The sequence below is a fragment of the Corvus kubaryi genome, unplaced genomic scaffold (assembly GCF_017639235.1).
Source record: "Corvus kubaryi isolate FWS band 111438036 unplaced genomic scaffold, C.kubaryi_AGA036_p1.0 70, whole genome shotgun sequence".
Lineage (NCBI taxonomy): Eukaryota > Metazoa > Chordata > Aves > Passeriformes > Corvidae > Corvus > Corvus kubaryi.
Window position 1 is genome coordinate 3,563,038 of NW_024582058.1, and position 252,586 is coordinate 3,815,623.

General features: G+C 45.3%; 1 protein-coding gene and 1 long non-coding RNA gene across 10 annotated transcripts; one reads left to right on the forward strand and one right to left on the reverse strand.

The window, feature by feature from the left end:
• The first annotated feature begins 4,679 nt into the window (after positions 1-4,679).
• On the forward strand, positions 4,680-163,169 carry LOC121674716. Of its 3 annotated transcripts, XR_006019801.1 has the most exons (10): positions 4,680-4,825; positions 11,050-11,211; positions 126,080-126,126; positions 129,358-129,443; positions 136,606-136,768; positions 144,003-144,131; positions 152,410-153,090; positions 160,146-160,251; positions 160,635-160,722; positions 162,531-163,169. It is a non-coding gene; the product is annotated as an uncharacterized LOC121674716 (long non-coding RNA). The 3 variants fall into 3 exon arrangements; XR_006019800.1 differs by lacking the exon at positions 162,531-163,169 and having other exon boundaries at positions 160,146-160,847; XR_006019802.1 differs by lacking the exons at positions 4,680-4,825; positions 11,050-11,211; positions 162,531-163,169 and adding an exon at positions 72,947-73,022 and having other exon boundaries at positions 160,146-160,847.
• On the reverse strand, positions 111,765-234,399 carry BMP2 (bone morphogenetic protein 2). Of its 7 annotated transcripts, XM_042049258.1 has the most exons (6): positions 218,331-218,902; positions 217,188-217,546; positions 214,747-214,984; positions 153,603-153,728; positions 114,067-114,420; positions 111,765-112,809 (listed from the first exon to the last, which is right to left on the reverse strand). In XM_042049258.1, exons 2-5 carry the CDS (start codon positions 217,537-217,539, stop codon positions 114,366-114,368), a joined length of 771 nt encoding a protein of 256 aa, XP_041905192.1. In that variant the 5' UTR covers positions 217,540-217,546; positions 218,331-218,902; the 3' UTR covers positions 111,765-112,809; positions 114,067-114,365. The 7 variants fall into 7 exon arrangements, with proteins under 7 accessions (XP_041905192.1, XP_041905191.1, XP_041905194.1 ...); XM_042049257.1 differs by lacking the exons at positions 111,765-112,809; positions 114,067-114,420 and adding an exon at positions 151,829-153,523; XM_042049260.1 differs by lacking the exons at positions 111,765-112,809; positions 114,067-114,420 and adding an exon at positions 210,637-210,788 and having other exon boundaries at positions 153,647-153,728.
• Positions 234,400-252,586: the final 18,187 nt, after the last annotated feature.

Below are 252,586 nucleotides of genomic sequence, written 5' to 3' on the forward strand. Positions count from 1 at the left end.
AGGAAGTTGGCCATCCATCTGCTCAGCAAAAGGCTCCGAGCTTTATATGACATAAAGCTTTATTTCTCCTATCTGTGGGAAAATGAAGTCAGGGCACTTCCAACTGGGATGAGGATATGGGATGCTAGAATAATCTTAAAAAGATCACTCTTATCCGGTTTTTACAGGGCCCTGGCTGCTACTGCAAGCTTCTCCTGGAGACTGAATAGCTGGGTCATAAACATCCAGCTCCTGGATCTTCTTGCTCTACCCCACCTCTGCCCTTTCAGGCAGGCACTTTCTTTCCTTCCTCTCTGATGTGTGGATGATGTGAAGAGGCAGTGACAAACTGGGGGAAACAGTGTGATGCTGTAGAGGTCTCACATGGCAGGATAATTTGAACTTTGTCTAGGAACCCACAGCTCAGATCTTTGTTGTATTCCTGGCACACTCTGGAGTGTGTGATGCTGCAGGAAATACAAAAACAGTACCATTCCCGGACAAGCCCAGGCTCCTGAAGACTCTTGTCTCCTGCTTGGTGGCTGCTGCTCCCTTGCAAATAACACTCCTGTTCCCTGATGATGGGGAACTTCAGCATTTTGGGATTGGTGTTCCTGGTGACAATTGAAAGGCAATGCATGTTTCCACAGCAGAGTTTTCTCCTTTTCTGGAATCTGTGGGGCTGTTTCACTCATCTGCATGTTTAATATTGTTAGTGACCTGCACCTAAGCCTCTCAGGTGATTCTAATGCCACTCATTCATTTTTTTCCCCCAAGAAAATAAAACGCTGTGTAGCAGGTCCCATTCCCAGGACCAAACCCAGAAGTGAATATAAGTGAGTTCAAACAAGTTGAAATTCAGAGGCTGTTGGGATTAGTGCAATCCTCTGCTTTACTTGAAGATTTTTCAGTTATATACCCAACATGTGTACTCCCTGAACTCCTAAACTTGTAAAGTTACACTCCTTTCGATTCTGGGCCTAATTAAAAGGTTCTATGTACATTATATTCATCTGTTGCATTCATTTCTACTTCCTGTGGCTATTTCTGTACCAAAAGCTTCAAAGATATGAGATGGACTGTCCTCTTCTCTAAAACTATTTATCCTTCTTTTTGGTTTTGTGCAGTATTTAAATTCCCATAGATGTTGGTCTAGTGCTTGGCTATAGAGGATTTTAAGTTTACTATTGTCTGAAAGTCATAATGCTGGTGCAAAGGGAAGCTTATTGCTGTAACCATGGAGTCAATTCATTGTTATTTTAGCAAAGAATTCTTGATGTAAGAGAGATTTTTTTTCAAACAGATTAAGCGCTGCATCTCAGCCATTTGTCCTCCCACATCATCTCTTTCCATCAAGAAAATTTAAGCCTTTGACAGGAGTAAAATATTATGAGGGTTTTGTAAAAGGCAAAAATTAGAGAAGTCTGGACTGCTTGTGTTGCAAAATACTTGAATGTTACACCAAATATTTGGATCTCAATTGTTCTCTTGATAGAAAATGAATTGAGAATCCAATGGCATGAAATTTACGCCTAACAAGAAAAACAGCTGCTTACATTTTCAAACTTGCTGCCTGATTTTGCATGTTTTCACTGTTGCTTGGCCATTCTGCTGGCTGTCAGGATGTGGTGCTCAGTAGCAGCTGCTTCTTGAGACTCAGAACCTTTTAGTTTGGATATACAGGGTGCCAAACGAGATATTCTATCTTCAGTAATTTTTGCAATATTTTTCAGGTATTTTATCTAATCATTTAGACCTGGTATCAACTTTTCTTTCTTTTCTTTTCTTGTGGGTGCTTGAGTATCTTTAAGATAAGACTCCATTGCCAAAGGACCCATTAATTGTGTAAATGCGATATATTACCATAGAACACGTGGTAGTTAGAGGTAGGTGTATGGCAGAGAAAAAGTCTTGGTTTCTTACTGGGTTTATATGTATATACATAAACATCTCTTTATAAAAAAATCTCTGATTTAAGTTTTCCAAAGTCACAAGCTACATTTGTATTTTTCAGATCAACACTTTATGCACGAGCATCAACAATTTCTGTAACTTTGACTAGCAAGATATAGGGGTAGATGGAAATGATTTTGATTCCGTCAGAAGAGAATTTTTCTGGGCATTTCAACTTCTTGCCAGAATCAAGATACAGGAGTTTAAAATAAAAGCAAAACAAATTTAATTCTTCTGGCCACACGGTTCCGTTACACATTTAGAGCACAGCTTTAAAATATTCTATGGCCTGAACTCTTACTCTCTGCATTGCAGTTAAAATAAAGAAATAGTAAAAATAATTGCCTGGGCAGTAGTTTGCTCATTCAGACCCTTTGCTGTGCCAGTCCCTGTGGCAGCAGAGTTGTCATTCAGGTGCTGTCTGAGTGCTGAGTCTTTTTACATACAAGAAAAGTCATATCTGGAAAGGATTCACACAGCTCAAACTGATTTGATGATAGAATCTCTCAGCTATGTTCAAGTGGGCTAAATGCAGAAGAGAAATCTGAAATAGGATCCAATGCTCACCTTAAAAGGTGCAAGACAAAACTTCTGGTTCAATAAAACACATAGAAAGGTAATAATAGTATTTTCGTGCTTTCCTACACTTCTAATCCTGGATTGTTCATGAAAGTCATTGGTAGCCCAGTTCTCTGTATCTGCCTTTGCAGCTGGAAGAGTAGATGAATTGTCATGAATAAAATCAGGGTTAATCCAAACTGAGTTCAAAACTGATCTGAGATTAAAGGAGAGTGGGCAATTCATTGTTAGCATTTTTGAGCACCTCTTAACTTTTTGACCTGGACACGATTGTACTGTTTCTTCAAAAAGCAGGAAGTGCAATATAAACCTCACATGAAAACCTCTTCCTTTGCGATTTCTAACCTAATTTTGTTGACAAACCACATGTATACATTCTGACTTGGAAATGTCAAAATGTTTATTTTCAGTCAAAATGTTTCAACAGTTCAAACTAAAAAAGAAGAAAAGATGTTCTGAACTTTTGATTCTATGGGGAAAAAACGCTCAGTGTTTGATCTCAATCTGAAATGAAAAATCATGATTTCCTGGGGTGACATCTTGAATTTTAATTTTGGCTTTTTAACAGCTCTATTTGATACTTCATTTTTTTGAGGGACGGTACTGTCCCCCAGTTGTGCACACTCAAATTTCTGCCAGTCTTTCAGTTTACACATCTGCTAAGTGTCGTGCAAATGGAGGTTAAACATGTCCTGTGGGGTGACCACTCAGCTTTGTGAACAGTCCCATAAATAACAGGCAGCTGAAAGGCTGGACTCAGCCTGACTGAGCATCTAACCAGAAACTGAGGTTTAAAAGATGCCAAAGAGTCTTAAAAACTAAAGCATGTGTTTAAGCTGATCTGATTTATACCTGTTTATAAAAGCTTTAACTTTGGTTATATTTATGCAGTTATTCTAGATTTACATTACCATAAATGAGACAAGGATTTGGCTGCCTTTTTTTTCTCCCCCTTGTTTAAACAAAAACTGTTCTATCTCCCTTCTGCTTGGGACAGGTCACAGTCTGACTTGATTAAACTGGTTGAGTTTGGACTGAGGGGAAATCTGTGTTTCCATGCCTGGGTACGTGGGGTATTTTAAGCAGTTTACCCACAGAAGCAACCCTCTTGAGCAACAGAGTGAAGTTTGGGATAATTAGATGGTGCTGAAGATCCTTCCTTTGGGATCACTCTGGCAAGCTGCATGTCAGTGTGGGTGATCAGGGCTACGCTGTCATAACAGCAGCAGGGATGTGTTAATTATGGCCTTTGGGTCTAATCTCCCTGGAAGGACATCTTGGCTTTGTAAAAACCTTTTCTGCAAATGCCCTGGGTTTTACATCTTGAACTCATCACTTGTGGCCGACGTCAAAGTGAGGAGAAGGCACCGGGCATTTAACACCGGGCTGGACGGGGAATACGGAGATGGCAAAAGAGGAAAGGCCTTTGCCTCTGAGGGAATGCTGCTCTAAACATTTAGGAAGGAAGGGCTGAGTTCCAGCAGGGTTTGTGAGGGATGGACAAATCAGCTTTGGGCTCTGATGCCTTCAAGAGATAGAGGCAATTGATTGCTGTCACGTTCATCTTAATTAATGAGCAGCAATGCCTCACTCACAGTGTCTGCTTGTGGACACCCGTTAATTCACTTACTCCCAGGGTTTGCTTTAGCAGATGGAAAAGGATTGTTTTACCATATTTTCAATGGCAATTCAAGGCTATTTTTATCTGTCTTTTGGCTTGCATGAAAGGAGTCTGCCACCTGTTTTTTGCAGGTTGTTTTCAGCACTGCAAGCCAGGTTAAAAATTGGCCTATTTAGTGCTTTATGGAAAATGTATTTGTTCTCTAGCACAAAATAAGGAAAGTATCCAGGGACAGTGCTGGCATCTGGCCCTCTGTCATTGTATGAACTCTGTCTCCAGAGAGCTGTTCTGGGGTCACCAGGATACCCACTGCTGGCAGTGCCATGGGCTCCATGGGCTGCTCCTGTCTCCTGGGTTTGACATGAAGTGCCAAAGAATGGGTGGGTTGGATTCTTTTTGCATGGCTCCATTCAGTACTGACTGAAAGGTGTGGGAGAGGAAGGAAGATTTAGCAAAAGACCTGGAGAGCTGTAATGACTTTTAGGAACATTAAACTTTTTAGGACAGCCTTTAACAGGGAGTTATTTTTGATCTCACAGGAGCAGCAGTGTCTGGTTTCAGAGTTTGCCATTCTGCACTCCTTATGTAAGATTGGAAACATCAGCACCAAGGCAGTCCAGTGGAAAGCTCTGTTTTGCCTCAGTTTGTTTCAGTCAGCGAGACCTAAGTTCATATCTCCTCCCACAGTCTCAGGTAGGTGTCCACCTTCTCCAGCTGCTCCTTAATATGCCACTAGAGAAATTTAAGAGCAAATAACCTTCAAAGACACTTGTGATGTTCCTGCCTGAATCAGGAGCTCTTATAGTCAGCTGAGAGGTTCACAGACTCTCTGAGACATTTTTAGACCCTTTTTCCTCTCCCAGCTCTCTTGCTCATTGATTTGATGTTTTATATGACTGTATTTACAAGCACCTGACTCAGAGCTCCTTTTATTCATCACCAGGAACTCCACCAGAAGAGCTACATCAGAGCTCGGCAGTGGTGTTATTTATTCTGGCTTCTCTCAGGGTGACTTTCTGGGTGGGTTTTTTTGGTTTTGATTTTCTGCTATTCAATTGTTGGACTCTTTTCTCAATTTGTTCTTCTGGATCTACTGAAGAAATATGAGTGCTATATATCATGGGGCTTGGGCCCTCTTGCACTAATTAACTTGTAACTTCATCTTCAGTTTTGCTAAATTTGGTGCTTATTTTACTGTAAACACCCATTTGTTCCACAGGGTAGCAGAGCTCTCTGAACATCTGGGAATCATCATGTGTCATGAATGACATGATGTATCCTCACTGTTAGAGCAGCACAATGCTAGATCTGATGGATGGAAGAAATGTGTCAGGGGGAAGATTAATACACACTTGGTTTGTGACTTGTGACTCACTGGGTAAACTTTGTTCTCTCTTTGATGGTACAGATCCAAGATCTGAGTTTTCCTCTCCCATTTTGGTCCTGGTTTATAACATAGGTGCTTGCACTAATGAGACTGGAGCTTTTGCTATCTGGATCAGAACCCTTCACATCTGCCTGGACCAGCAGGTCTAAATAAATAATAAAGGTCCTCTATTTGTATGGCACAGTTGGCTCTCTCCTGGAGATGGTTTGCTACCCTTAGGCTGGATAACCAGTGAGAATTTGGTAATATTCTGTCCTTGCTGTGCCTTTGGAAGTGCACATGGTACAATATCCTCTCGGAATGTCTTCTGGATTAAAGTCAAACCCGTCTTAACAAAACAAAGCTATCAGTATTTGATTTCCTCATTAAAATTTCATACTGTAATCTCTGTAAAATATCTGTTTGTTTGTCAACCCTGCATTCCCATGCTGCAGCAACACTGTGGAAAGGTCCCTGGGAAGCAGCAGAATGGTATCTTAAGGGGAAGGTTGGAACTTCACATCCTAGCACATGTATGCATACAGGTGGTATTGTAAGAAGTGTATTTTTACAGGCATAATTTATACTGTAGGAAACAAAATACACAATTTCCAAGTGAAGAAGCACTTCAGACTCACCAGGCCTAGGCAGGTGTTTTTGCTGTGATCACTGATTGCTTGTCAATTGTACCATAAAACGGATTTATGGCACCTCCTACAAGAGCTATTCCCATGTATGGCCTTGGGAGAAAAACAGCCTGGAAGACTTGTGCTTCCATTGGCTCTCCTCTGCCCAGGACACCATGGGTCCAAAGAGAAAAGGAACTTCGTTCTTTTTCTGGCTAGCAAAAAGATATCAAGCTCCAAGTAGATCTTGTGGGGAAATAGATAAGGTAGTCAGGGAGAACCTACAAGGAGGGCTGGAAAAAAAGAGGTTCAGAGAAAGGCCTGGAGTTCCAGCAGTTTGTCTCCAGACTGGCTTGAGCAAGGGCTCCAGTCTGGCCAGAGGCAGCACCAGCAGCAATGAGACAAGTCAGTGCTGGGTCCCTGTACCTTCTATACAGAACAGAAATTAGGGACTGAGACACAATGCAAGGGCTGTGCAGGCCTCTCCAGGTGCAGAATTCATAAATTTCCTAGATAGAAGCTCTGAGAATCCGAAAATTACTGTCTTCAGTTATATTCTTGCTGAGGTTTTTTATTTCTTCTTTTTTTTTCCCCCTTTTGTATCTTTTACCTGCTTTGATTTAATTTTTTAAAAGCAGATTTCCATTTCTAGAAGTTGCGTTCGCTCCACTTTCAGCATGCTGTCTGACTGTTCATTATTACATATTTGGTGAGCAGGGAAAAAAATGGAGAAATTATTAGAGGCTGCTCAGAGCTGGGGCTGTTGTGATGGTCACTAGAAGGGAAATGTGGCATTTTGTCCATGAAGTTTGTCAGAATGAGGCCAGAGACAAGTGAGCAATAATGACGCTCTTGAAACCAGTCTGCAGGTGCAGAGTGGTAAAATAAATAGGCAGGTGCAGAGAGTGAGTTTTTAATCAGAGTCTTGGCAGGGATCTGGCTTAGGGGCTGCCCTGTTTGGCTTCTGTGCAATTTTTCTGAGGAAATTCAGTGGCAAAGGACTCACATGCAAACTGCAGCTCGTGCTTGTGCACCACAGAAGCTTTGGGAGGCGTTCCTATTTTCTTTTCAAAGCACTATCCTCTTGGAAAACTGATGGCTTGTTCCTTGTAGCAGGAATAAATGAGTATGACTCTGTGTACTTCTGAGGATAGCTGGCTGTGATCTATAGATGAATGTTCATGTCAGCATTCTCCAGAAATACTGCAACTTGAAAAAACACGTTTTCAGAGAAATTTGCTTTAGCAAGAGTTGTGATTTATTTTGGGCTCCTTACCAGGAAATATTTGAGCAGGTGAATCATAGAATCACAGAACGGTTTGCATTGGAAGGGACCTTAAAGATCATCCAGTTCCAGTCTCCTGCCATGGGCAGGGACACCTTCCACTGTCCCAGGTTGCTCCAAGCCCTGTCCAACTTGGCCTTGGACACTTCCAGGGATGGGGCAGCGACAGCTTCTCTGGGCACCCTGTGCCGGGGCCTCAGCACCCTTACAGGGAAGAATTTCTTTGTAGTATCCTATTTAAACCTGGCCTCTTTCAGTGTGAAGCCATTTTCCCCTTGTTCTGTCACTCCAGGCCCTTGTAAAATGTTTCTCTCCATCTTTCTTGTAGACTCCCTTCAGGTACTGGAAGGCTGCAATTGGATCAGTAACCTTCATGTTTCATTCAAGGATTATACAAAGTCCTAGCCAGCCTTGGAAATAATTGGAAAAAAATTCAATTTCAACATCACCAAATTCAGTGTTTTGTGTAACAAGTGCATACCAAATGAGGACAAAAAGTAAAAATACTGGTATCTTCTGTGCTCTGGGAAAAGTGAAGGGGAAATAAGTAGACAACAAGAAAAGATTGTGTCGTATCATGGGAGGTACAGGGAAGAAAAGCATACAACTAATCCAGAACTGCATTTTCTGCAAGGCATCTTAGTGTCTGAGGATGCACCTCTGATTCCTGAAGCGAAACAGCCTGTACTTCCTCCTGACCTCCCCAGAAGAGCTGTCCTACCACTTCCAGTCTTTCGTCTCAAGAATGTTAACCCTCTCTCTCCTCTCTCACCTTCCTGCTTTCACTCTGGGTAAAATTCCAGTGTCAAACACAGAAAAATTTACTTTGAACCCAGGGCAATGAGGAAATGAAGATTAGCTCAAGCCATAAGCTTCTTTGACAAAAATCAGACCATACTGGAAAAAGCTGTGCCTATAGCTTGTGTGTTGGGCCAAAACTAACCATCCCAGCTCCTGGCTGAATTTCACTGACCACAGTCCAGACCTGGTGGCTGTGGTGAGCTTTCAGACAATAACTACTTTTAGCTATTACCAATCACAGAAATGTAATTAGTGACTGCTCATTTTAAGACAACTGCAAGTCACCTGTTGGCAGTTTGTAAGGAGAAATTGTAAGGTAAATTGCCCTATTCCTTTATTCAGCCCAATCTCCGCAGCCCTTCACAGTCGGCTGCCTTCAAACACCAAGCCTGGAGCCTCTGCTGCCACAGCAAGTTGTGTTTCTTGACCTGAAGGGCCAGAGGCAGGGCCTGCCAAGGTCAATGTGCAAAAACTTGTCGTGCATGCACCACTGTCACAAGCCCCTCTCTGGATCCTCTCCCTTTCCATCAGTTTTTTCCATGATTCCACAAGTTCTTGCTAGTGAAACTTCATAGTTCAGCTGTTCACAACTCCCTAAATATTGACTCACTACACTGCCTGGTGACCTGACTACTGTAGGGCTTTTAAACCAGATGTTTTCCCTCTATCCCTCACTTGTGAGCATTCTCAGCATCTTCCAAAGATGGATGTCATGATTGTTTGTGTGTCCTATAATTTTCACTCATCCAAGGGCTGATGCTGTTTCTTGCCATGGTGATTGTCTCAGGTAGAACCCCCCAGCTTGCTGTGAAGCAGCACCTGGTTCCAAAGCTTTCCCAGTGGCTACAAGACTGTCTTAGCTGGCAACCTGTCAGGAACTGGGGCGTGAACTCTCTCTGGGCTCCATTTAGCTTTGAGCAGGGTGTGCTGCAAGCTGGGGCAGACCCAGCGTGGGTATCTGATCGACACAGATCATCTGGAGCTCTCCACCCATCCATGTGGGCACAGAGCTCACCGCATGCTGCGCATGGGGGATTCTTGGAGCTGCTGTGGATCGGCCTCAGCAGCGGGGAGTTCAGACCCCCTACATCTTTAAGCCCAAAGGGCACTGCAGGAATCTTCTGTGTGGTCTTGCCACTACGACATTATTTGTACGGGTTGTTCTTGTCCTGCTGGCTTGTTTGCAGGAAGAGCTGTGTGGTCTTCGAAGTGCTCTTTGAAGTTCATGCAGAGTCACGAGGACACAGCTAAGATGAGCTCAGAAAGGCTGATCTCAGGTGAAACCAGAACATTCGGGAGTACAACTGATCTTGGTGCTTGCTGCACGTACTGTGCACAAAAGAAAGAAAGTAGGTGATAAATTACAGCCATGCCAGAGAAGTGATGCATGAAAACATTTGAGATCAAAATTCTGTTAGGAAGCACCTCCTTGAGGCAGAGTAGTAAAAGCTTGGAGTACCTACACCTGAACTGTACCAGGTTTGTGTGTGCTTGCTGTGCAAGGTTAAGCAGAGGAGTGTGAATATTCAGCAAAACTGGAATTCACAGTCTTTGACTCGTTTTCATTTCTCCACATTCAGCAAGTTGGGCTGTAATATACATTTTGAGATCCCTATACTGCCCTGGAATTTATGGCATCTCCTAGGAAAGTCACTCATCTTCTTCACGTCTCAGTATTTTATATTACATGAGGATGTCAGCACCACAGTGGGCCCAAAATTCAAAGGTTTTTGCATTAAGGTTATGGGAGCTACAGAAATGCAAAATACTTCTTGCTGTATTATTTTTCTGTTGCTGTGAATGTGACCATCAGTTGTATCAGTACCCAATTTAAGTATCTAGTGAATGATAATCCCTCTCCCAAAAACAACTTTGGGTAGGACCAACTTGTGGTGGGTTCTCAACTTGGCTCTCAAGGCCACATTGGACAGGGTTTGGAGCAACCTGGTCTAGTGGAAGGTGTCCCTGCCCATGGCAGGGGGATTGGAACTGGATGGTCTTTGAGGTCCTCTCCAATCCAAACTGTTCTATGATTCTTATGAATTATCTCCACTGCTCTATCCTGATGCTATATCATTCCTTATAACCCCATTACATTAAAGAGTTGTTTGGAAAACTTAGGGGAAGTGAAATTGGGATGTCTGAAGAAAAGGGGAAAGCTATTTTATAGCAGGGTTTGATGATAGCAGCAGAAAGAAAGACACTGTGTTCCAAGAATAATGTTGTAAGGATGCTGGTCCAGTGATTTTGGGCAGAGGAACACTTGAAGGGATGATGATAAATTGGGATTTGGCAACTTTCTGCAGACAAGCAAAAGGAAAGAGAAAAGTTAACAATGGCTCCTGAACTTTGCTGGTGTGCAACTTGGTTACAAACAAAGGAAAAACCCCTCCTATAGCTATTCAATGTAGGTTTGGGAGGGCTACTTGAAAATACACAACTTAGACTCTGTGAAATTTCTGATCAGTGTTTTTGAGTATAATGGGAGAGTCTATGGAATATGGCCCTTCCTATGAATGTGACTGTGCAACATTTTCCCCATTCCTGCTCTTGTCTAAATTGCCTGCTTACCCTCTCTCTGAAGGCTGCCTCTCCTGCCACACCATACAGAGCACAAGTGTGGAAAGTCCTTTGTTTTCTTCATAAGTGCAAAGTGAAAGCTTCTAGTATAGACTGCTTTGTAAGGCAGCTCCAAGAAATGACAGCAAGTATTAATAAAGCTTGCTTAATTGATATTAGCATAAATGTAAAGCCAAGTAATATTATCAGTAATATTATCAGTACCAGTTCTGGAACAGTTCCATTGCATGCTCTTCACATCTCTGTTAATCTGTTTCAGGTGACCTCAGGAGACTGCTCAGGGGGAATCCAGGGACGAGAAATTCAATGGTTGCAGTTTTATAGTCTTTATCAGACCATCAAGGCTGTAATCAAAAGATAAGAGCTATCATATGTCACCTCAATCAAGTTTCAAGAGAAAATCATTGCAAGAGAGCCTCTGGTAAGTCTGTGAATTAATTCAGATTTGGGGAATGTTACATAATTTGTGTTAACACCCGCAAGCTCCAGTCACGGATCAGGAATTTTCTGTGATAGATACTCTAAGAAGACAAAATGAAAATAAAGTTGGTTGATTTTTTTTTCCCAAAAACAAACTAATCAACCAATCCAAAAAGGTGGTGTGTTATCTAAACTGTTTCTCATGAGTTTGTGACTACTGTAAGCTCATATGATGTGCAGAGTCAATCTCATTTTTACAGGGCTCTGAAAATTTGGATAATGCCAGGTTTTCCTGTGGAACAGAAGTCTTGAAGAGTGTACTTGTCAGTGTGTATCTAGGTGGTCTGATTAGGAGGGGAATGGTCATTGGGACTAGGGATGATTGGTCATTAAGAATGTTGGTCTTTACACCCCTTTCCTGACAACCGGTGCTGTTACAGGACAAATACTCATTGTGCAACGCGTAATCTGCAGATTTAATGCCTTCTCACCTGTTTATCTAATTTAGTGGGAAGAGGTTGGAAGGGTATTAGGAAGAGGAGTACTGTTGGGTTTCCATGGATTTTGCAACCTGTTAATGTTTTACTGGAGCACTTTTGGAAATCCAGTCCTTCCTCAGCTGCAGAGTTCAGAGATGAGCTGCTGTGCTCTATCCCTGGTTGTCTAAAACAGAGCTAGTTCAGATTTTGGCCAGCAAGAGCAGAGAGGGGAAGGGCTGTTCACAGGATGAGTCCTGCCCAAGGGTTCTCTGTGCCTGTGTACTCCATCCCTGTATGAACCATCCGAGGCGGATCTCTCCAGTCGGAACTGGCCACGTGGACAGCGAGGCTGCTGTGGGAGTGTCACTGTGCACTCAGCTGGGTATCACACATCTGCTCAAGGTCCTCAGCTTTACTTCTCTTTCACTCAGTTTGGGACTTCAGAAGCACGGAGCCAGAATTAAGCCTAGGACTGTCTTTGTTCCATGAGGCTGCCCCAGCTGGAACCTGTTGCTGGCTGACACAGTCAGCTCTTATATTGACACTGTTATATCCTTTGGCATATTACACTGCGTTTACATCTTTTAATTCACCCCAGCAGACACATGGCTTATTTTAAGCACCATGTGCAGGAGCTTTCATTAAAACCATTACAGGACACCAGATGGGGATGCAGAATTGACAGCATCAGGGCTGCTTGCTACCATATTGGATTTAGGAAATATTCCCGAGTGCTTAACCCTTCTCACCACTCTGCTTTCCTGCTTTGTGGTGACACAAACACTTCTGGGTTGGAGTTACAGCTCTATGAACCAGCTGTCTTTTTTTTTTTTTTTTTTTTTTTTTTGCCAAGTGTAGTGAAACATATCAGGATTTGCTCATCTGAGTTTTCCAGGTCACATAATTTCTGAATTACATGTTATGGCAAATAGGATTTCGGTGGGAGCGTTTGATAATAAAGAAATGTCAAAAGAAATGGAACAAAGAGGTTGATTTTTAAGTTTTACCTTTAAATAAGCGAGAAAGAAAGGCATTGATGAGATTTTTCAGTAAATTAAGAGACAAGACTCATTAAAGAAACAGCATCACCGAGGTGTTCTCATGACTACCAACATCTTAACTGCACTGGAGTCTAGAGAAAGTACTGGTGGTCTTAAATAGATAAATGACAGAGAGATATGTTTCAAGAGGAAGTAGAGTAGTAGATCTGGTAAATCTTGGCCTATTTGATTTAGGTGTTTAACTGAGATGGATTAAAAAATCTCTGATCTGTAGAGCTTGGACTGGAAGTTTTGTGAACTAAATGCTCATGTTAGCTGTTCCTCCTGCCACAGCAGTTACTGAAAGAGTGTCAAAGTATTTGTGATGGTAGTTGTGGGGGTTTTTTTAATCTATGAGTCTGCCAAAGTAAATTTTTTTCTGATATCAGTCTTTCCTGCAGGTAAAAACACAATACTTTGCTTCAATATAATCAAAAGATTATATGTAATGTGATTTTTTGAAATTACTATTATATCAAAGATGACTTAAATTTTGAGAGGTTTCCAGAAGGGTTAAGTAATCACAAAGGAAACTAAGGAGCAGTTGAGACTATGAATATTAACTTATTTTTTAACATTTTTTCTAATTGAAAAAAATACTGTGTTTTGGTTCAACAGCTGAGACTCCCAAATCTGTTCTAGCCCAAAGATAGCACAGCTATAGCTTCCTGTAGCTATAAATATTTGCTTCTGATTTTCTGATAACATCATAATAAAATGCCTCATTGCATGTAATTTTAGTTTATCTGTCTAATTGTTGGATAATACAACCACTTATGTTGAATTTTGCAAATTCTATCTAAGAAGATAAAAATTAAGTCTTTCTATTTAATATCCCTGTCACAGACAAAATTTGAGTGGAACTGGAATTCTGTGACTTTTTTTTAGCTGAAATTCTCTTCTGGGAACAGGGATGACATTCCTAAAATGAAAATATGTTTTGTTGTTGGTATGACTGAAAAGTAATTAATTTTTAATCCTGTGAACATTAAACTCTATTTAACAATAGATATTGGGGACACGCTGTGTCTTAAGTCAGCTTGAAAATCTGGTCAGTTCATTCTTTCCTGTTTGTGTGGTTCACTGGCTCGTCTGAGCCCTGCCGATTCATGTGATACCTACCATGGGAGGCAAAGCACTCTGGAGTCCAGACTGGTAGGAAGAGGAATATTTAAATTTAATAAATCAATGGACTTTTAGTTGAGCTTAAAAGGAAAATCTGTAGCACATTTCTGAATTATAATTCTGAACAATGTGACTTTGGCCAAAGACAAATCTTCAGCTCCAGTGCTCACCTATCTTGCCAACCAGACTGTTTTGAGTGATTTTATAGCTCTAGATGCTCTGTCCTTGCTACTTTATCTGGAATTCCTGTCTTCAGCCTAGCGCTGGCAGTGTGAGCGGGGAGTCCCAGCTGCTCTCTTGGCAGGAGCACATCAGCGGAGCTGTGCACGCACCGGAGCGAGCGCTGTAAACACACAGCCTAGCACGCAAGCCTTCCCTCCCGGTGAACTTTGCCATTTGCTAATTTATCCCTGCTCTAAGTTTTCTCTTGTGTTTGCCTTTTTCTATAATTTCTTCCTGTAAAGCCTGTGTGGGCTGGCTTCTAGTTCCTGTGCAGTGCGATCTTCTAATCCAGCAGTTTCACCTCCGGCTTTGGACATAAATCAGCAGGGAACTCTCCCAGGTTCCTTGCGCCCTGTTCAGGGAAGGAGGGAGGAATAATGCAGATACTGAACTAATGCTATCAAGCTGCCTAAAGCAGGAGAAGAGATTGATAAGAGAAAGCATTGTATTTATAGTTTCTGGCATATAGCATAGCACAAGTCCTATTTAAATTCTTCAGAAATTAGGATCAGATGACTTAGGAACTTCTGGCATATTTGAATCTTAAGTGATTACAGACAGTTTTGCTCAGACTTTGCTTCAGTTGTTATATGTGCTACTTATTCTTCATTTAGAACAGGTTGGGAAAGTTTACAGATTCTTGGGAGAATGGAAAAAATCCCGCTCACACTAAGGCTGAATGGCAACAGGGACACAGATCCTCCCTGAGGTGCTACCTACATGGTACCCTTTCTTGTGTGTGTGTGTCTGTGTAAATGTGTGCAGAGGGATTTAATTGGCTGGTGTTCAGTGTGATGTTGCCTTTATTTTCCAAATATTAATTCTGACCTCGCTGCCACCACATATGATGTGGGCGTCGTAGATATCTGCTCGGGTAAAGGGTCAACTGCAAATTAACATCGTTTTTGTCTTCAGCAATATGAAGCACCAGAATGGATACTTTTATGAAGAGTAGAGAAAATGAAAAATGTAAAAAAGCTTTTACTTGTAGAAAATGTAAGGCAATGTTGTCATTGGCGCGCCAGGCAAAGCACGCTACAAAGGTGCCCTGGGATGGCTGTCAATGGGTAAATCATTGCCTGGGCACAGAGTAGAGGGCAGCAGGTGCCAGTGCTGGGGGAAAGGTGTTTTTCTGCTCAGACCCAACTGTACTGCCATGAATGTGATGCAGTGGTTGGGCTCACTTGCTCCCCTGAAATGAGACCAGCTCAGGTATTTCCTCCTTTTTTTTTTTTTTTTAGGTTTGTATTGCGTCACTGTAGCTGAGAGCTGAGGCCCAGCCTGCTTTCCCGGGGGCTCTCAACAATTCCATGTGCTCTTCCAGCCCTCTGTGCTACCATAGCAGCTCTTGTGGAACGCAAGGATGCACAGGATGCACAAAGCCCTGGGCAGCTGGACCTACCTGGGAGCTGCCCAGAGTCTGTGGAGTCCAGCCCAGCCCCTGCCCTGCCTGTGCTATGGGACAGCCCAAGCTGTTCTCCTCCAAGCACCCACATGTGCATGCAGAAGCAGCCTGGCTCAGACCAAGCTCCTGCCAGGGCTTCCTGGCAAACCCCACCGCGCTCCAGCTGCAGTTGGCGCGGCAGCTTGTCCTGCAGCCTGCCAGCAAGCAGGCAGTCCAAATGGCTGGGAGCACTCCCGGAGCCTCAGCAGCTGGGGAGAGAGCGGCTTGGGATCACACACGGCTCTGCGAGCGCTTGGGCAGGGACCACCCGCCTCCAGGTAGGGCAGGGGAGCCTCCCGAGCCACCCACCCCATGGCCTCACTGGTCCCCCACACTTTCCAGCCCCAGCTTTGGCAAAGGCTGCTCCTGGGCCTGTTCCTTGTGGTTTTGGGTTGGGTCATCTGCGGAAGGAGCAGAGCTTTTCAGTCTCCCTGAGGTCTTTTGTGTCCTAAGGGACTAATAACTCATTGGGATGGTTGGAGCTTGACAGGGACCTGGAGGTTAATTGCTGTAATTCCCTGGCAGTATCTTTCACCCTTGGGGCAGGACAAGTAGGAGTTTCTCCCACAGCAGGACTCAGAATTCTTCTACGGGGAACACCCAGGCCAAGAGGCCTCTCTCCAAGCTAGCTCTTTTACAGAAACAAGCTTAGTATTTTTTAAGGAAATCTCTAAGCTAAGTAAGAAAGAGGTCTGGTAAATGGGTCTCTCACTTGCAGGCTCTCATAGTTGTACCATTAGCATTGCCACTGATCAAAAGATCAGATGCAAATGCAGATAAAACAAATGAGGGAATTGATCTTTGCGTTTAGAAATAACAGAAGCTGGGGAAATCCCCCTCTATCCTTAATCACCAGCCCTAAAAGACTTTGAGTCTGATTTTCCTTGACATTGAGTGAATGTTATCTTGACACAAAGACAGGGAGAATGGAAAGTTGTTCTGTGAGAGTGTTTTATATCCATTTTGAGCTGTTATGACTGATGATGAGTAACTACAGAGCCAGGGGGTCTTACTTTATTTGATGGAAATACTGATCTTGTTCTCTTAGAAGTCAATTAGTAATGTAAATAATTTTACTCTATTACTCAATTCCTTTTATTACAAGTGCAACCTTTATGTTATGGTAAAAGTAGCTATAAATACATTGCATTCTCTCTAAATGTTGCATCTTACATGGTTTAGAAGCTCTAATGTCCTGATAGAAACCAGCTCTGTACTCAGCAAAGCTTCAGCGAGATCCACAGTATCTTTTCCATTATTGTCTTACCAAAGGGTGCTTTCTCATGTGACTAAAAAAGTGTTCTGTGTGAAATAGTTTGTAGGAAGAGGAAGCCTTTTCTCAGGCTCTAAAGTGCTGGCAGGTCCAAGTGTCCTGAAGATTGTCAGAACTGGGGGATGAAGTTCTTTGTATCCATAATAAATACTCTTGGTTTGGATTGCCAGTTCAGGCTTAGGCTGGGAATATTCTGATTTTTGGTTGCTCACTTTTGTGTATTCAGGTCTTTTAATGTGGTCTGTTGATTCAATGTATGCTACAGGTAACAGTGTCAAGGGACCCAAGCCATGCAGGACCAAAGTCACTTGGAGACCTTCAGACCATAAGCTGTCTTAGAGCTAAATCCTATTCCTCTTCTTGGTGACTTACCTTGTGAACAGCCCATATCCTTCCTGACCTCGTGCATAATCTCTGTTGGAAGTTGTGGGGCACAGTGCCCACATCAAACTCAGTTAATGCATTAAAAAGTTCCTGAGTAGCGTATGGACATCTGAAGAAGTCATCTGTGTTCAACACATTCCTTCAGTTTCCTTTAACAAGAATATTAATCTAATTGATGTGAGAGTACTGTGAAAGTTACTTGGCTTTCTCATCAGCATGTGTGCATAAATACATATATAATTTGTAGCAGAAATACAGCTCACTTACAATATACATTAAAATACATATAACTAGGAACTTTTTTGCGTTTTCAAACTGTCACACAAAAAATATCAATTTTTACATATGTATAGTGTGTGTGTGAGTGTGTATGTGCATTTTTGCTGGGAAGTTATCCTTCCATGTTTATGGCGTTCAGTGGGATGGATGAAACACCCATGGAATTTTGCCAGCTGTGCTGACGCAAGCTCCCGACTCATCCTATAAACATTTACGCTTCTGAATAACTTCAGTCACGTACAAACCCTGGGCCAAAAGAGTCCTCCTGAGTCACTGATTCCAGCCCTGTGTGACAGGCAAGGCTCAAAACTCCTCTCATAAAATGGCCAAGCATTAATGCGAAGCTGTCTGAGTTTTCACCTGCCATCCCTCCTGCTGGAAAGTTCCTCCATTGCCTTCTTCAGCTGATAGTTAAATAGTCTTCCCTCATTCTCATCCTCAGGTTAGTCATGGACAATTTCATTCTTATGTCAATATTGTAAGTACCTCTTCTTCCTCCCTGCTGTTTACCCAAGGAGAGCAGTCGTGCAGCTGAAGTTATTTATGTGCATTTGCAGCTTTGGGTCCTTGGGGGTGGATGTCCACATGGATTTTACTTATGTACAGATAAACAAGCAGAATGATTTTACAAGCCAAACCTGTCAGAGTGATTAAAACTAAGCAGGATCCCAAAGTAAATATGTCTTGGGTTGATAAGGACTGTCTTTGAAGCAGTTGTCCTTCAGCATGCAGCTATTTCTGGGCAGTTGCAGCTGGCTGGCTTTGGTGCCCGGTGATTTATATCAGGACAAGTCTCCTGCTCCCATAAAACATAGGGTGCCACAATCCAGTACAGATCTGTTCATCATGAAAGGGGATATCTGTGTCTATCCCTTATTTTCCTAGCAATAAATTACATGTAAACTGGCAGAGCTGTTCATTTCCACTTTGGGGCTGAACTGGAGGGGCGGTTTGCACTTCGGTATTCTTCATTCCAGCACTGCTCCAGATGTGCCATGTTGGTATTCCTCGTCAGCTAAGTAACTTTGCAGACGTGATTCTTCTTTCCTTCATGACACTGCAATATCTGTATCTTTTAGAACTGAGGTGGGTAGGATTTGGAAAGTTAATTTAAGTTCAAACAAGATTACTGTGAGTGAGGTAGAATGGGCTACAGAAGGGCTGGACCCACTTCCACTGTCCAGTCACTCACAGGCAGCACTCCACAGACCCCTGGACAAGGAGGGGAGGAAGGCAGACACTGTATTTCATATGAATTGGCCACCTGACCTCTCTACCCCTTCTGTGAGGGTTACAGAGATGTGAAAACATGTGGGATGAGAGCTGGGAAAGCCAGGAGTGACATGGGAGGGAGAAAGAGCTCTCAAGTGTTACAGGCAGGGGAGTTAAATCTGCCACAGAAGCTCATGAACACATTGAAATCACATCAGCTAACAGACTTAGCAGGGAAACTGACAACTGAATGGGACCCATCTTTTTGAGGATGCTCTTCATAAAACTGGCTTGATTTGCCATCTTCTACCACTACAATACACTTGAAATAACCCCATCATAAAAGAAATAAGATTTTCATAAGAATGCTGGCCTTGCAAACCTGCTTCCTGTAGCTCTAGTAGAAAGTTGTTGGCAGCCTTATCCTGCAATGCCAGGTTATTTGTGCAGCAACTTGTTAACAGCAGTTAAGCAATGAAATCGGGTGCCCTTCCCCGAGGCTACCGATGAATCACCGAATTACAGGGAGGGAAACGAGATTGGGAGTAGAGTGGGTACACAGTGGTGAAGAAAGGAGATGGGAGAAACTGGGGTGGACAGTCATCATTGAGCCCAGAGGATGTGTCTCGATGTTTTTGTTTAAGCAAAATGTAACTAGTGGTAACTGGAGGATAAAGGATCAGAATCCCCTGTCAGAAATTGTTTGGGCAGGTGTCACTGGGAAGTAGCTGAGTGGATGGGTATCGGTGGAGCTGCACTGATGTAATGCAGCTGGAAGGGGGCCCCAGGTCTGTTCCCCTCCTGGTTACCTGCTCTCTAAAGGGAGCCTCCTCTTGTCAGTCACCTGTAGCTTCCCAATACTCATAGATTAGGTCACTTGAATAAAATTCAATTATGTCACCGCAAGCGGTGGTGGTATTCCCAAATATTTTGTAACCTGCTCTAAAACACAGATAGGTAACACTACATCCACCATATTTTCCTCCACGTGCCATACTATGGTCCAGATTTTCCTGGTGGGTTATGCTGAGGTTTTCAAGCACAAAGTGACCTCTTTTGTAGCTTCCCAGCTTAAGGTTCACATGATGGGATATTTTAAACCTATTTTGCAGTCATCCTGCATTGACTGGTTGTGACACACTGCATAAATCCAGCCCCAGTGACGCTCTGACAGCAATCCTTGCTGTGATAAACCAACCAATACAGCCCCAGGCACTGAAGTAGGAGGATAGAGGCTGGAACTGAACACTGGCCTGATTTTTGAGCATGCCTCAAGTTACTCCTCCAAGCACATTTTTGGACTCCTTCATTCACTTAAGGCTTCAGAGTGTGAGGTGTCTGTATTTCCTCTTTGGGGAAAGCATGTGAGAATTGTTTCACTTTCAATTCAATTGCAGCCACCAATGGCAGTAGAAGCACTGAACAAAAGAATAAGACACGAGGTGATTGCCTAGACTGGGATTTTCTCAGAAAAATAGCCACCAACTTTTTCTAGCATGGCACCAGTGTGCCTTCCCACTAGAAGGAGGAGCTTTGATCTGTGTTTCTCTGGATAGAGTACAAACCCAGAGCGTGGTGCTGTGTTTTACCCAGGCGTTTGGCCAGGTTTCATGTGCCAGGATGGACAGTGTCTGCTGGACTGTCTGTCTCCTCCAACAGCATGCCAAGCAGGTATGTGGATGTTTCTCTAACCTTCCTGTCCTTGCTTCATCGGTAAGACATGGTTACATCAAACCTGGAGATCTTCTGGCCCATCCATATTTGTAATGAATGGAGGTACAATCTTTGGAGTGTAAATCATTGCAGAAACATACTGATGTGCTTTTTTCATGCCTGCTCTACTTCTTATCTAGGTGAACTGCATCCTTAATTCCTACAAGTTGCTGGTAGGAAGAACTGGGATTCCTTCTTGTACTTGCGTATTTGTCCATTATAAATTAAACCCTTTCTTAGAGTACTTTTAATTTCTACATAGTGTAATGAGAAATCCCTATAAGGCAAGAATGATAAACATTTTTAGTAGTTAAATATCCAACATTTGTACTCCTGAGCACACGTTCAGCACTCCATTTAGATTCAAATTCTGAATCAGCTTCCCACTGATTTGAATGTTGAATTGGGTACCAAAACATGCACCAAGAACCTTCATGTAAAACGTTCAACACTTCTTGAAAGTTCAGTAAAAATCTCAGGCTTTCAATAAAAATAAATTCCCTTCTGTTAGGGAAAGAAGTATTTGAAAGAAAATGATGAAGTAGTCTTAATACCCTTGCACTAGACCTGTAAAGTAGAGTGACATTTATTTAATACATTGTCAAACAGATCATTACCAAGGTTTTGCTCTTTGATATGAGTTACTACTTTGTACAGTGGTTTCAGAGGTAATTGCCTTCATCTTTGTGTTCTGTGAGTCACTTTTACATCCCAGCCCTATGTTCTCCTTTAGACGTCATCAGCCCCAATTCAGCTGACACTCACTGGCTTTAAGCACTAAGAGGCAAGAACTAGAATCCAAACTGATCTGATGGGCAGATGTATGGAAAACTATTAAAGGGTGGGGGTATCTTTAAGAATAATGGAAACAGTATCCCTCTTCATTCACAAAAAGTACAGAATAGGTCTTTAGGCTGAAACTAAAAGATCTATTGCCTAAAGGTACTGGCAACATATCCGTCTGTCTGCAAATGATATTTTTATTACAAATAAACAACCTGCTTTGCAGTACTGTGACTTCATTCAGATCTTATTCTTTAACGTAATTGAAGATCAAATACCTCATGCAGCACTTAGAGAGTCACCTCTTTTTTTGTACTTAACTGTATTTTGATCTGCAGGTATTATGTTATGAGCTGAAATGTTTGTAAAGCCTCCAGGCTCTCATTCAAAGCAGCTGACAGCAGCTCAGAATTCTCCTTGGAGGAGAAGAGCTCTTGCTTTTTAACAGTCTCTCCTCTACAGATTTGCTATCCTAAGGAAGATCCTATACTTCCTTTTTTCATTGATAAGATACTTTTGAGAAAGGTTTCACATCCAAAGTGTCTTTGCAAACCATTCTTGAAAGTTCTAAAAGAAATAGATTTCTTGATATCTGTAGCTCTAAATTAAACCAGATTTGTAATTTTTTTTCCTAACTACTCACCATGATCTAATACTGCAACAACTAAGCATTGAGAAGTGATCCAAAGCTGCCCATCATTGTCAATTCTCAATAGGGTCTGTGTTATTCATGCTATAATTAAAGGAGTAAGAAAAACCTCTGCTGATGAGTGTCCCTCACTGAGTACAGGAATTTCATAACTGGACACTCAGTGGGTTTAAGGCAGGTCGGAGTAATTTGTGATGGACAAAACTACGAATCATCATAAGAAATGTTATTAGTGGCAAGGCTGGTTCATTTATCAACTCCAGTTCACCAAGCCCCAACATAGGAAAAATCTGGATCTAGTTTCCTTTGGTAAAATACAGCAGGAAGTAATTTTTGAATATTTTCTAAAATATGTCTACAAGTTAGGGTGTGATGTTATGTGGATAATGCTAAGCAAAGGGATACAGCTGGCTCTCTGTGCCTTGCCGTGGAATAAAAACTGAGTCGCTACCATGGAGAGGTCACTCCAGGGCTCTGAAAGCAGATAGGATTTAACATCAGTTATCCAGATGTATCTATAATATTCAATTTATCATTCATAACTTTATGCAACAAAATGAGCATATTGAAGTAGACATGATGTGAAATTAGAGCTGTTGGGAGACTCTTCCAAAGAACAATAGGAGTTTTGCTTTTGTTTCAACAGGACTGAAATATATCCCATTTCTTATAAGAAAGAGCAGCAAGTAATATTTATTATCCTTTTGATATGGAGCCATTACTGGAAGCCATTATCATCACATTTCAGGTTACTTAATCAGCTCTGTGAACTGATAACCCACATAAATAATTGCCTCGCTGCTGCCAACAGTGCTTTTGGCACACTATGAAAATAACATTATTCCTTACGAATTAAACCACAATAAGATTTTTAAATGACAGATTAAAGGCTTTCTTTAGGTACCTTGAATCCTTCCAAACTGAGCAAACAAGAAGAGACCTACCATTTTGCAGGTATGTGATAGAGGTGAACCACGGCAGAGCTCCCTGATGGCACAGAAATGAGGTGCATGTGTCCAAACATGCCAGGCAAATGCAGATGATGAAAAAGAAAGATTAACTGCTGAAGAGCTACCTGCTCTTCAGAGCATTCCAGCTATCAGGCACACCCCAGCCGATTCCATAATGCTCAGAGTGTATCCGTAGGTCTGCAGGCAGGGACTCCATTATCTGTTTGGCTCTTTTCTGTTCCTGCGTGGAGCAGCTTGTGTCTACAGCATTGTGCAAGATGTTTGTGTTTCATTAGTATCCCTCCCTTTGTAGTAGTTTCTTTTAGTTTGAACCTATCCCCCTTCTCTCCTTCAGTTAGAAATGTCCCAAATGGCCATAGCTCAAGCAGAGTGACTGCTCCCATTTTTTATATTGCAATATCTAGTTATCCTTGGCTGGGTGTGTGCTCATAGCCTGCCTTTCACCGCTAGAGGTGAGACAAAACTTCTGCATGGAGTTCTGCTACATTAGTATTTCTCCTCATCCTAAATGATGACAAGAAATCAGGACATGTCAGCCTTCCTAATATTACCAAAACCTGTGCATGGACAGAAGCTATAAGACAATGAATGTATGTATATGTAGGGCAGCCAAGGGAAAGGATCTCCAGACACATGGGCGCAAAGTCTTGCCGGGACGGGCAGCTGTTCCATTCTGTAACAGCCTGGTCTGAGTCCTCTGAGGGACAGCTCAGCAATGTCACCTGGAGGAGCTCAGCTTGACACATTTGCTCTCATGGCAGGAGGTCAGGTTCTGCATGGGCAGGTAGCCAGGCAGGGAAGTAGCTTTGAAACTCTGCCTGCACCACTTGGAACCCAAAAGCCACAAGGATGAAAATCACAGGATGGTTTGTGTTGGAAGGGACCTTAAAGACCATCCAGTTCCATCCCTGCCGTGGGCAGGGACACGTTCCATAGACCAGGTTGCTCCAAGTCCTATCCAACCTGGCCTTGAACACTGCCAGGAATGGGCAGCCACAGCTTCTCTGGGCAGCCTGTGCCAGGGCCTCCCCGTGCTCGCAGTAAAGAATTTCTTCGTCTTATCTAATCTAAACCTGCCCTCTTTCAGTTGAAAGCCATTCCCTCTTGTCCAATGACTACATGTCATTGTAAAATGTCCCTCTCCAGCTCTCTTGGACGTCTCCTAAAGCAGAAGTTCCTGGAAATTTCAAATTAGAGGTGGCATAATATTTTTGACCCCCATTTTCCACTAAAACAAAATGAAAGAATGGGATTTGTGACTAGATTTAAGTCCTGTTTATATTATACCATAATATCTTGTATGCTATCTCACTATCCTTTGTGAGTTGTAGCCCAGGTGTTTCAACCCTTCTTCCTACTCTTTATTTATGAGGTTTTTCTCATATATTATGTGGGAAAGAGAAGAAACGTGGTAGTTTGGGAGCTGAGATCTGGCCAGGGATCTTAGACCCACAGAGCAGAATGAGGAAAGAGATACTTAAGTGCTCTGCAGGGAAAAGGGGTTTCATATTTGACTCAAATGGAAAGTTTTCATTCAAGCTTTACCACTTTCCTTTTGAAACGCTGGGTGAGAAGTTCTGCAGAAAATAATTCCTCTCTGAAAAAGTTTTGGCCTGGCCTACTTGTTCAAGTCTGTGCTGCTGCATTGAGTTGAATTCCCACAGTGTGTCCAAGCACTGCCTGTGCTGGCAAGTGAGACCTCAGTGCTCAGGGCAGGTACCTGAGCCTCAGCCAGCAGTTGCCCCAGTCATCTTAAGGAATTACCTCTAGATGTCACTCATGAATCCCTCTTATTCGAGGGATTTAAATTAGGAGTTAGGATACCTCTGACACAGAAACCCTTCAATCACTCTGCTTGGTTACTGAAATGTTTGTTTTCTGCCCTCCTTTTCTGCACTGCTGGAGTTAGATAAAGGCTGAAGGCAGAGAAGGTACTTTTTCAGCAGTGAAGAGACGTCTTAGCTCATGCAGAAACTTCAAAAATAGAGAAAAACTCAACCTTAGTCAAAATAAATAAAGACTTCTGTAGTCTTTGATGCCAAATGAAAAATCTCCCAAGAAGCTGGGAGAGCTCAGGATAAAGCTGATAGTCTGTTGATTTATTTAGGTAACTATGTCTTGTTAGTACTTGCTTAGCAATGGGTCCAGATGGTTGGTATAACATTCTCTAGCCCATGACTAAAATGATTTGGGTGGCTATTTCCACACTCAGTAAGGCTGAATAGACTGAATAGAGTAGTTCCCCTCCAAAAACTAATTATTTTCTGTTAGATATTTTCAGTGGATTTTCTTTTTTTTTTTCCCTTAAAACCTAATTTATTTAAATTTTTGCTTGCTTTTTTAGTAATTAAAAATTCCAAACGCATTTATGCCCTACCTTCAACAGAAGGAAAATATTCATATGGAAAAGGTATTTCTAGAGAGAAGAAGGAAAACTGTCAATAAGAAAATTTGGGGCATCTCTAGCAGTAAGGAGGCTTCTGAGGTTTTGACCTTACCCATAGTAAATAGAATTTTTTCCTGCAAATAGTTGAGCTGAAGCCAGAGGGTCTCCTAATGGAGTAAAATACTCAGTGTGTGTATAAGAGTATATGAATTCTCATATGAGCTGTGGCAGATAGTTGTTCCAGTTTCTCTCGTGTTTGGAAAAAGTTTGGCCTTGCATTGTTCCAGTGTTCAACAGTTCATTGAGTGATGTGATTTCCCATAAAACCTTCACTGAAGCTTTTGGGAGTTCATCAGTCCTGAATTACTTAAAGGATTTGTTTTTCAATGTTCTCCTATCACAAGTACTCACCTTTCATCGAAATTAAAATTAATATCTCTGATGGCTGCATTGCAGCCAGGACTTCCAGAGGGCTGGCAGTCAGAATGGACAAAAGATTCCTATCACACAGTAAACAAAGATCTTGTAAATAAATAGGGGGTAATGAGTGTCTGGCAGCACAAAGCAACCACATTTGCAGATCATACAACAATAAAGACATTTGAGTTTATCAAGTAATTAACCTCTTCATATGACTATGTGGATATGCATGTGCTTATATATGTGTGTGTGTATATATTTATGTGTTTTGATTATTGCCCCTTGTGCTTCCCTGTGGCTTTGAAAGACAAGGTCCTACATGAAGACTCAAACAGCATAATGATTTGGTCAAAACGTACTTTTATTACTAAAACTACAAGGGACAGTAAAGCATTTGCAACCTTACTAGAGTTGCTCATGGCCAACGGGTTTTACAAGTACAATTTAAAAGTAGTGGAAGCTGTACTTTCATGTTATTGAAATTTCAAAGTTATTTAGGTTTTATCTGTAAGGCAGGAAAACTTATTATATTGGGTTGAGAGCACTTGCAGTAGGCAGATCCATGAGGGTTTTTTGCTGTGACTTCACCTTTTCCATGTCTGGTTTTTACTGCTGCTGCTGTACCACAAACACTGGCTCCGGTCCATAAAGGTGCTTGACTGCTTTGCTCCCAATGGTCTGAATTAGGCACCCAAAACTCCTCTGGGTCTTTGTCATTAAGCAGTTAGAAATCAGCTGTGGTAGTGTAAAAAATGGGAATCCTTTGCCTACATCCCTGGAGACAGGCAATTCTTAGAGGGACATTAAGCGTGGCAATACAAAGTAAATTATACTGATAGCTCTCCACGTAAAAAACCCAAAAACATAGGCAGGGATTAGAAGTTAGATTGCTAAAAAAAAATACATTATTTAAAATAGCAGGGACATAGAGGCACTGGAAGATCTTGGAGGCACAGACCTGATCTGAAAGTCAGAAAAAAGATCGTATTTATTCTGCAGGATTGCCAGGGGTGTGTGAGGGGATTTATCTCTTCCATCCAAGGAGATGCCCCCACTGCTGAAACAGTTCCTTGCTCCTGCTTCTAGAAAAGGATTGATCTTCCTGGGTATATGCAGGGAGGTGGAGGCTTGAGCATTGAGGTGGTGGTGGGGTCTTGGGGATGCCACAAGGAAAGTCAGTTCATTTTACTTTTCAAAACCTGGAGGTTTAAATATACAAACAAAGTCCATACTGGACAAATATTTCATGTGTGAAGTTAAGAGCTCCAGATTTAGGATATTTTGGAACTCCACAAGATTCATCCTTCTCTGCCATGATTGATAAATGGTCAAAGGGTGTGTGAAGAATGTGCTAAGGAGGATGAAATCAACCAAATAAAACCCCCAGAAAACCTGAGAACTAAACTATCTGCACATTCCTATACCACAGAAATGATTAGAAACTATTTCCAGGCTCCTGGCATTATTTCTTTTGCAAGGAAAAGCTGGATATAGTACAAATCTGGTTCATTATCTTATCATAATTATGCAGTTCCTCAAATGATGAAAACCATTTCTGAAATGATTTGTTGATGCAGCAATCTTTGAGACTGTTGCTGCTGTGCGGGGATGCCACATGGGGTTGCTTTGGGCACAGCAGTCTGAAGATGGCAGTTACCCCGGGAAAAAAAGGAAAATGGATCATGCAATTAGAGATTATGTCATAATGCACAGACAAAATTAACCTTTGTCCCGTAGCATGGACTTGAGGCACTTGAGCGCCTGAAGGGTAGCAGCAGTCAGTCACTGGGGAGATAAGCAGCCCTGAGCAGCAATGTGCTCCGCAGGGGAGGGCGCCAGGAATGGTGGCGTGCCAGGTCTCACCCCACTGGGAACGTGCAGGAGGGGACACTTTTACCTGTTCTTTTAAGGCTGACAATTCTGTGCTCCTCCCTTCCTTTTAGCCTGTTTCAGCCTTGCCTATCCCACCACAGGTGCCCCTTCCTAGCCTGTTCCATTCCCAGACTGCCCATATTTCTCTGACATTTCACAGCTCTGGCTGTTATCACTAATGCAATGGAGAAATGCTTTGGTGGTGCATGGCCGGGTCATGCAGGGGAGGAAAGGGGGAAGGGATGGGAATTCCGTATTTCTGCGCGGCCAAGGACTGTGGGTACTTGTTTGCAAGTTCTCAGCAGGTCCAGGGAGGTCCCAGTGGTGGAGGAGATGCTGGCCATGCCCTTGCTTGGGTGCTGGCAGGGGTGGCACCATGACCATGGGGTGGTTGTGCCTCGGTAGGAAGCACTGATGATGAGCACGGCCCAAAGCAGGAAGCGCCAGCCGCATGCCCCAGGCGTGGGCTGGGGGTGGCACTTCAGCCCCTGTTCTCCAGCCCCACCACATCCCCTCTCCCCCTGTGATCTGGTGAATGAGGGGGTGGCTGTCTGAGACGGGGGGCACAGGCCTTCTGCTCGGCACGTGAGGTGCTCTGGCTTTGGGGAATACGCTCCAGCAGTATGCACTGTGCAGTGCCACTTCAAAGCAGGCTCTGGCAGTGAGGCAGAGGATTGTCTGGCGGGATTTAACCACATTGGAACCATTTTGGAAAGGGTTTGACTCTTTGATTCTTTCGTATACAAATCTGACATCAAAGCAAAGTCCTGGTGTCTGTCAGATAGGTCCTTCATCCCTAGAAAGAGATAAAACAGCCTCCTGTCAGTCAGATAACACAATAATTAGACAGCGTGATAATGCATTTATCCTGATGCTTACAATCCTTGATCATATATTGCAATTACGTATACAGGCCACAGCAGCCAGTGTCTTTAATTATAACCTTGATGGCAAAATGATAGGAAGCAAGAGTCTTCCTAAGGGTACGAAAAAAAAAGGGTCTTTTAATTCATTTTTATAGATCCTCGCTGAATATAATAGAAGGGATTAATATGAAAGCCTTTGCCAGAGTGTTTGTGTACCTGGCAAACATGTTTATAAAGAAGCAGCAGTGCGTGGCTACTACATTAATATAGGGCAGATATTAGAGCAATATGGGATAGGTACCAACCCAGATAGAAATACCAGATAGCACAGCACTTCAGTTTGATGTTAATCTGCTGCCCAGAAAATTCATAGTTAAATGAGTATAATAATCTTATTATTGAGATTTATTAAGGGTGAGTTTTTAAAGATAAATAGCAGACTTACAGATTTCCCATTCATTTAACCAGAAACTTCTTGGTTGCTTTGCAAGTGTCAGCTAGACAAAAACAAATAGGTGGTATTATCCCTCCTGCATTAAACTGCCTCTGTACCAGAGTGGACAAGGCTCCTGGATCAGGAATCTGATTGCTTATTGCTAGTTGAAGTATGTTTTTATTTGCATATTATTTAACTGCAATTATATTTTTGAGTTTTTCATGCATTATGAAGCCCTTGATTAAAATAGATTAAGCAAATGAATGCAGGGAAGCGGGGAGTGGTTGTAAAAGGTGTAAAAGTCTTAGAGTTCATCGTTCTGGTGCTTGAGTTTTATCAGTTTTCTACTGCTCAGTGTTTGGTGTCATGAAAAACCCACTGAGTGGTGCTTGTCTGGCTGCTGGTCCAGCCCCAATCCTCCTCCAAGTCCATTTCTGCTCTCATACAGAAAAGTGACCACGTGACCACATCCTCTGTGAAGGGTCGTGGTGACCATGCCCAGGAGATCACCAGGAATGGAAACGCCACAGCCCGGGCATCTTCCTGGCTCTCAGGATTGAAGGACAGAAGCATAGAGGAAAGGGAGAAACTTAAAGTGAGGATTTTCCCAAGGGAAAACAGTTTTAGCTGTTAGGAAGTGCTGAAAGGTTACGGAGTGAAAACCAGGCCCCTTAAAATAAGATAGCCCAAAACTGAAACACTTGGGAAAAATGGTTGCTTTGGGAAAACTGAAGTGTAGATATCATCAGCTGGTTACAGAAGGCGACTAAACCAATGGTAGAGGTGTTAGAACATGGCCTTACCTTCAGACACAAACTGTGAGCAGGACAAGGATAAGCCTTCTTGGCTGTGAGCATGCAGTTGCTTAGGAATTACCAGCATGGTGATAATTGGTATAGATTGTTTCTTGTTCATCAGAACAGAACTATGTGTTTATCCTACTCAAATGGTCCCTCAGGGGTTGGGGGTCATTCTCTGCATCTCTTATTCTTGTAGGGCCTCTCCTGTCTCCCCTTATGCCACTGCAGGGCTTTCCTCTGCAGCTTCCCCTTTGGCTCTTCCCAGCAATAGTGTCCTCCAGCTTATCCTTAGTGTCTTAGACACTCATCCTTAGTGTCTGAATAATGTAATTCCTCACTGTCAGCAATCCCGGGTGCACAGCATAGTCAGGAAATGAGGCCTTTTTGGCAGCTGAGCCTCTACTGCGCCTGTCCCCAGCCCAGATTCCCTAGTAGAGGGCTACTGAAGCCATTTGCTATGGCTCCTTGGATGATCAGCAGATCTGAGGAGCTGGGGCTGCTGGGCATGCACAGTCAGAAAAGACACATGGAATACACCAAGTAGTTGCAAAATATCTGTGCCTACATGGTTAATAAGGCTTGTGCAGAGGAAAACCCCTTCAGATTGAAAGGCCACGACTTGGACCCTTGGGACATGAAGACGATACCATCGATGGTCCTGTGGTTCTTGTGGAGCAATCCCTTCTTGCTCCCATCTTTGCACCCTAAAACACCAGCCAACGTGTCTGCAGAACCTCAGAGGAGATAAAGATTCCCATGGAAAATCACCATGGAAATTCCTCCTCCTAAATGAGAGGATTAGTCTGCACTGGAGAGCCACATACATGCAAAGGAAGAAGCCACAAAGCTTTTCTTACTTCTGCTATGTCCTTCACACATCCTTTGGTGTGTGGTGTGAAGCATTTTCTCCTAGAATTTAATCATACTGTTTTCATACAGTAGCTAACTGATACTGGCCACATTATTTATTCACGTGAAATTTTCATTTCTAATGCAGGAAAATGAATTATGTAAAACAGAAAAGAAAAGCTCTTTGACCTTAGTGATTCCTTTCTAAAAGAAGATTATGTCACAAAATCCAAACCATGTGTTCATGCTACTGGGATCCTAGATTAAAATTTTAAAAACCAGCTGAAATGGACCACTTTTCAGAAGTCAAAAACCCAAATGAAACCCACAACAATCAGAAAATATTTCTTTTGTGGGAGAAAACCTGAAGCAGACATTACAAATTCCCATTCTATGAAAAGTAATGATGGGAATTGCTTAACAAGCTACATGTTTTGGTACATTATTGTTGACTCCTTGTTGCAACATTAAAAGTGTCAAGTGGATTCAACCAGCTAATACCACTTTGTATGCCATATATGTGTGTATATATGTAAATATATATGTGTGTAAATATATATATATATGTAAATATACATACATATACATAAAAGCAACTGGTAAATGCAGTATTTCATGTTATAAATCACTCTTCCAACCATCCCTGCCAATAACACCCAATGCTGAAGATCTTATAGAATATTCCTCTTTGGCTGTGGGTGTTGCCTTGTGGTCATGGCCCTGTGGGGATGGATTAGCCTTCAAATACCTGGGCTGAGGAGCTGCCAGGAGATCTTCGGATCTCACAGTGAGGCAAGGGGATATTTATCAGTAGCTTCCATGAGGTTAGGAATTGTCTCATGAATATTTACATGTGGAAGGAGATAAACTGTGCAAATGTATCCAGGACACCCATTTACTGCTCTGGCATCTCCCTTGGTTTGAGATAAACAGGAAGCTCCCAGAAGACAAGCTCTGTTCCTGGTGGAGGACTAAAGAGTGAGAAAACTAACACGTGAGAGTGCTGGAAGACTGGAGTAGGTGATAGGCAGGGGATGCATTTCCATTGCTCCTGGAAGAACGGGAGGAGGAAGAGGTAGCAGCCATTGCAAAGGCACAGCAGATTTTGTCGTGGCTTGAATCAGCTGCAGGGGGTATAAGGGCTCAGGTCCCAACTGCGGATCTGTATATGATATAAAAATAGCAGGAATAATGATAATAACAGAGTAAAGCTGGGCAAGTGTTGAATTAGGGGGCTGTAATTCCAACAAGGGCTTCTCTATGACCTAATAGACATTAAGAGTCCCAGATGGGGCAGGAATAGTGATTCTGTAGTTCACAGCTGCCAGTTGGAGTTTTTACCATGCATCCCTTCTTTTTTGCTTGTTGATTGCTTAGTAGAGATAAGCTCCCACTATACAATTAACTCCAAGCTGCACAGCACCAGCTAAAAGAAGGTTCCTCTATTATACCTGACCCAAAACCAGCCAGAAGTACCTGGCACCTCATCGGCCTGTGCAGGACCATTTGCTTCATTCCCAATGCGCTATGCTGTGGCTCCATGCCTACCCTAATTAGGAATAATCAGCTCAAGCACTGGTGCAGCTGTGCAGCTTCTTCTGTCAGAGCTTCACCACATCCCTTCATGACCTCAGCTTTTGCACTGATGCTCCACAGTGTCCCATTTCGCAATGGGGGCTCTTCCATGCACAGCTGGGCATTTGCTCACCAAAGCCATTTTGCATTTCTTGGTGTTCCTAGGAGGAGAGCACGTAACTCTCTGGCTTTTTGGTCACAGCTTCCCTGCCCTCTGCCTGAGGCTGGAGAAGCTGGAAAGGGCTAATTCCACATCAGAACCGTCTGGTGAATCCCGATAAACCATCAGGCTGGTTACCTTTATTGTTCCTCCAAGACGGATCACATGTGTTTTTGGAAGTCACTGTGTTTGTATTTCACTGGAGATGAGGAGGATTAAATAAATAGCGGTGGTGGTTTTCTAGCCCTGGTAAGGAGACCTGCAGAGGCTTTTCCTTCATCTGGGGTCATGTGGCTCTCTCAATTAGGCATGTATAGTGATAACCATAAATCATTTGAAAACAGGACCTGTCCCTCGGAATGTTACTGCTTCCAGTTCCTTTTTGCAGGGTTCAGCCTATCAGTTGTCCTGAAGAGCTCCAGGTTTTGCTCAGCACTGTGTGAGCATGTTCCACCAGCCCTGGGGGCCCCTGAAAGTGGGAGCGCTTTGGTTCCAGTGGCTGTTTTCCCAGAAATACTTTAGGTATTTCCTCTTCTCTGTGCAGTCCTAGACTCCACATCCTGTCCTATTTTAATTGCAGTGTTTTGGAGCATCTCTACTCGCCTGGATTTCTCTTTCCCACTTGTTGCTCCCCAATGCGTGCTGTGTTTGAGTGCACTCTTTTTATTTAGAGCCTCTCTTCAGCAGCCTTTTTGCCACTGCTTTTTGAGACATTTTTCCCGTGAAGAAGAACAAAGATTATTCCCATCAGAAAAACCATCCCAGATCAAGTTTCCAAGTCCCAAGATGCATGCACTTGGATTTTGTTGTGTGCACAGCTTGGACACACTGTGATTCATCAGGAAAAGTTCTGCCAGTGCCGTGCGGCCTCAGGAAGGTGCCAGGAACGTCAGGAGGGTTCACAGTTTGACAGCAGATACCTTTGGAGGGGCATTCAGAGAAGCCAAGAGAAGGAAGTGGGGCAGCAATTTGTTGTGTATTGGGGCCTCAGCTGGGAGTGAGTGCAACTGGCAGGCAGTTGTTCTCTAAAATGAGAGTCAGTGCTGTCCATCAGCTTCCATGAGTATGGTCAGCCCTTTGGCAGATCCTCAGGAACGGCGCTTCAGAATGGGAAAGGACTGCTGCTCAGAGCTCTCCAGCCTCTCAGACTTCCTTTTAGATCTGTTTTTTGCTTTAGAAAGCTTCAGTGGCTAAAAACTCCAAATCTGTTTCAAGAAAGAATGCTAGTTAAAAATAGGCCTTATTTAGATTTTGGGTTTGATCTGATCCTTACCGGTGTAGGTGTTTCATATTTCACAGGCCCGGAATGTGGGGACAGGCAACTTTGTTAGGCTACAGAAATGGGAAAGGAAGGTTTGTGCAGGTGAGAAAAAGTGGATTTTAAAACCAGCTATATGGCAACACTTGAACATCACTGGGCAGTCCTCTAAGCAAGGAGGATCCTGTCTGCACTTCGTATTAACTGGTCATAATCCTCATTAATGTATCCCAGGTCAGACAGTGGGGTTTACAGCAATTCTAACATGACAAATCAGGGCCTTCGTCATTTCTCCAACTGCCTTTTCCATATTTCTGGGTTTTAAAACAAAATTTATGTTTGGATCCCAAGCAAACATGACAGCCTTACTTAATCACCTTTCTAATTATTCCCTTTAAAAATGATTTCTTTCATTTTGTCCTCCAGCCAGGAGAATTGAGTTATAAACCAGCTTAATGCTAATTCTTCTTACTTTGACAAGGGCTAATTAAATTCGTACCTCTTTGAGTAAGCTGTTAAAAGCCACAGTTAATCAATGTTTTGGCCAATACATCCTCATTAAGAAATGTTGGTTTTTGCTGAGAAACAAACCACACTCCTTAAAAGCACGCACCAATTTGCTTTGGGATCTTCACGGGGGCCAGGCTACTTACACAGCACATAGTTCACCTACAGCTGTGTGAAGTGGTTTATTCTGCTGAAAATGTGCTTTGCCTATGACTCTTCTCAAAAAAAAGGATTATTGCCCATGGGGCATTGTATTAGCGGGGCTGAGACATCCTGATTCCAAACAGTCATTAAGCAAATCAGAGGTAATTTATACTGTGGTGAAGAAACTATTGCAAAGCCTGCCAGCTGTCTGGCCCTTCCAGTATGGCTTCAGACAGGACTTTGAAGGTCGGTCCGGGAGCATTTCTCTTACACCGTGTTGTTGTTGTGACTCCAGGAGGACACTCAAGTTCGGAGGCAGGCCCCGATCCAGCAGAAGTTTAAACATCTGCATGGTTTTGAGCATGTGAGCAATCCCATAGGAGTTAACGAGGCTACTTTAAATGCTTAGAATTAGGCATGTGCTTAAGAGCTTTGCTGGACAGGAGCCATGGTAAGAACCAGCCCCAACTGTGACCTAAAATTAAAACTGGAACACTTTAAAGATTAATTAAGGCCTTGTCTACATGGGAAAAATTCTCCATTGTGGCATGAGAAACTTTCTTCTCATGGCGTTTGTGGCCCAACTGGATTCAGACCATTTAAAGTGGAGTCGACTCTTATGAGGTTTCCTGACCGCACTCAGGAGGTGTGGAGAGTTTGGAAATGCACCCAATGTTTGGAAGCAAATTTTTCATTCCCCAGTGCGTATGAAATTTGTATGCCTTCACAGTCAGCTTTATGATAGCATCGTCCTTTCAACCCTTGGGAAAATGGCAGAGCCATTCAAGTAGCCAGAAAGCAAATAAACAGACACATTGCACTCCTCCCTTCTTCACCACAACTACTGAATTCCCGGAGTGCCGCAAGCTGGAACTATTGTCCTTTTAAAGCCTAGGGATTTGAGGACTTGGAATCGGCGGATCTCATTCTCTCTCCCAGAAGACATCTGCTTTAACACTCCAGAGGGGCTGTGGAGTAGACATGAATTGCACTTGCATTGGTGTGTTGTCCCTTTTGTGTTCCAGAAGGGAAGGAGAGGGATTGGTGTGTATGACCAGGCCATGATGGAGTGCTAAACATGATGTTCCAGCCCAGCACTGCATACCTGGGGCACAGCACTGTGCCTGCAAACCCAGCCAGCAGGGAATGAGGGGCAAACAGAGGCCTGTACCTGTGAGTGATGAAAAGCTGTTGGTTTGCTCTTGGATATGAAGGACCTCTCGACAAATCTGGACGGGAATGATGTTGTATGTGCTGGTTTTAGCTCTCCTGCTGTTTTGGCTTTTGGGATTTTTTCTGTGGGAGGACTAGGCCTGGGTTTGAGTGTCTTCGTAAAAAGCTGAAGCCATCTGCTTCACTGTGGCACAGACATGGAGCCTTCTTCCTTCCCTTGGGTAGAGGAGCACTGTGTCAGTGCTCTTGGGGAAATGATATGCACATATCGCTTTAATCTTCAAAGAAAGGCAGAAATTTTAGGGACTTGGCATCCCTTCTGATTGACTACACTGAAGCTTTGTTTCCTGGAGTCGGGGCTTTGTCATCCATATCACAGCAGAGCTGAACAAATCTGCCAGCCACCCTTCACCTTTGGAGACCAAATATTTACTTGCAGGCAGGGCAAGTCATCCTTCAGCTGAAGAAAATGCTGTCTGAATTAGAGCCATGTCTGCTGTGGCCTGGGACAGTTTATGGTAGAAAAGAAGTCTCTGGATAGCTGAAAGTGTATGTGTCTCTACTTCCAATATTATTATATTCATTACTTTGCAGTGGTTTGGCACTTAATTGGTATTAAAAAGCTGGCTAGTGAGTAAATAGAAATAATGAAACTCAGTGCTCCTGTGCTGCCTTGCATTTATGAAGTTCAGACCAAGCAGTAATTAATCTCTGCTGGCTTTCATGTGTGTGTAAATCTCCAATCACTTTGTTCAACTCATGTACAATTTTATCCACGAAATAAATGAGTCTCAATTGTGCCATTGAGGCAGGGCCTCCTTGGAGGGTTGGAGGTGGTCCATGGAGTACTTTGCTGGGAGGTTACGGAGGGACTGCATTCCTTTTCCTGCTCTGCATCCCACTAGAGGATCACACTCCCAACTTTTACTGCAGGCCTCGTGGGACTTTTTTCTGTCCCTAGATTTCCTAGAGTAAAGGCTGGCTGAGAGTTATGTGAGCTCTTAAACACCCCTGTAAGGAGCCAGAAGGGTTCTGAAGGCTTCCTTTTCACTGTGCACCCACAGCGCTGCTGCCTGTTCAGATTTTGGTTCAAGCCTTTACACCACCCCCTGCACCTTTTGTCTCACCTCCAGCAGTTAGAAATGGAGAAAACCTGAAATCACTCAAAGAAGGACCAATTTTTTCCTGGCTTTCATTCCTTACCCTTCTGACAGTTTGCTTGCATAAAAGCTAGGGAGAATCTGTACCCAGGGATACTGAATTTATGGGTATTTAAAAATAAAACACTGGCCTGATTTGGTTTTTTCTCTCGTAAAAAATCTGTTTCTTAGTGCAATCAGGGACTTGTAGTGCAGTTATGAGAATCACTGGACCAGACTCCCAGCATAAGAAAATGGAGATACTCCAAAAATCAGGCAGCTCATGGGTTTTTCCTCTGTATTTCTAGCCCATGTTTGATGGACTCTAAAGTCGTATACAAAACACACCAGGATGAAAAATGAGATATTCTTTGTTACTGCTGCTGTTGTTGTGATTCTCCTGTAGAAAATGACAGTGTTTCAGTAAAAATTACAAGTTAAGATTAGTGAAAACCTCACAAAACTCGTCTCTCAAGATATGGTCCGTTTAGGCTGAAACGCTGAAGATTTGGATTTTCTGATGAAATGAAAAATATGGACACAGATTGATGAAAGTGGTCATGTTCTGCAGATGTTTTTGTCTTGTTTAAAATGAACTATTCTCATCTAATTGTGGCTAAGCTTTTCAGGTTGATCAATTAATCAATTGTTAAATGGGAATTGAGGTCACACGTATGTATTCTCATACAGAGTTACCAGGACATGTAAGAAAGTCTCCCATCCCACATGGGGCTAAAAATAATGGAAATCAACATCAAAAGGAGAAAAATGAGGGAGGCAGATTTGTTTATATAAATGGTTACACCCAGCATTTTGAAAAATAAATATTCTGCTCAGACCCAAAAATGAATTAAAAGTTAATTGGAAACAAACAAACAAACAAACTAGCATAAATAGCTTCACAGGTATTGAGGATTAGAATCTAAGCCTGTCTGAAAAGGAAGGGCGGATAAACTTGCTTGGGGGAAATAAAAACCCATGTGAACCTTTGTCTAAAATTCCAGTTCAGTCAAACTCAAATCTTTTAAGGTTCAAAAAGATCTTTTTGCTTTAATTATCACAAGTGTCTCTCTGTTCCCTGGCTGGTATGACTAAAAGCCATGAGAAGGTTGGTCATGGAAATTTTCAGCTCTTTGTTTGGTGTTAATGCAGTGTTGGTGCCTTTCAGCAACTGCTTGTTTTCACATCCCTGCCACTGGCCAGGCAAGTTTTCCTAAAGAGCAACTTCTCAGTGGGGCAGACGCCCAGCGCTGCCTCTCCAGTGGGATTCAACCCATGGCTACGGGGGAGACCAGCTCCAGGTGCAGAATGGCTGGGGCTGTCAGCCTTTGGCAATGCTAACACAGGAATTTTTTGTCACGTGGGAGATGTAAGTGGCACCCAGGTTACAGCCACAGTCTCACTGCTCGGGTTAGCTCTGCATTCACTTGGCTGTGCTGAGGTGTTGATTCACTGCAAGCCACAAGTGCAGATGTAAGTGCTGCAGGGTCCACCAGAAATGGGTGGGAATATTTTGCAAACCAGGGAAGACCTCGGCATCTCTGGCACTGACCTACTTAGCAGAAAAAACTCAATATTAAAATGGAATTAAATGGATGTACCTTGACCACAGTTAAGCAACACATTTAACCACATATGTCTGAAATTAGCTTTTTAATGGGAATTAGATGTTCTCAGTGAGTGGGACTTGCTGCAACACACAAGGGTCTTCATTTATGACTGGAGACAGGTATCTGTGGAGTGGAACAAACAGTTGCAGGAGGGTGTGATATGGCTTTAACTTGTTTTTCCTTTGGTGTTTTTCCATAGGGACAAGCAAAACACTACAGCAGAGAGGACTGGTTATAAATATTTCATCAAATTATTCAGCCTTCTAGTTTCAGAACTGCTTCTGACTAGAGTTTCATTTTCCCATTTTTTGGCATCAGCTTGAAATTATTGGATCATTTTAAGTAAGAGGGGGGAAAAAGTGTTTCACTCCATGTATCCCTTCTTGTTTCTTTTGACTCTCCGGTGCCGGTGGTATATTTTGAGTTGTTTGGGTCACTGGGTGTTGCTTCTATTTCTTGATTGAATCACTGTAACTGTTAAGTGTCAGAATGAAAGAAATCAAAGGGATTTAAAATATCAACACAAACTTCCAGGAAGGATTTGCCTGACTGTTAAGTGAAAAACATGGCACTCTGGTCATGAAAAATGAGAAATAAATTCACAGGTATGAGTCATGTTGGAAAGAAAAATTGTAAACTCAGCCTGGAATATTGCTGAGGCAAACCTGTGAGTGTGGGTCTCCGTGGCTGCTGTTCAGTTTCCATTAAGGAGATTTGGTTCGATTTTCAGTAGGTATCAAAAGCAGAAAGTAAACCTTCATCAGGTGAGGATTTGCCTGCACATATGCCATAGGAGGAGTGTGGATAAACTGGTGTGGAAGGGCAGAGATGAGGCACAGAGTAGCACAAAAAAACCCACCAAAATCAGGTAGATATGACAACATCGGTGAGTCTGAAACCATATCACACAAACATAAGTTCAAGGTTTACTGTAGATTTTGTGTGTTACAGTAAAGTTATGTTTTCCAGCCCTGTGTTTGTACTTACAGGTGAGTTTCCAAGACCAACATTTTTAGAGGTGTAAGAACAAATGCACTGAAGTCCGAGTAGCTTTAAAAACATCTCTGCTTATCAAAAGGTTTTGAGTAGGGGGGCTCTGACACAAGCTTTTCAATATTTCATAATTCTGGAAAAAAATGAACCCTTCACCTTTGCATAAAGGGCTCCATTCAGTTTGCATTCCTGTTTGGTTACCTTATTGGTTCACTTTTGGCCTTGACCCATTTGCACATCACTGGAACACTCTCCTATAGCTAATGCTACACATCAGGTTTGCAAAAATGACTGCATTTGAGGCACTCAGTAAATCTTCCAAGCGGCTCAAAGGTCAGATTGTAAGAAATATCTGAAATAACTCTCAAGAAAAATGAGAAGAGAAGAAGTCAGAATGTGAGCACCATAACATTTATTTCTGGCAGCCCACGCTGTTTTGTTGCTCTCTGCAAGGTGTGCCAGAATAGAGCATATGAGTATCTTTGAAATGAAGGTATAAATTACCATTCCTCTGCTTTCCCCCCTGCCTTCCAGTTGTGTTTTGATTTGCTGTTCTTTTTCTTCTTCTTTCTTTTTTGATTTCCTCCCCACTTTCTCCTTTAACCCTCCCTGCCAAGGGGGAGGCTTCTAAAATTGCCAGTCCACCCTGTATATGCAGCTTTTCCTATTGGTTTTGCACAGAACACTGTTCTGAAGCTCATCACAACCCCTGGGGATTCTTTCCATGCACTTCCATGGGCTTGCGATCAAGTTGAGTATGGAGAATTTCTTCCAGTGTGCATCTCTGAGCTTTCTGCCCCACCTGTTTCCCACCAGACCCTGTCACGGGTATTAAATGTAATTCATGGCTAATTATGGGTATTTACACCTCGACCTCAAAGCCGTCTGCTTCCACCTGCACCGCGGCCGCCGTGGGCTCGGGGAGCGGCGAGCGGGAGGGACACGGGAGCAGCTGTGTTTGTTTGATCTCCTCGCTGCCAGGTCCCTGTGCTCGGGGCTGGAAGGGCGGACAGAAGCTGCTAATAGAGGCAGAACTAAAGAAATATACAGAGCAGCTCAGTGTTCCCAAGTGCAGAGCCACTGCTGGAAAGAAAAGAGTGAGAACAAGAGGGAAATGCCCATGGAGGCTGTGGGAACTTCCGTGTAAATACAAACAGACCCCATGTTGCTGAGTGTTCCCTTTGATTTCCAAAATGTTGAGAGAGCTTGGCCATAGGCTTGCACTTCCTCCGGAGGCTGGGAATGGCAACATGACAAGGAGAAGGTGTTCCTGCAAAGACCAAGGCTTTCTGTGTGAGGAAAGCCAGGGCCTCCCATGCTTCTGGCTAAGATGGTTTGAGACAGCAAACAAGTGCAAAACAAACAGGAACTGTTTTTGTGGGGGATGTTTAGTGAGTCTGGAACCAAGAGATTCCTTTCAGGTGCGAGACATGGTGGCTTTTAGGGTTGCTTTGAGCAGCCCAGAAGGGCATGAGGATGAAATACGGAAATGGTTGGGGTTTTTTTCCAGGGAACCAGCAGCTGGGCTTTACATACAGCCAGAGAGAGGTTTGTGGATTCAGTACTAAATATTGTGTGCCTCTGCAGAGCATTGCAAGCAGCTATTGCTGAGACTTTCCACCCCTTTCACTGTCTGTAGGCACCTGGGGCTGCCCAAACCTGGCTTTTGTGGAAGCCAGGGACAATGGGTAAATGAATCCCTGGGGGTTTGGGGACCATGTTTTCAAATCTTGCTCCCCTAAACTGGATTCCTAATCTCTGCATTTATAAACTTAATTTTAAAAGTAATCTTTTCTGAGATCAGACTGTTGAAAGTGCGCCAGGCATTCAGGGTGAGCAAGGACGGACAAAAGAGCACAGGAATGGTTAGACTGGACAACACCAAAGGTCCAGTCTCCTGGAGTCATCCAGTGTTTGTGGATGCTCAGAGACCTGACAAACTAAATGTTTGATTGAGGTAGTCCTCAAGTTCACCATATCATTTTTAGGTCAAGTTGGAGAAAATCTTTGGTTACAAAATACTGGAATATTGCCCGTTGACTTATGCTGCAACCCAAATGGTAATGAAAAGCAGGAATGGGTTCTTCAAATAATTTTTTTAATCTCTCATTCACCAAATGTCACCAAAATGAAGCAGGAGTTGCTCTTTGGGTTACTCCTGTAATATGTGCTTCTTTTTCACAAAGCCTCTCCTCTATCAGTTCACATTTAAATATTCCTTGTAAGCCAGAGGAAAGAGCTGGTCATTAAAAAAGCAAAAGCAAATAGTGAAATACATTGTTGGTTATGCAAATTTCTGATGAGCATCTTTCAATTTAAATTAATATTTTGAATTATTTAGAAATGTGGATTTTTTCCCTTTTGTTCCAAATTTCAGACCCTCAAAAATATCAAGAGAAATGCAGGAAAAAAATTACTATTTCCTTACATTTTTTCATGGAGAAATGTGTCTAATGAAAGCATGCCCGTGGTATGATATTGAATATCTCAGAGGGATCTCAGTGGAAGTACTGTTATCCTCTGTATTTTACAGACAGGGAAGTTCAAAGCACTTGCAAATCAGGAACTTCTGGGAAAATCCTGCTGTTATCCAACTGGCTGCCCATGCTGGCAGAGTGATGCACCTCAGTTCCCAAAATAAGAGGAACTTTTGGGAACTCTCTTTTGGTGGAGAACAAAAGGGAAGCAGATACCGGCCAGGCATTAGCCAGCAGGGAATGATGAACTCATGATGTAGCGAGCACAGCCAAAGAGTCTTGTCACTCATCCTAGAGCCAGGTGGGGGCTCAGAAACCTCAATTTGTCCTTTCTGCTTAGAAATCTCTGACCAGATCATGTGATGGTCCTAGAGCTGTCTGGCTTGGTGAAGGAAAGCTGCAAATATCTCTTTTCTCCATCACTATTCCTGTGGCATGACTTTTACAGCCTTGTGTTTCCACAGCCCTTCTCTGGTGTCTTTTTCTCTCTGTTAGTGACAGGAGGGAAGGGATCAACGACAAAACTCAACTGAGCAAGGTGTTCCGTGCAGGGCTACAGGTGCTGCTGGCATGACCTGAGATAGCTCTGAGTCCGAAAACCAGATCAAAGTGGAAATGTTGGGAAATACAAGTGTACAGTCTGTTTTCTGACAACCTCACCCCTCACCAGCCAGCAGCTCTGCAGCCAACACTATCAACACAGAGCAGGAGACACATCCCGCAAGACAAGTGGGGTCGGAAATAGCAACCCTTTGCCGGGAACGGGTTTTTAATAGGAGAGAAAAATTCAAGTAGTGAGTTGTCGAGGGATTTCAAGGGACTACATTTTCCAGAAGCAAGTTTTAACTTGTGGCTCTTCTTCTGTTTTTTGGATTGTTTTTTTGTTTTGGTTTGGTTTTTAATAGTATTTTCTCACTGGCTGATTATGATCTTTCCAAAAGGGAAAAAAAAGGGACCCTGCAGTACACTGGGTCTGAAGGGCTCAAATTAGGAGTTATCAAGAATCTCCCTGTAGCCAAGCAGCTAATTCCAGAGGCAGAACAAGAGAGCTTCTGTTACCATACTGTGCTGAACTCCTGCTGCTCTTTCCATGACAGGTGTGGGCCCAATACCTGTTTATCAAGGGTCTTACTTATATAAAAGCAAAAAGTTCAGGAAACTAAAAAATCTGAGTCACTGTCTGCTGAACTCCCAAATAAAATAGTTTTATTTTCCAACCAACCCAGTTTTCCTTATTTAAGCCCAAGGAAAAGAAAGAAAGTAAAAAAATTTGCTTTGAACCCTGACCTTTGGAGGTGTATCCCCCCCTGGGTGATTCATCTGTTTACCTTAGGACAATTAAATGTGAGTCAGTTTAAATAAACTTTAAAACCGAAGGAAAAATACGCTAAAAACAGACCTGACCCCACCCCTTCTCCTACTGGGGACAAACTGAGAAGTATGAAAAAGTGCAACACAGATCACATTTTCAGGAAAATCCTAAGGAATCCAGAGTGAGGTGGCAAGTCATGGCAGCTCCTGTCCCTCACCAGGAGCTGGAAGGTGGAGCTGCTCCAGGATGGACTCTGTGATGTCCCCACACTGCCACCAGCAGCAACTGGCCACCAGTAATAAGCTAATGCAGGGGCCATCAGAGTCATTAACCCCAATGCAATACAGTTAAGTGCTTCACCTTTAGGCTACCAGTCAGTGGCTTCAAGGAATTTCGGTTCAGTAATGTCCTGACAGCTTGAAATATTTGGCACTGATAGCAGCGCTGCTGGCTGGGGAAATACAGGAAGGACCCAGGGGTTTGCAGCAGATAAAAATGGAGATACAATCACCAGAGACTTATTAACTGAGGGAGAGGGGGAAGAGCAAGAACAACCCCCCTCTGTAAATAAAGCAGTGCTAAATGCTGAATGTCAGGGTTTATGCCTGCAAGAGATGTGGCAGCTGGAGGGTGTAGCTCTGAAGAGGCCATTAATGGAAGGAATCAAAGCTACTCTCAAGGCCTTGGAGCGGGATTGCCAGGACTGTTAGCAGGCATGTGTCGGCTCAGAGACTGCCCGCAAAGTGGTGGAATTGCACAAAAATAACCTGGGCTTTGGGCAAGTTTTTCACTGACTTTTGGTTTCCAAGTTGCTCAAGTACCTTCAAATCCCACTAAGACCAGAAGAAACAAAAATGTGAGAGTGAGGAAAAGCAGGAGATCATCCTATGGGTCAAGCAGGGAAGCACCAGCTACTCTGTGAAATTCATAGTGGAACCCTGAGAAGTGAGGACATGACTGAGGAGGCAAAGGCTTGAGCAATTCCTCGCTGTTATTCTCTGAGCTCAGGCATCCCTCAGTGCGTCTGTGCCAAGAGGGACAGTCACTTCTCCTCTCCCAAGCATCCAGAGGTGGCAGCAGGGAGAGGTGCCACAGAGAATCACAGAACATTCTCACCTTTGTCAAAACCTCTCTTTTTCTGGGGAAAGAGACCAGGCTGTTTTCTGCCAGCAGGATTGAAAACAATCTCAGGGGTTTATTTCCCCACATTAGTGACCAAGCGATCTTTAATGATATATCAGTTGGCTTAGGGATTGTACCTGCTGGACATTTCAGTCCTGGTGTTGCTTCTGACATCGTGATGAGTGGTCAGCCTTCCAGTGCCTGAAAGGGCTACAAGAAAAGCTGGAGAGGGACTTTCTACAAGGGCCAATGGCTTCAAGTCCACAGAGGGCAGGTTTAGATTAAGAAGAAATTCTTTTCTATGAGTGTGGTAAGGCCCTGGCTTCCCAGAGAAGCTGTGGCTGCCCCTGGATCCCTGGAAGTGTCCAAGGCCAGGTTGGATGGGGCTTGGAGCAACCTGGAATAATGGAAGGTGTCCCTCCCTGTGGCAGGGGGGTTGGACCCAGATGGTCTTCAAGGTCCCTTCCAATCCAAACCATTCTATGATTCTATATTGCATTTTCTGTTGAGCTTGGGACTCAGGGGCACAGGCACTCTCCTGGCTGTGGTCACCAGAAGCTGCTATTGGAAACTTCAGGCCACAAGCATGAAATGGAGAAGCAATGAGGATCCACCAGCACTGGGTGAGGCTCTTCAAAATGCTTATTCCTCTCCTTCTCACAGTGACTTCATGCTGGAGAAGAGCTGTGAGAAAGTAAGATGAGGGAGGGAGGTGGTGGTAAAGAAACTGCATGAAAAAAGGGAATGGCTCCTCTTTTCCTCAGCAGCCAGGGATGTGATTGTCAGTGTCTGTAGCTGCTCCTTCCCCTGCCCGGTGTGAGCAGCCCTGCACCATCTGTTTTGGCATCTGTGTACAAAGATCACAACAGGAGCCAACATTTACAAAACCCAGCTTCATCCACGTCTTGGAGCATTTCCTTTTGAGTGCAACTGGACATCCCTCCCAGTGAGCAGGTGTGCTCCTGAGGACCTGGGAACAAGGAAATTCTGGAAATACAAATTTCATGGGGAGGATGCTCTGCAAAGGCAGGTGTTGTTCCAAAACAAGAGGTCTAGCTGTGTGACTGGGGCTTTGTGAGTGCCGGCACAAAGCTGCCAAGCTCTTCTCTGAGCCTTCCCTGGGAGCTTCTGTTGGTTTTAAATAGGGCAGAGTATGCACACAACACAAGCCATGGGACCTTGTGAGGTAGAAATGCAGACTTCCTGCCTGGGTCTTCACTGGTAGAGAATATTTTGGGGATTATAGAGAAGGCAGAGCTGTCTCATGGAGAGCTGTGGATACTGGGAGAAACCTTTCAAATGAATTTTGTGCTATTAGAATGCAACTGCCTGCATGTTTTTGAAATGAAAAGTCTGTTTTGTGCAGACTTTCCTGTGCTAAAAGCTCATGTGTCACTTAACTGAGCGTCCAAAGCTCTGGCAGCGAGAGCACTGGGTCAGCTTGCTGCTGATGGGCACAAATGGATGTAGCTGGGACAGCTGGCCCAGAGCTAAATCATCTGGCCATCACAGTGTACCAGACAAAAAATGTCCTGCAAACCAAGTCACTGTCATCAGACATGACACAGGAGTCTAAACTGCAGCTTAGATGAAGTCATTCATTATTTAATGCATCAAGAAACATGGAGTAAACCCACTGTATGTGTGTCCAAAACAATTGCTCACACAGAGTCCTGCTCACAAGCCAGCTGCAGTCGGCACAGACTGGTGGCCTTTGGGAGCCAGGTCTGTCCTTTCGGTTTGTCCAGTTACTCAGGGAAGCAGGACCTTACTCTGCACCTCGGTCTGGTAAATGTTCTACAAGGCCAAACACATGGACTGTGGAGGTATTCGTAAATCACAGACAAATTTAAGAAAATACCAATCTGCTGGCGGGAGACTTATGTGCAGGGAAAGGAGTAGGTTTGCAATAGGATTCCGGTGCTCTCTAGCAGTGAGGTTGCCACAACACCGCGTGTTGTTGAGGCTCGGGAGTGGGTGTAAACGCTCTATCGAACATTTCTGCTCCCGCCCTCTGGTCCCGGAATATGCAGCTGTGGGATGCGCTGGCATTCTGCGTGTCCCGCTCCCGGGACCGCTCCGGCCGCGCCCGCTGTTGTCAGTAGATGGCGCTGTTTCTATGGCCTGTCCGCCGCGCTCCCGAGGCGCTTCCCGAGGGAACAGCACCGCCGGGATGAGGGAGTCAGGAACGCACAGGGACCCGGTGCAAAGGGAAACCCATTTTCCCCAGAGGAGAACCACCAGGTACCAGCGTCTCTGCTCAGGGCTCTTTCCTCACCGTGCAGGCCCGAGGACGTGAGCCCAGCCAGACGCGTGGGCCCACGTACACCCGGCCTGCAGGTGCCCAAGCGATCACACGGGACTTAATGTTCGGGTAGTGTCAAAGTGCCGGGGATCATCAGGAAGGCTATAAAATAAGATGCTTGGTCTACCCCTGCATGTTAGTGAGCTCAAATTCATCCCTCACCGTTTTCTCCTCCAAGCTCCTTTATGCTAATCTAAAACTATATAATTTGCTGTCAGCAGCTCCTTGGTTTGTTTAGGCTCCACACCAGCACTATGTCGGAAAATTATTTCAGGCTACTTGGCCATTGTCACTTACACAAGATGGATCCCAGCTCCTCACCTACAGGGCATCCAGTTCTGCAGGCTGGACAGCTTGCTGCTTCTGAGCACATGGAGGAAAGGCATGAGGTGTGCAAGCGGATAAAAGAGAGTCCTGAGTCTTGGATTGCTTCCACACTCTGTGGATTTATGTTACACGCCTAGCACAGGGACTTCCAGAAGGGTCTGTTGTAACATGGGCCCTCAGCATTCCGATTTACTGCCCTGCATTAAAATAGCCTCCTAACTGGAGAGAGCATCCTGGGATTAAAGCCCAAAACAATTACTAGGCTGTTAGAAAACTCCTTTAAATAGTCCTACCCAGCCATTTCTTCATTAGGTAATGGCCAACTAGAATGTTCCTGCCTTTGCTTTCAGACCTCGTTAATGACCTCAAAACAGGTGAGATCTGGGAGTTTGAAGGGAATCGCTTTGCATTTAGCAGCCATTAGGTCAGCAGAGCTCTACTGACACGCTGTGTGTTTACACAGCTTCCAGCAGTTCAAAAAGCCAAAGGAGGATCACGAGTCTATCTTCAAGCCAAAGGGAGAAAAGATTGACACAGGGTTGTAATCATCAGAGTCTGAAAAAAGCCTTCTTGTCTGTTTTAAGCGTGTTCAAACAAGACATGGCTTGGTACAACAGGGGTGCAGGGAAGGTGGGCAAATGCCATTCTTTTGGTTTAATTAAGGACCTCAATGAGGATCTAACAGATGCAGTGTGAGTTGTGCCTAGTGGGTCTCGCATGTGTGTCAGGAGGGGGGATACTGGGGAGGGTGAAAAGGGTGTGGGATGTGAAGGACGGTGTGTGGCAGCTGTTCACAGCAAATACTATTCTAGCTCATGGCTATGTGTTCCAGCCCTGTTGGAAAATTACATCTAAATAACAGATCACGAAAGAGCAACCCTGACAAGGCCTGTAATTTAGTCCCAAGAGGAAATTCTTCATTCATCAACTGTACAAGAGACTAAATTAGTTCCCTGCTGGACGAGGCTTTGCTGGCAGTTTGCTCTGCAGGCCAGCCCTACCTTAGAGCAGGTCCTGCTGGAGAGTCACTCCTGCCAGGGACAAGACCCCCTCCCAGCCCATTGCACTGAGAGAGACACCACCCTCCAGGCCCAGGGCTTCAGTCTCACGTGTGTTTTGGGTGTTGTGGGGACTGACTGGCTCTGTTTGAGGTTGTTGGACGAGAGGGTTGCAGTGAGGGTGAGCATGCTTTGCCCCATGGTGAAGTGTCACCCAAAGGCAGCCTGCCCTTCCCATCCGTGCTCCTGGGGGTGACCCTGTTGCTTGGATTAGGAGGACAAGGAAGGATGCTGTCCTGCTGTCATGGGTCTGTCAATGCAAATCTCCTACACAGCTCACCGCATGTGCTGCTGTCAAGATCTCTCTGCGTTCTCGTGCTATGGGGGCAAGGAGAGGGCACCCAAAAGGCCTCCTGGCTGGAACAGCTGGTGCAGCACAGAACTCCCGTGGTCTGTGGGGCTCCATTTCTACACATACAGATGTGTGCACTGATGTATTTCTTTTGATCATGGCAGCAGCAAGTATTTTAAAGTATTGACTCAGTCACTTTCCTGTTAATGCTTCCCTTGCACATGAAAGCAAGGTGTCTTTAGTTTCTTCCTTTACAGGAATTGCTGTTTTTCAGGTGCAGTTAGCAGCTCTCCAATTCAAGAGACCTGGCATGTGGGTGTGGGAGAACAAATCAAAGACACCCCGATCTGTAAGAGGTGTCCTGAGCAGTTAAACATGGCTCAATAATTTTCTTCTCTGTGCTTTCAATCTGGTTCTGCCACTTTCACCCATGCTAAGAAATATCTTTCTCAAGGATCCATCCTATCTGTATTTGGAACTAATGAAAGCACCATGGGAAGCCAGGAATTCTTCAGGATCAGTCACGATTTGTAATAACAGAGTACATAAGTGCAAGGGGACTGGCTGTATCTGCTGAAATCCCTGTACCTTAAGTTCCCTGTGTTTATAGAACAGCTATAGAATAGCAGAGACATTCTGCTATTCTAAAGCAAGCTGCAGCCTAGCTTACATGTTCAAAAGTTTATTCTAGATAATACTTTCTTCATCATCATCTCTAGTGTCCAGCATCTTTAACCTATGGATCAGTTCCAGGTGTTTGCAGGATAGTACAAAAAGAGTTACAGGTAATTATGTATTGTTTCTGTCAGACTGTTTTGTTTATGTCTGGAAATATAGGGACTTCTGTCTGCTTAGAAACAAGCTGGTCATCTGCATGCCTTTATTCTTATAGTTCTTGAGTCCTGTTTTGATGGTCTCGAGGTATTTGGTCACAGTGACTTTCTATAGCAATGCATCTTCCAGGTAGCTGTATATGGAGGTATTGCTTGTTTTTAATTTCCTTTTTTCCATTTCCCTCAGTTTCGCTGAGGGTTTTTTTGCCTTGTGTTAAGGGATGCAAATTGTGCATGACATGCTCCCTATCCCCTTCCACTCTTTAGAGGAATGCTCCTGTTGCATCCCCACTTATTCACCCTACTTGCAGAAGAAACACACCTACGCTTTTCAAACTCTCTACCGAAACTTCTCTGCTGTTTGTCATTTCATTTCTTCTCCACACCCTCCTCTGAATACATTACTGCTGTTCCTCAGTGATAAGGGTATGTTAGCTAATACAGTGAACAGCTTTCCCCTTGGTCTGAGAGGTAAATCAATATTTAAGGCATTGTAGGATGTTTTCCTTTAGGAGTAGCAATGGATGACACAAGCCAGGTATGCACCTTGACACAACCTGTTTATTTGCAAAGAATTCTCATGACTGCTGAGCCCCAAACACAACAGGAGCAGACAGTGGAAAGTCCTGTTGCTGGCAGGATTCTGTCCTGCCAATCCTTTCTGAGCCGCAGGGATCTCTGCTGCTCTGCTCACCATTTGCTCCTTTCCCTGCCACACACCCCCTCCTAGACCTTGCTAAGCCGTGCTCACATCCATTCAGTAGCAGCTGGGATAACCACCTCTGCCCAAAGATTTGTCTCAGGATCAGACCTTGGCAGGGACCGTGGCTCCTATTGTTCCCAGCTACCTCCCTACATAAATGACTTTCTCCTTTCACACACAAAAAAAAGAGACATCTGACACCCGCTGGCTTTGTGCAGAGCTGTTATTTGCTACAGACCAATGACCCGGTTGAAGGCAGCCATTAACTCACATTAAAGAGACCCCATTACTAGAATATGTTCAGTCTGGTTTTCTGTCACATCCTTCTCTTTCTTAATACTTTATTTATTTATTTGGCTTGCTGTACCAGGTATGGAGAATTTTCTTTCAGCTCTTTAAGCGAAGTTCTCCCTGGCCACAAGCAGTGAGAGGGAATATGTGTGCCAAATGCAAATTTTCCATTGTGCTTCGTAGGAGGCATTACCTACGCTTGTCATCAGTGAATTTTTTCTTCCAATTCACCTGCTTGTTCTGAGTTTCCCTGTAGTCTTTACTGTTCCCATTGGCAAATTTTCTATCTGGGTGCTGATGTGTTTTCTAGAAAGGTATGTCTGGATGAAAATATGCCAGGTTGGGCTGAAAGTCCCTTTTTGGACAAAACCATTTTATAGGATTGTCCTTTCTGGTGTTGAGAATAAGCCTAGGGCTCTTCTGATGTGTAATGAGCTGCATGATGGGACCTCCCCTCTGGTCAGATAGCAGAGCAAAGCTGTTTTGGTAGTGAAGTCTGAGGGAACAGAAGTGAAGTCTCGGGAGACAGGAGGTGTCCAGCTCAGCTCTGCAGCCCGGTCACTCTGCAGGACTCAGCAAAGCCCTGCTGATTTCTCAGCCCATCCCCACTTCTCTGTCTCACAGGGTTCTCCTGAGGGTTAACCATCACAGACACATCATCTTTCTTTTGTACTGAAGAAAGATTCTTCAGTATGTCTACATGGAAGAGCCCTAAATGAACAAAAGTGGCCTACGTGGAGCTGTGTGGCAGCGCTGCAGCACCAAGGATAAGTTACAGTGGCTGCCTAACCCTGACAGCTGTTACGGTGCCTGCTAAATGCAAGGCATTATTCCTGCTACCAGCAGAGATGGCAACAAGCTCTCCTGTGTCCTCAAAGTTTCATTACTTTTATATTGTCTCATACCTGGCAAATCTAACTGTGGTACCTTCTGCTGCTTGGTTTTTTTTTTCCTAAAGTATTGGTTGGACTATGAAAAATGTCGTGGTTTCAGCTGAAGGTCAGGCAGCCCACAAAGCACGGAAAGAGCGCTGTTCAAATTCAGTCCCTCACCACATTTATTGCACTGAACTCACTTTCCCTTTTGCATTGGCCACTCAGGAGTAAATGAATATCCCATTCCATAAAACAGCAATCAAGAGGACAATTTTCACCTCCCCCTAAAGTTATAGAGTAATAGGGTGCAACAGCATTTTCATGGGGTATTAGAGTGAAATGGTAAAGGTATGTTTTAGTTCTGAGTTGAGAGGCAGGAGCTGAGTCCTGGATGCTGAGACTCATGCTGAAGGTCACATACCTTCTTGTCATGGGGCTGAGAGCAGATATCCTAAGTATTGACCTCTGCTCTCTCCATAAGAGCACTCTTCCTTTCAAGACAGGGGCTGGTGAAAGCTGATCTCGCACATCCAGGTGAAATTGTCACCTAGCAGCTCCTTGGAAATATGAGTTACTCCTCTTGCTGGGAACAACTGAGGGTAGGACCTGGATTTCATGCTGTTCTTTTGATATTAAAGTAAAAACAAAAACCTTGGGAAACTGTTGAAGCTGCTTACTCATAACCATACCCGTTACATGACTAGCAGCTTTCATCTCAAATTGCTTTACAGTGGTGACCAGAGGTTCTCCTCAAGCTGAGGCCCTAAAAGTAAGTACTGCTTGCTAAGTGGAAGAGCAACACCTTTAGCAGGAGCAGCCCCAGCACTTCCAGAGCATCCCATCAGTGTGTGCATTGCCAGTGGCTGGAGGAGCGGCAGCAGCTCTCCAGGGTTACCTCAGTGACTATCTCTGTGCTGGCACGTTATTTTGTGGTATGGCTTCACCTCAGGTTTTCCTCATTTGTGCAAGGAGTGACAGCCTCCTGGAGTGTGATTTACTTTATAAAGACTGAAAAGTGCCCAGCTGGTGTCAGCTCTGGGCCCTGGCCAAGAGGGAGTTCATGAACCAGTGAGCTCGTAACTGGCCCCAAAGCCTGTAAAATGCTGTGCAAAAACACGGCCTGTGAGCTTCTTCCTCGCACTGCAACCACGTTTCACTGTTAGGAGACTAAAGTTTCCTTTCCCTTCCTCCTCTTTTCATTCCAGGACACAGCTATGCTTTTAACTGATTGCTTGAAAAGGATTGCATGTCACCCTGAGGTGACATTTCTGGCTCAGAGCTAAAAGAGCCATCAGCTGTTACATATGCACAGCACTTCAGGGGCTTCCATAGATCTGCTCATGTTTGGATATTTGTGTCTAGAGGACTAGACTGTCTCATGACAATTCTCCAAAGGGATGCAGTAGGAAGGGCACTCCTGAGGAGCTCATAGTCCCTGCACACCAGGTGGACCCCAGCACAGTCATGTTGCTTAAAATGAGGTGGAATGGGTAGTGTGAAAGTCTGTGACAGCGGGAACTTGGAGAAAAATTTTCTGTCCTTGCATCTGACAATGTGACTGCATCCTTTTCTTTCAAAAATCTCAGCCTGTGCAATAGCTGCGAAGGATAAAAGGGTATCTGTGGCCTTCCAGCTTAGACTTAAGTTTCTCTGGGCAGCACTTAACAGCATCTAAACCTGTGAGAGCTTACTTCAGCTTCTGGGTGGTAAAACAGCACAAACGTGATTTCCTGAAGGGGATCTGAGTGGCTTATGGGGAATCGTGTGTGGAGGGACTGGAGAAACTCCAGTGTTCTGCTGAATTGGGATTACCACTCTTTTCTCCCACCCCTTTTTGCCATACCACTGCAAATCTAGGTAGTAAAAATAATTGCGATGACCGAGGTCATGTCTAGGGTAGAAATGCTTTACAAAGCCCTCCTTGCCTGAACAGAGCTACCCAAGGAAAGCTGTGTTTTGTATCCACACTCTGTGGACCCCCTTGGTCACCCAGCCCAAAGCCCATCAGAGTGACCGATGTGCCACAGCCACAGCTGCCCTCCCTGCCCAGAGCAGGGGTTTGGGAGCACAGCTGTGCCAGTGGCAGCCCAGGTCCCTCACATTCGGGTCAACTGTATGATCACTGTGAGAAACAAATCCTTTCAGTAGCTTGAAAAAAATCTTAAGTAACTCGTTCATTTTTTCAAGAGCTGCTATGACACAAATGCTTCTTTTAACCGTGGGGAATAAAAGAGGTAACCATATCTGCTTGCATTTGAAAGACATAGACACCGTGGACTTAAAATTGCATGCACTCATGTTTAGTGTCATTATCTTCTCTCATTTTATCTTTTTTTCCATGAGAGCTCACCCCACAGTGCCTTTCCACTGCCAGATCCGTAGCATTTACGTTAGAGCACTTTAACAAGACAGGACTATGTGTCAGGATCTACAGCTTGGATTGCAGTGCCAGCTCTGGATGGATTGTGCTCTCCTATCTCCTTTTGTGATCCTGTGTGGAAAAGGGTTATATATATATAATGCGCGGCATGAATCAGCTATGACTTTCTCAGCCAGGCTTCTGGTTTTTTCACACCTGAGGACAAGGGCCAGGATGTTTGGCTCTGCAGAGCATCCCAGAGCATTTAGAAACTCATCTCACTTGGATTTCAGGGAAGGAGGAGCCCCATTGTTTTGGAAGGACTTGCCTGTGAACGTGCTCCAGAAGGTTTCTGCATGTGGGCATGTGGAGAAGCTGATACTTGTCAGAGAGCAAGAATAAGCCACCTTTATTGCTGTTTATCTCAGATTCCCTTTTTAGAGGATGGATTATGGCATAAAATAGGGTGGTATTACTGCTGGTTGTTAAAACAAGAAGGGAGGGGAGAGCTGTTGCTCTTTTGGGGAGCAAGATAAGTTTGTTCCTAGTGATGGCAACAAATCAAGCAGACTTTCCTATGCTCACTCTACTCACACTCTTTTCCATGACCGTAAAGCAAAAAGAGCTTTTTACATGCAAAAAGGCAAGGGACAAAGTAAAAGTTTTGCCAGCTGTCATTTTTCACTTGATTCCCTTATTTTCAACATCACTGTGTAAAGCCCGGCTAGATAAGCCTGTCATAAACAAGCCTGTGTTTGCATATGTGAAGGCATATATGCACTAGTCGTATACTGATCCTCAGGGGCTTTGCTAAAGTGTGGAAGGTTTACCACCAGATATCTTGCTTTTGGAAGAAGGAGTGGGTATACAAACTTGAATGTGCTCCCAGTCCCAAAGACCCATTCCTTGTGTAAAGGGCTAAGAGGATAAGAGGGGGATGGAGTTTGGGGGCCAGTGCTGTATGACCTCATAGTTTGGGAATCGACACAGACACCAAATGAAACTTTTCTCCCTAATCAGGTTGGAAATTGATGTTGAGATAACAGCAGTTTCCAGGGTCTGGTTAGTATTTTAAGCCTCTCAAAAGCGAAATTCAGTCCTCATGTCTGCCTTTGCAACCCACTGCATCTTGCAGAGTAAATGAAATGAATCTGAGAACAAAATTTTACCTCACTATTAGTCAGTCCTTTAACTTAGCAGCAAAGCCCATGAAAACAGAAGTGAAACTTTGGATATTTTTCAAATTTGAATCCTTTTCCATTATTATTCTTTTGCTCATTATCATTGATGAGCTTATTAGTGCAGTTTGAGGGAGGAAACCTGACTCTGCAGTTTGAGGTTGCGTTCATTTCTTTGCAGTGCCCGTGGGGATATGGGCTCTGTGGCACGGTCAGGGATGCAGTTGGTCAGGAGCTGCCTCTGGCAACAGCCAAGAGAAACTATTTTGAGGGCGGTAAGTGTGCAATAGGCACATAAAAACTCATCCCCAAAGCAGTAAAATGTAGATTCTATGCCCTGAAAGTTGAAAGGCTTTATGCATTCAGAAGCTTTTGTTTACTCACCACTTGTAGTTATTATATTTCTATAATATTACCCTTTGTAGCTATTGTGTTTATTATTTTCCTATAGATAGGTGTGGGGTTTTATTACTCTTTTCACTGGATTCATGATGGCAATGTAATCGTAGGGTGAAGAATGGCACTATTTAGATTTCTGTTCCATTGAAAAGTATTCCCCTCAAGTTGTAAGCTCATTGTTCATGCTATGCACAAAAAAAAAGGATAAATAGTCGTTCCAGCCTATTTTCTGAGCACTGCTCCTTATTTTATATGCTTATGTTATCTCCTCATACTCATCTTCTCATTCATATCATCTCTACCTAGAAAGTTACAGGCATTTGACACTGCTGGTGCATAAAAAGCAGTTCAGTCCTCTTGGAGTAGATGCAGGATGCATTCCAGGATCTCTTTTTTTTCTTCCTCCTGAAATAGGTTATGCTGATATAAAGCAACTAAATGTTTTTAGGAGTTAAGCTTTAAGGTGTGAATCAGTTTTAAGAGAAATTATGCCAGACCTTTTTACATTTTCTTGATGTTATCTTCATCAGCTATAGAATTAGGAAGCCTCCTCCTAACCAACAGGAATATCTCTTTCATCTTCCAGAACAGCCGGACAGTGCTGTCACTTAGGCTGCAAAAGAGAGATAGACCTGAATCTCAGACCAAGCTTGGGAAAAATGGTATAAATGAATTTGGGTTTGTTTTCAAGTTCAGAAATGTATTATTTTTAGTAAAACTGTGAGCCCAAGCACAAACTAAAGTTAGATTTAATTGTGCCCATAAACAATACATATGCCCTTATGTGTATGCATGTGTTGCACATATACGTGTGCCTCCAAATGAGCCTGGTTTTGAAAGTTTTTTAAAGACTTCCCACCTGGAGAAAGCAGCAAAATAAATCTAAAAGGTGTATAAAAGCAGCAATCACTAGTAAGCACTATCACTGATGTACATGCTTCTTCATAAGCTCTGCAGTGTCCATAGCTCAGAGGAGCTACTAATGAACCTTATCTTTGTGTGAGATAATGGTTAGGACCAAAAAGGGGAGGCAGAGGGGAATTTGACCACCCACAGAACAAATACCATTATCAAAGTGCAACTTATGCCCCAAAGCAAACTTACTCGCTGGAGTGACATTTCTTCTTGGCATTTCATCATCTTTGCTAGGTGAGGATCTTGGAGGAGGAGGGGAAGGAGAGAGGGAGGGAGAGAGGGGGAGAAAAATAGCCCAGCTGACATTTGAAGCAAGTAAATAACCTCTGCAGGGAGGCAGCTTGAGTGGTGTTTCCACTCCTAACGTGTAATTCCCATGCCACTGGACGTGGGTCGTGTGGACGCGGTGTGGAGGGGGGAGAGCAGGGCACTGTCCCTGTCCCCGTCCCCAGGGTGGGCTGGAGGCCGGAAATCGGAGATCAGCCTTGTCAGGTCATATCTCATCAATAGCAAGGAACTGCAGGAACAGGGATTTCATTCCCACTGAAGGTGCCATTTCTTCCTGTACGCCTTGGAACATGAAATCAGCTCAATTGAGCGAAAAAAGGCAACAGATCCTTGCACTGCAAAAGGCCAGGATTGGTTCACCTGTGACTATTTGGAGAAGTCAGTGCTGAGCAGCGCTCGCTGCTTCAGGGGCAAAAGAAATGAACACTTCAATCTCTCTTGGAGGTCCTGTATGATTATGAGAGCAGTTGGTTTTCCTGTGTATGTTCAAAAGGAACATCTGCTTGTTTGTACCAGCCTAGGAATCCACCTCTATCTTACAGCATCTCTCGAAAGGATACGTGCTCTTATGAAGCAAAACATTGAAGTTGTGATCAGTTACCCATAACAGCGCAAAAGATGGAGATAAAACAAAGTATGGTCCCTCAAGGCACTGCAGAGAGTACCTCACTTCTGTCTCAGAGATGGATAACCAGGAATAGCCCTGTCATCTCCCCATGAGACCCAGTCAGTTCCCAGATCCATTTGGCATGGGGCTTTCCTGCCTTGACTGCCATGAAGCTGCACAAAAACAGTAGCCAACATGTAGAAAACATAGTGTCATTCTTCTGTGCTAGCAGATAAGAAGGAAAATGAGGCTTAAGCTCTCAAAACACCATCAAAACAAATGTGAAATTAGGGTTATGCACAAGATTACTTGGAGGTATGTTTTGTCTTAAACATGTGAGTATTAATTGTATGAGCAGCAATTAGGCTCAGCACAGGTGAATCTGAGGATATTCTTCAGGAATTGTGCCTGGTGTGTGTACAATAGTGGCACCACTCACATTATTTCTGCTAAAATAGTGCCCTGTGAGCTGCAGCTTCACAGAAAGAGTGGCAGTGATGCTACACTGAAGAAAGAAAAGCAGGAATATATTGGTCCGAAGAAGAAAGTGGACTGGGAATTGCTCTTTTGTGTGCTTTGTATCACATCTGGCTTCTGCCTCCCATTCCTCCATGCTGCTTGTGGCCATGAAGTTGCTTCCTACTCCCTTATTAGAGATTTTCCTAAGATGTGAATATCAAATCAAACTGAAATTTCTAGGCCCTCTCGTTGCCTTTGAATTGCAGAGCTCTGCCCTTCCTCAGTTGCTTACCCTGTTCTGTTAGTGTTAAAGGGCTGCAGCAGTGTATTAGTGGCATGAAATGCCGTTCTTTACCCTCCTAAGTCTGTCTGGACCTCAGCGATGTGCTGCCATGGCAGTCAGCTCCTGGGCTCCAGGGGTTAACAATAATTCAAACCAAAATGTATTCCATATCCTAGAGCTCTCCCCCTGGGCCACGGCATGCCCTGTGGTCTGTGGAATGTCATGAGCTATGGCACAATGTCTTGGGAATTTGCTCACCAGTGGGGCTCACTGAAATGCTCATCCTAGAAGTTTGCTGCAAACCAAGTCCCCTCCATGGATTCATGCAGTCATCATGAATCACTCTTTACTTGAGCAAATGTTCGTGATATTCAAAGGTCAGGAATTATCTTCCCCATCTTGTTTAAAGTCCTGTTCGCTGGCAGTTTTAGAGCTGCTCAAACTAACCTTTAGTAGAAAATAGGTCTAAAAAGTGGTAGCTTTCAGTGTTTGTTTTCTCTTTCTATGAAGCAAAAATATGCTTATAAAATATTTTCAAGCTTTGCTAAACATTCGTACAATTCTAGTTGTTTTCCATTCATTCTTTCACACATTATGTTTGTTGTCCAAAGTGGTGGTCAAATTGTTTCCCCCGGGGAATATGTTGACCCACATGACTTTGAGAGAAGTAAAGATCACTCTTCATCCCAATGCAAAAATCTCACTTTTCTCAAATAAAACAACAAACACCACTAGTGTGTGGAAATACTCAAGAATTGAGCATACCAATCAATGTAGAAAATATTTTTGATGAGGAAATAATAATCATGAAAAATTTGATAAGGAAGGTACTATCAACAAAGACTTTATCCTCCTGAGAAGTTTTTTTTTAACATTGAATAAGTTCTCACTTCATTTGTTATGTCTGATAGATATTTTACATCCTCCACTATCCCAGTAGCTGCAAGTGTATTATAGCTTCAGAAAAAATACACTTTCACCAGACAGCTTTCAAATTAATCTTTGACTGTGAGGAAATTTGGCTTGTTGCATTTCTGCAATTCTTCCCCCTTGAAAGGCAGCAATGAGGATATAATGAAACCCTCTTCGTCTCTCTAATTAACTATCTTGTGACCAAACAAGAGAGGGGCAGGAGTGGAAATACCCAGCCCAGTTAGGTAATTGCTGATAATCACAAAGCTGCTTGAAAAACTGCAGGCTGAGGGCTCCGTTCCTGTGCGGCCGCCCGGGGCTGCCGGGCCCGGTTATCTCCTCCGCATTCTGCAGCGGGGCCAGGGGAACCACCACCCTGCGTGCAGCAACACGGCCCCGGGGCACAGATCCAGGCATCCGGGCGGGGAAAAGCCTCCGGGGAAGAGCCGTGGGAGCTCAGGAACGCCGGGACACGCTCGTGTTGCCCGCTCCGTGCTGACCACCCATGGGGCTGCCAAGGGGATGGGGAGCTCAGCTGCAACTTTGCAGGCAGCCGTGTGGCTCCAAATGATCCCGAGTGCAGGAATTTGAATGGCTGGGGATCTCTGTCACAGAGATCTATAGCGCTGCCCAAGTGCTTTCCAAAGAAAGGAGGCTGTGTTTGAGGGTGTTTGCAGCCCATGGTGTTGCAGTGGGACACTTGGCTCTCCAGGATGGTGGGACAAGGAGAGGGTTGGAATTCATGGCTTGCGGCCAGCAGTGACCAGGAACCAGATAAAGAGACAGACAGCAGTGCCCACTACTCATCATTAGAGTGAAGCAGCAAACAAGTGTCAGTATCTTAAGGGACTCGTTAAAAGAATGTCTCACTGAAGAAATGGCTGAGGACATTTGACATCAAAATAATTCGTAGTTTTGTCCAAACATTTTAAATCTTCAGGCTGAGGACAGTATGCTCACGTAAGGTGGGAGTAACTCCGTAGGAGTTATGTACAGACATTCTGTAAACAAACACAGAAAATTACTCTAGATCTGTATCTTCCTTTTCATATGCATCTTCCCTTTTTCCATAACTCCATTAACAGTCACATTAGGAGGAATCGAAGCGGTCCAGAACAACTCTGCAGTGCCCTTAAACATCTTTGGGAATCCCGAAGCAGAGCTGCTAAACCACACAGAGCTGAAAGGCTGGTGCCTTGTCAGCCGTGTCGTTCTTTGAGATGAGCAGGTGAACCTTAAGAAAGTCAACCCCTTCCCCATCATTTCCGAGCATTTCTGAGGAGCCTGTGGCATGGAATGAGATACCACGGATCCCAGTGAAGGAAGGAAAAACATTGTCCTCTCCGGAGTGCTGTTGTAGTGGGGATGGGGAGGCAGCTCTAATCTTCTGCATAAATCAGTGTGGTCGTTAAGCAGATCACTCTCACCGTGTTAGTCTGTTAAATACCTTTAGTCGAGGACAGAAACAACAGTGCTTGATGCTGGTGAAGATGAGAAAATACCAAAAGTAATAGTGAGGGGGGCTTTTTGTTTTCCAGCATAAATCGTTTTCATCGCACAATTGACTCAGAGTCACTTCATGGACTCCTTTATCTGCAGAATTCCTTTAAAGTTTAACAGTGCAGAACTAATTTTGATGACTCAGTAGCTTGAAAATTGTTTTTTTAAGTGCCGAAAAGGTATTTTCCCTGTGGATTTTCTAGCGCTGAGGCAACGTTCTGAATGTTTTGACTGCTACTTTGTCTGACAATGTAAACAGACAGGAATAATTTAATGATTAACTCGTTATCCTTGATGCATGCCTTGATGTCTCATCTTGTTATTAACAGTTTGCCCATGTTTTGAAATATATATAATGCGAAGCAGAGCTAATTTTGCTCTGGAATGCTCTTTAACACCATTCCACAACTTTTTCCACCCACTGTCTGAGCTTGGTCAGCAAAGACACTCTCTATTAACATCCCAGCAACTCACCCTGGCACTTTCAGTTGTATAAAATGAAACCCACTAATAAGAAACTTCATCAAAGAGCTTGAATGTGTGCATAAGTCCATCCTTATTCAACCTACTACTATTTGAGCATATGCTTAACTTTACTACGCACTTGGATTCTTGCCGAAAGCAGCCAGACTCAGTTTTGCTGGTTGGGTCTTTGAAACACCTCCTAGCACCACATCCTGCTTCTGTCACCTTTAATAGTTACCTGCCTGTCATTGCCACTTCCTCACACGTTCCTCCTCAAAAAGCCTTTTGCAGAAGATAAAAGATCTTGGAAAAATCACGTTTGTCTTTGAGCACAGGGAGCGCTGCCTTGTTTTCCGTACAAACTGGAAAGTCAAAAACTTACAGAATGTTTTTGCCATCAGAGAGAATTTTTAATGCATTTTCACCCAAACTTTCAGTGTGATGATATTGTTACGTGCTGCTATTTTTCTCTTCACATGTCACATTTATGGGATGGTGTGTGCACTGCCTGTGAAGCATTGAACCCATTTTAAAGAAACATTAATTCATCACATTAGCAACCAAACAGCAGCACTAATAGAGCCTACACTGTGAGTGACCCCACAGGGCAGGAAAATCCTAAGAATTTCTTTTCCAGGTCCTTGGAAAAACATTTTAAAAATGCATCCTCTGCTAGTATTATATGAACTGATGCACCTGAAAGCAATCAGGATGTAAAAAATGGAAACTCTGGCATTAAAATGAGTAGTAAAATAATCATAAAAACTGAAATAGGCAAAGTCCTAACACACATCTCCATTCCCAGCAGATGGTGGTGTCAGCAATCCCTGATTCTGACATCAGCTCTCTCACTTCACATGAATTCAGACTGGTGAAGCAAATAATGGTAGCACAGTTAATGGCACATTTCCTCCAGAAGCCACTAATAAAAAAATGCTTCCCCTGACATTTCCATTCTACACCAACCAACCTCACAACTGTTACAGTAAGTCAGGGAAGCAAAATGAAAAGCAATGACTCAGCTTGATTTAATTTCTACCTGGCAACTGCCAGGCAATGGCCATTTAAAAATATTCAAAAGGTAGAAAGATAAATGCCACTGAAATATTGAGAATGTGCAGCATCTTCTCTCAAACACCTTGTGGTATCAGTATCTGTTGCCAAAGCAGCACCTGCTCTTACGTTGTAATATTTCCACTTAGTGCTGCTTTTATGCTGTTAGGATTTCCCCTTTACTTTGATTTTCTTATAACAGGTTGGTAAAAATGTGTCTTTTGTACATCTGCTAAATACCTTAATGGAGAGGAATAGGCTCTGCAGTTCTTTGCTGTGTGCAGACAGTAGCACTGCACCTTGTGGGTGGGACAGGGATCTGACAGAGGGAAACCCAGGGAGAGTGCAGAATTCATTATTTTTAATTTTCCCTTGCTGGGATTTTGGAAAACTCTCAAAGTAAACAAGAAAATGAAACAGGCAGTGCCAGCCCCTCCATCCACAGGTATTGCCTGTAATTGAGGTGAATGCATGAATATGAATATGCATCTATTTCTGTTTGCAAAGTTTGCCCCAACACCCTTGATTGGGAAGCGGGAGTCTTGTGTTCCAAAAGCATGACAGATTTCCGCATCTGCTGCAGAAACGTGGAATCACTAAAGCTCTCTTGATTTAAGATGAAACATGAAGTCTCGGCTACCTTTTGGCAAGAAACCGTCAGAGACCTGGTACCTTTGAGAGGACTTTAAAGGCATTTCAGCTTTGTGGGTAGTTTAAAGGAATGTAAACTGTGCAGGAACTGTGGAAAACCACATTCAGTGCATCTCCTTCAGACACAAGCTGTCTTCTCCGGTGTTAGGCTATAAGTAGAGTCTCATCTCTCTTGCCTGGCTTGGGAAGTGCCCTGCTCTGCTTGGGAGAGGGATCTGGGCCGGGCAGGGGAGCTGAGGTGCTGAAAGTGAGCCGGTGCCAGCTGAAATCCGCCTGAAGCGCTCCTCTCTCCGCAGGTGGGAAGATGGTCTGTCACAGACAAAGCCAGATGAAAATGCATCTGGGGTAGCTCAGTGTTTGTTCTGCATTAGCTTCTGGCACGGCCTCTACTGTATTTATCCTTCCGCCCACCTACCTTCCACAGAATGGGGATGTACTCAGTCACTGATCTTATCAGCGCCACACTTTGATCCAGCTGGGATGTTAGGGCCTTCGGGAATTCCCCACGTTTGATAATTCCTGATAGTTACTTTTAAGAAAATACCAGCTGAAGGATGGGGAGGGATTCTTCAAATTCCAGCAGCTGAGTGAATGGTGGAATTTATCAGGCGTCCGAGCCAGATTTCCTTGGAAAGAACACATTTATTTTCAAGTGACACATTTTCATTGTATTCAGCAAGCAGTATCACCTAAGGCCAGAGAAAGCCAGTGGAACAGGACATTACTTGGATTTTTAATAAGCGCTGGAGCTGGCCCTGATAAAAACATTGTGAGATATATCCAAACTATGAATAGCTGAGGACTGGCTTTATCCTGAACAGTAATTCATTACCCCTTCATGTTTAGCTTTCGAAATACCACCTCGAGAGAAACTTGACCCCAAGGAAATCTATTTCAGGAATGTGTGTGGCCCCCACCCCAGCAGGCTGGGACTGTCTTACCACCTTTATTGGTTTTTTCTCACCACCCCCCTGCGAGGTAGAGCCCAGCCATTACCCCGACTTTACCAAGAGCAAATGGAAAAATATTCATGCATCTCACGCCCATTAATATCCAAATTGTGGCAGTTAAGTGACTTTCCCAAGGCTGAGGAGGAAGTTTGTGGCAGAGCAGGGTACCTGGTGCTCTCTGTGCCTGCCTGAACACAGGAGTAATTTTCTACTGGCAGGGTGCGGCTTCCCACCCCCCAGTAGTACCCAGGTTACGGGGCTGTCAGAAGGTGTGTGTTTGTTTGTTTTTCCATGGGGAGCATCAGGAGAAAATATCCATCATCTCCTGAGACCAGAGGCATTCCTGAGTGAAAGTGTGGGCGGCTGCCATCTCCCACTGCGGATCTGGGGAGGTGTTTGCTGTGGGTTGCTCTGAGGCTGTGTCCAGCTGGGCCCATGGCAGGTTGGGGCTTGCAGATATGGAGGATCTTGCTGTGGCTTTGTCTGGCTCTTTGTGGGGCAAAAAAAAGGGGGGAAATCAGCTGTACGGCTGCTTGTAGCTGGTGTGTTGATTTTGCTTGATAGACAAGCTCCAGATGAACTAATTCAGAAGATTTGAGATCCAAGAGGATTGTTGGGAAATCTATTCTGACCTCACAGAAAACACAGGGCTTTCTGCCTTGTAATTCCTGGGGTAAATCTCTGGTGCCAGGGTGGATTTGAATTGGTGTCCCCACATCTGCCTTCATACTCCTGGCTGCTTTGTGGATTTTTCCTATGTCCTAGAATGTGGGTACTGGATATGAGGGTAGGAAAGCTTGATTTATTCTGATAAAAACAATGTGCTATTGGGAAATAATTGCAAGAGTTGATTAAATACCACACACAAGGGAAAAAATTTAAAAAGAAGCAAATGCTGTGAATTTTTAAGGGCTCTTTTTAATGTCTCTCTTACCATTGTTGCTGGATGAGATTTTTAGTGCTGGTCTAAAGGCTTTTCCTGAGAGTCAGTGCTTTTTTTATGGAAGATAACTGCATTCAATATATTGAAAACATTTATTCTGTCATGCGTGGCAGAATTATTAGGAGTAGGAGACCCAGCAGAGGGAAAGAAATTAGGAGTAGGAGACCCAGCAGAGGGAAAGAAGAGCAAGTTGTGGTAAAGTGGGATGGGGGGATAGGTGTGCACGAGTCACTTGGTGGTCCCAGCCAGACCAGAGGGCAATAACTGGAATATTTGCCTTTGGGTGCTTTGGTCATATTCACCATCAGCTCCTGCCTCACCTAGGGAATATGTCTGAGAAACTCCTTCTTCCCAGCAGGGAGCAAACACCCATAGTCCTGGTGATTAGCAAAGAGCAAACAGAACCATTTCCCTGTGTCTATGCCCATGCAATTTCAGCATTACCTGTCTATAATTGCTTGAGAAATGTTTTACAAGCACCTGCATCAGGTGAAACATCTTTATTGTGGGAGACTTTCCTGAGGAGACTTCATAGGCTGCTGATCACTGGCCCTGCTTTAAAGCCCACTGGAGTCCATGGGAGGGATGCACCTTTCCCATGACTCCAGCAGCCTTTTGATCATGGCCACTATGCGAAAATGTTGTCCAGCACCCTGGAGTTGGCTCCTCCAAGGTGTGTTTTGTGTGTGCGCTGGGCCAGACGCTCCCAGCCCCCCGCCATGTGTGGGGAATGGTCTGTGGGACACTCAGGAGCAGCCACATCCAAGAGAACAATGGGTGACGTGGGCACGAGAGGGTGAACCCACGCACTCAAATGCTGTAGTCCCTTCCAAACGTGTGAGGCACTGCAAAGTCCCAGAGCTCCATGGATGGGCAATACCAGCCACCCTGCCAGGAGCTGGTGGCTCAGGTGCCCACATTTTCTTGGCTTCCTGTCCTTGCTCAAGACTCCGAACCACCGACAGATACCAGGTCAGCCTCTGGTATAGCAGAAGAGGGATTTTTCCGCTGGCGTATTTCACTATGGAGCTTTGGTCCTGCTGCAGCTGGAATCAAGGGGGGTTGGAAGAGTAGCTCATCCCTAGGAACGTGGTGTGGATGTGGAGAGTATGAGCCATTGCATGATTTTTCACTGTCTTGGAAACAAGGAAAGCATTCGGGATATTCCCTGAAGAACTAAGGCACAGTCCAAAGCTGAGGTGACACTCACCTGGTGTAAATCAGCAAGGACCTGCTGGTGTGGATAGCGCCCATATCAAACATGCCAGCATTTTTTTTGCAAATACCGCTAAACTCCTTTCCCCAACTGGAATTACTCACGCTAAGAAAATGTGTGATGTCCCAAGGACTGACTCATTTGGCATCCAGAGCTTCTAGCCCAGTATCTCTCCTGCCAGGACTTCTACATTATCAGTTCCATTCATTCCTCCCGGAGGCTGATGGGGTGCGATAAAGCAGATGGCCAAAGTCCCAAACAAAGGTCAGGCAGGACAATTAATGACAAGCCGACAGCCCCACAAAGGCCGTGGGCCTGGGATAATGCTGGCTCTGGAGAGCTGCTGACAATAACATAAAGCTGCTCCCCTCACAATGGGGAGATAAGATACAAGGCTGTAATAGGAAAGCAATCATCACAAAATGCCATCAATTATAGAAAAGCTGCACCAGCGGGGGACTGGTTCAATATTGGCTCTGTTGATGCCTCGACATCCCTTGGCTGCACTTTCTGCGTGGCTTCTCACGGCGTGCCTGGTTGGGCACTGCAGCAGCTGAGGCTCCCTCACCCCAGTTCTTTCATCAGTTTTTGGCTCGGGAAATTACACCGAATAATATGCTTATTCAGGGTTTTATATCTGGGCACCTATTTTATTACCTTTTATAATGCCTACAGGGTCGGATCAGCTTGCAGCAGAACAAAGCTAATTACACCTTTCATTACCTAAATATAGCATAATGACAGAGTTTCATTCAAGTGTGGCATTGAGCTGAGAAACCTCATGGCAGGCCAGGACAATGACAGAGGCTATTGAGCTCCACCTGAATTGCTGCTGGTGCAGCGAGAGTGGGGCAGGGTTAATGGACAGGTCATTCCCTAAATTACAGTATCAGATGGAAACTCGCAAGGGTGAACACTGCTCCCATCAGCCACTGTATCTACCAGGGTCAGGAGCCTCCAGAGCCAGTGTTAACCTCTTGCCTTCCTCTTGTTACCTGTGTGTGTATTCATAAAGTGTGTGTTGGTAGTTGTGAGACCTGAGAACAAACCCACCTGCTGGAGGTGTAAGAAGTGCAGCAGTGCTATGCTGAACCCTTTAGTTTTGGATAATCTTATCAGGGAGGCAGGATGGTTGGTGGCCACTTCTAGCACGGTTGGCAGTGTCTGTTTCTGGCATCTGCTCCCAATCTGTTATGGTCCTCTTGAAACTTAGTTCAAAGCTCCTACTCCTGACATGTAGCATTGCAGGAAGGTCTGTGACTGAACGCCCTGCTGCCACCTGCATGTTGTCCCCAGTGACATGGCAGGGTTTTCCTTTGACTTTGGTTGGAAGTCACTTCTACATCTCCACTATCCCTTAATGCAAACTGAGAGGTGATTTGCTTTTAGCTTATTCCTTTACATGTCTTTCAATAAGAAGCTTCCCTAGATTTTAATAAAGGGATGGTGAGAGCAAAGGCTGGTAAAAGCAGTGTTCATAAAAGTTATTATCAGAAACTATTTAATTTCTGCCAAAGCAAGCAAATCACAGAAAGTTTCTACTTTCCTTGGAGTGTTTCTGTGTTTCATCAAAACCAGAAAATGAGACATTTTAATTTGCAGATTTGTTCAGGAGTTGAAGAATATTCATTCCAGTTTTCTTAGGTTCTTACTGAGTACTTGTGTTGCGGTTAATGGGGATTTTTTCCTTACCTTTTTGGCTGAACAAAAAATATTTCTATCACAAGTCATCCTATCCCTCCCTAGTTTCTCCCTGAATGGTGAAAGGCATTGCTGGGCTGTAATTCCACTGTAGCAGTACTGCCTACATGAAAAATTATTAGGGCCAAAAACCTGCAACAGGAGACAAATGAGATTGTCTTAAGCCTTGGATGAATTTCCAGCTACCAAGAAGAGACACATGATCGCCAGTACTTTGAAGGCTGAGGTTGATACTGGTTTCATTTCTGAGTGCAGCAGAGATGTAGTTTATTTTCTTTTGACAGACTGATAGTTTTTTGACAAATTTCTTAGTCTCTGGTTTTCTTTACACTGGTTGAAGTCATCAGTTCCCTTTTCCTGTCTTTCCCATGTACTCACACTTCTCTTTACCAGGAGTTTTATGGGTTGGGAGATCCTCGAGTCAAAGGAGAGTTTGACATGCTAAAATAGGTGCTCTTCATCCACCTTCTCCCTTCACAAAGGTACTGGTGAGGTACTTGAAGAGTCACAAGTAGAGATTGAACTTTTAGAAATGTCCTTTGGTTCAGAATATCCTTCCAAAAGATGGAATATAAAGTTTTCAGTGGCCACCAGATTATTTATTAATATTGATGTAATGCCACCTTTAGTGTCCATCAGAATAGACAGAACATGACTGTTCCTTATGTTGAGATTTTGGCTCTTGTGCGAGCTACATCTTCTTAGGCCTTCTTGGCACTTCTTTGTTCTTTCTCCTCTCCAAATTCCTCCTTGTTACTCAAGTTGCCCCTTTGCTTAGGGCTGGACACAAAGCAGCTCTGAGGCCAGTGCAAAAAAGGCCCTTGGCTCTGTGGTGGAAGCACCAGGGCCACAGATGAAAGACTTCCAAGGTTTGGAGGAGCCAAGTGCTTTGAACAAGGTCGTAGGGAAGGTGTCTGGTGGGATAAAAACTGGACACAGTTTTCCAGAGCTGTGGATTAGCAGCCCAGCAGCTGCTCCCATCTGCAGGAGATGCCAGGGCCGTATCTCTGACCTTATCCAGCTCAAAGTGTTGCACAATCTGTGTGCTGCCAGCCCAGTCCACATCTGGATGCAGCTCCTCCCTGTCCATAGCACTGCAGCCTCCACCCTCCCCGAGCTGTTTGTGAGGCCCTGGGAAGGATCCAGCTCGACAAAAGTGGAGGTTTATCTCCTCTGGTGACTGCTCTCTACAAACCAGCATTGTCTCACATTCACTCACCTCAGTGCTTCCTGAGGGCAGCAAAGAAGAGTCTTACGCACATCCTTACAAGTGAACTTTGAAAGAGCTTCAGAGACCCTTGAATTGTTAATTGCCAGGCACTTGGGCATTTTTGTTCTGGAATAACAAACTGGGAGAGTCCTGCTCACTCCTGCTGCACATCCGTGAAGCTCCGCAGGCTTGAGCCCTGTGCCCCTGTGAGCAGAGCAGGCATCCTCCACCCTCCAGCCGGGCTTCCTGGGATGCTGCTCTCTCTGGGTCCCCTCCCGGTCCCTCTGGCTCTCACCCTCGCCTGCTCCAGGGGCCACAGAGTGCCCTGTCTCCATTTCAAACCGGGACCGAGTTTGCACTGGCTCTCGTGAAAGCCTGGCTGGATCAGGGCATGTTGGTGGGGTTGGCAGGTTTTCACAGTCACTCTCTGGGCTTCAGATCAGCCAGGGAAATCCCAGCGGTTCTGAAAACACACATATGCTCTCTTCTTGCCCCTTTCTTTCCTCCTTTTTTTCTTTCCTTGGTCTGCAAAACCCTCCCAGCCTCCTTTTTCATTTCCCTTTCTGCTTTCGCCTTTATGTCTCCCCGCTGTTGTGGTTACATCCTCTGGTGATAACGGGAGTGACCCCATGGGGTGACCCTGGAAGATTATTACATTAGCTGTAAATTTTGAGCCTGGGCCAACCAATCCAGTAGGGATTGCAACTCCCATCCTGTAAGTGCAGGAGGATTAACGCTCGCAAACGTAAGTCCCTTAAAGCACTCCACAGACACCAGCGACCATTCCTTTCTCTGCAAATCTTTGTATTTCTGCCTTTAAGACCAGTTGGGGAATAGAGCTTTGCTATTCCTGTTGAGGTGGTGAAGGGGAGGAAAAAGACAGCATTCATGACAGTCGGGGCAGAGCTGCATTAAATAAAGCCTCCATCTTTCATTCTTAAGCTCAGCTCCAGGTCCTTGATGAAGACAGATTTTTCAATTAGACAGGCAATGTTTGTTCTAATATTTTATATATGAACAGCTCAGCTGACATCTTACCCAGATTTATGAAGGAAATCGAATACAAATGGGAGGTTTAATATAAATTTATTATTCAAATTTATCACATATTTCCGCAAATAAAAATTATGGTCGCCTCAAAGAACTCATTTTTTTCCGAAAGAAAGAAAGAAGTTGATGAAGTTTCTTTCCACCCGCTGAATAACAATATTGTACGTTAAGAAAGATCTGTCATAATATAAATTATAACACACATGGAATACATTTCCCATTGAAGACAATATTTCTTTCTTATACAAATGTTGCACTCCTTCGTTGAACTGAAAGGAAGTTCAGGAAGGTTGGCAAAACAAAGTCCCCCATTTTTAACACTATACAGAACAAAGTGTATTCTGCTGCCAATTACCCTTAACTGAAAATGACTGCAGCTTCTGGGAGACACAGCCAAGGGTCAGGGGGTGCAACTGCTCCCCAAAGGAACAGAAATGTCAGGCGACATTCACACTCCAGCTATTTAAAGAAAGGATGAAGAGAATTTAAGGGAATAAAAGGCCCTGCAACATCCATTTTAGCCATGGGGAAATTACTGCAATTAATGCTAGGCCATTTATAGCCCACGATTCCATACTTTTCAGAGGGCATATCTAATTTAGGAAGGGATTAATACACCACAAGTTTTCATCTGCAGTCAGGCTGAGAAGGAAATGTGGGAAAACATGGTTTTTTGCTAAATGAGAACGAAGTACTAGACTGAAAGATTTATATATTTTGGTTTCTGTAAACCAAATTTTTGCTTCCTTATTCAGTTGTGGCATTGCCGTGGTTTAGCTGCAATTCCAGCCTCCTATTTTTCATTTAATTTTTTTCTGTTTACCCGCTTTTTTGGACTGGAAAACAGTATGAGATGTGAAAGGTGATCAAAACACATCAGAATACCTCCAATGTCTCTCCATTTTCAAGTAGCAGAAAAATAAAAGAGGGGAAAGCCTGAAAGGTCCTAGTAATAATGTCAAAACCATTTGTGTGTTCAGTGTTTGGGAAACCTAAAGAAAATAGAGAATCTCCAAGAATGTGTTTTGTCTGTCGGCGTGTTTCACTGGATTTCTGTTATTTGTTGAATTCTGTTCTAATACTCTCAGTTATAAGTGTGAATTTACAAGTTGTTCAGGTACTCCCATGAGAAATTGTGATGTTATTTGGTGTCCCAATAAACCAAACCCCAAGCAGATGCATACAAAGACAAAAAGTCCTATATTGATGCATATATGAATTAATGTGTATTAATGAGTATGTAAATCAATGGCAGAGACTGGAGGGATATCCAAAGCATGGGGGTGACTAACCCTTCATGATTTCAATGGGATATGGCATCCCTTCAGGAAGGAGAGGGTTTGTCTCACCTAAATTTATCCACCTACAGAGGCTGATGCTCAGAGCCACATGGGAACCAGCCCCCTGGTGCTCCCTGGGGCAGAAAAATGGGCTCTGAGCCCAGAGCTCACCCTGAAATGGGACAAATGAATCAGCCCCTAAAAAAAGCATCTCTAGTTGGCCATGAAGTGGGGTTAGAAGGTGAGCCCAGCTGCAGAGGTCTGGCCTGGGGGATGTGGCTCCCGTCTGATTTTCCTATCTCTAATTAGCTGTATCAGCAGACACTTAAATGAATTAGCAGGCCCAAAGTTCCTGTCCCAAAGAGTCCAGATTTTAGGTCCAAGTGAGTGTTTTGCTCTTTGCTGTTTTAGCTGTGCCCCCTTCAGTAACACTACGGGGGAAAGCCCATTCCAAGTCCCTAAGTCACATACTTGGATATTCCCTGCTCAGTGCTGCTAAGGCTGAGGGCCACCTTTCCTCACTGGGCAGAGGGAGATTTCCAGAAGACACCTAAGATCCTTCCCAGCACCAGGTCTTAAAGCTTTTTAACCCAGTTCATTTCAGGATTGAGGTCTCCTCATTCAGTTGGAGAAAACACTCTCAGGTCCCTGTTGATCCTGGTACTAACTCCTACTGAGAGTAACAAAAGCACTGTTTGAGGAGCTTTTGAAAATCATATTTACCTTCAACTTAACCACTGTAGTTGGTCAAACACCTTTAAAAACACCACGTGAAATACTGGGCAGCGTAGAGCTGAGCTGTGCTTAAATACCTGTAAACCCCAGAGTGTGCTTAACTTAGAAGCACAGGACTATTCCCAGGGCAGATTTAGTGGCTCTAAATTAATTTCTACTGACTATGCCACATTTTATCATGTATTTTTTTGTACAGGAACCACTTCTAATGTCAGTTGCAGCTGTAAATCAGAGGAAGCTGTTGCTAAATCAATACGCTGAGGTGTGACATGCAATGTGTGGCTGCAAAGCCAGACCTTCTGCCCTGAGATAACAACGTAGGAACAGCAGTGAGGGGATTAGGGATCTCTGAGCTGTTTGCTTTCATGCTAAGATGTGCTGTAAGGCAAAGCAGGCAAACAGAATCAGAAAAAACAACAACAGGAAAGCTGACATATGTCTTGCAGAGTCTTTTAGATGAGTCCTTAGACGTCCGGTTGTTTCTGCTCATGGTGTTGCATGGCCTTGGGGTTACAGGCTTGGCTGGCACAGTCAAAGGCCTCTGTTTATCTCAGACTGGGGACACAGAGAACTCCCTATGAACCAAGGAGGAGAATACTCTGTGAAGAAAAGGTCTGTAACAGCACCCAGGGCATCCAGCTGGCAGGTAGGGTTCCTGGCTTCTCATCCCAATCCCCAAGATTATTTTGCTTGGGTTTCACTTTGTTTTGGTTTGCTTTATGCCAAGATTGTTTATTGTAAAATACAGGAATACTCCTGGGAGAGCTCCCCGCACGCAGCTGAGAGCTCTGACCATGGGACGGTTGTGCAAAGGGCAGAGCATTCCCATCTGTGTCTGTCTACGGCTGGGATAAAACAAGCTGTGAACCTTGACCCTCCCAAAAGGGCTCTGGGCATGAAGGGGATGGAGGCAGCTCCCCAGCTGCTCTGACTCAGGTGCCTTTGGCACACCAGTGGGGCGGCACTTCACACACATCTCTGCTCAGCACCCTCTGTGCCACAATCTTGGTAGAGCTTATGGACACCATCCTGTCCACCCCCTGCTCTGAGCAGGGACAGTTGGAGCAGGGCCGTGTCCACTCAGGGTTTAAATACCTGCACGGATAGAGACTCCATAACCTCTCTGGGCAACCTGCTCCAGTGTCTGGTCACCTGCTGTCACCAGGACTGTATTCCTGGTAATTACTTGGACCTCTTCTATGCTTCCTTTTTAGGGCTCAGTTTTATCAGGAGCTCTGTGTTCATCCATGCAGACTCCTGCTGCCATTGTTTTTCAGATTGTTGGCATGGACAGTTCTTGAGTTTGGAGAAGGTTATCCCTGAAAATCCACCAGCTTTCCTGGACTCCTTTTCTTTCCAGAGCCAGACAAAACCATCACTGCTGAGAGAACAAGACAATTACCTTTCTTGACTAATTTCAATCCCCAAAAAATCAGGGTTGAAGTAGTGTTTTTTAATCTCAGGATCTAGTTTGCTCCTGAAAGATGTGAAAATTAGGAACGCATCAGTCTTCCTTCACTGAGCTGGTGCCTTTGTGCTTTGGTGGCAACTATTTGTTATCCAGACAAATGTAATATTTTCATGTGTCGTATTTGCCAGGCAAGACCAGTGGCTGAGGATGGGCTGCAGGAGCTCCCAGCTCCCATCTCTCTGCAGGGCAGGAGTTGTTTACAGCTCTGGTTTGGCTGCCGGCACAGCCCCGACTCTCACAGAGCCATATTTTACTAGTGCTGGATGAATGGTCTTCAAAGCTGTGTGACATTCTGTGCTTTGCCAGGCTGCTCATCTGCAGGGTTTTTTCAGTGTCCATAAAATTCATTATCATTGTAGCTCTGCCTAATTAGCCCATAAATGTTCCAGCATAGTCCATAAATTACCCTGGCCTTAAAGGGCTTATCTGGTTGGTGTAATAAGTAGGCCTATACACTGGGTTTTTTCTGTTATAACAGTCAGAGTATTATTTATATGACTGGGACTGAACTATGCCTGAACTGGGAAAGAAGCACTACACTATAAATAAAGAGTATTTTACTGTCCAAAGACTTTAAACCTGGTTCAGGGCATGTTAGCATCTGCCTAAACCATCTCATTTTGCTTATTCTCTGCTCCAAACAAGTAGAGAGTGGACAGACAAAGTATATCCAGAAATACTGATGTACAGTGATCTACTGCACAGATAGTCAGTGTTAGAGGTTCTGAGGGCATTTTGTGTTTTGACAGGTCAGTGGGTGCACAATAACATGTTACAAGATCCCTGGAGCTCAGCAGGAGGTGCTGAATTTTGTTGTGGAGCTACACCAGGTATGTTTTAGCATATACATATTTTGCCATGTTGTCTAGGTTGATCTGTAAATAATATGGGAGGAAAAGGAGTTTTGTTTCTAAAAATGTGAAGGAAAAAATTATCGGTGTTTTTTAAGCAGTCTGTTCTAAAATTGACATTTGTTAAGTGGCTAAAGTATAAACTCAGGTCAAATACAGAACACAATGGCATTTTTTTACTTTGAAAATTAGCACTTCCAGAAAATTCTGTTATTTTAATGTTTTGGTACTTTATTGAGAGGTCATTTTTAAGGGCTTTCATTTTTTTATTTGTATGAAAACAGCGTTGGAAAGGGAGTTTTTCTGAGACATTCAAGGCCCCCTCCAAAGCCCAAATCCAGGTGGATGCCTAGAAAAGCACCCAGGGAGGGAGGCAGGTAGGTCTGTGGTGCCCTGGCTCCTTTCTGCTCTCATGAGGAACACCTGCACACACTACACAAAGAGCCACCCACCCACCTCAGGTCCAGGGCACTCACCTGCACACTAAACAGGCTGGAAGGGAACGCCTTGGCCACCAGCTGTGCTGCTGTGCCTTTAGGACAAATGACCAGGGTTCAACCCAGCAGAACAAATGCCCCAAACGCCGAGATTTGGGGGTTATTCAGCAGCTGATTTCAGAGCAGCTGAGAAATCACCAGGCAAGGCTTGTACCTTGTTAACTGCTCCAGGTGATCCACATTAAGGCAATTAATTGGCCCAGAGCAAGGAGTGCTGGGAGGTTGTGCCCTCACAGACCATTTGCAGCAGTACCCACAGCCATTTCTCCTCTTTGCTCCTGGAGAGGGACTGAAGATCTGCCCTGTCCCAATGCTGGAGTGTGGAGCAGACCCCGGGGCTCAAGGTACAGTGCTGGGGAGGGGGTGCCACCAGCCTTTGTGCCAGGTGTGCTGTGGGTGCCCTTCTGAGGCGCTGTGAAGGATAAGGTGGGGAGACCCAGCCTTGGCATGTGCCGCCTGAGAGTAAGGGGTGCTCCGGTGGCAGATCAGTGGTGTGAAGAGAAGTTTGCCTGGCTGTGTTGATGTCTTCAGAAAGAGCTTTACCTTAGTAGCTGGAAGGGAGTTGGGGGAGGCCTGTATTGAAATATGAGCCCAGTTCTGTGTCTTAAATACAGAAATATTGTCCCAAGTTGGAGGAATATTTTTCACTGTACATGCACAAATAATGCAAAGAGATGGATTTTGTGTGAACACAGGTCTGATATCCAAGTTATTTCCCTACCCAGAATGTATTTGTCTTCTGTGGTGAAGACAATTTGATGGGAAATAGTGGGGCTGGGTTTTGCTCTTGCTTCTGCCAGAAGCTCCATTTCTGACCACAGATAAGTTGTTCTCTATCCTGTTTTATTTCTGCATTGATGAATTGCAATCAGTGGTGCTTGCCTGCCTGCCTGGCTGCTTTAGGTGATGAGGGCTTAAGGTCACGTGTTACCTGTGGTTGCTCTGCAGCATCACCCTGGGCCCTGCTCAGGCAAGGCTGGGGAATTGGGGTGTCTGTGCACTCGACACAAATAACAGCAGGTGTCCTCACCACCTGCTGGGAGCTACAACTCTCCCCTTAACTTAGTTTTTAAAGGCTGAAAAAATGTGATTTGTAGGGATGCTCATGTGGAGGTTGTTTTGCTTTTTAAAAACAAAATCAGTTTTGAAAACAGCTCAACTATTGCTTCCTCAAGTGTTTTTCCTCTTTCCCTCCCTCCTCCTGACAAACCCTCAGCTAACCCAAGGGGAATAAGTTTCACGAAGGAAATCTTTTTCTTTCAGCTGATACTCCAAAACATGCATACTTTTGTTGCTGTGTGCACAATTATTTTGCAACTGCGAGCACCATCTCTGCACCCAGGACGACTTGTGGTCATACAAGGCTTGTGTCATGTCATGTCTGAGCCAAAATCTTCAGGGGAAGCTGCATCCAGCCACACACCTGCATTTCCTGTGCTGTGGCTGTGACTGTTTCCTTTATCCCTGTGCTAGGACAGGATGGATATGTGTAGTTTGAGACTTGTGTTGGGGTTTTGTGGGTTGTTTGTTTTTTTTATGAAAAAAAAGCTCAGGAGAAAGATTGACAAACACGGGGTGCTTCTAACAAGCACCACTGCGAAGAATCCACCTCAGGGGTAGAGGGAACTGTGATGTGTTTCTCACCATCGCTTTTCCTGGGTCTAAGAGTGCCAAGTAGTTACTGGTGCAGTTCAACAACCATCCTTTCCTCCAATATTAACTACTCGTAGTTCTGAGGAGCACAAGATCTTTCCAGTGTTCAGGAATAATTTTAACACACTGGAATGTGTTTTCTAGTCATATCTGTTAGCATTCCAGCATCTCCCACCTTGCAAGATGAACTCCGATTCTGCATGTTCTTACCTGTGTGTGTGTTGGACTAAGGTGACTGTATTATATAAGGTCTTGGGAGTTGTTGATTATAAACATGCAGAACTTTTTTGACTTCAGGCCTCAACACTACAAAAGAAGTTGGGTTTGGAGAAAACCATTTGAGCAATGTAAATTCACCAAGGCAGATTTTACAGGTGGGGCTTTTAATTATTTGTAAACAGAATCAGGCAGCATATCCCTGTTCAAGTATGCACCAAGTAGTGAAGATTCATCTGTGGTTACACAGTCGGTGCTATTTACATAGCTGTGATTTTTGGTAACTAGAAAGAATTTATTTTCTTGAAGCAAAGTCAGGATTTCTTCAATGAGAGACCAGGTCATGGCTCATTCGAGGCTTGCTGTTGTCTTGTCTAAGAAGTTGGTAGGTGTTAAATTTTCATATTTAGGAATGAGGCAGACTTACTGGGAATATGTTTTAATATTCTCCACTCCAGGGATGTGAACTATGAGATGTATGGTTTGCAGTTTAGATGCTGGATTTTATCCACTTTCTGGCAGTGCTTTTCCTGTTAGAGCTGAACCAAACATTAAATTTTCACTTCAAATACTTGAATAGGATCATAAAGACAAAAGTATTTATTCTGTAGGTGACATGGCCAGCTTCTGAACTGGCTTGACTGGGAGAAAATGATACGTTTGGTTTACTTTTCTCCTGTATCTTGTGAGCAAACACAAACTCTGTGTTTTCCATCTGCTGCTATCCAGCGGATCCATTTCCCAGAGAACAACTGTCACCTAAAAGTGGTTCTAAGTAGGTGTTTCCCTACATGTCTTCAGCAGTGAGTAGGTGCAGGACTTAGAGAATCTTACTTCCTAGGAAGTGTTTTAACTTCAAATAAATGGCAAATCAAAACATTAAAGCTAACATGCTCTGATTGTGGCACCGAAATCACCCTCATTGGCTTCAGCAGGACATGGCTAAACCTGTGTGTTTTTGTCAGAGGATTATGAACTGACTTTAGCACTTTCCCAATCTTTGGATTCTTGCAAAGGCAGTAGCACGGGATTGTTCTGTAACAGTGTGGATGGATTGATTGCCTGGCTTTCATTTCCCTTTGTTTCTCCCTTCAGTGTATCTTTGTGCTGAGCATTTCTTCTATCTGTTCTCTTCAGATGCTATTGTGTTGTCAAAAGAGACTTTTGACAATGAGTCACCCAGCCCTTGCAGTGATGAAGTATTTTTGTTTTCAAAAGCCTTCAGCAGTGTCCCTGCTGCTCCCCACCAGGCAGAGTAACACAGGAGTTGCTCTAAATTATCAGATTTCTCCGTCTGCTCCGTTTTGGGTGACACATTTATGGAGAGTCCAACCTCCCCACCTCCCCCGGGCTCACCAGCAGCTTGTGAGCCTGCTGGGGAATGGATTGGTGCTCTGGAGTGGTCACTGAACCTTGACAAGTGGCTCCACTCAGACCTGGGAGGCTGGAATGAGATCTGGTACTACTACAGAATGTCTGCTACTCCGGCATTCAAAAATATGATGGGTGAAATCCCGGATCTGCCTGAAGTCAATGGGAATTTTGCCACTGACTTCATCACAGCCAGGATTTCACCCAATTTATTTCCCAGCTTCCCGGTGCACGAGTATGCAAGGTCAGGCTCTCATCAGGGTCCCACCGTGCCACAGTCTGGAAGCCATTTGCCAAGTCTTGTGGAATTGTTCTGTGTTCTCAGTAATGAAATTCAGTGAGAATTCTTGCCTGTGCCTTCATGGGTCAGGAACCAGCTCTCAGCCGATCAGCACAGCTCGCTCTGTGCTCATGGAGGGTGGACTGGGAGGCTGTGGAGGTGTTTACTTCTTGCACAGTGTTTGCTCCGGTGGGGATTTTTTTGGGGTCTTACTTCTAACAGCATCTTTTGGAGCTTGTCTTATGTGGAGAAGAAGAATTTGGCCTTTACCACAACCCTTAACTCTTGCAGGGTGTGTGCATGTGTTAATGCCTTTTTTTCTATAGATACGCTTGATCCAAAAAATGTGGATTCTGGAATTTGGATGCAGCTGTAAGTGAATGATCTGGTTTGGGAGGTGGTGTTGATCCTGCCTGCTCCATGAATAGCCCTTAGCTGCCTTTTTCCTTGCCTCTTGGAGATGTTCATGAGGCCCATTTTTAGGGTCATTGTCCAGGTCTCCCTGTTGATTTCTTTAATAATACTGAAAATGCAGTTTAAAAAATTGTTACTTTGTCCAAGAAACTAGAATCAAACTAAACCAACAAAACCAGGGAAGCTCACTCTGAACTTCTGGGATGAGAGCCAGTTCTCAGCCACATGTTGTAACTGTATTATTTATGTCCTTATTTATTGACTACATTGGCACCTAGAGCTCCCATCTCGGCCTGAGGCCCTGTTGCAGTACATGTGAGAAGCATAGTAAGGGTGAGTCCCTGGCTGTGAAGACCATATGAGACACAACAAACACAAAATCTTCCTATAAATCCCATTTTACATAGCAGGAACTGAGGCTTCTCTCGGGCAAAGTTGCACAAAGAAATGAGGGAGCAGAAGAAACCTAGAGCACCTCAGGTAGAGGCTTTAGAGGCAGTTCCAGCTCCAATAATGCTGCCTTGTGTCTTCTCCTTTCATGAATAAATCTTTCAGTTTTTCCCCTGGATCCTACTCTCCATTGTCAGAAGCAGTGCCACCTCTGGCACTGAGACTGAGAGGATTAAGGGAAGGGCAACGTCCCATTCCACATTTCCCTTGCTTCAGTGGTTGAGGGAAAATGTTAGTATTATATAAAAATAGTTTCTGGAATCAAAGCAAATTTATTTCAGTCAGGCTTCAAATACATTAGAGAAAAAGAAAAGATGGACACCAGTTATTGTGTATTGCAGTTTGGAATGGGATTTCCTATTGCTCAGGTACCTGGCTTTTCTTCTCCCCCTCTCTTTCCCCTGAGGTTTTCAATCCCTTTCAGCTCCAACTGAAGGTATGAACCTGGTTTTTCCCTAACAATGAAACACAATACCAAATTGAAGCTTCTTGAAGGGCTCATGAGAGAAGTGTGCAAGCATCTGGTTGACATTTAATCTAGAAATGTCAGGTCTCAGCATTTCCAACCCAGGCTGACAGCTCCTTGAACACCAAAACGTTCTTATTGAGAAAATATAGGGAAGAGGTGGATCAAAGACCAAATATTAAACTGGAAAAAGGTGTTTGTTTTTTTAAGTAAAAGCAGGTGTAAGCTCCATGTTTGGAAACCTTTGTGTATTCCTGATTGTAATCAGCATTACCATTGAAGGAGGGCAGTTTGCAGTGGAGAAAGCTGGGCTGAGGCTCTCTGTGAAGGTGGAGGTGACCTCCAGCAATCCTTTTGTCATTTGAGTAGGTCAAGCCTTGCAGCAGCTGGCCAAAGCTGACTCCAGGGCAGGAGGTCTCCAAATCCTCTCTGCTACATGCAGGCACTTGTCATTGTGGCTGTTCCTGTCCCAGAGGTACCACATTTGTGTCCCAGAGTACATTTGAGCCCTTAGTTTAGCAAAGGATTTGGGAGGGATGCAGAGCCTGCTTTCCACTGGCTCCCAGGATTGTCTAAGCCCAGCCTAATGGTACATTCCCTCTTCCCAGATCCCAGGACATGATGCTTCCCATGGGCTGGCTCTGGGCTCCTTGAGGCAAATGGCCAATGCAAGGTTCAGCTCAGCTCTCTTGCTGAGACTGAGGAGATTTAGTCATCAAGTCCTGGAAAAGCCCAGGCTTAAATGCATATTTAAATCCCAGTTACATCAATGAAAATGAAATATCTGCCTAGAAAAATGCACCTAGAAACTGCTTTGGAGACCTGGCTTGGACTGAGAAAGTCAGGCTTCAGTTCTGATTGAAAAGTTCAGCAAAAGTTTCTCTGTCCTTTTCTATGGCAGAGATTTTCTCTTCTCAGAAAGCAATATAAAAGTGAGAAACAACAATTTCTAGGAAGGTACTGTTTTTAGCAGAGTTGATGGGGGCTTTGTTAAGGACTTTTTTTTTTTTAGTATGATCTAGTCTTTTGACTGCATTCTTCTAGTTTTCACTTTCTTTATACCCCTCCATGCCTTTAATTCATTCTGATATGCTTCATCTTAAGGAAAGAACGAGCAGATGTTCACATGTTATTCCAGGTGAGGTTCCACCATCTGCCTGTGACATGACCAGATTTGTGTTACTTTACTCTCTGACCTCACATTCTCCTGGCTCTTTTCTCCCCTGCTGCCATGGCAGAGCTGCTCCTTGTGCAGCAGGCAGGGATGACGCACGCAATGTCCGGGTCTAATGTTGATTCTTCATCCCATAGGTCAGGCCCCCTAATGTGCTGTATCTAGCAAGAGCCATCAACACTTCTCCTCTTCCACTGCCTGTTCACCTTCCTTCAGAAAAGCTTTCAACTTAATGGGGTGTCCTGGTCCCGAGTGCAATAAATAATTTCATGTCTAATTTTCTTCTGCCCAGAGTCTTGCGATGTCATGTCATGGTTCTTATATCCAGCCATGGTAAAAACAGCAGGCAGGCTGGCTTTGGATGTAAAGATACAGGATCTGATCTGGTTTTTATTGGAATCAGTGATCAAGTTCTCACTTCAGCAGAGCTCATGACTCATACATGGCTCACAGCATCTCATTTGCACCAGTGAATGCTCTGGGTTAAAACAAAGGTCATTAGAAAATGTACCCAAGAGGTTAAGACCTGTTTAAATACACATTAAGGGATGTAATGTTTGAGGGGAGTGTAGTTAAACTGAGCAAACCTGATAGGAGACCATGTCTCCACAGCTTTTAAAGGATGCATCAGACTTTCTGGGCCTTTCTTTATTGCTGGTTGATCAATAAACGGGCTTGGCTTTGCTCTAGCAGGAATGGTGGGGTGGAGGGGGAATGGGAACAGTTTGTTTCAGGAAACAGTTTCATGTAAGCTCAGCTTGTAACAATCTCAAATTGAAAAGTTCACATGACTGGAAGGCAAAATCTTCTGGCTGAGGGCCAAGTAGGGAAAGGAGTGGTGTTTGCTGGGGGAGCTTAACCCCTCTTGGGGACAGGAGGAGTGGCTGGTGGGGAGATAAGTGGGTGCTCTCTGCACCCCTCTGAGCCTGTTTCTACCTTTCTGAACCCACTTTGCCTCTCATCCTCTTGAGGAGACTGGATCTGTTGGTGATGATCCCAAAGGGCTCTGTTTTCATTATTTGTGTCCATGTGGAGGCTCTTCTTAGGAAAGGTTTCTTGAGTACAAGCCATGAATGTTTTGGGTTTTTTTTTTTGTTTTGGTTGTTGTTTTTGTTTTTTTTTTTTTTTTTTGGTTGCTTGAGAATGACCCTTTCCAGGTGGCACAGGAGACTGTGGGATGTGCAGTGCTGGGACCTGTGGGGTGAGCTGGTGCCACTGTGGCCCTGTAGTGCTCCTGCCCATCTGAACCAGGCCTGAGCAGGCAGTGGGGTGATGTTTCCAGGTGTGCAAAAAGACTTCCCCCTGGTCACAATCATCTCATCTCACATCATGCACAAGGCATCTCATTCTGCTTCTCCGAGAAGGAAAGGCTGAAGGGGATAGAGAAGAGAGGGGCTGTTCCCTCTCCTTGTCCCTTGGAGGGTGTGTTATTTAATTAGGTACAAAGGCTGTTAAAATCAAAAGATTAAATTGGAAGTCTGCTTGATTTATTACAGCCTCCAGCAAAAGGAGGGAAAGAAATTCCGACAAATGTTCAGTTTTAGTTCATGTCTTTCGCTCTTGGATAGAAAAGAAAGAAAGAAGCAGGAACTAACTTTCCATGTAAAATTCAGTTTTTGTACAAAATTTTCACTTTGGGATTTTGTTTTCATTAAACTACCAAATTACTGGGTTTAGTGAAACCTCCAAAGAGAGAAGGAATTAGAGCTAATTACAGATCATGGAAGAAAATATTTTGTTGGGGTTCTTTTCTTTGTATCTTTTCTAACTCCTTAAAAAAAGAATTCCAAAACGAGATATGTCTCCTTTTATCCATGTATATTAAAAAAAATTCTTTTGAACCTCCACACAAAATAATTGTAAATTTTGAACCAATGATATTCCAAGCTATTGGAAGCATTTTTTGCTCTTTTACCCCAAATTCAATGTATATGTTAATACTCATGTATATGTAAAAGTCACTTTGCCCAGGTTTACGTTTGTTTTCAGAATTTGGATGTATTTTGGTGGGGAGCCGGCTTGAGCCCCAGCTCCAGGCTCTCTCTGCCATATGGAAGTGTTTGCAGATGCGTGCTGGGGAATGTGGAGCTGAACCATGGCTCCTCATCGAGGAGCTCTGCTGCCTGCTGAGCATGTTTGGAAATCCAGGGATTTAGTTGAGCAGGATATCTATTTTCTAGGTCAAAAGCATAATTTGGCACTCGGCTCTGGTGGAAAGTCATGGAGAACTGGCTTCCTACCCACCCTTTGTGACACTGAAAGTGTGTTTCTGAATGACTGAATTCAAGGGTTTAATGCTGGACATATGGGGGTTTATGGTCTTGGCCCAGCCCTTTTGTATAAAGAAACTGGCGAGTGGGAGTCCTGGGCCAGACAACAAACTGGCAAGATGTCACAAGGAGCTGGTGTGTCAGCACTGGGTACAGCCACAGCAGAGAGAGCCTCTGCACATGGGCTTGTCCCACAGACCTCCTCTTCTGCATGTCCATCTCCATGCACTGCACACGGGCAATGCAGCTGTGACATGAGGAAGCCCCATCCTTGCACTCCCAAAGCATCCAGCTTTGCCATGTGCTAAGTGCAGTATGTTATCAGGCCCTTATCATTTACGAACGCTGTGCAGGCACATCCAGAGAGTCTCCCCCCAATCCTCAGCCTCCCCAGCACTAGGGGAGGTGGTGCTCCTCCACAAGGGCCTGTGGTGACAGGACAAAGGGGAATGGCCTAAAACTGACAGAAAGTAGGGTTAGATTGGATATTAGGAAGAAATTCTTTAATGTGAGGGTGGTGAGGCTCTGGCACAGGTTGTCCAGAGAAGTTGTGACTGCTCCATCCCTGGAAGTGTTCAAGGCCAGGCTGGATGGAGGTCTGAGCAACCTGGTCTAGGGGAAGGTGTCTCTGCCCATGACAGGGGAGTTGGACCAAGATGAGCTTTGAAGTCCTTTCCCACACAGGCCATTCTGTGACTCTGTGGTAAAGGCTTTCTTGGTTTGAGAGTCCTTTGAGATAGACACACCAGAGGTTCTGGAAGTACCCTCTATGTGTATTGCTGGGCAGCCTAGGGAAACTTCTTCTTTCAGTCCCTTTTGTGGGCTTCAAGTCTGGGAATGTGTCTTGGCTGAAGAGCTGCCGCTTTAGAGCAGCAACATGTGGTGGTCACCTGTGGGGTGGGAGGAAGCAGCTCATTGGAAGTCAGCTGCCTTGAGTACACAGTGCTTCATCATTTTGTTTGCTTAATTGAAAATTACCTTAGCAATACACAGTAAATATTGTTAATGCTACTGCAAGGATGTGTCCAAGTTGATTCAATCCTGAAACCAGCATGAAGCTGGAAAAGCACCAGCACTTACGTCATCCTTGCTCGTGACTTACGCAATCAGAGGTGGTTTGCAGCAGACTTAGCAAAAGGTAGAATGAAGAATTTGACCTCTCTGGCTAAGCTGGGTCTGAGCAAGGCTGGGTCTAGGTACAGCACTGAGGTCTGAGCTCTTAAATGAACAGATACCAGAATTTTGTAGAGGAGCCCCATGAGTTTTCGCACTTCCATGTAAAATTTCCATCCTTCTGGAACACTGAGGCTTGTGCTGTTTGACAACACACACACGTGCAAGATCAGCCCGGGCTGTGCAGAATCAATCGGGGATGCTGTTTGTGTCTGGAGAAAAGTATTTAATCATTTTCCCAAAGATGTCCCCCTGATATGAATGGTAACAGGATGTTTATAACAGAGATAAGGCTGGGATGAAATCCTATCCCTCTCTGGGAGCTAATAAAAGCAAAGATTTGGAATTAAGTATCACTTTCTCTGAGCTGCACACGAATGAGGAAATGGGGTCAGAAGGGCAAGCTGCAACATTGTAGGCACTTTATCTAAAACATAAACATTACTAGAGTGCATTCTGGCCAAATTAACTCTCTCAGATCTGCCATGTTAGCATTCCTGTAGTACTTAAGCCTGCCAGCTTTGCTGCTCTGCTGACTGAGGGTTGAACTCCAAGTTGGGGTTGACACTTGCAAACAGGGCTCTGAGTGGGGAGGGTCTGTTGAACCCTTCTGCAATTAAATATCCTCCAAAGAAATGCCAATGTCTTTGTGAAAAAGAAAAGGGGAGAAAAAAAAAAAAGGTGGGGTGGAGTCACAGAAATACGATCTGCTCTGCTCAATGCACAAACCCCTGAAAAGTGGAGTTTTCTTTGCACAAGCAGTAAAAACAGGAGTATTTGCTTTGCTACTGTTCACTGCAAAGCACTTGGATCAGAGAGGCAGGGCTTGAAATTGCAGCCTCCTTCAAGTCCACAGTGAGCCTTTTGATACCACACTGGGTGGTTTAGCCCTGGGTGATGTCAAAATCTTCCTAAAATCAGGATGCAACTTTGGGGTGGGAACACTGCAAAGTCAACATCATCTCTGTTTGAGAGATATCACGCGATTGCTGCAAGAGCTGCTCACAGATGCTCCAACCAAAAGCAAAATCCCCTTGTGCCAGGCAGTGTCCAGATGTCTCTCACAAAAACAGAAGGACAGGAAGCACATGTTATCCCCATACATGTCACAAGGGATTGGTGGAGCCGATGCTATCTCCACCATGAAAGCAGAGGTGCAAAGGCCTGCAAAGAGGAGGAATAATATTAAAATTAGCACCTTCCCAAAATCTGACAAGCACTTGGGAGCTAAATTACTTCCTTGTTGTGTAGGGAGGAAGCAGAGGAGAGCAGAATGTGCTCCACTCCTTTCCGTGGAGCAGATGGCTCCCCACAACAGTTATGGACCTCAGCCAGGAGGGATGGGGAGAGCTCTGCCCCAGGGTTCCATTCAGGCCTGGCTGCAGCTGGTTGAGTTTGGAGTATCTGTTCCACTTGAAATGCTGCCTTGTTTTAATATTTTTCTTAAGTTTTCATTCTTGTTCAAGATTAACATCATATTTTTAAAATGTATTGGGCAAGAAACCTTCTGCACCTTTTGCAAAAATCAAGTCACACCCACTGCCTGGAGTGAAGGGACTGCTTAGGCTTGGGGCTTTTTGGTTTTGCTTTTTTTTTGAAAGCGTAGATCCTCAGGATCTCCTAAATACCTCCATGGTAGTGACCACTCTTCCATCTTCAATTCTGCAAAACCGTGAGGTGGTCCTAAGTATCCCTTTCTGGGATCCCTGGGAGTGTTACAGCAGGGAGGTCAATGGGGCTGGGATTGTCACCTCCAAGGCGCTGTGTGTATGGTAAGGATACCCTGGAGGTGCAAGACTGAGGAGACCTGGTGTCCTCACAGTTCCCCTGGTGGGAACCCAAAACCCATGGCAACTCCCCTCAGCCCTGCAGGGTTGTCCTCCAGTGGATTATCCCAGAACCTATCCTGGGTATCAGAAGAAGGATATCAGTTTGAAATTCCTTCTGTAAAATGGCCTTGTGTCAACTGAATGAGACTTTGGAAATTAGAGAACAGTAATATAAGAAATGTTTTTATAATCACAATAACCTCAGTTCTCACAGCACTGTGAGCTTAAATGCTCCAGAGTTAAATGGATTGTCCAGAGTCTCACAAGTAATTGGATGGGACACAACCCAGACTCAAAGTCCCAGCCCTTGCTTTTAGGACACCCAAACTACCTTTTTTCCTAGCTCCTTCCTGAGAAACCTCTTGAGTTTGTAAACTGCCTGGTTGGGTGCTTTTTTTGGTGGTTTTTTTTTTTTTTTTTTTTTTTTTTTTTTTTTAAATACAATCACTTGAATTCTTATCGTAATTCCTTATCTATGGCAAAGAGCAGTGTAAATACCTCAAGTAAAATCTCAGCTGTGCTGGGAACAGCTAGTCCTTGTTAGCTGATGGTGGTTTATGTTGCAGATAGCAGTTATCTGAGGAGGCTTTGCACAGCAGTGTAAAGCCATTCCTTTGTCAGCTGAGGTCCATCAAAGTCCTGTGGAGGATTTGGCTGCTGGAGCATCCTGGTAGGGCACTTCCGTGCCATTGCAAGGTGCCTTGGCAGGAACTAAGGCAGCCATTGCCTTGAAATCTGAACTCTGATGCTGTGAATTAGAGGGGAGTGTTGTCTCCAGCGCCAGCTGCCAAGGGATCGTGCTGCCAGCTTACTCCTTTCCTCATTTATTTCCCAGTGGACCAGCTTCCAGCTGGATCCCAGCCCTTCAGAAAGGGGAGGAGAGTGGAGGCTGTGATTTGCTAGAAATCATTCCTGTAGAGGAAAATGGGAGTGGGTAAAAAGAGCTGGAAGAAGTTCTTCAAGTAATTTATAAATCCACATTGCTGTCTGGAGATGCTGCTGAGCATCCCATAAACCTATCCTTTTTCTTGTGCTGTTCCCTGTGGTCCTAGCATTGGGCATTGAAGCCTTGTCAGATAGGTCACTTCACACTGGCCTTTTACTTTTTTTTAAGCACACAAGGAGTTCCTAAGGTTTCAAATCATGCAGTGAAACTGCAAACCTTCCTGGGCTTGTCGGGAGCTGTGTGACAAAGCTGTCAGTATTTGGGAGGAATCACCAGCAGTGTGTTAATCCCAGCACTCACACAGATCTCGCTGGGTGAGATCTGCTCCCCTTCCAACACGTTCCTTCCAGTTTTCTTTCTAAACCACAATCAAAACTCTCCTGTATTTTGTTTGAGATTTGAAACAGGCAGTGGTTCATTGATTTCACATAGAGGGCTTCTGTGCAGGGGATTGTGCATTCGTTAAACTACTTAGGGCTGGTCACCCTTCCTCATCCAAAGCCCTGGAAGAAGCCAGTGGGGTTTCCATTCCAGCCACCCTACAAGGGGAGGGGAGCGGTGCTGGTGCTGCTGATTGTGCTGGGGCTTTGGGGTCTCACTGGAGAGCTGGATGAGACTGCTCAAATAGGGAGAGCCAGCCAAGCTGGGGAAAAAGTCTTTAACCTTGTGTCTGGGGCAGAGATCTGGACTCCAGACACATGCCTATGGAAGTGTCCACCTCCTGCCTGTGGCTCCTCAGGCTGTGACATGTCTGGTGTGTTCTGGGCTCAATATCTGGTGCTCAGAGTGAACCGGGGACTCCAGTCCTGTGTTACATCAGTTGTCTTTGTTAAAGTATCTTATATTTTGCAGCCCCCACTTTAAGAGGGGATTAAAATAGTCCAGTACAGCTTCCCAGCTTGCCTGGAAGCTGTGTGCTTGGTGAGGTCCTTGTGCCTTCATCTCCCTGATCCCTGTCTTCTCTCTCCCAGGGCAGCTCTTGTTCCCCATTTGGGCCCACGTGGCTTTGAGGTACAGCACAGCCTTGCTGGGCTGGGGTCAGAAACACCCTCCCTTCTCCACCACCTCTGAGGAGCTGTCAGAAACTTGTTTTAGAGCTTGGCAGTGCCTTGGGTAGGAAGCCAAGCTCCGTGTCTGAAAAAATCAGTACAGGATCCTGATAAATAGGTCTGTCTGATGGTGCTTCTATATTTGGGGTTCTGTTCCTTGTGGTTGCTCAGAAAGGTTTGAAAACATGCGCTGGAGAGACCAGCAAAACATAAATCTATCTTGTTTCAAATTTGCAGTTAGTAAGACAGTCTCATCCCTCAGTGGCCAAGCAAGGATTTTTGAATGCGTCGTTCTGGCAAAAATTAATACCTTCTTATAGCTTCAGGGATAAGTTTGCACCAGCTTACCCTGAGTGACTGAGTTAACATGCAGGTCTGCAAAAAATACTTGGATTTTAAGAAATAACTAAAACCATTTTGCAAACATCATAATTTTATTTAGCTGGGGCTGTGTTACACGACAGACTTTCTACCCCAGCCACCTTGACTGCAGTAGCAGTAGGGTATGTTGGTTTCAATATGGCTTGCTACTTGCTAGAGATATTTTTTCTCTTTTTGAACTGCATTCATGAATGAGTTTTGTTTGTGCGGGTAGAAATTATGCATGGAAAGCTCCCATTCTAAGCAGTGTTGGAAATGACCAAATTATAATTTCTAAACCATAAAGGCACCCTGGATTTAATGGAAATTGTGAAAGCAGTTGAGAGATCAGGCCCTAAGTTCTCACTCTACCAAAAGAGTTGAAGACTCAGGTGGGCAGGAGCACCCAATAAAGGTAACCAGGGTTAGTCTCAAGGCGGGGGACCTGCTTCACTGTCACTTCTACAGGGATCACAGGTGACTTGTGCTGAGTGCAGTTATATCCAGCCTGGGGATACATGTCCCGCTCCCATGTGGCTGTTTTCCCTGCAATATTTAGCTAGGTCCTAATTAGGCCAGAGAATGAGGTTTGGCCTCCCTGGCCTTTGGTTCTGCTGGTGCAAGAAGGGACCTCCCATCCAAAAATGCCTTTTGACTGTATGTGCAGGAAAGCATTGGCAATTTGCCTCTGTGTTTCTGTGCTCACACAGAGCCTGGCACAGAAGGGATCTCATGGGAGCAGAGGAAACTGGGTCCTGCCACTAACAGCAGCAGTAATGATAACATGGGAACTGACAAGTTACCACTTCCTCTTCTCCTGAACTATTTCCAATTCTTCTGACTAGGAAAAAGTCATTAATGTGTACCTGTTCTGTACAGCTTTGGATCCATCACTTCTCTTTGCCTAAATGCACATTTTACTTAAAGCCAAACCCTGACGTGAGTTCCTACTGAATGAGCTTAAACATTTCCCTAATATTCTCCAAGGTGCCTGTCTATGAGTACTTTAGAGCAGGTAAGCTTCCCAGAAAATATTGTAGTCAATGAGTTTTACATCACAGGCTCCCTCTCGCACTCTTTTCCTGGCTTTTTTTTCCTTTTGAAGTGGAAACTGTATTCATTTTCAAAGTAGCCATGTGCAGTCAGCAAGGATGAAAATAAAGGTAACTGTCAAAAATTCTGCCAGGAGGGATTTCTCCACTTTAATTCCTGCTTACATTATTAAGACAAGTAAATTATCTTTTCATGGAATGTTTCCTTTTTTTCTGGAAACACTACTGATAAATGATGTAATATTCAAGGCCCTTCTCCACAGCTGTTGGAAGCCCAAAATTTCATTTCTATTCCCTTCACCACAAGAGGTGCATATGCCAAGTAAAACCTTAACCTGACTTTCATGATGAAATGTGATGGTATCACAGAGGGAAATGAGGAATCTACAAATATTATTCTGAAAGTAATGGATTGATTGAGCTCCTGTATTTTTTCCTGGGTATTTTTAGGAGCCTGCTTGTGTTGCTACAGGGATTAGGAAGAAGCCAGGCAGAGTTCTGAAATGGTAGCTGAGAGGGGCTTTCTCTGGCTGTGACCCGAAATACTATTTTAAAACCACCTTGACAGGAACAAGCTATAGCTGCTGTGTCAAAGCAGAAAGCTGCTATTTTTATCACTGAATTTTTAACCAGTTCTCAGGAAGGGCTTCCTTTCTATGCTGCTTTCAGGTTGTCACTTGCAAAACCTACAGGACTTCTTTGATATAATTTAGGAAGATGGAGTAGCTCTAGCAGAAAAAGCTCACTGACTGACAGGATAGTATAGTGGCTTTTTGTGAAAAGGGATCCCCTTTCTTCTGGTTTTTACCCCCCCTCTAAGCTGTCCACTGAAACTTGAATATCAGAGGCCACTTCTGCTCCATATCTAAAATAAATTAGGTCAGTTGTTGACATTTTAGCACAAGTAGCTTATCTTAGGGGTAAGAGCTGCTTAACCCATTGCAACAGGCAATGAATACTTTTCCCCCCACCCCAACATAAACAGTCCCTGGACTTTCCAAACAGTGTTTGGGAAGGTCTCTTGACATCTGACACTGTGCAATTTACTACTCTTGTCAGGTGAGTAGGTTAGTCTCTGGTGACCAGCGCTGGTCCCTGCTGCACTGATGATGGGTATTTTAATACCTCTGCCCAGCACCTTTCCTCCCTCTGTGGACAGAAGTTCCAGCTGCCCATGAACCATCTCTGACCTGCTCGAGGGCCTTGTCCTCCTGAAGGTCAGGAGAAAAATGACACTGTTTAATCATGTAATTGATTGGAGCCTCCTCATTGGGCTCTTTTGTGTCTAAATGAGCAACCTTTAAGAGGAAAGTTGCTTTGTAAACTTGTGGCATTTTGTGCCAAGGAGGTTGTGGACACAGGAGTTGAAAGGTGTGGGATCGCCTAAAAATTCTCATACTGATGTGAGGAGTCGGCCCATCTCTGGCTGTTGTTTTTCATGCTCAATATGCCAACTTAGCATCCCATCACTATGTGCACAGCTGTGTATTGTCAAAGGGGATCTGGCAGAACGGAACCAGGATTAAATTGCGTAAGTAGTGTGAATTTTGGATAAGGACCCAAGTGTCCTGTAACCTGGTACTTGGCAAATTTTTACTGTTGCTGCTCTTTGACTCCATTTGTCTGGGCAGTGCTCATTTTAAATGTGGATATCAAACCTGAGGGAAATACAGAAGGAATAGGTGTATTTTAAGGGTTCAGGGCTAGGTAAATTTTATTGGGTTAACTAACAAGAAGAAAAGGAAGAAAAAATACTCTTTTTCTCTGGTATATGCACAAAGGACCTGCAGGTTCCAATCCAAACACCCTGTTGAGATGTGTGAATAAGAAGCTTTGAGAGTGCAAAAGTATCTTTTAGAAGTACTCATTTATCCAAGTGCTGTTTTTCAGTAATCATCTATATGGGTTCCAGGAGGAGGCCACAGGTGGTTATTATGATGGGCATCTCTGAAAATATCCAAATCCCACTTATAGCATTCAATAGCCCACTCAAGAAAACCCCAGTGCTGCCTAAGTTCCAAAGGAAGTAGCTGACTTCCCAAGGCACTGCAGAACCACCTTCTGACCAGTAACACCCCTGAGTTCCTGTGCCCTGGGAAGCCGTGGCCCCCAAAATGCATGGTCCTGTGTGAGATGTACTCGGGAGGAGCTAAACACCAGGTTCTCCAGAGGCAAAGCAAGAGAAACTAAACATGAGTGATTCACTGCAGTGAGGGAGCCTGGCTTTAACTTGGGCTTAGAGGCGGCCGGCGTGGCTTCCTGGTGTGACCGTGCTTCCCAAGAAATCCTTACGTATTCTAGGTGGAGGTGCTGATTGCAGCACATGAAGTCAAGCTGTGTTTAGCAACAGCCTTTGATGAGAGCACCATCCCTTCTGTCGGGTCCTGAAGACATTACCTAACCATCTGCCTTCTGAATTCCTGGGAACGGCCCAGCTCAGGGCTAATGGAACCAACCAGACACATGCACACACCAAAAATGAGTTTTGCTTAACACCTGGGGCCAAGCCCTCAGCTGATGTAAATGGGCAGCAGTGACACTAAGCTAATTTATGGCAGCCCTAGATTAGGCCCAGGAATATTATTATTTTTCTATTTAGAGAAGTGCTAGCAGTTTGCAGGAGCTTGTTATAAGGAATGGGCCAACTATTTCAGAGGAAATTATGGAGTAATAACAACCACAGAACCTAAATTAGTTGTTTTTAAGTTATGAGAGCATAAAATAATAATATCTGACACCACTAACCACTATTCTTTTTTGCACTCCTTAAAACTTCAGCTGCGCTTTGCCAAACCAATTGTTTCCAAATTCTGTCAAAAATATTGTCCTTGGGCAGAAAGCTTGGATGCTGAATTTCAACCCAGAATGATTTTTATGGCGGAGTGACAGAAACCTTGAAAAGGGGATTTATAATGAATACAACCTTAACTACTGTGGCGTGAACGGTGCTGCAATTCCCATTAGCTGAGCTTTTTTTTTCCCCCCTTTTTTCTCAGAATTTCAGAGGGTGGGGCTGGCCATAGGAAGTAGTCTACTTGTGTGTGTGCTTCTGTCATGGCAGGAAGGGAACTCTGCAGCTTCATTTCCCCTTTCATCCCTGGACATCTGTCTGGGTTCAAAGATTCTGAAGCAATAGGATTCTGGGATGGTTTTTCATGTTGTGGCTGTGACCGTGGGCAGCTGGTGTGACTGTGGCATGTGAGCAGAGGGGTTTCAGTGTCAGGGGCTGACTCTTCTCCTCTTTAATGAAGTTTATTCACTGGGGCACCATGGAAAGGCTTTGAACCTGAAAAGAAGCTTCAGCAAATAAGGAGGGAGAGGGGCCGGCAAGCAGAGGTTGTGCCAGGCTTGTGTCCTACTCAGCTTTACTGCTCAAGTTCAGACTTTGGGTTGTGGGAGAAGGTGAGAGACTCCTCTGTGTGTGTTAAACACCAGGTGTGCAGGGTTGGGAAAGGGGAGTGGAGAGCTGGCCTGAGGATTTTTCTGTTTCCCATGAGCAGAGAGTTCTGGTCACCAAGCTCTTGCAAAAGTGGTGGAGGTGCACCTTCATTTTAAGGTATTTCCTCTGCATGGCACAACACTCAAGACAAAAAAACAAACCAAAAAAACCCCTTTAAAACCAATTTGTTACAGAAACAGAGAATCTTTATGGCTGCACGTAGCCCTGAAGCAGCATTGTGACCCTTCTTTGAAATTTCAATATAAGTATCACCTTAAGTATCCAACTTCCAAACTCTCAGGTTGGGATCTTGGCTGTTGGTGGTGGAAACTGCAGGGAAAGTACAAGCCCTGAAAGAAGAAATGATTTCTGTAGCCTGCTGGGTCTCCTCAGGATGGTCTCCTGGGGCTGGAAGATGATACATGTGGTGAGTAATGTCATAATCATCCCAGAGTAGAAAACAAACCCAAGTTAAAGGTCTTAGAAGTCTTTCATCTCCACTTTCCCAAGCCACAAATGGCAAAATCTCCACATGGCTTGCTCAGATTCCTTTTGAAAGATGAGAACTCCTGTCCTCCATGGGAGAGGCAGAATGGGACTGAAGTTGCCTTGTTAATGAAGAAACCATTGATAATAATTGACCCTGCTAGAAGCTGCTCTTGTGGTGCCTTCTCTTGGTGTCTTTGATAGGGAGGGGGAAGATTTTGATGGACCTACAAGATCTTTCCTGTCTGTCTTTGAAGCTGTCAAGATAAGGAAAGAGGGTTCCTCCAAAATGAATATCCCAGTTGGCAGCTTCATTGGGCACGTGCTTTGCAGCAGATGGCTTGAAATGCTTTATGTGGTTGCTGGCACAGTGGCTTTTAGGAACAATCTTTTTTTCTGAATTGCTTTTTTTGAAAACAATTGAATTGATTAATTATATATATATATATATACACACACACGTATGTGTGAGGATCTTAGTTAGTTGTCACCTGGATGTGGAGGAGGTGGATTGTGTTTGAAGCTGGTGAGCTGAGTGTCATCAGCCAGCCCTGGATACCTACACTCATTAGGAATACGCAGGAGAGCGAGGCTGGGGTGTGCTCTGGCAGCCCACTGGAGGTTGTGCATACTCTGCTGCCATCTGGCTAACGCAGAATCCTTCCTCCCTGCCTTGGCAGTCCAACCAGGAAGCGTCCTTGCCTCTCTTTTGCGAGTGGCTGGGATATCGCTTCATGCAATTCTGTGAAAATGCTCGCAAATATCACCTCTCTGCCGTAGTGAAGCATCTCCCAGTACAGCAGTGATGCGCTCAGTTCAGGAACTGTCTTTTTTTTTTTTTTTTCCAACTTTTTTTTTCAGCTGGAAATAGTCATTTAACACATAGTTTTCAGCAATTTTCTGTCTTCAGGGCTTGACCTGCCATTTGGAGGTTTATATATCTGCTTGACTCTTCATAAGGGCAGCTTAAAGAAAACACCTGCCAGCCCAAGGGTGTCAGGTACATGCACTTTGTCTGGCCTCTTCTTTGGGATCTCCTTTTCCATCTGCTCCATGTTTGTGTAATCCAAAGCAAAGGCTGCACCAAGCCAATGCAGGGCAAGGGGAAGGGAATCAACAGTCATGTTTGTTTTCCATCCTCTTGCTGTCAGATACAAAGGACAACTTCAAAGCAGAACATAACGAAGTTAGGTGATACACCAACCATAATTAAAATGCCCCTGCAGAAAGTCATGTCACTGAAACAACAACTGCTTCAGAAAGCAATAATGGTATTGTGCCAAAGGCATGCGAAACTACTGTGTCTGGGCTGGGACTCCAGAAAAAAAAAGAATTGCCTCTTGCTTTAATCCATGGCTGTCCAGGACAATTGAACTGAATCCTGAGACTGCACTGGTTACAGTGGGGCCAAATTAAAGCACAGACTGGCCATGGCACAGTGTCAATGAGCCACCTCTGAGCAGAGGGGCTTGTGTTGGAGGTGATCCCTGTGGGAGAGCTGTGCCTGGGCAGAGCTCAGCCTCTCCAGCTCCCTCACACTGTGGCTTTATCAAATCTTGTGTTGCTCACTCCTGCATCTGGGTCCTGCCCTGAGTGAAGCAAACCAGGGCATTGCACTACTGAGAGCTGTACCCAGCTCTGGGGTCTCCAGCACAGGAAGGACATGGACCTTTTGGGGCCAAGCCCAAAGGAGGGCCAGCAAGTTGGTTGTGGGATGGAGCACCCCTGCTATGAGGAAAGGCTGAGAGAACTGGGGTTCTTCAGCCTAGAAAAGAGAAGGCTTTGGGTGGCCCAGTTACAGCCTTGCAGTACCTGAAGCAGCAGATGGAGAGAGACAACTGACAAGGGCCTGGAGTGACAGGGCAAGATAGGCAACAGCTTCAAACTGGAGGAGAGTGTGTTTAGATTAGAGATAAGGAATTCTTTACTGTGAAGGTGGTGAGGCCCTGGCACAGGTTGCCCAGAGAGGGCTGCTCATCCCTGGAAGTGTCCAAGGCCAAGTGGGACAGGGCTCTGAGACCCTTGGGATAGTGGAGGTGTCTCTGCCCATGGCAGGGATTGGAACGGATGGTCTCTAAGGTCCAAACCATTCTATGATTCTATGACATGCAGGAAGAGCTTGGAGTCAGCAGAAGGGTGGTGTGACCCCACCACAGAGGGGAACATTTGAGGTGCCCTTATGGTGCTGCTGAGTGTCTGTGTTACAATTCAGTGACATCCAGGTGGAAATGGTAAATAGTTGCCCACCACTAAGTGCTGTATTGGTGAAGGCATCCCCATCTGTGCCAACACTGGTCATTTCAGCACCGTACTGACTTGTTTGTGTCTTCATGACAAACAAGGCCCAGAATCCACTAAGGCCAGCAAAAAGACTCTACTTGGCTCTGGGTGATGCTTTTGTGCATTTCTCATCACTAGAAGAAATGCTCCTTCTGTAGTTATTGTTTGTGGGCTTTCTAGTATTAAATAACATAATTGTGGAGTTTTTAAGTATTAAATAACATCTCTGCTTCTGCTTTCTTGCCTGTGTAGCTTCCATCCTCTGTGATGCTGCACATGTCAGTGCTTTCCTCAGTGCTTTCTTCTTTTTTCCTTTATAGTCAGGATTGGAAAGGATAAATGCTGCTGAATGGTTATGCAGTTGACTTTGGAAGACTTTATTTTAAAAGTCAAGTTACGCTCCTTTATTTAGAGAATAGTAATTCCAAAGTGGAAGCAAATTGTTGAAGAGATTTACCTGTAGGAAAAGGGGAAAAGCAGCTGCTGCTTTTTGTTTTATAAAAGTAGCTTAAAACATAGATGGTTAAAAAAACCCTAAACCCAAACCAAAAACCCCCAAAAACTCTCAATGCAGGTCACTTTGAAGAGAGAAATTATTCAGAGCTTGAACAGTAAGCCCCAACAATGAAGTTAAGTTACAGACAAAACCCATGTTTTATCAATCAACTGCTACTTTCAAGTTTGACAACTTTTGTAAGCAGGAAAATGTCAATTACAGAAGATATTTGAACCTGTGGAAATAACCCATGGAAACACAAAATGTCTGTTCACACATCAAAATGATCCAGACTCGGAGGAAGTTAAAAACCAGAATGCACTAAGGAATTATCTGACGGAAAAATGGAAACTTTGTTATGAATTTTCAAGAAATATTGGCTAATTAATTTCTTTGGTGAGTTTATAAGGTTATTTAGGATTGGAGAAAATGAGGTAACTTCCGTATTTTTCCTGATGTGTAACAGCTATGGAAACACTTTAAAATGAGTGTCCCATCATTATGAATTCATTTGGTTATCCTTTTAATAACAATGATTGTACTCAGGCATTTTGTATGAATCTTACATCCCATCTCCTTCAGGTGCTGCTTGGTCACTTCACTGAGCACTTGTCAGCTGGGTCTTATTAAATTCCCATTAAGGAAGGAAGAGCTAAATACCCAGTAAAGAAGCTGAAAGGGGAAAAAAATCTAAAAAACACGTAGGCTCAGGCCTGGAAAATTAGTTTGTGCAGAGCAGAAAATGTTCTATTTAAGCAAACAAAACACTGAAATTTACTGTTTTACATCTATTGCCATGAAAAAAATTGTCAGGAACCTGGTTCTACAAAGCAAAATTAAATCAATGCTCGCTTTCTGCAGCAAGAGGTGATCTTTGGTGATGTGTTTTTTTAAATGCAGCCAGTAGATCTGGAAAAAATAGACACAAACTTCCAGGCTTATGAGTTCCTCATGTCTGAAGTGTGTGATTTCATGTAATGAGTTTTAGAGAGCCTCTTAAACCAAACACCAGCATTTCCTAGGGCCAAGGAAGACCGTCCATGTAGAGATCTGATAACGAGTAGCAAGTTTGCTTGGACTTGAGTTCAAATGTCCCTTCACGTTGCCTTTAATTTACAAGTTCAGCTGAACAAGTTAGGATGGTTTTATATCTGCACAAAGGCCCGTATTGAGTTTTTGATGTTATACTGGTCTGATGAAAATCAGCAATCTCCCATTAAAGCTCCAGGCATATGAATGCTAAATTAGAGCCCAAAATTATATGGTCAGAAGAACGTGTTTCCAACAGTGAGGAGCACAGCTTGTTTCACAAATATGTTAATAAGCAACGCTTCCCCCCCCCCCATGGAATATTTAACATGGTCATTAAAGACTAAACATTTTTAGTCTAACCTGGAATACTTTCAGTGTGGGGTTAAAATGGGAAAGTTTTCAGTTAAAACCTTTTGAGCTGTAAAAATTTACTTTTTGCATTTTCTGTGAAAGGTTTCATTTAGTTAAACCAGACATTTTCTGTCTAAACCCAGAAATATTTGATGGCCTAATTAGGCTTATTTAGTTTATGGAGGTAATAAGCTAGATGGGCTAAGGAACCTCGTGCTGCATGGGGGCCGAGCATCACTGTTCACCCAAATCCAGCATTCTTGCCTTATTTTTTTTTTTCTTTTTGCCTCAAATTCCCCTCCTGCCAAGGGAGCAGTATTACATAGCCAAAATCCTTGGAAAGCCCCGACAGCCCAATGCTGCATGAGTAAGTGAGCATTAAACAATTAAAATACCACGTTGTTAACACCAAATACCATTTCTCAATGAAATTAAGACATTCCTGGAGTCCAACCCTGACTGCCCATGGTATTCTTTCTTTCATGCAGAGCTGCGTGTTGCCTGGGGCGTGTGCAGTGCCCCTCCAGCAGCTTGGAGCCAGTGTGGGTTTGGGCAGGTGCTACCAGGGGTGTAACACAGTGAGCATCAGTGCTGTGCTCACCTGTTTCTTGGGCTGTTGGAGATGGGGAGGTCCCAGAGGCTCCATATGGGATATTCCTGCAGCTCCCTGGAGAGTCTGTTTGAGCCCCTGGGAGAGGAGCAGCAGCCCAGCCCTGTGCTCTGTGTCAGCCTTGCTGGAAGGGTGGTCACAGGGCCACCCTCAGCCTCTGGGTTACTCAGGGGGTAACTCAGAAATTATCCAGGGAGCTTTTGGATAGTTGATGCCAGTGCAGCACTGCCACTCTGGGACCTCTTACGTTACCTCTTGAGCCCATTTGCTCTATTCCAGGGGTGCACCATCTCCCTCGCTGTGGTCCTGGGTGTTTCAGTGGGAAGGGACACCCAGGGCCACTTGCTGGAACACTCAGTCATGTGAGCAGACCCCTCCTATGGAGCAAAGCAAGAGCTGGGCAGGTGACTTAATTAACAGGATTTGCAGAGTTAACCCCATCAGTTCATTAAATATTCCTGGTCCTTCTTCCTGACCATGGATGTGCTGGGAAGCTGTATTTCCCCAGGGAAGAGCCTTTTTATGATCCCGGAGTGCCAGCTCGGATAGTTGTCTTAAAATGAATTCCAAGCAAGTGGCCTGACATCACTGGATAGGATTACTGACACCTGTTTAGTAAACAGCAAAATTACATCACATTTTTTCACCACCAGGTTGTTAAAAGGGAGCAGGAGAGCAGATGTAACCTCCAGAATGAATGGGAGAATTCATTAGGCTTCAAGGCCTTTAAACTCATCAAGGTTAAACAGTGATTTACCTCCCACCATAACTGTTAGCAAGTGATTTAGTGACAAGGGATTGACAAGGTACATTTCCCTGGAGGGCACAGTAAATAATTTTTTCATCCCGAAGTGTTTTTGCAGAAATGTTTATGTATTTGAGTATTCAAAGTTAGTTAATTTCCAGTACTTTGACAGAGGGCACTTCTTTTTTTTTTTTCTCAATGACCAACAAAATCTTGTGTGAGTTCATCTCTTTTTACAGTAGTATTTGGTGAACTTTTCCTGCATGATCTAATCTCACAGTGGAAAACCAAATAAGAAGGTGTTGGTAAGCAGGAATGAGTTCACCAGCCTGCTCAGCTGGTGTTATGGCTGAAGACAATGCTCTCACATTCTGGAAACAGTACTTTTCCTTGGACTAGGAAACCACAGTGCTCATATGGAGCAAACCTCTGCCATGGGTGTCCTTAGGCAGACCATCAATATGATCTTAGCTGACTTTCAGACCCACTGTTTCTGTTGTCAATGGAAAAAAGAAACCTTCAGCTATTCAGGTTGTCTCACAGTATCTTTCCATTAGCATTTAAAGTTGTTCATTTCCACCTCTTAGAGTTCTCTGGGGTTTTTTCAGCTTGTTTTGGTGGGGGCTTGTTCAGGTATGAGTGATAATGAGAAGCAACCATCAGACAAGAGGCACATTCCTCCAGACATCTTCCAAACGGCCCAGGGTAGTAGGATTTTGGTGTTCTGTGTAGTGCAAGCAAAGAGCCCAGCTCACAAAAAAAGAGGAAAAAAAAATAAATTCAAGGTTTTAGTGATCAAAACCTAGATTTGCATCAGGCAGCATGTCATTAGAGATGATCATACTTGTGTGGGGTTTTTCCATTACTACTGAGCCGATTCAAAATGAAATATTTTGCTTTGAGGTGTTTTTCCATGATTTTTAGAGTTAACAAAGCGGAAATTTTCATGGAGAAATTTTTGGAGCTTTCCTCACTCCAAAATTTCTCCCAGTGGAGCATTTCCAGCAAGCTCTAGCTATTAATATACGTTAAAGCTAATGGTAGATTGAAGGGTATTTTAAATAGTCATGTCAAGTTTTCAATGCTTAATTAAACAGCTCTTTACTGTGTGCCCATTAAATTCGAGCAGTGCCACTCCAGCACTGATCTAAGGCTTTTAAATGACAAAGGGTTTGGCCTGCAGCTTGATTTGTGGTTTTTAGTAACTTTCCATGCCACTTTCCCTTTCAGAACTGCCTTGAACTTCAGAATTCAAACATTTTGGGTTTGCCTTTTCAGTTCCATTTTTCTACCTGCCCATGCTCCTGGCTAATATGTTAAGTCCTTTAGGAAAAGGACACGAATTCTCCTTCATTTCTGTTACTCATGGCACTGATTGGGGTTTGTTATCATTTCTGCCGGTGTGTAGGCTATGCTGGTTTTGCCAGGATGTTGGCATAGCAGCTCTTTCCATTCCTGGCAAAGGATTTCAGCAGTTAATTTCTCTGAGTTACAATAGCAAGGAATTGGAAGATAGTAGTGGCTCAGGAAAGGGTCTCTTGCACATGGCTGGAGTTTTAGCTGTGGCAACAGCCTTTCTGAAAATAGTTGCCTTAAAACCTTGTGTGGATTCCATACGAAAACAACAGTCTCCCAGGGCAGGTCTAAAGCTCTTGAATGGCTTGAACAAAATGCAAGGAAAGTCTGATCTCGTTTAACTAATTTTAAAACATTTAATTCTCTCTAGGACTGGTTGTTGAATCAAATCAATAATTTTCTTGTATTACATGAATGTCCTATTTTTTTTCTGAGTTTTGTGTGCAAGTTCAGTGTTGGGGGTGGTGATTTTGTGGTGTCTTCCTGGGCAAAGAATTTGTGCATTGATTGTTTTGTGCATGTGCAGTAAGTTTTCCCATCCTGACATGACCACGCCATCCCATTATCCCCGTCTCATGTGGGATCTCTACATTTCCCACCCTTGTAATTGTTATCACACTCAACTGCTGCTGTTTCAGCCCACTCTGTCCAGGAGTGGAGGTGTAGGGGTTGTGCTGGAGGACATGGATTTCACAGGAGCTTTAGTGCTCCTGCAATATCTGTGCAGCAGGAATTTCCCTCTGTGAAATTCATCACCAACAACTCATTTCCACGGAAAGTTGCACTTCCAAGGGCCAGCCCCTGAATGTACCAAGATACCAACATCACTTTGCGGTGACTAAGCTCCTTTGAAAGCAGGATTTAGACCTTTTAAGCTGTGTAAGTGTTTCTGCAAATCACATGTTGGTTCATGAATTAACGGGTGCTGATGCTTTCTTTGGCAGTCACACTGATGGTCGTGTTCAGAAAGCTTCAGCCGGGTGTTTTCCAGTCCTCGCTAATATTTCGGGTCAGCAGTCATGTCTGTCAAGCCTATCCTGTAGCACTTGCAAGCCTGAGATACTTTGTACAATGTTAATGAGGATGGGAGAGGACTTTTCCTGTCCTGGGAACAGGCTTAGCATAATAGTGTTCTTGTGTCTGTGTAAGGTTTGTTCTGCCGACGGGGCGGAAAGGAAAAGGCCTCTGTAAAAATAGTGGCTTGATTTTGCTGCTCTCTCCACACACATCCCAGTGGCAAATGACTGCTCTCCAAGTGAAAGAAGAAAGTGAGAGAAGGGCCGAGGTAATTCAGAGATGGTGAGGGAGGCATTCCTCCTTCCATGAGGAATTCCTCCCCTGCCAGCCTGTCCAAATCCCTGCTGATACACAGTGTATCATGTTTTAATCCCCAAAGGCTTCCTGCACTGTGTTACTTGTGTAGGCTGGGATTTTTCCCCACCCACAAGAAGGAGGCAAGAAAACACAGGCTCCAGCTCTTACACAGTTTGGCTTTTCCCAAGAGTTTGGAGGTTTTGATGGGACAAACTTCCTGCTCTGTTGACAGCCCCTTATCTGCAGGGCAAGTGCTTGGGTGCCAGGAGAAGGAACTGGCAAGTGAATGCGAATCCCAGCACTGCCCAGAGTGGATGCTCCTGCTCAGCTGCCTTCTGTGGGTTATTCAATGGCTTGTTTCCCAAGTGGATAAAAGCACTATCAGTGTCACCCATGCAGGTATTGATGAGTACCTGTCCCATGGTAACTGGCCTGATTTGTTTTCCAAGGCAGACAAGCCCCAGAGTGAGGACTTTTGAAAGCCTCTGAGGGATTTAGCAACATGAGCTGATTTTCAGCAAGATTTGTGGTCCTCTAAAGAGCACCTGTGAAGATAAACAGAGATGACAAAGTGAATGAGGGCAAATATCCTTTCCAGTCCTGGACAGCTGTTCCAGCTGTGCACCCTGTGCTTTGCTTCTTGCCAAGACAGATGTTTCTGGTTTATGGAAGTCCATGGAATTCCCACCCAAACCCTATGCCCATGGTACTGTGAGGCTGCTTCCTATGGTGGCCAGCCAAGAATCAGTAACCAATAATGAACAGCCAAAGTGAACAGTTCACTAACATCCCATAAGGTGTAATAGGTGAAATATCTAATAAACTTGTCAATAAAACAGGATTTATTTTCTCACTTTTTCTAAGGCAGATTAAAAAAGATAAGAACAAAAATGAAATGTCAGAAATTCTTCTCTTTACTCTATTTGCATTTTTGTCAAATATTTGAACCATATGTAAATTTTAGTTGACATTTTGGATATTCTCTTAACCAAGCTGGGAAAAATCATATCTGTTTTAAGCAAGTTGTTTCCTTTAATTGCTTGCTTTTAAAAATTGCACAAATTTATATTTTGAGAAATAGCAAGTGAAAAAGGGCAGAATTAACCTGATTTTAAAGGGAAAAAAAATAACCAGCTCACTTAAGTATAGAATTGATATTATGTGTTTAGGAAATTGTTTAGATATATTTTTGCCTTAAAGATACAAATTTTATTTCTTAACTCTTTCATAAGAATGTAGTTACAATATGTTTGCAGTTACGTAGGATGGCAACCAGTTCATATCCCTGGAAGTTAAAATCCTGTGGCTGAATAACTTAATATTAGGTTTGCTCTTCATAGACATAAGTTTGGAAACCTGGGCCATAACTGCAGTGCAGCCAGGCTGTCACCTCCTTGTGCAGGACTTGGTGGCCCTGGCTCAGGCCATATCCACAGTTTCTCTGTACCTATACAGGCACAGTGTGGTGCCTGGGTGACTTGAATATAACCGGGGTCGTTGTCATTACAGGATTTAATGGTGCTTTTCACCTCACATGTAATTTCCAGCTCAGTTGCAGGCAGCAGTAGCAGGATTGAACAATGGCTGAGGAGGCCTGCAGATCACACAAGCTAAAGGATGCTGGGTTTAAGATACAGGCATGCCTGTAAGTGAGAAAAGAAAGGAAAAAAAAAAAAAAGCCTAAGGAAACACCAAGCCTAGATTATTTGCTGTTTCTGGAGCAATATGGCAATGGAGCACCATAAATACCTGGAGTGTTTGCCACGCTGCCTGCATCCATCAGGATTGGGCCTGTGTGTTTGGCTCTGGGGCTCTACATCTGCTCTGCCCTCCCTTCAGTGATTGGTCTATGACACAACCTGGTTTAATACAGCAGGGTTTGATTGTGCTTATTTTTATAAAGCAAAAATTGTGCCATAAACAGGTCTCACTCCTTGCTGGTTCCAGCCACAGTCAAGCATTTGCTCAGCAATTGGCTCTGCTGCCTCTCAGCTCATTTTATCCAGCACTGCTGAGGTTCAGCGCTCGCCTGGGTTATACCAGGTCAGCTTTTCATTTCTTTCTTTTTCTTTCTTTCTTTCTTTCTTTCTTTCTTTCTTTCTTTCTTTCTTTCTTTCCCTCTCTCCTTTTTTTTTTTTTTTTTTTAAATCAAAAAGATTTTTATTGGTGCTCTGGAAAAATAAACACAACACACTGCTGTGAGTTTTGTAAGTGAACCAATAAAAAATGAAATTCACTGATGGATTCTTTAATAGCAGCGAGTGAGCCCAGGTTCCAAATGGATTTTATATTGTGCCATTGTGTATAAACAACGTGCAATGTGATAGCCCTGGGCTGGGGGGGCTGCGCCAAGGGGAGCACCCCGAGGACAGGAAGCCCTTCCAGGCCTCTTGTTCCCTGTCCCAAGATGGTCAGGTGTGTTTTGGGATTAAATATGCTGAGGAAGGGGAGCTGCTGAGCCCAGGTGCCCTAAGCCTGCCTCAAGGCTTAGCAGTTGTGCTCAGTCCCGTTCAGTGTTGCCTTTAGCAACTGCTCCTGTCTGCTCCAGGTATTGCTTTCAGAGCCTCAGCCATTTTTATAAAAGCAGTTTTGAACACTTTTATTTAATGAAACAGTCCCAGAGAAAACATTCAGAGCAAGGTTTTCAATTCCATTTAGGAACCTCTAGGCAGGCGAAGGTGCCAGCTTGGACTCCTGAAAGCATCGTAGCTTTTTATATTCCCCATCATTTCTTTGAGGCCATTCCCAGGGCCTGGTGAGGATGAGGGACAGGCTCAGTCTGATTTCAGGGGGAAAATCCTTGGGACCAATGCAGAGCAACACCAGCACTTTGTACTGGGCCTTGTCTTTGGCCAGAAGGAGCCCCCAGGGAGCTGCTGTGCCCAGGGGCCCTCCTGCTTTCCCTGTGTTGGAAAAGGCACTTCTGCCTCCTACCAGGCACCAGGACGTGGAGCACAACAGTAAGTTCCTGAACATGTGTTGTCTGGCTCCAAAACAGAGAGATTTTTGTAGCCTTTAAAAACCAGTGTAAGATGTTGCTCCACAAAGTGCACTGGAAGCTGCAGAAAGCGCTGGCTGGCTGTTGGCAGGGCTGGTTTATAGGAAAATAACCGGGGTAAGTGCAGCTGTGAGTCCGTCTGTCAGTCCTGTGGTCCGAGGCTTGGCAGCATCGCCCTGAAGTGCAGTGTCAGGGCTTGTGTCTGTTCCCTCTCTTGGGTTTTCTTCCCCTATGTGTCTTGTGCTGAGAGGTGCTGGCAGGGAGCTGGAGGAGGCCTGGAGCAGCGCTGCCCATCCTCTCCAGCACACCGGGGAGCAGGTGTGAAGGGGAGAGGGATAGGCAAAGGGCAGTGTGCTGAGTGTGGCTGTGTCAGGTGGAGGAAAAGGGCTGTGAGAGAGGAGAGAGGCTCATCTCCCCCAGAGCATACTGCCAGGAAGAGCAGAGGGCCCTTGATTCCACAGCCCTGAGCGGCCCAAAGTTTGGGTTGTTATCTGCACTGCGTTTTGCTCAGGCTTGGTCTGAAAAAAATCCACAGAACAGCTGTGGGGCTGTGAAAATTATTTTCATCTGTTTGGCTTTTAAAAATGAATTTGCATCAATCTTTCCGTGGCTCCCTCCTACCCACACCCTCCCCTCTTGTCTCAGCTGTTCTTTCACAGAGGTGAAGCAGAGTTGGTCCAGGGAACATCCCCATCCTGCTCTTTTTCCGTGTCCTATGTCACACCCAGAAAATCCCAAGTGCGTTGCTGAGGTGGGAGCTGTGCACAGGCTCTAGCAGAGTGGTGACTCTCCTTCCGGGTGGGATGTCACAGCTGGTTTTGGTCCTTTTCAGTTTCCTCTCTGCAGGGAGGAAAGCTGGGAATTTGTTGAAGACTTGCTGATGCTGCAAGCGAGAAGAGATGGGGGAAGCTGGTGCTGCATCTTCTACTTCCATCTCCCTTGTTAGCAAAGAGATCCAAACAATGCCCAGAGGAATTTGTCAGGTCCGGTCCTCAGGAGATGTTTTTGGGATCCATTCTGCCTTGATGGGGTGATGTATGAGCGCTGGTGTGTTACACTCCTTCCTCTGCAGCACCCTGGGGCTGTCCAGTATCTTTCTAAAGGAAGCTTCTTGTGGCTTTGCATTATTTCACAGCAGTTATTTATCTTTTAACAGCTTATTTTTCTTTGTGCCCTTAACCCAGCGAGAGTAGAGCTCTTCTCCCAGGCTCCTGTTAAAGCTGGCTCTGTGTGCATGTGTGTTTACATGTGTGTTGCACATAAATAATCCCAGCCTGGAGAGGTTCTGCTGGCTTCAGGCAAAGCTGTGTTTTTGCTCATGGCATTATTGAAATTCATCTCCTGTGGACTGTAATTCCTAGGGAGGGAAGAGAAAAATAGTATCAGGTGGTTTTTTTTTTTTTTTTTTTCCTTGTTAGAAGACTATTTAATCTTTGTTGTAGGGTGAGAAGGTGAAGCACCAGACCTCAAAGTAGGCTGCAATAGGATCCTGGCAAACTTCCCACATTATAAACTCTGTCCATAGGCAACACTCGTTTTGTGCCAAGTTTGCTTAGCTAAAAATGATTGGGCCCGAGTTTCAAAAGTAGATATTTGGCAACAACCAGCACTGTATTATTTTTGTCCTAGCAAGGAAAGAATCAGATTGTGAATGACAAGGGAAAAATTGTTGGGGCAGCTCCTTCTGGGCAAATGGAGGTGACTTCATTTTGGTAGTACTGACCTCCCTTGTAAAGTGGTTTTCTGTCCCCAGATGAGATGTGTAAGGTGACAACCTGGTATTGCTATCACAGGGCAGGACGAGTAGCAAGCTCGTATTCTTTGTGCCACACTCATCACCCTGCTCTCTAGGATCAGTTGAAGTCTGTGGAATTGTGCCAATTTTCCTTGGCTTATCTGTCTTCCTATCTTGTTTCTCAATTAGAGGAAGTAAATGATCCTTTTGTTTTGGTCTCCCCTTTCTTTGGGAAATGTTAAAGAAGGGTTTGGATTGCAGTGGAGCTGCATCATCGCCAGGGAACCAGATGGTGGATGGGGGACCTGGAGGCAATTTAGGGGCTCGGAGCTGATGCCTGGCTGGATGGGCGCTGGGGTTCATCAAACGGGGATTTCTTGCCTGCCCACATCAGTGCAGGGCTCCAGCTTTGCAGGCCTCCCCTGAGCCAGAGCTCTGGAAGCAGAGGAATCAGGCTCAACTCCCTTGCTCTCCCCACAGCAGCACCTGTCTATGATGTTCAGCAGGCTCCAAGAATTGTGATCTAATTAATTATATGTTATCTCTAGCCTGCCTTTGCAAGTGCTTTTATTTACTTATTAAAATAGATGAACAAGAGGAATAAATAAGTAGTAGGTGCTGGCCCTTACCCCACATCACCCTCGGGTTATGCCATCTTCTAAAGCATTGAGTACAAATCTCTGTCAGAGAACCTGTTGCCAGGCTTCCCTGGAGTGATAGGTGAGCTAGGGCAAGGAATTGGGAAGCAGGATAAATTAGCTCCAAGTTTCCGTGGCAAGATTGCTCCCAGTACCAGAACCAGGCAGTCTGAAAGGAACTGATGTGCCCCGTCACTGCTCACATTGCTGAACAAGGCACTTCCAGTTGTGGTTTCTCCTTATTCCTAGTAATAAATGATGTTCCCAGGATGCCAGCATGTTTTGATCGATGCTGGGAGCTTTCCCACTGCCTTGAGTGGGAGTTTACTCTCAATGTATGGAAAGGGAGATGAAGGCCAAGACTTTCCATGCCTGGAGATGTGGGTTCCTTTAATTTTAAGGCACCAAAAACCCAGCTCTTTCAAGAGGCACGACCTGGGGGAGGGAAGGCAGTTGTTCAAGTTTTGTTAAAACCTCATCCTGCTGTAGGGTCTCAAGTCTGGCATTCAAAATCATTAGCACTCTTTAAATTTGGCCTAAAAATCCCTATGAAAAGTTACAGCACGTGCTGAGTAACTACTTTTCACAATGTAATAACTTGGCCCTTTCAAAGAGTAGGTTTTAGAAGCACATATTACTGACTAAAGGCTTGCCAAATTTCTTTTTTCCTTTCCAAGCTCCACGTAATGATTCATGGAGACCCATCGATTTTGTTTCTAATAAGGTGCTGTTCTCGTGTACGTGAAACTGAGGGGAAACAGAGCGATGTTTTGAAGAAATATGTTTTGTCTAGGAGCTGAGGCATCCAAAGCAACACAAGAAAAGCATTTTGAGATTAAAAAACCCCATGTAGTGTTATGTTAAAAATGGAATTTTAATGTGAATTTAGCATTTGCAGAAGTTTAGGGCTGATTGCACTGAGGTCTAATATGCTCTAAACGAAAGTAAATGAACCAAGTATTTGCTAGCATGTGTGTGTACACAGCACTCATCTGACACTAACAGGGGGCTGGGCCCACTGATGGGAGTCAGGGAGTTCTCAACCAGTGAGTTCATTCATGGTTTGTTCATTAGTAAGAAGTTATTCATTAATAAAATCACTGCGGCTTCTGATAGACCCAAGGACCTGCCCACCCTGAATGAGGATGGCAGCACTGCTCCTTGGTGCCAGTTCCTGGCAGCACTTACCTGCTGGGGTGTTTCTTGGAGGCATCAAGTGTTGGAGCATTGCATCCCTATGGATCAGATTTGTCTGCTCACCCAGGCTGAGTTTGGTGCTCAAAAAGAGCATCCAGAAGCACAGCAGGGCCACAACTCAGGGAAAGGCAAAGTTCAAAAATCCTTTCTAGCTTCTGTGCGAACCAGCCGTGGCTGGGGCAGAGAAAAACTCTCCTCTCTCCCTGTGCCTTTTCTGATCCTCTGAAAGTGATTACTTGATCCAACAGCTCAGCTTATCATCTCTTCCTCATTCCTTGCAAGGTTCTGTTAACAAAACCTGACCCGAAGCTGTGCAGCTCCCTCCTGCCTGCAGTCTGCAAAAGGCCAAGTCTACCTCTCTAACCATCTTTTTTTGTGAAGTCTGTGACCAGCCAGGCAGTTTACTTCAGGTTATGATCAGATTCCAAGCCACAGTGTGAAAATGTCAAAGGTCCCTGGAAAATATGTAATTACATTTTGGATTTGGAGGAAACAATTAATGAAATGGAATTTCTTGGCCCTTCACTCAGTTGGATGATATGTAGTGGCTTGCCTGTGAGCAGAAGTCTGAGTACACTTATGGCACAGAACAGTTTTTATCATTTTAAACCTTAATTATATAGGCTGTAATTAAGCTATATACAAAATGTCTGGTTCTTTGAAGTATATTAATTTTGGGGAAGTTCTCAAGCACCCAGTAGCTGCCGAACAATCATGAAAGAAGACAAGGCTTGAATAATGATGACAGTTGCAAGCCACAAATAATAGGAACAACCTTTCCAAAACAAAGGGTTTCACATTTTCCAAAAGTATGAGCATTATTATTTGTGTGTATTTGCAATTTGTACATGCCTTGGAGGGACTAACCTCAACTATAGTGCTCGAAATAATTGCGGGATGACATAAATGGGCACTTCTCTGTTGAGGCAATCACTTCTCTTGCAGCACGCCAGTTTTTGTTTACTTTTTAAATAAAAAACCATCATCTCTGTCTAAGTCTGCAATAATCACGACATGATATGGGGCATAAATTAATTTGGCTTTTTTTTAAAGGGAGATTGGTTTTCAGAAGGCGTTTCATGCATGTACGGATGGTTGAGGGGCTCAGGTGTGGCTGCCTGTTGCTGTTTGTCTGTACAGTACCTAGCAAGAGTGATGTTGCTGTGAGTGAAACAAACATCTCTAGTGAATTCAGCATTGGAAACAAAAATATCTTCTCCATTGTTTCAGCCTTTACTGTGTGGTCTGTATTTTAATAATGAGTTCCCCCACAACGATTTCATGCTCAGGTCTATCTGCAGTTGGAGATGAAGGTTTTAATTACTTCGTTTAAAGGTGTGAGCTTTAAAATAAACACAACTGTCCCTGGGAATTTTAACTATTTCATGTTTTCTTGGCTTGTGGCTGTGGCACATCTGGTGGGTCACCACGCCTGGCCCAGAGTCAGGATTTCAGTGTCTCAGTTTTCTCTGTCACCTGCTGCCCTCGGGTGCCAGCACCCACCCAAGCACATCTTCCTTTTGAGCCTGGCTGACACCAGAGCTTTGCAGTCCCACAGATCTGCTCACAGAAGAAATGAGATGTGTTTCTCCTGTGCCACTTCAGGCAAAATCCTCAAGCTTACCTTGTGTGACAAACAAAGATGGTTTGCAGGCTCTTGAAGGACTCCCCCTGTGTGAAGAAGCTTTCCAAATATGCCCAGGGTCCTTCCAGGGATTCAGTTTCCTGTCATCAACCCTCGTTGTGGAGCCTTCTCTTTACCTGCTTTTCTCCAGAAAGGCTGATTCAAAATAACTTGTTTTCATTTGACTTCCTCAGAAACTACAGGAAAAGTTTGGTTTAGCTGTGGCTTTATAAATAGCTCCCACTGTAAAAGATTTTTAGTCCAATGGGGATCTCCTTATAACTGAAGCAAGGTATGGAGTGGGGAATCATTCCCTTTCCCTTCTGTCTGTGGAAACCATCGCTCTCCTGCTTGCTCACAGCAACAGGGAAGTTAATGGACTGGCTTTCTCAGGCACATCTCCTAAAGGCAAGTTATAGCCTGGAAATTGGCTGTGAAGCCAATAAAATCACGTGGTTGTGTTTCACCTTTTTGTATTTACCAGGCTTAGAAACAGAGAGAAACCTGGAGAAATGGAAAACTCTGCATTTTAGAAACAGCCATTTATGTCTTGTTATTTTTCTTTCTTCCTTTCTAAGGGAATTTTCTGGGGCCTGCCTTGATGTAGGAAAGGCAAAATCCTACCCAAGACTTTGACTTTAAACTAGAACAGGGAGATGTTGGGAATACTTATGGTATCTCAGGTCATTGCCTTAATCTGCACACCTCCAAAGTGGAGGAATATTCTCAAAGCAGCAACTTAAACGATCTGTTCGTCCAGAGGTGCCCTTTAAACATAATTCCATGGATTTCAAACCCATGCATGTTACCTTTAATGCAAGGAAGTCTGCAGGACCATGCTGGAGGTTTATTGTATATGGAGTCACATCAGGGCAGCTGTCGGCATGTGATCCAAGTAGGAATGCACTTTGTTTCCAATTACAGACAATGAGCAATTAATGCCCTCAAATGGAATGAAAAGGAGAGGCTATTTGCAAAACCCCTGCTTTTTTCTCTCCTTATAACCCATAAATCACTTTTTAAAAAATTGAGGAACAATTCAAAAATTGCCCAGAAGCTGGAGGAGATTAATAAAAACGGGTCTGTGTGCATTGCAACAACCCTCTTGTTTTCATGGCAGTGAGCAGAAATTCTCCAAGCCGGGTCCATGTCCACCAGCGGCATCCTGCCGTGTGCCACTGGGGCTGCAGCAACTAATCCAGTCTTTTAGAGGAGTGTATAAAAATCTAAACCTTTTTAGTTCCCTTCCTAATTGGATTTATGTAATTTTAGTTTCAGTGGGGGAGGTTTTGAAAGGGGCAAATAGAAGCCAAGCACCCTTTTTTTTTCATATTTTTAATTGCCTCCAGTATGTTGTTACTTCCAGAGGTAAAACCCAAGCTTAAAGTCTCGCTGTGCCAGGAATGTTGAACAGCACAGTTAAAGCAGTGGTGCTGCAGGAGCCTGGACTGTCTGTGGACATAAGGCAGACAAGGCTCTCAGGTACAGGTAATCTTCTTTGTTAGGTACAGCTGGAACAGTTTTGGGCACACAGACCCACACAGAAGAGTTTTGTGTGCCTGAAAATGGGATTATTTTTTCCAGCCATTATAGCTCATCTAATTAAGGTTTGTGGGCAGAGTTACCTTCTTGCTCTGGCAAACAGAAAGCAAGAGCAAATAATACATTTTAAAACATTAGGAAATACTTAGCTGGACAGTCCATATTTCTGGCCTGCAGAATTTCTTTAGATGTTGAAGTGCAAAGTTTATAACAGCATTTGACTATGGAGCCCCATCCAGCAATTGCCTCTGTGGTCTTGCTTCCAGATGGGAATTTATCACCCTGTGGCAGGGAATCCTGGGCCATTAGTTGGTTGTTCTCATCACTGCATATCCCCATCTCCATCTGAATGTGTCTGGTTTCACCTCCAGCCTCTGCCTCTCCCCTATCCCACTGCCAAGGATTAGTGCAATGCCATCTTCAGCCGGGGAGCTGAGCCTGTGAAAACTTACAACAGAATGTGTGCGCTGCCTTTCTGGGGAGGAAAATAGGGTTCTGCTATCTTAATTTTCCCTGCTTTCTTAATTTTCCTGTATGTTTCTTGTCATTTTTACAGAATGGCAGAAACTTAACATGGCTTCTCAAACTCCTGATCTCAGCTTAGAGCGGATCTTGATTAAAAACAGTGCTGGTGCTTAGGAAGGAATAACTATTTCTAATGGCTCTAGAGCAGATTAATTCAGGATTTTTGCAAAGACTTGAAGGACAGGTTGCTGACTCCACTGAGTAGGAGACTTGGAAGTGATTTTTCTGTGAGATGGCAGCTTGTGTGCAGGACAGAGGGATTCTTGGCATGTGGAAACCTAGTATTGGATCTATCCTTAGTGATCTCAGAGCTGGAAAAGAACAAGCAGAGAATACAAGTTCACAGGGACTGTCCAAGTTGGGTAAGTTTTTTTCGAAGCGTGCTGTGGTTGGAAAATGCTGATGTGTCAAATCTGAGATATCTTACAAGAAAAAGGTCAGTTTTAGTCAATTTTTCATCTGAAGAAAAGGCAAGGTAGCAAAGCCCATAATTGTCAAACAAAATTTTCTTGCATTTTTCAGATAAACGTTACGGCTTTCCTGTCTAAAACAATATGGTGTGTAAAACATTTCGTTCTCATTGTAATAAAAATAGTGGAAAACGGTTGTGTGTCCAAATCCGAAGGAAACATTACAGAAATGAAACCTTTCAGTTATTCTAAATTATTTCTCAAACTTCCACAGTGCACAAAATTGCCAAGGTGGGGGTGGAGCTGTCACTCAGAGCAGCCAAGTACCCTCGAAATTGGCGAGTGGGGTTGAGGCAGGATGGACCTTCAGAGGCAATTCCTCTCTGTTGTATCTGGGGGGATCGGTGAGCCTTGTTCCCAGCAGGAACCGCCGCAATGTGCACAAAACTCAGCTTTGCAGGGGGGTTCTCTCTTTCTCCATGTCTAGATCACCAGGAAAGAGGTGTTTGTGCTCCACTGATAACCTGGGAAATCAACAGCTCTTGATCTGAGCCTAAAAAAGTAAAGGTTAAGTAAAATGGTTGGAGGGGAAGAGCGTGTTGTGGGTTTTGTTTGCTTGCTTTTTTAATGCCAAATTTAGTTAGGACAGACACTTAGTGGTTGTCTTAAGGGAAAATGGTCTGTCAGAATATCTCAGGAACATTGTTTCACTGTAATCAGTTACACGAGCTTAATAGCTAGAAGTTGTTTCAATATTACACTTTTTATTTAAATAGTAAAGCCATGTGTGAGTGGGATAGCAGCATGAGGAGATAATTCAGTGCAGTGAACTGTTACATTGTTGTGGAATTAGATTAAGCCAGAAATAAACACTACTTTGTCTTTAAGTTAGAAAATCGTTCCCATCCAAACGGCCTCCGCAGACATTTTCCACCTGTTAGAGGACGTGTAGTATTGGGAGTCTTTCATAACAGTGGAAACTGGCTCAAACTTTCAACGGGTTTGTAAAAAATAAACCGGCCTTGATTTATGAGTTGAACTATGACAGGGAACATGTAAGCAAATAAAAACAATGAACTGAGAAAAAAGCAAATATACTGTTGATTTGGCACCGCATGAATCATGAAGGCAAATCTGAGAGGAATAGGAGGAATGAGCTTCAGAGTGATGGATTGGGAAAAGGGATCTGATCCCTGGGTAATGAAATGTGAGGGGGTCTTGCCTTATGCTGTTGACCCAGAGGTAGCCTAGAGGAGAGTGATTCCTTCTGACTATACAGTGTTAGTTAAAACAATCCCCTGGGCTCAAATATCAGCTATTAAAATAAATTCAGGAGACAGAGGAAGCGATGTTTATAAGTTGGAAGTTTGAGCTGCTTTTTAAACAATTGTGGATCTACAGATTCTGAATTGGAAACGTGATACGGCGGGAAGAGGGCAAGAGGAAATGACAAGAGGGTAAACTGGGGGTGAGGTGGTAAAGAGCATGGAATTGAGAGGGATAGCAGTCTTTTGGGGGTGGAGGGAAGAGGAATTCTCACAGGGCCAAGCAGAGAAACCCCCTACACATATTCTTGCTTCGCCTCTTCCGTTCGAGGTGCCGTGGCTGTATATGAAGATGCCAGAGAAACTCAGACATCCCAAAGACAACAAGGGCACATCTGGGTGTGTTTGGATTTGCAACCATAATTATGAGAGTTGGTCACTTTTTTCAACAGAACGTTTTTCCTCCAGGAACGATTTGCATTGAAACTGAGGTCTTCTGTGGAAAAATGGATGTGGCTTAGTTCTGGGGAGAAAAAAAAAGTTGAACTATTTATTTAATCAGTAATAAGACCAAGGATGTTAATCATCTTAATAGAACTCCTTCAATTTAGTTGCAGCAGCAGCAATACCACTCCCAAAAGAAATCTTTAGCAACAAAAGAAATTTTTTAGTTGACCACTGACCAATTTTGGGTTTGGAACAAGAGCATTTTTTATGATAGTGACATTTCCCTTAAGTAATCGCTTGAGTTTCTGCATTTCTCCAGAGCATTATTGGAAAACTGAAACTCTAATTTGGGTAGCAGTGTGACCCAAACATTGTGGCAAAGCACTCAGAATGGTTTTGCCTCTGCTCTCTTGCATTACTGTGTGATACTAAAACAAGATGCTTTTCCTGGTGTACCTATTTCTTTAGCCTGGAATTTGGTTAAAACAGAGGATTTCTTCCCTACTGAATGAATGTTACACAGAACTGGTCTTGTTTTGGTTTCTACCTACCATAGTTATTTATAAGTTTGTTACAGAAGTTATAAAAATGTAACTAGGAAATGCTATTGGTGAGTCTCTAGCAGGTAGATTTGGATGTTATTCACAATCATACAGTGAGCCTCCATGCCACAGCTTCCTTTTTTTTCTCCTTGTGCTGCTGGAGGTGTCCCGTGGCTTTTCCAAGTGACCTTTCACCATTTAAGTTCTTGCTTGTGTCTGATAATGACACACAAGCAAATCCCCATCTGTTCCTATGCACATCCCTATTGGGTCTTTTCTTGTACTTAGTATTTCCACAGAGCTGCTCCAGTAGGAGAGTCTCATGCTGAGACTGTTCCTCTGCGATTTACGAGCAGGATTGGTGCCTGGAATTTCCCAAAGTGCCAGTGAAAGACAGGCTCAGGGACCTCTTGTATACAATTCTGAAAAAAACAAATGTGAAAGGCAATGAAATCTGAGCTCGGGCTTTCAGAGACAACTTGACAAGTCAATTGCCCTGTTAGGAGTTGACAACAGTGACCCTGATAGTAGAAATGATCCGTTTCCTCTGGTTTAATTTATCACCAGCAGGATTCTGAGTAGCTGCTCAGTAGCACAATTTTCAGATACTGATACAGCATCAATCCCAAATGGGACATTTTGTGAAGGGAGAGTTTACTTACATTCAGAAAAAAACCCACAACCCAGAACCAATCCCCAGGAAAAAAAAAGTGCCCCAGGAATGTTCAACATGTTTATTGTTAAGGGCTGAACCTGATCTATGTGAAGCCTCGCGTTTCAAAATTCCTTACCCAATATTGGATGCTGGTCCATGGTGTTGCTCTTTTTCCTTAGGCATTTCAGTGTTCTCAAATAATTTCAGTCTAGAGATGTAGGGAGCAGTGTTCTCAGTCATTCAGAATTAAAGGTGAACAAAAAAAGTCCTTACAACATATGTCTGGGGAAGAACACAAATAGAAGAATTTGAATTTACTTCAGTAGCATACACAGTCTACTTTTTTCCATTTCAAAAACACTGACAGGAAAGATGTTTGGGTTTGGGGGCCCATTCATGAAGCTCAGATGTTTTGTGGCAGTATTTTCAGCAATGTCACCAGAAGTACTTTTGCAGGGATGCTGTGTTCTCAAGATCCCAGGGACAACCACTGGAAGAGGAAAAAAATAGAGGAAAAGCAAATTTAGAAAAATGTACTTGAAATATTTTCATTTTATACCTTTTTATTTTAATCTGAAATTTGATAAATCAGCCACCAATGAAAAATTTTAAATCCAAACTTTGGTCCTGCCTGGTGCATCTCCCGCATCTCTCCTGTTTTGGATACCACTTTCTTCCTGTCACTAATCCAGAAGATATTTCACGGGTGAGAAGCTGAGCCCCAAGGACAGCAGGAGGGCAGAGGTGGTTTAGAGCTTTATGGTCTTAAACTGGGAGCCTGTGCTCCCTATGCAGTCAGGGAGTGCAGCTCTCCTGGAAGTGCTTTGGTTCCCCCCAGCCCATCTCACTCCTCTGGCTCTAATGGAAGCCTGAGCTCTTTAATAGAGCCATTGAAATTCGATGTTTTGAGTTAGGTGGGTGAATTTCCCCCCCCCTGGAGCAGCACGTTCAGATTTATACAGGAAGTCTGTGGCAGAGGCAAGAATTGAACCCAGCTTTTCTGTGACTATCTTTTTATTCCCAAGCTTCCAGTTAAACTGTAATCCATCTTGAACCACTTACTGGAAATAGTTCCCTAAAAATAAATTGAAAGTCTAAGTGATCAGGAAGTTTACCTAAACTTCAGAGGCAGGTTAATATGAGAGTACTTTGGACTGACTCCTTGGAATGGCTCTTCTTGGAGAGGGCAGAGCATTACGGGTGCTCTCCACTCCTCCATGGAATTGCCTCGTTAGTCTGCTCCTGGAGATCAGTTGTTCCTACCAGATACATCCTTCCAATTCTTACGAAAAAACAGGCATCAGTGAGATTTGGGCTACTGATTAAAAAATGGAAATAGAGGGTCTCAGACAGGAAAGGGACACTTTGCAGAAAGTACTGAAAAGCATCTTATCCCAGCATATTGCAAACTTGGATTTAGTTATCCAGGAGCTGTAGGAAGGGACATTCCCAGCTCCCTACAGCCAGCAGGAGGGTGATGCTTCTCACCAAGCCCTCATGACCAGGAGGGAGGTTTGCAGCCTGTCCTGCTCTTCCTCTGGCAGGGCTGAGTGGGGGCCAATTTCCAAGGCAGCATTTTATGTCACTGGCATTATCCATAAGTGGCTTTGGAGCGGGTTTGCTGGGAGAAATTAGCCCATGTCAGAAGACTGACAAACCTGAGAAGTAATTTGGCCTCTTATATTTGAGCCAAATTACTGCTGAGCACAATACGTGTGCTGCTAACGAAGATGAGACTGTTAAAAAAGGTGACAGGACAAAAGTTAACAGACAGAACTAAACTGTTACAATTTTGACAGTTTAGGGTTTTTTTAAAAAAACCCTCAGCTTGCTGTAGTCTTGGAGCAGCTGCAGGGAGGAGGGTAGGAGCAGCAGAACAACCTGCTCTGATGTGGAAGGGACTGGGTTGCAAACGTAGTTTAGGTGACAAGATTATGATAATGCTTTTTAATGTATTTATTACACGTATATAGAGATATATTTTTGTGCACATGTGTGGGTGCAATTTAGTAAAATTATTGAATGTGAAAATATACAAAAGAGTTTAAATTCCAGAAGGGTCAGTAATTTCATTGCATTTTGTGGTTTCTGTCTGAAACAGCACATTTCAGCTGCAGAGTGGGGCAGAGGGGCACTTGTGCTTCATCCAGAGGCAGAGCTGTCCTTTTGAAAATGAAAATCCTTAAACCAGCTCCATCCAGTCTGAGTAAAGTCAGACATTGCCTAGAACTGGTCAGAAAACAACCAAAGGGGTTTTTTCACCCTAATGTACGTAAAATCTCCATGGGAATGTTTACATTAGACAAGTGCCTGCCAGCTTTACGAGGACAGCTAAATCCCATTGGGGACATTGGATGCCCCTGAGCCTTTAGGCTGAGGTGAGTTCTCACCAGAGCATGGTGCAGAGCCTGTTTCCTAAGTATGGGGAGCAAAGAGGTTTTGTTTTCAGGGATGCTCCGTCTCCACATCCCAGGGAAATCTCAGGGCAGGAAGGTGGGTGGTTTTGCAGTTTAAACACTGCACAACGAACCCCATCCCGACAAAATGCAAACCCCAAGGAAGGTAGTGTGAAACCTGCCTAAGCTGGAAACCTCTAAATCTGGCCCAAAAAAATGCCATTCCCTGTGTTTCCTCTCCAGAGACAACATCCTTTTTCTCACCCCAGGCTTCCTATGGAGATCCAGATACCTGTGTGTCTGTATGCACAGGTATATGCACAAAAAAGCTTTTTTACAAGGAAAAGCACCCCCGGCACTTGCTAACCCCTGTGCTGAGGGCAGCTCTCCTGTAGGGTTCAAACCTGCCCGTGATAAATGTGCTGTTATTCTGGCTGCAGGTTTTTATTTCTGGGGATATCAATTGGATTCTTATTATGAAAGCAGAAAATTGGAGTTACATCTGGTGGCTGACACATGTGACAGTATCACTGCGAGGAATTCCAGTTTCCTGAAGCTTTTCAATTAACTCGGAGCACTTTTCCTCAGGTGCTGCGCACTCGGGTTTTCAGCATGCGCCTGCTTCCAAGTTGTAAATCAAGGAGTGGGTTATTGTACTTTCCTAGGAGCTCTTGTGCCAGTAAAATGAAACAGCAAATAATAAACCCCAAGGAGATTTATATAGCCCGAGTTGATGAAACAATTACTTTCTCATTCCTAGGCTCGCTCAGAAAGGTGGGTTAAAAATAACTGAAAATTTACAAGAGCCTAAAACCGAATCTGAAAAGTACAACCTCAGCAACTTATTGGGCTCAGCCTAGTGAGCGCCAGATTTACTGTTTGCAATTTCTTCAAGTTGTTCGGTCATTTTTTTTTTTTTTTTTTTTTTCAACTGCCCCCTCCCCAGGCTGATGACAAGCCTTGGCAAAAACATCTGTGCAAATAAAGCAGGGGAAAGAGTGGAGGGACCTGGCCAAGAGCTCTCTGTGTCTGCTATGGCAAAAATGTTTGATAAAAGCATCCTTTCCCCTGAAGCCTCTTGGGTTGCATCTCATGTGGCAGATGAAGATCCTGGTTGGGTCATGGGTGCAAGAGCCTCAGCTGGGCTTCCCAGGCTGCTCAGAACAGGGCTGAAGAAACCTCCACTGTTCCTTTGGGAGGGGGTGAGTGAGGAGCCTTAACCTGGGCAGGGTGGTAACATCTCCCCTGGGGCTCCAATCTCTGCACCCAGCACTGTTAATGGCTTGTTCATTGTGATTTTTTTTCCCACTCAATACCTGTGCCATGGTGGGAGCAGAGACCAGATCTGGTTTTGCAGAGCTGTCACCAGCTGAGCCTGACCCATGGAACGTTTCTGCCAACAAGGACCCGGTGTGGAGGATGTGTGTGAGGGTTTAGGACAGGAGCCTGCAGCAGTGAGCCCAGCAGATGCCAGGGCTCCAGCAAAACACAGTCAGCGTGTCTGGGAGCAGGGCAGGGCAGAGAGAGACCAGCAGGGAGTTGGGACTGAACTGCAGTGCTCCAAAGCACAGGCACAGTTTTTATCCCAACCTGACCCATGGGCTTGATAAGTGGTCTGCTGACAGCGCTGCGATTAAGGTAACAGCACTTTCCAGTGGGGAGGTCCCACATTCAGCTGGAGCACTTGGGGTAAGAAAGGAACAGGTCAGTGGCCATTTCCCTCTATCCCTGGTGATGGCAAATTCTTGAAATAGTGCACTGTGTTCTGCTGGTACTGGTGAATACACTGGGAGCATCTCCTCTTGCACAGCCAAGATGCCGTCGTGTCCTGGTTGTCCTGTTCCTCTGTTTGAGCTTCCACGGGTCTGTCCTCTGTGTGAGTCATTCCTGACTCGCTGTCACGTCGAGGACATGCCAGGTCCCCACACACCTGGGGACAAACACAGGATTTTTGTCTCTGTGTGACCCCCAGCCTTGATCACAGGGGGTTCAGACCCTTTGGAAAGCATCTCACTCTCTGCTTCCTACCGAGACCTCCCAAGGAAATGGTGATGTGCTCTGAAGCCCTGCTTCAGGGAACATTTTTGTCCTACTCTTCCTTTTCTCCTGGAATATGGGCAGGTGAATAGCGTGTTCCAGATTGGAGCAGCAAGTCCTGCCCCTTCAGCTCTGCATCACACCATGTTCCACCTGCTACCTCTATCCCAGCAGTCCCAGGTGGCCAGCTGGGATGCTGGCACCTCCTTATCAAAGGCTACTGGTGAAAAAAGCTTTAGCCTACATTTTCCTGTACAACTTTTGTAGAGTTCATTCTAAAGGCAAGGTGGAATGAAGAGGTTTGTTTGGTTTCCAGAGATGTTTTTGTCATAAATCAGGAAGAACACAAGAACATAGAAATGGGCTATTAGATGGGGGAAGGACATTTTGTTTTCCTTTTGATGGAAAGTTCTTTCTCTCTACAAATACGTTTGGGTTTTTTAAAATACTCTTTCTTTTTTTTTTTTTTTAAGGAAGGAAAGCATCAACACATTGCTTTCAGCTGGCCCTGGGACATCCTTGTGACTGTCCCCAGTGAAATTCGGCTCTCCCCAGCCAGAGGCCATTCCCCAGCCACCATCAGGCTGCATCTATCAGTGCCACAAATCCTCTAATTAAAAATGGTGGCTAAAATAATGATACACATTTTAACGGGCCAGTTTCCCCTCTGAAGGTTGGCATGTGATTCTTATTTTCTGTTATATAAATCTAAGGGTGGGATTTTTCAAAACCACTTGGTTCTGCCCTAATTCTTCTCCTATTGATGTCAGTGGGACTCTCTTACCCCTGGACTGTAATCGGAGCAGTTAAGCCAGCACTGAGAGCTTATGAAAACCACATCCTAACTATGCTCCCAGACCTCACCCAGTTTTCTGCTTTCATGGCATGAAATTTGTTTTCATCCTATTAGATGTGCTGGAATGCTGATGTCCAAAGGAAGCTCCCAGGGATTGAGTTGAATATTAATTCTGGCTGGGCTTGGCTTTGTGGGTTACGGCTGAAGCATTTCTGTGAGCGTGGCGGGGCCTCTCCTGGCACAAACGACATCAGCGGGATCAGGACAAGTCAGAGCTGGGCATGCCCTGCTCATCCCAGGGCCTCAGGATTTAGGGAAGGCACAGGAAGCACCTTGGTCTCCAGGCAGACACCTGCCTGGACCAGATGACTCCACCAGCCATCCCAGTGCCTGTGTCCTCAGTGCTGGAGACGAGTCTGCTGTGAGTGGGTTTGGGGCAATGTACCTGAAGTAGTGCTTGCTGCCACTCTTATGGAAATTGGTGTCCCAAATCTGAGTGAGGGATCTTGGCTGTAGGTCCCTGGAGCTCTGTTGGCTCAGGACACATCCAGCCTGCTGAGAACTATGCTGGGAAACAGCTTGTGTGGGGATTTTTCAAGTAATTGCACTTTCCACACAGAACCATTTGGGTAGAAGATACCTGCTCATTCTTATGAGAGAAGTGCCAGGTTGCTGCTCCCCAGGAGCTTGATCAGTGCTTTTCATTTTGATGCTTTTTGGGTATTTTCTTTTTTTTATCATTTTTGTTGTTGTCATTTATTTGATGTGTCATCTGCAGTTGCTCTAAAAGTTCTGCTTTGCTTCTTAGATTCTTGGTAGAAAGTTGACCGCTCTTCTTTTATGAAAAAGAAGCCAAAAACCAAACCAACCGAGAACCAACAGAACAGTTCCCTAATTTTAGGGAAATTCTGTCCTCTTAATGTCACTGTACCACCTTGCCTGTCAGGCATGCTGGCAAAATCCTGTCTTTTGTGCTTGAGTTAATTTGGAAGCAACCAAGGAGAGGGAAAGGTGGCTGTGCCAGGTGATTTGCTCATGCTCAGCAGCAGATAAAATGTGATGGATCCCGTCCCAGTGACCTCTGCCATCTGGGGACTTTATTGGGAACCTGGTGGAGTGTAAAATGATTCCACCAGTGAAAGTTCATCATAGGGAAAAGCTTCCACCCCAGTCTCCATATCCCAGAGATGAAACCAACTGGAAAGAGCTCCAATCCCTCTCCCTGTAGCCAAGAAAGTAATTTTGTGTTCCCTGCACAAGCTGGACTGAACTCGGCCCACAGATGATTGCTGCTGTTGATCCAAATCTCCCAAAAGGCTGGTGTATTTTCCTGCTAATAAATGTCCCACAAATGTTTTGAATTTCTGCACTCATTAGGGCTTAGGGAGGCTATTTGTCAGGACCAAAGACGTCTTCCACAATAAACCAGCAGCTGTCTGCAAAGGGTGAGGAGACGTTTGTTGCCGTGAGCTGAGTCTGCTGTCAGCAACCAGGCCCCTGACCAGCTCTAGTAAATGTTTTATTGATTTAATATTAAATTAACTGCCTGGGCATAAGGAGTGCATTATTTTTAATGGCATTCTGATATTAGGGACTGCAGTTTGCTAGAATGCACCTGTAAAATTAGTATCCCCCAGTATTCTGCAGGAGCCATAAAACGTAATGCTCGTGGTGCTCCGGAGCTCGATGTGGGTAGGGTTACACGGGACCCACTTCCACCCTGACGGCTGCACCAGTTCCTGCTGCCACAGGAGGAGGAGGTCAATCAGCTCAGAAGGCTCATTCCAAATTCATCTCCTCTTTGCTCTGAAATGGGGTGAGTGGAGCCTGTGAAGTCTGAGTCCTAATCCCAGAGCATCGTGTCTGACAGGGCAGCCTCTGTAGGGGGGCAGTGCCAGAGCAAATTCTTTTCCTCAGTTTTTGGTTTTTTTCAGTAAATGGAATAAAGGAGAAAAAAAATTACAATTAAAAAGCATCATTTTTTCTGCCCCAAATGTTTGGAATTTATCATTTTAGTGAAAGAAAAGGCATTTGGAGACAAACAGATCTTGACATTTAAATAAACAAGCACATTCCTTAGTGTAAGAATGAAAATACTTGAATATTTGCTCATTTCAGATTTTAAATTTTTTTTTTCAAGAACTGGACTGTGAATTTAATACCGGGAAAAATTCAGCCCAAACAAAAAATAGTTCAAATACAAACTAAAGTCCTCCATAGCCACTCTTTTCTTGTCCTTAAGGTGTGTACCTGGTAAATGCTGCCTTTGGGTTTATTAAGGCTGTGAAAATGCCACGTTTGAGCTGTTTATGTTTTTTAACTCCCTCAGAAAATGTTCATGACAGAGTCATATCTTCTTAAATGGCCTTCAGTGGGGGATTCTGAGAAATCTTGGGATTTCTGGGAAGTTCCTTTTACGTGGATTTCACAGTGATGAATCACAACTCTGAAACAAGTATGGATCCAGGGTACACCAACAGGCACAAAACCATGATCTTAGTATGTCCAACTTATAAAAATAAAAACCTTAAATTAGAAGTTGACAATGTCAGGAGATGAGGTGTGATACCAAATTTTGTGTATTTTGTCATTGAAGTTGCTTTAAAAACTGGAGAGCTGAGGGGTTCTGAGTGACCAGGTTAATTCCGAGCGGCAGCCGTGGGTAAAACAGCCATCCAAGTGGATTGGGACCAAAATGGGCACCCAGCAGCATCTGATACAATGCAGTTTTCCACTGCTTTCAGCAAGATCACTCTCTTTATGCACCTTATTTGATGATCCTGCTTCTGCAATTGCTTTCTTGGACATACCTGTCAATGAAATCCATGTTTTCTTACTCCTAAGGCAAATGTTGACAAGAAAAATGTATTTTTTGTCATGACTTTCCAGGTGACATCTAAGTTTCCTTCCAAAAAAAGTTGAAAATTTCACTGAACTTACTTTTTCCAGTGTTTTTGGCATCAAAATTCAAATATCTCTGTTCTGGGGAAAAAGAGGGAAGATGGCACAGAAAATGGAAACATAATTTAGTAGAGATCAATCGTTGTAAATATTGTCAGTCCAACAGACAAGGTTTTTGTAGGACCCAATAATGAATTTCTGAGGTGACAAAGTCTACCCAGGACCTCTCTCTGGCTCTGAAGCTCATGAGTGCACCGAGAGCATGGAGAAAACCACGGAGAGAGGATCTGGGCAAAGATTTCTGTCGGCTTTAGTAGGTACTAAATCTTGACGAGCTGCTGGTTTTTATAACATGATGTTGATGTTGTTCTTCCCTTCTTTGCCCACCTTCCCTCTTGGCATGTGACACTCATTTGCCACCTTTCCTGTAGCGTTCAGAGGTGAGCACAAAAGGGGGGTCACTGTTGGGTGATCGCTTTTTGGTTGACAAATACAGATAATTCCTTGCCCAGGCAACTTGAGCTGACGGAGTCAAACCATACTTTTTTCAAAGGATGTGGTGGATTTACTTATTTGTGTTTCTGTGTTTGATTTACTACCACATGATTTCATTAAATAAGAACTTAAAATGGGGATTTCTGCCAAGCAACTTTAGGCAAGGCCCATATTTCACAAATCCCTAAATTTGAGGGTGGTGGGTGGGGGAATAATCATATTTTTCTAGCAGATGTCCATTCTGCCTGTGGACTGGAGTTTGGGGTGGTTTGTTATTACTGTTGTTGCTTTAAAAACCTTGTAAAATGACGTTTATTTTCCTCCTATAAGATAATGAACTTGAATTTTTCAGTTCCATGAAGTTGCTGATAACTGTAATGGCTATTCATTCTCTAATTAATAACAGCATCAGAGGGAATAAAGGAGAAATCTTCAAACAGACAGCATTTCAGGCTTGAGCTGGTTTCAGATTCAGGCAGGATTTCTTGGAGCTCTCCCCTGCCCTCCTCCAATCTAAGGCCATGCAGCCCATGTTTGTTGGTATTTTTAAGTAGATAAAAGTATGTAAGAAAGTTCCTCCTTTTAACTACTGGATAGAAAATCCATATCCTGGTAGCTCAGCTGTCCAGATCATGTTAAATTTCAGTGGAAGAAAATAAGCAAATGCAAAGAAGAAAATGCCAAAGAAAATGCAAGGAGGGAAGAAAAAGTGATGTAAGTTGGCCAAGAAATAAGTTACATTTCCTGGCCCAGGCTCTGCGGTGGTGTAAATCATCACCACACAGCTTCAGCGTAGCCATTCCACTTCACCATTAGGATGGCTATGGATGCAAACTGAGGTCACAAAGTGATGCCATTGCTAAAGTTGGGCTGGGGAGAAAGGCACACTTGGGCAGGTCTTGTCTCCATTTCTGAACTGGGTATCCACTCCTCTGCTTGAGAGGGATTTCTAGGTGACACCCAGCACGGAGAGGTTTGGGGCATTTTGGTGGTCCTGGTCCGCTGCCCACTAACCATCCCCAGCAGACTGCTATTGTTGCTTTGAACTATTCCAGATGAGGCTCTGGAGATGTTTGGGAAGCCACTCCTTGGAGCTTGTGCAGCTGCCCCAAGCTCAGGGTCCAGGCCAGCACACACAGCCCCTCACCAGAGCAGGCTGGCTAGGCAACCTCCTGTGGGTCAGCCTCAAGGATTCCTTTCACTTCGTTCTGCTCTTTCTTGGCCATTTTGGGTTTGGCTTCAGGTGACAAAGACCATCAGCCATCTCCCGCCCAGCACGTCATGCCACTGCTGGCCTTTCAAACATCTGAAGCATTCTGGCCAGTGGCAAGAGGAATTGTGTTTACATCTTCTCTGAGAGATGTCCAGAGTTGAGAGAAAAAAAAAATGGCCAAGACAGTGCTTTTGGCTTATTGTTTGAATATTTAAAGACATTGCATCTGGAAAGTATTCCATTAATTTGTGGCTAGCACCCATATATCAAATTCATGAGCTTCCAAGTAAACAGCTGTCACTGAAGCTGCCACAGAGGGAAATTGGCACTGCTGGCTTGTGGTGAGCAGAGAGGGAACACGCTGGTACAGCCTAATCCAAGGAGGAAACATTAACCCAGATGTGTAGAGGACAATGAATGAATTGTTCTTTAGAGCTCCTCAGCTTCTCAGCTGGAGTAACACGAGACACAATTAAGGCCTCAGACTATTCTGTTCCCTCACACGCATGCACAGAACTGCACACACCATCACAGCCAGGAAGATGGGGTTGCATCCTACAGCTATAGACCATAAACCAGCCTCTGAGTTGTGTCTGAGGGACAGCTGCCATCTGTGCTGGAGGCAAATCTGTCTCCAGGCTGCTTGGATCACATAGCTGTTGTTTGATATTCACAGAGCTTGGAACACCAACACCCATTGCTTCTTCAAGGAAGATGCCAGGACCCATCCAGGTGTCGGTGTAGCAGGAGGCGCAATGGGGTGATTGTCAGAAAACTTCAGGTACTATGGGGCTGGTGGCAGTGCCAGGGGCCTCAGCTGGAGCTGGGATTTCCCGTGGGAGCAGCTCAGAGCAATGCAAGGAGTTCCAGCTGAAAGTGCCAAGGTGAGGGCTCAGCTTTGGGTTTCAAGTGCTGCCGGGGTTGGCAGAGCTGTTTGTTGTGCAGCCCGGGCCTGGTAGTTCCAGTTGTCTGTTCGATCCATCTGTTTTCCATGAGGTGCTCAAGTAAATGAACCCATTAATGAAGAGGAATTGTGTACATGGAAGTGTGACAGAGACAATACCATGATTCGTGTTTTCTTGGGAGGGGGGGTTACAGAAGGGTTGGAAAACCCCATGGGTGCATTGGGGCACCTGGGGAGGCTCCAGCTGAAATGGAGGAAATGCAGCAAGAAGGGTTTCCCATCCCCTTTCCAGAAGGGAGGATCTGAGGCCTAGAGAGGTGGTTGCATCAATCCCAGGGGAAACATGGATGACACGGGAAAACCCTTTCCCACTCCTGCCCAAAAGCTGTTCTGGCATCTGCTCTGGATGCTCTGGCACCCCACCGGGCTTGGGATTTACTTTCTGTTTACTACCCAACCCAAAGTGGGTTTGAACTGGTGACCTAAAGGTGAAAGGCTCTGCATCTTATTAGAATTACTGTGAGCTGCTGAACAAGTCCCCCATGGCAGTTAAGATTTGATTATGGTTCTAGAAAATGCTCAGCTTTTACAATTAGTGTCAAAGCAGTGGTAAGCCCCTCTTTGATTCCTGGGTGTAGGCTCGTGCTTTTCTTAACCTCACACATATGCTGGCATATTTACAGTAAGTGCTCAGGGGTTTGTTTTTTTTAATTTTTTTTTTTTATTTTTGAATTAAAAATGAAAGTTCCCCAGGGAAATTATGCAATGGGAAATAGCCACTTCAATAAACTTGACTCACACGTTTTATTGATTATGGTAAATTTAATTATTCTATTTAAACCTTGCTTACACACACACAAAAAACCCCTATCCTTTTCTTCCTACATGTTTTTTCCTGTTTTTGTATCCCTCTCTGCAGACCAAAACTGTGCTATATGTTATTTTAAGCTTTTTAGAGAAGAAATACTCAAGGCTAAGCTTCTTCCTCATAATTATAAATAAAAATTAGAGTACCTACCATAAATCTTTCTCAAAACATCTTCAAATTGAACTACTAATTGTGAAACAGCAGTAATTATGGCTTTTAATGTAGCTCTTTTGCCTCTGCCATATATTACGTGCACCACTTTCACTAAGGGAGACAATTACTCAAGTGCAAAGGATGTTAAGAAACCCCAAAATAACAACAAAACATAGAGCAAAATCAGTATTTCTCTTCCTCGTGACTTCATTAGGTGACACTGTTTGTTCTCTTGATACTCAGATATTGCCCAGAGGTTTTAGTCTTGTTTGGAGACCACTGCACTGAGGTTTTTAGAGGCTACTGCCAAAAGGCAGTGAAAGAGCTGCTGGTTCCTGGGTCATCCCTGGGTCTGAAAACTTATTTCCCTTTTCCTTCTCTTTCAGGGAGCTTCTGCTACTTCTTCCAACCTGCTGAACTATGTTCAATCCAGGTAATCACCTTTTTCCTTCTTAAAGTTATGAACAGTCTCCCCTTCCTGGGGAAATGCAGTTATTCATTACCTTGTGACTGTTCCCATGACTGGGGAGTGTTCCTGTGGATGCAGGTGTGTGGGACTGAGGTCAAAGCAATCCTCCATGGCTAGAAATTAGGGTGTGGGAAGTGGAATTGTCCCTAGAGATGAAGATTTAGAAGTAATTCCCAATCTGTGCTCCCTCTTGAATGAGGGGCCTGTTCAGAACCAGCCCATCACAGCAGTGAGACAAATCACAATTGGTCTTCCTCCCCGATACTGCAGAATGGTCAGGAGGGCTACTTGGGGTTCTGGAAGCTGAGTTGACCAGTTTTGAAAGGGGAAGAAGGACCCAGTGTTTGTTCAAGGCTTTGCTCCTTCTGGATCCATCTTTCATCCAAGTTCTTTCATGAGACTGTCAGACCAGGGCTTCTCTGAACCCCTCAGCCAAATCCTCATCTGGTAAAATCTGAAAGAACCCCATTTATTTCAAGGGATCTGCACCCCCTCAGTCTGTGGGGGAGCCTGGAAGGAGCCAGTGAGAGCACCGGGATGCCAAAGGTGAAGTGATGGGGCTGGGATGTGGAAGGTTCTGGAAGCTGCAGGTGAGCAATATCTCCTTTGCTCTCCTATGGTTTCTCTCCTGGTGGCACATTGGACTGCCACCATTCTGAGCACAGTGATCAACCTAGCACCCTCCCGGGTATCCCTTCTTGGGAAAAGATGGACTTTGGGAAAAGATGCCATTTGCATCCTTGGGTTTCCTGCATTACAGTGTAAGTGATTCATTCATCATATTTGTCCCATCGCTTCAAGAAGAAAATATAACTGGGGTATTCCATATCCTGGTGGGTTTCAAATTTATTTGCTTTATTCATAAAGTATAGCTGGAAATGAGTATTTGCATATTCCTAAATGACCTACACTTAAAACTAACCACTTCTGATGTGAACTGGTGAGGCTGACATGAATTAAATGGATTCACTCCAGTTTGCACCAGCTGAGGATTAGGCCCGGAGATTCAAGCACGCTCTGTTGTGATGACCGTGAAAAGAACTTTGATTAAAGATGAGTTTGGAAGCAATCAAACCAAAGCATAAGCCTGGCTGATTTCATTTGTTTCCCTGGCAAGCCATGGATTTCTGAGAATGCAACCTTGTTGCAATATGTATTACAGCAAATCCTTCAGCTGATGAGCCCTTTGCCGCAGATGTCACTCTCTGTGCCATAACTCCCCAAAACATTTCCATTTCCTTCTCTGTATCTGTCACCATGCTTGCTCTGGCCACCGTGGTGGCTGATCCCAGACTCAGCTTTTGGCCTGGATGACACTCAGAATTTGCAGATGGGCCAGCCTAGGACACGTGTTCCTGCTGGGCTCGGCTCTCGTCTCCCCCCTCGCTGCCTCCTTAATGAGACTGAGAGGGCCTGGACCAACAGCCAGCTCCTCAAATGGCAACAAAAGCCTCCTTGTCACTATGCAGGCTGGCTCAAAGTGGAGAGGAAAAGGGGATTTTTTGGCAGAGCTGTAGACTGCAGTCACAATATACAGCTCATCACCTATTGCTGCCAGTGATGCTCTCTGCTCAGTTATGAAAGTCACCTCCTTGCTCCCCTTTCCACAGCTGTGGCCATGGGCTCAGTGAGGATTGGCACACCAGGAGCTATTGTGGGTGGCTCCCGTGGTGATACAGAGAGAGACATATGAGCAATACTCCAAATGGAATCCCTGACAAGAAGGAACTTTGAAACCTGACTTAAGAGTTCAAGAATAAGCCCAGAAGAAAAATCATTCTTCTACTTTCCCTCCTGAAAAGTGAGCCTGAGTCAGTTGTCTCCATTCCTGCTTTCCATGGTCTTGTATAAAACAATCTGCATGAGAACTTGAAGGTGAAAAAGCCAAAAGCTTCGTGCTGTAAATCTTGAAATGGCAAAATTGCAGCGCTCTTGGCATTTTTGTTTTTCTTCTGGATGTTTTCCTCTCAAAGCAAAGTGCAGTCAAAAAAAGCAACCTTTTTTTTGCTCAGTGATTCCCTTTTGGCATGTTTCCAAGAAAGAGATGTGTATTCCTTATATTTAGCCTGTTAACCACATGCATATATGGTTATTCTGAAGTTTCACCAACCCTTTCTATTTACTACTGCTTCAGACAAAGCAGGATCCAAGTGCTTTTGGAATCCTTGCTATCCCAACACACACAGACCTCAAGGCTGGAAGGACACTGCAGTATTATTTCTTCCCTGCCCTTTGTTATTAACATTATTATTAGTGGCAATAGCAAATGCTGTCCAGTGTGGTGCTGCACATCTTCAGCTCCCATGGGAGACCCTGACTCCATAGAGGATACGTGCCTGGGATGTACAGGCACTGTGGCCAGTCCTGGCCACCTTCCAGCCCATCTCCAAATGCAGGAGGAAGAGGGGCATTGCCACAGAGGGAGAACCCTGGGGTTAAGGTGCTCCTCACAGGCAGGGGATCCCAGGGTGCTTTGGGAACACTTTCTGCAGTGCCTTAGTCCTGGTTAGTGCTGAAGATGCCCAGACACAGTGTGCTGACCACCTGCTTTGTTTCACAGCAGCACCATCACATTTCTTGAGCAAGAAATATTAGCTCTCCTGCTCTTCACAGGAGTCCCTTGATCTCATGGGGGTAAAGAAGAGCTTGATTTTTCACCATCTCTTCATATTCCTTTAGCCTGTTTGATTCACTGATTCATTTGTACACTGCGAGTTACATTCAATTTTTAAGCTTTATTGGTTTTCCTTTTTCTGTTTCTTTTTGTTGTTATTAGTTAGCTCCAGAAGGAGCAGCCTGGGTTCTTTATCTGCCCATAGGCACAGGCACGTGGGTTTCTTACTTTGCCATCCCTTCCCAAGATTTCCTTACGTTCCCCTAGAATCTATCTGTAACATGCACTGCAGAGCTGCTCCCCAGGAGAAAAGGCTGAGAGTCCTACATCAGTAGCTGAGCTCAAGCAAACCTGGTAAGGACAGCCCTGTACCCTCAGAGCCCTCACCACCCCCCTTGGCCATGGGGACATCATGGCTGATCTTCCTGCTGGCCAGAAGCCCCGTCCATGTCACTGCAGACCCAGGCATGCCCAAGACAAGAGCAGCTGGTCATGCCCCATCTCTCCTACTGCTCTTTTCTTTTTCCAGACTTTACTATGTTTATCCTCTTAGCACCTCTGTAATTATCTCCCTGTAACAGATGAGAAACAGAAGAACATGGAGGTTTTGCAATTTGAGCTGGGCCACGCAGGAGCTCTTTGGCAGAGGAAGGCAACCTCCTGAGAGGTGAGTAATGTCCTTTTGTCAGTCCCATTAGACTCCTGGTTGTATCCTCACACACCTAGAGACAAGCCCAAAGTCACTGAACCTGACCCTTCTGGGACTGATGGCAGCCTTTCACCACTGTCCTCCCTAGTCCCCAGCACAATTCCCAGAGAACTGCAGAGTAATTCCAGTCTGATTCACTTTGAAGGCTCAGGTCTTCTTTATGCCAGCACTGTAAACATCATTTTAGTTTGACAAATACACAGAAAATTCACAAAAGCTGCAGCCATGGTGTGCAGTGTCCTGCAGACTAAGTTTGCCCTCACAGCTATATTTTAGCTAGTGTGACTGGAAAAGGGAATCAGATGGTGCTTGGCTTCGAATGTGTGTGTATGGCCACTCTACTGAGTGGTTAAACCCAGGAGAACTTTACCAGGAACCTGACTATGGTTTTAGACCCTGAGTCAGCAGCAGGACTCGAGCGGAGGCAGCTGTGACAGCTTCAGGGAGACTGAGCTGAGCAAAGACTCTGTAAAACAGAGCAGGAGACCAGGTCTGCTGAACATCCTTCCTGCTGAGTGAGTCAGCAGCAGGTTAATTAGGCATAGCTGGGCAGGGAGCAGCAGTTATGACAGAAGAGGCTTTAGTTGATAGGATCATTTTCAGCACAATAATATTAATTAGCAATTGCAATAGGGAGCATGAGGCAGGTGGAGCACTTTCTGTCAAGGTATTTTTGTAAGGAATTAGCCTGTATAAACACCCATTGTAAGTACATTGTCCTTGTCAGGTGTAATAACTGCCTGGGCACATGGCATCCCTGCTCACAATGGAAAGATAATTAAAGACGCAATTCCACACTCCGGTGCTTCTCCCAGCTGCTAATGGTGTCACTGGAGAGACCCAAACAATTATAGTAGGAAAACACTGGGGGACTGTTAACAGTGATTTCCAAAGTGTGGACAATAAATAGATTGAGAAAATGCTGTGAGCGTTGAGCCAGCCTTGGAAAAAGCTAGAGGAAAAACTGTATTTCTGACGCAAACATGGAAATTTGAAATGGGAGTGAGGTGCCTAAACATCTTGGAGGAACTTAGACCCTGAGCTTGCTGAAGCCAAATCCCACCCTAGCCTAGAAATAATTTCATATTTCACAGCCTTCACATTTTCCTCAGATGAATGTTGTTCTTAGAAGCTTATACAAGGAGGGCGAATCCTGAAGACATTACTTAAAGGAAATTTCTATTCATGTCGCTGAATAGTCACTACTGATAATCCTGGTAATAATTCTCATGAAAAACTGTGTTACACTGCATGTTGTAATTTATGATGTACAGCAAATAGAATATATTGTATAACTCAATATTACAGGTCTGCATTACATACCTGCAATATTATGCTCTGGTAATTAAACCAATTAAAGTGCAGTTATGAGCTCATTAAACCCAAGAAATATGAGATGTCAATCAATTCTATGTTTATCAAGATAAAATCTTATCAAAGTCAAATGATTCAGGCCTTCAAACCAAGTGTTCATTTATGTCTCTCTTTAACACTCCCTGAGAACATGATCCAGAAAATGCCTGTATAGACAGATGTGACCTGCACACAGTCCTGCTGCACAGGGAACTGCTGCTGGATATTTTTACCTCCTTGGTTCCCATGAGTCATCCGAGTGGGATATTCTGTTGCAATCATAATGTTTTAAATATTTAACACCATCACATGAGTCTTTGCAGATCTGATACAAGCAAAGCACAGCTCCCAGTCAGGTATGTGAGTTTTGCACGTTGTCCCTCAGAGAATGCCAGAATGACTTGGGCCGAGCTATCCTGCTGAGGTTAGATGCCTTTTCCCAGGTGCTGCAGTTCCTAAACTGGTCCTTGCAGAGTTGGCAGGTCTAGCTCTCCCTCTCGGCTCAGAGGTGATCCTGAATTAGTTCTTTTGAAGTCACCTGGGACTGCTGCCTGCCTGCCTGGAGCAGAACATTATACTCTGGAATAAACATACTTGGGGCAGAAATTTCCTTCCCACTCAAGTTCTCCCATGGCTTTTATAGTGGGGATAAGGTTTTGGGCAAAACCTCACTGCCATCCCAGTCAGTTGCTGGGAGTGTTTGGTGGAGCTGAGTGACGGCAAGTCTGGGCTGTTGCTGTGTGTCGAGAGGAGAAATTTGGTACAGCCATGGTGGTGGTCACAGGGGCTGCAGAAGGAATAGTTCAAATCCTACAGAGAGGCAGCAGAGGAATGGCAGTGACAGGGAGTAATTGAGCTGGGTCCTGAGAGTGTCAGAGATATTTCAGGCTGTGGAGGGCAAGGATTGCCCTATGTTGTGTTTGTACAGCATCTGAACACTCAGCAGGCCTTGGTCTTGACTGTCATCTCTAAGGGGGGCTCTAACATAGGCAATAATAGCGCTGATGATGATGATGCTGATGCTAATGAGAATCTGATGATAGTGACTTTTTCACATGGTCCAGAAAAGCCCCACGCCTCAGGTTCAGCTCATCCAGGGCAGAGGAGCTGTTTATGTTTACACTGATTTCTGGTGGGAGGAGAGTGTCATGCCCAGAGATCAAGTCCACTGGGAGAAAAGAGAATTATGGAATGATTTTTCTACTGTGAGTAACAAGATTATGATCAGAAAAAGGAGGAGGGAGAGAGGAAAATGTAGATAATATTGTTATTATTAAAATGAAAGAATTTGGATGTAATCATAGCAGTTAGGGAAACGTGTTTTTAAAGACCTTGAGAGAGGTCATAATGAGAGTTTACTTTGTAGATCTAATCACAGTTTACAAGACCATATTCCAGTTCCCAGTGGTGTCCATAGTGAACAGCAGGACATCAGTAATTTTCCAGATGTGGCTTTTCCCCCAGAAGGAGAACAAAACCCGTGAGAAGAACTGGAGTGACCCAGCATTGGGGGAGCCTCTAAACTCCTTTTGTCGGGGATGCCCTCACAAATAGTTTGGCTGTTGCCTGGTGACACTGGCGTAAATTCTTCTCCCATGTGACTGAGCCCACAAGAGAAAAGGAGAAACTCGGAGAGAGATCATAGGTTCTAATTTTATGGAAATGTCTTCATAAAACAGAGCTGAAGCGTGCATACCTGATGAGCATTTGGAGCCACATCAGTAGGGGGGGAGAGGGGAAGGATGTTCGGTGCCAACAGGGGACCTTGTGAAATGTGGCAGTGCAGAGGAGATCACGATGTAAGCTTTCTCTAACTTCAGCAAGCATGTGCTTGTGTGGCCCCCCTTTGCTCAAATCCTTCCCTCATCCACCCTTGGGGCATTACCCCAGTCCCACTGCAGCACAAGCACTTTTCAGGGCTGACCCGTGGGAGTGTTCACAAGGGACTGTGGAATCACTGCATATTGTCCTGGTTTTGCTCAGAGAGAGTAGTGGTTGAGGGTGCAGCCCTTCGGAGGAGTGGACTTGGAAAAGTGGAGGAGGAAAAACGATGTTCCCCAGGAAAGGAATGTGGAATCATTTGGTGTCTTCTGGAGGTTGTTCGGGCAGCCTGGAACCCTTGCTCCAGGTGACTCTTTACCTCTGCCTTGTGTGCTTTGTGCCCATTTTGTGACTGACATCAGCTGAGGGAGAGGAGCTGCCACAGTCTGGTGACGAGACAGCAGTTCCTGATGTCACCCTGATGCAGCTGACTGACTTGGCTGACTCTGGAGGAGCAGGGAACAGTCTGAGAGGCACCAGAAGCAGCCAACTTGCCTGCACGGTGCTTTCAGGTAGTCTCTAGCTCAGGACTGGGCTTTGCTTGCACCTCTGGTTGCAGTCAACATATTGTTACTTCCCCACAAGAAACGGAGGGATTATGACAGTCGCATCTTTCCATAGGAACAAGGAGTAGAGTTTCCTAATGAGCTGGAGAGGGAAGGAGGAAATCTCAGTCGGGGACTGTTCCTCTCAGGGCAATGGCACATCAGGAGCTGCTTGGCCAAGCGAGCTCTGCCTGCCCAGGAGCTGCCGAGCCGAGCGGGAGAGCGGCTCCAGCCAGGGCTGTGCCAAGGAGCAACGTGCTGCTTTACATGTTACTGAGGATTGGGCCAGGGGCTCGGAGGAGAAAAGGAAAAAGCCCTCATGGGAGATGGCCTATTTTTAATGAGCCCAAACTTCTTCCACAAATTAAGTGAAATATTTTAAAAGGAAACAATATTACTTTGGTTTTATTTGTTGCAGCTACTTAGTTACAGCTCCACGTGGACACAATTAATGGAGGAAATAGAGTATTTTATAAGCCCAGGACTCTGAGATAGATATTTTGTGACCATGTGAAATTCTTTGCCCTAATCACCGTGCATTCCATGGGAGAAGGTTGTATATTGCTGAAGATTATTAACCTGGGTTCCAAAAATGTGTCTAGTCATGGAATGGCGAAGGTCAAAAATTGTCGTGGCATTACTCAGCGACAAAGTTTGCCCTCCACTTTCCACTAAATTCCCTGCTGTCCATCTCTGGTTCAGGTCTGTCCTGATAAAGTATTCCTCAGCAAGAAAGAGAGAAATGTCCTTTCTGCTGGAGCAAGTTCGATTTCCCAGATCCCTTTCAGACTCCCTGCGACTTCATGTAAATCACTTGGACCTTTAGCACCTTATTCCTCCATGGTTTGGGATTTTTTAAATAGAATATGATTTCCCCTTTATTTCCTTATTTACAGCATGATTTTTTCACGGCAATGAATGATCTTGTTTTGGGGGTACCTAACACCAACCTCTCTGATCTTTGCTGGTCAGAGAATGAAAACAGATTGAGGTAAAACCTGGGGATGAACACTGTTTAGATGAGTTTCATTTGTGCTCTGTCCTGCTTTCTTGATGATAGGCAATGACAAAGAAGGCACCCTTAGAAAAAAAATAATGTTTTTTCATTCTTCTGGGACTGCCTCAAATCTCAGAGATGGGACCCACAAAATGGGAGTTCTGGCAAGAGCGAGTGGGGCAGCAGGGTGTGATTTCTGGATGGAGAGAGTTGATCATTTCCTCAGGTGATACAGGTCTATGGGCCTCATTTATCAGCCATCCCTTCTCCCAGGCAGACCTAAATATTCTGCCTTTCAGCTCCCAGAGCAGTGCTGGGCAGACTGCATTGCAACAGGCTGTAATCTCTGCAAATGTCCCGACAGCGAACCCAGCAGAGGAGTAAATAAACAAACACCCCCCTTCTCCTTCCCCTCCGCTCCATGATAAATTTGGGTTACTGTACACGTCACTGCTCGGGCCGTGCAGGGCTGCTGTGAATCCATTAGTAGGGCAAGGGTGAGTGACTTCTGACTTCAGCGACCCTTAAAGTTAATCCAGCATTGTAGGGGCAGAATTAAATGTGATGAGCTCAGAAAGTGTGATAAAACCAGATTTAAGTGCACAGCTGGACAGCAACCTATAAAGGCAGAATTTAAAACCGTAATAAAAACTTTGTAATCTAATTACGACGGCAGAGTTAAAGGTGAGGTATTTGCAGCATGATTCACATGCACCATGGCTAACCTCTGACATCTTGAATATATTATGTGGTTTCTTCACTACAGGAGTAATTTTTGAGTTACTCTCTCACACTACATGGTTCCCTACATTTTATTCTCATGCACTGTCTCTGGAAGTTGCAGGGCAGGGCAAAAGCCTCTGCCTTCCTGTACTTCTGGCTTGAGGGGTCTCCAGGCTGCTCCTCCCCACACTCTGGGCACCCGGGCAGGGGTTGCAGCAGGTGCACGACACCTCCAAAATATTGCAGCTCCTGAGAGAGTCCGAGGAGAAATCGCAGCAAGAGTGGCCACGTCTAGAGCTGGTTTTAGCCTAGCTAGAGCTTGGATGCAGGATACAGTCCCAAGCAGCATTGTTGTCATCCTGTCTTTGTTGCAATTGGCACCCAATTAACGCCACCACTGATAGCAGCGCTCTCTCTGATTTCAATGTTGGCTTGTCCAAACAGTAAAGGGAGGGGAAAAACCAAACTGTGAACCCTGCCTGGCTCTCTTGGACTGCTGCCATTGACAGGGCTTGCTTTGCCCATCTGGTTCAGAGGGCTCTCACCAGGATGGGCACTGCCAAGTGAGACAACAACCTCAGATCCAAGTCTTCTGTCTGCCAGCAGAGGGGTTCAACACTAAAGCAGGGCTCTTCCCTGGCTCTCATTAAGCATTGTCCAGCATCCCAAGAGCACATCATGTGTCTGGAGGTGTAGTGGTGGGATTTAAACAAGTTTGCCCAAGTTGGTAGCAGTTGGGCAGTTCTCTAGGAAAGGCAGCTGGAGAGAGCTCGCTTCCTTCAGCCAGCCTATATCGAGATAGAAATTTCAAATTAGGAATCTACCCCATGTGATAGTTCTGATTTTTTTTTTTCCTGCATCCCAAGCACCATCTCAAAAATGCAGCAAAAATGCCAGAAGAAAATCTTCCTATACAAAGTCTGTAAAGCTCTACACTGGGGTTTTTTTTGAGCTAAAATAACTTGGTGGCATTTTTGAAATCAAGTTGCATTTCATTTCATTCTTTTTGAATTTAGCTGAAAAGCTTTAAGTCTGACTGGCACAAGCTATATGCCTATAGCATAATGCTTACAGGAGGGGCTGAGGACAGCCTTGTCTGTAGAATCAGCATCCCAAAATAAACTACATCCTCCCTCAAGGCAGTGTGAACCCAGCTGATCAATCTCCACAAATGTTGTTCTTAAACTGATGAAATATTTCCCATGTTTGTGAAACCAAACTGAAACAGATCTGTTGCTTAGGTTTCCCCAATGAGTAAACCAGTAGTATTTTTCTTCAAGGAAATGAATATGTTTTTAGGATACTGTGTTTCATAACATGTCCCTCTTTTTCCCCTTTTATGAAGCTAAGAGGGGAACAGCAGAGCCCTCAAGGACACCCTGTGAAGGGTTCAAGGTGGTGCTCTCCCAAAGGAAGAGGGGCATTGGAGAGCCGATGGCTAAAATAGGTGATTGATATCAGCAGTGGGTGGGAAAGAGGTATGGGCTGCTCTTGGAACGGGACTGCTCAAAATTCCAAGTACCTTTGTGATTGTGGGCCTATCTCAGTGCTGATATTTAAGAGACAGAGATCTGCTTTTTGCTTTGGGGAGAAAAAGATGTTATGTGCATATATTGAGTTTCCATATACACTTCTGTTAGTCCTGAGATAACTTCATCCCAAACTATTCTTCTCTTCCTAGAGCTGTACAACAGCCACACCGGGAGAGAACCCTGCACAGGACACAACAGCTTCTAAAATGTGATCAGGGACTACCAGAAAACACCACAACAAACACCCCAAAACACAGGAAGGAGCCTGCCAGCTGCAGGAAGACAGCGAGGATCAACAGAGCAACATCCCAGGTACAAAGAGGGTGAGATCCCACGGAGCCCAGGCCAGCAGCCACACACTGCTCCGGTGGGGTTAGAAATCCCATCCCGTATGGCAGCTCCAGCTCCCACGTGCTCCTGCTCCCTGTATAGGGAAAGAATAAGGGAGCATTTAACACCCTCAGTCTGCAAGATACAGACAGGAGGTGGTAAATACCTTGATAAGGAAACTGGAGTGAAAATACCCGCTTTAGGCAATCCAGATTTTATCAGGGAAGTATGCAGGAATGAGTAACTGCCTGACATGCAGATGTGCCTCTGCACAGTGCCAGCAGCCTGCCAGTCCCCACATCTGGCCCCAGGCGACACGCTCCCATTTCCAAACCCATGTGATTTCGGGGGTATGTTGGGGAGGTGTTTTTGCGTGGGGTTCTCACTTAGGCAATGGCAATGCCCAGAATGAATCTGCAGCTCCATGCCTGGAAGAATCTCTACACTTAGCACTGGAGACTTGTTTTTCTGCTGTTAGAAGCAGCTTGCCTTGTGAGCGAAGGCTGTTGCTCTGCTTAGCAATGACATGCATGTCACAGCATGGGAATCCATGTATGCTGGTTGAGAACAAGATCCTGGAATCCAAGGGCTCGGCAAAGTCATAAAGAAATTAATCCTGTGTATTGTTCAGTGAGTGGATGGCGTCTTGTGGACCATTGCTGTCGCTGTCACTGTGGGACCAAGAGAAGACTTGTGCCCAGTCCCATAATTTGTATCTGCAACATGAGTCACAAATTTGGTGGGAATGGTTGGAAACTGAAGTGCTGTGAACTGGCAGAACGCATAAATTCACATGTGAGGAGGTATGGAGCTGGTGGGGAAGGAACTCCAGGGAAGCTGTAACAGCACCAAGCCTGTCAGAGTTCAAGGAGTAGATGATGCTTGTAGTCGTATGGTTTAGTTTTAAATAGTCCTGTGAGGAGGCAGGGAGTTGGACTCAATGAACTTTATGGGTCCTGCCCAATATGAGATATTCTGTGGTCTGATACAGCCAGTTTGAAGAATTATTGCTTGGTCTCTTACTGTAGCCCTGGACTCCAATAGAGGACAAAGGAGTGTTGGCTGTTCTCCCTCATACTCCAGTTCTCTAGGGAACCCATTGTGTGGGCTATCATCAACCAAGGTGGAAATGGCTGTTCAGAGAGCCTGTCCCTGCTCTGGCAGTGCTCTTCAGGTGTCTTACAGGCTTTTGGACCTTGTTGTTTTATCTTGGCACTGATTCTTCATCAGATTTTCAGTAGAAGAGAAGGCACAACCAGTTCATTACTTGGTGGGAAGGGGAGAGTAGGAAGAGCTTGGCAGCTCAAAGGGATGTGCTTGAAACCTGAACAAGGAGAGAGGAAAGCCTTGCTGAAATGATAAGGGGTTGGGGCAGCACTCATCGCTGTGCCGTTCCAGGGGATTGGCTGCCAAAGGGGCACAGGCAGTCTCCTTCTTGGGGTGGTGCTTAGTGGGGCTAATGACAACCATAAGTAGGAAAAATATGGATGCTATTGGAGAGAGAGGCCCAGGAATGGATAAAGAATAAATTGGCTGTGCTGTGTACAGAGAGGGCCAAACAGATGTTGGGCCTGATCCAGAGCCCATTGAGTTAATGGAAAGGCTCCCTTTGGTTTCATTGGACGCTGCCTCAGACCCATTCCAGCTTCACAGGAAGCAGTGGAGACCAAGAGCAATAACTCGCGGTGGCTGGAGTGGTGTGAGTTGCAGAGGTGTGGGCAAGGGGGGTTCATGTTGAAAACAGATGGGTCTGACAGACCAGTCCCTTTGGGCTGGGTAACCCCTCTGCCCGCTCCCCCCACCTGGCCATGAGCAGCCTCATGTGGGTTTGGTCCTCTAGCCAACATTTGGCATAATTCTGAGCAGAACTGGCCTTTCTGCCTTCTGATGTGCCCTCCTACTCAAGGAGGTTTCAGTGTGATGTTGTGGTGGCCCAGGATTTAGAAACCAGTGATTCAAGCCATCCACAGAGAAGGAAGAAAGGAGGTCTGCTGAGAACTGTTGACCAGGGAAGAATTTTGTTGTGGACCAGCAAAAAAATAATATAAAAAATAATATAAAAAAATAATAACATAAAGCAGGTGTTTCTGCAATTGTGAGACATTAGTAAAGCCAGTGTGTCCAACAAGTCTCCCACTCACATTCTGGTCCACGTGACATGGCAAGGTCTGACACAGAGGACCGCAAATAGAAAATATCTCTCTGTACTAGTTGGCGTGCACCACAGCCTCCCTCCCCTTCTGCTCTCTGCTTTTCTGTTTATTTAGGTGTGTTTGTTTCTGTTTTTACATTTAGCACAAGTGGAGAGGAAGCGGGATTTCATACAGCTTAGGAGGCTGGAGCTCACCACGCTTCAGAGCATGGGCCTTTATTTGTCCTCACTCCACAGGGCAAGTGTTCACAGGCCAGACCCTCGCTGGTATGAAGTGCCCCAGGCTCCACAAGAGCTCCCTCCTCTGAGCCAGTCCCTTTGAGGAGGCTTGTGGTATCCAGAGATGCAGGCACAGGCCGTGCTTAGGCCAAGCTGGTCTCGTGGTTAGGAGTGGGAACTGGAAGCTGAGCAGCAGCCTTTTTCTCCAGGTGATGGTACCAGGAAGAACGGATCAACCATGGCACACGAAGATGCCTCAACAAACAGCAGATGCTGGTTTGTTCAGGGTTGTGAATTTACTGGAAATGTAATTTGAGGAATACTTTAATTTAGTTGAATTTAGGCCAACTTGGAGAGGGGCAAGGAAGAAAGTTTTAAGGGTAACTTCAGGGCTCTTCTCAGGACTCCCTTCCTCCCTGCCACTGTTTCCCTGCCTACACGTACACACAAAACCAGGATCAACCATGGCTTGGGCTGAGCTGCGTTTTATGTAGTTAACAGGTTTAAATCATGATCGTGCAACACCCAATCTCCAAAATAGTATCTCTTGCTCTTATTGACCATAGTGCACTTCTAGCCCTGTTTAAAAAGAAGCTGATATTGAGAGAAGCCGCTGAACTTTCTGAGTGAGGTAAGGTCAGCTTAGGGCTGGATGAATTGCCTGGCAGGAAGGTTGTGTGGAAGTTTGGCTATCCCACCATAACACAGCTGAACGAGAACACCCCAGGCCTGACTTCCAGTCCTCTTTTTAACCATGCTGGCTTGTTTACATTTGGGTGGTAGATGGGTGGAGCCATTACTCCAATTTTTTGGCTCATATCCGTCCACTTGGATGTCAGTGTAAACTGCTGTAATTATATCATAATTGTGGCCCGCTATTGGAAATGATTAGTCTGTTCATTTTCCATAAATATTGGCTGGCTGGCTTCACCTGGCAGAGGCTGGGAATTGTCATGGCAGAGATGAAAGCCCAGAGAATATGGGGGATTCATAACTCCATGAGAGCTATGGTGTTTCCAGTCTAATGAGACCACTGGATTTAGACATAAGCAGGATGCTGGACTGGGATTCGGGGAGAAATAGAGGAAGTGCAGGTATTTCAAAGCAAGTGCTGTTTTAGTCAGAAAGTGAACTTCGTATTAAAATAAGCCCCCAAACAGATGGAGGAACTTTTAAATGTCAGGGGAAAGTTGGAAAATATCCAGGCTTTATAATTAAATAGCACTTCCCATTCCTACATCTCCCGCATGGCAGCCTTTGCTCTTCCGCACTGACCAGCTCCAGTGGGCAGAATCACACGTAAAATGTAGCTGTGTTTGAACTTCAGGGCTATTTATTCTATACATGGGCTCCAATTCCAAATAACACTGATGCCAACCAGGTTTTTTTTCCCCAGGACTCAGGCATACAACAGACTTTCCGCTTTTGGAGCTCATCATTCCATAACTCCAGAAATTGCAATATAAACCTTGGCTACTACGCACACTTCAACTTGAAAACACAGCAGTGATCTGGGATTTTAATTTGAGCAAATTTGAGAGTGGGTTAGAAATAGGATCCAGATGCATCTCTAATAGTGAAAAGAAAAATTAACAGAACGTTGGAGCTGAAATGAACTCTGTCTCTCTTTCAGCTTTTTTCCTCCCTTTTGCTTTATAAGAGGAATTGCATATACCTAAAGCACCATAATTAAATTGTCATTTGTCCCTTGCCTTGGTAGAAGCTCTGCCCAGCTGAGCACATCTTGGTTTCCATCCTGGGCATTTACCTACATCATGGGGCTGGGAGTGGGGGGCAGTTTCTTACTTGTTTTAAGAAATGAGGAATCAGAGGCATGCACAGGCTGTCTGGTAGAGTCTTCAGCGAGTGAGCTGCCAGGCTCTGCAGGTTATACATCATTAGCACACAGAGTGTCCAGGAGAGCCCAAAGCTTGTGCAGGTGTGCTGGCAAAGCTCGCACCACTTCCCTCCCTCCTCCCTCTCCGCCACACTTCCAGCAAGCTGATACTTGAAACCCGATGTGGCAAAATCACAGAGAGCTCCTCTCAAGTTTGTCAGCTCCCAGCTCACCCAGCAGACGTGACTGTGAGAGGGCGCGTGGAGCCTGGAAGGGACTCGCTGGAAAAACAAAACCATCGAGTCAAAAGCTTAGTGTGTTTTTCCATGAGCATATGAAAAGAAGTGTGAGTGGTTTTTTAAGCACTTTCAGATATTAGAAGTTTAGTGAATACAGAGACAGCTTCTTTTTTTTTTTTTTTTTCCTTTTTTTCCCCTGGCCTTGAACTTTTGGAGTGACTGTAGGGAATATATCCCAGGCTGTTTTCAATGACCCATTCACACGGTGGGTTTCTTTCAGCTTTTCCCAAAAGGGAGTGAGCTTCATTCGACCTCTGCTCTGGCATTAGCTGCCATTATTTGTGCATCCTACTCAGATAATCAATAACGTGAATGGCATCTGAAAATAATTATACACACAGCTTTTCCCCAGCTTCCAAGATGAGGACAGAAGCTGGGAAAGGAGCCTTTGCATATTCAGCACTTGTTAAAAGGATGAAATATAGTGCTGTGTGTTATTGTTGTATCCCGAATCCCAGGCATTCAGCAGCAGCTTCTTTTGACATTGTGTAGCACTCTGGCCATGTGCACCTGAGCACAAAGCTCATCAGCTTTCCCATCCTTCCTGACTTTGCTGGAAAAGTTGTGCTGTCTGCTCGTGTGGCACGCCAAAGGGCAAGAACTCCTGTTGGGAGGAAGGATCTAGCTGGGTTAGTGCCCTCTTTTCTTTAAGGGACACCACCACAGCTGCATTTTTACAGCCAAATGTCCTGGCGCCAAGCCAGCATGTGGTGACAAGTGGGTGGCCTGTGCAAGGCATGGTCTCTCTCTGGAAAATGGGATGAGCTTTTCAGCCAAAATCCATGTTCAGCCCCCCCGCTAAAATGGCTCATGGCAAAGTCACCTTGAGATGTCCATCAGGCCATCACTGCCTACTGAAGAACCTGATTCAGGTTCTCCATCACCCGAGAGAGTCCTCCCAGCCAGGAAAGTAGTGAGTCATGTTGTATTAGAAGATACTTAACGTCTATTTTAGGAGGTTTGCAGCCTCAGACTCCCTTCGGGCAGTGGCCAAGATGAACCATTGGCGTGAACCTGAACATTCCCACTCCAGCCTCCCTGAACAGCAGCAGCACTGGATGCCAATGTGGGGCCTCTGAGCCAAGCAGGTGGTAGGAAAAGGAGAGGCACAGATTTTGCCAGGGCAGGCTGTAACCGCAGGGTAAGGCTGTGTCCTTTTCCTCCTGCAGCCCTGGAGAATCCTGGCACAGCACTGTCACAGTGGGGACTGAATCCTTGCTATGGCCCAGTTCAGGTTTAATGGTCTTTCCCTAGAGTATGTTCATGGTCTCCATTGAAGACAGGAGGACAGATGAGGAGGAGCAAGGGTCTGACCAGTGTGGCTATTCCCACATGTTTCATTTAGACCTTTCTCTCCTGAACCGCAGAAGGAATGCCATGGCTGTACAGCCTGGGAAATCCTGTGATGCCTGCAAGAGCTGACCACTGGGGACATCTGGAGTCTGGCAGCTGCCTCCCCGGCAAGAACTAAGGATATCAAGCAACCTGCTGCTCCCAGTGGGTTTCCTAGGGCTATTTCACATATCTGGACAGCAGCGATTACAGGGGAGCAATTATTTTTGGCCATTACTCTGAGATCTCTGCTATCTCCTAATCTAGGCAGCAAGAAGAAGTGTTTGCTGATGGGCTCCTCCATTGTCCATCCCCAGCTTTTCTCCATGGTGGTACATTGTTTGTGGTGCTGTCTAAATCCTCCTGCCAGCCCCAACAATGCCTCACACAACCCTGGCATGTCGGGAGCTTCCAGGCTGAGGAGAAACCGATCCCGCTCAGCCCGGCTCCATTTGTGGCAAAGTGTTTGTGCAGTGGTTAACTCCTGCATGGACACACACAGCCACAAATCTCCAGGTTGTCTCACAGCCTTTTCATTCAATTAAGTCTGTTGACTTAGTCTCATTTTGAGCAGTAACTGGATTTAGATAAGGTAGTGGAAAGCAAAACATCAATTGTGTGATTCCTGGCCCAGCCGGTATGTTGATCTGAAGGGAATGTTTGTGCGGGTGATAACGGAGGCAGTGCAGTGATTAGGACAAAGTCATTTGGTGCAAAGACTTCCACAGAGTAAAAATGCTCTGTTAAGTGCAAGCAGTGGCCTGAGGAAGCAGAGGGAGCTGCCTGCCTCCGCAAACTCTCTCTTTGCCTCACTTGGTGCATCTGCTGTGAACACACAGTGATGGAGAGGTCCTGGTCTGTCTGAAAGAGGAACCATGGTGGGCTCGGGACTGGGAGATCCTACCAGGTAAATGGGCTGTGCTGGAGCCCAGCTCCCAGAACCATAACTGCTGCAAGGTTCTACAGGGATGTAATCATTTGGGATTCAGCCAGTTATTCTTTGTCAGAAACAGACCAAAGTTATTCTGGGATAATTCTTCCCCACAAGCTGTAGGGCATGAGTTTACAGAGATTCCCCCATGGGCTTGATTTGCCCATCATCCCTGGGAAGAGGTGATGCAGGTGACACATCCTCAGCATCCACTCCTTAGAATACAGGTGGTCCAGGTGGAAAAATCCTCTATATGTAATAACTGCTGTCTCCCTGTATAAGTAAGACAAAAAAAGTTCTCCTATTTTCAAGCAAACATTTTTGTGATACACCTCTGTGTCTGTTACTGCTTTCAGGCTGTAGTCAGAAAATATATCAATATATTGTTATATGTTAGTCAAAAGTGCATTTCTATGCATGACTTTTTTGGTCACTTTGTTTTCCAGGTAACTGTTAAGCTAATGGGGAGCATAGGGCATTCCTGACATCCTGCAAATCTTCAACAAGGACCATGGAAGAAGAGTGCAGAAACAGACAGTGAGAAGACATTACTTCCTATGTTAACTGAGGACAAGGTATGCCATTGGAACATAGCAAATGCATCGCTGACTTTTCTGTTTTCTCATACTGGAGAGGATTTCTTCCTTTGATTCTCATTTGTGTCCGTCTGGGACATAAGATCTGTGATATAAAGAGATCGTTCTAGCTGTTTGCACTGTGAGAACGCTGAAAGTGGACAAGTACGTTATCGTTGGTTCACAAACGATGGGCTCTATGCAGCCTTAGTCCATCTGTTCCTCTGAACAGCATGGCTTCACCAATGGAGGAACAGGGGGATGTGTTACCTCAGAGGACTTTTCTTCCCAGTTCCTCCCACCTGCTCATTTCCCTTTTGGGCCACGCAGCACTTCTCATAGAGGTGACCCTGGCAGCAATGTAAACCCAGTGGTTTTGAGAGAAGTTCTGTGCCATGAGGCACTGATGCTTCACATCCTTATTCCTGTGTGTTTTAGTGCATTCAGTATTTCCATCAGTGGCTCGGACCATGGAGTGTTCATGGCTCCCTTGCAGCAGGACATTGCAGGAGTGGTGCAAGGACCCCAGGCACTGTGGACTCTGTGCCCAGCACAGGACTCTGCCCCAGCACGGTGTGCAGCTCCTGGGCTGTGTGTACACACACACAAACACTTAATTGTTGGCAACTTAACATATATTAAACATCTTCTGGTAGCGATGAAAGATGGCATCCTCCCAGAGTTTTGCATGAGCTAATCAGCCCTTTGTGTGAAAGTGTAGGTGGGGACTCTTCTAACAATACAAAGTTGGTTAGCTCATCATCTTGGCTTTAGGGGCATACTGATGTGCCCATCCTGCTTTCACAGCCATGAATAATCCAGCTTTGCTGCTGTCCTCTTGTAAAAAAAAAAAAAGGAGAGAGTGTAGTTTCAGGACTTGGTGCTCAAGCCTGTTTCTCGGTATGGGGGGATGAGCAGGGATTCACCTATTATTCACTGGTATCACTCTTGGCTTCAGGCTTCTTTGGACTGCTCTTGGTATCAGAAATGATACCTATCAGCATAATTGCTATTTTTCAGCCATCAGTTGGAATAACACCCTTGAGGATTAGGCAGGCATGATTCACTGTCAAAGTGAGAGGACCATCCACAGAAGTCTGTGCTGCTTGCAGTTCATTTGTTTCTGTGTTAACTGGATGGTGGAGCAGATGGCTAAACCAAAATAGGCTGGAAAACCCCAGCATTGGGAGGAGGATTGATCTTAAATGTTCTTAAATGTTAATGAATACACTTTAGAAATAACCTTAGTCGAAAAAAGGAAGTGCATAATAAAAACACACATAAGGAATCAGGTCAAGGTCCTGGTACTATGCCAGGGGAGCTGGTAGAGGACAAGCTCCAGTCTAAGTCCACCATCATGTGATGCTGTGGCCAGAAAGATACTTGTTATTAGAAGGGATATTAAGAACACCCTCTGTGTGGAGGTCCTTGTGGTGCTGGAGAGGCCCAGGCCTCAGATCCACACTCCAGACTTCAAATAAGATGTAAACTCCAGAGGAAGTCTGGAGGAGGACAACAGGACTGGTAACAGGTTTCACAAAACATGACCTGTCAGGATTATTTTTTAAATTGGATTTGTTTAGTCTAGAAAAGACTGAGGAGAGCTATGAGAGGCTTCACTTGTGAAGACAGTAGCTGAAAGGGGTCTGGTAAAAGAGTGCAGTGGTCATGGGTCTATTTGCATGGGGAAGGACAAGACCCACTTGGTTTAATTGTCAGCCAAACAGAGGAGGTGAGAGTTTAGGAAAACTGTATCCATAAAGAGCGGGAGATGCTGGAACTGATGATGCAGAGATCTCCATCTCTGGGAGTTTCTAAGAGTTTAAACTAATGTGCCCTGTGAGTGGCATAGGCACAGGCACAGAATGACACAGAAGGGTCTCTCCACAGCTACATGATTTGTTTAAATCCATTCTGTGTGGTTTGTTGCTTTCTCAGCAGTAGCAGAAGGAATGTTGGACTCAAGTTTGGTTGCTAACATGGAAAACATGCTGATAGGTGGGTATGTTTGCACAGAAAATGTTGATAAGACAGGAAAAATGATACCGTCAGAAACAATAGCCAAAAGTTTTAGAAGTTCTGCGTCAAAGAAGTATATTTAAGGAAAATGGCTCCTTTGGCAAAACATCTTTCATTAAACAAAAGATACAGCTGGAAAAATTTGCAATGAGCTCTGCAGATTAGCAGCCCAGCACAATCCCAAGATATGTGAAGTGTAGTTACTGATCCTGGAAATGATTCTTCTCAGCATTTGGGATTAAGTGGAGATAACACGTCTGTTTGCAATGGGAAGGTGAGGAAAGAGATTGTCAGGGCAGGCAGAGAGGAGCTTGACCTGCAAAAAAGGCTATGGAAGAGTAAGGATTCAGAAAGACTCCGTGCAAGAACTGCCAGATTAGGAGGGTAGTGGTATCTCTCAGAGAGCCAAGGAAGGACTGTGCTTCAGGGATGAGAGGCAGAAACCCAGGGCTCAGAAACTGCTGGTTCTCACAAAACTTCCGTGTGTTCAGCCCAGGAAGCTGGTGAGTGGGATGTGGAACTGCCATATGTTTATGCAGATGCTCCAAGCATGTGTGCTCGCCGTATGAATATGGGCTTTATACCCAGTTTTGAGATTGGGTCAGAATCTTCCAGAGCTCCAGGAGGCAACTCCTGAGTTTACAGACCTGAGATGCTGTGTTGAATGGTTCTGGACAGCAGTTTTACTTTCCCCTATTGAGGCATGGGAAGACAGAGGGGAGTGCAACAGGAGATCCACACCAAAGATCAAGGCAGACATATCTGCCTGGCTGTCAGATTTCACACCATCAAATTGGAAGAAAATTTAAAAATCCAAAGTCAGATTTGGTCCTTGCTCTGGGAATGCAAAGAGGCCTGAAAGGCTTTGACATAGATATTTATGCCTGGCATAAAACCACCATGGAAACTTCTGTTTCCCTGGTTTTGCCATCCCTTTAATAGGAATATGTCAAGCGAATATGAAGGAATGAGATCTTATTGTTAGAATAGTCTTGAGTTGGTATCACTTCACTTAAGAGGAGGGTGCAGTGTTCAGCCTCTGCCCGCCACAGCTCAACAGCTGCTCTCCCAAACACATCAGGTTGCAGGCTCTCACCTTAAATCAACAGTGCTGCAGGTGTGGGAGACAGGGGACCTTAAATTCTCTAAAGTTGTGTTTTTTCCTCCAAAGCCCCTGGGAGATTTGTACCCTGAGATACCATCCTTCTGTCAGGCATGGAGGGTGAGCCACCTTCATCATCACTGCTCTTAGCTTTAATTTCCAGCACAAATAGCCCCAAACCCCTCTGGAGTGGGGCAATAAGACACAGACACATTGCCTCTTAATACAAAGCCAATTGTGTTTACTCCATTACTCAGTTCCTAATTACAAGCCCTATCTCAGAGGAGCTTGGGATGGCTCTATAGTTTCAGAAACCTCATGGTAGAAGGGGTATTTTTTAAATACAGTGTTTTCCAGAAAGACTATCTTAAAAATATAGTGCAGTTCAAATCCTTTGCTTCCTTTAATGCTATTTTCAGGTTAGTTTTTTTTCTTTTTTTTCAAATTAGGTTTAGTAACATGCATGAGATGTTAGATTAAAGGGACAGGGCTTGGGTTTTCCGTGTCTGTACAGAAATAGCTGTTCCCTGGGTGGGCCAGGTGAAGCTGAGCAGACTTATTGTCACTTGACTTTCCCAGCCTTCTGGGTGGAGGAGGCAGGGATGGGACTGGCTGCCTGCAGGAAAGTCTGGCCAAAAGCACTGGGCCACATCCTTTGTGGAGGTAAATCAACATTGTCTGGGTGGCGTTTCTGGAACCATGACTATTTTCATCAGGATCAGGCCTTTTCCATATGGTGAGGAAGTGGTAAAGATCACAAAGGGAGGGAAAGCTGTCCATGCATGGCAATAATTGCAAGAATCTGTGGGGTTTTCTGATGTAGGTGGTGTCTTTTTCTCTAAAGAATGAAAGCGTGGCTCTTTCCCTTTAAGGAGACTTGCTGAGTAGCTCATCCCAATAAGATAACAAGCCCAGATGCCCAGAGGAAGAGCAGTGTTGTTGTGAAGAACAGCCCCAAAAGGCAAAAGGTCTGGATTTTATTTGCAGCTGTGCCACAAACTTCCTGGATGATGTGGCCAAGTTAAGCAGGTCCGTTGTTCCAGCAGCGCCCGTGCCCTCTCTGCGCAGGCACGAGCTGTGCGTTCGCTCAGGGCTTGGCACTAAAGTCCAACAAACGCAAAGCTGCAGAGAACCGCGGGCTGCCCTGCTTGCCCCAGGAGAAGGGGCAGGAGTGAGTGAAGCCACCGTCCTTGACAGCAGGGATCTGGATCCAGAAACAGGGAAGAGCATCAGAGAAAGCCCACCTTGACCAATGGCCCACTGCTGGCAGACGATGGATGTGGGTGCCCGGGGAGGAAAACAAAGTCAGGGTGAGCAGAGCTGGACTTCCAGAGCTGGGAGTGGTTCGTGTGAACTCAGCAACCCTCAAAGGATTTCTAAACCTGGGAGCATGAGTAGTCCAGGATGAGCTCTCAGGGCACCTTGGGATTTTTAGCTTCCTTGGAGCAGGACTCATTTCTTCAGCTCTACGTCAGACCTGCTGGGTCACACAGGGCTTTTGTAGCTGCTGCAAAGAACAGCCTTCCCGTGGCTGTGTCAGCTCTCACAAGGAAGTGATGCTGTCTGCCAGGGAGTTGAGGCTTAAATGCACTGGTGTTTCCTCATGCTTTAGAAGGGAAGAGAAGTCTGGAGAGAGCTATTGTTGTGGTGTACAGGAACTTTGCCAGTATAATGCCCTGTAATAACAGCTAGTCTTCCTTCAGGTCATTGTTACCTATTTTTTCGTACTCTTGCTTGTGACAAATAGATCTTGAGTTTAGAGACGCTCTCCTTCTCTTTCCTTTTTCCTGACTTACTAAATATATTTGGGATGTTTTCCTTTTTTTTGTGGTGGTGTATCCAAATATCCCTGTTTAAGTGTCATCTTCCAAATCTCTCCTCCACGGAGCCATGACCAGATAACCAGCACGTTTGTGCTCTGTCTCCATGTCTCAGTGGGAACTAAAGCAAAGGACATTCTCTGAAGGGCAGTACAGATGATGAAACTGGATTTAGGATAAGGAAATATCTGTCTGCTCTCAGAGATAGTCTTGCATCTGCTTTGTCCATGCCCCATAACCAAGCTGCACCCTGGAAGCCACAGAGCTGAGTTAGGGTGGGGGTGGGTTGAGCTTTCACCCCAGCTTGTGGTGGGATTTGTACATCCGGGCTCAGGACGGTGTGAATGTGGCTACATTCCACCTGGAGATGGCTGGTGTCCAGCTGGCTGAGAAGGGGGCTGGATGGAGAGGCAGCTGTTTGCATCAGCCAGCGTGGGCATGCCCAAATTCTCATGTGCTACTGGAGGGTACTCAGATATTCCAGTGATGAGGGCAGTCTGAGAACCTGTTTAGACCAGAACATGGGTTTCAGTGGCAGTTTTCTGGCTGATTAATTGGGTGACTTCGTGCAAGTCTCAGCTTGCCATTGCCCTATCCAATAAATGGGAATAGCAGCATTTGTCTCCCTTTGTAAAGCACTTTGAGGTCTACGGATAATCCTCCTCCTTTTTCCCACCCATCATTATGGGACCAAGTGGAATCTTACAACACATTGAGTTTCTGTGGTCTGGCGTTTGCCAAGCATCTGAGAATGACTCTTTGGCTTGAGTTTGCAACGTCTGTGACTGCCACGTGATTTGTCATGGCAGCTCCTTGTTGAAACCAGGTCACCACTCACCTGAGAGTGCTTGAGATGGGGAGAGAAGCTGAAGCATCCACGAGGAGGATACAGACCCTGGGGCACCCTGTAGCCACACATATCAGCAATCCATCAATAACCCACAGCACTTTGTGGTTCAAAGCTCTGCAAATACTTAAGAGTGGAGAACTCCAAACAAGAGAAGATTCTTCTTGACCACCACACTGCTCTCTGTTACCCTGGTGAGCAGCAGGCAGAGCTGGAGAAAGACCTTCTCTGGGCATTTGGAGATGTTCTCACAACATAATGTTGAACAGTTTGAATTCAAGGACCTTGTGCTGCTGTGCACAACTGATATTTTAGGGCACAGTTTCTTGTTTCTGTGGATTGTCCTTAGAATCATAGAGTAGAATGGGTTGGGTTGGAAGGCACCCTAAAGATCATCTGGTTCCAGCCTTCCAACCTGCCGTGAGCAGGGATGTCACCCACTAGACTGGGGCCCCATCCCACCTGGCCTTGTCCAGGGGCATTTTCTCCTTGGATGCAAGTCCCTTCTTAGATATCATCCCAAGCAGGTACCAACAGGATGTGCTACTGAAGTTATGCTTTTTCTTACAGTGACCTGAAAGGAAACCTAAATCGTTGCAAGTAAATATTACAAATGACTCAGGAACTGAAGAAGGGAGTGAATAGTTAAGAAATCAGGTTGCTGATACACAGAGATCTTCCCAAAGAACATTGCAAGGTTGTAGGAGCCTTGAAGAGCCAGGAAACCAGCAGAGATCGGTATCAGGCAGCAATGAGCTTACAGGAGAGAGGCTTGAAGAGAGGCTTGATCACAATCTCCAAGTACTCACAAGAGGAAGGCAAATGTGGAAATGAGGCGGATGTATCCAGACATCTTCTGGCTGAAACTTGAAGCTGAACATTTTTTACTTTTTGTGGTGGTGGGGAACAGGAGCAGTAGCTTCCTGCAGAGTAGCGCTCCAAGGCTCCGCTAAGAGCTCCTGCAGTCCCTGAGTGGCTGGGGCCAAGTGTTTGGAAAAAATAAGCTGTAGTTGTAAGAGGAATGAGCTGGAGGGTGTCCAGTGGCCTTTACCATGTACAGGAGCAGATATGGGGATCCTCCTGAGTCCTGTAGTTCAGAAAGCACTGATTTGGATTCCTTCAGCCACAGCAACATTAGAGATAACTCCATCTTCTCATTTTGTCAAGCACTGAGCCCCATCGGTGAGGGTAAAGCTTTTGAGAGGGAATAATGCTTCAAAACTGAACTCCAAACACCAGGAGCTATCTGGGCCAGCTTGAGCAGCCTCTTTTCTTGTCCTTTGCCTCCCCTGTATCATTACAGGATGACAGCATCAGAATTACCTGGTGCTCTCATTTCTGCCTTAAATCAGAAAGAAACCCAAACAAACAAGTAATATACCAAGAGCCCATGAGTGAGCGCAAGTGAAAGGCTGCAATTTCCCAGAGCAGCGCTCAGGGTCTGCTCCATGGACTGGGGCTGTGAGGGACTCAGCACCTGGCTGGGCTGGACCCAGTGGCTGTGTGTTTCATGAGTCTATCAGATATCATCTGTCCATACACAAGCTGTGTTTTACTTATAAAGTACATTGCGTTACATGGGCTATAATGTACAATTTCAAAGCAGACCCACCTTAAAAACATTTTGTTTAGTAAAATAACCTAATTAGAAGAGACCTTCTGGCTGATGTGGTTGAGGCTGTGATAATTTTTCCTTCTCAAATCATTTTCTCTGTTTATTATACTTAATTATAGTGTAATTATGTATCCATCCTCTAGGCAAATTATGCAATCAGAAAATGTGAGTGGTTCATTTGCCACTGCTGTTGGGACCAGTGTTTACGTCCCTAGTACAAAATATGAGCAAAATTTCTATTATTTATAGTATTACGTATATGCATATACATAAAAGAAGTTTCACACAGAATGAAGAATTGGTGTAAATATTTTATTGGCACTCATTTTTGCATCATCCACTCAATTCATTTGTGGCCTACTAATATTGGAGACACCCAAAGCTCAGGTAAGTAAAATCCTTACTATAAATTTTCTCAAACACAAAAGCCTGAGGAACGTGAAAGTTGCACAACTGAGCTTTAATTTTGGTAGGAGGATTATTATTACTTTTAAGAGCTGTTTTTGCATTTCACTTCCCAATGCTCCAAGATTTAGCACAGCAAGAGAGAAAGGAACCCCACAATATCCAGTTGTGGAGTGTGGATTTCTGTTCACATCGTGAGTTCAGACTAATCTATTTTTAGCCATGCGCTTCATGAACTTTCTAGCCATGGCAGCCCTCACTTTAGCAGACTGCTGGGTTGTTTGTTCTTCCTTGTTTCCCTTGATGGGAGTTGACAGATCATGTTTGAACATACCAAAACGTGAAGCCAAGTGTCCAAATCTTGCCTCCTGAGATGGATGTTTTCTCCTTCTTTGGCCAGCTCTCAGCATGAACACAAACTGAATTCCCACTTGGCAATTTCAGCTTCTCTGTTTGTGCTTATTTTGCAGAATGAAGCCACTCTCACCAGTGGAGCAGGTGGGGGAGGTGACACATCTACTGCTGGAGCTCAGCCCCCTGTGTTTGTTACAGCTGGCAGAGGTGAGACATCCACCTCACCATCCCACCCAGAGAAGGAGAAAGAAGGCGATTCCTGATCATCCTCACCAGCCCTGCAGCTGCCCCATGGCCTCAAAAAGCCTTTCCCTCTCCCCACCCTCAAAATGCAACCACTGCCCCATTCCTCCCTCTCCCTGAGAGGAGAACTGTCAGTTGTGGTCTCTGAGGGAGAGGCGCTGCCCCAGCCAGCCTGGAATAAAGCTACAGAGTGGAGAATCAAGGCCCAGATCCAGGCAGATACTTTGTGGTAGCCTAAGATCCCATGAACATCTGGGGAGATTTTTCAAAGGGTAGGGACAGGGGCTGTTGCTCCATCCTGACCCGCTGGGGAGCTGCATTCACACACGCAGGTGGGCCAAACCAGCCCAAACAGGGTGGAAATAGCCACACCACTGCTCCCAGTGCTGGCTGTGCAGCAGATGGGACACAGCACATGGAATGCCATGTGCCAAGAGCCCCAAGCCTGGAGCAGGCAGCAGCTCCATGGAGAGCTGAGGGACCACAAGACCAGGTGCTGACTCAGTCCACGGCAAGGAGGCATCTCCCAGAGCGGGATGAGATGGGAGCAGTAGGTATGTAAGATGTTTTTGTTTTTTCCTGATGTTATCCCCATTTTCCCAGGTCCCAGGTTCAGACAGCCGTCTGCCATGTGCTTTGGCCAGACATCGAGACGCTAACCATGAGCTGGCATTGCTGCCATGAGCAAAGGGACAATGCCACCGAGTGTCTGGGCCATGCCAGCCTGCTCCCACAGGGATTTTGCATGGGGTGAAGTAGGTTGGGACTGGGCAAGAGGTGCTCTGGCCCCCTGCCAGAGGAGGATTTGTCCATTATAGTCTCTCTTGCTTTTGGGGTGTGGCCTGAAAGGGAGTGTTGGAGTATTTGTTGGGGGTTTTCCACTTTTTGTTATGAAAGCCTTGGGTTTTCCATGCCTTGAATTTGGGAGCACATACCTTAGTAAGCAATTTTACAGGTGCCTGGCTCGTCCAAGGTGATGCTTCCCACCTGTTGGTTTGTAAATGCTATGGAATGAGTGGTGTATTTAACTATTTCTGAGCAATGGGGAAGCTGTGGTGCAGTTTACCTGAGGTCAGGCAGAAGTCTGAAGGAAGGGCTTGGAGCAGGAGTCAGACTGACAAGTCCCCAGCAGCCAGGCACAAGTGGGGCTCCTCCATCCTTTCTGTCCTTTCCTGGTTTTCCCCTTGTATTCCTGGGGGGGAAATAAAAGAGGGGCAAATGAAATACAGATTATAAACTCCAGCATCTGTGCTAGGGGAATCTGCAGCCAAGTCCAAGTGAATGAATTTGATCCAGTATTGGCCACTGATTCTTAAAGAACTTCTTGTCTCAGAGGGAACTGGTTCAGAAACCAGCCCAAAAGCTGAGATCCCACAGCTCTGAATGAGGACAAGGGCCACCCTTCCTAAACTGGAGGTTTAATCAGTTGAATTTCAGTTATAGGGAAGCCTGGCCTATTTTTATATCTTAGAGCCCCCGGGAAGCCTCAGCCCCAGAAATGTGTTCCAGCACTGCTTCAGCACATGCTGAGCCTCACCCAAGTGTCCAGGAGAGCATTGCACCCGTATCTGAGCTGTCGTGAGCTAAAGCCAGCAGAAGTAGCTTTCCATTCACACCTTCAGTTTTCATGTTAGCATGCCATAATGACATGAGGCAGCAGATGGATGCAGACCAGGAAGAATATTTGGACATATTAGGCAATGGGGATTGGTCCATTCAGCTCACACATCTCCAGCTGAGACATCACAAAGCTGCAAAGGGCCAAACTGAAAGCTTCTCATAAATAGAAGCAAAATGGGCTTTGCCCAGGTTTATTGAACATTTTATTTAAACCACCAGCTCCTGTCCCAGTCTGCAAAGCCCAAACCCTGCCCTTTAAATTGCTAACAGAATGACCCCATTTTCATTGGCTTCAGTCTTTCTCAGAGCTGACACTTTGCCCCTCTGGAGAAGGGCTGAACAGCAGACATCCAGCTAAAATCCTATGCCAACAGCTAAAGGTAAAACACACTTTTCAGTCAGCTATGGGATATGTTTCCCAAAAGCTCTGGTATCTCTGGTCTTCTCTACTTTGTCTGTGAAACTATTACTTTGCATAATGGAAGGGAACAACGCTCAACCATCTGGTAGCACACCATCCATGTATAATTTAGGTTGCTTTACTCACTCTCCCATCAGCAACAAGAATGGAGCTTCTTTCTTATTTCCCTTGATCTCTTAGCCCTGTTCTAGAAAGTCAAAGCCAGAAGCAGCTGTGGGGGAGTGAACTGTACCCTAAACTGGGGTTTGAATTTTGAGGGGCATCTCTGCTTGTGAGTGAGAGTCCTTCACAACTTGGACACTTCTCAATTCTGTGTGAGCAAAGGGATGAAGAATTCAGTAATCCCAGTTGGGAGAGGACACTGGGTATCATCCTATATGCAAATGCCCCTTTCACTTCCAGCAAAGCCTGGGAACTGGGATCACATCACCTGGGAATCACCACTGAGGTCAGTGTCACCAGGCAGCACCACACACGCATCCAACAGGGCAGTTGTGAGGGAGGTGCTGAGCCCACTCATGTCCAGCATGGAGAAACCTCCATCACCCCTGAGGGACCCCTCATCCTGAGGACCAAGCCATCTCTTCATCTCCATTGCTGGTTCTCTTAGAAACCTGAACCAGGGAAACTACCATTTTAAAATACTCCTCTATGTCAAGAGGAATATCCAGAGCTGTACTCCTGTTTATCCACTCTTGGTGAGCATAGTCAGACGGTGAAGGCCGGGATGCTGGAGTTTATGGCTTAAATCAATGGGATTATTCATGAGTTGAGAGATAACCATGTGCTTTTATGCTTGGCTGGCGCAGCGTCTCAAGCTGACAGCTGGGAGTCAAAAGCTCTGAGTCACCGGGTCCCTCCTCTCTCTCCTTCCTGTGTGACCAGTCTGCCCGTGTCTGCTTCCCTGCCTGCCGCATAAGGAGGATGACAATCGCTTTTATCTGATGGTTGCTTTCAAATGGCCCTAAAGGCCTCTTCTGGCCTGATGAAAATTCAGTAGAAGCTGGACTAGCGTGGAAAGATGGGAGGACATTTAACTAATGAAAGCGCTGGGGCTCAGGAAGGCAATTACATCCTTTCTTCCTCCCTACATTCCCACACAGGCTACTGGTGATTGCTGCAAAATCTTCTATGGGCAGAGAGGGGTGGGAGGCCATGGAAAGGGTGAGACAAAGCCTCTGAGCTGGGGGAAGGCTCTGTGGGATGGTGTTGGGGTGGCCAGCACAGCAGGTTCCCAGCAGAAGTTACACCTTAAAAGAGGCTCCTTTCGATTACAAACTCGATCCTGCAAGCCTCTGCTTCACCTATGTACTTTGTAAAACAAAACCATGCACAAAAACTAGAGACAAAGAGAGATATATGGGCCAAGTGCATGTGTTTTATGCCCCAATTTACAGTAAGTCTCCCGAGAAGTGACCAAGAGGGGTTTCCACATTTAGCATGTACCTCTCTAAGTAAAAGATGATTTTAAATACAGATTCCATCCCTTCTCCTGCTGTGGGGTCTCTCTCCCTGTGGACCTGTGCAGAGCAGCCAGGGCAGCGCTGACTTACAGACCCACTCAGTGCTGAGTTTTTGGAGAGACAAGCAGTGCGAGCTGCCCAGGGTGCAAAGGGCTGACTGCATCGAGGGCTGAAGGTGCCTTTTCCTGGGCCAATTGCCCCCTTGCCACCATTCCTAGGAGAAGTTGCTACTGCAGCCCTGCTTCAGTGCACCTCCCTTTTTTGGGGGTGCTGGCTTTGGCATACGCCTGTAAGATGGGCTGTTCTGCACCTCCCTGTTGGTTAGCAAGTCAAATAGGAGAGTGTGAGAAACCCTGTGCAGCTACAGCTGTTGTGCCCAGGAGAGTGTGCAGGCAGAGGAGCTGTGGGCATCCTCCCAGCTGCCCCAGCATTAGTAAATACAATTGCTCTCACTTTCCACTGATAGACATCAAAAAGCAATTAAGAATCAAGCTCTTCAAATTGATAGGTCTCCTGAATTTGAAACATTTTTCATTATTTGGCTGGTATCACTGCCTAGATTAGATTATTTTTTTAAAGGGAAGATTAAAATAAACAGTATTTATGGTTTAATTATTTGAATGACTAAGAAGCTCCAGCTTTATTTTAACTTCACAGAGGACCAGGAGATGCTTTTAATGATATGTTTTACTCACACAGGACTTTTCATCCAAGAATCTCAAACTGCTTTTCAAATAATTAATTAATCCTTGTACCTCTCCATGAGACAGTTATTATCTCTGATGTTACTGATGGGTAAGCAAAGGCACAAAGACGTCAAGGCACAAACTGTTTTCCAAATATTAATTAATTCTCTCACCACTCTGTGAGACTGTTACTATCTCTGCCACTGCCAATGGGTAAACTAAGGCACAAATCTGCGAGTAGCTCACCCGAGGCCATGCAGGTGAGTCAGGAGCAGAACTGAGAATACCTATGACCGGTCTCTGAGCTCATTGTTTCCAGCAAGTCCTACACCGTATTCCTGTCAATGGGCAGCACTACCTGGTGTGAAGCACAGCTGAAACCAGCTGCTTTATGAAAATATTTCTTCTGGTCTCTCTTCATCCATTGGGGATCATGTTTGCCCACATCAAACTGCAGTTTCTTTTGAACTTGTTGTGGCTGGTGGAAGCCAGAGTAACTGTGAGGAGAAATGGTTGGTTTAAAGGACCTGGGGAGCTTTGAGATGCTCTGGTGGTGGGGCTGTCCAGCAGCACGCAGTGGTTCTAGAGCTCATCCCGGTGCCCATCCTGTGTGGCAGCCTCAGGCTCAGCCAGGCACAGGGTTCCACAGGCAGGGATTGGTGCTGTGGCTCCTCTCTCCTGTGTCCGAGCCTGCAGCCCTGGAGCAGGCACATGCAGGCCCCAGGTGTAGTAACACGAGCTACTGAACCTGTGTGTGCACTGCCCTACTTACCCACCTCCTCCTTGGGCACAGGACAGCGGGGTATCTTTAGGGATCTGTGCAAGAGAATGTGGAGGAACATGGGGACCCTGAGGGCCGGGGCCCCTCAGCAGCCAAACCCGCCTTGTCCCTTGCACAGTCCGTCAGCTCGCACTTGGTGTGTGATTATCCCATGGAGCAAGAGCTTTCTGTCCTCCCTAGGAGGAAAAGGCCAGGAAGCTGGAGGCACTCTCTGCCCCCAGGAAGGATCCAGCTGTAGGATTCTCTGCACAGGCACCTGAACCCTCACCACAAGCACATCCCAGCTGAGCTATTTCAAACATGGGCTTGGCCCCATCAAATGCAGTCTCATTTCCACATGAAAGGGCTGGAGGAATATGAAGCCAACTCATCTGAATTGATAAAAATTTGGCATTACTTTACCCCAGTTATCTAAACTTTCTGTGTACGTTAATTACAATGCAAAAACCTGGAAGATGGGGGTGCATCTCAGCTGTCTTTCTGGGAGTGGGTTTTTTATGGGTTGGTTTTTTGGGCTTTATTTCTTTTTGGTTGGTTGTTGCATTTTCTTCCCTAAACTTCCTTTCTCCAGTTCCACTGTGCTGGAGTCTGATTGCTCTCTCCTCTCTGCAATTTGGATGCCTCAGTCTTTGTGCTCCAGCTCTGATGCAAGCGCTCAGGTGCCGTGTTTGCCAAAGCTGGCACGAGCACCCCGTGCTCGTCTAGACACAGTCTAACTGTGGCACTAATGCCAGGCTTCCACAGGCTGAGCTCGGCGTTCGTCAGAGCTCTGCCCACGGTCAGCCCTTTGATCTTTATCCTTGAAAACCACAGCCATTGACAAAGGTAAAATGAATTTCTGACTTTGAAAGACTTTGATGGCATTCCCCTGTTTTGGTTTGCGTTTTGGTTTTTTTTTCTCCTCTCCTTTGCTCTTCCAGCTGAACTTTGTCATAAAGCTTCTGATCGCAGCTGCAGCTCCAGGACCAGAGAGAGGTCATGCTGTCTTGCTTTCTGCTGCTTTAAAATCTGAAGGGGAAACCCTGGGACACTTCTGAGACAGTCTGCCAGTGAGTGAAATGTAAACTGTAATGGGAATCAGAGATAGAAGGCCCTCAGGATCTGCTCTTGTACCTTCTTTAAAAGAACAAACCAAAACAAAATCATCCTGAATAGGGCCAAGTGCCAAGAGCAGGAGAGAATGAGAACTATTTGGTGTTAGATTTCTAGCTGGAAATCTGCAGCCTGCCAAGCACTGCTATTTGCCTCCAACCCAGAGGTTGAGCTGAGGCAAGGGCCTTCTATCAGACGTTGTATAGACGCGCTGTAAGAGATAGTCCTGCCTGGAGGTGCTCATTGTGATGTAAACATGGTGAGCAAATCCAGTGTTGCCGCTCCATCTCCTCAATGGGAAGGGTCACACCGGGCACCTGAATTCATTGAAGGGCTCCAGGTGCCTTCACGGCAGTGATCTCATCAAGGTTGTCAAAGATGACAAAGATGGCATCTCTGCTGGCAAGCTGTTGGCTCCAAAAGTGGCAGCTGTGCTGTCACACAGGGCTGGACAGTGGTGCCTCGTGTGTGCAACCATTTCTGACATTTCTCCCTGCTCTGAGTCACAGGGTTTGGCTTGCTGAGGGGAAGTGCTGCACATCTCAAAGCTCAGCAGCTTTGAGCCAGACTTTTATCTTCGTAAGGTTGTAAAAGCCAATTGTGAGATGTCTTATCCCTTTGAATTTACTGGAGGAAGCACTCTACATGAGGGACCTTCAGTGAGGTGCTTCCACCAACCTGGATGAATTTCAATGGAAACAGAGTAGGGGGGTCCTTCCACTGGGCCTGGAATAAGAGCAGGGATTTAAAGAACTGGAGATTAATACCACGGACAGTGCAAAAGGGGGGAGGCTTTGACTGAGGGATATGGACAGGGTGTTATTTGCATACCTGTAAAAATCTTTCAGGGACTGGGAGTGAAACCCAGGTTTGCTGAAGCCAACAGGATTTTTGCCACAGATGGCCAGGTGGGCCCAGCTCTCTCCCTAAACACCTGCATGGAAAAGTCCAGAGGCTTTAAGTGATGGTAGTGACAGGAAGCACCAATGGGGATGGCCAATCCCAAAGGCAGAACATCTCAGAGCAGATTTTGGGGTATCCAGCTCCCGGCGAGGAGAGCCCATTGTCAAAATGGGCTTTGTTAAACAAACAAGCAAAAACCAACTCTGCCTTCAAGGTGATGGGCTCACAGCTGGAGCTGGCTGAAAACTTTCCTCCTGTCACATATAAATATCACACATACACACACATAGTTGGCAAGGAAAACCGTATATAGGTGTTATGTCTGTTCTAGATAGGAGGATGTTTACATTTTACGTGCATAAACTCACATAGATATATATTCTTAAGATCTAAAAAATTTTCTTTTCCTGAACACTTCACCAGTTAATTCACAGATGCCAAATGTTGAGACAATATGTTAAATAGAAATGTTGACGGTTTCCCATGGAGAGTTTTCTGCAGCCTTGGAGAAGCTCTAGTCAACATTTGTTTTGAGACTCAAAGGAATTTGATTAACATTTTGCTGTTGTCCGTTCCTGAGGACTCTGAGTTGAGCTGGGACCAGAGGAGCACTGGATGAGTAAAGCTCTTCTCTTATTTACAGCCTCGTCAAAACAGTGAAGTAGCAGGAATCTCCTTGGAGAGCAACGGATCACAGCACTTGTCAAGATGATTTCCAAATCAAAGATGACTTCCAAGGAGCAGCAAGGGTATAATTTTGGAGCCAATCAAGCCAATGGCAAAAATCCCGATTTCTGCACAATATTTTTAATGGAGCCTCTCGAATTTTGGAGCTTTGCATATTATATACTATATACTATATTATATATTCTGTTGCGGCTAAAAGGTCCAGTCCAAATTCAGCATCTGTGGGCCTTACAGAGGAATGACCCTAAAAAGGAGTGATGAAAAAGGTCAGCCTAGTTTGAAAACAAATACCATGTTTATAATGAGACCAAAGGGAGAATGAAGAATTCAGTACTTAATACTGACACCTGCCACTTGCAAAATATCTCCACCACTAGAAACAAATATCTGGGAGAGTTTGGAAAATTTTGGTCACTCATTTGTTCCTCCTTTGTTTCCATTTCAGTCACTGGTCCATCTGCCCAATGACAGCACTGACATTGCTAAATGTCATGAAGTGAAGCTGCCGGAGTTGCTCCATGTGCTGCTTCCAGGTGAGATGGCAACAGGAACAGCCATAATTCTTACCAAAGCAAAACAAGGCAAAAGAATATTTGCTAATGTTTTTGGATATAGTTGTTAGGTCCCCGGCACAGAGATTAGTCAGTACCCATAAATATCACTGACACTGAACTCTGATTTCCAAGTTCTTTGCTCCCAACGCCCACCAGCTTTGAAAACCCAGCCGAGCTCTGGCTGCTGGGCTGGGAAAACCTTCTGGGACTTGCCCAGTTCTTGGTCACTACCAGACCATTTCAGGAGGGGAAGCAAGAGACACATCCACATGCTGTATCCCCTGCTAGAAAAACGGCACAGGTGACCCCTCGAGCTCCATTCCCCATGTCGCAGTTTCCAGTGACTCCATCATTGATAAGGGATCAGCCCCGGGGTGACAGAGCAGATGTGGAGCCTGGCAAAACACCCAGGGAAAGTATCATAAGTGCTCAGGTCAGTTTTCTCTCTTCTCTGCATGTCTCTGCTGGGAACCAAAGTCCTGGTCCCTATAAATATGGCCGTTCTGACACTGTCATTTAAGAAAATTTGGCTTCCCAGAGAAAACCTCAAACAAAAGAACCAACCCAAGATATTTATCACTTCACACTACATTAATGCAAACAAAAACATTGCACGCTGCAATAAATCCATTATGGAGTCTTACCAGAACAAACTGGTATTCTCACGTGGCCAATTTCAAGCTGAAAGGGTTTTCATTGGGTTTTGCTATTAATATTCTTTCGTAATGGAGAAGGCATTTTTCAATTGAATAAAAAACACTGCCTCCAAAAATGTCCAGTTGCATTGAAAGATTTAGAGGTTTCAACAAGTAAAAACAAAGACCAGCAATTCAATGATTGCCTGAGTGAGAAATTTCTTCAGTATTCCCCCTCTCCCCATCACCTCAAAAAAGTTGAAAAGTGAAATATTGACTGAAAGAACCAAATCCATCCATGTCATCAACATTTTTCATGGGGGAGAGCCGTAGTCCCTGGCTCCCTCCATCATTTACCTTGCAATAATGATATGTTTATGTGTTAACCCCAAAATTAGCTCGGCTGAGCCGGGAATGCCCACAACGGCTCTCTGAGGGACATATTTATACCTGCAGAGCAGGACTGGGTGCAGTCACACACAGGCAGGGCTGGCCCAGGAGAGAGTCCCCGGGATTTGCAGAAGCAGAGCTCAGCAAAGCCTGGCTGAATGGCACCATTAAAGCCTCAAAGGAGAGCCCAAGTGCCAGCCAGCACAAGGAGATAAGGAGCACCCCGGGGAAGGGCACAAAGGTAGCACTGATGAGCAGCGCTTGGCTTTGCTCCCACAGGGGTCACAGCTGGGTCCTCTATTAAAGTTTTCTCAACACAGCAGTATTGAGAATTATACCAAACTACTCACTGGTATTTGACAGTCCTGGCATCAGCAAAGAGAGTCAAAGGCTCTGTTATCTTCTTTTATAAGCTGGAGAATTTGGCTCTGAGGAGACAAAGATCCAGCAGAGCATGTGGGGAGTATCACTCATGTGAGTAAAGTGGCACCTTTGTCTCTCTGAAGGTGCATCCCGGGCTTAGCTACAAGAGCCTCCATCTGGAAATACCAGTGATTGGCAAAAATGCGTCTATTCCGAATTTTTTAAAAATTATCTATTTTACTACAAGGGGAAACTATTTCTGTTTCATTACCAGTATCCTTTTGGAGCAGAAGTTCCTGTGTGCACATGCAGCATCCAGGTTCATCCCACTAAATCATCAGTGTGGCACAGTTGTTCCAAGTCATTTCTCTGTTTGTTTTCAATGTCCCATCCTATCAGCTCAAATGGAGTTGGGAAGAGGTAGAGCAACGAGAACGGGCAGTTCTTGAGGTTGCACCGAATCGAAGGTAAGAAAATATAATAAATTTTATTTCATGCCTTCTTGCCAATTGCTAGAAATGTGCAGTCCATATGAATGCATATAACAAGGAGGGAATGTTGGGAAAACCAATAAAGATTCTGTGGTCTTAACTGTAATGAATGTAGTTTGATATAGAGTCTGTTTTTCACTGCATGGCAAAATGAATCATAAAATACTGGACCTTGAAACTCCTGCATTTTTTAATAATAGCCTGGGGACAGTTTACAGTGTAATGAATTGTAATTAACCCACCTTCAAAATCTTTTATGAGTATTTTGCCAATTAGCTTCGCATGCTTGCTAATGACTCATGGCCAGCGCATGTCTTTACAGAGCAGGGTTTACAGCACACACCAGCCCGGGAAGGCAGCAAAGGGACACAGGATGGGGAGGGACATGCAGGTAAGACCCAACCAGTCCTAGCAACCTACATATTTCAGCATTCAAAGAGCCTTTGCTGCTCTCCCAGCCCCAAAATAACTGCAATAATGTATAGCGACGTCAAAAGGCTTTGGTTTCCGAAGGATTGCGAGGAATGCAAAGGGCTCAAGTCCTGACATCTGTTGTTACTTAGTACCAACATATATAATGCTGCTAATTGCTGAGCCATCTTTGTTTTCCTTACTTAGCACTAGAGTTAGAATTATTTTATTTTTGTGGTTCATGGCTTCCTGCCACTTGCAACACAAAGTCCACTCTAAAGAAAATAAAACAACTATCAGGCTGCCTACTAACACTGTGTGGAGGGCTGGGGCTGTTTCTCCCCCCTCTGATGTTTTAGGTTGTGTTTTTGTTGCTTTTTGGGTTTTTTTTAATTAAGGTAAGAAGAGACAGCAGAGCTGGGACCCGACCAGTGTCACAGCAGAAGGCCACATGGGCCAGTATCCCATCTCCCAGTATCCCATCTCCCAGCATAGCCAGGAGGCGATGCAGGCGATGCAGAATCAGTCCCTCCCCTGCTGCATCCTCGCTCCAGGCAATCTGTGGTTTATGGACTTCCCAAAGCAGAGGCTGCCTCCAGACCAGTGTGTTTTAACAGCCACCCATGGATCTATCCTCCTCAAATGTTTTTGATCCCTTTCTCAGGCCATTTATAACTTTTGGCCTCTGCAACATCCTGTGGCAATGAGTTCTATGGTTTAATTATGCTTTGTATGAAAAAGTGCTTCCTTCTGTTGGTTTAAACCTTCTTGTGTGACAGCACCACCAGGTCCCTCTAATTCTTAGGAGAACCAGTGAACAGCCAGTTCCTATTTGCTTTTTTCTGTGTCAGTCATGATCTGACAGACCTTTACTGAACCTCCTGCTTCTGTCACCCCTTTCCACCCTGAAGGCTCCTCATCTGCTTATTTTTCCATCTTTGTGGAAGCTGTTGCCCATCTCTCCTCATCCTGAATGCTTTCCTTCCTGTGCTTTCCAGTTCAGCCCAACTCTCCTGGAGTTCCATGGCCAGAAAACACACTACCATGGAGATGCAGTTTCACCGAGGAGTGCTGTAATGATGTTTTCTGATTTGTTCCTGCCTCTTTGCCAGCTCATTCCTAACGTGATAGTTGTCTCTTCTGATGGACTTTCAATGATATTTGCAGAGGCCTCCCTGCTCTCTTTGCTCAGTGTTATTTTTAGGGCTCATCTGTGTGGAACTACAGTGAGAGTGAGTTTTCTGCACGTGCTCTGCCTTTGTTGACACTGCCCTGCATCAGCCATTTCACTGCCCATCCACTCGGGATCGTGAACCCTTTCAGCAGTGCTTTGTGGCCAGATTTGCATCATCTGCAAAATTTCTCTTCTCTCTGTTCATCCTTTTTACCAGACTATTTATGAATATGTCTGAACACTATCAAATTAGTATTTCTACAACAACTCAGTTCTAAGTAATGCATGAAACCTCTCTCACACAAAGACGTGGCAGGCACCAGCCAAGGCTTTGAGGGGACCCACCAGTGACCTCCAGTGACTCTGAACATCCAGAGATTTATACCCATCCTCCAAAAAGACAGCCTTTAACTCCTTGTAACTGCAGGAAAGAACTTTCTTTTCTCCTCTCTTATCATGAAGCCTTGTTGCAGACAGTTCTTAGGCACTTGAGTTTGTTGGCACGACTCTCTGAACTCCTCTGAGCATGTTATCAATACTGAGTGGGTAAGCAGGAGAAATCAGTGATAAGAAGGCCCATCTGGTGTGTCAAGTATTTCATTCCCCAGCCAGGGATATGTCATTTGTTTATTATTTTTAATAACTCGCAGTCTGTCCCTGTTGGTTGTGCAGACCATGGAACATGGGTTGGTAAGAAAGACTCAGCTACAGCAGAGCCTTTTATTGCCAGATACAGAATCTCTTCTGTTTATAGGTGAACTGCACACCTTTTGCTCTGAATTCCCTAAGTTCACCAGCCAAACCCACAGAATCTGTCCTGGATGTCCTATTTCAGGAGACCTGAGAGGTGGGCTTGGCTTGGTGTGCCTAGGGAATACCCATTGCTGCTCTCAGCTGCCCTCTTTTCAGGGAATTCTCAGCTACACTAGAAGTGTAGTTTCACCTGAAACTGTCCTGCTTGCACACTCTGGCTGAAGAGATTTTTCCCTTTGCTGTACCATGGTACAGATCCAGTTCTCCTGGAGGATCAGCTCTCATGGCAGTGTGAAACCCCACAGGGCAGTTAGCATTGCCAGGCCATTTCTTTGTGTCACTAAATGTCACCACTGCTCTGTTCCCCCGCGTTGTTCTCACTTCCCCATCAGTCGGCTGTCCCAGGGTTTTGCAGGAAGGGCCAAACTTGTGATAAACTTCACCTGAGGCTCACCTTGTGCCTCATCCTTGAAAGCCATGTGTTTGGGAAGCATCCCTGAGTGCTGTGACTCAGGTCTGCCCTGGCTCTGTTGTGGTGCCACGTGGAGTTATCAGGAGTTTCTGAGCGTTACCCCTCTGGGTGTTGCTCCGTGCTCCGCTGTGCACCTGGAGAACCTCTTTGCTGGACATGCAGATAACCCACTGCAGAATTGTATCACAAACATGAGCCTGGGGCTTGCAGAGAGCCTCAGTGGAAAGGGAGACAAGACTTACTGCAGGAACTGTACAATGCTTACTGTGACTCTTCAGAGTTGAGCACCATGTTTGGACCACAACTTTTTCCAAAGAAAAACTGTAGCATCTGCATATTTCCAACTGCACTGATCCTGCTGCAGTGACCTCAATTGTATTCCCAAATCTTCAATCTGATTTTCCTCTTCTTAGTTCAGCAGGAGCTTTGCCTGTACTGTGCAGGACTGGACCATCAGTGTACATCCAGGTCATGGAAAAATATTATTTCTGTACTAAATGAGATCACTGTGACCCCAGTGTAGAGGGACTGCACTTACAGTCCCAACCACTTCACACACAGTGTGGACTTTTCCTCACTGGTGCCCAATCCTGAATCAGGGAATGGTGGCATTAAATTCAATCAGGACAGGATTATATGGGTTATTTTAGTCCATCTAACATGTCACAAAAATGTGTTGAATTTTTTTTCTTTAAAGAGCAAAATAAAACATGTGGTTAGATAATCAGTGGGAATCACTAGATACCTACACAGGAGAGCTGCAAGCATGGAAATACTCAGATACATATTTGAAGTAACACCACAGGTTTTTTGGGTGGGATTCTTTGCCCTGCTGCACTACGTCTGGACAAATAATTTGGATGTTGACTACTCAGGTAATGTAATCCAAAATCCTGTTGCCTGTGTTGCAAACAGAAGAGGAGGAGAGAACATTTCATTCCCATCTCAGGCAGAGCAGAGCACAGCTGTGGTGTTTCATTGCAGGCAACACCACTGCTGTAACCCAGCAGAGCACTGGTGGGGGGTGTGCACTGAAATTATTGCTCTTCTGCCAAAGGGCTGAGGCAGAACGAGTTATTTTTTGCTTTTTTTTTTTCTTCTCATTGACTCCAAAGCATAAAAGCAATCAGTGTTCCTGCAGTGCAACAGAAACTGCACGTGTGACATCAGCAGCCTGCCATGCTGGGAGCTGTTTCTGTGCACAGAAAGGGAGGTCTAACGTGCCTGGGGGGGAGGTGATGGAGGTGTGGGGACTTGCAGACTGGCCAGCTGAATTTTCCCATTCTGCTGCTGTGCCTTTCATCCGCTGCAGGACAGTACTCTCAGGACTGAAGCCAATCCAGGTGTGCTGGAATTATCATACATCCTATCACAGAATCTCTGAGGTTGGAAAAGACCTTTGAGATCATCGAGCCCAGCCTTGATCACCACCCTTGTCAACCAGACTGTGGCACTGAGTGCCACGTCCAGTCCTTTCTTGAGCACCTCCAGGGACACTGACTCCACCACCTCCCTGGGCAGCCCATTCCAATGTTGACCAACCCCGCCAGTGAAGAAATTCCTTCTGATGTCCAGCCCGAACCTATCAAAACTTTCAGGACAGATCCAATCCCATCACTGATTAGCATCTCTCTTTTTTTATCCATTTTAGCACTTAGCTTCTAACACTTGGTGGAAAAATAATTGAAAGGCTGGAAGTGGCCACTGCACCCATGAGTAAAACGCTGTCCATTTTACAATGGGCCAGTTCATGCATTTGTCTGTAAATTCCTCCATGCCTCTTTGTTTAGATGCTTGCTCCTTATTCAGGATTATTCACTAAGCTCTTTTATTTTTGACATCACCCACAGTTTAAAAAAGAACCTTTCCCCATGTTAACAAGCTATACATGAAGCAGCTCCTCAAGCTGGGGCAGCTCAGTGGCTCCCCTTGGATCGGTAACACTGAACTAAGGACACGTTTTTTGGGAGGGTCTTTGTGGTTACCTGCATTCTTTTGGTCTAAGCATTCATTTCTTAGGCAGAAACGTAATTTGTATATAATCTTTTTTTCCCTGATAAACAGATTTTCTGATGTCCTTTCCAAACAGTAGCTGGGAACCTGGGTCTAATTCCAGCCTAAATCTAGCTATGGCATCTATTACCAGTCTTGCACCACTGCACCCCTTTGCCTAAAGAGTTCTTCTTTCATTCTTTAGACAGAGAGACAGAGCTACATCATACTCTAAGTTAGAGAGTATAGTTACACCAAGCGACCCAGGGACTTCTGCCAACTTGGAAACAAGATATGAACTAAAGAGTTTCTATTTTTGCATTAAAATGGAAACAGGTGGGAAGGACTCGTGGAACTTATCAAGCCAAATAAATGCTTTTTTTCGTGTTCAAATTCGAATGGAATGGAAATTACAATCTTCCAGTGTTGCTGCAGAGCAGCAATATTGGGTTTCTCCTTACTCAGCCTTTAGCAGTAAGGAACCAGGTACAATGGAGCTGGAATTCTGGAATTTGCTTTCTAACCCCATCTAAGTCTCTCCTAGGCCTGCCCTATTTTGAGTTATTGCTCCACCTGGCACAGGGGATGTTATTGGCTCTGGAGAGAAGAGTCAAGTCTTGCAGTAGTTGTTTTTATAGACTGCTAACTGGAGAATAAGAACAGGAATGAACTGCTGGATGGCAGAAATCAGTGGTTTTCCCTATTCCTACCTAATTTATGGCAGTGAACGTCCGCTCCCATGCTGAGTTAGGTGCTTTGGCTCAGCTCAGGTATTTGCTGTGTGTCAGCACCGAGCCAGTGTGTGGTGGAGATCAGAGCCACACCAAAGCTCTGCCTTTTGAGCCAGACCTCTCCCACCCCCTTCCTACCTCCACGTTGGAACAAAACCTGAGGGAACTGCCCCAGCGGAGGTGGAGCGTGTCCCTAGGAGGACTTCCTGAAGTAAAACCCACATCCAAATAATTTTTAAAATTATGACATAGTATAAATGGGACAGACTTTACCAAAACACTTTGTTATCCCTTGCCCAGAGGGTAGGAGCAGCTGCAGCACTGGTTGGACAAATAAGTAATCAACTGGATGGACAGACTCCTCACTGCCTTCACTGACCCTTAATTAACTGTTTCCAGTAAATAGCCCTGGCTCTGTCATTATTTTAGAGCAGGAAGGTATTGATCCAAGTACGGCAAATGTTGCCATCAGCCCAGCCACAGATTCACCCATGTGAAATCCCACTGGAATCGAATGGATTTGTCCAGCTGCATCTGTTCGGCTCAGCAAAGAGCCTGTGACTATGAGCATGAGCTGTTCCAGTAAAATGTCCTGCATGGCCCATTCCGTGGGGCTACACAGCGTCTGCAGTGCTCCATGCCCCAGGCACCAGGGCAGCCGGCTACTGACAGTAAGCTCCAGGTCTAAATGAGCTTAAAAGGGGATTCAAACACTTCTCCTGTTATCAAACTGCATGTTTAATTTGAATTAAGAACAGCTTTCTGTTATGTTAAGGTTTGGACGGTTGGCCAGTAATAGACATATGTATTTAACTTTTTTTTACCATTTTATGCTTCCTGGTATTTCTTGGTTTGCAACAGAATCTGAAATCCAAAGAGCAAAGTATTTGCAAAAGCTCTATGGCCTCAAGGTCTTTCAACTCCCCAACACCAAGAGGAGATGAAAATCTCACAAGACAGGCTATTCTTCTGAGGCTCTCAGCCCAGTTTCCAGGAACTGAGGCAGGTTGAGTGCATCCAGGGGGATGGACTGAGGAGGGAATACTCAGGTACTATTCAACAGTGCAACCAAACCATTTAAGGTTTGCCTGTCACTTGTCTAAACACATGTTTCAAAAGGGAATAAAATAAAAGGAAGAAAAATACCCTGCCTGGGAATTCTTACCCGGTGACTTGCGCAGCCCAAGAGCTGGGTAATTCTCCTCAACTGAATAAACATCGGAGGCAGCCTGAGAGCAATTTGGCTCCAGAGCAAATATTGTTGCTGAATTCTTTGCACCTGCAATGGCCAGGGAACTGATAATACACCTTCTCCACACCTTCCTATGCCAGGCTTTGGAAAGCAACCAGGAAGCATCTCCCGTCTGCTACAGCACAGAGGTTTGTGCAGGCAGGGCTGCAGGCGAGACCCCGCTGGTATAATCACAGCCACATCCCAAAGGGAGCTGTGGCTGTCAGCCTCACAGAGGGGAGCTGCTGGTGGCCTCCTTGAGGGATTCAAGGACCAAGCAACTGGAAAGAGGAAATGAGCTGTGGGTAATGGTCTCTCCTGTTCCCACGTCAGGCACATGAACACAGTGATGGCTGACGCCCCTGTGAGCACATAAACTGGAGTTGATCAGCACCGAGGCTGCTCGGCTAACAGGGCCTCAGGACAGATAAAAGCAGGGGGTAAATTGTATTTTAAAATGTTTCTGCTGTAAATGAATGTCTTCCCCTGGAAGAATTCTAGGCAGAAATATATTTGCCTAATAAAGAGATCTTGCATCTCACTTGGAATGTAATTCAGTCCTGACTCACAAGTTACTGGGTTTATGCCACTCTTTGAGGATATTAGACTGTATTCCCCTTAATTTTTAGTACATTTGGTGAAATTGCTGTGGTTCTGTCTTGTACAGAGAACTTTTCAAGTTATTTGCCTTTATCAAAAGCACAGAAAAAAATGGACAAGCTCTGTGTTCCACTGGAATGGTTTGTCCTCAGTACATAAACTGTTGCATCACAATTTGCCACCCTGCATTGCACTAGCTGTAGAATTCAGTCATTTAGTCCTGTACAAACCCCAACAATTTTAAACATATAAAAAATAAACAATGCATTTATTTATTACATAAAGCACACGTAGTTCAACAGGCTGGTGTTGAGCTGGCTTTGCTCACTCACAGCCCCAAATTCCTGGACAGTAGTAATGAAGGTAGGAAGTTTTATACTGTGAGGAATTCACAGCCTTAGGAGGGTTTTTTTTGAATTTTGTTTTTAAATTATACCTACAAACACATGCAGAGGGTCCTTGTTTTTAGTCATCTCAACATTCTCCATCTCTGTATCAGCTGGCAGGTTTAAGAACAAGTGACAGCAAAACAATTTGGGCTGAGAAAAAAATGCTGGATAAAGAGGAGAAAAGATGTGAAGACAGGGAGCAGATTATTAGGAGAGAGCAAAAAAAGAGACAACACTGAATTACAGCACCTAAGTTCAAAAGAATTATGCCAGTTTCAGTTAGCTAAGTAGCTGTGAAGACTACCAGATATTCCTTATGATTCTTAAGCATATTAACTGATAATTATTCATATCTGTCCATGAAAATTAACCCTCACAACAGCGCAATTTAATCACTGCAAATTCAGATTGGCAGAAAAAGCGCTCTGGGCTTTGTATCACTTGACTGAGCTTAGCAAATGAAAACAGAGGAGATTTGGTTGATCCTCCACAAAGCTTTTAGGATGTGACATGATCAGAAAGGAGCAGGACAGTCTCGTGATTAGGTTTTGATTGCAAGATAGTGCTGAGCACTAAACAGGACTCATGAGCTGTGCTGCTTCCGAACCCCGCTGTGGGGGAATGAGACCCCGGGATGAGCATGATCCCTCTTTGCCTGTTTTGTCCCTTGGGACAAGGAGCAGGATGTGCCCTGGCAATGTATGGATGTTGTTCCTGCAGCAGCACACAACTAAGGAATGAACCTGAACAAAACCTAACATTTTCTGGCCAAAAAGGGGAGGGGCCCTGTAAAACCCAGTGCGTCAGAAAGTGTCCTGCTGTTCTCACCACACTGACAGAGCTCCAGTCATCTACCTGGTACCCCCAACCATTCATCCCTGCTGAAGGCATTCCCACAGAGGCACAGTGCGAATAGCTGGAGTATCCCAAGGTCCCTGAAGGAGCAGCCCCATTAGCAGAGCCTCTGTTAGATCCAGCCCAGACTTCCCCACAGTACCACATCATAAAACCATCATGCATCTGGCCCAAATTTAAGGCACAGTTAGCAGAATTGATACAAGAAAGAAACCAAGGACTGAATTAGTGACCCACGAGGTTATTTGGGTTTTTTTTCCACATCCCAGATGAAGTGAGGAGCCATGTGAAGAAGTCCTGCATCTGCGTCCAAACCCTTCCCAAACGCTCTCTAGGTTTTTTACACTCTTTCAAACACCTTCATTACCTGCCCTTTTTTTTCTTGCCAGGAGAGGTTAACAAAATTACCGAGGGATGAAACATTCTTGAAACATTCTTTCTGGCTCATCAAACAGGATTAGCGGATGAGTTACACTGGGTGGTGCACACCTGAAGGAGAGGGGCGGTGGGGCTTCACCATCACCTTGTCCTCTTCAAGGAGTCACTGCAGAATGTGGGGTGTGCACATACGTGGCTTGGTGGGTTTGGAGAGGAGGGAAAGGGATAAAGCCCCCTGAGTGCTCACTGCTGAGGCTGCCCGAGTGCTGGCGTTGTTCTGTGTTTGGCCAGTGCTGCTCCAATCACACCCATGAGCATGGCACACACATGGAAATCGCCCAAACACCTGTCCCCGTCAGCCTGTCCGGCTGCAGAAGGGCCAGGTGAGCCAGCAGGGCAGAGCTCCATGCCTTGGGAAAGCTCAGCTCTCCCTGAGCCTTCACCTCCTTGCTGGGGAAGGCTGTGTTCCTTGGCAGCACACAGATGTGACAACCAGATGGTTCTAACCCCCAGCAGGGAATGGTCTGCTCTGCCTTACCCTATGAAAAGTGGTGTTTCCAGCTTCCCACCAGACAAACACTCTTCCTATCAAAATTTTTTTCAATAAACTGCACAGGTTATCAAGATCCTCCACATCTGACTTTGCCCAGCACCTTTGTTCTTCCAACAACCTGCCCTGCATCACTGACAGGTTCCAGTGTTCCCAGGGTGTAAGTTTGTTCCCTCCTTTTGTCTGTACTTTTGATCTGTCACCACCAGTGGGTTATGAAATAAAGCTCTGCATGTCCCTTGACAATTATATTTACTTAGGTGGCCCTGGCAGCCCAAAACATTTATGGTCATTGCAATTTAAAACTTTTTGTTGCAGTCTTGAGTATCTCCTGAAAATAGAAATGAAAATGGGAAACACAAATGTTTTATAGATTATATGCATGTCTTCTAGAGGTAGTAGCCAGCTAAGCAGAAGGTAAGGGGAAAAAAGCAGAGATTAAAATCTAGGTCAGAACAAATGTTGGACAAGAGCCCACCCTGTCAAGTCCCAAGCATCCCACAAGAGAAAGAATGAAAGGGAGCAAAAAGGGATTTTTTTTTTTTTTTTAAAGGGGAAATAGTGGCCTTTTCAAACATCCCATATTATGGAAAAAAGACATTTCAGAAATGCTATTCAGAAATGCTATTTCAAACAGAAAAGCATTCCGTCTGCTTCTAGGACAGCCATTACTGGCCACTAATTTTACAGATTCTTCGTTACTTGTGCCACTGGCTTGTGCTTGTCTTGCTGTGCTCCTCCTTCAATCCCAGCCTCACCTCTGGCTTGCTGCTCCCCAGTCTCTCCTGCTCCAGACACAAAACACCAAGCCCTTTGGTCTGCTCAATCCCCACAAAAGCAACACAACCCCCGTCTTACCTCCAGAGCAGCCAGACTCAGGTGTTCCCATGCACGGGTGGGCACCAGCACCAGGACCTGTTTGCACTCCCTGTGCTCCTCTCTCAATCTTTTATAAGCCATGGGCACAAGAGCCAGTTTTTCCCAGATCCCAAGCATTTGGGTGCTGCAGATTTCACACCAGTTAACCCCAAAGAGGGAAAGTAGCCCTGTGGCTACTGCAGGGGGCAGGACCCCGTGCCGGCTCTGGGGAAGGTGCAAGGATCGGAGCAAGCCGAGGCACAGCCTCTGCCATGCCCACGCCCCTGCCTGCAGCTGAAGCATCAGCAGGTGCCAGGGCTGCCTGTCCCGGTGAGGAGACAGCAGCCACAGCCATTGAGGACCGAGGTTCGTGCTGCAGTGAAGTCATGGCCTTAGGCTACGTTTTTTCAAAAGCAGCAGCATTATTTTAAACGCTTCACTTTCAGAAGTAACTCAAGCACTTCAGCAGTGAGTCTTGCTGGCTCACAGTGAGGTTTACACCCGCAACTGCTTTAAGTTACCCCTGGAACAGGCTCCAGGCTCCCACCATTTCACTGCTGCTCTGACTGAGATCTTCAGGACAGGGACTCTCACCCCTGAGATTGGGTGTTAAAATCCATGCCTAAATCACTGGCTTGTTTGGGTGCCAAGATGTCCAAAATAATGGTTGGTCTTTTTATTGTGGGGCTGACCCTGCATTCCTCGTGGAGTCAAAGCTCCCTTCACTTCAGAAAGGTGCAGGGAAAAGCAGCCCACCATCTTGTTGCCAAATCATTCTCCATGGGAGATTTGATTTGAAACTCACAAAATACCAGGATTTAGGAGAGGAACTGGCCGCAATGTGATCATAAGAACATACCAACATTGTAGTTCCCCACCCTTTGATCTTGGCGCTTTAATGATTAATTAGTGCTAAAGTGCTGGAAAAATACCTCACTTGAGGCAGTTTAAAGCTTCTCTTTGTATAGATACAAACTATGACTCACATGAAAGGATAACCCAGTACTGCAAGAGGGTGAGATTAACACAGAAGCCTCTGGTCACATGTAGGTGTTTGCCCAACTGGACAAATGGGAGAATCTGCTCAGCTTTAGGGACTGTTTCCATTGAACTGCCTACATTTTCCATCGCTTGCACTGCAAGAAAGGCTGTCAGCATGAAGGGAAATCCATCCCTTAGAAAGAGACACGTTCAAGGAGGTGTGAGCCTTAAAGAAGCATCACATCCTATGGCAATCTGCAGAAAATATTCCTCACCTGGGGTGGTTGGAGAGAAGCCATTTTCCCCTTCCTCTGTCACAACTGTGAAGGATTTAAATACTTCCAAATATGCTCCAAGGTGTAAGTCCCACTGCCACCAGTGCTCAGGACAAAGCATGACATGGGGAGGGAAAGCTTTCCTTGCATAATCCTGCAGAGTTTACAAGTACTGCGCCAAAAATGAGGTGTTGACCTTAGGTATTCCCAGCCCTGCTTCCCACCCTTCTTCTTTGGCCATCTGATCCTGTGCATGCAGGGGTGCAGGACAGGACAAGAGCACTCAACCCATCAGAAATGGCTGAAGTGCCTCCTCAGCCAAAACCCACTGCAGTGTGGAGACCCCAGAACCAAAGTTCTCTGTAACCTTTCTTCTCCTAAAGACCTCTAGGCCAAGTCCCCCCAGCACTGGGCTGGGACAGGGAGTGCCTCCAGGCTGGATTTCCACCTCTGCCTGCTGGTGGGAGCAGCCACAGCTTCTTGGAGAGAGACCTGTGTGCGGGGGTTGTACATGGCCTGATAAATCAGGAGACCTTGCCAAAACAAAGCGAGTAACACACAGCCCTTTCCTTACCCTGATTCCAGCTGAGTGCTGCAAACGCCTTCTGAATGATGTCAGGTTTGCAGCAGTGCACATGGAGCCTGCTGCCCACAGCCTGCAAGTGGAGCTGACTTTGTCCAGGGACAAATTTCAGGAAAGGTTTGCTTGGGGTATCTTTTCTACAGGGGAACTTCCAAAAGAAGTGCCATAACACCAGTTCTAGTTTGGATCCTTCATACCTCCATCACTGCCAGGCTCTGGGCCCTCAGAATAAGGCACCATCCATTATGGCACAGTTTGCCAGTGAATTTAGGATTCATTTCTCCACGCATTCAATGTTTCCATCCATAGCATGGGTGTGGGATAACCCTGAATTGATTTGCTTTGAGATCATCACATCAAAGGTGCCCTTGAAGCAGAGATCATTAGTGCTTTATTGGAAGAAAGTAGATTTTGTTATTCACTGGCAAAGCTACTGGAAGTGCTCTTGGTGGAACCTGAAAGGCAGAAGCATTGGCTGGACTTTGTGTTCCTTACAAGCACTGAGGCTGAGCTCAAGTCCGGTGAAAGGGCAGCTGAGGTGGAGCACAGCCCGGTCAGGTAACGGAGGGGCAAGGCCAGAAGGATTGGGGCAAGCCCACATCACACAAAACAGGAAAATTGTTTTCTGGATTTGACATCCAAAGCCAATTGGCCTCAGAGGAATCACATACGATCCCCAAATTGAATCGAAATCTGAGGTAGGAATACAGAATTCCTAGCCTGTATAATGACAGCTCTCTGCTCCCAGTGCTTTGATCCTATCCCAGTTAAAGCAGAAGGGAAATGTTCATATAAATAGCATTAGGTAGAAAACCAGAACTCCAGCTAGGAGAATTTCTGAGCATGCAACATTAGTTGTGCTGTGAATTTTGGAGGCAGCAAGGAGCCCCTCTTCCCTCAAAGCAGGGCATTTGCCTGGAAGATGTGGAAACCCAAGGGCAAGTAATTGATCTCAGCCAAGCAGGGTCATTGCTTGGACTCAGGATTCCCACATAACCAGGAATGTCAGACCCTAGGCTGGTGCACAGAAATATAGGGATAAGAAGGGGAGAATCTATCTGCTGTGTGTCTGTCTCTATCCGTTCTTTTCTCCTCCTCCCTCAATTCCATCTAGGACTAAAGACCTCATCCCTTCAAACAACCTGTCCAAAACTAAACCTAGGTAAAATTTCAGCCTGAATGACAAGAAACACTCTTAATAAGTCTAGGAATAAAGATTTGAAGATCCTTATTATGTACACAAGAGCAGCTGCTTTCATCCTAAGCGTGAATGAAACTTGCAGGATGGAAAATGCAATTCACAGATGAATAAGCAGCAGTTGTCCTGCACTGCAAATGAGCCAAAGCAGGGAATACAGGGAATCATGGAGTCACTGGTGGCTGGTGGCTTTGGTATCTCCCTCATCACAGACAGGGAGCTCACGGGCAGCCCAAAGAAGCTACAGAAGAAAGCACCTCCCTGCCTGGCTAACAGGTAACAGAAGATCCCTGTGCAGAGCAGGGTGAGCGACACCAGGAAAGGCAGGTGGCAGCACAGGGAGGGGCAGGGTGTGCTCACCTTGTCCTGGCAGAGCACGGCTGCTCGCCACCTTCATCCGCTTTCATCTCTTCTGGCTACAAGGAGCAGATGGGGCCAGGAGCTGGCCTTTGGAGCAGGGCTGTGGATGGAGCCCACTGCTTGCCATGTGCTCTTCCAAGCCATCCATTCCCATCTCCCTGTGGCAGCTCCTTCATTGACTGTGGTCTGAGCTTTGGGTCTGCAGTGAAACTCGAAGTCTTGGCAGATTCCTCATGCCTCTGGATTCCAAAGAGGACACCTCTGCAGGTCTGGGATCCATACTGGAAACTGGCCACTGCTTATAAGACACGGCTGCTTTGCCCTAAAAATAGTTAGCGGCGCATTCAGAGCTGGAGGAAACAGAGACAACGCTTCTGAACTCAGCTCTGAGCACTGTTTACCCCTTAGGACATCCAGTAATGTTTCCTTCCAGGAGTAACCACTGGGAGATATCCACACATCTGCCTGGCTTGCAAGGATGTCAGGAGAAAAGCTCTCAACAAAGAGCTGTATCTTACATCACACCCTCGATGCAGGAAGCCCCAGGGCTTTGGCATACCTTTGTGAGGAGCACATTCCTAAATCGAGGGCTCTCTCTTCGCAGGAACACCCTATCCTCCAGCACCAATACACTTAATCCCCAGCCCCATGGGCAGAACTTCCCACCACCCACAATTCCTGGGTGATGCAGTGAATTCTGTTTATAGCCAGATACACCGCTGGCAACCAGCTAATTGCCCAGCAGCAAAAGCAGAGGAATGAGAGTCAAAGAGCCATTTCCCAGTGCCAAGCTCCCCAACTCTTCCTCCCTTTCCCTCCCTCTCTCTCCAGAAAAAGAAAACCAAAAAGACAGGGCATGTTCAGCACATTGAAGTGCTTTGAGACTCAACTGAGTAATCCACTCGTTCTTTTTCTTTTCAGAACTTAGTAAACCAGGATCTGCCAGTATTTCCAGACACAAAATGCAACAGTGAGTTTGTAGCTCCTGAGGTTCCATATTCTGTAGGTGTTCTTGTGCATTTCCCCATTACAATTTCGATGGAGTAATCCCCCTTTTTTTGTCCTGGCTATCTTTGAGAGATTTATCAGAACAATCCAGGCTGGTTTTGTAAATTTGAGTGCATGTTGCTGATGCAGATAGCTTTTCAGCTGGACAAAATTTTTGGAAGGAAGAGATTCCATGTTCACTTATTTTTCTCAGGCTCATTCCAAAAAAGAAAGCCAACCCCTGCCCTATTTTGGACAGGTGGAGGAGAAAAATGGATGTAATGGACATGTCCCAAAACACATGCTACAGAACCAGGCTCATTTTGTCTGGCAGGAGGCCCTGATGTGTCTGAAAAAACAGAAGGAAAGACCCCCAGCCCCACCAAGAACAAAGGCAGGAAAACCCAAACCCCAGTGTGGAGGGCAAGAGGTGAATTGGAGCCCTGCTCCCGGTCCCGCTCTGTGCTGAACTCCCCGTGGGTCGATGCCGGCTGGGAGGAGCGTGTTCCCTTGGGCTGTGGCAGCCAGACCGGTTTGGTGACTGCTGCATTTGCTTTTCCCTGGCCCCCGCACTCCAGGTGCTGCCCCTCATAATCCTAATCCATCCCTGTGGTGCAGTGCCCCGTCCTGCCTTCCTGCACAACAGCGCAAGCAGCTCCTGGGTTTTCCTTATGATCAAGAGGAGGAAGATGATCCTATGGCTGCAGGGAAGGATTAGAGCTTGGAATCTGTGCCCTATTTTGGGCTATGCTGTTGGGCAAATTGAATTATCTATGCTTTCCATAGTTCCTTGTAAAGAAACTTTACACTTGGAGATGAGGACATTATCCTACTTCCTTCCCACTTGGAATGAAATATCTGTCGATTCTTTGCAAGATGCAAATCCCACACAAATATGCCTGCAGATACTTTTCAATGGATTTTATACCTAGAGGGTCCCATTGGAATGCAAATATCCAGCCCTTCCCAATTAAACAAGTTTCTGTACCACAGATAACCTAAGCTAAAGGAAGTGGAATAGTCCATATGGAAATAACCATCCCATTTAAAACATTACTAAAACTGTTACCTTTCAGTGCACCTGGAAAGGAATTGTCGATGGCAAAGCACCAGTGGAGCACAAAGCCAGAGGGAAGTGCCTCTTGGAGCCACCTTTCTGTGCTGTCTCAAGGTCTTGGGAGAGCTGGAGAGACACCAGCAGGGCCATCACCTGCCCTGAGCTGGCAGAGGAGACAGGGGGCCCTGAGCCCCACAGGTGAGGGGATCCATCCCAGGTGTCACAGCTCTCTCAGAGGTAAAAGCCGATCCTGCTGGAACTGCTTCATCCCCCAGTGAACGCCGGGGCTGCTGCAGGATGTGGCAGAGGCACCCAAATAGGAAAGTCTCAGAAAGAAAAAATCTGCTGTACTGTCTCCTGCCATCAAAGCTGTGTCAGAAGACTGGATTTGTGTGTGTTTTCCTGAAGACACAAAGCCCCTACATGCTGATCCCATTTTAGCCCATTTAAGAGTCCAGCCAACAAAATCACTTTTGGTTCAACTTATTCCTGGAAGCATGTGGGGCACTGACCCCAATATCTCAAAGCAAAGTCCCAGCTCTTCTGCAAAACCTGGGATCATTTTTTCCAACCAGTGTCCCATCTCAGCTATGGAAAATCGCCTTCTAAAGGGGCAAATACCATTTTTCATCAGTGTAACAGCACACTACAGCTACAACACACATGGTTGTCGCTTGTTTAATTAAGGAGCTTAATTTCCCTCACTTGTCTGTTAAGGCATCACACAGGTGTTTCATTTCAGAGTGCATTAGTACATGAGGCTCTAAGCCTAAAAGCTAATTTTTAACTTAACCTAATAATGTTAGTAATAACGACCTGTGATTACTGGCTTGTGAATCAGAACCTGTGATACTTAAAATAATTAGCACCAAAACCTAACTAGTACCTTGCTAAATTCAGTATCAGCCCTAAACTCTTAGCACTGAATTGAACTTTAAACTGAATGCTGGTGTGGGCTTCCCCACCCCCCTGTATTTTATCAAATTTCATTTTGGAAATGTAGTTAAAGTTTTGATCACCAATCTTTTCTTGGAGGAAGAAACTGTGGTATCAGCACTAGGTACAATTTGATTAAAAAACAATGTGCTCCCTGCTGTGTTTGGAGCACACCTTTCCCCCCAGCTGGGGAATTGCTGCAGGAATTACCACACTGACCCAAACCTGTGGCCAATGAAGCCCATTAAGCTCTTAGTGGACACCTCTGGGGGCTTCTGAGGGTGACAGAAACCAGCTGGCTTTGGGAAAGGAAGCTTGGCTAAACCTTGGCACAGGAGATTCCTCAGTGTCTTTCCACCCCAAGAGAAAATCATATCCTCACCCTTTTCACATCTCTTTTTGACAGCCAGCCTTTCCTCCAAGGTCAGACAGAGACTCAGCTGTCCTCTGCCTCTGGAAAGGAGATGCCTGTTCCTTAGGCGGTGGCTGGCACTCCTGGTAAGTGAAGGTGTAAGAAGAGAGGCTCAGAGCCCAGGGACTGGCTCCCCTCTAACAGCTGCAGGAGAAACAAAAACCTTTCCCAAAACACACTCAACAGCAAAGGAGGAGACAGAAGGGCTTTGAAGTGTAGCTCTTCCTCTTGGATCAAGTGGGAAGAGGTGGGATCACAGCAGGCGCCTGTGAGCAGCCAGTAATTACGGACATGAAAGTGGGATGACTTGGAGGAGGTCAGGAGCTCTCAGCAGCGTGTGGCTCATAGGCTTTTCCCAGGACCCCACAGCTTGCCCGTGACCATCTTATTTTGTGGCTCAGGCTCCTGTTGCTGACAGGAGCAGCTCCCAGCTGATGCCCCACCACAACGCAGGGGTTTGGAGGCCACACCTGACAGACGGACCCGACCCAGGCTGGTGGCTGCAGCATCCAGGGCACCAACCCCAGCTGGGAACCAGAGACAAACCAGAGGTGAAAGCTGCTGAAGCTGGCAGGAATCACTTATCCTGTGCGTGTGCTACAGAGAGGAACAACCAGAGCACAGACCCTGAGCAATAAACAGTATTTCAGGCATTACGAACACGCAGGAGAGCTCTGCTGATGAAAGATTTGTAGCTGTTGTTAATATCTGCCGAGTCCAAGCTGAGACCTGAAGCTCAGTCTGAAATTGAACCTTCTCCAGGTGCTCAGATTTCCTGATGTTGATCTGCCTGACAAAACAACAACAACAACAAAGGCCCGAAAACATGCTGTTGATTTGGAGAAGAATTTCCTCCTCGCATCCAGGAAAGTTCAGAGAAGAAATCGCTTGCCTGGGATGCATAGCTGTTAATACCTTCTCACAAGCTTTCCCACCCACAGAATGAAAAGCAAAAACCAGTTGGCTCTGGGGTATAAACCAAATTAGAAACAGGGAAGGGAAACCTACCAAGTACCCACAAGGAGTTTGGCTAAAGAACTATGATGCTTCTGAACGTTTGACTTGATATTCTCTCACAGAAAATGAGAGGGAAGCCAAAGCCTAAACGTTCAATTGCTTTTAAAAATGCTACTTTAAGCCTTTAAGCCAATTTGGGAGATATTGCAAATTTTGTCCTGATGCAATAAAAACAAATAAAAATTCCCAGTTCTAATCACGTTGGAAGTCAGATACCCTAAATGTCCTCTTTCTGTTATTTATCCCAGCTGCCACATGATCACAGCCCAACATGAGCAAGTCTAAGACCAGTTATGGTTAGTATCTGTGAAAAGAATCCTTAAGAAAACAAAATCTCCTGGATGTAAAAAGCTAAAGTTCCTGCAGATCATTCCCATTTTGTTAGGACACAGCATTGCTATGGGAGACTCTGGCTGTAAAAGGCTCTCTGAGCTCACTCATGTTCACAGAAGATCCTAGAGGACGTTTTATATGATTATGAGCATCTTAGCCAATATTCACCCTGGACTATTAGAATTTTATATTGTTTCTATTATTGATTACATTAATTACTGGCAGGGTCCAGGGCTTTCAGCCCGAGCCTCCTGCACAGCCCTGACTGCTCCAGGGTTTCCTTCCCTCCAGAACTGTCTTCTGCAAAGCCTCTTAGCCAAGCAGATCCTGCACCTTCCTCACTACTACCAGGTGGAGTTTGGAGCAGTTCTCCTGCCCTTACAAGTCAGCCAGCAGTGAGTCTGCAGCTCCCTGCAGGGCTCCAAAACCTCCTGCGAGGGTGGAGCAGGAAGGAAGAAGCTCCCGCAGTTCCCATGCCAGCTGTCAGGAGGGATGTGCAGCACCAGGAATGGCAGAGCTGGGCAGCCATGAACAGAGAGGGAGAATGGATACTTGGAGGTGAAAGGTATGGAAGAGGAGGGAAAGGAAAGGCAGGAATAGAAAGAGATGCAAGAAAACTGGGCTAAAAAAAATTAGGTGTTATTAAACTACTGGAATGTGCTTCTGCCCAGGTTCCTAGGGATGGTACATGTAGAACAGGAGTGAATATGCTGTGACCATAACAGCAGCAGGAGAGTGGGTCTCTGGTTCACCTGGAAGGAAGGAGGTGCATAGGCACTTATGTAGCCTCTGTGAAAGAAAACGTTTGGCTCTGAAGTGTTTGGCATCAGCTCCTGTGTATCTCCACAAGTGGATTTCCACTTGTCATGCAGAAATCTTTGCATCCTTCCCATACAAAGCCACACCTGAGTCCATGCAGGACTCCTTGACACAGTCACATTTTGCAACCACATTCCTTTTCTCCCAAAAAACCAAATGTCATTCATTGCAGCTTCATAGGATTTGATTCAGAATGGAATGAAAGTAATTCAATATAAATGTAACAGTTTTCAGCACTTAGAAAAACTGCCCATGGAGACCACTTTGCTTCAGGCTTTTGCTTTCTGGGCACTGTGAGAAATGGGCTGGGGGCTGGGGAGAAGTCACTTTCCACAGGAATTTGTGTGATGGTGCTAATCTCCATCTTCCAACTCATCTTTGGACAGCAGTGTGGGAGGAACTGAAACGTGGGGCAAAGACTCACATCTGAGTAAACAACATCAACAACTGAGGCTTTTACACCCTGTGTGGCATTGGCCAGCGATGAAGGGTTTCCCTGCAGCCACAAACCTGTTGTTCGACCTCTCTCCATACACAGACCTGTGCACAAATACACACACAGAGTTTGGGGGCCCATTCTTACAGGTCAGCCCTTGCTTTCCCCCATCACCCTTGTCCTGTGGCATTGCTGCGCTGACCCCAGTGCTTGGTGACCCTCAGTGGCTGTTTCAAGGAGGAAGAGGACGGGGCTGCAGCTCCCTGGGCTCTTCCTCCCTTCCAAGCCTGCCTTGAAGCATTTAGGCCTTCCTGTTCATTTAACCTCCAGCACCGGATCGACCTTCACCCCGCCCGGGGCCCAGACCCTCAGGGAGTGTGAGCTGTTGCCACCTCGCTGCAGAACTGCTGTGGTGGCTCCATGCCATCCTGCCGGTGCAAACAATCCTTCGAGAATCCTTTCAGGTGTGTTATTAATTCACAGGGAAAACTGTTGGTAGATTTTCATTGCATAACACAGCCAACCTCAGGACCAAACCAGAATGGAGGTGTTTAATCAGAGCAGTCCCCTCCAGTTCCCACGTCAGGGAGCTGAGCCAGATCTACGTCTGAGCTCTGCTGCTCGCGAGCCGGAGGGACCTGGGGGTTCTCCATGCTGCTCTAAACATCCATCAAAACAACTGTAAATGAGTTATGTTTCAAGTATGCAAGAAGTTGCTTCTCCATGCCAAAAAACGATTAGTGTTCTCAGGCTTCCAGCAATGCAAAGCAGAGTCTGCAATGTCCTGATGAGAGATAGATGCATTTCCTCTTAGACAATTAATATTAGGGGTGGGTTTTATTGCTATTCTTTTTTATGTTGTTAACATCCTGCCCTCTTTCCTGGTTCCTCCCAAAGAGCTACAATGCAATTTGCAAAACTCCCCTTTGTAAGATGTAAACATTTACTAAACATTGTCTTTCCACTTTGTATTATGACAAAAGAATAGAAGTCAAGATGTTAAATATATTTCTGTATTTGCATCTGAAAGCCCCAGGCCTTCCTGAACATACTTGCAGATAACTTCTATTGTTTCCAGCACATTGTTACCTTTTTCTGTGGATCATCAGCTCCATGAAAATCCAAGGGCGAGGTCTTTGCTGGAACACTGTGTAGGACCCACTGCATTACCAGTGTATCCATGCCATATGATGGTCACCTGTGTTATTGCTGATTGTTTGAAACCTGATTGCTTCATCCTGGACATACCCAGCCTGGCCTCCAAACACACCGCTGGGATCTGGGAACCGGAGCGTTTTCTCCAGTGTGATCCAGCTAAACCAGAGGCTGAAGCAGTGACTGCAGAGGGCATTCCTAGAGCCGCCAGGCGCTTTGGCAGCAAAGCCTCGGGTGGTGGGAGTGCTCCTGCTGTCCCTGGGGGGTGGCCAGGCTGTCCTGGCTGTCCCAGGGCTGTGGTGCTGCAGGACAGAGCAGGGACTGCGCAGGCTGCTCAGGAGGGCAGCGAGTGCTGACAGACCCCGAGTGCAGAGCACAAACCACTGCACACCAAAAACCCTCCCGAGCGTTCTCTGAAGCCAGGAACACCTGGAAACACTTCAATCACCTCCCTCACATCTCCACTAGATAGAAGAAATCCAGTGCCTTCATCAACAGTGCCTTTGCCAGAAGCAATGAAAACAGGACCTTTAGCCTGGTTTGGACGGAGCCTGGAATGCCCAAAGCTCCTTCTCCAGCTGCCCAAAGCCCCTCCCTGAGGCCCCAGCGGAGCGTGGCCACCTCAGCCCCTGCAGCAGCGCACTCACCCTGGTCTTGTGTTCTCTCCTTTTGTGTTTGCCTCTCTCTCTGCTTGCTGTAAACACCATCCTGTATTTCACAGATGGTGAGAGATGGCACTGCATTCATTGTTGTTGTAACGTTCTCCAAGGGTGTAAAATAAAACCAGTTTTGCGTTCCATATCCCTAAGCAAACGCCTTTCCTTTCCCTTTCTTCCTTGTTATTTTGTGCATGTGTGTACACATACATTTTTTCAGGAGTAAAGAGCATAGTTTACCCCACTACACATACACACACGCATTCTTTAAGCACAATTATTTGAAAAATTTCCTGTTAAAATTCCTACTAAATAAGTAAGCATCATTTAAAGAAGAACTGCTTAGCGTCACTTGGTATTTTTTTTTAAATAATATGAAAATTCAAGATGTGAGGGTGTAAGAAGAGATGCCCAGACTGACTCCCTAATACAGATGTGACTTTGGGACATGAATTTACAAAACTGACTGAGGCAAAGGAGAGAAGACTGATTTTTTTTTTTCTAGAGCTATAGGAACAGTTTCAGAGCTTAAATCTTTTTTAAAATCACACCGCAACCACAGGAGCCATCTTTGTGAAATTTTTGGAGGGAGGTGGGGCTGTTTGTTTGTTTTAAATAGCCTGTTAACCTCATCTGCTGCTGCAGACAAAGCCTTAGGCCAATCCTGCAAACACCTCTGGTATTGTTCAGAGCAGTTGCTTTTGCACCTGCCAGGAAATTTGTAAGATCAGAGACGCAGAGACGCAGATCCACCTCCTGCAACCTCTTTGCCTTCCTGGAAACTCCCCCAGAATAGCTGACTGGGTAGGATTAGGCTCTTGCTTTGGAGGTTGATTATGTGATCTCTGTTTCTTCCAGCCTTGCCAGCCAGGGCTTACCTCCAGATGAGTATTTCAGCACGTGCTTAACCTTAAGCAATGAGATACTCATGCTTGTAGTTAAGTACAGGCTTAAAAATTTTGTTGGAAGCAAATCACAAGCACATTCTTACATACTTCTCTGGGCTGGGCTTAACCAGAGCTCTCCTGTTAAAACAGACTTTTCTTTTTTCTCCCAACACTTAGCCCATCACTGTCATTTCCCTCCTCAACTACCCTCTCCAACGCTTCATTCCAGTGGAACGAAGGGGAAATGACATTTTCTCCTACAGCAGTAGATCAAAATTGACAAAAAGCATTAGACTGGGCGTGAATTTACAGGAAGAGGTGATTCCTTTTATTTAGCACAGCTATCCCAGGCTAACTGTACACATGGGTCTGTCCAAGATCTGGCTCTCCCTGAAACAGCTCCTCTCACACATCTTGCACTCCCACAGCTCTGCACGACTCCAGGCACACACCGAGGCTTTATGGGGCTGGGGGGAAGCTGCCTCCTCTGTTAAGCATCCAGGAAAACAGAAGGAATGCAGCGTGTTGCTCCTGCCTAGCAGAGAGTTAATATCCTTGCACATGAGCCATTTCACCTACAGCAAGAAGTGAAAGCATGCGACTACACCCAACAAATGATCACAGAGCACCCTGCAGCGAATGTGCTTCCATTTCAAAGGGAGAGATCAAAACCCACAAAGAAAAGAAGGGGGGGAAAAAAAAGGAAAGAAAGAAAGAAAGATGCTCCCAGCCTGTGCATGAGATCAATGTTGGGCCCAGGCTCAGAAGTTTTCAGAGAGCAAGGGAAAGATATGGACAGAAGAATCATAGAGCACCTTCAGTGCCGCATTATTTATGTGCTGGGGGTTTGATCCTACACACCAAAATAAATGGGAGGTTTGCCACCAACTTCAATTGAAGCAGAAACAAGTCCTATCACCTTGAGGTTTATTGGCTGTCTGCAGAAAGTTTTAAATTTTATATAGAAATTAAACCGAGGATAATTTGACAGTTTAATGGTGACGTCGTGGTTTTTACATTAAAAGAGACACGAATTTATCCTTTTGGTTATTTTTTTTCCCGCCTGTTGGTTTTTTTAAAGATGAATTCTCATGTTTCAAGGGAAGACTGATAAAAATGGGACATTCCTGTGCATAAGAAAAAAAGAACTCCAAGCTCAGTCGGGCCCTACATGCCTCACTCAAGGCTCAGTAGTTTGAAGCAGTTTGCATTAGTGGTAGCTGCAAATTAGCCATCCTGTAAGTGCTCCACTCCCCTGCCAAAAACAAAGACTGTCCTAATTTGAACTATGCCAAATAGGGCATTTGACCATGAAAAATGAATTTAAAGAGATGAAAAAAAGAAATCGAATCCTGTATTTGGCACCTATCAGCTGGTCCAAAAAGTGAGGAATCTGCTGAGTGACAGAACCAGGCTCAGGACTCCCTGCAGTTCCAGCTCCTCAGGAAGTCCAGACCTAAACTGATGTGGAAAAGCCTGAGCAAACGACTTCCCTACCCCTTGGTCATCATTAATCATTGATTATTAAATTAATCCACTCATTGAAGCCAGTTAGTGCCAGTGCAATGAGCTGGCCCAGTAAGACTGAGTTGGGGCTCAGCAGCCTGATGGCAGATATTTCAAGTTAGGACAACACTCACACTTCCACCAATACGAAGCTTAATAAAATGATCTATCTCCAGCTGGTTTGGTTCATCTCTTTGGAAATCCAAAGTACTCTGAGTGGCAGCTCCTGCTCTCCAAGCAGACTGGGACAGGACCCAGAGTCTGTTAGGATCTGACAGTCCAGAAGCTGCACAGGATGGGGAATGCAGGTGGGAAGTGACAGAACTGGTGAGCAACAGTTACCACAGTTACCACAGTGCAAGACCACAGCAGCCACCCAGCTTCACCTGCCACCTTAAGGAGGCCTTTTCCAGCCATCCTGTGGGACCCTTGGAAAAAGGAGTCATTCACTGGTCTCCCATCCAGCACTTGCAGGAAGGTGGCTGTGCCCACAGCTCTCTTGCCCCGCATCCCACAGGGACATGTCCCTGTGTCCCTGTCACACACAGGACAGCTCAGTCCTGGAGACAGCAATCACCCGTAAGCTCCAGGAGTGGGAGCAGCCCCTGGAGCAGAGGCAGATGGGAGAGGGGATGCAAGTGGGACAGGAGGAAACTTTCACACAGGAATGAAAAAACTCTAGTTCTTCCTTCTCCCACTAAAAGATTCCACCACCTAGGACTGTATTATTTCTTATGAAAATACAGGAGGATCCTTGTTCTGGGCAACAACAACAACAAAAGCCTTTAAAACCAACTGTGAAAAATACAGCATGACCAAAACTATTTGAATTTGTGCCATGTTCTGTAATGAGGTTTTTTTTTGATTGCTGGTTTGGGGGAGGAGGGAAGAGGAAGAACAGCAAAAACATTTCAAATCAACCTAAAAGCATTTTTCTTCCCTTCTCGTGATATTTTTCCACTTCAGTCAGTGCACCGGAGAACATCTCACTCCCACAGCCCTGCCACTTCCAGCCCCCCAGCAGCAGCACTGAGGGATTTCTAACACCAAATAGCTGGAGCAGAAACCTGTCCTGAGGCAGTGGGGCTGGGGCTGCCCTCCATGGGCCACACAGACCCCACATTTGGCCCCCAAATTTCCCTGCCAGAATCCGGAGCAGCCTGGGCAGCATGCTCCGGCCGGTGGCTGCTCCGAGAGGAGACAAGCCTCTGCTGCTGGATGCATAATCTCCAATTTATACAAAGCTTTGAAAGGCATCCAACGGTCTAATTGGGAGGCCCTTAAATTAAAGTGGGGATGGGATTTGGAATCCACTTTAGAGCCTGCGGTTTGGAGGGAAGCATGGGGATCCATTTCATCTGTGTTGATATCAAGGGAGCCCAATATAAATGTTTTCTGGCACTTTTATTCCTCCAGCCCTGGGGTTTACATGAGGGTTGGCTTTTTGTTCAGGTTTTTTTCTTTCTCTGTTGTTTTTTTGCACTCTGAAGCCTCTTCCAAGCATAATTTTGGAAGAGGGGTGTTACCACAGTGTCTGGGGCACCACCATTTCTTGCAGGTCTGGCTGCTGGACCATGGCACTGTACCATGCCTGTCCCCTCACTGGTGGCAGCTGCCCTGCCCAGGTGGGACATCAGCAAAGGGGTTCTGGATGTGCTGCCAGGGAGTGGTGGGCAAGGGGAGCTGTGCCTGTTGCAGGAGCCTCAGGGCTGCTCTCAGGGATGGCTCTCTTTCTCCAAGCCTCGGCCCTGCATTTCCACAGCTCCCCTCTGGCCTGGGGCTTGGGAGACAGCTCTGGAATGGCTTTATTGCCCACCCTCAGGAAAGCTCTGCTGCCCTAAGCCACCATGTCAGAGCTGAGGCAGATGCTGGGGGCAGGATGAGGGGGTGGGCAGGAGATGATCTCCATTTGCACATCTGCTTTTAATTGGACTCTGGTGGAATATTGAGTCATTTTGCATCACTCGGAACCTGGCCCACTGACAAGGACCCCGTGGCTGAACGTGTCCCACCACCCTTCACTCCCAGTGCAAACCAGCATTTTTTATTCCCTAGCCAAAGAATTACATTTCTATTTCACAGGATCCCAAAGCCTAAGGGGATGCTTACATCCAGCTTGTCCCACTACGGCGAGTGAACCTCACCTAAAGGTGAGAGACTGCAGGGTGAACACTCACCCTTCCAATGTGCTTTTTGCTTTGAGGTCTGACAGAAAACCTACAGTGCATTGGGAAAGGAGGGCTCCACGTGGGCTCTCCCCAAGCCCCCTCCCCAGCTGCCACAGCATGGCCAGACTGCAGCGAAGCCAGGCTGATTTACGGCGCTGGAGAGCCGACCTCAGCATCCTGAGGGTGCTGGAACGTGTCAGCAGCTGCTCAACGCGGCCACTTCTCCTCCTAATCTTCGAATAAAATATTCAGCAAGCAGCCAGAAGGAAAATGATTTGAGGGAGTGGGAGTTTTCCCAACTTTGTATTTTTGCCGCCAGAACAGAGTATTGTTCCTCCTCGCCGCTTGAAGTGGTTTCTGCTCACAAAAGCCCTGCAACAACAATGCCGAGCGTGCGCAGGAAATTCCCTTCACATCTCAGTGACACAAGGAGGAGGAACAGGGATTGTACAGTGCATGCAGAAATATAAACATGAGAAATGACCTCATTTGTGCCAGCGTTCCCAGTGATTGTATGGGTTCATGGCCAGAATTTCTCCTGTGGCCTTATTCCTGCTCTCCTCTCCCGTGTGCTGTATGCTCTGATCAAAAAACAGGATAGGATCGTAAATGAGACTTGGCTTCATGTCGTGCTTTCCCTCCAACTCCTAAACCTCATCCCCAGCCAAGCTCCACAGTCATTCTCCTGGAGCTGGGAGGGAAGTTGGCTTTGGCCCTGTCCCCACGGGGAGCGACCGTGCTGGTTGGATGCTCCAGTAGAAATTCCCTGGTGGGAATTACACACATGTATGAAAATAAGGGATAAGCTTGAGGCTAAAGTCCTGGCATGAGATGCAGAAAAACTCGCCCTCACCTCCCAGCCCTCCCTCGGTGACACCTGGCTAATCCTGGGAGCACACACATTACCTTCACCCCCAGCAGCAGCCGGGCAAAGTGTTCCGGGTGTTTCTCGCCTCTCCAGAAAAGCCAGCTGGGAGGCTCCATCCCCCTCCTGTGACCCCAGAGCTGCGCCTCACTCGGGATGACCTGCTGCTGGACACACCTTAGCCCAGCACCAGCTCTTTCTGGCCAGTGAGTCACAAATCCATGGATATCCTAACCAGAGCGGAGGTGGCTGATCTGCCACACTTCTATTTTGCAAGAAGCAGTGACATTTCGTGAGTGTCTGTGCGTGGGATCAGCTTCAGAAGGACAATTTCCCACAGAAAAGAAATTAGTCAGGATGTTTTGTTTCATTTTAAGTAAAAAAAAAAAACGTGAAACCCTTCCACAGGATTTTTTTTTCCTTGTGAAACAAATAAATATCTGGCTCTTTTGACATCTGAGTACCTGCTACTTTACCCTGTCCTGGGGTCACAATAAGCATCAGGGACCCTGCGAGCAGATTTGGAAAGTCTCAAGACTCCAGGCCCTGGAGCAAGGCCCAGAGCAGGAACATGGCCCCCACTCAAAAGGGTTCCTGGGTTCCTGCCCAGGAGCGGCAAAGGTGGAACCCGCCCCTGCAGCTACATCCCATCAATCTTTGTGCCTGGAAAAAATGTGCCCACAAGGTTACCCTGAAACCATCGCCTTGAGGGGACCTGGCTGTTCAGCTGAGACTCTTGGCTTGGGGAGCCCCGCTTTGAGCTCCACGTGTCGGCCAACAAGCTCCACATCCTCCCAGCTCCGCGCCCAGGGCCGTCCCTGCCTGTGCGTGGTGCACAGCACCCACCTTCCCCCACCACGCGGCAAAGCAGGCCGGCACAGCTGCCCCCTCCTCCCAGGAAAAGGTGGCTGTCGCTCGGTAGCTGCCTCCTGCTCCTCTGCCAGTCCCCTCCTTCATTAAATTAACACCTCGTTAGAAAATGCAAGCCGCTTTGTTCCTACAAATGCTGCTGGAGGGTGTTTACTTTCCTAATGAATATCCTGTGTAGAATGGAAATCTGTCCCTGGCAGTCCTTAACAAGTGCTTCATTAAGCTGTTTGGAAAAAATGTTCCTTTCTGTTCTCCTTTGAACAGGTTAGGCTTTGCTCTTTTAAGCCGGGTTTTGGCTGCCTCCCCATACCTGAGAGGATGGGTGGAGAGGTGGCCATCTGCTCCCAGAGCAAGCAGCTTTTCCAATCCCCAGCAACAGGAAATGTGCTGAGAGACAGGGCAGCCTCTCCACCGGTGAGACAGCATCGCTCTGCTCCCAGGAGCAGTCTGGCACCCCGGCAGAGCAACGGCGAGAGCAGCACTCACCCGCAAGTGCAGCTACGGGATTCACACTCTTACAGTCCTGTTACAAAACGAGGCGAGGTCAACAGCAAACCAGAAATGTCAAAAAAAGAAGGGCGTGGTGGATGTAGGGGCCAGACGACCAAAGTGATGTTAGGCGTGGACTCCTTAAAAAAGTTTTGAGAGTAAAACTTAACAGCAGATCCTCGGATTTAAATGTAATTTTGTCTGTGTTAGTGATGGCAATTAAAATTGCTTATAATTCTGTTTAATAAAGCTCAGGTTGAAAACTGACAGCTTGGGGATAAAAGTGTATTTGATGAAGTTTGTTCCCCAGTCAGTACTGGAAATAGGTACCACCCAGGTTGTCTTTCACCCAAGACCCAAAGAGAGGTCACAGAAGGACAGAAAACATGTGGGGCATCCTCTCAGGGCAGGTCCCTCTTAAGAGACCTGATCCTCTCTCACTGCAGAGATGCCAGTACAATGCAGGTATGACAAAAGCTCAGAAAAACCACACTTCAGTAAAATTGTGTGTTGTTCCTGTCACTGGTGGTTTGGCCCTTGGGATCTTCATCACCCAGCTTGGCACCGGCCACACAGCCCTGACCTTGGATGGCAGGGCCTGCACTCTGCCCTTGGGATGTTTGCTTTGCCCAGCACACAGCTTACAAACTTGAGAGGAAATGTTTGCTCCGCATTGGACTCTCCACTGGTATTTAACCCAAATGTTCTAATGGAATGGGGGGGGGGGGGTTGTGTGAGTGTTTCAGGGTGTTTTAGTGGGTTAAGGAGGGTTTTTTTCCTTTCTTTTATTTCTTTTTCTTTGCTACTGCGTGGTGAAGGGCTGCCATCCAAGTCACCAGGCACCCCCTACAAACCTGAGAGGCACACACGAGACACGTGAGAACAGCAGTGACATCAGTGAGCACGTACCAAAATCTGAACCAGAACATGCAGCTGACAACATAAACCCAGCATCTGCAGATTGAGGAAACCAGCCAGCTTCCCACCAGTCATCCCATTAGGACAAGCTCCCTTGTTAAAACTCTGTTGATAGAGGAGTGGATAATTAACCACCCAATGTCTGTACTGCACCAGTGATTGTCCAGCGTTATCTGACAGTGGTATCAGAGATAACACTGCACAATGGCCTGTTTGGAAAGGTGGGTAAAATGGAAAAAAGTACTGGAAAGTTTGCACGAAAAAAATAATGGCAATATTCAGATGCTAAGCTGCTAAATTCAACTGTTCCACATAAATACCCATTTGATTTGGAAAGCTTTCCTAACAGAGGATACAGAACTTTGATGGAAACAGTGGTATTCCAGTGGCTGCGCTTTCCCTTTGCTCCATCTCTTAGTTCATAAGAGAGAAAAAGGAATTCATCTGCCACTGGCCATTGAAAGGAAGTGGTATTTAGAAGCCACAGTGTTGAAAGCAGAGGGAAAATAGCTGAAGCACCCCAAAATACCAGACACAGAGCAAGGCGGATCATGTCAAGCAGTTTTCTCAGAAAAATCTGAATCCAAATTCTGGCCACCCAATGTGGGAGATAAATTGTTCCAAACCAAGGAAAAAAAATAGTTCTCTGATAACCAAGAGTAAATAATTTAAAGAATAAACATGTAAGTCCAGTCTAGCAGCCTACAAGCCTGTCCTAAATCTGAGGATGTCTGCTTTTCCTGTGGCCGGATGATTCCAGCTGGCACATCCATAGGTCACCTCCAGCACTCAGACCTAATTAGCATTGCCATTATCTACTAATACATGAACCAGGATTAAATGCTTATAAACCAAGGTGGGCTACATCCTGCCCTTAGTGACCCACAGCCACTAGGAACAGCTTCCCCAAACCACTGGAATCACACATCTCTTGTAACTGAGATTAGATTCTAATGTGATACCTCTGAGGATTTTTTTTGTTGCTCTCCACTTCATATGAGCTAATGAGCAGCTTTGCCTCTATCAGAAAATTGGACAAATGTGCAACCCAACAAATTGTGTTTGCACCTCTGTCAATTCTACAGGTAAAAAGCGCCCCACGGATTCCAAAAGTTGTGTTTCACACACACATTGCTCTTACTCTGCAGGGTAAGGTCACACAGGGAGGAGGACAGGACAGAGGTGGGACTGTCTTCCTTACCACCAGTTCTGCAAAACCATCCCCATCAGAATGTCTGCACTACTTATTATACACTAAAAAAATATCTTCAAAGGCAGGCAGGAAACAAAACTTATCAGCCCTGTTCCTGGAGACGAAGGGAAGCCATGACATGGTGAAGGACCTCTCGCTCCCTATTCCTGAACGCCTTTCAAAACATGATCTTGAATAGGTTTTACTGGACCTCTGCATCTCCTCAAGGTTGGGTTAATGAATCATATCTAATGCTGGAGACATTGGCAGAAAGCTTGTCAGCCTACTCCACACTTTATTCACTTGCCATAAATTTGGGGAAAAAAGAAATGGAATAGCACATGCAAAGAGAGAGGGAAGAGGAGTTTTTTCTTCAGCCAAGTGAAAAAATGGTACAAGAAGGGAAAGAGATCAAGCAGGCAGACAAGCAATAAGCTCATCAATAAACAGAATTGATAACAGAAGCCCTTCAAAGACTGACCCAGAGTTGTCCTCACTGACAGCAGAGGAATCCAAATATCATCCCTGCATGTTTACATCAGCAGAGAGAAAGGGACACGGGAATGGCTCCTTGAGCCACATTTCTTAAACTGAATTCCTACTGACTTCTGCACCTGTGTGGGAAAGGCAGGGGGAAAAGTACCACTTTCTAGCTAAGGGAAGGCCCCAGCATCTCCTACAGAGTATGGCAACAACTTGAGGTGCTCAGGAAACTGGAAAAGCAGGGTACTGCGTGATAAGGGAGACAAAGTGAAAACTTGGAGCTACATGATAGCTCCCTGTGGCCCTTTCTACACTATATCTGACCCCATCCCCTTTCCTTCTTCCAGCACTGATCAGAAATTCCACCTGTTACAGCCTCCTACTCACAGTTCTGTAAAAAACCAGGACAAAACCCAGCAAGTTTTCCTGCACTGCTGCAGGAATAGCCCCACTATTGCATGACAGCTTTCACAAAGCTCATACTGTGTGATGAACTTGTCCCTGGGCTCACACCACTACAGCACCTCCCCTGCCCAGCACTGCCACCAGGTTTGAGGGCTGGCCTTCAGGGCCTCCCCCAGGGCCTTGGGTTTTACCTGGAGACAGGAACAGCACAGGGCCAGGCAGTGGGGAACCATGGCTGCCGCCCCTAGAAGGGAGAGGGTTGCTGGCAGGGCAAGGACACCTGCCCAGAAAGTCCCAGTCATTTCCCTTTCCTCCCCTTACTGTGGATCTTTTCTCAGTCACATTATTCCAAGGAACTCTTATTTTTGCAAGAACTCTGGTGTCATCCCTATTAGATGATAAACATTTATAAGCCAAAGCATAATTCCAAATACTTAGCCCTTAGTCAAGCACTAGAAAGTAAAGGTCAAACTGTAAACATCAGTATTTTTGTAAAGATTGCGCGCATTCGTGTTTTGAATTCTTGTTTTCCTTAAGTAAACCCCAGGCAAGAGATAACAGATGCCTAATTTCAAAGCCCCTGAAACTTCTAATTTGGCACGCAATGGCATGCGCTCTAATGACGTTTACAGAAGCGCTCTCTGAAGCGTTCACACATGAAAAATTAAAGTGAAGAGAGTTTGTTTTATTTAAATCAAACCTATTTTCAGAAACCTTTTATCCAGCCATAAACTGCTGTGCAGCAAAAGATCAACATTTGTGCCTCCAAGTTTTCTTCCTAATAACAAGCCAGTGAGGCAGCGCGTTCTGCCTCAAAGGACCATTAGGAAAGTATTTTTTTGCTGGGGGGTGTATGGGGATGTTTGCTACCCAGACAGATAAAGACGACTTAATGTTCCTGCAAAGCCGAGCACTCAAAAGTGAGAAAAAGGCAGAATTACGGTAAATGGAGCCATTTTCCCTCCCCTCATGCATGCGCATGATGACACAGCACACTCCCATTTTCCCGGCAGGGTGCTTGTCCCCGGGCTCGGCCAGGGCGAGAAGGGGCTGTTCTGACCCCCCAAAGCCATTTGGTCCTGGTGTGAGGAGCCCCAGCGCACCCCGTGGGCTCCCAGACCCCCTTGGGCACTCAGGGCTCAACCCAGAGGCAGAGCAGCAGTGCCTTGGTGTGTGTGGCACAAATAGGAATTTACCTTTGCTGTTTCCCAGCATAGAGGAGGGACAACCTTTCCCCGATTTCACAGGCTGGGAAGCAAAGAAGGAAAAGGGGAGCTGAAGCATCCATGGCTATGGGGACAGTGCAACCAGGCATGCCAAAGCTGTTTCATTTTCCAGAGCTCTACAATGATATTTTCTGTACCGCAGCTCTCCTGAGCTTCTGCTGCAACTGCTCCAGTTTTCAGGTCAGTACCCTGGGTCTCAAGTCAGACACCCAGAATATGAGGAACACTTGAATCAGTGACCACCCATGAAGAGTTTGGTTTCAGTAACTTGCCTGGAATCACGCTGGCAGAAGCACTGAAAGTGCTAATTCCCTAGTGAACATCAGAACAGCCTTTAATACTTTTTCCTCTTTCCACAAACCCCCACCTCCCTCACCATTCATCTTTCCACTCCTGCCAGAAATGGGGTAGAGATCCTTGGACAATGGTGTCTTTTACCACACAGCCCTGATTCATTCCCCAAGCAGGTCTGTAATTGTAGTGGTCTAATTAAAGGCTGTATCATAGCACAGAAGATGGGAGTAGAGCTGGGAAGAGAATTAAAGTTGCAAGATAATTTTGGTATATCCTAAATGTTTTTAAGTACAGTTTGCACACATGTGTGTGATGTCCTTGACTTCAAAAAACAACAACAAAAAAAACAAAATAAAGCTACAAAAAAATCCACTGAACAGCTGGAAGCAAATTCCAGCAGGGCTGGAACCCCTGGAGTTGCTGAAGAGCCTCCAGTAGTTTAAGCGAACACAGGACCTGTGTGAAGGGCAGCACAGTGCCTTTTGCTGTGCAGACAAGAAGGAGCTGAGGAGCTTTGTCTGGGGCCTTTGCAGAAGAGAAAAATGCCAGCTCCACTTCAGGATTCTGGAAGGGAACACGCCAAACACAAACTTTTCGATACCACCTCCCCCAAAATACCTAGATCTCGTGCTCTCTTTTCTCCTCTATTCCACAGGTATCTATGCATTGAGGGACACAGGAGATCTGCAAACATCCATCCCCCTCCTGCGAGCACAGAGGGAGACCCTCACCCAGACATGCAGGCATTCCCGAGCTTACTCCCGCCCGGGAAATACAGCTGCAATTACAGAGCAATTCCTCTCTCGGCCGAGTCCCCCTCCATCTCCCCGAGGGACAGACCCGTCCTGGGTGGGGGCTGTGGGAGAGCAGCCGCCCCACAGCAGGGAGAAGCCCCAGCCGCTCTGCAAAGACCAGGTTTTCCCCTCAAACATCAGCCGAGCACGTGCAAGGGGAGAGGTTTGAAATGTTCATTAAGTGGCCGAGTTTGGCAGCAAAGCCAAGTGAAAGTCACTCTGCTGCCAAATCTCAGCAGCACGGTGGTGCTAGAGCTGCTCAAATTGGCGGATATCTTACTGTTTCAAGGCAAGAAAAACCTCTTTTTCCCTTTTCCCAAAAAGCTGGTGGTGTCAGTCCCACATCAGCCACATGCCACACACACAGAGCAGCTCTGCCACTGAAACTTCTGCATTGTGAAGAGAAGGGTTTGTCCCGATTTACAGCAAATGCCTGCAAAGTTTTAGATTTCAGATCCACCCATCATAATAACAGAAACCCCCACTATGGCTGAAATTCCTTCCTGTAATATTTTAAAAAGTATTTCTGCAATATCTCCCATATGCCACCAATAAAGATGACTTTTGTACCACTCTAGCCATGGGCATGGTTGATTTTTTAATATTATTACTTTTGATCAGCTGTCAGGCAAGAAGGTTTTTTATTCTTACTTTTCCCTCACTGGGCTGAGCAGCTCATCATCTGTCTGCCTCAAGCTGAGAACTCTCATTTTAGACTCACAAAGTTGCCCACATTGTCTTTGCAGACCTATTCCACATAATAGGCAAAGAACAAATGCGCTAAGAAAAGCTGCAAGTGAATTAATTGGGAATAGGCAGAGCAGACAAGAGAACACACCTCTGTGTTTAAGCTGTTAGGAACAAATATCCATCTTGTTAAACACGATGGACCTCCAAAAGCAAATTAACTGTCCATATTTGGTTCTTCAAAAGGAAGCCACCACGGAGACTGGGTCTACCAGCAAAATCTGGTTTTACTGGTCTCATGTTGGACAGTAAAGTTGGCTGCAGCTGCCAAAGCTGGGACTTCAAAGAACAGAGGATTTGCTGGAAAAGATTCAACCAAGTCCATTCCAGAAGCTCTTCCCTGACCCTACACAGCAACAGCTACACAAGAGGGAGGAGAAAAAAAAAATACTAATCCTCCTGTCTAATATGTACACTTTTTGGGCTTTAGAGCAATTATTTTTGTGAATAATTGTAAAATTAGTGACTAATATACACACTTTTGCTAATTTGGACTAATTGCTTTTCATAGTAGTTATGTTTAAGCTCGGAGCAAAGACTGTCCACAAAGTCTGTTTTCTCTTTGGGATACTACTAAAGAACAAAGAAATTGAACCAAGTATGATTAAAGTGACACTGGCTAAGGAGTATATTGTTTTAGCAGACAGAAGCATTAATAAATCATGGTATTTCTCTCTTTTCTATCAAAGGAATTTTTTAGGACTAGACAGAGAACAGCTCTTTTTCTGAAAGCTTTAAGAAAAAAACTCAGGTCATTTGCACCTCAATTGCCATTCAGCTATTACAGATACATTCTGAAAGTCATGAAAATTTTGCCTTTGGAGACTGCTTAAACAGATCACTAGAGCAGGATAAAATGGAAATGCTTTTGGGAAACGGACAAGAGCAAAGAAAAAAATAGAGGTTACTGCATAAAATAACCCCCATCAGTATCAGTTGAAATAATTCCGGGGGAAAAGTCTCACTCAGTTCTGCATTCAGTTCTCCCAGCAGCTTCCTCCTTGCTCAAAACAAGTATTTCCACTTCAAGCAAGGGTAAAACAGAAAACAAGAGGCAACATAAACGAGCCTGATTTTCCAGAAGATCCAAATCATGGCCAGCCAAAGAAACTACTCTTGGAGCCATGTCCATCTAGAAACCCAACCTCTGAGACACTCAGGGTTGCTACTCAGATCTGAAGTGCTGGCCAAGGTTTTCATTTTGCTCAATGATTATTATTCTGAGGCAGCAAAACGTGCTTGTCCAACCATCTGGAATTCCATGGATCCCTGCTGGCTTGAGAGTCCGGCAGGGAGATGGAGGAAACCGAGCTTTGCAATAAACACATTTTCGAGTTTACAAACCTTCCATGAATGCTCTGAGGGAAATGTTTGGCTGTTTGCTCAAGCACACACTGCTTCAAGATGGGCTTGCAATACAAGCCATGAACACTGCCCACCCCAGAGGTCCCACAGGCTGTGGTGTGACCTTCCAGAGCTCGGTTACACACTCACTACATGAACAATGCCGAGGTGGTTTGGATTTCACCATTTTTGGTTGGAATGAACCGAAACCGATACCAGACCTGTGCTGGTGCGAGCCAGTCCCAGCCAGACTGAGCACTTGGGCAGCTGGCATTTCCCTTCAGCGCCACTGGAGTTTGGGAGGTTTGCTTTGGTGACCTGTGGCCTTTCTTTCTTCCCGCCCGCCTCATTCTTTCTTTCTTTGCTATGTATGTTAATTTGGGGAAAATCATAGCCTAGGGCAACACACCTGACTGCTTCCCACCCCAAAATCATTTACCATTTAATGCACAGTTACATTCATTCTTCTGCCTTTATAGTTCCCTAATGAGCTTGAACTGCAATTAACAAAATGATTGTGTTTGCTTTAGTACAATGCACCTGCAAATACCAGGATGGGAAGTCATATTTAAAACATAAAAATACGCTCAGTACATATTTCAGCAGAAGCCTGATATTCCAGCATGGGTATGTATTTCAGCAGGTGCCAGTGGCTGCCAAATACTTTGTTTTCTAAAATATTTTAATTGGTCAGAGAGATCTTTGTATCTTCCTGTACATGCTACAATAATTTTGAGAGAAAAAAATACTAAATATTTTATTTTTCTATTGAAATTATTTCCTATCTTGCACTGAATAATTTTTGTTGGGAAAGTTCAGGTCGAATCTAGCTTTAAGGTCTCTCGTGTACACGCAGAGATCTTTCTTACTTTTAAAACCATTGTTAGGATTCATTCAAAACTGCTATTATGAGAACACACCTGCCAGAAATAAATGCTCAGTTATTACTTACATTATTTCATTGAGATTAGACTGCATACTGCAGCATATCTGCCTACACATTTTTGATGATTTTGGGGAGAAGAAAAAAAAAGAAAAGAGCAAAATCATGTTTTCTCTTTCTCTGCTTGTTACATGGAGCACAAAGTAGAAATAACATGGTGTACACAGAAACAAGAACTTGCCATATTCACATTGCTTCATCTATTGCTCTTGCTCAGTGCTTTTCTCTCTGTCACAAAATTAGAAATACTAATGAGCCTCTGGAGCTCCTCTCTTTCAACCTTCTCCTCACGAAGCCAGTTCAACTTCAGGTTAGATCAGGTTGTTCAGGACCTTTACTAGTCAAGTTCAGGAACTCTCCAAAAGAGGAAATCTTACAATTTCTCACGGTTCAAGTGGTAAAACATTAGTGCTGGGAAGAATGTTGTCCTTCTATTCAGTCAGCTTTCTCTTTGCTATAATCCACGGTCGCTGCCCCCTCTCCTTCTGTTTGCACATCTGAGAAGAGTCTGGCTTCACCCCCTCTACAGCCCTTGGGTCATGGCAGAGTGCTAAATCAATCAGGGGTTCCCCACCTCTCCTCTTGTGTCACCAGCCCAGCTGCTGACCCAGCACAGCTCTCTGAGCTCCCTCCAGTTTTCCTGTGCTTCTGCCAGAGTCCCAAACTGGATGCAGTGCTCCAGTGGCATCCCAATGAGCAAGAGCAGAGGGGAAGAGTCAGGCCAGGCTGGGCCAGGCAATCCAGCAAGAATTTGCTTTTATTCCTGCAGGAGCCAAGCCAATGACACATTGGATGTGGGGTCTCCCCACTCCCCAGGTGAAGAAATGTTACCCCCAGACCTGCATGGGGTGTTTCTGTCCCAGGTGTAGGACCTCACATTCATTTCCCAGCTCACTTCTCCGACGGTTCCTCTGGCCAGCACACCAGCCACTTATCCAGTGTTGGTGTCCCCTGCAGACTCCCTAAGGATGCTCTGTCTCTCATCAGGGCTGACCAAAGAAGATGTTAAACAAACAGTCTCAGCCCCTCAGCACCCTCTGGTCATCTTGACTGACCCCATGGGCTCACAGTGCTTTATTTACCTGTGAGGTCTTTAATTCTTTAATGCATGTACTATCTACCTCCTCCCTCAAGCTCTGCCACTATGCATAGAGAGGTGAAAGCAGGCCTTGCTCATGAAAACCAAGACAAAACATTGAACACTGGAGCCTTTTCCCATGATTTTCATCAGCTGTCTCGTTCAGCAGAGGGCCCACATCTTCCTTGGTCTCCCTTGGGTCACATGTAGAAATAACCTGCTTACACTCCAACAGCCTCATCAGTTCCAGCTCCAGCTGAACTTCAACTTTCCTAACTCTGTTCCTACATGCCCAGGCAACATTTCTGTGTTCCTCTTTGGTTGCTTGTCTCTGCTTTCACCTCCATACTGTTCCTTTTTGCATTTGAAATCAGTCAGGAGTTCCCCGTTCAGTCACGCTGCTATACCTGCTCAGCATCCTGAACATCAGGATGGACTGTTCTGCTGCTTTGAGGAGGCTGTCCTTGAAGATCAAGGAACTTCCATGGGTCTCACTGCCCTCCAGGGCAGACTCCCAGGAGATTCTGCTTACCAGTTCCTTGAACAAGCCAAAGTCCACATGCTTGAAATTTTGAGTGATTATTATATTACTTGCTTTTCTCACTTCCCTCAGGTTCTTAACCAGCCATCTCATGACACTGCAGCCAAGTCTTCCGGAAACAGTTCTTCCTTACTCAGGAGCAGCAGATCCAGCTTCCACCAGTCAACTTGTCCCGCACCAGTACCAAAATGTTGTCCCTTGCATATTCCACACATCTCCCAAATTGCTTATCCCCATCACACTGCTCCTTCCAGCAGATGGGGGGAGTTTCATGTTCTCCTGAAAGGGTTTGCCCATGGTCAGAAAAAACAAACCCAGTTCTTGATAACCAGCCTTTTGCATGAGTTAAGAGCAGAATATTCCTACTGTGACTTTATAGGCCGAGGTGCTGTCATCACAAGCACGCTGTAGGATCACAGCTGGAATCCACACCACATAAATGAAACAATCACAAGCCCCTTTGAAAGAGGTCCATTTTGACAAATCCACCCATGGAGGATCCCTGGAGTGCTTCAGACAGTGTAGAAATACCAGCAGTGCAGCACAGGAATATTCACTGACAGCCAGTTCGGGTGAGCAACACTGGCTTGTTTCGGGACCTGGTAGGAAGAGGCATAACATGACCTACCTGAGTGATGAAAGCTCCAAAGCCAGACAGTCCAGAGGGCAAGGCCAGGAAGCGAGTAAAGGAAGAAATATTTCTGTACCTTGTGGGCCCAGTCCCCAGCATCAGTCAGTTCCAGTGACTGCCAGGGACTTCAATTCTTTTAAAAATGACAGGATCTGCCGAAGTGCAGAACTTTAGGAACCTGATGCTGTATTTTAATGAACCTGGATACTGGCTGCACCTTTGCTGGTTTATAAATGAGGAGACAAGTGGGTTTTTTGACCTTTAGCTGAATTCCCCCTCATAATCATCCAAGCTCAGTGAAAGCAGAGTTAGCAAAGGCAGACCTGGCCTTCAGTATGAGCTGGAGCTTGCAGTTTGCACAGGCCCTGAAGAAGCCTGGTGATGTAAACGAGTGCCTGATTTGACTGTGACTCATTCACCCTGTCAGACAGCCCTAATGACCGGCCTGGCCCGGCTCTTCAGCAGGAAGGAACTCAGGACTTCTCTCCATACACCGACTGTTAAGACATTCACATCTCTGGGTCACTGACCTCCGTTCTGAGCACTCCTGCTCCAACACCACCACTGTCACCATCCTCATTGGAGCACCTGGTAAGTGTTCCTGAATTTGTCTTCACAACAGCCACACAGGGTGGATTTCCTCCGTGTCAATGATAAGGCAATGACAGGACACTAAGGGCCAGGTCTTTTAAACTGGAATTTGGTCCAAGTTCCAGCAAGTTTCAATAAAGCTTTACTTTACCTCTTGAGCTGGTTTGAGCTCACTTAGAGCTCCTGGAGCTGTCAGATCAGGCCATGTGAAAGTGCCAAGTTTCACACTGTTTTGCACATGAAACCATAAATCCCTCTCCAGAACCCCAGGGGCATGAGGGGGGTCGCCGCTCAAAGGGTTCATGAACTTTGATAAAATCAGGCAGATACCAGAGTTGGTAACAATGTACTAAATTAAGTTCTATCCAAAAGTTTTTAATGGGCCAAGGGTACAAAATAGGTAATAAGAACATGAATCAGGCCACTAAAAAAAAAAAAAAGTCATTGGCATATTTAGTTCTTTATCTTTTTCAGTTAATTCATTGCATTATTTTCCCCTGGAAAATCCAAAGGCAATTTTCTTTATCTAAAGTAATTTTAACTTTTGGTACATATCTAGACATGATCTTTTCCTGTTTTGTTTGGTTTTGTTTCTAAACTGTGCACCTACCAAACAGAGATAAATAACCACATTTTAAAAGGTGAAGCCATCTGAAAATGTTTAGTTGACTAATCCTAAAGCAGTTCTTATTCTGCAAAATATTTAGAGACTATATTTGCTTGTACGTATATGAAGTAATAATTTGACAGTACATTCTCACCAGAGCACTTTCAGTAAAAAACAGTCTCAGTAATAGAAAAATCTTTGAAAATAGCAGCTTCAACTCCAAATCCTTTATAACTGTTGGTTGCTGGTTTTCAGTGAAAATTACAACCAGAATCTTCACTATCTTATTTCAGTGAAGTTTTAGAGCAAGATTTGCTATTCCATGTCCAGAATGCTCAGAATACAGAACTTAGAATAAAACTGAGAAATAGCTGCTCACCTACCCCACAAGCACATTAAAGAAGCTCTGGTTGGTGGTTGCTTTGAACCCCAAATTTCAAGGGAAAAAATATATCTTGACAGGCAGATTTGAGAGCTAGTTATGATAAAGTTTCTCCATTGCCAGCCTACTACAGTGCTAACCCAAAGTGGGGAAGTCAGGTTTTCTTGCCCACAGAGCAATGATCATAAGGAGCCAATGGACAGAGGAGTGAAAAGGACTGATTTGATTCATACCAGTGCCACCCATGCAACTGATTCAGTGGAAGCTGTTTAGAAGCAGCAGCCATCTCTTTCCTTCACATTTAAACATGAAGCCTCATTTCAACATCTATTTACCACTGGCATATTGATTAATATCCTAATGAGCAGGATCAGATATTCTGGCAGCACATAACACTTCGGGGTTTTGCAAGCAGTTTACAAAGCCCTTTACCCACTGGGTAATGGTCAGTGAGGAACTGATGGTCAGTGAGGATCCAGGGGTTTGGAAACATTTCCCTACCATGTAGACATTCTTTAGGGAACAGCAGTCCCCTATAGACTCTCAGGCATCCACCACTGGGCTCTGGGAGCAGCACCAATGGCCACTGAGGACAGATTTTCACCTCCTGCCTGCCTAGCACACAAAACTGACATGACTAAAGGGTAGTGAAAAAATGCAAAATCTGAAGGAACCTTTAATCTCTTCGGTTAAAAAGAAAAAAAAAAATGCAACCACTTACTAATGGAATGTTAAGATTGTGTATTAAACCCACAAAAGTCAGAAAATGAAGGAATTAAAGACTCCCTTGGCTCTTTTAACCCTTCCTTCTGCCTGTGTGCATTGCAGGCTTTTCATTACACAGTCACATAACAGCAGGCAAAGGGACAGAACTGTAGGTGACGTTAAAGGGGGAGCACAGCTTGTTATGAAGTCCAGAAATGGAAATGTTAATAACTACTCATTCTGTCTTGTAAAAATTTAATATTCAGTATTAAAGAATGGCAGGATACTAAAGAAACAGCAAGATGTTGTTATGGAGCAAAATGAAATCCTGAAGAAATGAGCTGTTGCTCTCAGCGAATATTTTGGTTGCATTTACTCGCGGTGGTGTTCGTCCCCCATGAACCAAAAGGAAGGCAATATATCACAGTAAGGCACTATCCCCCAGTTCCTGCCCACACGGAATGGGCTGTTTGTCCTGCACAAAGCACCCATACCTGGATTTAAACCCCTCAGCATGTTCCCCCCTCAGCACGCTTGCAAGCTCCGTAGCTGCCGCATTCTGAGCGGCTGCACACTTCCCAATCCCTAATGCACACATCCTCCTCATGCGCAAGGAAATATTCTTATCCTGGCTTTACAAACAAGAATCCTAGGCACAGGGAGATTAAAGCTGAGCATTTCAAAGCATCCCAGTTAATTAAAATGACTGGAAAATGGGTGTCCAAATTGTTTAGATACCTTTGAAGTCTTGGAATAATTATATTGCTCAAGGTCACACAGGGAGTTTATGGCTGACCCACAACTTGAACCCAGATTTCCAGCGTCCCACTCCAGCACCTTAATCACAAAGCCATCTTTGCTTTCCAATTTAATACTGGCCAGACCTGGTCCTCATGCAAACTGGTTACCAAGGGATGAAACCTGTCATTATGCCATATAATGGAGCTATCTATCTCTACCCTACAGGATAAACAGCAGTGCATTTAGGCATCTCCAAATTCTTTAAGGTACATATCATTACAAAACACTTAGGAGGCAGGAAGAGCTATTTGAGAATTAGCACACAGGGACAGCAAGGGACTTTTCCAATTCCAGCTCCACAGCTGAGTAGTTTGCTGCCGCTCCTGTCCTTGGTCTGGTGGCCCCGCTGCTACACTCCTCTTTTTCCTGATGCAGTATTTCACTGTTATACAGCATTTCCTGCTAAGTTTTACCCACAAAAGCCCTTCCCATTGCTGTCAGCCTGCCTCTAAATTCCACTACTTTTCGTGACCTGGCCCACTTGACACTACAGCACCAGTGATGCTGTTTCTTGCCATCAGGCTTGCTAGGCTACAGCACAAAAATAAACCCACAAAGTTATTCAGAGAAGCACAGAGACTTCAGCAAAACAGGATAATGGTGGAGGAGTCTTGTCCCAAGGGAAAAACCCAGAAAGGACCTGTTGGAGAGAGCTCCACACCATAAAGAAGAGTTTCTGCAGAGCACTGCCAGACATTGCACTGAATGACACCCACTGGCCTCTCTCTTGCCTCTGGGGTCCTTGGTGAGGGCTGTACTTCCCAAACCAGTTTTGACATCCATTAAAAACGTTGCTCCCAATTTCTCCTGAGCATACACTCCAATTACATTTAGAGCTGCGAGTCAGAAAGCTACATTTTCCAAATGCTGATTCCTATCGTTGGCACGAAGTCCTCAGGCTGTGGTATGAACAGATGCAGGCACGAAGCAAAACTTCCCAGATAGGATTTGGTCTCAGCTTCTCCCTAGACACACCAACACCCACCAGGATGTGGAATGCAGTGGAAGACAGATCAACATAAAGCACATACACGCACATCCCTAACATGCTGACTTTTTATCATGGAAGCTGCTAATTTCCCATGCTAAGAACAACCTTTGGAACTAAAATTAATTATGCGTCTCATTCTGAGTGCATCAAAGAGTAGACAGCCTTTTTAAAGGAGTCAAGATCACCTCAGCTGTGCTTTTGTTATCTAGCCCAAGGTTAAGGATTTGGCCTTGGGCTAACAATTGGCTCAGAAAACCAGGATCATGTAATGAGAGTTCCAGGAAGAGAGAAAAACCAAAGCTTGGTAGAGGCACACTCTTCAAAGTATCCCAGTACTTGACCTTCTTTTTTCTTTCTCCCCTCCCCTCCCCCCAGATGAATGAGGTAAAGAAGAGAGGAATGGAGCCTGAAACCCTGAAGGAAGTACTCCCATATGAGAGGAGCTGCAAAGACCTTCCCAGATTCTTCCCAGACACTCAGGCTCATGGAGAAAGGCCTGACAACAAACTTCGCTCACCACTTAAATGGAAAAGTAGGCAGTAACCCCCTAAGTGGCTCAGGTCTCAAGAAGAAAAAGCTCTTGCAAAAGGCAACACTGTGATTATTTTCTTTGCTATGAAACAAAAATTAAGCTGCCTCTATTTGAAAATTAAACGCAACCCTCAAAAAAAGGCTCAGACTCTCCAGCAGGCCCGAGCTGCAACAGCATGGCCTGCTGGCTTATAGGGAGCTGTTTGCAAAACACTGATTTTTTTTTTTTTATGGATTTTTGTTGGTTGGGTTTTTTTTTCCTCAGAACCTGCACCCAGAAGAGTCACAAACCACTTTCTCCACTTTTTTGCTGCTCACAGAAGCCAGAAGGCTCCACCCACGCTCCCAACACCATTTTCCCAGGGCTTGGTCCCTCTCTCCAAGGAACTGGCGGTGGGCACGCACCAGTAACCTGGCAGGTGTGCAGGAGCTCGCTCTAAATGACTCTGCCCTCTAGGGTACATTTGGGTTATATTTTCAAAGATGAAAATCTTTTCATCTGCAAAGCTGGGAGACTTCTTTGCCCAGCGCGTCAAGAAGTAGTTAACCATTAACTATTTCTAAAGCAAAAAACAACACAAAAGAAAAAAAAATAAATCACCAGACCAGGAAATATGAATCAATTAGTCTTTGATCCTCCCCTCAGTAATAACATCTAGAGAACATGGGTTACTGCTAATCCTAAACAACCAAAAATGTTGATGGACTTTAAAAGTACTAGTGGTTAAGCAAAGGAGAACTTCAATTCCATTTCCTTCTGATCTTTGAGTCTCAAGGTGCCATTCTGAGGCCTCTCCCCAGAGAATGTGGGGAAATTTTCTTTTTAAGAATCTCAGGCTCCATGGTGTCCTCACGAGATTCCAGCAAGGGAAGCTTTAATCCTGCTTAAGTCTGTGCACTGAAAGCAGTAAAATGACAACACATTTGTCATTTGAACAACAGGAATAAAAGAGTAACAATAATACCAATGGTCTGCAGAACAAAACTCCTCATTTTTTCACTTAAAGCTGTTGGGCCCACCTTTCATTTACAGTGCCAGGGCTAGGAAAACATATTCCATGTGCCTTAGGACTTGGTCCAATAGTAACAGATTGTGACATCAAAACTGCCTTCATTCTACCATTATGATGTCAACCAGAAAATCAGGATTCTTCACAAAAGTAGACCAAAAAAAGCTGGACTTAAGTGAGAGATTGCTTTTAAGTAAAAGGTTTTTTTCATTCGAAGGAAGAGAGAAAATACAAGCAGGTAAAAAAGTTGTGGTAGAACTGCCCTTAAAACAGAATCATCTAATGCAACAGCCAGAGTGATGCTTACAAGAAATAGTACAAACCCTGCCTCTCTTCCTAACTCCTAAGGAGTCAATAGTTCCTTTGCTCTATGAAGTCCCATATGGAGTTATCAATAAATCACAAGAAAAAATGCAGAAGTCAAGTTTATCATGAACTGTATCCTTGTTTCTGGCTGTAAAGCAGAGGCAGCCACAGGCAGATAGCCCTTCCCCCTTCCTCCTCCCATCACCACTGGCCTTGCAATTAAGCTTCAATATGCCTGTAAGTATATTATTGATGTGGAAACAGCTATTTCCATCATGCCGCAGACATTCTACACTTTTGAAGTCTGTGGTTACAGAGCCATTATTCCACACAACACTTTGCCATCACTAGGATGTGCAGGATGCTGTAAAAAGTGGTTTGTGCAAGTTCCAAGCTACAGGAGTTATGTCAATCGTTACCTTAAATACATTATTTTTTATACATGGTCACCCTGCCTTCTGATGATTTGCTCTAATAAAAACAACTGGATTGTCTGAGAACCAATGCAGTAGAGCTGTGCTGATTTGCAGATCTCGTTGATATTTCCATCTTTTAATCTACATATTGTTTCCAGGAAGACGATGATGATAGCAATAATAGTAATAAAAAATAATAACAATAATTTGCTTCTGTTTGTAGTGAAACACTGCTGGAGCTGAATGCTTTGTTTTAATGAGACACACTGAATGAAACAGTGTCCTGCAGTGCAAGAAGTACATGTCAGCTCTCCATTGCCTTGGCATTACAAGCCAAGCTACAGTACAATACTCATAATTTTCTTGGTGATCTCCCAGAAAAACCTTCTTAATTTAATCTCTAATGGGATTATCAGCCTCATTAAATTGTAAATCTTCCATAGTCCAGCTGTTGTGGGAACCTGAACTTTCATAATGTTATCAATTCGCTGTTCTGATCTCTCTACCTGAAGTCCCCCTAGAAGCTTTTAACACTTTCAGATTCAAAAGCCTGCAGGGCCCTTCCCTACGTCCCTGATTATAACCCCTGTCTTTTCTCAAACTAAACCCACACTGATCTGCTCCCTTCCACTGCAGACCTCATCCGGTGGCCACGGTCTAATTTCCATGGAGGCAGCCAAGCATATTTTGCAGAAGCCCCAGCAAGAACAAATTGCGAAGAGCAAACCCACCTCCCCTGAGCTGAGAACCAGGCTGCCCACTGCAAATTCCCTGCCCCTGGAGAGGTCCAAGAGCTCTCAGCCTCTGTTCTTCTGTAGAGGGCAACACAAGCCCAGGCAGGCATTCCAGCTGAGTACCTTCACAGCGCTATGGAAATACAGATGGGAATGAGCTCTGGCCCTCAGACTTCTGACAAGTTACACAGACAGTCCCTTGCTGTTATGGGGTGCCCCTGCTGTGCCCAGTGGGTGCACACCTTCAGACCCTTCCCAAACTAAGATGCCTGCTGAAGGCTGGGACAAACCTGCCTCTGCAAAGGACACAGAACCAGGACAAACCCGGTGTACCTGCTTTTCTAAGTTACCATTTCACAAGGCTCACAGAGAGAAGGTTGCTAAATCCTGGAGGGCACTGACAGGTGACGAGATTCCAAAGACAGGAAACTCCACCTTAGGAAACCATTACTGCTTGTTGCAGGCAAGGCTGTCAGGAATACAGGTAATGAAGGATTAGTACTGGAGAGATGGGAAACTAGTAATCTTAAAATACTTTTAGAACTCTTTTTGTGCCCAAGCAAGGCAAAAGCAGTAACCACGTGTGTGCCTACTTTCTCACACACCTGCAAAACCTCTTTGGAGAAATAAACAAAACAAAACAAAAAAATTGGAGTACAGCAAAGTCATATTCTGAAGGAACTGGGATTTTTTTCTTTGTACACAGTAGTCTAACAAAACAAACCACTGCTGCTTGTATCCAACACCCTTGTTACTGCAGTTACATGTAAAATCCAAGTGTCCTTCTGAACCTAGCTTCTTGTTCCTTTCCTATGTAACTCAAAAACAAAGTGGTCCGTGCCTGTAACAATCTTTAAAAATGCATTTTAATGCCTTTGGCTTTTTTGTTATTATTTTCAGAGCTTAAGTCAAGTGGGAACAAGATTTGTGGGTCTCCTGTTTTAAGATCACAACATACTGAGTTCTCCTAGCAGCAGTCTGCCCTACCAAAAGGGGTTGCCTTGATATAAAGTAGAAACTTAACATTCCATATCCATAATTAGATAAATAATACTCCAGGCAAGATATGGCACCTTTAAAAGTGCCTTTTCAGGCTTGGATTTTACTCTGCTTGTTACTACAGAAACCATCTAGCAACCAAAATCTAACACAGACTCCACCCAAAACAGAGAAAAACAATATAGACAGGGTAGGTTTTTCCTCCCCCTTTTTTGTCCCCCTTTGCCCCCCCTTTTTCTGTTTTTGAAAGGGTGGGTGAGTGCTAAGGAAAAGTATCTTACTGTGCAAAGGATAGGAGCATTTTGCATGCAGTTGAAACAGTAAAGCTCTGATTACAGATGGCAGCAATGAAAGCAGGAATGAGTAATGAGCAATGTGAAATGCGTAATGCGGGATGAGGATATAATTTCCACACATCGGCTAAAGAAAGGTTTACACTCTTAAGCAGTAAAAACAAACCATTAAGCCAGACCTGCACTGTCAGGAAGTATAAAACAGTTCTTGAAACTCTGCAGTTACTATACAAAAGCTTTTGTTTCATAAACTTTTGTTTCCTGATCTTCATAAAACATTAACATCAAGCTGCCATATGGCAATTAGCTGCCTCCTGAAATCAATAAAATACCATCCCAAAAATCAACAACTTAGGAATAACCGCACAATAAAATAACTCAATAATTATCCTCTTCTAATAGTGCAGCAAAGCGGGTCTAATATAAATGCAGTGTGGATGAGCTTCTCCTCCAAAGCTGAGAGTACAACAAGTCATGTTCCTCTCTGCGCCTCACGGGTGGGGGTGTGAGACCTCACCTGCCTGGCAGGGTGGGGGGAGCAGGGATGTGGCCACCCAAACCCTGTATGGGCAGGGAAGGGGTCCGCACCTGGCTGTGATGAGCCCAGGGGAGCCCAGCTGAGCAGCCCCTGCTCGGTGGGAACGGCCAGTGCTCTCGGGAGAGCTTACCTCAACTGAAGATCCTCCTCTACATGCTGCTGACCTCAGAAGTCCAACTGAATTTGGCGCAAAAATTATCAAGCCACTCGACAAAGCTGCTACTGAGTCTCAAAAGGACAAGGAGACATGCTGATCACATTTGTGTTTAGAGAGATGCTTATCTGAAATGCACAAAGGGTGACATTATCTATCACAATCTCTGCCTATATAGATTATATAAGTGCCTAGAAGCAAAATGTTTAGGAGCTGTAGGGTAACAAAGGCTACTTCGCCTTCAAAATATTTTGCTTTTTCCCCTCTTAAGAGGAAAAAATAGCTCATTGCTCCTTGTAGAGTACTATAACTCTAATAAGTACTAAAGAACTAAAGTACGTACTAGTGTGCTGTGGTAACAGCATACCTTTAGTATTTAGCATTATTTAGCAGTCATTACCAGAGTTTAAAAAGATGCCAGAAAGCCCAAACCCTTCAGAAAGGCTGTCTGATCATCAACCCTATCTAAAAGAATTCAGGAACCCAGCTGATCTCTAGGAGAACTTCCTACTACTACTCATCTGTGAAAGTTTGTTCTGTTTCTTTTACTTTAAGTCCTAAACAAAGTCTTTAGTGCAGCACTCTCACATCTCCGACCTAGAGAGTGAGGTTAAGGTTAAGGCTTTAAAGGTACATTACAAAGCCAATTCTGTGGAAACGTATTGATGTGCTGAGCTTAACACATGCGTATTTCCTCCTCAAAATCAGTATGGAACTGATGATTCTGTGGCTAACACCAAGCAGTTGCAGAAATGCTTACAAGAGTGGGTCTTAATAAGTTTGCAATGATACATTGGCCTCCCAGTATATTTTATTAAGGATGCAATTCCTTGTCAAGCACCAGGAGGTTTGCCTGCGCAAGGAATGCAGCACCACGCCATGAGCCGGCTCCTGCTCATGCAGAGACAAGTGCTGTAGCCAATTTTTTGGCAACAAGATTAGCATCAACGTGTTCTCATGCCTTACAGGAGAAGTAAAGCAGTCACCACTCTGTAAAGAGCCTCCCTCAGTCTCGTTACACATGAAGGAGCTGTGAGACTTCAGTCTTGCAACACCAGAGCTGAGGATCTGGTTAGAAATGCTGTGGGTTCTTTACCCATTTCACAGGTTTAGGATCACATCTTTCATGCTCATCATTAAAATTTCAGCACTTTTCAGCTTTAGCAAGCTTTGGTTTTACAGTACAGTAACAGCCATGACTTGACTGCACAACCACACATCACAAACACCAAATCCTTGCTGAACCTGCACTGCAGCACCAACAGCCTTGCCAAAGCAACAGCCACAAACTCATCCAGCACCAGGAAAGCTGGCAACAAGCAAAAGGCAAAATAAACTCCTGGTGTGTAAATCAATACGAGATGCTTCATCCCTAGAAACATCAGCCACCAAAACAGCACCAGTGTTTTGAAAAAGCACCCGGAGATGTCCACTCAGCCAATCCATAGGCTGCTATGTACTATCAGCACAACCAACACCAGCTGCCTCTCAAGAATGAGCAGAGTCCAACTGCAGAGTGGTGGATTGTTCTCTGACAGCTGTGAAAAATACTGCTGCTGCAAAGAAATACATCAGTTTTATCTCACCACAGAACCTTACAGCCCAAGAGATTTTTAAGCTCACAAGAACAAAATGGAAGCAGCCAACAGGTAATTAGTTTTTCCTCTCCTATCCTCTGTACCCCGCATTTTGTGATGAATAGCGGTAAAGAACTCTTCTACAAGAGGACCTGTAAGACACCATCAAGTTAGCCTTTCTGATCAACCCATCTAGCTAGTACCATTGCCGCAACCCAGATGATTCTGGTAAAAAAAGGAGGAGTTTGGAGAGGGCCAGGAGAAAAAAAGAGGGGTTCATTAAAAAAACATTAGGCTGGTAGGAGGTTCAAATCAGAGATTCCCACAGCTGACTTAGAGGGGTCCCCAAAGGGCCCATTGCACACACAGCTTTAGGAAGTGTTGCCTCATTCACCAAATCCAGAACTGGACCCACAACAGAGCTCAAGGGGATGACCAAGAAGCCCATTTAAGCTCCTTTCCTGCTCTCCTATTTCAGCACAACTTTCACACAACACCCCCAGGCTCTGCCTGCTTGCCCCAGGACCTGCCTGCCACACCAGGCGTGGAACACACAACAGGCACAATCAGTATCAGCTTTAATGCTCTGTTTGCCAGCTGTAAATCACACTTTTGCCCCTTACATTGAAGCATTTAAAAAACAATAAGATGATGCAAGCACAAGTTGTTCTTGCAATGACTGCACAAGTGAACCATTTTCCTCTTACAGACTGGACTTCTCAGAAAGAAATATCAGAATTCTATGATTTATTATCTGAAATAGATTTAAACATTTGGGAAGGGAAAAAAAAAAAAAAAAGGCGTTTCAAACACAAAACCCTGGAAATGAAGAGAGGCTAATCTGCCAAACAGCAAAACCATCAGCTGAGGTTAGAGAGGAGGCTGCATATGACAACAGCTTGCTGTATTGTAGGGCAAAAATTGCAGAATAATTTCACTGTTACACTCCACAGAAGTGAGATCTCATCTGAGGTGAGGAAGTACGCAAGGCTTTTCCAACTGTTAAAGACAAGGGCTGGTACAAATTAGGTAAATAATCCTCTTTAGCATAGATAATCACAAAAAAAAGGATGACATTTTAGTTTTTATTACTTTATATTTGGCCAGGACTTTTAAAGGAAGGACTTTTAAAGGAAACATCAAACATTCACTTTTCTGTAGGTCTAGAAAGGATTCAGTCTTCCCCCACCCCCACTTCCCATAGGATTTCTCTTGGCCCTTATAGTCACACTGCAAATTAGTTGGGAATAGCAGTATTTATACTAGATCAGCAACGTCTGGTTCTTATCCAAATGTTCCACCTAAAGAGGATGCCAGTTCTCATGGATTGGACAGCCCACCCTGCAGCATTCCTGAGAATTGTACAATATAATCTTGAAAGTCAGCAGAGTGGATTATCCACTTTTTTCTGGACTTGAACTTGTGACCTTAACAGTAGCACAGCAGAAAGCAAATGTGCTATGCACTTTGCCATAGTAACCTTCCATGAATTCTTTTCAACTTAAATACACACAATTGAAACAGCTACAATTTTGGAAAATTATGTACAAACCCTATATTTTTTTCTTTTTTGATTACATATAAATACAAATTAGCTATTCTTCTAAAAAGTGGTTATAATAGTAAATAAATACAAAATAAGAATCTGACCATTATACTTCATGTGCTGGGGTTAAACCCATATAAAATGTACAACTAAAATACATTTAAAATCTTTAAAGGAATATTTCTCTGATTAAAATATTTGTTTTCCCAACCTTTTCGTAGACATAAATATATTTTCAAAATAGTTGTGTTTTTTTTTCTTTCCATTTCATTACATAAATAAAGTCTTCATTGGGAAATATTAAAGTGTCAGCTATTTTTTTTTTTTTTTTGCATTTGTCTAATATATTTGCTGTGTTAGCGGCACCCACAACCCTCCACAACCATATCTTGATAGTTCTTTAATACAACTTTTTCATTTTCATCAAGGTAGAGCATGGAAATAGCACTCAGTTCTGTCGGCACACAGCAAGCCTTGGGGATTTTGGAATTCACTGAATTGACCAAAGTCTGAACAATGGCATGGTTTGTTGAGTTTAGATGGTCTGCCAGTGGAAAAGGACATTCCCCATGGCAGTAAAAGGCACTATACCCCGGCGGGGCAACAATCCAGTCATTCCACCCCACATCATTGAAGTCCACATATAACGGATGCCTTTTGCAACTGTATTTGTGGCGTTTACGCTGTTTGTGTTTCGCTTGACGCTTTTCTCTTTTATGGAGCGGGTGTCCCTTGCCATCATGCCCAAACGTCACTAACAATGGCCTGAGCTGAGACCAGCTATCTTCATCCTGATGTAAAGACCTGCTAATCCTAACGTGCCTCTTGGAGGCACTGTTCTCTTTGTCCAAGTGAACCACCTCTACCACAAACCCATGATTAGGTTGTCCATGTGCAATCCACCTCAAAACAGCTGGCGTTACATCAAAACTTTCCCATTTACTTGCATTATGATGCACCAACCTGGTGTCCAAAAGTCTTGTGACAGGGTCCTTAGAGGTGGCTGTGGCTGGCTTTATAATTTCATAAATATTAATACGATGATGGTAGCTGCTGTTGTTCTCAAAGGCTCCGTGCACCTGTTTCCGAAAAATCTGGAGTTCAGCTGAGGTGATAGACTCCTCATTAGGGATGGAAGTTAAATTAAAGAAGAAACGCCGTGATGTTTTCCCACTTGTTTCTGGCAGTTCTTCCAAAACTTCTAATTTGATTAAACAGGGAAAATAAAAAAAAAGAGAAAAAAGGAAAAAATCAGAAACTGAGACAGGCAAGCAAACCCCTTAAGACTGCCTGCTGTTGGCAGCTTTCAAATGACAGCTACCACATGTGACACATAAGACCTGAAAGACTTTCAGGCAGAAAATACTGTCTCCCTTGTTAGCTTGTTTATGCAAGCATGTATAGCATCAAGTTAAAAATTTATTGTTACACATTTGGATTGGATCCTGGTGGCCTTTGCCTTCCAGGTAAGTTATCATTAGAAGCAAGGAATATACAGCATTAATTGGGACTTCAAGGACACAAATTAAAAAACGCAAGCACTGTATTTATTGGGGAATCATTAAAACTGATGGAGGACTTTGGGTAACTGTTGCATTTCTGATTTTTTCTGAGAATACAGCTCTAACATCAATCCCTTAAACTCCATTCTGAAAAACATTACTCTGCGATTTAGGTGACCTACAAATCTTAACGTACAGATTTTTGTATCTTTACTTAGAGACAGGGAACTCAGCATCCATAACGGTACTTTACAAAGCACGCCCCAGTATTTACCCAAAAGGGCCATAAAGAACAGCAGGACGATTCAACTGCTAAAATAGGGTGGATGGTAAAGAGATAATGAAACAAAGTCACCTGCAAACAAGAAGTTTATAAAACCACCAAAACCAAACATTCAAGGAGTCACTAAACTACAGGCCATTCCCACCTTTGAGTAATAACTAAATGGAGCTTCAGAAGGAGTACAGTATATCTAGGGTTGCTAACATTGTTGCTACAGACATTAAGAAGTACAAAGTATTTCCCAAAAATAAAACTTTCTCATGGTTTTAAATTTCAGTGCTAAACACTGAAGGGAAAAACCCCCATCACTTTCTAAGGGGAAACCATAATTCCTGTTAGCAATTCTTAGTCGTGTAACCATTCCCCTTTGAATCCAGTACAACTTTTTGCATAAGGTAAGGCTCAGCCTCACGGTATTTCAGGATCAGACCAGTATTTGCTAATATACAAATATTTTGAATGGTCACAAGACAAACTTCTGCTCTCAAGAAGTCACTAATGCAGTGAGAACTCAGTGAAAAAAATGGGAGTCACACTGATTTCTAACAAAATCAGCTTTTGACTACTTCAAACTGCAGATTTTTACATTTGCCTAAACCTTATTAACCTTGCCCTTTCAACTCCTCTGTCGCTCAGCCCCTTGCCCACAATCCTTGGGTTTAGCATGAATGACCCACGTGCTGGCTTTTCCCCATTAACTACCAGGTTTTTATTTCCCATGTAGGGAAACATGCATGAGGAGAGGTTAGGCTTCACCATTCATCTTCCCCACGATAAGGCTTTCCACTAAACAGCACAACCACTTCTCAGAGGCCACCTCCTTTTAGAAACTTAAAAACTAATTAATATCGTTTCTTGACACAGTACTACTCTAAAAGCAGGGGGAAAGTGCGTTTTCATTACTTTTGCAGCGGGGCCACTGCACGGCAGCAGCGGAGAGCAGCAGCCAGGAACAATTACAACCTGAGGAAACGCTTCCCAAAAAAGCACGTGAGCGACACGCGCCCCACCGGCTCCGCGGGCCTGGTTAATGCCACAGCCGCTAGTTTGGCTACGGGAGCCGGGAAACGCCCCCAGCTGCTGAGTGAGGGTCTGCCCCAGAGAATCGCTGCCTCGGGGGGCTGCAGGCGAGGAGGTGCCGCAGAGGCGCCTCGCAGGTGAGAGCCAAGAGCGGCCACGGGGCTTTGGCCAGCCCGGGCACTGCGAGCCCAGGTGGGTCGGGCTGCAGCGCTGCTCGACGGCGGACCCCGAGGATACCGCGATTGATTGTCTCATTGAGCTCTCACGGGGATTAGATAAGGATTAGAAACCTCCGCAGCGGCCCGGCTCAGCCGCGCATTAAGGAGCCTTCCCTACTTTCCAGCCTCGCTTAACGCGGAGTCGCGCTGGTTTAGCGGGAAAAGTCCATAAACCGGGAGCGCCCCGGCGGACGGAGGGTGGGGAGACGGGAGCTGGCAAAGCAAGAGCTCCTCAGCAGAGCCCGTCGGGCAGAGCACCCGGCCGGGAGCCGCACTGCGCGAACCCCGCGGTACCGGCGGGAGGAATCCGCCCCCCGCTCCTCCTCCGGCCCTGCCCTCCCCTCCGCTCCCGCAGCCCGCGGAGCCCCCGCCCGCCCGTACCTTCGTGGTGGAAGCTGCGGACGGTGTTGGCGCGGCTGGCCGCCCGCTCCAGCGGAAAGCCCAGCGCCGCCGGCTGCCCCAGCTGCTGCCCCGCGTGCAGGCGGTAGAGGTCCAGCATGTAGGGCGGGATGACGACGTCCTTGCCGGGGCTGGGCCGCCGCTTCAGCCCGAACATGTGGAGCAGGCGCAGCTCGAACTCGCTGAGCAGGTCCTCGGGGCGCTGCGCGGCCGAGGCGGCGCGGCCCGGCTCGCTGAAGCGCCGCCGACCCACCTCCGGCATGAGCCCGGCCGCGCCGCCCAGCAGCGCCTGGCAGAGCAGCAGCGCCAGGAGCGAGCGGGTCACGGCAACCATGATCAACCTGCGCGGAGGAGGAGGCGATGGGAGCCAGTCAGCGCGGACACCGCGCCGGGGGAGGGGGGGGAACGGGCGGGGACGGGCCTCAGGTGGGACCCACCCCGGCGCCGGGCCATGGCCGGCGGAGCCCCCGCCGCGGACCGGCCGGCGGAGCCCCCCGAGGGGCCGCTTCAGGTGCGCGGCGGCACCGAAATCCCCGTGGCAGGAGATCAAAGGGAGCGAGGAGGGACGGGGGAACGGAGCGGGGCGCTCCGCAACAAAGGAGCGCGGAGGTGAAGGGGAGGAGGGGAAGCGGCCGCGGGCACCGCCGGGGCCGGGGCGCAGGTGTGCGCCGGGCCGGGCCTCCCGCCGCCGCGGCCGGCACCGATCCCCGGGAAGGGAAGGGGCGGCTGCCCAGCAAAGCCGACTCCCCGCTGCGCTCCCGTCCCGATCCCCGGGCTTCCCCCCACACACCCCCGCCGAGCCGAGCCGCGGGGGCTCGGGCAGGCTCCGCTTCCCCCGCGGCGAGGCACTGGCTTCCCTCAGCGGAGGGAAAAGGAGAGCTGTTTTCCCTCGGCGGAGTGGAAGAAGGGGAAGGAGGAAAATACATATTCTGCTACGTCCTTAGCCAAACCCACAGGATGACATTCTCCCCCGTGAAACTTTGGGCTGGATTATTATAATAATAATAGTTATGATTAGTGTCCCGTCCCCCCTCTCTCTTCCAGAGCGCTAGCACCTCCGCCGTGGCCCACGGAGTCATCCTGCGGAGTAGGCTTTCAGCGGATCTGCGACCGCCGGAGCTATACCTGTGTACAGCAGCAGGGGTTGTGTCTGCAGGAGGGTGTTCTGCTCTCGGGGTGTTTTTCCCGCATCACTTGGTGTTACTCCAAACTTCGCTGCTGCTCCTCTACAGCTGCCGAGCAGAAAATAGAAGTTCCCTGAAGTGCAGTCCGCCTCGGAAACATACTTTTAGCAGCTGGTTGAGGAGGCAGAAGGCAAGTCCCAGCCAGGGAAAAAGCTTCTCCCTTTTAAAAGCAGCGATCGTGAAGTTGCTTCTTCTTCTTCCTCCTCGCGTGTGTGTGCCTGCCCGTGAATGGGTCCCTACGTGTCTACGGAGTTAAAAGGCTCCTTTTCAAAAATGTCCTTTGCATCACGCTCTTTAGACAGATGGACATTTACTGAGACTCCCGCAGCAACATCAAGATGAAGCTTGACTTGTCTCCGCTCCCTTAAAAAAGAAAGGAAAAAGGAGGGAGGAGGGTAAATAAAAGAGGGGAAAAAAAAAAAAAAAAAAAAAAGGGGTGGGGAGCCGCCCGCCGCCGTCCCGCGTGGAGCGGCCGCGCTAGGGCACCGCGCAGGGCTCCCCGCCGGCCCCGCACCGCACCATGGCCGGGGGTGGCCGCCCGCCGCCGCCGGGGCTTTTTGTTGCGCGGCGATGTCACGACCCCGGAGGCTCGGGGGCCCGCGCCAATCACAGCCGCCCTGTGGGAGCGGGCTGCGGCCCCGCACGGCTTTTAAAGGAGACGCCGCCTCCCTCCCTCGCTCCTTCCCTCCCTCCTCCTTCGCCCGCTCCCTCCCTCGCCGCGGCTGCCGCCCGCGCCCGGGTCGCAGTGCCGCCGGGGAAAGGGATGGGGCGGGCGGCTGTCCCGTTAAACTGTGGTACCGGCGGCTGATCCGCTGCGGGAAGACCCCCGGGCCACCCGGTCCTACGTCCCGCTCCGGGCGGCAGTGGTGGAGCGGGACCGGGCCAGGTCGAACAATGACCCATTGTACAGCCCGAGCGCTCCGCCGCCGCAAATAGGATTAGCGCCGTGCCCCGAACTGCCGGGGTGGTAAGGTGCGAAGGTCACGTAAGGTACCGGGAGAATCCCGGTGCTTTAGAACTACTTAAAATAGATATATGTACTTATTTATTTTTCTGCCCGCATCGGAGCGTGGAGCCCGCTGCCCGAAGCGGGAGCGAGGGTTGGAAATCAGGGGGTTTCCTCGCTCTCCTCTCCGAAAGAGGAGCGCCCGGACTCGGGAGAAGTCTCCTCCCGCAGCGCTGCTGCAGCGCATCCGATGCGGGCTCAGCCCCGTGCGGACGGCGGAGGGGCTGGGCTGGGTGGTTTTTTTAAGATGTGGCTGCCCTCCAGTGGTGGAACGGCGGCGGATCGCCCGGCCCGGAACGGCAGCCCCGGCGCGAACCGCCCGCCCGCGGCTCCGCACCTGCCCCGGCGCGGAGCCGCGCTCCCCGCGGGACCGGGGCCCACCCGTGCCCACGCCGGGGCTCCCCGGGCTGCAGCCTCGATAGCTCGTGCCATCGCCCAGAGAGCAGGACAGCGGTGGCACGGGTGAAGAAGGCAAGTCCGTGCCCAGCGCGATTGGGCTTCCTATCCCCACCGCATCCCTCGCTTTCCTGACACTGGCGAATCTCCTGACACAACGAGTAGCTCGCGAGCAGGGCTGTGTCCTTTGCCCCATCTCTTGTTTGTCTTCCTGGGCTCTGCGGTAGGGCCAGGCCCTTGCATAGGTATGCAATACCTAGCAATTTAGGGTCCTCATCGAAGCCAAAGCCATGGGCACACCATCATTAGACGGGGTCCTGGTGCCTTCCCGGCAAGGCAAGTGGTCTGTGCTCCACCTCCTCTTCCCAATATCTCTCAGGGGCTTCATTTGCAAAAGACACAGCCAGCCTGTGACACCTTGAATTACTGCGGAGGAGGACTTAAAGCAATAACAACTGAGACAGCTCCATTACCAGCTCCTCCTTTGGGAGCAGCCTTTTTCTTCCATCTTACGACTTTTTAGTGTAGCAAGAACACCAATTTGAGGCAGGAATTCGCGCATTTGGGCTGGAATAATTCCTCCTGTGGACCTTCTTCCCTTGGCTTCCCTATCATAGCTCCAGCAATTCCCATGAAACGTCCCTGCAGGATGAGGAGCTCACCCAGGGAGGTACATACCAGCAAAACAAACCACCCCAGAACCGCACCAGTGTAATTAAAGAGCTGCTAAAGCTCCTTCATGCCAACAGCTCCCAACACTCACTAACCTGATTTTCACTCGCCACCGTGAGTACAGTGGGAGAGGGGACAACAAGCAAGGTGAAATCCCTCAAAAGTTATTTTTCCATTGGATTCCAGTACAGATAATGTTTAATTTTATGACTTCCTGCAAGTCTTTAGCATGAACTGAAAGTTCGTGCAGTGTGACTTCAGGGTATGCCAATTATGTAAATCAGCACTAAAATAACAATGGCAACATAGTTTACACATCACTGACATTAAATGAGCACTTCAACTTCTAATTGCCATTCCAGTTCAATCTTAGTGGGTCATGCCAGGAAAAAGTCATTTCTTGCCTCAACACTTACTCCCTGTGCCTGGAGCATAGGCTGTACTGTATGCCCAGCACAGTGTTATCTCCAGGAGCTTTCTATATTAGGATAATAAGCCTTAGAAGGGAGAAACATGTTTGTGGTTGTTCTGAAGGCCTGCAGATGCTCTAATCTGGTATCAACCGGGTCTTGTAGGTTTGCCCCTCTCTGATTTTAAGTATAAATAGGCTTTCAGAGCCTTCTTATGGCTATAAAACACATATCCCTTATACTTTGTCATGTCTCAGTCTATTTCAATCTGGAGCTGCTGGGACAGCAACTCTGCTTTCTCATCTGTTTCCTTGAGGTCCCAAAAAACAACTCTGAAGAACCTATAACATGCTCCCTGAGTGTACTGGCACCCACACCAGAACTTCAGCTGTGCACTCCCCCCACCAAAAGATTTCTCACCAATGCAGATCCAGCTCCATTGAAGCAGTACCCTGGAATATATGAGCTAAGCCCCTCCAAAGTCTGAAGATCTGATTGTGATCCACACCTCCTCAACATAAAAGCCAACTAAATTCTGCCTTTCCATATTGTGTTCAGGCCTGCTCCACTGCACCTCCAGCACCAGCACACCTGAGCTCACCAGCTGAGAAGCATCTTTATGATTACAGAGAGAATTAGAGACAGGTGTATCTAGGTGTAATGTGTTGGAGGGCAAACATGTCTGGATGTGCCCACCCAGACTTCCAGCTCCACAAACGAGCCCTTGTCCCCTTCCCACTCCTAGAGCTGTGCAGCAGCACACTTGAGATAAAGAAACCAAAGCTCAACCGGTGCATTTCCTGCAGCTGAAATTCCTCACAAGCTCCGTGAAAATGAGGAGTTAAATAGCTAAATATCCAGCCCTATTGAGCTGGGCTCTCACAATGTCATTGCATTTTACAGAGTTACTTCAAGATCGATCCTGCTCTTCAGCCAAAGTCCTGCCAGAGAGAGAAAGCACCATTTAGGCTGAAAAGATCAGTTTTAGGAAACCTGACTGTTCATATTTGTTAATCTCCTTTGTGAAATTTCACTTCTCCCCCCAGAACTGTGTACAGTTGACTACACTGATTAATTTCTTTTTTCTTTACCACATGCACTCCTTTTTTTGTCTTTTTTTTTTTTTTTTGCAGGTGTTTAGCCAGTAAGTACTCAATTAGTGGCACCTGCTGCTAGTGTTTCAGATCCAGGTGTTCCTCGCTAGGACCCAAACACAGCTGATAGATATCAACTTCAGGTGTTGCTGGGTTTTCTTACTAAAAGCGTGGAAAAGTCTCCAAATAAGGACATGTTTTACAACAAGGTGAGAGTCTGTTTTCCAGAGTAGACAGGAAAGAAAAAAATTTTTTCTTCCCTCAGAATTGTTTCTTACAAATCCTGTACAAAATTACATTTATACACATTCACAACGTAGTGGGGTTTTTTCCAACCTGGTTGCACTGCAACCAGCGTTGCTGATGGCTACAGGCAGAAGACTTCAGCTAGAGGACCCAGATGAGAAAGGCTCAAAGGGGTCTGTGACCACAGCTTGCAATCCTTAACAGAATGGCCTAAATGCTGGTCTAGTTAGAGACAAGCCTGCAGAAACACTCACATCACTCTCTGCACAGTGATACTCAACATTTTACTACTGGCTCCAGCAGCCCCATGTGACCAACGTGGAGCATTTTTGAAAATTCCCACTTTAGACCTCTGTCCCCTGGATATGATAAGTATGTGAGACATGAAATATTAATAGTAGTGAGCTTTTCTTTATAGATTTTGCACATTTCAGTGAATAAACCTCTTGATAAAACTCTGTGCTGAAGTATGAAACGTATACATGGTACAGCATCGAATGTGAGCAGGGCGACTGCTGAAAATGAGTTGAGATGTGTTAGTGATGTTGAGGTTTTGCCTTCGTAATGGGTAGAGATTATCTGAAAGCTTTTCTGTTCCTGAGCTGTGTTTCCTGTTGGCATCTGTGTGAATATGATGTGTGGCCATTCTTTAAAATATTACTTAATACTGTTTTCCAAAGACATATTTGCCTTTTGGTGGTTTAACATCTACCAACTGGCTCTGCTGCACAGCCTGTCTCCTGTTCTGTGAAGGATGGATTCTCACCTGAGAAGATAATTTACAAGAAGGTGATTTGGTTTTGAAGAGAGGAAAGGCAGCTTATTCAGAAATGTCTATTTCTTTTTTATTCACCTTTGCTGGCAGCTCTTCAAAGCTGTTGCTCTGTTTCACAGTGAGTCTCAATTTCATTCATCAAATCTCAGCTTTCTTTCCATCACAGTGGCAGGGAAATTGGAATTTATCAGGAAATACAATGCAGACCCAGGATTTCCTACATTTCCAGTATGTCTCCGCTGCTAGTGAATGATAGCAGTTGCTCCCAGCTCTGTTACGTCTGCAAGTAAAGGCTGCAGCAATCAGTTCATGTGGCTCTGTGCAGCTTAGAAAGTGCAAGACAAATTTCTACGATTTGTAATAAAATTACTGGGGAAGGAGGAAAAAGGGAGGCTAATATGATAACCTTTTTTTTTTTTTTTAACTGTTTTCCCCTTGATGCTACAAAATTCCAGATTTAAAATCCAGTATTTGACCTGTGGCTTTTATAGCGAAGAGGTAAAAATGCCACAACACCTTGGTACAGCCTGGAGAACAACCAAGCGATCACTGGATAGATTCCGAGGCGCTGCCACCACTGATGCACATTTAATTCCACGCAGGAGGAATAGTCACAGACTAGGGCAATTCAGTAGGCCGTGAGCTGATTCAGAAGATCTCCGTTCTCTTCTCAGCAATAGGAATGTCATTTTACTTTCCATAGTGCCTTGGTTTTCCCACCATGAAAATGGGATGATCATGCTGACCCTCATTTTTAAGTCCCAGCAAGACCTTCAAGTAAAAGCACTAAGAGTTAGTCACTGCTATTGTTTGGGGTTAAATATTAGGTTAATACCAACAATAATCTCAAATATCTGGGATCCCAAGGCTCAATCTCGCCTCAAAGACAGTGGCAAAGTTCCTACTTGTTTTGGTGGTACAGGCTTACATGTTTAAGCAATGAAGAGACAGGGATGCCAACTCTTCTGGTCAGAAGATTCAGAGCAAAGTGGGATTTTTTAATTATGTAAGTCTTGTTAGGAAGACAATGAGGTGAGGGTGTTCTCCCACAAGAAAGGGAAATGGCTGCGTCATAGATGGTCCACTTCAAGAGCTTATAATTTCATCACTGCAGAGATGACGTCAAGCAAAATGGAGGATAAAATAAAGTTACGCATACTGCCTTAAGAAGTGCATATTTCAGCAGTGAAACTGGATAAATGTTTTGCAATTAAAATAAAATAAAGGCAAGCGTGACGTTCTGTTTAAGCAGATTGTCTGTATGAAGGCTTTATTGTAGCTGCAGATTTAGGGCATATGAAAAGGTTTTCTGTGCTCAGTTGCAGGATGAAAAACATTGCATCATCGGGCATTCTTGTTCTCTAACACTTCTTTGCCTTTGATAATGAATGCCTGCAATTTTATTTTCTGCTCTAAAGTCATGTTTGCTCAGGTCATTATCATTCCAATTTTTAAATACCCTCTTAGGACTAGACAGAACTCCAGAGAGCAATAGTGAAGCTTTGTGCCTGCTCCATGGCATGTGCTCGGCACAAGCGATCAGCTGCTGCACCTGCTTCGCGCTGGCACGAAAGCCATTTACGAGTTGCTTTCAATCACATCCCTTGTTTCCAGCTTCCAGAGGGGCTCCAACAGGCACAGGTCTCCATTCAAACATCACCATGGAACGTTTATTTGGTAGCTTGTTTGCTTGTGTGCTACGATATCTACTGACTGGGAGGGGTCTTAGGAGAAGAACATCCTTTGACTGTTCCCAGGCTCTTGTCCGCTCCAGCGCTCCCTCTGCAGCGTTCCAGGAAGCACATTCCCAACTACAGGGACAAATTATTAGCAGCACACATTGAACTGCTTCAAGGTACTGTTTATCCTCAGAACATCTGTAACCTTAAAGTCATAGAGTCACAGTCAAAGTCATCTCCCTGTATCCAGCCTCCACATTCCTCTCCAAGGCGAGGAATATCCACTGTCTCCATTTTACAGAAGGAGAGAATGGGCAGAGAGCAGAGAAAGGCTGTTTTTACTGAGAGATACACAGGGGCCCCGAGACCTATAGGGTCACGCTCAGATTTTCAACAACGCATAAGCATGTTAGACACAGTCTTTGGGTTAAAATCCCAAAACTTAAGCGAGATGTTCAGTACTCGGCTCATGGAGACATTTTTGAAAAGCCTGATACCAAATCTATTACCCAGTAGTTTCCTGACAAATTCCTGCAATGCCTTGTCCAAGGTTTGTACTGCAACCCATAAATCCTAGCAGGAATATGATAATCCCATTCAACTACAGAGAAAAGCTCTGATCTGGTAAGAGTCTATTTGCTCTGAAGAGAGAAGGCTTTTTACAGCCTTGGTCAGGATAATTTTACCCCTTGGTCAAGGTATCCACGTACAGATTTGTTCCCAACCTGGATCACTCTCCACAGGAGAGGGACACAGTGAATTCCCTTGTTTGCTGTGCCATCACCTCCTCCCTTTGCTTTTCCCCAGGCCCCACTGCAGGATGGGCATTGTGCAGCCAATCTGCTCAGCACTTTGGGAAAGCCTGGGCCAACCTTTATGTTCCTTAATAACTTTACCTGCCTTCCCTCACCACACCTCAGCTTCCTGCTTTTTTCTGATATTTGCAGTGACCTATCTACCCTCACTTTATGTGCTTGTATAAGTAAGCACATCCATCAGCCTGTTCAGGACTAGCCTGGAAAAGCAGTGCCATAAAACATTCATGATGTGCAGCATTGTCCAGTTACTAATGCCATTATTCCCATCAGTTCTGCTGTCTCTACCTGGACTTATGCAGCCTTGGTGTTGAGTTACTGGAGGAGATTTGCCCCTCCTTACATTTTCTGTTTCCTCTCTAGCATTCAGGAGTAGAGACTCAGTAAACATTCACATCCACTTAAGGTGGGTGTACTAAACATTGCATACATTCCTTTAGTCAGCCATGGAATAAACTCCTTTCAAATAAATCAAAATACTAAACAAACAAACAAGCTGGGAAACCATGGAAGAAGCTTCATTTATTTTGTACCTTTGACTGTCTTTCATGTGTTCTGCTTCCCTTTGTATATCCCAAACCTCTGCATAAGCCCCAACAACCACTGGGTTTCAAAAAAGGAACTGCCCCAAAATTGCTCCTGCCCCTCTTTGCCAGAAAAGGCAGCCAGCACATGAATCAGGAAAGAAGTAAGATCACCACAAGCCCCAAATGAATACCTCAAATAATTTTAAACAAACTGAATAGATTCCATAAGTCCTGGTTCAGATGCTCACACAGCCTAGGAAGTATCCTGAGGACTTGAAACTCAAGTTTGTGAATAAATCCTTGAAAAATCAGGCCTGCTCTTTCCATACCAATGGAAAATTGAAAATCCAAGTTGTGCAATCGAATGTGACATTCATTTCTGCAGCTGGTGGGAAAATAGTTTCCTTACAAAATAAACTTAATAAAAAGTAGACTGTTTTGTATCTCTTTTTTTCCCTAAGCAACTTCTAAAATGTCAGACATTAATTTTGAGGAACTGTGATAGATTTTAAAAATACACCACTGAAATAATATGTCAATATTATTTTTTCCTTTCTTCCCTTCATTCACTTACAGTATTGGACATGTTCTGATAAAACAGGCTCAATTTTCCAGGTCTGCAACTGTGAAAAAGCTTTTCTATGAACTCTCTAAAGGAATATCTACTTAAATGCTAAAACAAAGGTTTATTCCTCTTAAGATGAAGTGAAATCACTGCTATCCCAACTGAATGCCATTTGCTCTGTGGCTTTCCCAAAACCCCATGTGGAAAGGAGGCTCCCTAGCTGCCACATGGCGATCATTTAGATTTTTAAGCTTTTAAAATTTTAAATTTCCAAGTAGAGCAGTAGGTTAGCAGAAGGACTATCACCATTGTGTTCAGAGAAATAGTATTTTCCAATGCCCTTTAAGAGGGGAATAGCTGCTCCTGGCAACCTCTTCATTAGTCCTGCTACTGATAAAAGCATTTCTGATACCACTACTTTGATATAAATGATGTAATAAAACCAGAAAAAGATAAATAACTCCCTGAATGAGGAGTCTTTAGTGCTTTTCTCTTATTGTAATATTTCCCATCCTAAAAGCAGAAGAAGCCGCAGCAACAAATCCCATCTTAAGGGGGAAAAGAAAACCTCAAGTTAACTGTGGGGAAGTGTTCAAGGCCAGGCTGGATGGGGCTTGGATCAACCTGGTTTAGTGGGAGGTGTCCCTGTCCACGGCAGGGGGTGGGAGCTGGATGATCTCTAAGGTCCCTTCCAACCCAACTCTGTGGCCCTCTGAAGGGAATCCCTGTCTCGCCCTTGCTAAGCCAGTGGTGTAGAGTGGGCCATTGGAACTTGGCACCTGCAGCTTGGAGGATTTCAGCTACTGTGCTGTGCTGAAGGACGGCAAGAATTTCAGGCCAGAAACAAGGATTCAGGGGGCAGAGTGCCTCTAGTTTCTTCCCAGGTTACTGAAACTGCAACTTTTCTTTCATTTGTGTGGAAAGCACTATTTATACCCACCTTAGGACGTTAAACAAATGCAGGTGCAGCAATGCCAAAGTGATCTGTCATATCACTGCCCAGTCTCAGAGCCCTGAATGAAGTGTACCTTATTCCCTGCTTCCTTCTCTTCCCACAGCTCCATGTTCCTCATGAGCCCACTGCATTTTCAGAGAAGCAAAACCCTCTTGTTCTAAAGCCCAGGGCAAAATTCCATGGGAGCAAGCTAGACCCACAGCTCTGTTTGTATCTCTTCCTCTGGGGCTACATCTCTACTAGTAAATCCAGAGTGCCTGGGAACATTCCTGGGCATGGAGGCCAGCTGGCATGGAAAAGCCTGCTTCACTGCTGGCTTCCTCACCAGGATGGCTGCATGCAAACTGCTGCTTGGGGATGGTCCCAGGGATGTTAGAACCAACCACGGTGAGAAACCACCTGGGAGAGATCTTCCTGGCCTGGCCCAAAGGCACACCGGAGGTGTCCTGACAGAACCACGGTCACTGGCTTTCGGATGCGTTCCCAGGCACGGTGTTGTGGACTAGTGCAGGTGTTCCCAAGGCCATGCCCGCCTCTGCCTGCCTGGATACAGCGTGGAGGATGCAGGACCTGGGCTAAGGCTGTCACCACTTCAGTCAGCTGGTGGGGATTTCACCCAGTGCTGAACACACTTTTATCTGTACAGGAGCTGTTGATAAGGGAGCGTTTAAAGGTGCCCAGAGGGGAAACCACTTGAAAGCAGAGCTGTGGTGATCCAGAGAGCAGCTCTGGGGCAGGCTGGGGTGGGATCCCAGGGAGCCAGCGCTGTGGGGAGGTGAGAGGACTCCCAAACCCCCAGCGCTCAGCCATTCCCCCAGAGGGGCTGAGGGGTATTTGCCACAAACTCTGCACAGGCTTGCCAGGATTGGTGGAGCTCTGCACTGGCACACCTATGTACCACAACAGAGTTCTGCGTTGTGTTTGATCCACAAGCTGGTCCAAGCTCGCACCCAGCTTGTGACTGGCATTCTCTTCATCAGGGTGCCAGTCTACGGCCATAAACCCTGTCCTGGCTGCAGGGAGCGGGGAAAGGGATCACATTTCCTCCCCCATCCTCACTGAGGGCCTCCTCCACTTCACATGCAGAACCGTTCCCTACCTCAGGTCTCTCCAAGTTAGGATGAAACTTCTCCAGACATTTAAGCTAACCATGACTATTTTCTCTGGCCCAGGTTAGGGAGCAGTTGTATGTGCTGCTCTGCTGGTAGGTGAAAGGGGGGAAGCAGCTCCAGGGAGAAGGAGGGGATGAGCAGAAAATGCTGCTGCCAGGTGAGGATGTGTGAACAACATCTCATTGGGCAGGCTTTTATCTCAGTTTTGTTTTGTTTTATTTTAAAAAAAAGCTCAGTGGTGGATGTGAAGATGTTTTCATCCAGTTCACCAGATGAACATATGGTCCCAAATTCCTCCCAAAAGCAATCTGTCCTAGAGACAATTATTCAGTCAAACCTCAAGCAAGTTTTATTCCTTCACTATCAAGCCATAAATTGGGCAGGAGGTATCAGGGTTTCTGCACAACCACAGCAAAGCCATTTCTCCCATTCATGCTGCAGTTTGATGACCCCTTGTTTGGATTCAGGCTTGGCATTTCCCATGGCTGATTTATTCCAGAGATGAAGGACCCTTCCGTCCTTGCTCCACCTGCCCTCTGTTCAGCACAGGAATTTTCTGAAGCCAGCCTGGCTGCCGAGAACAGAGTCCCAAACAACACAGCTGATCAAAGCACAGGCTGCCACCATCCCTCCCAGCAGATACCTCCTTCCCAGCCCTGCTCCATCTCTTCTGCCAAAACTGCTGCAATAAACAGGTTCAAAGAGCTGGTTTGTCTGAAAAGTAAAACCTTCTTTGAGCACATGCACAGCACTTCGCTCAGTGGGGTCCTGATCAAGGTTGGAACTTCCACATTACAAATACATTCTTCCCTTTATATTTAAATGAAATGTAAATTCATTTAACAAGTAAATCTCAATTAAAATCTTTTACTTGTAAACCAGGATTTAAAAATCCATAGGAGCCACATTCCCTTCCATGCCATAGCTGAAGGTACAGCAGCTAATGTTTCAGCTAATGTTGATTTGTCCAAAATCAAATGAGGTTCACATTAGGCCCACAAAAGGAAATCGTGATTGATGATCTGGCCTGCACAACTACAATTCTTTTAGTAACAAAAATATTTTTTAAGTTCATTTATTATTGAGATCAAGCAATGAGTTTGGAACTACATAAAATGGTTCCAATTAGATGCAAGTAATTGCCATTTTGAGTGAACATTAGCTTTTCTGGATAAAAAATGGGCAATAAAAGCTCAAGTAAGCTCACATCTGAGATTTAAGCTTTCAAAGATTTTTTTGCCATTTTTTCATCCTCTTTTTAGTGTGAGAGAGATACACACACAGGAACGGGGGGAGGAGGAATAAGGATGTATGAAAAAAGAGGAGAGATGTTCCCAAGCTGATTTCCTGGGTGTCCCACTCTCCCTGGGAATGCTGCTCATGTGATCTGCACCAACTGGATCAGTAACAGCACGAGAATCCAGAGCTTCCACAGCACCATTAAGGTAAGTGGCAAAGGAGGGAAATGCCAGCAAAGCACCAATTTGAGAATCTCACCACAGAGATTCTCAGGAAGACCATGAGTGATCAAGGAGTTATTAGTGAGGGAGAGAAGATGGATTATTTCTGATTTTATTCCCCAAATGTCATCATTAGATATTTAATGTCCCGTGTCCACCCAAAGGTCTACAAAAGGTCTCTATAGCCTCTACCAGTGGTTTAATCTCTAGAGTGCGATTTGCTCCTAGTTACAATCAGATCATAATTAGATTCACTTTTTTATATAGCTTCTTTTGGTCTGTATATGTACTAATGTGACACAGGACACTTTTTGCTTTAGCTCAGCTTTGGTTTGCAGCTTTTTAGTGTTCCTGTTTGAAGTCTTGGAGAAGAATAGGAAGTCTAAATCCAGTGAACTTGTAAATCTCAGCTGAAACTGTGAGCACTCAACCCAGCTGAAGACCCATCCCTTCCTAAAAACAGTTGTTACAGTATCTTGGCACTTCTGTGACTTGTCCCTGATTGAACATGACAAAACATCAGGATCTTTTCCCTGAAGACAGTCTCTCATGATCCCCACATGGCCTCTAGCTTTAGACTTTCTCCTAACTTTGCAAATATTTTTCCTTAACAATGGTTCAAGAACGAAAGGTTTAGCAGGCAGGAAACATCAATATCTGGGTTTGATGAGAAACAAGTGTCTCCCCTCTCTTACTTATAAAAGATTGTCTTTCCCCCTAAGCAGTTCTCCCAAGAAAGCAGAGGAACACTGGAGTGCCAAGGCAGGTAAGCACAGCCACCCAAAGCACTGCTCTGGACACTTTGACTTCTTTAAAAACCATTTTTCACTAGAGCAACTCATTCAGCAAATATTTCCCTGAACTTGGGAATGACAAATTCCTACTGCTCTGCAGTAAACTCTGGGTTACCTACAATAACACACAGAGACCTCCTCTGAAATGGGCTGAACAGCACCAGTGCACATATTTTGAACATGTCTGATGACCCCCCCTTTTTTTTTTGAGATTGAAACAAACAAACAAACAAACAAACAAAGGCAAACCATGTTGTCTGCTTAGAAGAAATCAGTACCCTAAATAGTGCTGGGAGAATGGAGAACCCGTTGCCCTTGATTAGTGGGAATTGAGTCACAGGGAGGTTTAAGTCACACTTTCCCATGGATTAATGTCTTTTTGTTGTCCCTTTTGTCCAGGAAAAGAAAAGGCTCTAAATGCAGTTGGCTGTCTGCGCCACCCGAAGTTCAAGTCAATTGACTGTGCTGGGGAGTCTCAAATATTTTCTTTCCTCATAAATTACCTTCATTAGCTGTGTAAATAGAACCCTAATGAGATACTAATTAGCTGTTAAGATTTCAATCTCAAATAACACAAACAGTTGTGCTGTAACCATCTATTTGTGTTTGCCAATGTGCAAGCACGTGCCACCAACCTGCCAACACCACACCACTGCTGCCCTGGCTTCTGCCCCATGCACTGCACACACATCTTAGATACCTACTGGAAGTGAGCAGGATTTCATCAATGCCTGCAACCTTCTACTCAAGGTTGTGTGGCCGCTCCTGAAGTATTTGTGAGGCTACATGCTCAGATCAGGTCATTTGTCCTTGCTTCTCTGGCTTCAGGAAGTTTTCCTTGCTGTCATTTTGTTAGGAGAACTGAAGGAGTACACAGGGAGTTCGTGGACTGACTAAAGGAGGATTTCACAGAACCACAGCATAATTTGGGTTGGAAGGGACCTTTGAAGGTCTTCTAGTCCAACCCCCCTGCAACAGGCAGGGACATCTTCAAGTGGGTCAAGTTTCTCAGAGCCCCAGCCAACCTGACCTTGAATGTGTCTGGGGAAGGAGCATCTACCACCTCTCTGGGCAACTTGTGCCAGTGTTTCAGCCCCTCATTATAAAAAATTTCTTCATTGTATCTAGTCTAAATCTACTCTCCTTTAGTTTAAAACCACTACCCCTTGCCTTATCACAATGGGCCCTACTAAAAAGTCTGTCCCCATCTTTCTTATAAGCCCCCTTTAAGTATTGAAAGGCTGCAACCGGCTGAACAACCCCAGCTCTGCCAAGCCCTCTGACTGCCTTTGTAGCCCTAAATTTTTCACTAGTACCAACACAAGCAAAATTAGAGAGCCCAGCAGGAGCTGATATGGATGCTGATGATGCTCATGACAGTGAGTCTGTCTCACTAAAATGAAGTATCAATAACCTAGCTCACACTCGATGAAAGAGCCTGTCTGAATTATTTACTGTATGTCATACTTCAGGTTTTAATTTCAATATATGGTGAGATGTACAATAAATTATTCAGCAGCATGACAAATTAAAATGCCGTTTCAAGCCCCATTGTACTTGCTACTCTTAGGTTAACAGTCCAGTTCGCAATGATGGCTTGCTAATCTATTTTTGCAAAAGGTTTTTCAACCAGAGAAGCACAGAAGCACACAAGTTTTCCATTGCAGCAAATCTTATCCAGCTTGAATCATTTAACAGCCCGTCCTCCTTGAGATACACTAATGAAATACAGCTTGGGCAAGAGGGTCAAATGTACCTGCAGCAGCTTGGCCCAGGAGCTGGCGGTTTGTTTGCTCCAGCTTTTCCCAGGGCACCTGCAAGGGTGTGGAGGGCTCTAGTCCTCTCACTTACATTGTTATTTCATGTGCCAAATAGCTTCTTAGAGATATTTTATTTTACTTTCTAACTCTTTCTCTTCTCTTTATTTGTGATCAGTTCTGTAGAAGGGTCTGGGAAATAGAGCTGGTGTTCTAACCCGTCCAGGGACTCGGTTTTTTGTGTTGGGATGACAGGGAAGAAGGTTTCTTCTTCTACTCTGAACAGTCATGGATTCAATAAAGGGGACGTTGCTGGGTCTTGCAACACATTTTTAGACCAGCCTTGCAAAGTTCTTCATGCCCACTTGACAAGATATTTTTCATCCTCTTTTTGGCAAACAGAGTAAGGAAATACTTGTCAGTATTCTTCCTTGGGACCTTCTCTCTTCAGACATAAGCCCGGGTGACAGTGATTCAAGTTTTGTTCCTCAATGGATAACACCTCTGCAAAATTACAACCTCCTGAGCTATAGAATATGCAATGTTCAGTCTTGCAAGAGTGATAAGTCTAAGATCCAATATTCCCTGACTCATCAGAGCTCACAAAGGAAATCTTTGTACTGTCTGAGGGAAGACATTCCAAGTTTCTGTCCATGAAAGAGCCTAAGTTCTTTAAAAATCATGACATGTTTATGCGGAGTAAAACAATTTTAGGTCAGTTTAGGACATTCTGTCCCTCTAAAATCTGTACTGCTGAACTTGTGTCCAGATGATAGGAAGTCTATATGTTGTAACAAGAACGTTTGAAAAAACTATATTTAAAACAAAATCTTCAAAGCCTTTGACCCATACCCAGAGCTTTGTACAACGGTCTGCAAACAAAACCTTGTTTGCTGTTTTGTTTATAACTGGCTCATGGCTCGTCTGTTCTGAAATCATGGGCCTACCCCAGAGGTTTGATGATGAAAACTGCTCCCAGTCAAAAGGCTCTCCATGGAAACAAAGTTCCATCAGACACAATGGTTCAGGAGCCTCGAAAAAGTTTCATTTGATATATCCTGCATCTGATTGACTTACGCCCTACCAAAGACAAAACAAAGATTTGGAGAGAGCCCTGCCTGTGTTGCTGTAATACCTGGAAGCAGCAGATGATATGTGTGACCCCAAAGTGGGCATCCTCTGCCCTGTGCTGCAGCAGGGAAAGAGTGGAAGTTCCCTGCAGCTCCAATGTGCTGGGACCAGCAGCGAGTTCCCATCACTCAGCCCGTAGTGCAGCTACAAAATCCCCAGTGGCAATGCTGGTGAAAGTCTGTGCCACTGCTGTGCAGGGATGGAGCAAGGAGCCAAGGGCAGTCAGGGCACCAGGATGGCATTAACCTTTCCCTCAGAGGCAGAAAGGCTCTGAAGTACAGCCTCAGTGGAATTGCTACAGATGGGAAACTAAGCAGCTGCCAAATCCAAGAGCTGCTGCTTTACCTGAAGTTAAAAAGGAAAGGAAGTTTCTTTAGGTTTTTGGAGAATCAGAAACCCTGGATTTCTGCCAGCCTTGAGAGAACCCCCTACACATACCCTTAGGTCCAGATAATGTATCTGTATGGATACTTACCTCTGAGAACTCTCCAGATGAAAAAGCTGGGCTGAAAGGTGCCATATCCATTTTAACATTGGTCCCTGAGGTGAGATGAACAGAAATCTGTTTGTTTCTTCCTTAGCAAAAGTAAGGCTGCAGTAAAGGGGAATCTGAGGTGGCTGGACTTCTCCCACTTCAGGGAAACATCCCATCAGGCTGAGATCCAGTTACATATTGAGTCCATAACATGTTGCATTAAGAACAAAGGGAAAATCATTCTGTGCAATGGGCCTCAGTTTCTGCACCTGAAATACTCAGTTAAATAGCTACCAGGCATTGCATAACCCAGTTTATACATTTTAGGATGTGCTGACATGCCATATTGCCTGAGCACTTGGTCAGAAAAAATAACAAACATTATTGATATTACAATAATACTTGCAAATTATAGACATCTGCAATTATATTAAATTAAAACCTGGTGCAGTTCACAATACTCAGATGGGGCAGCATGAAACAGGAACTCTTTTACAATCAAACTGTTTCAGCTTAAATACTTGGATGTTTTGAATGTTTGGATGTAAAACTAAAAAGCTCAAATTTATATAGATATCTCAGATAGTTCAGTGGAAACAAACTTCACTTTTCACAGGAAAAAAGGTGCAATTGCAGCCTTTGCCAGTCAACCCTGTGGTACCCTGACACAATTCGTCAGGTTGACCTCCCTGCTACTTCTGGTGTTACTTTGGAGCACAGCTCAGATTTGGAACCTTGTTCTCTGCTGTCCAGCAATAATTTTTTAGAGTATGTAGCTTTTTTTAAACCAAAGCTAGGATTGCCCCATGATCCAGTTGTGTTGGCTGGAGCACTGTACATGCAAGAAATAGAGGCAGCAGCATCCGCCTGAAGTTACTGCTCAGAGCTTAATTAATACCAGGGTTTTCACCCTCATATTAATACTTCCCTCTTGAATTGAATGGGACTTGACCTTGTCACAACAAGATCAGGCCAAGTCTGTGAAAACAATGTTGTGACATCAAAGCCAAAACAAAGGCATGTCATCGCATGTGTCAGAGGAGGACATGATGGGGTCCTCTTACAGTAGCAAAATAATGTCACTGTGAACCCAGGGACACCTTCTTGGCTACCAAGGCTCTCTCTGAAAAGGAAGTGCAATGGGAGAACCTGGAAGGTGGCAATTTCTTTAAAAACCAGGAGATGTGGATGCGGTCCCTAGCTGGAATAAAGAGGCTCTACTGACCCTAATGGGGCTGGACAGATTCACATCTGTAGGAGATCTGGTCCACTGCAACCAAACCATGGAAAGGATGTATAAATTAAAATACCGCCTCACTGCAGGGCACATAAATTCATCACCGGTGTGCTCGGGCATTGCTCCCCGTCCCTCACCGTGTAAATAAGGCCACAGCATTTTCATTTGTGGGTAAGAGCTCTCAGTGCCTCGTGCCCCTCTCCAATGTGAAAACCCCCACTTAGGGCTGGTTACTTTTCCACCTGATGCTTCCCTGGAAGAGCTGCACTGTGAAATCCCTGTTCCTGGCAGCTACCGTCTCGCAGGGGGGGAGTTCCCTGTGCCCCCTCCCCTCCAAGACTTAACAGTACAGCCTTAGAAAGGGGATTTTCCAGTATAAACAGAGCTAAGCCAAACTCTTCTCCTGGCCTCTCCATGCCCCAGCCCGTATTTGCCCCACATATAATTACCTGCGGATTTCACCTGGAAGACAGAGGATTTCACTTATAGCCCCAAATAGGCAGGCTCTGACGTAATGGCAGTCTGAGGAATATAGGTCAGGGAGGTGGCCTGGCCACTGGAAATGAATTTTGGAAGCAGAATAAGCAACCTTGTTAGAGAAGAAGATAGTAATCAGCAGTGGTCCTTGGATCTAAACATTTCACCCCCAGCACTCTTGCAGCTACAGCCCTCATCTGTTTCACTTTCCTATTTTAAGTTCCTGACTCACATCCTAAATATTGACTTCTATTTTTCTGTTAGCACTGGATTTTCAGCCTCCATATTGACTTTGACTGTACCTATGGTTGATACTAAGCCTCTCAGGTCAACAAACTTTTATAGCTGTTAGCTGCCTAAACCACAGTGGGCAGGAACTGGCACTATAGAGCAGTAGCTAGAAGCAATATTATTGGGAATTATAAATTATTCCTCTGCCTGAACTTTTCCTCTTATTCACATAGCTACATTCATTTTTAAACATGTGGCAAATGAATCGCACAGTGAGGACAATTGGGACTCTGTGATTTGGGGAGCACCCGCCACCACTAGCAGGGATGGATTCTCCCCTGGGAACAGCGGAGTAATGCCGGAGTCATAGCTGGGCTACAGCAGCATAATCTGGGCCAGTAATGTCTGTGAGGACAGACAACACCCAGCCAGAGGATCAGAAACCCCAAATCCATCTTAGCTGCACACGCAGACCCCTAATGTCTCTTTTGGCTGACGTTTTAGCAGAACACAGAACTGAGCTGTTGCAACCAAACATCAGAGAGACTTGGCCATCCATCATTTGTAAAACACTTCGTGTCTGTAAGAAACAATAACAACATTAAAAGAACATTATGGCAGTGACAAAGCCAAGCCTAAAAAGTGAGGAAACGCAGCAATTAAGATTAACTTATGCCTCGCAGTATAATATTTTTCTGCAGACCACATACTATTTTTTGGAATTAGGACCCATACTCGGGAGCAGGGACAGGGAAGGTCCAGCTGGCAACAAGCTATGTCAAGTATTGTACTGACACAGGGTGAGTGCAGCATTTAGATGCAAGAGGAATTGTATAAAGCTGCATCCCTTAAAAGATGCCCCTTGGGCGCTGCTGCCCCTGGGGGCTTGCCCAGCACGTGTCCCTGCACAAAGAGCTCACAGAAAAGGCTGGGTTCCTGCCATCCCCCCTCTGCCACTCAACCTCACAGGCAGCCAAAATGTCACCCGGATTTATCTTAAATTTTAAGTCCATGCCATGTTCAGTTTAATGCTTTCTAAAAAGTTGTTATCACTGAGGAAATGATTACTGGGATGATAAGCTATGAATGACTTATTCATGCAGTATTTTCAGTCCTTCATCAGTCTACGAGATCTTGTGCTTATGTTCCAATCCTTCACATACTGATTAATTTTTCATGTGCTACCAGGCCTTTTTCAAGCAAGGACTGCCAAACTAATGCAATCTGGCCATTTAGTAAGCTGTTCCTTTCCTTTTTTGTTTTTCTTACCCCATGCCTGGAGTACAAGCCTGTGGAAGGAAGGAAGGGTCTGTCAGAGAACTTGTATGATATTTGTGATTTATTATTAATTGCTGGCACAGCAGTCCCTGCAGGTCACAGGACCCTGCCTGTGCTAAGCAACATCTGAATGCTGTGCTGGGCAATGTATTGACTCGGAAAAGGGCTTTTCCCAGCCTTTCTGACTAGGCAGAGGTAGTGTCCCCCTCCTGTGTAATGGGAATGGCAAGAAAACTCTGGCTGATCAAGTGCACAGTGGGGCCATGCTGCAACAGAAACTGGGCAAGCGTCTGGAGCTGAACCCTACACAGCAAAACTAGGAAACAGGCTTTTCCCTCACCTGAAGTCTGCAGAATTACAGTTTTCAAGGATTTACCACTTAATGGCAAAATTCTGGCCCACAATTACACTGTGTTCTCTCTGCCAAAGCACATACATGAGCTGTAATCAGAGAGCGGCTTTTTTCCCATCCTCCCTCCAGCTTTGCCATGAGGTGGAAGAAACTGTGATGGGCTGAGCTTGCTTTCCCCTGCTGTGCCAGGAATGACACGTGCCTCGTCCCAGAAAGCTGCAGCTCAAATCCTGTTGCAAAAAGCACCAGGCTCGCAGCACACAGCCCATGGCCCCACCAAAACCAATGGACATCCTTCCATCTGCAGCTTGTGGCAGGATCAGGGCCACAAATACAGGCCATGAAAAGAGAGCAGAGCATGAAATAAGTTTGTGCCCTAAGGGAAGCGGCCAGCACCAGTGCTCAGAGTGAGAACTGACTGCTCTAGCAGGGACTCCCTGCACAGCTGTAGCCAAGTCTCTCAGGTATTTGATAGTTTGATTCCTCACCTGTCCAACAAGGACAAGGTAATCCTGCCTTCAGCAGGGCGCTCTGAGGATGACCGCCCTGGGTTCTGGAAGGGACTCTGATGTACAGCATGTAGAATGACCCTCAGATACCTAAACCTGATCCTTCTGGGGGAAACATTTATAGCCCTTTAGTTCCTAATTCCAGCTATATGTTACCACAGCAGCAAGATGGAGCAAGATAAGCCTGCTGTCTTACCCAGATCTCTCGAGCTGATCAGTGAACATTTCAGCTGCGCCAAGCCAGCACGATCGCTTCCATGCTGCCCCCCTATCCTGCAAGCAATGCAATTATCAGGCATTTGAAAAAGAAAAACAAACACAGACACACAAAAAGCAGTGCTTTGTGAGCTACCTGCTGCCATCAGGGTCCCAGGCGACCCAGGCTGGCTCTGCTGCGTGCCTGCAATCAGCATGGCTTGTGTGCTCTGAACAGCTTGTCCTTACCCCATCACTCCGCACATGGGAGACTATCCCCTTATTGCCCTCACTCAGGGCCCTGACCTCAATTATTAACTGCGTTTAGCAAGGACATTATTAAACCTGACTCTCTGCTCCCAGATGAGCTATCAAGTGTCTCTCTTTAACCCGGCAGGAACCTTTTTCTCACCCCATGCCCTTCTTATTACCCTTTAATGTGCCCTGAAGCCTCTGGAGCAGCTCTGTCCATCCCAGATAAAGTCATTTCTAGAAGTGGGGAGGGGAAGGAAAAGTCCATTCCTGAAGATTTTTTCCTAACTGGCTCTAAAACGTCTTTCCATTTCCTTTCCATTTTAATCATCCATCTCTAATAACAAATTCGAAAAACCAACAGGTCTATCCAGTCACAGTAAACTGCTCAGTTGTGGATTAAAGCATGTTAGAGTTTTTACCAGGACACTACTCCTTTATACCTGTGAAAACTGATCGCATCTGTCTATTATGATTAAAAAACAAGGAGATATTAATAAGTAGCTACTAATTAGCTTGCATTTTAATCGTGGCTTTTATGCCAAACAAACACAGGAGTGCCACTGAAACACAATATAAAATGTCAGCAAATGTCTCCACTTTGGAGCTTGGCAAGTGCAGCTTGCAATGTGCTGATGACACCAGGGCACGGAAGGGCATTAGGCAACGCTCCCTGCTCCTCTTGGGCTTTGGCGCAGGAATGCACCAGGCTGTGGCTGGGGCATAACCCTGGAGTAAGTGAGAGCAGTCTAAGGCAGCTTGGCTTCATGAGCAGCACCAAAAGCCCAGTGGAGGCTGTTCCAGTGGCTGAACCAAGGAGACCACAGCAGCCCCTAACTGAGTTTTCTACTCCCTTGCTTCTCTTCTGCAGATTTTTGTAAGAGGCATGTGTCAGGGTTCTTCTCATGCTGGCAAGGAAGCACCCCTGCACCACCCTCAAAACCCACAAGTTGTGGGTTGACTGGGAACCTCAGTTTAGATATCAGCAGTGTCCCTGCATCCCCCTGCAGCCTCTGCATCACCTGTCCAGCAGCAGTGACAGCTGCCAGCCAGCAGTGCAGCTCTCCCATTGCTGTCATTTCCAGCACCAGGCACAGGCACTGTGCCAGCAGTGCCCCTTGCAGTGCCCCACGGCTGCACCCGGCCAGACCTCACTCCCTGTTCCATCTGGGCAATCTCCCATCCCTCCCAACACCACCTCGTGCGAGAGGAGCTGCTCTGGGGCTGCGCTTCTGGAAACAACCATGGGACTCTTCATTCCCAGTACTGTCCTCTACTACATGTCCATAGAATGCCCAGCCTTCTGAGGCCCTCATCTCCTCCAGAGCCCCTAGGGGCTGCTAGATTGCAAAAAATACACGCCAAAGACCAGCTGGAGAGCACGCAAACATTCCTCAAACCTATCCTTCCACTCATGGCAGGTAGCTGAAAAACGCAGCAGCCTTCAAATAAAAGGCTATGACTGAATATTGCAAGCGCGACGAACGTTTTATGGATGAGAATGCTCCCACCCCTCAAAATATTTGTTTTCAATGCCCACAAAGTAGTATAATGTCATTTAGCAAGGAGAATTCTGGCATTCAATGCACAATCTGGCAGAGCTACAAGTACTGTAGGTGTTATGATACACACACAACATGTTTTACAAATAGAAAGTGGTTTCCAGAGTTCTTTAATATATTCTAATTTTCCCCACCTCTACCCAAAAAAGCTGCAGTTATGAAAATACTGTTGCATACTGAAATATTAAACTAGCAATCTGAAGAGAGTTGTTTTTTAAAAAAGCTCTCTTTTCAGCTATTCCTTCTCTCTCTTTTTTTTTTAAGTCAGGTATGTTTTTAGCAACTTAAACAGGTTGGGTTACCCACAAGAAGTAGTAATTTTTCCACCTAGCAGATTGAGGCATTCATACCCTCTTCAAACATTTCTAAATTTATTCTCCAGTATTATTCAAATAGAAATATTTGCATGTACACCCTGAATCGGATAATACCCTTTTAGTACTAACTCATGGGTAGAAACCACACAAATGAAGAAGATTAAAAAAATGCACCTTCTTTGAATCCAAGGAGCCTTTGCAAGAAATCCTTCCAAAAAGCCATCCTGTCTCAATTGGTTATTATTTCTTCATTTTGGAGGCAAATCCTGCTCAAGAGCAAATCTATTACCTATACAACATGCAATGAGATGCACCCTTACCTGAAGAACTGCTGGCTAGCAGCCACATGGGCAAGGGGTTACTAGCCTAATTTACAGGTGGGAGACCAAAGGAAAAAGAGACCAAGTGAACTTTGCAAGGCCACCTGAGACACCTGTGTCAGCTCCAAAACAGTTTCTTTGCTCAAGTCCCATGTCTCAGTCACAACACAAAGCTTCCTTCCCAAGAAATCCATCAGCTGCTTCTTGTGGATTTTCCAGGTGCAGGAAAGTTGGGGTTTAATTTTTATAAGTCTCTGAGGTCACCAGCTTCACTCTGGTGAAGTGACCAGACTCAGTTTCAGGAACAAAGCCCCTTGTAGAGCACTCAGGTGTGAGCAGAACCAAGCACTGCCCCATCCAACCGCCCATCCAAAGGAGGGCACATCAACTCCCTATGTTTAGGTACTTCCAAGCCAGACCTCCGCACAAAATCACAGTGGAGACCCCAACCTTATCCCACGAGGAGCATGCCAAGGAGGTATCATGCAGTAACATTAGCACTGGCTAACATTAGTGGCATCCTGCACCTGAACCAGGGGGGCCTTACCTTCTCTGGGCAGTGCCACAGGACTGTGGGCACGTCACTGAGCAGGTCAGCACAGAGCTGAGCCTTGCTGCTTCAGTCAGCACTAACTACACAGCGCACATCCACTCTGGGAGGACACAGGAGAAGTTCCTTCTGGGAACATGGATGAATGGGCAGACATCTGCTGATGACATCCCAAGCCGGTGGCACAGATATTTTCATAATCCAAATGAAGATGTTTCTAGTTTGTCTCAGAGGATAATTGCCAGGAAATGCAGTGTTCTCGATTCGCTCACTTGGGATGGGGGATTAACAACTAGGCAATGAGTTCCCCTATAGGGAGAAGAGCAAGGTGGAGGAAAACTGCAGCCTACGATCGGGTTTGGCAGGCTGTGCTACCCTAGGAACAGGAGAACCTCAGGGAGCAGGACCTGGAACCTATTGGGGTTTCTCAGGCTTCGTGACCTGCTTATTCCCACACCTTACTGTGTTCAATCCAATACATCTGTTCCACAGAGAAGAGCAGCCTTTCCAATTGTAAGCTTCTATCCACGCTCCCAGCACGGAACATCTCCCAGACATCTTTTAATTGCTACACATGAGGCAAGCATGAGGCTCCGTGTAGGTTGTGATGAGGAAAAAGCTCTTATGCTGCACTTCTAAAGAGGGGATGATGTGATGCTGGGAACAGGGCACGAGCAGTGTGGGACCTGTGCATCAGCTGCAGATCACGGCCACGAGGTCTGTCTGTAGCCTCAGGACAAAAACTGAGAGAATAAGTTGGTACAAATTACATGAATTATCTAAATAATGCTTGTTAGACAATTACATCTCCATGCTGCCATCCATTAGCCTGCAAGCAGCTCCATGGACAGCAGAGGAACTAGCAGGAAAATAAAATATTACCCAGCAAAACGTGGGGCCGCATGATTGCACCTTTAGCATTTCCTACAACTCTATTTATTGGGCTGGATTCTCACCTGAACTCAGCAAAGCTGGCTTAGACTAGCTCTGAATCGGTGATTTACAAGCATTTGCTGATAGTCACTGCGGCCTGTTGTCTGTCTCCAGGTTGTTTGCTAAGTTCCATAGTATGGCCTGTGGTGTTTCCCCCTCCTGCTGCTGCCCAGCTGCCCCAAGGTAACGAATGGCGAACCCAGCTTTGCGGCACCTCCAGCCATTTGGGACAGGCTCTGTAACCGCACTCGTCCCCTTGCAAATCTGACCTGTGAGACACAACCCTGACCATCAGTCCAGTCTCCAGCGGAGGTGAGTCCCAACCCAGCAGACCATGTGGATAAGTCCTGAGGGACTTAAGCATGTGCTTAAGTTCTCTGCTGGATCAGTGCCTTTGCAACCAGTCCGACTGCTTTGTTAGCAGTGCTGAGCACCAGGGCTGAGCTCCAACAGGAAATAGCAGCTTCCCTTTGAAGTCCTGCCACTGATGTTCACGTAGGTGGGACTTCAAAGAAGAGCCACCGCTTCCCCTCCCAGTATCGGAGGCCCCAGTGTTGGAGAAGCAGTACTGCTGGTTTTAATTGCGTGAAGGGATGCTTTAGGGCGGACGATTCAGCCCTTCTCAGAAAAGGGACAACTTGAAAAGTTCCCACCTGCTGGCAAGAGACCCAAGGAGAGGTGAACCTGCACCCCAAAATACCCTTTAAAACAAAGGTCTGTGGAAAGAAATCTCATTCCCTTCTGTTACCTGTTTCCCGTAATGCCACTGAAAACTACCTTGAGAGCATCTGGTTTGCTCTGGAGCTGCACTCCTGGCCAGCATAAGGGCCCCTTGCCAACTGGGATGTGGATGAGGAATGGCCAACTTCAGCTCCCATAATAGAGATCACTGGAAAAACTGACTTCAACAACAGCCAAACTGAGTCAACATGAGGAAATACCCCCACAGGCAACCTACATGGCTGATTCTGCTGCTGACTGACAGTGCAATCACACACCAGAGCTCCTGTAATTTCTCTGTATCTCTCTTCCTTGAGGGAAAAAAAAGCAGAGAAGTCCACATCCTAAATGGTGTCAATGAACTCAAATGACATCAAAACACGGCTCCACCTTTTCTCTTGCAGATTGCCAATATCCATCTATTCTCTCAATCTTCAGCCAGAAGCAAGACCCAGTCAAGGGGGAGAGGGATCAGACTTAACACAGAAAACCCTGGGGGCCATGGAATGCACTAGAGAGGCAGCCAGCATCCCCAGGAACAAAAGAAACAATGCAGGGTTTACATGGATTTGCAAAGCTCTTCCATGTTCATATTGCTTGTTTTTCTCCTCCTTGAAGTCCCTTCATGTACCCAGATTCCATACATCTCTACATTCAAAAGCCAGCTACATGAGCAGGCATGGATTTTGGAGGAAGATGAGTAATTCTGTGTTCTTCAAGGAGTGAGTCCTTTGTGATCTCACTACCCAGAGTTCAGCTGAGCTCTGCTGTTCTTGTCACCAATTTCCCATAACCTGGTCATCTGCCCTGGTCATTTCGTGTTTTGTACCTCCTCACACAACACTTGTGCATTGCTTTTGGAACAAACTCGAGTCAGCAGGAAAGCAGTGTATGCCAGTGGGGATTAATAAGAGCAGGAATTTTAACCCCAGTAAAACCAGCTAGGCAAAGATGTGCCCCAAAAATGCAGAGAGCTCTCGGTGCCAGACCCTGAGGGACTGACAGCAGCACTGCAGTGTGACAAGACTGAACTTGACCACTCAGATGATCCCAGCCCAAATCCTGGTGTCTGTTCTGGTGTGAAGAATGACCAAAAAAGCTCAACTGAAACAATCGTGGCTCAGGAAGAAAAAAGGAGCATGGAAAGTCCCTCGAGTGCCTTTCAACCACACAGCCATGTGGCCTGGCTTTGCTCAACCAGCTCAACAGCAGAACAACTTGCAAAGAAATGTTTGAAAAAAGATCTCTTTTTATCAATAGAAAAATGATTTTTTCAAGACATTTCTCTTAGAGTTTTGAGCTTCTACCAAAAAAATGCCAACGTGCAATCTCAGCCAAAACTATGCAACTATTCTATAATCAGCAGTCTCCCATTAAAGATTTTTGAGATTTGGGAGTCTGGGGGTTTTAATTCCTATTTTTTTCTGAGTATTTAATCAGCATTTTCCGCTGAGGGAGAAAAAATATTCTGGTCAAGTGCTGGTTTCCTTGCAAGGTTGAGAAGGGCAAGGGGGAGGAGGGGTCGCTGTATTTTTCCTTAAAGATACAAACATTCTCTTATAACTGAAGTCACTATGCATTTGTGAGTCTGACAAATTTAGAGGACTTAAAATCAATCAATAAAAAAAGAGCTTGACCACAAGGGAAGTTCTGGTCAACGCTTCAGCTTTACATAATAGACAACATTAATTTTATCACAGCCTTAAAAAATTAAAATAGAAAAATGCATCTTCTTGGAAAACAGCAGTTATTTTCTTCCCCTGCTCAGATATTTTTATAAGCCTGGTTCCACCAGCTTCACTCCTGTTGAGAATCACCTTACCCTGCAGGGCAGAGCATTTATTTAGAGGTGAGATATTATGTCCCAAGCAGGACACTAAGATGCCTCCACCCAACAAAAACTCTACTGTGCAGCTGAGCTGGACCAGCTACATCCCAGGTCCGAGTCTGGTTTGCAGCATTCCCCATAGTGTCTGGATACTGGCCTCTATAAATAAACAGGCCAGAAGGTCTGGAGAAGAGGTGAAGCCTTTCTCATTAGCTGTGAGCAAGGAAGGAAGTTGTACCTCACCAAAGACTGCAGGAATTCACAACTCCCTCCTTCCCTTAATAGCACTGCTGGAGGCGGAGAGGAGCAGGGCAGAGCAGCCTGACAGGGATGGTCCAGCAAAACAGTTGAGACAACCAGTGAAATGAAATCCTGCACATGAGTAAGGGCGGCAGAACTTGCCTGACAGATACCTTTCTTGCTGGCTAATCAGAACCACAATTTATAGCTCTTTCCATTAAATCTCAGCAAAAGAACACAATGGCACCGAGACTGGTTTGATTCGCTGGCAAACATGTTTAACCCTTATTTGTTCAGAGAATTGGTTTTGATAGCTTGTTGTCACCCCCAACATGTTCTTCTGGTTACTTACACACATTAGCTTAGCAAAAATTCCACTGGGAAAAGGTTTCTCTGGTCCAGGAGGAATCTTCTGGTCAAAACAAACCCGGCCAGAGCAGCCAACTATTTCAACAGCCAGAAGATGCACTTTTGAAGGCCTGATACAGATCAGGGAGTTGAACTTGGATCTCCTGAATCCAACAGGGATATCTTAACCCCCAGGCAAGAGGCCATTCTTGGATACTGCTTTCCTGTAGGAGTCACTTCACACTGGTTATAAGTCATACAATATTTGCTGGTAACAGCAAGACCAGTTCTGCAGAACAGTGACCCAGAAAGAGCAGGAACATGACCCTGGGACTCCATGTGCCAGACAAGAGACTTGGCTATCCACTGGTTTATTGCAGTAATCCAGAAAAACAGAAAAAACCCCTTTACAGATCCTGCGTATTCCAGGCGGAATGGAAAAAGCTGGAAATCCCACGGCATCCTGAGCAACAGGAGAAGCGTTTCCTCCCCGCTGTTACGGGGGGCAGATCCGCGGTGTTTATCACCTCTTGTCACCAGAGTCAGGATCTGGCCTGCTGCCTTCCACCCTCATTCAGAATACACTTTCATCTCTAGTATAAACACCGAGGAATATCAAAAGCCCTGTTGACAGCACTGCTCTCATTTGCTGCTTTAAGAAGTTGCCAAAATGTACAAAATTAAACTCCCCGAGTCACAGTAGGCTGTTTTGTCAGTTTATCCAATCGGTAACATAATACTATCACAACCTCTATCATTCTTGCTCTTTTCCTTTTTTCTTCCCCCTCCCCCCCTCTCCTCTTTCTTTCTTTCTTTTTCTTTCTTTCTTTCTTTCTTTCTTTGTTTCTTTCTTTCTTTCTTTCTTTCCCTCCCTCCCTTCCTTCCTTCCTTCCGAATTCCTTCCTTCCGATTTCCTTCCTTCCTTCCTTCTTTCCTTCCTTCCTTCCTTCCTTCCTTCCTTCCTTCCTTCCTTCCTTCCTTCCTTCCTTCCTTCCTTCCTTCTCAAGAATTTCCCCTAGAAGGGAACACAGTTCCTCCAAAAATTTAATTGCAGCATCAAATTTCAAACTGGCAAATGGAAATCAAATATCATTGTGATGATTCTGAGGAATATTCCTGCACATGACACGTGTGTTGTCCAGGCCACAGGGAGTACACTATGGATATTATTGTGCTAAAGGAGCTTCTCTGGCAATTTTCTCTGGAATTGCAGGAGTCAGAAAGAGGAATGCTCTGCTGTCCCTCACCCATTACCTCTAAGAGCATATTTGAGTACTGGCCCTGTATTTTTAATTTTCTTCCTGGTTCCTTTCAAAACTAATAGGAAAATGTGGGCCTCAAAAAATACAGAATTGGGTTCTCTCTTATTTCATTAACAAAAACAAGAGCAAAATGAGCAGCACCATTTTACAAACAGCAATTCTGTGGAAAATTATTAGGAAAACAGGAGCAATGCCAAATGTTTCTCTAGCTCTGGAGTTCCTGAGTTCCTAAGGAAATACATCTTCATAGCAAGGCATGCATGGCATTTGCAAATGACCTTCACTCAAAATCAAAGGGCAACATGCATTACCTCAGTACATAATTCATTCTTAATCTATTAATGATATGACTCATTAGCATATTAGTCGCAGTAGCGGTGTTAATGGGAGTAATACTAATAATCCTGTCAATGTGGTGTTAACAGGTCCCAGCACATCCGTTCTTCTGCAGGCCTTCAACAAAAGGATTTGTGACCCAGCATCACAGAGGTGGTGAGACAGAGGTTTGAGAGGCCTACCAGTTACTTCATGGGATGGGGGCTATTATCTCTCCTTATCTCCCCAAGGAATCATGGAAGATCTAAATGTGGAATCATAAGGATTGTTCAGGTGTAAGATCCCTGATGGAATCTTTGCTGGACATGGGATGAAAGCCCTAAAGAATGTAGGGGAGGGGGGGGGTTGGGGGTTTCATATCCCTTAAATATTTCTGTTAGTACTCAGTCAGGTTTGAAACACCGGCTGAGCTCTTGCAGAGCTTTCTGCTTCTCCAGGGTGCAAGAATACTCTCACCTCAGGGAAAGGTTTTATGAAGTAATTTTGCAGAATTTGTCAAGAACTGCTGGGGAGGACTAACACACAGCCCAAGAAATGCTGTTGTACATTCCTTTTTCCCCCCTTGATTTCCCTGCCTGGAAATCTCACCTGAAAGGCCTTGAGGAATGACTCTGTTAGTCTGGGATTTCCAGGAGCACAGTTCTTGTGATGCTGAGGGAAGGTCCCCACATGGCTGAGCACACCCACAAGGCTCAGCCAGCAGTGGCACCCAGCCAGCAAACCCCAGAGCCCAAAAGAAGCACATTGACCTCCGCCCTGCTCTTCCAGAGAAGAGTCACACTCACAGTGGTTGTGTTCTGCAGGGGGCAGGTGCTTGCACAGGACAGCTGGAAGTTATTGAGTGATTTCTGATGCTGTAATACAGATCTGATTTACTGTCAGTGCAAACACTGCTCACAAGATTTGGGGAGAAATAGAAGATTTCAAGTATCCTTGAAAATATCATGCTTCTAAGAATCCAGGTTTTGGGTGTTGGCTCTAGAAAACTGATTGTGAAGACTAAAGACTGAAGAGTATCCCTCACGTGCAGACAAAATCTGCAGGCACAGGTCTGCCTCTGCAGAAAATGTACAGATATTCTGTGATATCTCTGAATTTGTGGGATCCAAAATCCACACCACAATGGAAGGTAAGACTGGGCAGGCTGGGAGCCACAGCTGGGGTGGAAAATATCCACAGTAGCATTATATAAGGACAATAAAAAGCAAGACTATAATTACCTCCCTGCTCACCCTCACCACACTACAATGAAGTCTCTGCCATTAACATCTCATCTACATATAAAGGTAGAGCATTGCTGAGTATATTAGAACAGGGAAAGCACTACAGATCTTTTTGGAAAGAAAAGTTGTATGGTACAAAGCACTTTGACACCAAAATAACTGCATTCACATGAGGTCTTGTCCCAGTATAATCAGTGGTAAAAACAAACCCCAGAACTTTTTCCTAACAAAAAAAAATTTATCAAGGCAATTTTTTCGTGTAAACCAGGCCTAAAAATGGTTCTTCAGAGTAGGTTCCAGGAAAATTGTCTGATACTCCAACTCTTCCCAAAGTGTTGCGATGCCAATTACAACTTTTAAAACTCCTGACATTGCGATGGCCCCAGCCTGCCTTGGGGTCTGCCCAGAGACACTGAAGGTGCAAAACCAGGGGACTGATGTGGGCTCCAAACCCAGACATTCCAAAGGAGGAAAAGCCTGCAATCATAGCCTATCCACCACTCAGGTGGGTGCTAAAGGACCCCCGTTGAGGCTGACACTGACACTGATACTGATGTCTGGTGCTAATTCAAGGGAGCTCTCTGGCCCCAAGAGCAGCTGGAGACAGGACTCCAAACCAAGTCACAGCCCTGCTGGAGATGGCTGGGGTCACCCCAGGAGTTGTCAACGTTTACCTTCACAACTGGTTTATCTGGCTCCCACCTGCTGGCTTTTCAGAGCCCCCAAACTATTATTATCATCGAGTATCTTGTATTAACTACTACATGCCCAAGTGAGTGAGTACACAGGCCCATTGGCTAGGAATGACAGAACAAATTCTCAAAGGCAGCCCTTTCCTCCTCCCTTTCCTCAGGCTTACCTTTATTTTTAAACACAGAATCAAAACCAGTCCAGCTCACCCCACTCCAGGTAGGAGGGAAAAGGCACCAGGATCCTCCTTGCCTGTTTTTAGTCTCTGTCAGAGCTCCAGACAGACCTTCCAGCTGATGGGCAGAAGCCTGTTAATTGTGCACTTGCTGGAACAGACATAGCTCTCTGCCCTCCTCCTCCAAGTTAAACATCCCTCTGCAATCTCCACCGGGGTGAAAGATAGAAGTGACATCCCATTCCTCACCATCCAAGAAAAGAGGAAAAGCTCTCTGATGCCTCTCTCCTACTGTATTTCTGAATATATGGACAGTCCATGTCTTGGCAGGGGAAATACACAATTTGGATCACACAGTGACTCCAACAACTTTGTGACATCTGCAGAGCTGTGAACTTTATCTTTGCCGTGCTTCTGTGAAGCCCATTTCTCTGAATCATACTCCTCTCCAGAGGTGGAGACAACCTTCCCAAGACTTCTGCACTGCAAGAATATGGACTTTTATATTCAGACAGCCTTTATGGAGGCTTTGAGAGGAGAGCTCCTAAATTGAAACCACATTGCCCAGCCTGAGCCAGAGGCTGCTGCATGAGCCCTGTCTCCTCCCCGAGTCTTTCCAGTGCTGATTGCTTCCCGGCCACAGCACAAAACAAGAGGGCTTACAGCTCCCAGGAATCTGCCAGCATGGAAACTGTACTTGACTAACAGCTTGCAAAGCTCCACTGGAGCTCTGGGACGGGCTTTCGTCTTTCCAGGGTCTTGGTGGGCTCAGAGTGGCCTGAACAGCTCTTTGTGTCTGTAGCTGCTACAAGAGAAACACCTTTCCTCTTTTTTTTCGAAAGAGAAGCTGTTGGGATGTGCTCACCATCTCGCTCTTTTCTGATAACCCTTTCGGCATCCTTCCGTTTTCTGGTTATTCATTTGTTACCCCTGAAATCTGATTCCTGATCTCAGCCCTCTCTTATCAGCCCCTTTCGCTGAGGAGTTCCAAAGCAATGGGTTAGTTTTAATCTTTGCGCTCTTTCTCTGTCCCCGAGGCCTCATTTTGCTGGGGAGGAGGTGAGTGATAGGACTGATGTTGGAGGGGGGAAGGGGCTGCCGTCCATTAACTCCCTGTTATCTCTCTATTCATCTGCCCACAAAACAAAGGTATGATTGTTGCTCCAGCTCCCAGACCTGTGCTGGCTTCACTCCAGCTCCCATGGGTCAGAGGAGACATGGAGGCATGGCCAAGCACAGCCCAGCAGCCAGGGGTAAGGCCTCCTACATGGGCTCTGTGCCCAGGTCCTACAGCCACGTCCTGCCCAGCCCCGGTACCACCGAGCGGGAGCTGATCCCAGCCTGGCCAGAGCCGGCCTCCCTTTGGGTGTACAGACCTGCCCGCGAAACACGGGTTGGACTCTGCACCACCCCGGCATCTGGCAAACCCGTTCTGGGCTGTGCTCTTATTGAAGCAATTATATAGGATATACGGTGCTAGAACATGAGTTCCTTTATCTCTGTTTCCCACATTACACCCTTTCCTAAGGCGAATTGATGCAGCCCCATTGAAGCCGAGGCACTGATTGACACCAGCTGAAGATCTGGCCCTGATTCTGCCGTGGCTTGCCTCTGGGGAGTCATTTACACCTGTTCAGAGTGCAAAAGGCAACCAGCAGCAACCACTGGAGCTGCAAAGCAGCGAAGTCCCATCCCATCGCCCTCAGAACCCGACGTGCCACACACTGATCAGTGGCACAGGACCCAGCTCCCTTTGCATCTCAGTTGGTTTTGGCGTTGCACATAGACATCCCTCTCTTCAGCGTCTAGTAAACCCTGAGATCCCTGCCAAGATTCATCAAAGAAAAAGTTGTGACCCAGTTCCTGGAGGGTGACTTGGTGTAAATAACTTTCAGTGGCATGATGACACCTTCATGAAATCCAGCACTACACTGGTCAGTCCATGAAGTGCGGAGCCAAGAACCGGTCCTGATCCAATATTATATGCTGAATATCTTTTCCTGTCCTTGCACATGCAAAATCCCAGGCAATTTCCGAAGAACTGCAGTTGTGCAAGCCAAACAGGGCTTGGCTTATGTTTTGAATCATCCAAATAGTGCCAGTCTGCATGGACAACACCAGCTTTTGAGCAAAGCTTGCCAGCACTGTAAAAACCCTGAGGTCTGAATTAGACCCCAGTTGACAGCAGCTGGCTGGCTTGCCTGGACTGTCCCTTCTGCCAGCTTTAACCGTGTGACCAAGGAGTCTTGCAGGGACTAGGCAGACCAGTCTCTATTCACTGCTTGCAATACACCTGCAGGAACTGAGGCTGGACTTTCTTTGTCATTTCACTGCTCTCAGTGACACCCTATCCAGCTTGGCACTATTTGGTGGCCTCTGCAGTGGTAAAGCTGGACAGCCACGAACAGACATCTTCACAACCTCTGTTATCCTTGGAGAATTCCAGGCATGACAGTCTCTTCCAGTTTTTGACATTGCCATCCAAAATCCAGTGAAATTACTGTAAGGTCTCCAGAACTGATTTCAAACAAAATGGACCCGGCATTTAAATCTAAGGTACCGTGTTTAGATCTGTGGGTTGCTTTGGGCTTCTAATTTCCCTGGGGATTTGCATAATAAAATACAATAATAGGCTGGGCGAGTACATTGAGCAGTGGCTGTCAGCCAGGAGCTAATGAGCTCCATTGCAGACTGTTTAGCTCTGGACAAGTCACTTGACCTTCCAAAGTCACATCATCCCCACCTGTGAAATGGGATAGTAATACTTGCCTCACAGGGGTGTTGTGAGGATTAATTAGTCGCTGCTTGTACATCACTTTGATGATGTTAAGAACTACATGCCTGCTAAGTATTGTTATTCCATGGCTGGGAAGATATTGCAGTTAGGGCTAAATCCTACCCTTGGAAAATGATGCGTCTTTCCCCACATCTTGTAAATTGGCTGCTGGGCTTGTGCAAGCAGCTTTTATATAACATTAGTGCCAAACATCAACATGCACCTTGTATCTCTGAGGCTGCCAAATCCCTGGAACAATGGCCTGCTGGGAGTCATGTGATGCCCCATCCCACCACAAACACCTTTGGGCAGGAGCCCAGCTGCAAACTCTTCTCTCTCTTCCCCCACAAATTGAGATTAGGAGATGTTTCCATTGGGTGCTTGAGCAGTGATCTCAGACCTAGGGCTTGGTGCGGTGCAGCACCCAGGCAGCACACGCTGCTTGCTGCACCCAGGACAGCCTGCCTGGGATGGGACACTGGGGACAGCCAGGCACACTCCTGCACACAGGACAGCC

Bases quoted from the DNA above. Each gene is read 5' to 3' on its own strand.
- BMP2 (XM_042049256.1), bottom strand. From the start codon at position 217,539: ATGGTTGCCGTGACCCGCTCGCTCCTGGCGCTGCTGCTCTGCCAGGCG. The intron at 214,985-217,187 runs GTACGGGCGGGC...TAATCAAATTAG, and splicing joins CCGCAGCTTCCACCACGAAG to AAGTTTTGGAAGAACTGCCA.